The 283628-nt window shown below is 48.3% G+C and overlaps 9 protein-coding genes across 11 annotated transcripts; 6 read left to right on the top strand and 3 right to left on the bottom strand.

The window, feature by feature from the left end:
• The first annotated feature begins 56612 nt into the window (after positions 1–56612).
• Positions 56613–82495, top strand: CPXM1 (carboxypeptidase X, M14 family member 1). Its single transcript, XM_063310184.1, has 14 exons — positions 56613–57043; positions 60741–60839; positions 63276–63385; positions 66443–66582; positions 68312–68396; positions 69805–69955; positions 70751–70839; positions 71424–71547; positions 71786–71982; positions 73969–74148; positions 78100–78397; positions 80610–80749; positions 81790–81892; positions 82012–82495. Exons 1-14 carry the CDS (start codon positions 56632–56634, stop codon positions 82272–82274), a joined length of 2391 nt encoding a protein of 796 aa, XP_063166254.1. The 5' UTR covers positions 56613–56631; the 3' UTR covers positions 82275–82495.
• Positions 82496–91221: 8726 nt separating this feature from the next.
• LOC134501987 (probable N-acetyltransferase camello) lies at positions 91222–95613 on the top strand. Of its 2 annotated transcripts, none has more exons than XM_063310052.1 (2): positions 91222–91508; positions 92511–95613. In XM_063310052.1, the coding sequence occupies exon 2, from the start codon at positions 92562–92564 to the stop codon at positions 93225–93227; it is 666 nt and encodes a 221-aa protein (XP_063166122.1). In that variant the 5' UTR covers positions 91222–91508; positions 92511–92561; the 3' UTR covers positions 93228–95613. The 2 variants fall into 2 exon arrangements, with proteins under 2 accessions (XP_063166122.1, XP_063166121.1); XM_063310051.1 differs by lacking the exon at positions 91222–91508 and adding an exon at positions 91515–91840.
• Positions 95614–102094: 6481 nt separating this feature from the next.
• On the top strand, positions 102095–206392 carry LOC134501946 (N-acetyltransferase family 8 member 3-like). Of its 2 annotated transcripts, XR_010068402.1 has the most exons (3): positions 102095–102247; positions 103631–104572; positions 206382–206392. XR_010068402.1 is itself a non-coding variant. In XM_063309971.1 (2 exons), exons 1-2 carry the CDS (start codon positions 102190–102192, stop codon positions 104323–104325), a joined length of 753 nt encoding a protein of 250 aa, XP_063166041.1. In that variant the 5' UTR covers positions 102095–102189; the 3' UTR covers positions 104326–106109. The 2 variants fall into 2 exon arrangements, 1 of the variants encoding a protein (XP_063166041.1); XM_063309971.1 differs by lacking the exon at positions 206382–206392 and having other exon boundaries at positions 103631–106109.
• LOC134502221 (PC-esterase domain-containing protein 1A-like) lies at positions 127894–136320 on the bottom strand. Its single transcript, XM_063310438.1, has 8 exons — positions 136230–136320; positions 135136–135215; positions 132498–132730; positions 132205–132355; positions 130873–131119; positions 129343–129588; positions 128939–129103; positions 127894–128108 (listed from the first exon to the last, which is right to left on the bottom strand). The coding sequence occupies exons 1-8, from the start codon at positions 136300–136302 to the stop codon at positions 127894–127896; spliced, it is 1410 nt and encodes a 469-aa protein (XP_063166508.1). The 5' UTR covers positions 136303–136320.
• LOC134502219 (uncharacterized) lies at positions 152481–167034 on the bottom strand. Its single transcript, XM_063310437.1, has 7 exons — positions 166928–167034; positions 163779–163858; positions 161641–161876; positions 160540–160711; positions 155991–156231; positions 153198–154604; positions 152481–152686 (listed from the first exon to the last, which is right to left on the bottom strand). The coding sequence occupies exons 1-7, from the start codon at positions 167028–167030 to the stop codon at positions 152481–152483; spliced, it is 2445 nt and encodes an 814-aa protein (XP_063166507.1). The 5' UTR covers positions 167031–167034.
• Positions 199093–227938, top strand: VPS16 (VPS16 core subunit of CORVET and HOPS complexes). The gene is made up of 24 exons (XM_063309966.1): positions 199093–199252; positions 202836–202924; positions 204980–205071; positions 205533–205661; positions 206426–206573; positions 207959–208074; positions 209431–209553; positions 210382–210437; positions 210641–210730; positions 211183–211277; positions 211417–211493; positions 212488–212619; positions 213138–213265; positions 215796–215831; positions 216228–216336; positions 216977–217111; positions 218653–218761; positions 219619–219716; positions 221586–221693; positions 222454–222531; positions 224122–224291; positions 225119–225215; positions 225988–226091; positions 226923–227938. Exons 1-24 carry the CDS (start codon positions 199200–199202, stop codon positions 227056–227058), a joined length of 2508 nt encoding a protein of 835 aa, XP_063166036.1. The 5' UTR covers positions 199093–199199; the 3' UTR covers positions 227059–227938.
• A 2089-nt stretch (positions 227939–230027) lies between these two features.
• On the top strand, positions 230028–244559 carry SMYD5 (SMYD family member 5). The gene is made up of 13 exons (XM_063309930.1): positions 230028–230148; positions 231689–231797; positions 233475–233611; positions 235344–235465; positions 235702–235771; positions 236763–236867; positions 237297–237359; positions 238194–238264; positions 239693–239799; positions 240205–240261; positions 240374–240468; positions 242851–242921; positions 243732–244559. The coding sequence occupies exons 1-13, from the start codon at positions 230053–230055 to the stop codon at positions 243874–243876; spliced, it is 1248 nt and encodes a 415-aa protein (XP_063166000.1). The 5' UTR covers positions 230028–230052; the 3' UTR covers positions 243877–244559.
• A 5042-nt stretch (positions 244560–249601) lies between these two features.
• Positions 249602–254826, bottom strand: PRADC1 (protease associated domain containing 1). Its single transcript, XM_063310300.1, has 5 exons — positions 254746–254826; positions 252202–252302; positions 251400–251509; positions 250636–250803; positions 249602–249845 (listed from the first exon to the last, which is right to left on the bottom strand). Exons 1-5 carry the CDS (start codon positions 254807–254809, stop codon positions 249725–249727), a joined length of 564 nt encoding a protein of 187 aa, XP_063166370.1. The 5' UTR covers positions 254810–254826; the 3' UTR covers positions 249602–249724.
• Positions 254827–256553: 1727 nt separating this feature from the next.
• Positions 256554–271296, top strand: CCT7 (chaperonin containing TCP1 subunit 7). Its single transcript, XM_063309970.1, has 12 exons — positions 256554–256674; positions 258696–258849; positions 261555–261661; positions 262147–262272; positions 262442–262494; positions 263536–263707; positions 264897–265061; positions 265429–265617; positions 265866–265963; positions 266541–266673; positions 269028–269234; positions 270633–271296. The coding sequence occupies exons 1-12, from the start codon at positions 256669–256671 to the stop codon at positions 270855–270857; spliced, it is 1635 nt and encodes a 544-aa protein (XP_063166040.1). The 5' UTR covers positions 256554–256668; the 3' UTR covers positions 270858–271296.
• Positions 271297–283628: the final 12332 nt, after the last annotated feature.

Here is a 283628-nt window from a genome sequence, read left to right as displayed (position 1 = left end):
CTGCCCCAAGACGAAGAGCCCGCCCCAGACACCATTGGGACGGTCCTATCCGCCTCGCAACTGGGGATGGCCGTGACCACCCGAAGCGGCGCACGGAGGCAGCTCGACGCTACGGCGCAGCCGACGGCGGGACAACCGGCGACGGAAAGAAGGCAACCGCAACTACCAGGGGGAATGCGCACGGACCTCGCCGCCGCCCTCAAAACCGACCCCTGGTTCCTGGCAAACCCCGACAAGGTAACGATGGCGCAAGACCTAGCATGGGGGGAAGGCAGAATCTACGTCCCGGACTCGCAACGCCAGGCGATCTTGCATAGGTCACACGACGCCAAGCAAGCGGGACACTTTGGGTTCCTCAAGACCCTACACCTAACACGGCGGCAATTCTGGTGGCCCGCGCTCAGGCGAGACGTAAAAACCTACGTGGCGTCCTGCCCAACGTGCGCTCGGGCCAAACGGGCACCAGGCAAACCCGCGGGGCTATTGCAACGGGTGGCAGAACCCTCCCGCCCATGGGAGGAAATCTCTATGGATTTTATAGTGGACCTCCCACCCAGCCAGAAGAAAACGGCCATTTGGGTGGTGAAGGACTACTTCTCAAAGCAGGCCCACTTCATCCCCTGCACGTCAGTCCCATCCTCACAACAACTAGCCAAACTCTTCCTCATCCACGTGTACAGGCTACACGGATGTCCCGCACGTGTGGTGACCGACAGGGGCACACAGTTCACCTCCAAATTCTGGCGGGCCTTCTTGAAGCTGACGGGGACCCAACAGGCCCTGTCTACGGCTTGGCATCCGCAGACGGACGGAGCCACTGAGGTTCTTAATGCCACCTTAGAGCAATTTATACGATCCTATACGAACTACCACCAGGACGACTGGGCTGAACTGCTCCCGTTCGCCGAAGTCGCATACAACAACGCCGTCCACACGAGCACGGGAAAAACCCCGTTCGAAGTAGTCTCGGGGCGCGACTTCGTCCCCATACCGGAGCTACCTCAACCCCCGGAACCCCAGGTGGACGCCAGCGACTGGGGACGGAAGATCGCGGAAGCATGGCCAGTAATCACGGCGGCGCTGAAGGAGGCACAGGCTGCTTACAAAGAGCAGGCCGACAAGCACCGGCGCCAACAACCGACGTTCCAGGCGGGGGACATGGCCTATCTCTCCACCAAGTTCCTAAAGTCAACCCAACCCTCGAAAAAACTGGGGCCTAAGTACATCGGGCCGTTCCGAGTCACGCAAATAGTGAACCCGGTAGCAATACGCCTGGACCTGCCACACAACCTCCGGAGGCTCCACCCGGTGTTCCACACCAGCCTCCTAAAACCGGCAACCACCTCCCGATGGCACCCAAGCACGCCTCAGCCCGCACCGCTTATGATCGACGGGCAACACCACTTCGAGATAAGGGACATCCTCGACTCACGCAAGCAACGAGGAACCCTACACTATCTGGTCAGGTGGAAACACTTCCCCCACCCGGAATGGGTGGCGGCGCACAACGTTAAAGCGCCTGACCTGACCAGAGCATTCCACCGGGCATACCCCGACAAACCGCAATCAAGGTCAGCAAAACCAACCCCCCCCCCCGCAGGCCTCCCCCCGCCTCCCGTGCCCCAAGGGAAGGGGCCCCCCCCAAGCCCGCGACTTGGGTGGACCTTCCCCCCCCCGGGACTCACTCCCCCCGCCCCGGGCCCACGGGGTGGTGACAAACGATCGCCAGCACCCTCCCCCCGGCCCCTGGCCGCGGGGGAGTGGCAAGCAAGTCAACAGGGCAACCTGGGGGCAACGCCCAGGAGACACAACAAAGGCGACGCACTCCAAATAAGCAAAAAAGGGCCCTACCTGGAGCTGAGCAGCACCCGACCAGCCACGCCTCTCGCCTCGCCGAACTGAGCCAAACAAACAGGGTGTGGTTGGAGCATGCGCACGCCAGGTCAGAACCCGAGCATGCGCACCATGGACACACCCTGGGAAGGCACGTGGTAGAGGGAGGAGCAAAGGGAGGGGCGACAACTACTCCGGCGGGAACTTTGAAAAAGAAAAAAAAAAAAAAAATGTGGCGTTTTGACAGCTCCACGGGGAAAACCCAGAAAACCGGGGGAGAACACTATTCGGAAAGGGGGCAGTATGTCATGAGTGCCGTTGAGCTAAAGTAATCAGCGCAATGGCACTCATGACAATGACAAGGAAATAGGTGAAGGGGTACAAGTTAAGTAGCCATCAACCCACAACGACTAACGGCTAACAAACAATAGATAAACGGATCACGGAGCCACCCAAGCCATCAGCAGCAATACCACGGGGATCGCCCAGCTGAAAGCAATCAGCAGAAGAATGAAAACCTGAGGATGGGCGATCCTAGAAACCCTCAACCAATGGCAGGGCAACGCATGGGACAAAGGGGGGTGACGTGACCGAGAGCGAGGGGGCGCTGACCGGCGCGGGGTATTTAAACCCCGCACCGGCGCGCTCCTGTCACTCTCAGCTTTTTCTAACAACGTTGTACCTATCCTGAAATAAACCAGAGCCTGCTTTGCAACCCAGTGTCTGAACGTTATTCAGAGGTAGGCAGCGCATGACAGTGGCGTTCAATAGAACCAGAAGGAAAGGGGTCTCTGCAGCTGGGTAGCTTTCTTGCAAAGCAGCCCCTGATTTTTTTTCTAACTCATAGTTTCAATATGCATTGCAATATGGAGGAGAGGACACCAGCAATCTATCTTCATTCCCTTTTGTGTGGAGTGGGGGCTGGGGGTTCTTTGTTTCTTGAGAAGCCGCAGGAGGACCCCATTTTGCAAGTATTCAGCAGCTACCAGATCGCTCCTGTCCTGTCCTGTGGCTACTGACATTCTCGAAGAACTTTAGAGATGGAATTCCCCTCAGCAAAAGCCATGTTGATGCATTCTGGAGCCTTTATTTAAAAATTCTCAGCCTTCTGGTACAGAGACCAGCCTTAACTATGTTGGAGATCCTGGCAAATCCAGCATGCCTCATTAGCGTATGAATAGTTGTTCTAGGATGCAAACTCTCTGTGCTATCGAGTAAGCTGTTTGTTGCCACTCCTACTTCCTCTCTCTCTTCCTCCTTCTTGACCGGGAGTGAAGCACACAGCTGTGTGCTGCTTCATCTCTGGGCACCATGAAGTGGGTCCAGAATTCCCCTTTGTACATGCAGCTCTTAGCAGCTGTAGGGCTGAGAGATCACCAAGTATAGGTAAAGAACGGAAGAAACAGAACAGAACTGCATTTTCCACCAAAGATGAATGTAACTGGACCAAAGAATAAAGTCAGTAAAACTCTTCTTTATTTTACTTTGAAACTACTCTGTCTAAGCACGTGATTCTTTATGCTTGGGAGGGCTAAGTGTGTACGATCAATAACCTGTGTTTCTCTGACATGCTCACTGAAGCTATTTAAGATAATATTCTTTTTCTGTGTGCAGCTTCCTCAGCTGTGTTAAGCTCTGCTCCATTTCAGTGGTTCTAGCAGGCCACTAGGTGGCTTTGAACTATCAAATTCTTTTGTTAGCAGCAGATCTGCTGGTTTACCGTTCTTTAAGATCTCTCTAGATTCATAGATGTCTTAAATGTTAGTCCGGCACAGGGCAAAAAAGGTAGATGTTCTCCAGAATTCTTCTCAGGAGCAATGTTACGTGAAGCCAAAGAGATGGAAGGAAACCAAGAAAATTAAGGTAGGCTGTTTTTTTTTCAGTTTGGAGACCAGCAGATTTCATTCTTAAAAAAAAAATTGTAAGCTGAATGGAGTTTTTATTCCAACATCTCCCAGAATTGTTCTCTGGCCTTGGTGGCCTAGAGACAAAGCTTCTTGTTTAATTCTGCTCCTCACCAGGGCAGGAACTGGTGGGCTTGTAGGTCAGAGCCAAGGCCCTGTGTGTTTTAGGACTGATGGGTGTGAGGGGATTAGAAGCAGCCCAATTTTCCACATCCTTGTATGCTAGGTTTAACCTGAGAAGCACCACCTACTACTAACATAAATGATAAAGACTTTCTGAAGTCAACCCCCAGCGGTTACATGGGCGTGTACGTTCCTTTGCCACCCTATGGAAAAGGGTTCTCAGTGTAGTCTACAATCCTGGAACTTGATGCTGGTCTCCCTGCAGCAGCCTCAGGATGCTGGGAAAAGATGTGGCTGCTTTAATGAGTCACAGACAGGCGCTCCATCCACGCTCTACCTGCAGGGGTGTCTGCAGGAAACAACTCACATAAAAAAGAGGTGGGACTTTGGCTGGATGATTACAGCTCCCATCTCGACTTTTTGACCCCCATTCCAACCCCCATTCCCACATATTCCCAAGCCACATTTCTGAACTGCCTCTGAAACACTGCCCAGCCCTATTAACTGAGCCCAGCCTCGCTTTGCTTTTGCGATCAGCCATGCTCCTGAGCTGCTGGCCAGACTTGGTGACCTTGAAGGATCGGGGAACCATTTTTCCAGCTAGGGATGGTACCTCTTACCAAGAAATTCAGCCTGTATTTGTTAATATTTGAGGAAAGGTAAGATAGATATGTTAGGAATAGCAGAGATGCAATGCATCTGTTTTAGTTCTTAATTTATTTCAAAAGGAACACTGAAATTTTAGCAATCCTGGGAACTCCTGGACAGGGAAGAAAAAAGTGGCAGGTGGGCCCCCTTGTAGCATTCGATCGAGGCATTCATCTTTTGAACCATTTTCATTGACCCTGTGCAAGACATTGCTCTGTTATGGCTGTTAGATTTTTGCTCAGATGGATTAACACAGCAACTCTCTTTGGGGGCAAAAAGGGCCTATAAAAGCAGGGCTTGCTAAAGGTTGGAGGGCACAAAAGTATGGCATCAACCACACACCTCTGGTGAGCCACAGAGACGGGGAAACACATCCTAACTTGGAATCATCAAGCCCGGCCTCCCAGAGCTGCAGGGGGAAACCAAGCCAAACTCCAACATGTGCTGTTGCATCTTTTTATGGGCCTTGAGCCTTGAGCCGGAAGGCTCTGCTCACCACGTGAGCTTCACTAACTTGAAATAGCTGGGGAAGAGGAAGAGATGTAAACAGCAGCCGGCAGTCAGAGGAAGGAGGAGGGCACTGAAGAAAAGCAGAAGGGCCCCCAGGACATCGTTGTAAAAGATTTCGGTGGCCGGTGCTAAGGAGTCCAAAAAGACCAGCGAGGCAGGGACCATGTGGTCACGCAGGATGGCAAGCGGGATGGAGAAGGAGACGATGACATGGAAGAGGATCTCAGCAAGGAAGATGCTGTAAATCAGGACGGCCAGCAGCAGCACCACCTGCTCGATCGCCCCGAGGCATCTGCTGGCGATGGAACCAATGGTGAAGACCAGCTTCCGTTTGGGCCCCAGGGGTGACCTCGGGCTGGCGGCCTCCCCAAACGCCGCATCCCGCCTGCAGGGAAGAAATGGAGACCAAGAGGAACTGAAGGATCTGCTGGAGAGACCACCCAATCATCTGCCCACTGAGACCAAGACCACCTGCCCTGAACAGCAGCTGCTTCCCCAGATCTCAGAACAGAGGCTTTCCCAGCCTATCTGGAGGTGCCAGGATCGGACCTGCCGCATGTGGCCTGCCAAGCAGGTGCGGTCCCTTCGGTCCATGGCTGGTCCCTCCAAGGAGGTTCAGCCAGGTCTTGACATCGGCAGCCTGATGCAAAAGGAGCTACCCTGGAAATAGGCCTGGAGCTCGGGGCCATGCTGAATACAACCTTCAGACTGCTAGCCAAGGGCAAGGTATCAGAGATCGTATCAAGCCTGTAGTTGAAACCAGTTGCTTAGCCAGCCCAACGTAAGGTGTCAGCATTGAACTTTAGGGAACGGCTATCTGAGGGACAGCCGTTCCCACGATGATGCTCTTCTGACATTAAAACTCCAGTGAGTTTCGAGGCCACTCCAACTGCCAGAAGCCCATCTTCCCGGGAGATTCTCCTGAGCTGCTCTAAGATAATGCCACAGAATCCCTCCAGAGAAGCGTCTGTCCCCCGTTCGCTCAGCCAGCACTGATAAACCTGATAAAATCACATCTCCTCCCCTACACATTTAATTATTGATCCATCTTTTTCATGTATGCATTTGCTTTGGGGATTTGACTTCTTGATGACCTTTCACTTGGACTTCCTTCATTAAAAAGACACAGTTTGGGTGAGGGCTTGGACATCCACAGGGAACAGAAGGAAAGTGACATCACTTCCATCATGATGTCGTGCAAATGAGGTGATTTTTATTTATTTATGTATTTATTTATTTGGATTTATAAGCCACCCAACTCCAATTTGTTTTTGTCCATTCTGCATCATTTGCACAGGGAAGTTATGTCCTCCTGGCTTGGACAGGACACTGGGTGTGGATCAGATCAATAAATACTTCGGTGATCATATCCCCAAGTTAGACCATCAGTCCATCAAGGTCAGACTTGTTCATGCCAGGAAAACCCAGTTTCTGTAACCCAAGTCTTGGGTGTGGCATTCAGAGCCCATCCAAATGACACCACCAATTTGTGTTCTTTCAAAATTAAAAAGAAAGAAAAAAATATTAAATACTTGGGGAGGGATCCTATTCACTGAAATCAAGTCAGGGTCCTGGCTCATTTCAGATTTTGGAATGTGGTCTTCCCAGCATACCATACTTAGGCCAAAAGTAATTCTTGGCTTAAAAACTTCTAACAGGCTTCTGACAGAGACTGCCGGGTTTTAGCAGCACAAGATTTTATCAAAGACAATATAAAAAGCAAAGCTAGATGTCAGGCTACCCCAAAGTTACTCTGAGAACAAATTTTAAGGTCAGGTTAAAGCATAGGAGGGGGAAATAGTTCAATGTTTGCAGGTCAACAGCCTTGAATTCCCCCCCACCCCCATGGGAACTTTGAACTTGGGAATGAAGCAAAATCTATCATTTTAAAGGTGCATTGGGAGTTGCACAGGCCCACAGATGAAATCAGCCAGAAGTTGGGGAAGAGAAAGGAGGGAACAGCTGATACATGAGGCCAAATCCAGATCAGGAACATAGCAAAGGGTGGCAAGCCTCAGCATCGTTGCAATTTGATACAGAGAGCAAGCACAGGTCCCTAATCTGGACCAGGAGTGCAGTAGGCGGTGAAGGATCCGCACATTAAAATTTTCCCTCCTTCTCCCAATACACCAAAACTGAGGTCTAGAACAGATTTCCCTATGTGTCACATACTTTCAAAATAGAGGGGAAAAAAAGGCACTTTCATTGCACAAACAGCATCCTGTTTTCTCAGACGTTGGTTTACTCTGATTTTATCATGTTGTTATTTTCATTAATGTTTGGCTTTCATTAGTCCAACTGAGAGCTCTGACAAAAGTCAAAGGCTGGTAGGGGTGCAGATGTCTCACCACTCCAAAAAGATCTTAATCCAGCACATCCAATCTTGGGACCTCCTGATGTGTTTGGTTACAATTGCCATCATGTTCAGCTGGATGAGGATGATGGGACACAAAACCCCACCCGTGTGGAGGCATCAGCCAAGGTGAGGGCTCTTCTTCCATTTTTACAGCTCAACCACAGCCCTTTCCTTACAAACACCATCTCCAGATGTCAACAGACTTCTTGGACCTACCGGCTGCTTTCTGAATACTCCATGTCTGTCCTCAGGTGCTACCCTTCTGCTTCACCTCTGCTTCATTCCTTCTCCCAGATCTTCCCCCACTTGGTGACCCCCCCCAGCCCCCCAGCTGTTGACAACCCTAATCCTAACCCCAGTTGTGGCCTTTATAAGGCCCATTACCCTGAGGGACAGCAAGTTTGTGACCTCATCGTCTGGGCACTGATGTAATAGATCAGGTTGGACATCAACCAAGTAGCCTGCGTTAGGGGTTCAACTTCTCTGTAAGAACTACCACAGATATTTCCTTTCCCCCTGCACTGACTGCTACTTGGAAGACTTGTTTTTCTCTCTCATTTTCCTTTCTCTTCTTTTACTCATGACCAGTTTGCCACTAAGCTGGAATGGCTTGATAAAAGACATGAAATGCTATAAAGGCAGAAAATCAGCTTCCAATCCTTGGTCCATGGATAGTCCAAGATAGCTTTATTCAGCTGGGTGTGTTGGACCCAACACCTACAATGCCTATGTAGTGCTAGGAATTATGGAGCTCCCCACCACAGAAGGTAAGCATTGGAAGCAACCCTGGGGATTGACTAGGCCAGTGTTTCTCAATCTTGGGAACTTTAAGATGTGTGGACTTCAACTCCCAGAATTCTCCAGCTAGCATGGAGAATTTAAGAAGTCTGCACATCTTAAAGTTCCCAAGGTTGAGCAACGCTGGTCCAGGCCAACATCTTCCCAGTGCAGGAATCTATTACAACAACATCCTGGACAGATGGCTATCCAGCCTTTGCTTAGGACCTCCACTAAAGAAGAATCTACCACTCCTGAGGCAGTTCATTCCATTGTTCATCAGCTCTTTGATTGATTGATTGATTGATTGATTGATTATCTGCTATCCAGTTGGTATCAACTGTTAGTCACCACACAGATTTTCTCTGTAAATAGCTCCATCCTGATGTCCAAACAAATGTTTCTTCCTTGTCATTTCAACCTGTTGTTTCTTATCCTGTCTTCTGGAGCAACTCTGAGCAGTTCTGCCCGATCTTCACCTTGCTAGCCCCTCAGATATATTAAGTTAGTTATAATGCCTGCATGCCCTGCAGTCCTTTCTTCTCCAGGCCAAACATCCCCAACACCTCCAACTATTCTTCCTAAGTTTTTTCCCCCCTCTCAGGCTCCTGATGATCTTGGTTGCTGTTTTCTGGACTCGTCCTACATCCTTCCTGGAGGATGCCTGCTTACAGAAGGCTCCCTCAGCTAAATCACTTAACTTCTCCATCAGGAATCACCAAATCACAAAGGATTTTGTGGAGCAGAAGGGTCCTTGAAATCTCTCTCAACAGTCTCTCGTACACTTCCCATAAAATAAGGTGTAGGAGAACTTCTGTTTCCTCCACTTTGGGTGCAGGCTGCCTCCAAATCCTAGTTGCAGGAGAATAATAGTGGGAGAGGAAAACGTCTCCATCCCCTGCTTGGGTCAAAGTGGGATGGGTCTTGCCCTGATCCAGCAGGGCTGTTTGTAGGTTCTTGGGGGTAAGGAGTGCCAGGAGTCGGCGAAAGATCTGTGTCTTGGCAAGCCTGGAGATTCAAAGGTATGTTCTGTGAGGAGGTTAAGAGAATTGCTTACCATTATACTGCTGCTATTGTTATTTTGGCGTTGTTATTTTCTCATGTTCCTTTTGCAGCAGATCTGAGTAACCTGATCCACACATCCAGCCGTAAAATATTTGATTTTTTAAAAATCGGGTATCTATCCTGACTTCCCGCAGGAGCTGAAGGCATCATGTAAAGCACTTCCTCTTCCTATTCTTCCCGACATCAACTGCCCTGTGAGGAAGGCTGAACTGAGAGAGAATGAATGGCCCAAAATCACCCAGGGAACTTTCATGGTTGAGGGTGGCTTAGAACCTGGGTCTCCTTTCTCCTAGTCCGGCACCTTCCCCACCACACCACTCTGGGTCTCACAAAAAGAGCCACACTATTTAGTGTCCTGGGCCCTTGGGGGAAGGGTGGGCTGGAAGATCGGGTCAGTATAATCTGTGATCACCTGGCTGAGCATTTCATGAATAACATTACTTGCATTCACTCCGTTGGAAGCTGGATGAAAGTTTACTCAAAGGGAAAAAAGGTGATTTTCAGCAAAAGCTTTACGCCTGTAAACAACTCTTTGAAGAAATCACACCATTTCCTGGTTCCCATGGCAATAGGTAGATGATCCTGGGAAAATATTTTTAAGGATGTGCCAACAGGTGGGACGTGCCCCTATGAGTGCTCTGAATTTTTTCCCTCTTTTTCCCTTTCAAATCCAGATTTCTAACAAAAAAAAAGAAGGGAAGCTGGATGAACAAAATCTACTGAGATGACAAAGGTGACATCTTGTGGTGCTATCTGGGAGGCTTTTGAGCCTCTGGATCCAGAGGAAATGGACAGAGCCCTCTGCAATCTTAACTCCACCACTTGTGAATTGGACCCCAGCCCCACCTGGATAACTGAAGCAGCCAGGGAGTAAACTGGGAGTTGGATCCAGGCTATAGTCAATGCTCCTTTGAAGGAAGGGGAGATGCAGAAAGCCCTAAAGAGACATTGGTTTGCCTTAAGAAGTCGGACCTGGATCCAACGAAATTGGGCAATTATCTCTAACCTTCTTCCATTTAGCAGAAGGTTGTTAAGAAAGTGATGAGGCTGTAATGGCATAGAGTTCTGGAGGATATGGATCATCTGGACATTTAGAAGTCTCGGGCCAGATGTGAGCATGGGACAGAAACCACATCAGTCACTTTCATGGATGGCTTTTGATGGGGCTTGAATGGAGTTAGGCGGCCATCCATGTTCTTCTAGATCTCTCAGCAGCTTTCAGTGCTACCAACCACAGTTTTCTTCTGGACCTGCTGCCAGGTTTGAGAGTTGGAGGCACAATATTGTCAGCCCCTTGAGGTAAGCCAGCTCAGGAAACAGACATCTCATGAACCTCTGGAAGTCTATTGCTGTAGGGTATAATAACAGAAGGAAACTGGACAGACCTTCTCTCTTTCTCCCTCTTATAATAAAAAGAGTCAAGCTGAGTCAATCCTGAGTTTCTTTTTCAGCCCATCCTGTCTTTTCAAGCTGATGTTTTCATAACTGTCGCCGCATACCTTCTCTCTGTATGCCTCTATAGTTATGGTGGTTCTGCTCTTATTGAGCAGGTGGGTCCAAATCTTGGTTGGGGGAGAGAGGTCAGCTCCCCAGGCCCTTTGTAATGGAGTACCTCAGGGTACAATCCTGTCTTCTACCCTGTTCAACATGTACGTGAAACTACTGAGGGATGTTATCCATCAATTCGGGGTGAGATATTATCAATATGCAGATGATACCCAGCTATACATCTCCAGCCTGGACCCAACAGAAGATGCCGTGAAAGTCACGACCTGGTGTCTGGAGGCTGTGAGAGTCTGGATGGGAAGAAAGAGGCTGAGACTCAGTCCAGACAAGAGGGTGGCTGTTGGCAAAGAGGCCAACCAGTTCCAGGACTGGACCATCTCAGACCCTAGATGGGGTTGTGCTCCCCCAGGCTCATGATCTGGGGCCCCTCTAGACTCACAGCTTCCACCTGAACAGCAGGTGGAGACGTGGCCAAGACGGCTTTTCCACAGCTTCAGCTCATGCTCCAGCTGCAGCCTTACCTGGAATAGGATGTGCTGAAGACAGTCACACTTGCTCTTGTCCCCTCTCGATCAGATCACTATTCTTTCTTTTGATTTTTGTACACAACCCAGAGTCACTCTTGTGAGATGGGTGGCCATATAAATTATTAAAATGAAATGAAATAATAAAATAAAATAAAATAATTCACTCTACATGGGACTACCCTTGAAGTCCACCTGGAAACTTCAGTGGTCCAGAAAGCAGCAGCACATGCGCGCATCACTCAGTCATCGTACTGCCATGTCACACCCCTGTTGCACTGGTGCACTTCAAAGTGCTGATCACTGCCTATAGAGCCCTATATGGCTCAGGGCAGAGACTGCCTTTCCCCCAAAGCTTCTGCTTGGCCTCCCCTCCAGATAGTCAGGGAGTCTCGGCTAAGGCTCCCCACCTACAAGGAGGTACAGTGTGAAGGAGTGTAGCGACTCCCCCCTTGGAGTAACTTGCTCCAGAAATACGGATGACCCCCACCCTTCTGGCATTCCAGACCATGTTGGCAGTCAAGCAAACAGAGAAAAACACAAGGTGATACCTCCCATCATTGGCACTTTGAATGTGTGCATGCTTTTGGACAACCCTACAGCAGACAGACCAGAGAGAAGAACAGCTTTAATTGCCAGAGAGCTTGCAAGATACAGCACTGACATGGCAGCCCCAAGTGAGTCTCGTCTTGCCAACGAAGGTCAGCTGACTGAAACTGGAGGTGGGTTTTTTCTGGAGCGGTCATGGCAAAGTTGAGCATCATGATGCTGGAGTTGGATTTGCTGTCAGGAGTCACCTTGTTCAGGAACTTGTTAGGCTCCCCAAGGGTGTGAACAGCCAGCTCACTACATTGCAAGATTTGGCTACAGAACAGAAGTCAAGCTGCCCTGATCAGCACCTATGCCACCACAGTGACCAACCCCGATGAGATGAAAGACGGGTTCCATGAAGAACTAGATGCCCTACTATCAGCAGTGAGCAGCACCAACAAGCTGATCTTGCTTGGTGACTTTAATGCAAGAATAGGGTGTGATTCTGCTGCCTGGTAGGGAGTCGTTGGCAGACATGGAGTGGGCAAGTGCAATAGAAATACCCTACCCTCACTGAAGACCTGTGCAGCACATGATCACCTCATCACCTATGACTTTCCACCTGACTAACCATACCAAGATACCCTGGATACACCCCTGCTCTAAGCACTGGCATCTTATTGACTATATCGTTGTCAGGAGAAAAGATAGGCAGGATGTCAAAGTCACCAGAGTGCTTTTTTTTCCCTTTTTTTTTTTCAATCCATACAATCATGTCTGATTCTCGGAGACTGCCTGGACAAGTCCCTGCGGTTTTCTTGGCCAGGTTTTCAGAAGTGGTTTGCCATTGCCTCCTTCCTGGGGCTGAGAGAGAATGACTGGCCCCAGGTCACTCAGCTGGCTTTGTGCCTAAGGTGGGACTAGAACTCATGGTCTCCCAGTTTGTAGCTTGGTGCCTTAACCACTACGCCAAACTGGGTCTCTCTTGTTGTACATAGTGGCACCATTTTCCATAATTCTATCATCTTAGCCTCTTACCTCTGGCTATTACTTGCATTGATTGTATATTGGTATATTGTTTTCTGCTACAGATTAAGGTTACTATGGTAACTAATCATTTTGGCTGGGTGAAGAGGTTGAATTTAATTGTCCTCTTTTTAGGTGTTAATAGTTGCATAGCCTGAAGCAAGGGCAGTTTGCTTGTTACTTAGTTCCTTCTCTTTAGGCTTGCAGAGAGTATGCAGCTGAGAGAAATCTCTCCTCTCTGAGCGTGTGCGAATGTACAAAGCCTGTAAATAGGTTTTTGTGCTTTCTGTAAATAAATTTATTTTTGTAGAAATGCCTGGTGTGTGACTTTTCTGATCTCTCCTGGGCCAAAGGCTTTCTAGCACTCTGCCAACAGGTTATGGGCCCAGTAAGCAGCCCAGTAAACCCAGTAAGCCCAGTAAAACCCCAGAGATCAACACACCATCGGAATGTAAGATCTATGAGCCAGGGCAAATTGGATGTGGTTATTGGTGAGATGTCAAGATTAAAGATAGACATTCTGGGCGTCAGTGAACTGAAATGGACTGGAATGGGCCACTTCACATCAAATGACCACCAGATCTACTACTGCGGACAAGAGGACCACAGAAGAAATGGAGTAGCCTTCATAATTAATAGTAAAGTGGCGAAAGCAGTGCTTGGATACAACCCAAAAAACGACAGAATGATCTCAATTCGAATTCAGGGCAAGCCATCTAACATCACAGTGATCCAAATATACGCCCCAACCACAAATGCTGAAGAAGCTGAAGTAGAGCAGTTCTATGAGGATCTGCAGCACCTACTGGACAACACGCCTAAAAGAGATGTTATTTTCATCACAGGAGACTGGAATGCTAAGGTGGGCAGTCAAATGACACCTCGAATTACAGGTAAGTATGGCCTGGGAGAACAAAACGAAGCAGGACACAGGCTGATAGAATTTTGCCAAGACAATTCACTCTGCATAACAAACACTCTCTTCCAACAACCTAAGAGACGGCTTTATACATGGACTTCACCAGATGGACAACACCGAAATCAGATTGATTACATCCTTTGCAGCCAAAGGTGGCGGACATCTGTACAGTCGGTAAAAACAAGGCCTGGAGCTGACTGTAGTTCAGATCACGAACTTCTTCTTGCACAATTTAGGATCAGACTAAAGAGATTAGGGAAGACCCACAGATCAGCTAGATATGAGCTCACTAATATTCTTAAGGAATATGCAGTGGAGGTGAAGAATAGATTTAAGGGACTGGACTTAGTAGATAGGGTCCCGGAAGAACTCTGGACAGAAGTTGGCAGCATTGTTCAGGAGGCGGCAACAAAATACATCCCAAAGAAAGAGAAAACCAAGAAGGCAAAATGGCTGTCTGCTGAGACACTAGAAGTAGCCCAAGAAAGAAGGAAAGCAAAAGGCAACAGTGATAGGGGGAGATACGCCCAATTAAATGCAAAATTCCAGAGGTTAGCCAGAAGAGATAAGGAATTATTTTTAAACAAGCAATGCGCGGAAGTGGAAGAAGACAATAGAATAGGAAGGACAAGAGACCTCTTCCAGAAAATTAGAAACATTGGAGGTAAATTCCAGGCCAAAATGGGTATGATCAAAAACAAAGATGGCAAGGACCTAACAGAAGAAGAAGAGATCAAGAAAAGGTGGCAAGAATATACAGAAGACCTGTATAGGAAGGATAACAATATCGGGGATAGCTTTGACAGTGTGGTCGGTGAGCTAGAGCCAGACATCCTGAAGAATGAGGTTGAGTGGGCCTTAAGAAGCATTGCTAATAACAAGGCAACAGGAGACGACGGCATCCCAGCTGAACTGTTCAAAATCTTGCAAGATGATGCTGTCAAGGTAATGCATGCTATATGCCAGCAAATTTGGAAAACACAAGAATGGCCATCAGACTGGAAAAAATCAACTTATATCCCCATACCAAAAAAGGGAAACACTAAAGAATGTTCAAACTATCGAACAGTGGCACTCATTTCACATGCCAGTAAGGTAATGCTCAAGATCCTGCAAGGTAGACTTCAGCAGTTCATGGAGCGAGAATTGCCAGATGTACAAGCTGGGTTTAGAAAAGGCAGAGGAACTAGAGACCAAATTGCCAATATCCGCTGGATAATGGAAAAAGCCAGGGAGTTTCAGAAAAACATCTATTTCTGTTTTATTGACTATTCTAAAGCCTTTGACTGTGTGGACCATAACAAATTGTGGCAAGTTCTTAGTGGTATGGGGATACCAAGTCATCTTGTATGCCTCCTGAAGAATCTGTATAACGACCAAGTAGCAACAGTAAGAACAGACCACGGAACAACGGAGTGGTTTAAGATTGGGAAAGGAGTACGGCAGGGCTGTATACTCTCACCCTACCTATTCAACTTGTATGCAGAACACATCATGCGACAAGCTGGCCTTGAGGAATCCAAGGCTGGAGTTAAAATCTCTGGAAGAAACATTAACAATCTCAGATATGCAGATGATACCACTTTGATGGCTGAAAGTGAAGAGGAACTGAGGAGCCTTATGATGAAGGTGAAAGAAGAAAGTGCAAAAGCTGGTTTGCAGCTAAACCTCAAAAAAACCAAGATTATGGCAACCAGCTTGATTGATAACTGGCAAATAGAGGGAGAAAATGTAGAGGCAGTGAAAGACTTTGTATTCCTAGGTGCAAAGATTACTGCAGATGCTGACTGCAGTCAGGAAATCAGAAGACGCTTAATCCTTGGAAGAAGAGCAATGACAAATCTCGATAAAATAGTTAAGAGCAGAGACATCACACTGACAACAAAGACCCGCATAGTTAAAGCAATGGTGTTCCCTGTAGTAACATATGGATGCGAGAGCTGGACCATAAGGAAGGCTGAGCGAAGGAAGATCGATGCTTTTGAACTGTGGTGCTGGAGGAAAATTCTGAGAGTGCCTTGGACTGCAAGAAGATCCAACCAGTCCATCCTCCAGGAAATAAAGCCAGACTGCTCACTTGAGGGAATGATATTAAAGGCAAAACTGAAATACTTTGGCCACATCATGAGAAGACAGGACACCCTGGAGAAGATGCTGATGCTAGGGAGAGTGGAAGGCAAAAGGAAGAGGGGCCGACCAAGGGCAAGATGGATGGATGATATTCTAGAGGTGACGGACTCGTCCCTGGGGGAGCTGGGGGTGTTGACGACCGACAGGAAGCTCTGGCGTGGGCTGGTCCATGAAGTCACGAAGAGTCGGAAGCGACTAAACGAATAAACAACAAAAGCAAAGACCTGTGAAGATTTTCTTTGGAGCCACCTGGAGATTTTCCAGCAACTGCCGGTCTACAGGACAAAGAAGCCAGCTGAGGTGACTTGCAAAAGAAGGAAGAAGCCATGGCTACCTCCCAGCCCTCAGCAATGCCTCTGGAGCGCCTATCAGAGACCAACTATTTGAATTGGGCCCTGAAGATGGAGATGTATCTTCGCAGAGAGAATCTTTGGCTGCCAATTGGTGAGCAAACCCCACAAAATCCCAGTGCTGAATCGCTGAGACAGGATGAGCGGGCTAGAGCCACCATTATCCTGGGAGTTGAGGACAATCAGCTAGTCCACGTGCGAGGCATGCAGTCTGCAAAGCAACTTTGGGACGCTTTGAGAGACTTGTATGTAAAGGCAACAGCAGGGAGTAAAGGTACCCTGACAAAAAAGCTGTACAAAGCCTACCTTGCAGAAGGAGATAGCCTTCCTGAGCACCTGCATCATATTCAGCAGCTGTTTGTTGAGTTGCAGGAGAGAGGAATGGAATTTACACCTCTCACAAAATCCTACATCCTCCTGTCCTCACTGAATGAAATGTGGGACACACTGATTTGTACCCTGGAGGCTATGCCTGAAGCAGACCTCACCCCATCGTATGTTATACAGCGCTTACTCGCTGAATGGGAGAAGAGAGAGGAAAGATCCCCCCCATCTCTTCTGGAAAGCCGCAATACCAGAAAACAAGGGAAAAGAAGGGAAAGGAAGCTGAGGCCACAGCACTAGCCAGCCAGCGATGCTTCACTTGTGGTTCAGGTGGACATTTGCAGAAAGACTGTGCCTTGAGACCCAAGAGTAGAAAGACAGAGAAGAAGAACACAAGGGCAACACAGAAGAAGGCTCTTCAGACAACCCAAATTGCACAGGTTGCTGAGAAGGGTAATTCTGATGTATGGGTGTTAGATTCTGGGGCCAATTGTCATTTATGTAATTGTAAAAGCTGTTTTGTGTCACTGTCTAAAACTGAAAGACAAAGTGTATCTTTGGCTGATGGGTCTGTGACCAAACTTATGGGACAAGGTGACTTGTATTCATCCTGCTTGGGAGAAACTGTAAAAGGTGTGTTGTATGTGCCAAATTTACAATCAAACCTTTTATCTGTGGCACAATTGGCTGCAACAGGGTATGTCATAACATTTAAGAAAAATGTTGGCTATGAACAAAGCCAGAGGAGCTACAGGTTCGTAGTGGGAGAGAAATTGATAATTAGCAAAAGCGCTTCTTTTGCTGAACAAAACTGGGGGAAATTAAATTCTAGCTCTCCAGTTGATTTAACCACAACAGAACAGCAAGGACTTGCTGATAGTGATCTTTTGCCTGATGAGGACATTAAACCAGAAAAGCAAACTGAAGATCTGTCTGATGAGACAGATGCTTCTCAGGAAAGTGATAGGAGTCAAAAATTTAAGCCCTGTATTACCTCACAGATCTCAGAGAAGTAATAAAGGCGTTCCTCCATCACGTTTTCAGGCTGAAACAGTAAAGGCTTTTCACATATTCACAGAACCTGAGTCTTTAGAACAAGTGAATGCTTTACCACCTGAGATTGCACAAAATTGGCATTCTGCCATGCAACAGGAGTTAGCATCCTTGAAAGAAAATAAAACATGGAAACTGGTAAATCTACCTCCCAATGAACACTGACTAGGTTGTAGGTGGGATTTCCAACTGAAAAGGGATGCTGATGGCAAAATCCAAAAATATAAAGCAAGGTTGGTTGCAAAAGGGTTCACTCAAAGGAAAGATTTAGACTTTGACAAGACTTTTGCACCAGTTACTAAAGGTGAATCAATTAGATTACTGTTAAAAATTGCTGCACTGAAGGGAATGTCAGTTCACCACTATGACATTCAAACTGCATTTCTCTATGGTGATTTAGACCACAAATTATACATGCAGCAACCCCCTGGCTATGAAAAAGGGGATAATCTAGTCTGTGAACTGCAGAAGTCAATCTATGGGTTAAAACAAGTTGCTAGATCCAGGAACCAAAAATTAGATGAAAAACTGATGAATTTTGGTTTTGAAAAAGGAAAAGCAGATCCATGTGTATATATGAAGAAAGACAAACAAGGCTGTATGTATCTATGCATTTATGTTGATGATTTGCTGCTGTTCACATCAACAGAAAAACAAAGGCTTGATTTTGAAGCCTGCATGAAAAGCCATTTCACATTAAAAGGCCTTGGAACAGTAACAAATTACCTAGGCTTGGAAATACACAGGGAGAAGGATGGTAGCTTTCTGTTCAGCCAACGTAGTAAAATTCAAAAGTTCCTAGAGGATTTTAACATGCAAGACTGTAAACCAGTCTCTACTCTGATGATAACAGATTTTCAGAAAGATATAGGAGAAACTCAATTAACTGAGGCAGAGAAATATAGATCTGCAATTGGAAGTTTACTGTACATTGCAAATCACTCTCACCCAGATATCTCAAATTCTGTGGCCATTTTAAGTAGACAGGTAGAGAAGCCTACATCTACTTGAAAAGCAGCATTGAAGAGGTTAATGAGGTATTTGCAAGGAACAAAGAATTATTGCCTGAAGCTAAATGCCTCTGGAACAGAGAAATTGCAGGCTTTTGCCGATTCTGACTGGGGAGCAGATGTCAGTGACAGGAAACCCACTTCTGGGATTTTAATTCAATTTGCTGGGTCAAGCTTAGGCTGGCATTCTAGAAAGCAAACACTTGTTGCTCTTTCCACTGCAGAAGCAGAGTTTTATTCTCTAGCACAAACTTGTAATGAGGTTATATGGTTTAAACATGTGTTAAAAGACATAGGCATGGAAGTGAACTAGCCTATAACTGTATATGAGGATAATCAAGCTTGCATTGCTATGGCAAAATCTGAAGCCTGCAAAAATAGGACAAAACATATCGATATTAGATATCAATATATCAAAGATATGATAAGCAAAGGAGAAATAGTGTTGAAATATTGTGAATCAAAAGACATGATTGCTGATATTTTAACCAAACCTCTTGTTGTACCAAGACACAAAGAGTTAACAAAGCAAATTGGTCTGCATCTCATTCTGTAGCATAAAAAGGGGAGTATTGGTATATTGTTTTCTGCTACAGATTAAGGTTGCTATGGTAACTAATCATTTTGGCTGGGTGAAGAGGTTGAATTTAATTGTCCTCTTTTTAGGTGTTAATAGTTGCATAGCCTGAAGCAAGGGCAGTTTGCTTGTTACTTAGTTCCTTCTCTTTAGGCTTGCAGAGAGTATGCAGCTGAGAGAAATCTCTCCTCTCTGAGCGTGTGCGAATGCACAAAGCCTGTAAATAGGTTTTTGTGCTTTCTGTAAATAAATTTATTTTTGTAGAAATGCCTGGTGTGTGACTTTTCTGATCTCTCCTGGGCCAAAGGCTTTCTAGCACTCTGCCAACATTTTACTCTGACGTGATATTTACAGAGGCATTTTAATTTCATTAAATTAACCCCAGGACAAGAGGCTCAGAAGGGACCATTTCTAGTTTCTTGGGCTGTAAAGGAGGCAGGAGGGAGAGTTGTACTTTCAGACTTGCAAGTTCCTGTTAATGCAGCTTTACAATAAAGTAGAATTAGCTCATCTGGTTGTGTTTCCTGCCTGGTTTACCTGGAAAGGCTGACAGGAAGGTAACCACCTCCTGATGTCACCAACATGGAGCCCAAGCTTACAGCCCCCATTCCTCCCCTCCCAACTCACCCAGGAGAAAGAAATCCAAAATCCAGCCTAGCACTCCCTCCTACAAGGTGCTGTATTCAACGAAGGCTCACAAAACAGGGTCATTGCAGCGGAACTGCTGGGCCAAAACCTCACTCATCCACTGCAGGCAGAAGAGAAGAAGCAGGACAGAAAGCAAGAACTGAAAGATGAGCAGGGCCGATGGAATGAGGGTGTTGAAGAGGACCTGGAGGGCAGCAAACAAGAGGGTGGTGCAGAGCAAGGCCACGTAGGCCGTGAAAGCACAGATCCCCAGGAACACAGTGATGCTCAGGACCATCTTGAGGCCACTGAGGAAGGTCCCCAGAGGCCCACCATCATCGCTGGGTGCCGTCGCAGCTGTGCCACCAGGAGACGACAGGAGTGGGGAGAATGGTGGTGCTGGTGGTGGTGGCTCCAGGCAATCCATGGCGATGCCCCTGGAGAGGAACAGAAACGGGGCATACTTTCTCCAGCTGCACTGCTGGAGGGGGCACCAGGCGTGGTGCTGGCACTGGGCTGAAGGCCATTTGGAAGGTGGGTGGAAACCCACCTAAGGGAGCCTCCTCTCTGCAAGGTCTGCTGTTGGCTTCACATTTCCAGCTTTCAGGAACCCAGCAGAGACCATCTTTTGATTCGGCCCCACTTGCAAAATGACTTAGCACCTAGCAAACTTTGGCAGGTCTTGGAGAAAGCTAAGCAGGGTCAGACCTAGCATGAGCTTGGATGGAAATCCCAGGACTGTTGGCTGGACTGGGGGACTGAAAAGAAAAGAAATCCTTCAGAAGGCGGTCATTACAACCCCCTCTGCACCGGGGCCAAGAAAAGTGCCCTGTGTTGAGCTGGGCGTGAGAGAGGCTTTGATTTTCATTCTGCTTTCTGCTCTGCCTTCATTTTCAAAAAGATGTCTCCTACACCTGCTGTTAGGGTAAACCCTGGTCCAGCATTTAGAGAAGCAGAAGCTGGTTTGGGGTAAAGAAGGAACCAGATCTTTAAATGGAATAGACTTTCTTAAAAGCACATTTTCCCACATCATTGTGCAAGGCTTGTATGACACGAATCAAAACTACGGCATGAGCCTTCCTGATGTCTTGGATTACAAATCCCATCAAACTCAGCCAGCCTCGCTTTTGTTGTTCAGTTGCCACCTTGCTTTATGGGTTGTCCTGTTCTCTGACTGATCTCTTGAAAGGTCCTTTTTACTGTTTCCTTATTAGTTGTGTGTATCTTTCAAAATGGGCGCCATGCAGCTTTCCAAGACATCTCTAGCCTTCGTGGATGCTTGGATTTTAGACAATGTGCATTTAAGTCAACTTCTGGACCATTTCAGGGATGTCACAGGGAGGTGATCAAAAAAGCCAAATGGTAGCCAAAACCATGCAATTGAAGCCCAGGTCACACCACCTCGTTAACTTTTCTTGCCAGGCAATTATTCCCCCAGAACAGTGCTTCTCAACCTCAGCAACTTTAAGATGTGTGGACTTCAACTCCCAGAGTTCCCCTGGCTGTGGAACTCTGGGAGTTGAAGTTCACACATCTTAAAGTTGCTGAGGTTGAGAAGCACTGCCCTAGAAATCACTCCTTTCCCCTGATTTAACCCTGGACACCAAGCCTAACTTACCCTACTGCCCAGCCAACAGTCTAATTATGTGGAAACAAGACTAGGCTTGAGCTTTTAAACCTGCTCCCAGTTTTATCTCCCTGACACCTGGCACCCCGTGCTGGGTCCACAAAAGCGTGACATGGTTGATGTGCCTCACAAGCAGATCTCCTGGAGATGGCCAAGCGTTTCTGGCAACTGTAAATCACCCAGTTCAATACAGGTGTAAACCACCAAGCTCAACGTCAGCCATGAAGTTAAGGCATCCTTCTGCTCCAAGCTCAACACAGTGGAGCTCACGTGAAATATTCTTAGGGTCCCTAAAAAGCCACCTTGCAGGGGAAAACGAGAACCATAAAATGTGGATGGTATGACCGAGGAAAGCCAACCGTACCTGTTTCCTAAAGTCAGTTCAGCATTTGATGTTTTCTCTGTCCCCGTCCTTATGCATGAACTCTGGACCCATTTATGAATGGGATGTCTCCTGCTCCCCTTCCCAGCCAAAGGAGACTGTCTGTTGGGAGCAGCACTCCTGCTTAACCACTGATGTCATAAACCCAGCTAGTTGGGCGTACTAAACCCTACAAGTCAAGCCACCATCACTTCTAGCTCCATCTGGATAGCTTCTTGGCTAGGTTCTCCAAGGAGAAGGGAATAAAGTAATTCTTTCTCCTCCGGCCAAGTGATCCTCTGGTTCTCAGATGTTAGATGGAAAGTTTCTTTTTCAAGGGAAAAGCTGGACTGTTCCAGTAAGAGGTGATTTGGTGACTGCCAGGTGGTTCGGTGGATCTTCCAGGGAGTCAAGGTGGAACCTTCCAGGGAGTCCTTCCATTCTGTTCAATATCAAGCCAAGAAGCAGGACGTGACTTCCCCTGCAGTCCTGTAAGTCCCCGCTTTAATTTTTGAGGAAGAAGAGCCAGCTCATAAACTGGTGGGAAGTGGAGGTGCCAAAATACTCTATGGGTGAAATATTCTTGTAGCATCATAGCCCTGTGCAGGGCTGGGAAATGGAAACGAGGTCTATCCAAACGAGGAAGGTGGCGCTTGAGCCAGGTCTAAACCAGATGAAGGTAGGAATGTCTACGTAATTGGGTGAGCTTGGGTGCAATGTGAAAAAGCAATGGATTGGACAAATGCAAACACATGGAAGAGATGTTCCTGGCCAGAGGGAAGGCAGGTCTCAACATCCGTACTTCTTAACCAATGGAGACAAAACTCTCTCGATTTCACCTGATGTTCCAACAGCAAGGAAATACATTTTTATTCAGACAGACTTTGGGAGGCTAAGCAGACGTTCTGCCCAAGTAGATTTTAATATGGTGGAATTTTTGGCCTATCGGTGCCGTTTTTTTAAGTTGGAATTTTACTGTAACTCTAACCTGGTTTTTCCATGTACGTCCATTTTTTTCCCACAAACATCCAGACCTCTTTTTCAAGCCCATCATAGAGTTTTAAGGGATGATTATTCTGAACATGAGGACAACGGTGCAAAACAATCCCACCCCTCCCTCGGTAACGTTTCTTCACCCTGAATTCCTCAACCTCGTTTTCTTAGCTCATCCTTCCCTATCCTTCAAAGGCATGAAATTCTGAAAGGGCCTCCACACCCAGAGGCAGTATAAATCTTGACATAATTTTCCTTGGGGAAGCTTTTCTGCCTTCTGGCCCTGATCATGGGTTTCCCAAAAGCAACCGGATGCTGTGCACCAGAAGAAGTTTCTAAATTTATCCCCAGGGTTTTGGTGTTGACGTTGTAAATCTGGCTCTATCCAGGTTGCCAAATTAAATTAGAGCCACCAGTGGCCACCTTAAAAAGGGTTAGAAGACCATTCCTGCCTCTGTAGGTTATGGATATCAAATTGGCATAGAAAACCATTGAAAGTGATTTGGCCAAAATTAGGAAAAATCCAATGAGTGTATTTTATGGATGGTATTTAATGCTAGTAAAACTCAACTTCATAAATTCTAGTGTTAAGTTCCACATGTTGGGGAAAAAGTAAAGGAATGGGCACATATTATCACATTTAATGGTTTTGGAAGGTTTTTCAATCATTTTGGACTGCAATTTTATATTAGACCCCTAAGCTGGCATCATCATCATCATCATTATTATTATTATTATTATTATTATTATTATTTACAATTATTCACAGTCAAAGACTGGTGAATACTTAATAATTCAGGTCCTAACCAAGGACCTAAGAATTATTAAGGTAGCATCTAAGGATATAGGCAGTTTCAAGCAGGGTAGTTTTTTGTAAAATTAGGGTGTTCAGGTATTATTATTATTATTATTATTATTATTATTATTATTATTTGATACCTTAGAGCATAGAGCACTGATATTTTTTTTCTTGGTTGCAGTCAGATGGAGAGTGGCCAGATTGGAAAAAAACAGGAAAGGACTTGAATATTTTCTTTTGGTAGGAAATATGTTGGAAAACAGCTCTGATAGAAAAGTTGACCAAAACAGAAGATATGACAGTAATGCAGAAGATCACTTTTATCCTGCATGGTTTAAACTTATGAATTATGCAAAGCAAAGACATACTGTAGGGTTTACTGCCTAGTCCCATACTCCTTGATCATTACATGTATTTTGCTTCTATATTCTTTTCACTGCATTATAAATAGAATTAAATAAAGGGTTTTATTCCCTAAACCATGAACTTTGTCATATCAGGAAGAGTTCTGGGTTTATCAAGCCTTGGGTATGGCAAAAAGGATAATTTTATGCAGTTGGGAAGAAATAGTTCTCTTGATTTTTAAGGCACAGATCCAGGATATGAGTTTGTCATTATTTTTTTAAAAAACCTCTGCGATCTAAAAATTAGAAGATTATATAATCTGTTGCTATCTGGTTAAGGCCCGCCCCCCAGATGGCGACCAAGCCGTAGCCTCCGTAATGGGCTCTTCCATTCACGCCTCTTAAATCATAACTACTACCACGGTCAACATGGGAAAACGGAAGAAGTGACAGAGAACGCCATCTGCAACACAACTGCCAGCCAAGCCATTAAAACAGCAGAAGGTTGATAGATTTATTACAAGCAAGCAAGTCTCCCCTGTAAGTACCGTTTCCCCGCTTTATCTAACAGACAGATGCGACCCGCTTGAGTGGGATTTGCAGGCTGAGGTCGAAAACCAGCAACTTTTAGACCTCTCCTCGTCGTCACTGATAGAGGATGCTTCCTCTCCACGGGCAGTTGCTGTTAGCTCAGCCGCTGAACGATTTACGCAGGAGGGAGACACGGATCCTGACCCTAAATCCCGGAAAGAACAAAATGCGCTGGACTTTATAACTAGGCACAGCCTACTAACTGCACAGACTGTTCTTTCAATTTTTGACTTGCTATGATTAAGGACAAAGTTGACTCCCTAAAAGAATCCTTCACTGAGGGTCAGCCTAATTTACTGAGGGCCAGCCTAATCATATTATTTACCCTACCAAATTAAATGACTGTGCTTTACATGCAGCCTCCAAATCCATACCTTTGAGAGGGAGTGCCAGTGGGGGAAGGAAAAGATAAGCAGCTCCACAGAGCAAGGAGTGAAGGATGGAAAGTATTCATAAAGAAAATGTCTTCTACAAACTAATAAGATAACTTTGCAAATCTTAAACAACAGAACAAACAGAAGCAGATGGGGATAAAAAAAAGCCATTATTCAGTCCTTAAGTCAGCTTTTACGCTGTGAAAGGAAATCTATGGGCTTACAAAAGGTAGAATGGCTTCCATCCCGAGGCAATTATAGTCTAGTCCTGCTGACATTTGGACAGTCTGTGGTACCCAGCATGCTCTTCAAAATGAAACCTTTTTTGAGTACATTTTCAATCTTTACAGTTCGTGTTTTCCACTTTGAAGAAGTTAGGTCACTTGTGGCTCAGCGCAGCCAAGAGGGTACCGGCGCTTTAAAATACGATAGTAAAACTCTCCCAGACAATTTCAAGGACTTCTCAGCAGCAGAGCCTCTGCCAAAGAAACGTTCAAGCCCACCCTACAACCCACAGCTGGCAAACGATTCACTAGAAGAAGGAAGCCTGATCAACTCCTTCGGTGCTCTGTCAGAGTCAAGGCAGGCCGATATACTTCAGAGATTAGATGTTCTGAGAGAAGCCCTAATGACAACCTGCCAAGCAGCCAAGCCATTAATAAATTTTGCCCTAGGAAATATTCAGGACGATAAGCCCAATTTTAAGCAACGATGTGAAGGTAATCCTGAAAAAGAGCAATCTCCCGGCACTCCCACGGCTGCTATAAAAAATCAAGAGCTACAAAATTCTAAGGCAGTGTCTGATTTGGTGGGTCTCTCTGGTTTTAATTTATGTCCTAATAGCCCTCTGAATTTACTAGAAGCTTCAAAATCAAAAATCCTTGTAGTTGCACAGGTTCATGCGGACCCGGCCTGCTCATCCCCATCTCCCCAAGAGCAGTACCTAAATCGATGCCCTCATTGAGGCAAATGGCCTTGGCTTCTTTGCTTGACCTGTGTTCTGCCCCTCTGCGAATTATCAACGTCCCAAGCTGTTTGTTATAATGACTCCCACCCACCTGTCCACACCCTTTGTAACATGTAGGATGTATCATTTCACATATTGTTTATTTGGTACTCTGATGCTATTCTGGGCCTGGAAGTAGATGATAATAGATGTGGATTTTGAGCTGGGGCTGACAGAGGCAGTAAGAGTTTTAGTACCATTGGATCCAGGATGCCCACAGGGATGGGTGAAGTCACCGTGCCTTCTTTGCGGAGTGTCGTTCTGCCACCCAGGTGTGCAGAGAGACAATCGTGTTCTGACTGCAGAGTGGATCGTTAGCTTCTGCTCTGGACTTGGGATCTGTGATATTACTTCTGTGCAGAAATCAGGTCAACGTTGCCATTCTTTGACATCGCACAGAGAATACATTTTATAGAACTCACTGGGGTTGCATACAATTCACCTAAACCAGTATCGTCTTAGAGTCTAATATTCATCTTACTATATACCTCTCTATTCCTTTTTATTGTATACTATTTTACCTTACATTTTATACCCTATCTTACTATATTTTATCTATTTTATCTCATTCTAGCCTATTTTATCCCATTATATTTAATCTCATTTTGTCTTATTGTATTTTACTACAGTTGATGTTTTGATATGGTCAAGCAGACTAATCAATAAAGTATAAAATGCTGTATGGTTGAGATTTAATGATAGTCTTAACGACTGAATTAATTTTATATGGTTCTTTGTAGTTATATGTGCAGTAGGTCCTTTTTCTGGTGACCAGCTTTTTTCTTCCTCCCCCCGCACCCCCCAATGTATTTTAATCACTATATTTAGCTTTCTTGTTGTTTTTGTTTTTCTTTGCAGGATAAATATCATTTATCTTGGGGGGGGTTGGGTCTGGTGGCATGACTTTTTGTAATCTGAACATTTTTAAACATAAAATTTAAAACGGGGAAGGGGGAGATGATCCACGCAAGTTTCAGGTGACTTTATTACCGTGCTTGGGGCACATTCAGAGCTTGGCTCAGTCGCACTGTTTTTCTACACTGGGAGCCAGCTGCCTCCCGAGATCGCAAGTATTCACCTCCTAGAAAAAGGAGAAGATGGCTGAAAACAAAACAGCAAGCACAGCTGAGATAAAGAAGTAGTAGATGCGGAGTCTAAGGTGAGAACTTATGCGGATCAAGTCAACGAAGGGGAAGGTGAAGGGGTTCATCCCAAAGCCGACGAGGAGTTCTTCATGGAACCTCTCGTTCCCCAGGAAACAGTAGGTAGCCCAGAGCAGGAAGCAGAAGTTAAAACTTGTCATTAACATGTCCCACATACTGCTTCTTCCATCCCCATAAGGAGGACTGTACCATTGCTGGCCCCCAAGCAGCTGCTCCCCCGGAAAAGATCAGACACTCGATTTGGTGAATTGTGCAGATGGCCCTAAAAGCAGTAACCACAGTTAGAGATGGTCTGGACTGAGCCAGGATTGACTGACTGACTGACTTGTTGGTTGGTTAGAGCAGTGGTTTTCAACCTTGGCCACTTTAAGATGGGTGGACTTCAACTCCCAGAATTCCCCAGCCAGCATGATGACGAATTGAAGTCCACAAATATTAATGCATGTTGGCTGGGGAATTTTGGGAGTTGAAGTCCACCCATCTTAAAGTGGCCAAGGTTGGGAAACCCTGCTTGTAATTGGGAGGCAGCGTTGTCTGCAGGGGAAGTAAAATAAAAGTCAAGACGGCAGCTGCTGCAAGCACATGACTGAAGCCCCATCCCTTTTGACATGCGGAGGCTTCAATCATATGGCCTCGGCCACCATCTTGACTTTTTTCTTTAACCTCCCCTGCTGGAAACTGAGCCTTGTATGGTTTTCAAAGTGACCAAACTTGACAAATCATATATTCTGGGTTCCAACAAAGAAACCCTGCTATGACTTACCCTGGTTTATGCAACATGCCATGATAGCAGCAGACAGGCACAGCATGTTGAGTCACAAAATACCCTCCCCATTTAAGTTGCCTTGGGGGTCTTATACATCCCACGCAACCGTCCCCTTTGTTCGAAAGAATCCTGCCACTTCCTTGACAAGGATCCAGCTCCACTCCACCAGCGTTGCATAGCTGGGATTTTGCCTTGATCAGATTTTTTAAGGAGGTCACACTTTGGCCCCAGTCGGAGAGAGAGGATGCACACCCTGCTTAAACAGAGACAATGTTCTCCGCTGGGTAACTGAGCTCACCCAACGCAGTGAATCCTCAACTCACCACATAGGCTGGGTTTGCTGAGGTCAGTTTCAAACCTAGTGGCGCATTCGCACAACATGCTAAGCTTGGTTAATGTTACCCTTGGCAACATGTGGGTAAAGGTGAACTGGTGTCTCAGGTGAACCCAGACTGTAGGGTTAGCTTATGATTCAATGTACAGGTAGTCCTCATTTAACAATCATTCATTTAGTGACGGTTCAGACTTACGATGGTGCTGAAAAAACTGACACTCCTCACACTTATGATCGTTGTAGCATCCCCACAGTTACGTGATCATGATTTGGGTGCTTGGCAACCGATTCACATTTATGACTGTTGCAGCATCCCGTGGTCACATGATCGCCATTTTCGACCTTCCCGGCTGGCTCCTGGCAAGCAAAATCAATGGGGAACCACATGATTAACTTAACAACCATGTGATTTGCTTGCAACTGCAGTGATTTGCTTAACAACTGCCACAAAAAAGGTCATAAAATCAGGCCAGTTTCACTTAATGACCGCTTCACTTAGCAACCAAAATTCCAGTCCTAATTGTGGTCGTTAAGTGAGGATTACCTTTACTGTACATACCTAGAATGTAGATAACTATAGTAACCAGATCAAGAGTTGTATCTAAACAGAGCTACTAAGCCATTGAAAACAAATCCAAAATCTAGCCCAGCTTACCATGCTGTGTGAATGTAGCATCTACAGCCTTACCTGTCCTGGTTCAGTCTGCTGTGTGAACCCAATCCCTTATTTGGCCACTCCTGGAATCCCAAGAGCTGACCCATAGCCTAGAGTTGACTGAAAGCAAACACTGAGCTCAGATTCCTAAAAGTTTAGCCTCTGACTGTAGGCTCTGGACCTCTGAACAAGCCAGTCCAAATCTCACCTGCAAACTGAAGAAGCTGAAAGCCAGTGGGAGCAAAAGCTCCCGCCAGCTGATTTGCTGGTCACCAGTGGGTCCATCTTAGACTTCCCAAGTTCCCTGAGAAGCTCCATTGTGAAGTAGAGAGCAATGCCGCTGCCCATCTCTGAGGTCACTGACCAGTCAAGTGGAATCTTGCATGCCACTGACACCTCCACTCACACAGACAGTACCTTGGCTTGTTCTACTCAACCCATCCAAGAGGTGGGAATGAGCTGGTAGAGCACAGTGTACTCTTTCTTTCAACAGTGTAGAGGGAGGACCTCCTTTGACTCCTCAAAGACCCAGAAGACAGGATGGATGGATGGATGGATGGATGGATGGATGGATGGATGGATGGATTTAACAAATTTATATAGCTGTCCATTTCAAAAATATGACTGGGCTGGTTTTTTCTTTATAGTGAAGATTTCAGTTTGGGGAAGACTCAGCCATGAGATGGCATGGTCAACTTATCACCTCAGTCTGCTGCAGCAGTAGACCAGATTTAAGAATACCCGGAGGAGTGTCATATGTGGTACCCACAAGGAGAGGTTGTGACAATCTGGGAGAGGAATGATGGAGTTTTTAAAGGTTAATAAAAGAACTCCAAGCAGCTAACAGCAATCTTGCACAGTAGAAGCATGAACGAAAAAAGGGAACTTGCACATTAAGCTTAATTACGTTCAGAAATAAATTCAGTCTTCACACTGTAGTTGCATGAAGAAAAATAGAGATACTTTTATTCAGTAGATCTGGAAACAAGTAGATTCATAGCAGAAAGTGTTTAATTATCACTGGTTCTTTGTAGACACTTTCTAAAGGGCAAGATGGTTGGGGGAGGGCTGCATTCCTGCAGCAGCTCCTGCTTGCATGTCTGCCCACAAGGTAATGGAGACTGTTAATCCCCAAACTCAAGAAGAAGAAGGAAGGGAAAATCAGGTGACCCACATGACATCCCACAAGCACAATAGAGATGCGATTTGCTAGAGCGACCCCCTTATGCTTATGAGACAATGCTGAGTTGATCCCTGATAATTCCAACAAGGAATAGGTTTGACTTTGGCTGATGCTGCCCACTTCCCCTTTGTGCAGAGGTGTACCTGGGTGCTGTCATCCCTAACCTGGAGCACACCAGGTTGGAGAAGGAGTAAAAACAAAGAAAGCAGTGATGAGTTCCTTCAGCAGCAGCATCCCGTCATTGGGATCAGGGCTGAAGGTGATAGGCAGGACAGTAGACATGAGGGCAGAGGGAAGGTGCCAGGCTGACTTTCCAAAAAACCTGGTGATGTTGTTGGCTCCCCTTCATCTCAGGGGGAACATGGATCCATCACTGCATTGATGCTGTAAAAGTTAGGCTCAGCTTACCCATGTCCATGAAGAGAGACATCATCCGTCTATTTATGAAGCACCTTTCTGAAGCACCTGCCAACCTAGCAGTTCGAAAACATGCAAATGTGAGTAGATTAATAGGTACCGCTTCGGCGGGCAGGTAACGGCGTTCCGTGTAGTCATGCCGGCCACATGACCACGGAAGTGTCTATGGACAAACGCTGGCTCTTCAGCCTTGAAACAGAGATGAGCACCACCCCCTAGAGTCGGACACGACTGGACTTAATGTCAAGGGAAACCTTTACCTTTACTTCTGAAGAAATTGAATCCTGGGTAAGCAGGAGCACCACTGAAATTCCACCCCCTTGGAAGTGAGGTGCAAAAGCATAACAATATATTGTTTCCTATATGCCATTTTAGCAAAATGAACCACAGAGTTGGGGATCTTTAAAGATGAACACATTTATGATTGTGTATTCTTTTCTGGACTGCAATCCATAAAAACTTACGCCATAATAAATGCATCTGACTTTGTTGCAACAGATTGCAAAAATGCCCTACCTTCACTGGACTTTCTCCAGGCTTAGAAACCTAACCTGTTTGTTGAATCTGCTCCCCAGTGTGAGATAATAGGGGTACCCAAAACAAGATTTCCATTGCAATTCTGCAAAGAACATGAAAGGCCCCATCTGTGGCTGCCAGGAAAAACCCAACCATAAACAGAAAAACAGATTCTTGCTCCCCAAACGTCCTGTCCAGGTTGCATCAACCTTTCTTGCCACATTACATTCTCGTATGAACTTTACAGCTCCGAAATGGGTTTTTGGTTTGCAGGGAAGGGCTGAGGTGATCGAGTATTGCCCAATAGCTGCCTTTGGGTGATTCAGCCTCAGAGCTTCATCCCCTTGCAGTCCCAGTCCAAAGAAGAAACACTTCCTGGGCAACATGGAATGAATAATGCAGTGGACCATTCTGAAGTCCTGCACTCCATATTTCAACGGCGTCTTTATTAAAGTCTTCAATCGCTCGTGGATCTTCCTTGCCGGAAGCTGACTTGTGCATCAGTTGTTTTGCCATGCAGGTGACCCAGCACTTGTAGGACTGAGGGATTCATCTCTAGTGGCTACAGGGAAATTAACCTATTAGCTACCCTGAACATTTCCTGATGTTGCCCCCCACCCCTTGATGTAACAGCCAAGGTGGAACTTCTCATGAACTGAAGATGTCAATACTCTGTGTATGTCAATATGCTTGGTATGTGTCAATATGCTCTGAATGAAGAACATGGGGCGACCCACCTCACTCATATAGTATGTCCATGAGGAACTTTGCATCACGAGATTGGGCAGCTTAAAAAGGGGGTGAGATAAATCCATCAGTGGCTGTTAGTCATGAAGGTTGTCCATTACCTTCAGTCTTCTCCCTCGGTTGCTGGGAGACGGATAGCCGGAGAACAGTTCAGTGCTGGTGTCTTCTTTTCTGAAGGCATCTGATCCATCACAGTGAAGACAGAATGCTGGACTGATCCAGCATCTGGACAGTTTGTGGAAGAGAATCCTAAACTCAGTTGAGCAAGCCTGTCCTTCTGAGGCATTATCACGATGCTAGGAGGAGGGGCTTGGGGGGGGGTGCTGTGGGAGTGTAGCATTTCAGGAAGAACCATTTTGTGATACAAAACTGTCCTGCTCCATTTTGGAATGCACTGAATGGAATGCACTGTGCAACATAACCACAGTCAAAAGCAGTGTTTCTCAACCTTGGCAACTTTAAGACATGTGGACTTCAACTCCATGCTGGCTGAGGAATTCTGGGAGTTGAAGTCCACATGTCTTAAAGTTGCCAAGGTTGAGAAACACTGGTCTAAATTATGTATGTAACTACGTGTAACTAGTGTAACTATGCATAACTATGCATAATTACAGTCTCTAAGGAGCTGTTGTCCTAACCGCTTTCTAGTTCTCTTTTAACCCCCACAGTGCTAAAGTCCAGTTGCCCTGTGATGTGCCAAACAGAGAGGCCATAATACCTGCTAAACATTCCCAGACTCTTCCCTTTATTCATGGTTGCTTCTCAGGAACAACTGAGATCCTTAAGGAAGAAAATCAGGGGCAGGATGAAGATGAGGTTGCAGAAGATGAGCCCAGCACGGACTAGGAAGTAAGCAATTGCCATAGAAATCAGGATGTCCTCAATCCTCTGGATATAAGGGAGAAATGCTGTTCGCTGAGCATTCTCTCCAGCCCCATGACCCACATGATGCCCCACTTGCAGATGCTCAGAAGAAGTGGTAGCCATGATGATGTTTGCCCTAGAATGGAAGCGAGAAATTGCGTGGAGCTTGCAAACTAAAAAAAATTAAAGGACATCGTGCAAATGATTAGCTTTCAGACAGAGGTCTACTGTTCTTCTGATGGCCAACTCTGGATGTTGGGTACCTATGAGACGAGAAGCAAAAAGGGGCTTGCAGAAATCACGCCATTGTTTTTCCTGACCCAAGAGTCTCTCTAGGCATGCAGGTCTACATCACTGGAAATTAAAAGCAAAAATAAACATTTTAATCCTTTCCAAAGGGAATGGCAAGGGCAGACAAGCTTCCATGTTTTATTGCTCGATGACATGGCTGCCAGGAGAAACAGGGCTGGAGAACAGGATTGACAAAGCCTCTAGGAAGTCAAAACTCCTGTGCTCATGCTATAGGGTGGCCTTGAGGAAGGCAGGCCATAGCTTTCTCCAGATGTATTGGGAGTCCAGTTCCCAGAATTCTCAGGCAAGACCTACTTCGGCCATACGAGCAAGGAATTCTGGGTCTTGTAGCCAACACTATCTGGAGGTCACCAAGCTAAGGAAGGCTATCGTAGAGCACCAAGATGCTTGTTGTCTTGAGTTGTTGAGTTTTAATGACCCAACTGAGTAAAACGGGATGGACTGGGGGCAGAGAGAAGCAGTGGGCTTCAGCTGCAATTCTAAAAAAGACCATCCAGTCTTGCTTTCGGTCTGGTTTCAAACCAAATCAGTTTTAAGTCAGGGGGAATGAACGAACTTTGTTCTTGTTGGTTCTCCCTCTCCTGGCCCTCACCGAGGTTTTCCTTTCATCTCCTACATTGTTACTCATATTTTCCTTCTTGTCTGAACCTTCAGGGATGGAACCAGGAGGCAACATATTATAGAATCTCCTGATACTGTATGAAGGAATAAATGCAGAAGAAGCTCGGTGCTTTTGGGGCCCTCAGGGTGCTCTCTTGTTCCCCATGCTTACCTACATATAACTACCTTAAGTTTAGCTGAAGTGTCAGAATTTTGGGGATGACACTCAGCTCTAGGTCTCATTGGGATAATCTGCATACTCCTGGAGCATTCTGGGAAATAAGCAGAAGGTCACTGTGATCGGCAGAGAAGTTTGACTTCATCTGATCAGCTCAAGCTAGTAACCCACATATTTATCTGTATGCAAAACTTAACCAATTTATTAGTTTTTCCCTTTTAAAATCATTTTTGTTTTTTCTTCTGGTTTTTTTCCAGGAGAGCACAGACAAGGGAAAGTGCAAAGGGATGGGTTATGTTATGTGTTATATTTATATTCCTGCTGAAGAGGACTTCAACTGTACCAAGTGCAAGCTTATTGCATTGCTAGAGGAGAAAGTAGAAGGTCTAGAGGTATGTATGGTGACCTTGAGACTCCTTAGGGGGTTCTGGACCAGGCAAAAAGATGTTTCTAAAAAGAAGGCAGGAAGAAAGAGACCTTTATAATAAAAACAAGAGCCCTGGAGGAGGAGAGTTGGCAGCATGTAACTCAGAGGAAGGAGAGGATCAAGAGACAAGTTCCTGTCACTGGACTCGCACAATCAGTTTGGACTTGCACAATCAATTTCAGGTCCTCCCCCTGGAGGATGACTCTCAGATTTCCGGAGAAAGATTTCCACAGATTTCCACTGGGGTGGCAATGGATGACTCGCTTTGGAGAGGAATGGAGTTGGCAGTCTGCAGGCCAGACGTGGTGTCAACAGAAGCCTGTTGTCTCCCAGGTGCAAGATCCAGGTGCAAAGAGAGGCTGACCTCACTAGCCAAGCCTACCAACCACTCCCCCTTTCTTCTGTTTCATGTTGGAACAAATGAACAAATTCTTGAAAGATCCTAGAACAAATACTGAAGGACTACGAGGAGCTAGGAGGGAAGGCAAAATTGTTTGGAGCACAGGTAGCGTTTTTGTCCATATTTCCAGCTGAAGGTCATGGCCCAAGAAAGAACAAAGGATTCAACAAGCTAAGAGAAAAAGTAGAAAGGATTCCATGGATGGAAATCCTGAAGGGAGAAACAGTTCGGGAGAGCTGGGAAATTCTGAAAAATGGAATAATTAAGGCTCAGACATAATAGTACAGAAGAAAAAGAAAATTGGAGGCAGCTGATGAAACAAGCATGGTTGGATAAAGAGAAGCTGAAAAACAAGAAGGAAAAATGGGAAAAGGGGCATGTAACATGTTGGTTTGGGATGGTCTGAGAATTTCCACCCTGGGGAAGGGGTTGGACTGGAAGGCCTCCGTGGGTCATTCCAGGCTTAGGATTGCATGATCTCTTTCTTACCACTGGTGCGGAAGAGTTTGTAGGGACAACTTCTGGAAAAGGATCTGAGACAGATGAAAGCTAAAAAATCAGGATGTTAACGTAGATGAGAGCACAAGCCTGGGTTGGGGCACCGGACAATTTGCATGGGAAAGCTTTAACAAGTTCTGATACAGTTACTGTACACTCCTTCCGAAAGACCACGTTTACAGTGCAGGGATTTCTCCTGACTGCTTTTCTTTTTTTGACATCAGAAGACAGATACAAAAAAGACGTTGCTTCTGTTAGATGTACTCCGAATGCCTCTAGACCGCTATAAGGTGACCTGCAGGACGCTAACTTTTAAAACAGCCTGGATATTCCAGCAAGCACAAGAGGCCACCATGCAGAGGATCATGACAGCCAAATCTCCAACAGTTGTATTGGATCAGCAGCATTGGCTAGATATTGTTCTTCAGATTCCACTTAAATGTGGCTGTTGATCTTTAAGATTAATGGTTTGGGACCATGCACTTTTACATATCTGCCCGGACTGGTGGGTGCTATGAGATTTTTCCTGCAGTAGATCTCTATCTTTGGAACATCAGGCATAAGGCCAGGAGGTTTTAAGGATGATTCTGCCTATCCCTAAGATCTGACAGGGTTGACATGCTTCTGGTCCCATCTCTCAAACAGTGGCATCTTATGAGGCCAGGAACATGCCTTTTCGGTCACGGCACTTGCCTTCTCCTCTCTCCTGAAGTTTAGACAACCTTGACCTGCTGATCTTCAGGACATCTCTGAAGACCAGGCTGTTTCCCCAAAAGCGGGGCTAAAACAGGCTGTACATTTACTGTCAAAGATGTGCATGTTGCATTTACATTTATGGATTTGTACTTCTGTGCAAGGACTGCCTTTTCTTCAAGATCTGAATGTACAGTTCTGTTTTTAATCCTCGTTAGCCAACAAGCATTGCTGATGAGCGGGTGGCCCTAGAAATGTAAATTGTAAGTAAACAAATCATTTTCCAAAGAAATAGGTATGACACCATAGCGGTGGATTACTGTAGCTATGGTGGATTTTCTTATTTGCTCTCATCTGCTTTCATTTCCAAGTGCAGTGACTTGGTTTTCAGATGGCTTAGAACTGCTTCGTGGCTGTTTTCATCTTTGCAGATGGATCTTCGTAACATTTGCTTTACCATTTTAACAGTCCATGTAGGCTGCCTTGGGAGGGCTCTCTGGATAGCTGAAGAGACATATATATTCTACAGAATTGGGAAAATAAAATCCGCCTTCCCCGTTTAAGATTATGTTTTTTGAAAAGATAGGAATTTGCAACCTGCTGAACAAATAAAAGCTAATTTTGATATATATATCCCATGGCCAACCCATTACTAGATTTCTACAGGAAGTGTTTTCTAATGAACAGGGGGAACAGTTTCTTATTTATTTTGCGGACAGTGCAAAAAGCTCACCCATTTTTTTTCACTTTCCAAACATTTATAGGGCCATTGCAGTGACTTCTAGATTTCTAGATCTTTTTTCAGTCGAAGGTATGGTAGAGAGGGGCAGCCATAAATTGGACCCCCATAAAATTTGTTGGTTTACCCACCAGTTCCAGCTGCCTGGATTTTATAAGGTGCCATTAATATGATCCTGCTTGGTACCCACAATTGCCCCACTTGTTCTAAAGGTGTGAAACTTGGATTTCAAAGAACTCTACCAGAGATTTTTCAGGATAGTAAATTGTTTGCCCCATACATTAGCCAAAAATACCTATATTCCTCTGGAAGGGGTGGTGGTATATATACACATACATACATACACCTATATTGCTTCGTCTCTGGAAGGTCCAGGATGTCTCGTTAATATTTCTTCGCAGGCTTTCTTTCAAAGAACATTTATGTATCTTGAAAGTATGTATTTAAAGTTCTAATCTGTGTGGATGTGTGTAAACTGGCCGGTAACTTCACAGCCAAGTTGTTACTTAACCTCCATTAAATTTCAGGATGATGTGAAGACCTGCATGCCATTGTCTGTCTCTGAGATAGACCTTCTGGATTGGATGGGCCCACTTGTTTGGACACTGCCAGTGCAATTCTGCACCAAGTTGGCACTGGCCTTTGGTCAAAAAAGAGGGCAGACCTGATGGTGCAATCAAAGCTCTTTATGCGCGTTGCACATAAAAAACAGGTGGAGCTTCCATTGCACCATCACAGCCAACACCTTGACTTCCTTGACCACACCCTGTGGACACCCCCACACAACAGTGGTTCCATCTGCATCCCCTTGGGTCTGCTTGGCTTCCAACTTACCCAGAGATCACGTTGGAGATGGCAACACTCATGGGAAGGATGAAGAAGAGGCAGGAGAAATAGAGGGCCGTCTGGAGAAGGAAATGGAGAGTGGCGAAGAGCAAAAGAATGTTCAGCAGGCGCTCCAATTTGGGAGCCACATCTGGTTGGACCAGGGCATCGCCAGCTCCTTGGATGTGCTGCGGCTTCTGGGATGGCTGCAGGAGCATCGTGGGGACACCTGTGGGGGATCAAAAGCCCAATAAGTGATACATCTGATCAGGGGTCTCCAGGACTGGGTTGGACCCTGTCTTGGTAGCTTCCATTTATGCACTTGACCTGGGCTGTGCTTGGAGATATGTATATGTATATGTATGCATGTATGTATGGGCACTTTCTTTACCCTGCTAAAGACTGGCTTCCAGATGGACTGGAGCACATTTCACATGCTCCATTGCCAACCAGAAGAGAATGGAGGACAGGAAAAGAAGCCAACGATTAGTGAAGATCTGAAAACGAAGAAAGGAGACGGAGGAAACGGACATGAAGCCAAGTCACAGAGGATGACTACTGGCTGGTAGCCCCGAACTGCAGAGCTGCTATCTGGGAAGGGAAGCTCGAGTGAGGGTAAAGGATGAAAGGGGGTCTTTAGATATGATCAAAGGAAAAGAAACTGTTCTGCAGCCCCTTCTTCAGTCTTCTCCAACGAAGAGTATGCATGACTATCCAGAAGGCATGGTCAAAAAGTCAAGATGGCGACTGTGATGGGGCAATTGAAGCTTCACCTGGTTTTCATGCATGTTGCACATTAAAAACAACCAAACTTTGATTGCCTTGTTGTGCCCACCATTTTTACTTCTTTGACTATATCCTCAGATATTCTGAAAGGGTGTGTCCCACCAGGAAACCGTGGATCATAAGATGAAGAGACAGGATCCTGAGACTGATAGAAACATGGCCCGGGACCACCTCTGTATACTCACAGAGAGTAAGGGAGACGACCTGGACAGAAATATGCAGGAACTGTTACCAATGCAAAAGGGGCCAAAGCATTTTTTTAAGTGGCTCAGGCAGACACCTCCCTGATTCACTGGAGTATAAGAGGGGGGAGGAGGAACAGCACAATTAGACTTGCAAGATGCTGTGACCAAAGCCAATCTCAATAAAAGTAGTTTTAGCCTTCCTGTGGAGTTGATCGCCTGGTCTAGTCTACTTAGTGGGCTGATAATACTGAATTAAATCTCCAAAACCAGATAAACTACATCCCAGGATACTGAGGGATGACCTAGCCACACTCTTATCTTTGAGTAATTCTGGAGAACAGATGAAGTAGTAGATGACCAGGGGCAGCAAATGTTCGCATTATTATGAAAAAGGCAAAGGAATGCCAGGAAGAAAGATCCAGTGAATTCCAGAACAGCCAGTTTGACACTAAAACAAAGTAAAATTCTAGCCTAGATCATAAAGAAGCCTATCTGTAAGCTGTCTGAAAAAAACGTAATAATTACCACCATGGACTTCTCAAGAACAAATCTTGCCAGACTAATCTTATCTTTTTTATTGCAAAATCTTAATAGATTGTGGGAATGCAGTAGACATATTATATCTTGACATCAGCAAAGCATGACAATGTATCTCATGATATGCTGATTAACAAGATAGTTAAGTGTGGGCTGGATGGTAGGACAATTAAGTCCCTTCATAGCTGGCTCAAGAATCATACCCCAAGAGTGCTCATCAATATTCCCTCATCAAGCTGGAGAAAGCTACTGAATGGGATACTAAAGGAATCATTCCTGGATCCTTGATTCTTCAAATATTCTTCAATATTTTCACTAATAGTTTCGAAGAAGAGACAGAGGAAATGGTTATCACATTTGCAGGTGATCCAGAATTGGGTGTGATAGCTAATGCTCTAGAAGACAGAAGTTAAATTCAAAATCATGTTGATATGGTAGAAAAACAGACAGGAACAGAATAAGAAGTACATCTTGTGATTGACCCACATTTTTCAAATAGCACATTGGAAGACAGGCTGCTTAAGCAAACCAGCTCTTCCTATTTACTCTCAGGAGCTGCGAGATAACAAACGTCCTGCTCTAACCGCAGTTAGATAATTATTTCCCTTCTCTGTCTTAGCAGGCAGCCAATATCTGGACACTTAATCCTCATTAATCTGGAACCTTCCCTTGCTGATGCCTAAACTAAGCAACTCCAGGGTGGAGGGGAAGAGAGAGGTTGAGGGGTTATAAAACGTGCCCAATGAAAGCAACCCATTGTGAATTCTGGAGACCACCCCCACCGCTCAGGCTGACCATGGTAGATTGGGAAAGGACCCCTGGCACTGTAAGTAATTAGTGGGGACAGATTGTAGTAAACGTGATCCAGTTTATTTCAGACCTGGTATCTCCTTTAGGGTCCTCCAGCTTTGGTATCCATCCTGCAAATTCTAAATTAGCTGGCAACACAAGAGTTTCTGCAAAAGGTATAATGGGGCAAGTGCAAAATTCCTCACTTAGGAAACAGATATTGAATGGGTGAGTCTAAGACATGGAACACTTGGTTTGGTAAAGAGACCCCATGCCAGTCCTTAGCTATACATCTCCTTCTGAACCCTCGGAAATGAGAACTCTCACAATTTCTGGTTATTGTCAAAAAAATTTCAGTAAGAAGTATATTAAGTTTAAGCAAAGATAAAAGCTACAGGAAAACAAAAAACTACAAAGAAAAAAAAAGAAAAAACTTAAAAAGTGTAGAAACACAAGAGAAAATTTTCAAAATTACAAAAAGAGGTGACTTCCTAATTTTAGCAGCAAGGATATACAACAATTTTCCATAATCAATCCCTTGCTCTATATTAAACCAAAATCACATTATTTCTATAAATCATTCCATTGGCACATTATAAAAATCACTAAATGCAGTTGCTCCCTCCCCTTATATTAAAAGATGATAGATAGATAGGTAGGTAGGTAGGTAGGTAGGTAGGTAGGTAGGTAGGTAGATAGATAGATAGATAGATAGATCTCCTAATCAACTCCCCCTCACAAAGATAACATTTATTTAATTATTTCCTTCCTACTACTATTCTATACATTCCTATCTACTATAATAAAGATCAAACTAAAAACATATAAATTGTCTGCCATTGTACTTGATAATACAACAATTTTAATAATGTTAATCATATTAAACCCAAAACCAAATATTTATTATTATTTTTTATTCTACCTTAATAATCCTAATCTTAATCCAAATCGTTAAAGATAAATGAAATCAGCCAAACTCTAAAAGCAATCCGGATAAATATTCTTAAACCCTTATCCCACTTCAAAATAAACCAGAGCATTTACATATCCCCAGAATACGTACAAAGTCTTTTTCTTAAAGAAATCGAACAGCCCAACTGCCCCCCTCAAAAACTCCGACTTCTCTTCAGGAGACCTCCCATGCATAATAACCCCTTCTTTTCCATGGCATTCCATCAGAAGATCAATTTCACTTGTGGCTTGCAACTCGATCTCTCCCTTAAATTTCTTCAACTCGGCTATCCAATCTTCATCCAGCATTTCAACATTTCTCACTCTTAGAACAAACATTTCTGTCAGTGTTAAATTCCTCAGTTTCATCCACAACATCCCCAACCAGATGACACATTTTAGACCTCATATTTTCCACAATGTCCTGAATGCCTTGCATAAAAACTTGGTAGGAATCAGAAAGAATCTGCTTAAAATCTTGGTGGAAGTCAGAGAAAGTCTGTTTAAAATCCTCCATGTCTCATGCAGTAGATTATGGCACCCCCCAGGAGCTTAACCAGCGAAAGTCAAAGATATGAAAGAATTCCAGAATGTGTTTACACAAGCGAAAGTGAGATATGCAGACAGTTCCCCAGGGAAAGTAGAAGCAGAAAACTGAAAGTTCAAAACAGCCAATTCAACGTGTAGGAAAATGCGAATATCTTCAAATTCAGTACAAAAATAATAACAGGGAGACAATTATTTATTCTCAATCCTTGTTAATATTTGGATGGAAAACAAGGTCCAAAACTTAAAAAGATTTTTTAAAAAAAAATAATCCTAAAAATAATGATAAGCACCAAGAGAACCCACTTCTCCTTGCTGTAGAAAGCCTCTCTCAGGGTATTCGTACTTAAAAGAAATATAAATTGGATGATTTAGAAATGGGGTGGCCGATCTTAGTGTCCCTTTAAGGCTACAGTGCGGCTTGGAAATGGTGACGGCTGCTCTTACCAGTCAAGCACAAACACTGTTTGTGATCTGCTGGCTATAAGCAGCCAACCAGAGGACAGATGGGATAATTCCAGGTGTTTTCCTTTTTCCGGAAAAACACTCCTGGGCTTCAGGAAAAACCTGCCTGAGCCCAAAAAAACTGCCGCGTTGTCAGTTCTGCCCGCTGACCCCGTGGACAAAGCTGTTCAGTCTGCCATGTCCCCACTGGAAGTCCCACGATTCCTGGTTATTGTGATCAACAGCAGTTGGCAATTCAGGACAGACCCTTCAAAGTTTGGAATATCCATCCCAGATATGTAGAGAATGCAGCCTCCCCTTTCCCTTCCCAACAATATTCGAACAGTCTCATATGATTAACCTCAAAGCATAGATACAACTTTCCAAGCTCTGCAAACGTCAGAAAGGATATTACTGTATTAGTCCACCCACATCTGGTCTTAACCGGGGTTAAGAGGGATGCAGAGCCTCCGAACTGCAAAGAAGCGCTACAGGAAATCCTGTGTACTCTCTGAATCCATGCATCGCTCTTCATTTAGTTTTTACATTCAGTCATTCTCTAGCACCATATCACGTGCTCAACACAAGGGACGGGTTTGCCCATCAGGCTCAGCTGCCAAAGACTAACCAAGACTAAAACAAACCGAATTTAGCACACTGGGGGGCTGACGCAGCTACCAAGGCTTTAACTGACCTGATTCAAGGTGGATTTGCATCGTGGTCTTTCCAGTTGCTTTCTCCTGCTTCCAGAGCTTCAACCCTGGAGTTTCCTGGTGGCGTCCCATCAAAGACTCAGCTGGGTGTAGTCCTGCGTTGCTCCTGAAGGGATCGTTCAAGATCAGGTAGGGCTGCCACCTCTGGTAACCAAGATGCTGCTTAAATGCAGCCCCCCGTGTCAAAAGCAGTGCCGCTCTGAAACAGGTGGCTGGGAGAAGATGACCCTTTGGTGGCCTTGTGATCTAACCCCGAAGAGTGCTGCACACATTCCTAGATTACGTTCGCAACTTCCAGAGTTAATGGTCCATGATAGGATGAGTCCTGTGAAGGGTGGCGAGCCAATTAACATTGCCGTCCCAGCATATCACGGATAAAGGATGAGGCCCAAGAACAACCACAGACTCCTGCAAGGCTCAGCTCCCAGCCTGGGCAGATCCTAGCTATGCATCGGTGGATTCACAACATGGCCTTCAGCAGTAGAGATGGTGCACTGCCCGTTCACATCTTCAAGCCCAGATATCTCCCGTCTGCCCCATAGATGTCCCCTGATGGTTGAGCTGCTCTTGCTTGGCCTGCTCAGCAGCTCATCTCAGGTGATGTCCCTGACTTTTGATGTCATAAATGGAACAAGCAGGAGTCATCTGCATAAAGGCCAAGCTCTGGGGGTCAGTCCCCAGTCCACAAGACTTCATGCAAATCTTTTGCTGCCAACGCCTTTCTCTTTCTTTCTGGTCTGTAGCTGAAGTATAGTTCTCTCCCCGCTTGAGGTTGGCAAAAGACCTGAAGGAGAGAGTCTTCCGAGAGCATTTCCCAAATCAAGTGTAATGGCTGGAAACAGCGCATGGTTTCAACGCTTTATATTTAATGGGGTTCATGCAGTGGAGGAGCATATGTGTGTCAGTGAGAAAAAGCACACGCATGAGTGATCAAGCAAGGTGGGACCATACTCTGATCAAGTGGTTACAGGATTGTGGCAGGACTTTCAGATCACACTCAGCTGGCTCTGGCAGTTAATACTGTCCTGAAATCTACCTTGCAATTTCTAAAACAAAATAATAATTCTTCTCCTGCCTCTATTTTTCTACATTATTTTTAATTGCACCATCGTGGCTGCCATCTTGACTTTTTCACCGCAACCTGTAGACACCCAGGGCAGCTAAGGAGGGGATTCTGTCTCCCTTCTGGGTTGGGGTAAAGGTATAGCATATATTACAGTCTAGTGCAGTGTTTCTCAACCTCAGCGACTTTAAGATGTGTGGACTTCAACTCCCAGAATTCCCCAGCCAGCATGCTGGCTGGGGAATTCTGGGAATTGAAGTCCACGTATCTTAAAGTTCCCAAGGTTGCTGGCTGGGGAATTTTGGGAGTTGAAGTCCACGTATCTTAAAGTTCCCAAGGTTGCTGGCTGGGGAATTCTGGGAGTTGAAGTCCACACATATTAAAGTCGCTGAGGTTGAGAAACACCAGTCTGGTATAATGTCCCTTTTTTAAAAAAAATAAAAGTATCCTTTTTAAAATTATAAGTCATGCTTTTGGAGTTGAGTGGCCTCAACATGCAATAAATAAAGCAAATAAATAAATAAATGATGTTGAATAGGCACCAGGGAGAGCCGCCACAAACACTTCCCAGGTGACTTTCAGCCAACCGCCCTCTCTTAGCCCATCCTACCCTGCAAGGTTGTTGTTGCAGGGAAAAACTGAGATTAGAGAGAGACATACAACCATTTAGGCAGGAAGACTAAATTCCTTGGAACGCTTGTGTGATCCAATGGCGAAGGTCTCAAGTGTTGAGATCCAGGTTTGAGTTCAACTTCAGCCATGAAGGGTCCCTGGGGGACTCTTGGCCGGTCTCTGTCTTTCAGCCCAAGAGCCAAGCTGGTCCAGGGTTGAAGATGCTGGACCAGGAGCACAAAGACCCGAGTTCGAGTCTTCCCTCAGCCATGGAAGTTCCCTGGATGGTTCTGGGCCAGTCCATCCCTCTCGGTCGAAAAGCTAAGGGGGTGGGAAAGTGAGGAAGGGGCTGTACTAGGAAAGGCAGGTTCGTGTAACCCCCTCAGCCATGGGGGTCTTTGAGCCAGTCCCTTTCTCTGCCTGAGCCCAGCTGAGGAGAAAACGCAAGGTCTTTTGACTTGAACTGCTGAAGGAAAGGTGGGCTGCAGATCTAACAAACTCGTAAGTAAAATAAAGAAATATGCTCCTAACTTTCAAAAGAGACTATCCACCAGACCTGTTAAGCTGCCTTTTTGTCTCCTACCTACGGTTACAACAGGGGTGTCCGTAGTGGGATCAAAAAAGTCAAGATGGCAACTGGGGCCGCACCACCAAAGCACTACCCTTTCAGCACATGGGCACAAAGACCATCTTAACTTTGAATTGCAACCCTGGGTACTCATCCATGGCATTCGAGGTCAGAGATCCTGCCTGGTGGACACCGCACGGAATGCCTTAGCAGGTGACCAGAGAGCATTTCTTTAACAACTTCAGCCCAGCAAGGGCTTGGAAACAGAATGGCAAAGGAAGAACAGCAGAAGCCCGGCACTTAATGGCAAGAGTTATTTGGAAATCTACCCTATGTCCCATCTCACCTTCCAGATCCTAAAGCTCAGTCCTGCAGATGGGGCTTCAGCAACAATGGAAGGAAGGGAGTCAGCTGTGGCCAAACCATGATCCGTGGGCCATATATGGCCACTCCAAAGCCCCTTTTTGTGCCCCCCAAACAAAACCCAGCCAAATTGCACCAGGGAAATAAGGAGAGATATTTCCAAATCGTGATGCCATGACGGCCCATTGATTTCCCCCAGGAAATTCAATAAAGCAGTAAGGCAACAAACTTATCAAAGCTAGAGAAGCTAAGTCATGCTCCTATCAAAAAACCTTCTAAAAGGAAGGGGGAAATGGGCCCAATTCCCCAGTCCCTCACCTCCACATCACTACCATACCCCCTCCATTTTTATTAAAAAGTATACGCACAGCTGCCCACCACCACCTCTATGTTAGCTGGTGAAGAGTCCCCATTCTCTCCTCTGGGCAACCAATGAAGCCCCTCTCCTGGTGTGCTGGGTTCTCTTCCCCTCCCAGACCATGCACTGGGGTTCAGTCCAGCTTCTTCCCCTTCAGTGGCAAGGTGGGATGATGACCACCTGCAAATGGAGCAGGGCGGCAGCAAGCAAGGTCAGGAGACCCAACACATCACAAGGATTTCATTGCCTTGTTTATTAAGCCTCCGGCATGAAGAGAGATTCTCCCTCTTCTCCATCCTCCTCCTCCCCGTCTTCCTCCTCGTCCTCAAACACAAAGGAGAGGGGTACCAGGAGGAATAAGTACAAAAGGAAGAGAGAACTTTGGGAAAGGAAGTAGAGCGCTCCCAGGCACACCACCACGTCCAGGAGCTCCTCAAATCGCTCAAAGAGATCCATGGTGGAGAAAACAGCAGCAGCGGTGGGATGCAGCTTCTCCAAAGATGTGGGGGTGGCTCTGGAGGAGAGAAAGGAGGAAGTTTTGTTGAGAGATGGTCCCTGATGGAACTGGAGCTCCTGGGCTTAGTCCTCCAGTCCCAGGAGACCTACAGAAGACCCTAGAACTTCGCTGCAAGAGGGGAATTGCTGGGTGAAAGGCAAGTCATGAAAGGCCAGAACATCCTCAAACTAGGTGGGACACTGGACCATAAATGCCCCAGGAGGAAAGCCGTGTTAAACCTTCTGGTAACATTGCTTAGAAGCTCAATATTTCCAACCTGGCCCCTGCCCAACGCATCAGCTAGGCGTTAGTGTACTTGCAATCCCCACACCTCTGGAGGATGACCACCTGCGTGCCCTCTTCCCTGTCTCAGCAGCATTAGAACATCTCCAGTTTGGGATCTGAATGTCTAACAGCCAAACATTCCACAGCTGGAATCATACATTGCTCTAAGCCATCAGGGGGTCTTTTTGTTTTGGCTTAATGCCATATTTAAAACCAAGCCATCGTGCTTCATAGACCATGGTTTACAGCTACTATGTCATGGGAACAATCCATATTGTCTTGTTCAGGAAATGGTGGCTAAAACAAACCATGGGTTAGAGTAATATGAAGTCCAGCACAGGACTCCTAGAGAATGAAGGGCTCTTGGGGATCAAGGAAGGATCTGTAACCTAACTTGAAATGGCTTCCGCTTAAAGATATCCTCCGAAGGGAGGTGCCACCACTTCCCAAAGCTTCTGTCCCTCTACAAAAAATTCCCAGTTGCAATTTCTATCCATTGATTTGAGTCCAGTGATGGAGATCAACTCTACATCATCTTCAGTGGACAGGTCTTTCCGTATTTGAAGAAAGCTATTGGGTCATCCCTAAATCTTTTCCAGGCTAAAAATACCAGGGTTGTGCATGCTTCAAAAAGCACCGGGAAAAAGTGTGTTGGGCTTCTCTGCTAACTGTACGTGTGAAGATGTTGCTGATGGCTTAAGAGTCCCATTCATTTCAGCAAGCAGATTCCTTCTGATTGAAAAAAGCTGGGCTGCTTTAATATATAGCACAAGGGTGGGGCTTGATGGCCTCAGGGGTCCCAATTAGATGGCTGCAGTGAGCAACAGAAAACCCTAGATGTGTGTAACCCAGAATTGTGATGCCTAAGCATTCCACTGTCTAATGCAGTGTTTCTCAAGCTTAGGAACTTTAAGATACATGGACTTCAACCCCCAGAATTCCCTAGCCAGCCATGTTGGCTGGGGAATTCTGGGAGTTGAAGTCCACGTATCTTAAAGTTCCCAAGGTTGAGAAACACTGGTCTAATGGCTGGCTGATACCCTGGAAATCTTAACTGATCATCACCACCACCAGCCTTAGGGGCTAAAAACTACTTAAGTTTTGATGATGATCAGTATAGGGTGATGGTCAGTATTGGGTGTATGGCACAAGATCTCAAAGCATTCAAGGGACTAAGGATCAGGGTCCAGGAAAAGGAGTTACCCAATTATCATAAGTAAATTGATGCAAACATTTGAAAAGAAGAGATGCTGACATAAGAGAGGGCCTAGCCCACAGCTGCATAATGGGCAGAGCAAGAGGCCCAGAAGGGACCGTCCCTAAGTTCTCAGGCTGTAAAGGAGATGGCAGGAGAACTATAATTTCAGACTTGCCAGTTCCTGTTAATGTAGCCTCACAATAAAGCAGAATTAGCTCATCTGGTTAAGTTTCCTGCCCGGTCTACTTGGGAAGGCTGACAATTCCTGTACCTTCATTGCCTCGAGCCCAGCCGGTCTTCTCCCTTGCCCTTCATCCCCTCCTACTTTCCTGTGGTTGCCTGGTGCTGACTGTAGCCCGGGCTCTCGGGATGGGGCCACGCACAGCCCTGGGGTTCCTATTTCCCATTCAGCCTCCAGGCTCGGTTGAATCTGCCAGAAAGAGACAGAGGTATTCAGGCCTCCCCCAAGGGGACAAGTCGGCTGTCATGCAGGTGGCCCTGAAGATCACCTTTCAGGGCCATTGGGGGCGTATATGGACGCAGCTCTTCTTCAGTCTTCCTGCCCTCCCCGCCTCCCTTCAAGGTCATCCTCTCCGAGTCTTCCATGCTTCTGATGTCATAAATCGTCAGGATGGCATCACAAGCCAAGGACTTCTCTTGCTTCCTGTTAAAGTTTGGTTCCAACAGGGCAAAAGCTCCAGGACCTCGGAGCAATCAAGCAGGAGGTCTGGGGCGGATTCCCCAAGATCAGCTGCCAGCGAGCTGCAGAGAGAAAGTCGCTGCTGGTGCAGGGAGTGAGGCAGGTCCCTTTCCAGGAACATTTGCAGGGGGAGGTCGAGAAAGGGAAAACGGGGCATGCCTTTGGTCGCTAACTGAGTCTGGTGCTCTCTTGAGTTTTTTGTCGTTCTCCCCACACACAGGCACACAGATGCCCCTGCTTTTAGCGTAAAAGAACTGGGTGTTCTTTTATTGGTCAATGACCGAAATAAAGTTGCTGTCTGTCCGTCTGCCCGTCTGCTCGGTGTAGGATCCACTGCAGCATCTCTGACATATAATATCCCACCTGTTGTTTGGAGACCTCTAGCTGCAATTCCCAGAATCTCTTTTCTAGGGCTGTCTGGTCTGGCTCTGCTGCAATTTGAAATTCAGCAACTTTCTTTTTATAGACAGTCCTCCTTCAAAGTTATGACGGTGCGGAACAAGTGGTGGTTACAACGGGTCCTCGAAGTTCTGGCTGTCCCAGCACCCCCACGGTCACATGATCGCGATTTGGGCACTTGGCAACTGGCGTGCAATTACGATTGCACGCCCCGCACAGGGCCGCAACTAGGGTCTGTGTCACCTGGGGCAAACATGGATTCCACACCCATCTTGGCACCCGCCCAGCACTCATCTTGGCGCCCCACCAGCGTGGCGCCCGGGACACATGCCCCAGTTGCCCCCCACCAGTTGCAGCCGTGGCCCCGCAGTCACGTGATTGCCCCTTGTGAACTTCCCTGCCGGCTCCCCATGAGCAAAGTCAATGGGGAAGCCAGCAGGAGATTGCAAGTGGCAATCACTCAGCCACAGGAAGCTGTGACTGCACGGGATTCGCCTAATGACTCCTACAGAGACTGCCACAACTGCTGTCATAAGTTGGTGCAATCATGCGATGTCTTGTTTTATTGTAAGCCGCCCAGAGTCCCCCCGTTGGGGAGAGATGGGCGGTGAATAAATTTATAAATAAATAAATAAATGTCACGCTTTATGGCCCCATCGCTTGGCGATGGAGTTGCCGGTCCCTATTACCATCGTTAAGCGAGGACTACCTGTATACAAAACACATTTTTACAGTCCAGGCTACCGTATGTTCTCTTCATTTCACTGGCATGTTGTTTATTTATTTATTTCTGAGTCGCCTATGAGGGCCATCTGGTTGCTGCTCTGCTGGTGTCAACCCCACTAGGTAGACCCAGCCAGAAATCAACTCCGCAAGAAGATTCAAACTAGTTTTATTAATACTGGCTCCAGTAACAGAACCTTGCAAGTCGGACTGTGTTTTACTCCCCCCACCCCCTTAATGCTCTTGTGAATTAGGGAGGTGTCTGCCTGACTCTCTTCTTCTTCTTTTAGACTTACACCATGTTAGTCCCCTGGCCAGTCTGGTAACCGATCTGGCCTAACTCTGTCAAGGTCATCTTCCTTACTCTACAGCTGGTGACCTCAGCAACACCGCCATGTCTCCTGGCCACAGCATAGAAGGGATTCCCAACTCCTTCCGGGACGCAGTGTCCATCGGCTGGGGTCAAAAAAGTCAAGACGGTGGCCATGACAGCACAAGCAAGATTCTGCCTGTGTTTGATAAGCACTGCAATACGCATCTAAAACAGCCAGACTGCACCCTCATCCTGACTTCCTACGGCTCTCAGACAGCCTCATGGTCTCCCTTCCAAATCCTAACTAGGTCTGATCCTGCTCTAGTGACAGACAATTGGCTGTGTTTAAGGGAACTGCTTTGTCCCCCACCCCACTTAATCTCTCACAGAACCCCATCAAGGTCCTGAGAAGACGTTTGAAGAACGGTGGACTAGATCTCCGTGGTCCTTCCAACCCCCCAACCCCATTCTGTGCTTAGAATCAGAATCCAGACAGGGTCAGCCAGCTCCCACTGACATGCAGAGCTCAGAAGCCTCACTTTGCCCATCGACTGTGAATTGCCCATGGATCCCAACCTAGTTCTTCCCCTCTTGAAGCTCCAGAATTAACTCTGAGAAATTCTCTCTCCTGCTCATGCAGCACATCAGCCACCAGGTGGCACCAACGCTCTGCTGATCCTTCTGTTAGGTCTTCAAAACCACTGTGGTCACCAGTTACTTCAGAAGTGCACCTCGGGCTGGAGTTTCAGGCTGGACATCACACAGGAGTTTGCAAAAAACAGAATGGGGGAGGAATGGATTTGGAGAGGAGGAAACCTGGTTAATGGACCCAGAAGAGGACCCACCCCATTCTGAGCTTCCATCCTACATGGGAGATGTTTCCTCCCAGCCTCCAGTCCAGCTGCAGGAATAGCTGGTGTCCTCAGTCAAGAGCAGAGCTGGCAGGCACTCTGGGCAGGCCGCCTGGTGGTCACTGGGCCTGCCGCCTCCATGTTTGCTTTGGAGAGAAGACAGCAGCCTCCGATGTCTCCCTGACACCCGTCCTTGTGGCTCTTTGATGGTTGGGAAGCTGAGTGGTTGGCAGAGGATTCCCTCACCGCCGCAAAAGAAACTGAGCAAAGCAGGAGTTGGTTGTAGCCAATGCTGGCCTTGCAGGACAGAGTAATCAGAAAGTTGATGGGGAATGAAAAATAAACATGTGCCTGAAAGCTCCTTCTATCCCACTCTTACTTTTGCAAAGTAAGCTTTTGCCAAGCTCATGGCTGCAAGGGTGGACTCGGCCTCCCATCATCCCCGGGTGCAGGGAGGGTGAAGGGCGTTGAGGTCTCTTTCACCGGGAGATCCGTGGGTTGGAAATGGCAGCTTTATAGAGAACGGGTTGACCTCCCTACAAAATCCATAAAGCAGTTTCTGGGGTTTGGCTTGGCATGGTGCAGTTTATAAATCATGGTTTGTGGTTTAGTGTAATGGGCAGGCCTGGTCATTGTGGCTTATTCAATGAACTGTGGTTTACAAATTCTTTAGTTTAACCTGATGCATTCTTCTAGTGGTTCTCCTTGGTCAACCCACGTTGTTGCATACTGTAGTTTCCAGCCATGAACGACTCTATCTGGGCCCTCAAGAGTGACAGATAGAGTCATGCCTGTCATATTTCTCTAGTATGTCATGCAGATACACTGCCTCTGTTCATGGAAGCTCTAGTCACTTCTTCTTGCTTACAGCTGTTACTAGAGCCACTGAAATTTGCAATACACGTTAGCTAAATCCTTGGATAATGTCACATACCAATTGCATAAGGCAAAGTCAGCTAGGAACAAAGCTAGAGATAGAATAGATTTGTCAAATGTTTTCCTAAATATGAAGAATAGAAACAGGACAAACATATTTCTGAATTTCTGCACAGGGGCATCTGTGGAGGGGGGTAAAAAAGTCAAGATGGTGGCCTCGGCAATAAAAGACAAAGACGAAAAAGAATAAAAGATCATAAGAAAATTAAGCTAGCAAAAATTTAAATTAAGCTAAAATGGTGTCAGACTATAATCCCATCGTCCCCAGCCAGCAGGGCCACTGAAAGCTACTCCATCACCAATAGCCATCTATTTCTGATAGCTTCAAAGAACTCCCCTTCAGTGGATTTGCTGAATTCTACCTTTTCTTTCCAGATTTCTGCATCCTGACAAAATTTGTTCTTCTCTCCAATTCGCTTGAGAAAAACATCAAACAGCTTAAAAGAAAACATCAACCAAGGACCAAGTCAAGGCTAATACTGGGGAGAACAAGGGAGCCACTTCTTGTGGCCCCAAGATTTAGTATTAGAATTTAGTTACATTTTTTGTTGGTGGTGGTGGTTTTATTTCTTGGCCTGGTTTAGTTTTCATTCTGCTGAGGTCTAGGAACCATGTTTAGTATTTTATGGCCCTTTTCTTTTGAGCTTGTTCATTTTGGGGGGGAATCTTCTCCTAATAAAAAAGAAAAGAAAGAAAAGAGGCTCGGCAGCACCACAAAGGTTGAACAATGCAATGTGGCTTCCATGTCCAGGGAGAAATCCGCCATCTTGAAATCAGAGCTAGACCCTGCATGGTTTTTACTGCAACAGATTAAGAATTTTGGTCTCCTCCTTCAGAGTCTGGGGAAGGTCCTCAGAGAAACTATCCACCTCATTGGTAGCCATGGCCCTCTAAAAGAGGAACCAATGACATCACCTCTGTTGTGACATCACCGTGCGACTCACCTGCATGATGATGTCACAGCACACGTGAGGTCAGCGTGGCTCGCAAGGGTTCCTACGCACAGGGTGGCAAACTAGTCCCTAGTTCAATCAGGGAGGTCTGCCAGGTAAGGTCAAGAGAGTCACAAAAATGGACAGAACTTCAATTGCACCATTGTGGCCGCCATCTTGACCTATTTTGCCCATAGCCTGCAGGTACCAGGAGAGCCAACATCCCCAGGAGATGCTATTTTTTAAGGGGATTCCTCCCCACTCCCCCTCTGTACAAGATCGTCCCCTATAATGGGGTTGTGCTCATGGGAAACCTTCTTCAAGCAAACAGTTAACTAAAATACCAAGAAGCTATTAGGGGCTGCTTGGAATAAGAAGTCTTTTAAGTCGGTTTCAGCTCCCGCTGACTGCTAGAAAGCAACTCGCAGTCGCTAAAAAGGAAAATCTGGGGCAAACACTGTGTATTTCATGATGCGGGAAAGAGGCAGAAGGTGGGGGAGGCAGAAGAATCCCACAATATTTTTGAGTTGCACAAAGGCAGAAGGGGGGAAATGTTTTGCATTGGGAAGGGAGGGTGAGGAAACAGGAACGCTGGGTCAAATGAATTCCAGATGGCCTCCTCTTTTGTTATCAACTTGAGTATCTTGGAAGCCAGCGGGAGTAACCCCTTCCTTTCCAAAGACCCGGCGTCTCCAGGAACCGGCAAAATTGGATCTATCAATAAACTGCCATCTGCCAGAAGTCATTTTGAACGCCAGATTTGGAGCTGTTCCACGTTAGCAGCAACCAAATTAGGATTCTGTGCCTTCAACAAAGGCTTTGAGTTTCCAGTTTCCCAACTGCTACAATCCCTCATGTGTGTTGCTGGCTTAGCAGGCTGGGCTTATAAACTATGTTTTATGAAGTTTTGTGGGTTTTGTAGGTTGCTGACTATGTGACTAATTTTGATTTAGTCAGTAAACAATGGCTCATCAGTGGACGAATCTGGCTGGGAAAAAAGGCTGATGTGAGCCACTGTAGTCTGCAAGTGATGCTTCATGCATCCAATGAGACTGATGCAAATGGATTTCTTGCACAATGAGGCATCTGACATCACATGGCTTCTACTGGGTGCCTAATGAGTAACCAGCGGTGGATTTTGGTGTAAAAGGACAGCAACCTCAATTCAGTTCAGGTTCCCCAGAGCAGTTCCTGGATCTAAATGCTGTTCCATCAGTGATGTCAGGCAGACCTCAAAATTCTAGTGTGAAGTATATTAAAACTGCCCACTGATGCTGATTCTTTCCAAAACAAAGCTAGCAGTTTCAGTATTTTGCAGAAGTCCCTTAATCCAGGTCCTCAAATTCAGTGTGTTTTCTTCAACACCCAGTTCTTTAAATTCCACAAACCAGTTTGCTGTAAGTCCGGCCAGCTTCAGACATTCAGCAGAAGAAACTCCAAAATGGGGTTTATTTGCTTTGCTATGTTCCAAAGAAATCCATTCTCCTGGGGATGAATGCAGAACAGAGTGTGTGTTTTTCACAAAAATATCATAAAACGATACTCAAATACTTTGGCCCTCTAGATTTTCATTTATGTTGTCTATTTGGTTATTAAATGTACACATTCTTATTTGTATTATAATCCTCCAAAGGGATGAACAATTCAGACAGGAACAGCTGTAACCCTGAAACAGTAGCAATGACCCAAAACCTTCTTGAAAAGCAGAATATTGCACAGTTCTTTGGCCTCCAGATTAAACAAAAGCCGCTCTATTTTACGGAGTTCTTGGATGTTCTGTGATCTGTTTTATTTTATTGCCAAATGGGGCCAACTGTTGCCCTCCCAGGCTTTATCAGATCCCACGATCATTCCAGGGAGCGCCAGGAAATATCCCTCTATTTTTCAAACGATCCTGAGCTGTTGTGGGGTAGGGAATGAGCAGGCCATCTGCTCTCCACGTTCATTGGTATTTTGTCCATGTGTGCTCGTGACAGATGTCAAATGTACATCAAGCAAGGGACCGGTGCCCATGCTGGGTCACTCTTGTGGGAGTGGAAAAGGGAGAGAAACTTCTCCAGACACACCCAAGGTTTTTCTCCAAACAAAAGTGACTTTTATGGCTACCATTTTTTTTTTTAATCCGTTCGATTCTCGAAGACTGCCTGGACGAGTCCCTGCAGTTTTCTTGGCAAGATTTCAGAAGCGGTCTGCCTTTGCCTGCCTCCTAGGGCTCAGAGAGAGAGGGACTGGCCCAGGTCCCCCACTGGTTTTGTGCCCATGGCGGGACTAGAACTCATGGTCTCCCAGTTTCTAGCCTGGTGCCTGAACCACTACATCAAATTGGCTCTCATTGCTACCATGCAAATAAGTAAATATTGCATAAGATTATTTTTTATGTCTAATTTATTGTCCTTGGTGATTATTGTTTCTATATAGGCTGAAACCATCAATGGATTATGCTAATTGGCACCGCTTTTTATCAGAGTTGCATTTATATTAGTAGCAAATCTCTCATCCTGGGATCTGCTCAAAGCCTGATATTGCCTCTGAGCAAATAGAGACAGTTTGGTGAAGTGGTTAAGGCGTTGGACTGAAAACCAGGAGACCATGAGTTCTAGTCATTCCTTAGGCACAAAAGCTGGCTAGTGACTTTGGGCTAGTCTCTCTCAGCCCAAGCTACCTCGTAGGGTTGTTGTTGTGGGGAAGATAGGAGGTGAGAGAATTATGTACAAAATAATAATATTCTCTAGTACTTTTTGTATCAGAGAGACTTCTAAGACACTGTCAGTGATTTTAATAACTGTGTATGTTTATCTCCTCTATCACTGTCTGGCATGTAACTACTCAGCTATAAAGGAATTTTTACCTTTTCTCTTTTAAAACTAAGATGGATTCTGTTTATGCCTTGTGAGATTGATCTCCTGCAGCCCAAGCCAAAATGCCAGGGCAAATCGGATCAGGGCAAATCCCACCCCTTGATCACATCATCAACAGTGTCTTTGTTGAAGTTTGCTGGTTCATGTCTACCACAAAAATTGTTTTAAAAGAAGAAGAAAAACTCTACTTTAAAACTGGAACAGCTGAAGATGACTTGAAGTTGCATCTGCTGCTGGTTGAGGCTGAGGTGGGGATAGGTGGCAATTACCTGGATTTTTTTTTTTTAACATGAGGCAAAATTTCCCAATGATCAAAATAGTAGGATAATCCACCTATGGAGCTTGTAGTGGTCTTTAAGAAGAGGCTGGACAGCCACCTTATGGATATTACTAGTTTTCTTGCACATGAGTAGAACCTTGTGGTCTTCCAAATCCTCAATTCTGTGATTCTATGGTTCTGTAAGATGAAGACAATGTCATGAAGACATGACATAAAAGTATGGCTCCCTGGACAGATTTCTGCCAGGTTTAGGAGGATGTGAGGCTGGGCCTAACCCATATAAACTTGGACATGTGAAAGAGCTCATCATGCAGTCATGCAGATACGACATGGTTCAAGCAGGAGCTGTGCAGAAAGATTGAATATTTCAACAAAACTGAGATTTATCCTGCCAACGTGCATGTCACCTAATGCCCTGGTTCCCCTCCAAAGGCGACCACATGTAGTTTTGCTGTTTTTAGCCAAGGTTGGATGTGGGGGGGGGGGGATGATGGGGGGTGAAATTAGCTAACCTTGCCCTTTGCCTGCGACTTATGACCTTTGCAGGCCAAGGTATTAAGCAAAAGGCGAGACAAATTCTCTTCTGGTCCCAACTTGCAAGCCGGGATCAGTTGCATTAAAGAATGGGGCTTTTTTCCCACTTCCACAGAATTTGAATGTGTTTCATTGCAAAGGCTGGAGGATTCCTCAAACAATGAGATTATTTTTAAAAGGTAAGGTTAGATAATCACAAAGAACAGGAGGATGTTGGCTATAACAAGGGAAAGCTGTAAAACATTAATCAAGCTTCGTTGGCAATGTGAAATTTCCCCTTGGATGTGTCTGCTACCCCAATCTCCATGAACTCTGAATCTCTGAGCAAGACAGGAGGTTGAAGAAAGGTGCGATATGAACTGGTTGCGTGGACCCACCTGTTGTGGACAGCACGCCTTCAGCATCTTTTGCTGGGAAATTGTTCTGTTTGACAAGCGCTGAAATGCCTCGATTTCAGAGTCATTGAGAGACAGGCGGCATGCAAGTTTCATGAATTATTATTATTAATATTATTCTGTTCTTTCAGTACAGGGCCCTAATGCTTCCCCTTTCCCTTCAGGGGCCCGAGGGTGGCATTTCTTTCTGCCACCAGCATCCTCAGAAAAACCTCGTAGGGTAGGTTAGGCTGAGGAAGTCTAATATTTTTCAGACCATTTAGGGAGCAATGGAGACCCTCCTGCAAACTGGGGATGAAATTCCCTAAAGCAAAAAACTCCAAAACAAAAAAGACAAATCCAAGCCACAGCTGTAAAACAAAATAAAAAAACTGAAACGGGAAGGCGAGGTGCTGTTTATCCCAGGGGGAACGGCTTCAAGGGGATTCGGCGAGGCAGGAAGAACAGCAGACCCATTTGTGGAATAAATGGAACAAGTCAGGCGAAGCCAAGCAAGCTGAAGGGAAGGGGGTGTGAGCGTGTGTGTGTTTTAGTGGGTCCCAGCTATTCCTGACAATGCGGTACACATATGGAAGTGGCAAGGAATGCAAGCAGGAGGATTCTTATAAAGGATGGGAGCCCATCCCAAGCTCAGGGACAAGAAGCAGGCAGAGGCTGCAGACCGCGGTGCCTGGTTCGGCTTGCCGTCGCTGCCCAAAATGCTGTGGGTCTCCACAACTCTCCTGGCCCTTTCCCATGTAAGCTGGGCCCCCTCCGTGGAGGGACAGCCCCGCTCGGTTGCCCCCATCCCATCCCAGAAGACGCTTGGGGGCACCACAGCAAACTGGGTGACGGCTCTGCCCCAGCGGGTCTCTACTGGGGCTTCCATGGCCAGGGCCAGAGAGGAAAAGGGCCCGGGGCCCACAGTGCGCAACGACATCCCAGCGACTCTTCCCAGGGGACAAGGTGACCCGGACGTGCCACTGTCCACCAGCAGTGCCCCGAAGTTGAGGCTCTCCACTGAGAAACCGACCGACAGGAAAGGTACCAGCCTTGCATTTGAGCGTCAAAGCTGGGGGATGGGAGGGGGTGATGTGGCTTTGGGGGGGCTCAGCCATCACCTTTCTGAACATGGAAATTAGGATGCATGGGAAAGCATTGCATGGAAGTTCTAAGCAAAGGGGCAGAAGAAATGTGGTCGGTGCCACGGACAGCAATCTGGCAGTTGTGAGAATTCACTATAATCCTGAGCCAGCCAGCTACCGGTTGTGATGAAGGGAACTGTAGTCCAATGCAACTGGAGGCCCTCAGGTTTGAGAAGGCTAGTCCGATAAATAACAGGGCAGAGTGGGCTGATGAAACAGTTCCATTTTCCCAAAGATGATCCAAACCAACTTTTTTTTTTGAATTGTTATATAAGTATATATTTAATTACGTTACTTTTCTGCTGCTTCAATCAATTCAATCTAAGCCGTTTACCAAAGCTGGCAGATAGTATCAACCACCACCTAAAAAAATGTCAAGAAGATATATATATATATAATCCAACCTGGAATGATGATAACCAGAGCCATCACACATCTTCAAGGGGGAGTTGGCAACTGACTGATAGCTGTCTAGGACAGTGGAATCTAAGGCCAGCTTCTTGAGGAGGGGCCACACCAGGGCCCCCCTCAGGGATCTGGCATCTCCACTTCCCAGGAGACGTTCACCATGGCATGGACCCAACTCCCCAGCCCCTCCCTGGAGCTCACACTAGCCAGGATCCAGCCCACCAGTGTCTCACCTACAGTAGCTCATCTCCCGAGAGTCAGCTTCCTCAGGATCGAAATCTTCCCAGGTGACAAGAAGTTCCCCCATCAGTTCTTTGCCCTCTGCCCACACAGCTTCCTACTCCAAGTCACGGGAGCGATTTTAACCGCACAGTTCTCCGCTAATATGCAACGGCAGCGACTCCATAGCTTTCCCGTCCTTTAATAATATTTTACATCTATTGCTTTGTGGTAGTGGTTATTGTGTTCTCTGTGTTTCATTATTCTTTTTGGTGGTTAGACATTTCTGTGTCGTTCTTTGCTATCAAATCAACCACATAAAAAAGAGGCAGAGCTCCGATTGCACCGTTGCAGCCACCATCTTGACTTTTTTGACCACACCCTTTGGACACCCCCAGTGCGATCAGTCCTGCAGCCTTGAGCTGTCCAAAGGGCAGTCCTGGGATGTGAGAATGGACGGTCCTGGGCTGTTTTCTGCAGCAGACAGGCAGACAGATCCAAGGGGTTCTCCGGGTCAAGACCAACTTGGCCCTGCCAGAACGGCACCCCAAAATGGGGGAGGAGCTGGGGGAAGGAGTGGGCGGGGCCAGGACAAAGCCTAGAAGTCGGATGTGACAAATGGGGAAACCATTCCGTTTTTAATTTCAGTGACTGAAAATGAAATACAGTTCCTAAGCCAATTCCCCATAACATTAATAAGTTCCCCACTGCTAGAATCAAAAAGTGGGGTGGACGTAAAGCTTGCAAAAAACCCGTGTTTTGCAATCTGTTCCTACAGCAGACCAGACTGTCGAATCTCGGGCACATTGTGGTATCAGCATGCCCTTCAGGATGGCACAGGGGCTACACGGTGCATTGCCTGTATTCCCCAGTTCTCCACAGCTGCGGTGCCCAAATGCATCTCCTTTCTACCATATGCATATTTCTCCTTCGTGGGAACAGCTGTCTCTCCTGTGAGCCTTAGTGGGCGATGGAGGCTGACTCGTTCTCTGCAAGCTTGGCCACTGTCACCCATTGGGCAGTGCCAGTCAGAAAAGCGTGATGCAATTCTCTTGAGTTGGTTGGCCCAGCCATTGTAGGACAGCCGTTAGTCTCCAGTGGCAAAACATCAGGAGTCTATACTGTAGCACCTTTTCCGACCGCCAAATGGTCATAAGCTGCAGCTCACGAAAGGTTATGCCTTTCAAAACCAGTACTTCTGGATTCTTGCCAGTCCAACCTACCTTGCAGGGTGGCTGTTCTCGGGAAGAGCAGCACAACACCCACCAATGTTTGCTCCCCAATGGAAGCACAATATTAATCCAGTGCAGTGTTTCTCAACCTCAGCAACTTTAAGCTGGGTGGACTTCAACTCCCAGAATGCTTGAAGTTGCTGAGGTTGAGAAACACTGATCTAATTAATACATGCAGTAAGTTAGAGCAGGCTTGGCATTCTCCGCTGAGTGGCTTGCCTGCAGGAGGGGGCTGTGTTTCTAGAGAAGGCTTTCTTCTTGCTTCCTGCCAGCTTCCCCCCCCCCGCCCCCCTCTGCGGGGGCTCCAGGTTCAAACTGGCTTGCTCTGTTCTTTGGCTGCCCACTGGAAGGAAGCAGATGGAGCTTGGCCAGGACTACACAGAGCATCCTTGTCTGCAAGAACTTCCGTCTCCCCACGCGGCCTCTCTCGGTGCCCCAAAATGGATGCCGGGGAATCCAGGGCATTCGGCAGCTCCCGCCTTTGAAGGGAGGGCTTCTGTCATGCCCTTCCCACGCAGCATTCCCCGTAAGAATTAGCTTTGCACGTGCACGGTGGGAAAGAATCCACACGGGCACACTTGCACGCAAGCCTCTGCACACTGGTCTGTTCCCACAAAGGAGCACCCTGCTATTGGGACTCAATTCCAAGCACTGGGAATTCAGAGTTGCATTTCGAGGCAGGCTGAAGAATGCTGATCACAACCACTAGCACTCCACTTGGCTGCTTGGCCCACTTCTGAGCAAGCAGTGAAAATGTTCCATATTGATTGACCAAATAAAACTTCCGTTAAAAGAAATGCTGTATCTTCCCTAAAACGCACAATGGCTCACATAAGCAGCAGCGTTTGCAAATGTTCTCCTTTTCTCAGCTGGCCACTGGATGATTGCCTTCAGCCATCCTATTCGGCATCAAGTAAAGTAAACTTTCCAGCAAGCAAAACGGAGACTTTTCTGGCTTAAAGTTTTAGTCAATCATAAAGGGCAGCATTCCTCAACCTGGTGCCCTCCAAGTATACTGAATTATACTATGCCCACCCAGCCTGATGGGACATGCAACCCAAGCAACTAACAGCAGCAGCATCAAGAGAAGGTTGAAGAGGGCTTCTGTCATTAAATCTAGCACAAAACACAAAGAATATAAAACCAAGATTTGAGAATGTAAATCTTGGTTTCTGATTCCTTACATTTTGTGCTAGACTTGGTAACAGATGTTTTCTTTATATAAATCTCACTTTTCCATCTGTTTAAGATGCTCAAGGTAGGGAACTCCGGGGTAAGAAACAGAAATACGTTAGAAACAAGCAGGGTGTGGTCAAAAAATCAAGATGGTGGCTGCAGTGATGCGATTAAAACTCCACCTGTTTTAGATGTGCAACACCTGCCATCTTGACATTTTTTACTGTGTTGTTTGGGCAGCCCTGGAAACATTTATGAAATGATAAAAAGCCTCCATAAATAATAACCTTAATTAAAATTAACTTGTCTTGCCCAACTGGCTTCTGACAGCCATGCCCATGGCATCTCTCCTGTGCAGATTCCTAGACATTGTCCATTTCCTGCAATGCCCTTGTGTCCCGCTCTGCCCACTTTTTGGACACCCTCCCCTTGGTTGCAGAGTCCCCCTTTGCCCTCCTGCTTCTGTGAGATTCACGGGACCCCCCTCCACACACACACACACACAGAGCACCCAAAAGGAGGAAGGAGATTGACCTGCTGTGTGGTTTTACCTTCCCCCAGCCGTGAAAAAGCCTCCCCGTGTCAAAATAGTGAAGAAGACGGTTTTGAAGAAGACGCAGAAGCCATCTAGCCCAGAAGCTGCCACCAGAGAGGCATCACGTAGGTACTCAGTTCCTCTTCCCATTTCCTCAACCCAGAGGTGCTGCACTGGTAGGTTGTGTAACCCCAGGGACAGCTCAGAGCTCTGGCCTGTGCCCCATCGTCTTCCAGAACGCTGGATTGCATCTCCCACCATCCCAGACAGGGCACTTTTGGGGTGGGGCTGGCAGTCCATCTCCTCTGGAGGAAGCTGGGGGGTGGGTGGCACGTATCTCAGTGGCTCCAGACGCCCACATCTGTAGTAATGGGAGAAAAATCCTGATCTTGGGTTACAGAGCCACAAAGGAACATCCTCAGAAATGGAACACTCCTATGTTAATTTGATCAGGAAACAGTGTTTCTGCAGGCAGGTAGGAAATTGATGCACCTGGGAGCATGAGAGAAGATGCCTTTAGGAGGCGTCATGGAATCATTCATCAACAGTCACCTTCCATCCGTCAGCCTCCAGCAACTGCAGCACAGAGCAGTGTCAAGCTTTCTCTAGACTCATGAGGACTAGAATCTTGAGGCCTGATCCCTTCACCACTTGGGCGCCACAGGAGACGCCTGCCAGGGCCTCATCCTAGCCCATGGCCAGTGTGTCCCATGCTTGCACTACTGGTGCCAGGATCTGCTTCATATCTGGTGTGGAGGATGCTGGAACACAGAGCCCAGCCGTGCACTGGACTGGCAAACGCACCGTTTCAAGGGGGTTTCCAGAACAGCTTTAAGGAGCCCAGGGCTTGGGATATTCCCCTGTGCCTTGCAGAATGGGAATCTCACACAGAAAGCAAGCCTGATTCTTTCTGTAGGAAAGCCACAGAAACACGTGACCAGAGAGATCGGTTAGATCCTGCGGGCAAACGAAGGCCTGAATTTTTAGCCTTTTGTATAAAGGGTTCTTGAATCTCTCGAAGCCAGTTGGTGCTCCCTCAGATTGTTCTTGGAAAGCCAGCTCTGGGATTTTTCCTTTGGCTTTTCAGGCTTCATGTGGCATCGGGATGTTGAGTTTGGCTGCGGCACTGCCAGGCGAACAGTTGGCAGGCGCTTATTCCCCACAGCTGCCTCCAGAAATCTGGACGTATCGAGCTTGCCAGCTGCAAAAGGGGCAGCTGTTCTCGCTGAATGAAAAAAGGTGCCTTCAACTAACAAAACAAAAATCCCACAAAAACAGCAGCAGCAGCAGCGGCGGCAGGGTTAAGGTCAAGTGGAAATGCACAGCGAGTTTCTCCTGTAGCTGTGTCTCCCTCCCCATTCCCTCCTATGTTTTTTCAGTGGCTGAAAAGCAAAGACCAACTGTATCTTGCATTTTTCAATTTAACAAAATGGTGCATTTCCTGGAAGTTGTGGGTGCAGATGCCAGCCACAAAGGCACTGAGGACTAGCAGCACGCACAAAGCATGCATGTATCTTCACACACATGGGCATGCTTTTGGAGGACTTTGGGGGAAGGGCAAATAGGAGAAGGATGCAGTCGGGGCTCCCTCCGGGTGCAACAGTGGGGGGCGGACTGATCCTCCCTTCCCGGCCCTGTGTTCCAGATTCAAATTCTGCATCTGTCCCCTGCAAAACCAAATGCAAACTCTCCAACGTGTCCTGCACTGACATCAGTGGCTCCGAGAAAGGATGACTGGCCTTTGAAACTGGCAGGGGTCCCATCTCTGTATAAACGGTGCAACCAAAGCATATTTTGACAGTGGGCATCTTTTTGCCGCTGGTGGCCAAGGCTTTGCACATTTTGGCATGTCCTGCAGCTTTTAAAGTCCTGGGACTGTTCTGGAAAAAAAAAGAAGGAAAAGAAAAAGGCCTTGGCCTAAATGTGCTTGCTCTGCATAATTCCTCTGGCAGTTGCAGTGGGAAAGGACAAGGGGCCCAGGCAGGGATTTTCCAACAGCTCCCGTCTCCTAAGAATTGCAGTTGGATCCCTTGTCACATTTCTGCCTGGATTTTTTTTTTCCAGGGGGTTAACTGGCTCATGCAAGAAACAGTCGTGTGGTTCTCACATCCCATTATAATCAAAAGCAAGCACACACACACACCCCCTCACTCACTCACCAGAGTTTCTTCACTGGGACTTAGAACTGACTCTGTTTTTTCCCCCCATATAAGCTAAGTCCTTCTTCGGGGATGTTGTTTTATGCGGCCAGATGACTATCCAGCCTCTGTTCAAAGAACTCCAGCAAAGGAGAAAGCAGCACCTCATGTGGCAGCCTGTTCCACTGGCTACAGCTCCTCCAGAAGCAGCTAGACCACAGTGAGGTGGCCTCATCTGCATAGAGTGGAGGGCAAAACATCTCATACCTGACAGCTGTTCTTTGTGCAAGAACCACAAATTCTGATTTAGGGGAAACTGAGGGAGGGAGTTCATGGGGGGGGGGAGTAGAGAGAGCTTTCACCAAGCTGATTTCGTCTCATGCGCACCCCTCCCACTATTTTCCTTCCACCTTCTTGAACCAGAATGTCCTCCCCTGGGACTTGAGTCTCTGAGGGTGCGGGACTCACAACTGCGAGCCTCCAGTTTCAAGCGAGATGGACTCGGGGCCCACCGTGGGCGCCTCAACATCCAGGTAAGGCTCCACCAGGCAAGGATGCTCAACACTAAGTAGGGGAGACAGAACAAGGCCACCATTGTTAGAGTTCACACCACACATGCTGCAAGACCCAGCTATTGTCTTTGCGTGGGAAGCAAACCATCATATTAAGCCATAATTGGATTAATTTGTGGGAGGATGGCTTGTGAGGTGAACAGGAGGGGTGAGTGAACTGGCTGAGTTTCACCCCAACGAGGTGCTTTCCATTATGGAGACGGCACAATTCATCAAGGCTTGGAGACCATGGGTTTGGCCTTGTTGACATGCTGGACACCACCCTGGGGCCATCTCCATTTGTTCCCTGAGTTAGAAGAGGTACCCACATTACACTGCATCCTTCTAGTGCAGTGTTTTTTCCAACTTGGCAACTTTAAGATGTGTGGACTTCAACTCCCAGAATTCCCCAACCAGCATGCTGGCTGGGGAGTTCTGGGAGTTAAAGTCCACTCTTAAAGTTGCCAAGTTAGGAAAACACTGTTCTAGTGGCTTCCAACAGCTTAGGAAAACCATCTTAGGAGGGGTTGGCAGATGCAGGTCAAACACCTTGAAAGCCTCCTCATCTTTTGGAACTGCCAGGGGAAGCAGTGAAAGGAATGCTTGATGGGGATCAAAGCATCCTTGTGAAGCTTTGCACACCAAGGCCAAGAAATCCGGGGACCAAGGTTTTTTTAACCTGGGTTAGAGTTGGCAGGTTGAGTGAATCCAAACCATGCACTGGGAATTTGGAATTACCAAATCCTTGGGATCCTGCAAAAGATCAACACAAGTCAGGCCAGGTTTATTTGCCTTTCCCCTTTCCTGCATATCTTCAGAGAATGTCAGCATGATGCCATTTCTTCTAACAGCCCAAATGTTGACAAAATCCAGATGAATCCCCAGAAGTGTGTTATCTTAGCAAAAACCATTTCAGCGACCTGTTTCAGACCAACAAACACACCAAAAGAAAACAGTTCCTAACAACCGCTCTTCTGAAGTTGGGGTCCTACAGATGTGCAGGGTTTCAGATCTAATAATTCCCAGGTCATGGTTGTCTTCTGGGCCCCAGATGAAGAGAGACTGGGAGGACATCTAGAGTTCAAAAGGAGTTCACATGTCCTTACTGAGTTGTCCACCACCCAGGGACTGAGGGTTTTTTAATGGTTTAGGATGGTAATGCGTACTCCACAAAGAAAGCATTTGATTGCGTAGAATTTACTGGGATCGGCTTCAGTGTCATTTGACGTACATTTCTGAGCTCAGTTGGGAGGGTGGAACCAGGTCAGCTGGATGAAATCTGATGACAAAAATGCCCTGTTTGTTCTTGTGGCTGAGTTTAGCTGGATAGCAGGTCAGGGCAAAGTTTCAAGGGGGTGTTTGCAGTAGTGACCTGGGGGTGGATCAAAATGAGCAAGACGGGGGATGCAGTGTCACAATGCAAGCTCCGTTCCTTTCATACGTATCCACGTCATGCACCTGAACAGTACAGGAGGCTTGCATTGTGAGACCACACCTACCATCTTGACAGCGCACCTCCCACCGCCTACTTTGGAGGTATTTCCAGTTGATAAAGCCTCGCCTAAGTCATCCCATCGAACCAAATTCTTATTTACCGCTTCACACCCATGAAGCCATCCAGCTAAACCTTTAGCCCAGATGGGTCTCCCATCTGTGCAATTTGCATCCCATTCTATCAAAAAAGCGTTTTAGCTTTTCCTGTTTCTTTTTTAGATTTGTATTCTATCAGTCTTATACTCTGCATTATGTGCCTTAATTATATCTTGAACAATTAATAAAAAAAAAATTTTTTTAAAAATGATACAGCTGCTGTTGCTGTTCCAATGCTCCTGATTAGAGCTGATTGTTTTTTAACTGAATCTACAACACCTCCAGTCGAACCGGTTTGTCTCCAGACCTCAAGCTGGAATCAAAGGATGCCCTCTCCAAATCTTGAGTCAGTTTTCACATTGAACCAGGGATGATTTGTACAGACCCATTAGGCTGAGTACAAGCTGCCAGCTCCTCACACCTCCTTCAACAGATGTGCACCACTGTGCAAACATCTGCTCCCTGGGGATTTCTCTACATAATGAGGGCCAAATTGCCATAACCGAGATGTCCTGTGGAGACCCCATGAGAAAACTTCCAACTTCTGTACTCTCTTTGCCTCCCTTAAGTGAGAGGATAAAAGACAGAGCCAAAATGAAGGAGGACACCCTTCCTTCTTCTTACTCTTCTTCTCCTGCAGCATTGGGGCTTCAGAGGTGATTGTCCCAAAGGTGGAGATCCCAGTGTCAGGGCCTCCTCTTGAGGAGTTAATCCTTCCCCTGGAGAGCTCAAGAAGAAGGTAGATACCTTCACATTTCCCATGAAACCTTGGGTTTGATGGAGCCCACCAAGTAGGGTGGACCTCAGGAATCAAAGGGTGCCTGTTTCCCCGTGTGGAGGGCAGAGGAAATGGCATTGAAGGACAGGAGGAAGGCAATGGTCAGATAAGAGGGGCTTGAACCCAGGCCAAGAATGTAATGTGAGTAAATGTCTCAGACAAGCCCCTCCCTAGTTCACACAAAGATAAAGGGAGGGAGGGGGAAGCACATTCGGACTTGCAAGACTGATGTCAGCCCAATAAGGTAGACCAGACTAAGAAACCAATGCCATGTAGGTCAGGACTCCCTTTATTGTAAAGCTGTAGAAACAGGATCTTGCAAGTCCGAATGTGCTTCCCCCTCCCTCACCTTCGTGTGAACTAGGGAGGGGCTTGCCTGAGACATTTATTCACGTTACATTCTTGGCCTGGGCTCAAGCCCCGCTTATCTCACCCTTGTCTTGGTAGTGTCTCTTCCTCCAGTCCTACACTCAGACTGCTCCAGGAATCCAGGGGTGCCTGCTTCATAGTTTGCCCTCCATCTATTGCCACCAATGCCAAGGCTGACCCTAGCCCCCCCCATCTCTCTCTCACACACACACACACACACACACATGCTGTTTTTCTGCCCCCAAGTCTTTGGTCTCGGTGCCTTCCTTAACATTACCTCTGCTCCACTTCCCTCTTGCCAGTCCGGAATTCACGATGGCGACTTGTATGATGGGGGTTGGTGTGCAGGATACAAGGACAAGGACCAGTGGCTAGAAATTGACACCAGGCGGCTGACACGTTTCACCGGGGTCATCACACAAGGGCTGAATTCCATCTGGACGTAAGTGGCACAAGGAGGCCGGGAGAAGAAACCTTCCATCACAGGCAGATATGCAGCTCCAGCTACACTCAGCCTTTAATCAGGAGTAGTCTGGTAGCACCTTTTCAGACGAACGTATTTTGTTACGGGTAGTCCTCGGGTTATGATGGCAAGCGGGACCAGAATTTCTGTTGCTAAGCAGAAACGTGACATCATATGACCGCATCACTTAGCGACGGCAATCCAGGCTGTCTGTTACCATCATAACCCCATGACGTGCGGGTCATTAAGCAGGAAGTGGCAGGAGTCCCAGGTAAGGAGTGTGGGGGTACTTCGGGGGGGGGGAGGCCCTGGGAGGCCCCACACATGCAGCACGCGAGCTGGGGAGGGGGGTGCTGCAGCGCAGCACGACTGCAGAGAGGCCGAGGGAAGGAGGGCGCGGGTCCATGCAAGAACAGGGAGGCCGAGGGAAGAAGGGTGCTGTGCGGTGCGCAGGAAGGCTGGGGGCTGACTTACCCAAGCAGCTTGTGACCTTCCCTGCCGGCTTCCCCAGTGACTTTGCTTGTGGGAAGCCAGCAGGGGAGGTCACAAATGGTGGTCACGTGATCGTGGGATGCTGCAACCACCGTAAGTGTGAGCTGGTTGCCAGGTGCCCAAATCACGATCGTGGGACTGTGAGGACGCTGCAAGGGCCGGAACTTTGAGGACCAGTCATAAGTATCACTCGTCAGCACCGTCGCAGCTTTGAATGGTCACTGACTGAGTGGTCAGTAAGCGAGGACTACCTGTAAAAGGCATCAGAACTTGTGAGCTGCATCAGATACACAGCATGGCACAATCCAGCTTGCAAGACTGATGTCAGCCCTAGTAGGCAGATCAGATCAGGAAATCAACTCCACAGGAAAGCTGAAACTATTGAGATTGGCTAAAGTGCAGGTAATCCTTGTTTAATGATGCTAATTAGGACCAGAAACTCCGTCATTAAGCAACGCGGTCACAAATTGAAAAACCATGTGACTGTGCTGCTTAGCAACAGCAGTTCCAGTTGCCATCATTAAATGAGGACTGCACCAATCATTAAGTGAGGACCTCACAGGATTGCAACTTCTGACCTCCTGCCAGCTTCCCCACCGACTTTACCTGTGGCAAGCTGGTAGGGAAGGTCACAAATCACGATCGTGTGACTGCAGGACGCTGCGACGGCTGTAAGTATGAGGCCCAGTTGTAATTACCCATCATAAATTTGGTCACTGAATGAGTGGTTGTTAAACGAGGAATCTTCCTTGTAAGGGAAGTCTGGTTGTGCTGGACCACCTCCTGCTTATACTGCTGTGAATCAGGGAGGTGTCTGCCTGAGCCACTTCTGAATGTTTTAGACTTAAAAATGCTTCGGCCCCTTTTGCCTAGGGAACAGTTCCTGCACATTTCTGTAAGGGTCATCTTCCTTACTCTTTGCAGACGCATGGAGGGAGCTTTCATGATGAAGTGAGCTGTAAAGCTTCTGCCTTTTAATAAAATTACTGGGTTGGAAAAGGTGCTACCAGACTCCTGATTTTTGGCTGCCACAGGCTAACCCAGCTCTCCTCCTACAATACCCTTAAGAAAACCGTACCTGAGATTCTCAGGATGATGGAAGTTTACTTGGAAGAGTTTGGATGCTGGGTGAAGTAGCACCGTATAAAGATGGAGGTGTGACTTCTCTCCTTTGCTTCTGCTCGTTTTGAACCGACTGTCTCCTTTCTCCCACCAGCTACAGCTGGGTGACCTCATATAAGATCCAATTTAGCAACGACACTCATCGTTGGCAGCCTTGCAAAAATGGGAGCCAAGACATGGTGAGTCCAGGGGGGTCTTGAACAAGCTTTGATGGGCTGCTTCCGGAGCCATGCGCAGGTGCAGATGGAGGATAGTCTGATATCCCTTCCTTCCTGCGAAATGCAGCAACTGTCTCCTGCAAAAGTCCCAGGATTACAGCCGCAGGCATTAGTCAGGAACCACAGCTGTGTCCAAAAGAAGGGGCGATCCACAGGGACAAATCTTGGCTGGTCTTGGAAAAGCATAGTGGGGTTGGACCTGATTAGCGCCTGGAGGGGAGACCACGAGGAAATCCTCAAATTGTACGTTGGAATAAGCAGATTAAAAAGAAATATCCAGAAGGAAGCAAGTGGAGACCACTTTAATGCAGTCCTCAAGAAAACTGCCCCAAACTATCCAGGGAGCAAACTGATCTGAGTTCTCCGCAGAGGAGACTCCAACTTTATAGTACACACACCTCTTATTCAGTTGTTCCTAGATTTATTTCACCTTGCACAGCAAAACTCTACCATTGAAAAACAAGCCAGATTTTAAAACAGCAGAATTAAATCAATTGGTTGATAAAAACAAATAAGCAAGCAATGATGTAAAGTCCTATTATTGTATGGGACTTGGCAAAAACATTACTTTTGCTGGGCGAGTAAATTCAACACTGTAGTTGCCAGGACCCAGTCGCAGGACAGGAATCCAGAGCAAGAGGGACATGGATGGAAAGGATCGAGAGGATCAAGCCGCATCCATTTTACCCCCAGTTAACAGATACCTAAAGATGGGCCTCTATAGGTAACTTTGTTGATGATACTGGAAGGACTAGGAGTGTCTGCAGGGAGGGGGTCAAAAAAGTCAAGATGGCAGCCACACTGGTGTGATGGGAGTTCTGCCCAATTTTTATCTGTAATGGGTGGAACTTCGTTCACACTATTGTGACAACCATCTTGACTTTCTTGACCACACAGACATCCCTGAGAAGGACACTGAAACAACCAGCTCCTAAACCAGTGTTTTTCAAACTTGGCCACTTTAAGATGTGTGGACTTCAACTCCCAGAACTGGAGTTCAATTCTGGGGGTTGGAGTCCACCAATCTGAAAGTTGCCAAGTTTGAGAAATTCTGGGTTGGAGGGTTGGATGGATCAGAGGGATCAGGGTTCAAATTCCCAATTATCTCTCAAGCTCGCTTGCTGATTGGGGCAGTCACTATTTACAATTCCCCACCTCACGGGGTTGTTGGGAGGGGAAAAGGGCCACCATGGATGATATCTTTGGCTCCGGGAGGAAGATGCATACATGCAACAAGTAGGATTTTTAAGCCACAGAAGATTTGGGGCGCTGTCTCTCCTTGCGAGTTCCCCTGCAAACAGTGCAGAAAATCTGACTAATTTGGGGCTGGGCAGGAAACAAACTCTGAGCCCGACTCTGCTGGTTCCAGATCTTTCCTGCCAACAAGGAGCCCGAGACCCCCATCCTCAACCTGCTCCCCAACCCCGTCGTGGCGCGTTACATCCGGATCAATCCTCAAACATGGTTCGAGAACGGGACGATCTGCTTGAGAACCGAGATCCTAGGATGTGCCCTGCCAGGTAGGCCCCTGGGGGCTCCAGGTGGTGGGATGCTCAGCCACGTGTCCTTGGCTCCCCGTGTCCCTCCCTGACCTCTTTTCGAAGCCAACCCACCCACAGCTGGAAATCATGGCCCAAAGTTTCTCCTCTTCCTGTGAATGTTGCGGCCAGCGTTTTTTGTGGTAGAAAGTAGCAGCAGCATCAAAGAAGAGAAAAATTGGGAAAGGGGACCCAGCTCCTTCCCTGAGGGACCCTTCGGAAGACAGTTTCACCAAGCTTCTTTCTGAGGTATAGGAAAGCAGACTTTCTGCATAACATCAATACTATAAAAAACGATGATCAGAATCCCAGTCATGGCTGAACATCCATGCCTATCATTCCATTCCCACTTCTGTTTAAGCAACATTACGCAAAGCCCAGAAAAAAAGGAGGAGGTTGTAAGGAAAACAAATTGCAGAAATGGGATGCACATTGCCGGTGCGCATCCTTCCAGAAGTCTGCCTCCTTGCCCATTTTGTCCCCCTTCCTTCCCCAGTGAGGACATCCTTGGTCTCATCAACTCCACCCAACCATGGCCCTTCCCTCCCTTTCACCCACTTTTCTCTTTCTTCCTCTGTTCTGCAGTTCCAACCTCCTTTATTCTGAGACCAGATATGCACCACTTTCACCCGGCCACTCACTTCTGTATTTGATCCACGTTCGTCCGCTACCGTTGTGGGTTCACCCCCAAAATGCATTCCCCCCCCCCGCCATCTCCTTCGTTTGTCAATAAAATGTCTTGCCACAGTTGTAATTTGCGCCTGTGTTTCGATCCAGATCCAAACAACATCTATCCATGGGACTACACACCTGGGACCAACGATAAATTGGACTTTAGGCACCACAACTACAAGGAAATGAGGAAGGTCTGTTCTTTCTCACAAAAGGCTCGAGGATTCTGCTCTTCCTTGGTTCTCTTCTCCAGGAAAATGATCATCAAAGCCATGGGGTGGCATTCCAGAACAAGGGAAGGATGAGCTACGTCGACCAGCTTTGCTGGTTCAAACTGTGCCAGAACCTGATAGAAAGAGGATCCAAAGTCAACTTGCTTGACAACTAAAATTCCCCTTGGGTAGAAATATTCTGAAAAATATGAGCCCATTTATTTTTTAAAAGTCATTTTGCCTTGAATTATCCTTAATGTCTTTTGATTTTCCATTCTATGACATTCTCAAGGGTTCATTTCAACATCTCACAGGAGATGATGGTGGGGCAAATTAAGGGGTTCCCCACCCACACCCCTACAATTTCATTTAACCTTTGAAGGAAATCCAGATTTAGATCCCTACAAAAAAGACTCCCCAGGCCCTCTCTTAGCACGTTCTTCCCAACCCCATCTGTCTGCCTTTCCTGAAACGGAGGGAGAAATCCGCTCACCTTGAATTCTTGGATTTCAGCATGCTGAGCTCTAGAATTAACCACAAAAATAATTCTACTTCCCTCCTGGCAGCTGATGAAGAAAGTCAGTGACGCCTGTCCAGACATCACAAGGGTGTACAGCATCGGGAAGAGTTACCTGGGCCTGAAAATGTATGTCATGGAGATTTCGGACAACCCTGGGCAGCATGAAGTAGGTGAGCATATCTCAGCTGCCCCCTCCTTTTGCAGGGAGAGAGCACAGTGGGAGGCTGCAGAAGAAGGGCATCGTGGCTGGCGCTCCCATTGACGCACAACTCCTCTGCCAACGGGGCCCTGACAGTCTCTCTCTCTCTCACCTGCCTCCCAGGGAGGGCTTGGGGAGCCAATGCTGAGGTCTGCCAACGGAGGGCCACAGATCCCCCTAGAAACCCCCGGGCATCTTCATCCCTGCAGGAGAACCGGAGTTCCGCTACGTGGCTGGCATGCACGGCAACGAGGCCTTGGGCCGGGAGCTGCTGCTCAACCTGATGGAGTATCTCTGCCAGGAGTACAAGAAGGGCAACCCTCGCATCCTGCGGCTGGTCACCGAGACCCGGATCCACCTGCTGCCCTCCATGAATCCAGACGGTTACGAGACGGCCTACAAGCTGGTGGGTAGAACGCTGGCATGGGGGGGCAGGGGGAGTCTTCTGGAAGTACATTCAGGCTTGGGAAGGGTCCACAGGGCAGCGCACAGGGTCCAAGGCTGAGAACTGGCATCTCCAGGCCAGGCTGGGAAAATGCCAACCAGAACCCCAAATTGCTGCAGGGGGTCAGAGCTGGCAATTTGAGTCAGTGCAAATGAAGCTCTGATGCCCCGAAGGGAGCTGTCCAAGAGTCTGGATCCACCCCCAACGCTGCCACCCGGGGTGTGAGTCCGGCCAGCCGCAAGTTCATCTTTTGCCCCTTTTGCTGGCCTTTTAGGGAAGTGTTGGGTGGCTTCTGTTCAGAGTGGAAAAACTAATGAGAATTGGGGTTTGGGGGAGAGTCTTAATAGAAGTATATGAAGCAGGCACCGCATGCAGAAATGAGGGAGAGGGGAATTTTGGCAGTGCCTGTCTCCAAAAGCTAAGCAGAGGTACGCCTGGTTGGTACTTGGATGGGGAACCACAAGGAGATCTCAGGGATGGGAAATCGAAGAAAAAAACATCCTGAAAAGGCAAGCACCAACCACTTCCATATTATGCCAAGGAAAAAGCAGTCCATGTAGTCCTCAGGTATCAAGAGAGACTTTTTTCTGTGCTCCAGTTGGAGGTCATTCAGTGAAATGTATTGGTGATGACGACAGTCCGATACACAGCGGTCCCCCGGGAATGGAGGGTGGGTGGCTCAGCTTATGAGGGGAATAAGCAAACGGAGGGCCCAAAGATCCATCAACAGCTTCTTAGCTAAGTTGACAAGATGGAGCCCACACGTCAAGGCACAAATCCCAGTTGCTGAGAGCACACAGTGAGGCGAGGAGCAGCCCAAAAGGCAAAATGGTCGCTTTAAACCTTGCATTGTCTTTAAACCATCCCCAGAGCCCCCAACTTTCTCTCGGGGGGGGGGGGGAGACGTTCACTGTCTCCCACTGCAGCACTGGAGAGCCAGCCCACCCCACTCGCCAACCCTGCGCTCTGCTTTGCCCTGCAGAATGGCAGCCATGAGAACAATTCAGCCACCCTTCGGCCAGGAGTCTTGCAAAAACAGAAACACGCAGCTCCGGCCAGCGCCTGGAAGGGGCCACATTTTGAAGGGTTAAGTCGGGAAAGGCCCCCAGGCCCCGCTCTGCTGGAAGCCAAATAGCTTCCCTGCCCTGTCTACAAACCAAACCTGGTCGAGAGGGGGTGGCCAGAAGGTTTCACCCAGAAACCGGACTACCGATCTCCTCGTGCCGGTCCATCCAGAACAGGCTGACCATACATCCCGTTCTGAACGGGACAGTCCTGTTTTTTTAACATTTCCCGACTGTCCCGTTGTTTCAATATAAATATCAATTTTGTCCCATTTTTTAAAAACGTTGGAGCCGTTATTGGGAAAAGCAGGAAAAAAATGGAAATGGAAATGGAAAAGGAAAAGGAGGCTGACTTGGCAGCAGTTCTCAATGGGAACCGCAGGAGCAGCTGATTGGCGGAGAGCAAGAGGGAGAGTCGCTGCCGCCAATCAGTGCAGTGGAAGCCGGTTGGAAAAGGGCGCCCAGCAGAAAAGAAGCCAATTGGCTCTCAGGCCAAAATGGCGGGAAGAAAATAAAATAAAAGGGCGCGCCAGAGAGGAACAGGTTGTCGGGGACAACCCTTCAATAGACTCCTCCATTCCTGTCCTCCTGTCTCCGCTCACCGCCGCCTTCAGCCCTCCTGCAACCTCTCCGCCCAACGCCACCCCTGCACCAGCCTCTCCGGACCCAACCACTGCCACACCTCCCCCTCCCGCACCTTCCCAGCTTACTGTCGATAACCAGTTTTATTGTCTTTTTCATGAATACGGAATATTACGTAAGTTTAACCCCGTCCCGTTTTGCCATCCCGATGTCCCGTCTTTGTCTCAAGGAAATATGGTCAGCCTAATCCAGAGGGCACTGGGCTGGACCTCAGTCTCCTCTTTCTCTCACACCTCTGCAGGGCTCGGAGCTATCCGGCTGGGCGATGGGCCGATGGACGTACGAAGGCTTTGATCTCAACCATAACTTCGCCGACCTCAACACGGCGCTCTGGGATGCCGAGGACTACCAGCTGGTCCCCCACAAATTCCCCAACCACTACATCCCCATCCCGGAGACATACACCTTCCCCAACGCCACGGTGAGTCCTGCCCCGATGCCCCCTTGGTTGTGGCTTGGCCAGGATGCCCGGTTTCCTCCATCTTTGTGGGCGCTCTCCTCCCCCCACCCGCACCCGCTTTTCCAGCACGCCTCTTTGGCACTGCCACAGACCAACAGAGTAAGCATCCATCGCTGAGGGAACATGAAACAAAATGCACCCTGCTTTGAGAGGCTCTGAGGCGGGACCAAGATTGCTATGCTGGGGGAGGTTTACATCCTGGCATCGTCTGTATTATGCAGCGGGATACTGTGGGTTCGCACAATACCCTAATCTCGGGTTAACAAAGCACAGTTCCTGCATTCATACCACAGGCCGTGTCTAAACCATTCAGCCGTAACGCGATGGCTTGCTTTGCACGACGTGCTCAGCGCTAAAGCCTGAGTTAACAAAACACTGCGGTTGCATTCACACACAATTCACCTAACGCACGCTGCTCCAAACAAGTAAAGTAGAATATGCTAGCATAGTTTGCACAACACGTTAAAACAATCCCACTGCAAACTGAACCGCAAATCACCCACTTCAAACCTCGTCCAGGGGTTGCGCACCGGCTCTCCTAAGATGGTAGCCTCCTAGGGACAAGGCTGCTTTGCTTCTCCAATGATTGGCATCACTACGCCAAGGACAATTGACGAAGACAGCCTTGTACCAGCTGATGCAAACACCCCAACGCACCCTTTGTCTTTCCCATCTCATGTAACCCAGAGCGCGAGAATGTGGGGGCTCAGGACGGCTCAGCCCTGCAAACCTTTGCTAACATCCCTGGTCACTCCTTCCAGCTCAGCAAGAGTCACTACTGTGGAGAGAACCCCCTCCTCCTGGCGAGGCTGAGGTGCCCCACAGAACGGCAGTTGGATAATGCAGGGCTGTGCTCCCAAAATGCGCAGAAGGCTGTGCAATGGGGTTCCCCCAACATGCCAGGCCTGGTTAGTTTCAAGCTGGGGGTCTCTGTGTGTGCATCTTAGCGGCTGGGGCAAGCCCCACCTATTTGCTCAGTTTACAGTGCCAACCCAGAAGGTGGCTTAATTAGAAACCACACTGAGTGCATTGCAGGAACCCAGTTCATGTGCTGGGTGACAACTCCACTCCCTAGGGCGCCACAAGAGACTAGAAAGCATGCAGGCAGGTCCGCATTAGGCTGTATGTGCCAGTTAAGACTTGAGACAGGAATGCCGACAATTCAGGTTAGGACATGGAAGATGACAATAATATACTGGCTTAAAGTACGTCTTTTTTCCAATCAGGCTGACACCCTTAGTTTTAACAGGTAATTTTGCTTCTCCCAGGAAACAGGTGGTGGAGCATAAGCTGACTTCATATGGGTTCTCTATGCCATTCTTAATATCTATAGGCTATGATCAAGCCAAAGTGCAAAAGCTGGCTTGCAGCTAAACCTCAAAAAAACCAAGATTATGACAACCAGCTTGATTGATAACTGGCAAATAGAGGGAGAAAATGTAGAAGCAGTGAAAGACTTTGTATTCCTAGGTGCAAAGATTACTGCAGATGCTGACTGCAGTCAGGAAATCAGAAGACGCTTAATCCTTGGGAGAAGAGCAATGACAAATCTCGATAAAATAGTTAAGAGCAGAGACATCACACTGACAACAAAGGCCCGCATAGTTAAAGCAATGGTGTTCCCCGTAGTAACATATGGCTGTGAGAGCTGGACCATAAGGAGGGCTGAGAGAAGGAAGATCGATGCTTTTGAACTGTGGTGTTGGAGGAAAATTCTGAGAGTGCCTTGGACTGCCAGAAGATCCAACCAGTCCATCCTCCAGGAAATAAAGCCAGACTGCTCACTTGAGGGAATGATATTAAAGGCAAAACTGAAATACTTTGGCCACATAATGAGAAGACAGGACACCCTGGAGAAGATGCTGATGCTAGGGAGAGTGGAGGGCAAAAGGAAGAGGGGCCGACCAAGGGCAAGATGGATGGATGATATTCTAGAGGTGACGGACTTATCCCTGGGGGAGCTGGGGGTGTTGACGACCGACAGGAAGCTCTGGCGTGGGCTGGTCCATGAAGTCACGAAGAGTCGGAAGCGACTAAACGAATAAACAACAAACAACAACGATCAAGCCAAGCAATCAATTATCCAAAGGATAAGGGATGTAGCGTTCCAAACCAAAGTTAACAGGCTGTCCCAACGTGACAGAATGTGGATAAACAGGGGTCCATGGGAACCAGCCAGTTATCTGCAAAATCTAACTTCCTCTAAGTTGAGAATAGCATTTTTCAAAGCCAGATATAACATTCTTCCACCAGCAGAACTTCAAGGCAGGCATAATAAAATCCCTATAGTGGAGCGCATCTGTCTGCATGCCGATAAGAAAGTTGAAACCACTGTACACGTATTAATTATGTTGTAAATATTACAGGAATATAAGGGCTATTTGTATTGTGCCCTTAATAGATAAATTCCGAGAAAACTGAGTACCTAGAAACTGTAACCACCCATGGGATGCTCCAAATAAATGGAGAAAACCTAAAGAAGGTGGACATCTTTCGGTACCTTGGCTCCCGTCTCCAAGGTGACGGTGGCATCAGCGGTGATGCGCAAGCGAGGGTGGATGTGGCCTGGTTGCGCTGGTGAGAACTCACCGGTGTGCTTTGTCACAGACAAATACCAACCCGTCTCAAATCTAAGATCTATGGGACGATCGTTCGCCCTGTGGCGCTGTATGGAACCGAGCGTGGGGCAACAACAAAGGGGATAGAGAGCCACCTCCATGTTACGGAAATGCGTACGCTCCGTTGGACATCGGGCATCTCCCTGCTCGATCACGTCCCAAACGATGCCATCCGGCAACAACTAGGCGTGCCATTAATTACAGAGAAGGTGAGAGAAAGCCGCCTTCGTTGGTATGGACATGTCCTTAGAGCGGAACCTTTCACTGTCGCCAAAATAGTTTACCATCTTAAAATCGATGGCCGGCGGCCACGTGGGCGACCAGAACGGAGATGGCAAGACACCATCAATGAGGACAGGCAAATCGAGGGCCTGCGCCCTGAGGATGTGGACAATCGGGCAAAGTGGCGTTTCAGGATCCGAAAAGCAGACCCCGCGATGGCGGGAAAATGCTGGGAAAAAGAATAGATAAATTCCCAGGGAGATCAGACGTATTTTATCTGAGCTATCCTCTCCAGGATTTAAAACCTGCTATTACCTCTGCAGTAGCCAGATGTTGTGCTGCTGCAGTGAAAATAAGGCAAAAACAGGCAAAGACGTAATTGGTAAGAAGTTCCCACTTTTACCTGTAATACCATTTTTGGACTGGTATTTCTTAATTAAAAAGCTGCCAGAGGATATTCACTCTATATTAACAGTTTTTAATTTTTAAATTTATCATTACTTGGGTAACCCACGTATTATTACAGAATTAGAGGGGCCTATGCAATAATATTAGGTGATTTGTCTTTTAGTCTTCTGCTGTTTGAGTTTGTTTTACTCGGTTACTGTTTTTTAAATTGGCTGGTCATCAACTGGGTAGATACATACTACGACTACTAGCCCAGGATATGTGCCAACCTAGAAGGTGGCTTAATAGGAACCACACTGAGTGCGCTGCAGGAACCCAATTCATGTGCTGGGCGACAACTCCAGTCCCTTCGGCACCACGAGAGATTAGGAAGCGTGCAGGCAGGTGTGCACTAGGCTGGGTGTGCAAGAGGCAACATTTTAGAGAACTGCAAGGCCACTCCGGGTCAGTTTTTTCTGCTTTCAGAAACACTCTCTTCCCCCCTTCCCAACCTAGCTAGCAAAGAAGGGGCTCTCCACTTATAATTTAATTTTTAATTTTAATGTATTTATTTATTATCTCGCCTTTATTGTTTTTATAAATATCTCAAGGCAGGGAACATACATAATACTCCTTCCTCCTCCTATTTTTTATTTGCTTATCCTGACCGTTTCCCACCGCTAAGGTTGCCCCAGAAACCCGGGCGGTCATCAGCTGGATGCAACGCTACCCCTTCGTGCTCAGCGCCAACCTGCACGGAGGTGAGCTGGTGGTGACCTACCCCTTCGACATGACCCGCACCTACTGGAAAGCCCAGGAGCTGACGCCAACCGCGGACGACCCCGTCTTCCGATGGCTGGCCACCGTCTACGCCACCTCCAACCTGGCGATGGTGAACGACGAACGCCGGCTCTGCCACTACGATGACTTCATGCGGGAGGGGAACATCATCAACGGAGCCAACTGGCACACTGTGCCGGGAAGTAGGTGAACGGGCCACCCTCGATGGGGACTAGCCACTTGGACGGGTTGCACACCTTGCATTTCCCCAGTCCCCTTCTTCTGTACAGCTTCACTCTTTGCACCTAACCCTCTTCAGGCAATTGCTCCGTTGGGCATCTCAGGAATTTCTAGCGTGCAGCACCTGAATTGTGGAACACGTGAACTCTTGACGGGTTCACTCAGAAGTGCCTGTTGTTATTCTGATGCTGTAAAGTCGTCTTGACGTTCTGCAGGCCACATTACTGCTGTCTGTTAAACGTGGAGACCAGAGAAGGTCAGAAGTGAAGCAGGGTCAGGCACAAAGAGGGTTAGGACAGAAGGCCACAGAGCTGTGAACCACACCAGGAAGTTGTAAAACGTCCCAGTCACTTAAGGTGGGGTAGCGAGGAAGTGTGGCACAGGTGGACTTTGGGACAACCGCTCTCTCTCAGCCAGCCTACCTCACAGGGCTGTTGTTGGGGGGGGGAAACTGGAGGAGAGAATGGCAACAGCCTCTGCAGGAATCTGCAACGACACCAAAAAGAGCTTTCACCGGGTTCTGAGCAACCTCTCTCTCTTCAGTTGCTTTCTTCTGCTGAACACTGCTCCTCACGGACCTTGTGCTGAGCTCTCGATAATTCTTCCAAGGCAGCCTCAGCCTCCCTCCCTCCCTCCCTCCCTCCCTTGAAATTTCTTTTGAGCATTGAATGCCCCTGTATGACTTCTTTCCACAGGGCCCAAAACGTCCTGAGCAACTTTCTCTTCTTCCCCAGCTGTCCACAAGTACACCAGCTCGTCTTCTGATCAACGTCTAATTCTTTTGGCACTGTCTTAACCGGTGTTTCTCAACCGTGGCAGCTTGAAGGTGTGTGGACTTCAACCCCCAGAATTCCCCAGCTGGCTTCGAGTTGCTCAGGCCGAGAAACACCGGTCTTGACTCTCTCTCTCCCTTCTACTGCCTTCCTCCCAGCTGTTCCTTCCTCCTTTTGGACTTGCCTCAGCTCAGCTTCCTGGAGCGCCTCGGCCATTTTCTTTACTTCCTGACGTCGTCTTCTCCATTCTCGCCCCTGCTCCGTGGCGAGCCCCTTCGCTTTGCCCAGCCCCTCTAAAGCCTGTTTATGCAGTGCTGCTACAGCTTCTAATGCATTCTGAGCCTTTTTCTCTTTTTCTAGGGTGTCTTTTGCATCATTTCCACCAGTTTTCAGGTCTTGTCTATTCTTTCTTCCATGGCTTTCCGCTGAGCACTTGCCTGCTCTTCTCGGATTCTTTTCTGTCCCTCCAGCCTTTTTACGAGCTGCTTCCAGAGCCACCCCCAAAAATGCATGGATGAATCCTTGCTTGCCAGGAGCTGAGTCCCACTCAAAGGAGACTTATCAAATGCTGCCCAGAAAATTTCCCCGGATTAATACCCAAAGACATAATCCAGAGGAGGAAGCCTCTACTCTGGTGTGCAAATGGCTGCGATTTGCACAGTCTGGCAGCTTCAGTCCAGGAAAAGATGTAAAATTAGATTTTTTTAAAAAAATTAATTGGATGCAATCATGACACTCTAATAATCTGTTTTGCTTTAAAAAAAAAAATCCTCCAATGTTCTTAGGCTCTTTAGAAGAAATTTCCAAAGTGCTTTATTAACACAAAAGAAAACCTCTCTGAAAGCCTCAGAATTAATGTGCAAATGGGACTTAATTGGATTCAAAAGGCTACGGAGCGCTTTGCAGCCGCCCAATCTAATCTGCATTGAAGTGGCTGTGCTTCAGTTCGGCGCCTGCGCAATCTGATCAAAGCTTTGTTGAATCAAAGCAGCTCTTTCATTATTATTTTTTTTAAAACAGACCTTGTCAGATTAGCTCTGAAACCAAATGCAGGTCTGCCTCAGCTCAAGCAACACACCGGCCATCAACCTTCAAGAAAACACAGGAACCTTTCGAACGATCCAGCCCAAGGGTTAAATCAGATGCTCTTTATCCATCCGTTACTAATTGTGCAAATCAGGGTGACGTCTCTTTTGCCTTCGTTTGCTTGCGCTTCCCGCCTCGGTGTCTTCTTGACACGCTGGGGTTGTCATATCCAGCGTTCCCCACCATCTATGGGTGCCAAGATGAAAAACCCTAGCTGAAGCTGTCCGCTTGGCCTCACGTCACTGATGGGCCCGTCCCCGTCAGAGGAGGCCCCCCAGGATCAATGTGACCTCTGATCAGGTTTTCCTCCCTGCAGGTATGAACGACTTCAGCTACCTCCACACGAACTGCTTTGAGGTGACGGTCGAGCTGTCCTGCGACAAGTTCCCGCACGAGTCGGAGCTTCCACAGGAGTGGGAGAACAACAAGGAGTCCCTGTTGCTGTACATGGAGCAGGTAGGGGGAAAGGGAGGGGGCCGGTGTCGGCCTCCTTCCCCATGACGCGACCCAGGGCTGTGGGACAAGCTCCGTCCTCTGAGGAAGCCTTGCGGGGTCCAGGCATGGTGATCATCTAATTAGCCCAGTCCTTGCATATTTCATACGCAACTTTCACTGTTGCCAAAGACTTGAGAACAGCGCAATGTGATTTGGATGGTCTTCTCCCTGCTTCGGTGATGGGTTCTGAGAATCTACTGTTATTTGTGGGGTCTTCTGCTGCCCCTTTGCACAATTGGTCTCTATATGGCAGTGTTTCTCTACCTTGGCAACTTCAAGCTGGGTGGACTCCAACTCCCAGAATTCCCCAGCCAGCAAAGCTGGCTGGGGAATTCTGGGAGTTGGGAGTCCACCCAGCTTGAACCTGCCAAGGTGGAGAAACACTGCTATATGGGGACCTCCTGTGCTTTCTTAAGACTCTTCCTACCCTTCCCTTCATGGGAGAAAGTCTGTTAAGAATTTTTCTACTCCTGAAGCTGTAGAAATGAAGAGAGGCACTGGATGTAGGGGAGAGGGAAGGAACCAGCCATCTAGGGCCCGCCTTCTTGTAAATTGCTGGCCAGACCAGGAAAGGGATAGGATTCCCAGGACCGGGATTAGGGCAGAACACCCTCCCAGAACCGCTTCTCCCCTGGTGCCACCCCTCCCGGGGATACCACCCGCTTCAAAAGGCAGTGGATTTTGGCAGAGGATGCGGTAATCCCCTCCGCTCCTCACCCTTGCACGCTACGGTCCTGATCTCCCACACTCGGCAACTGACAAAGCAGCGTGTATTAAATCTAACACATGTCGGACATCACTTCTGCCCGGCAATAAAGCGGCCTTCTCCCAGCTGGTACCCTCCAGGGGCGTCAGACTACAATTCTCATCGTTCCCAACCAGCACCCCCCTTGGTTGTAGGCTGACGCATCTGGAGGTGCTTGCAACGTCCCAGCATGCACGGGTTTTTGTTTCACGCGTCCCCCCGGATGTGTGCTGGCTGATCAGACGTACCGTTGCAGATCCACAGAGGCATCAAAGGCACCGTCCGAGACAAAGACACGGAGCAAGGCATTGCAGACGCCATCATTTCGGTGGACGGCATCAACCATGACATCAGGACAGGTACAGAAAGTCTCTTCACGGCCAATTCTTGCGTCCCGCGCAATAGCCCCACCTCACCCACCCACCCACCCGCTTGACACTGCTCCCCGTCAACTCCTCTTCCGTTTGTCCGCTGGCAGCTTTCGACGGGGATTACTGGCGCCTGCTGAACCCTGGCGAATACGAGGTCACTGCCACAGCCGAGGGCTACCACCCTGTCACCCGAAACTGCCACGTCTACTACGAGGACAACCCCACCATCTGTGACTTCCGCCTGACCAAGACCCCGAAGCAACGGCTGCGAGAGATCCTGGCCAAAGGGGGGAAGGTCCCCAAGGACCTCGCTCTGCGCCTTCGCCAGCTTCGGCTACGCAAACTGCAGGCCCAGAGACGGGCCCAGTGAGGGGGAGGCGACGCCACCAGACGTCGCCAGCTGGCACGTGGCTGTCAGGCCCCTTTTTGGCTGGAGCCCTTCCAGTTTTCAAGAGGCTGAGATGATACCTGCCCTTGGCCCCAAAACATGAATGCGCTTCCTGGGCTTTCAGAACAACTGATGTATAGTAACCTGGCATTTACTGAGAAATATTGTTGATAGAATCGCAAATACCTGAACATTTCTCCTTCCCTCCCTCCCACCTTTCCTCTTCCCCCCTCCCTCCCTTCCTCTCCCTTCCTTCCTCTCCGTCTCTCTTCCTTCTTCCCTCCCTCCTTCTTTCCTCTACCTCCCTCCCTTCCTCTCCCTCCCTTCCTTCCCTCCATTCTTTCATCTTCCACCCTCCCTTCCCTCCATCCTCTCCCTTTCTCTCCTTCCTTCCTCTCCATCTCTCTTCCTTCTTTCCTTCCCTCCCTCCTTCTTTCCTCTTCCTTCCTCCCTCTCCCTTTCTCTCCTTCCTCTCCCTCTTCCTTCTTTCCTTCCCTCCCTCCCTCCTTCTTTCCTCTTCCTCCCTCCCTCTCCCTTCCTCTCCTTCCTTCCTCTCCCTTTCTCTCTTCTTTCTTTCCTTCCTCCCTTGTGTCAAACACAAAGATCAGCTCCATTTTAAGACAGACTCGCGGGTGTCGGAAAGCAGGGCTGAATTTCTAGAGCTCTCTGGACTCTTAGGTACATAATCCTTTCTCTCTTTACTGCCTGCCTTGATCGCAGAATTTCGGGAGCTGCTTGTCACTACTTAAAGAACACCATGCGCTCTGCTCACAAACAGAAAGCCTCTCTTCTGTATCGCTTCATCCATCCTGCAGTTGAATTCTGGACTTAAAAACTGAAGAAGAGGGGAATCATGGATAAAAGAGCATTGCCTGGCCAGGTGGCTGCTTATCTGTTCTATTTCTGTTCAATCTCTAAAGGAAAATCGCTATTGGGGGGAAATAAGCTAGGTGTTGCAGTCTATTAAGGACAGATTATTCCTTCCACAACTTGGTCCCCCCCGCCACCTGTCTCTAAATCAGTGTTTCTCAACCTTGGCAGGTTGAAGACGTGTGGACTTCAACTCCCAGAATTCCCCAGCCAGCATGGCTGGCTGGGGAATTCTGGGAGTTGAAGTCCACACGTCTTCAACCTGCCAAGGTTGAGAAACACTGCTCTATATTCTGTATAGTTTTCTTGAACCCCAAGGACTGGAATGGCGAAATATGTCACAGCATTGTGACTGGCAGGCTGGCCCTGGCAGAAAGAACACGCTGTGCTTTTCCAGCTTAGAGACCGCAGAATGCTTGCCTGCAACGTTTGGGGGTGGAGAAGGGAAGGAGAACCCTGGATTGTGAGAACTGTTAACAATGAAAATGTGGGCATTGCAGTGCCCTTGCAAGACAAGCGGCATTCAGAGAGTCTTACCAAATAAACTTTTTTGGGTATTTAATCTTCCAAGGTTGTGCACAATTATTTTTTATTCTCTCGCTTTCCCAGGAAGACAAGAACAACACACTAACTTGCCCATTGGCCACTTGCCGGCTGGTTGGTTGGTTTGTTTATCAAATGTATCACCGCCCATCTCCCCCCAACAAAGGAGGGACCCTGGGCGGTTTACAACAAAACAAAATTTAAAATTCAATGTCCTTAGAAGCACAATAAATATAAGTATATAAATATAAATAGACAATAAAAATATGTGATAAAATCCAGATGGCTAAGGTTGTATCTCAGTCCGTGAGTGTAAAAGGCCCTTCTAGGGTGCTAGCCATCCTCACAAATGACTGTTCCCCTTCCCACTCCAGGCATGATGACACAACCAGGTTTTTAGTTCTTTACGGAAGTCCAGGAGTAAGGGGGCTTGTCTCACCTCTGGGGGAAGGATGTTCCAGAGGGTGGGAGCTACTGCAAAGATGGCCCGCTTCCAAGACCCCACCAGATGGAATTCTTTTATGGATGGGGTTCATAACATGCCCTCTCTGCATGACCGGTTACTGCCTGCTGTAAGGTCAGTCCAAAATATTATTAGAGTGGAAAGATGGAAAAATTAAACGGGCTTACGATCATCAAGTTGGAAGGGATCAACCTGGGCAACTTGAAGATATGTGGACCAACTCCCAGAATTCCCCAGCCAGCACGCAGGCAGGGGAATCCTGAAGTCCACACATGCTGCATGGGGAATTCTCGAAGTTGAAGTCCACACATCTTAAAGTTTCTGAGGTTGAGAAACACTAATTTAGGGCACTATGTTTAATTCTTGCCCAGCACAGGAATCCAAGTTAAAGCATGCCTGGTAAGATGGCTGCCTGTCCTGTTTCAGCATCCAGCAAGCCTTTTCAGGCCTGGTTGGTGCTTGGATGAGAGGTCATCAACAAAGCCCAAACTTTTAGGCTAGATCTGAAGAAAAAAATGGAAGAAGACAGTGCTAATTCCCTCTGTATGATTGAGAACAAAAGCACAGAAATGCACCCATGCAACCCCCAAGAGTGGTCATAGGATCACAGAATTGTGGAGCTGGATGGGACCACAAGGATCATCTAGTCCAACCCTCTGCAATGTGCAGGAAAACTAATTAAACCAACCTGGCGAGGTAGCCATCCAGCTTCTTCTTAAAGAGCCCCAGCCATGAATACCCTCCCCCCTTTGTGCAGATCTTACGGTCCAGAAATTTTTCCTTGTTGTTGTTTATTCGTTTAGTCGCTTCCGACTCTTCGTGACTTCATGGACCAGCCCACGCCAGAGCTTCCTGTCGGTCGTCAACACCCCCAGCTCCCCCAGGGACGAGTCCGTCACCTCTAGAATATCATCCATCCATCTTGCCCTTGGTCGGCCCCTCTTCCTTTTGCCTTCCACTCTCCCTAGCATCAGCATCTTCTCCAGGGTGTCCTGTCTTCTCATTATGTGGCCAAAGTATTTCAGTTTTGCCTTTCATATCATTCCCTCAAGTGAGCAGTCTGGCTTTATTTCCTGGAGGATGGACTGGTTGGATCTTCTTGCAGTCCAAGGCACTCTCAGAATTTTCCTCCAACACCACAGTTCAAAAGCATCGATCTTCCTTCGCTCAGCCTTCCTTATGGTCCAGCTCTCGCAGCCATATGTTACTACAGGGAACACCATTGCTTTAACTATGCGGGCCTTTGTTGTCAGTGTGATGTCTCTGCTCTTAACTATTTTATCAAGATTGGTCATTGCTCTTCTTCCAAGGATTAAGCGTCTTCTGATTTCCTGACTGCAGTCAGCATCTGCAGTAATCTTTGCACCTAGGAATACAAAGTCTTTCACTGCTTCTACATTTTCTCCCTCTATTTGCCAGTTATCAATCAAGCTGGTTGCCATAATCTTGGTTTTTTTGAGGTTTAGCTGCAAGCCAGCTTTTGCACTTTCTTCTTTCACCTTCATCATAAGGCTCCTCAGTTCCTCTTCACTTTCAGCCATCAAAGTGGTATCATCTGCATATCTGAGATTGTTAATGTTTCTTCCAGAGATTTTAACTCCAGCCTTGGATTCCTCAAGGCCAGCTTGTCGCATGATGTGTTCTGCATACAAGTTGAATAGGTAGGGTGAGAGTATACATCCCTGCCGTACTCCTTTCCCAATCTTAAACCAGTCTGTTGTTCCGTGGTCTGTTCTTACTGTTGCTACTTGGTCGTTATACAGATTCTTCAGGAGGCAGACAAGATGACTTGGTATCCCCATACCACTAAGAACTTGCCACAATTTGTTATGGTCCACACAGTCAAAGGCTTTAGAATAGTCAATAAAACAGAAATAGATGTTTTTCTGAAACTCCCTGGCTTTTTCCATTATCCAGCGGATATTGGCAATTTGGTCTCTAGTTCCTCTGCCTTTTCTAAACCCAGCTTGTACGTCTGGCAATTCTCGCTCCATGAACTGCTGAAGTCTACCTTGCAGGATCTTGAGCATTACCTTACTGGCATGTGAAATGAGTGCCACTGTTCGATAGTTTGAACATTCTTTAGTGTTTTCCCTTTTTTGGTATGGGGATATAAGTTGATTTTTTCCAGTCTGATGGCCATTCTTGTGTTTTCCAAATTTGCTGGCATATAGCATGCATTACCTTGACAGCATCATCTTGCAAGATTTTGAACAGTTCAGCTGGGATGCCGTCGTCTCCTGTTGCCTTGTTATTAGCAATGCTTCTTAAGGCCCATTCAACCTCACTCTTCAGGATGTCTGGCTCTAGCTCACCGACCACACTGTCAAAGCTATCCCCGATATTGTTATCCTTCCTATACAGGTTTTCTGTATATTCTTGCCACCTTTTCTTGATCTCTTCTTCTTCTGTTAGGTCCTTGCCATCTTTGTTTTTGATCATGCCCATTTTTGCCTGGAATTTACCTCCAATGTTTCTAATTTTCTGGAAGAGGTCTCTTGTCCTTCCTATTCTATTGTCTTCTTCCACTTCCGCACATTGCTTGTTTAAAAATAATTCCTTATCTCTTCTGGCTAACCTCTGGAATTTTGCATTTAATTGGGCATATCTCCCCCTATCACTGTTGCCTTTTGCTTTCCTTCTTTCTTGGGCTACTTCTAGTGTCTCAGCAGACAGCCATTTTGCCTTCTTGGTTTTCTCTTTCTTTGGGATGTATTTTGTTGCCGCCTCCTGAACAATGCTGCCAACTTCTGTCCAGAGTTCTTCCGGGACCCTATCTACTAAGTCCAGTCCCTTAAATCGATTCTTCACCTCCACTGCATATTCCTTAGGAATATTAGTGAGCTCATATCTAGCTGATCTGTGGGTCTTCCCTAATCTCTTTAGTCTGATCCTAAATTGTGCAAGAAGAAGTTCGTGATCTGAACTACAGTCAGCTCCAGGCCTTGTTTTTACCGACTGTACAGATGTCCGCCACCTTTGGCTGCAAAGGATGTAATCAATCTGATTTCGGTGTTGTCCATCTGGTGAAGTCCATGTATAAAGCCGTCTCTTAGGTTGTTGGAAGAGAGTGTTTGTTATGCAGAGTGAATTGTCTTGGCAAAATTCTATCAGCCTGTGTCCTGCTTCGTTTTGTTCTCCCAGGCCATACTTACCTGTAATTCGAGGTGTCATTTGACTGCCCACCTTAGCATTCCAGTCTCCTGTGATGAAAATAACATCTCTTTTAGGCGTGTTGTCCAGTAGGTGCTGCAGATCCTCATAGAACTGCTCTACTTCAGCTTCTTCAGCATTTGTGGTTGGGGCGTATATTTGGATCACTGTGATGTTAGATGGCTTGCCCTGAATTCGAATTGAGATCATTCTATCATTTTTTGGGTTGTATCCAAGCACTGCTTTAGCCACTTTACTATTAATTATGAAGGCTACTCCATTTCTTCTGTGGTCCTCTTGTCCGCAGTAGTAGATCTGGTGGTCATTTGATGTGAAGTGGCCCATTCCAGTCCATTTCAGTTCACTGACGCCCAGAATGTCTATCTTTAATCTTGACATCTCACCAATAACCACATCCAATTTGCCCTGGCTCATAGATCTTACATTCCAGGTTCCAATGGTGTGTTGATCCTTCGAACATCGGATTCGCCGTTCACCACCAGCACCGTCGGCCGCTAGCCGTCCTTTCGGCTTTGAGCTAGCTGCGTCATCACGTCTGGGGCTAGTTGAGCTCATCCTCTGTTCCTCCCCAGTAGCATTTTGACCATCTTCCGACCTGGGGGTCTCATCTTCCGATGGTATACCGACATATCTCTGGTTGTACTGATCCATTTAGTTTTCACGGCAAGAATACTGAGGTGGGTTGCCATTACCTTCCCCAGGGATCGCATTTAGTCTGACCTCTCTGTCATGACCTTCCCGTCTTGGGTGGCCCTTCACGGTTTAGCTCATGGCATCATTGAGGTGCTCAAGCTCCAGCACCACGACAAGGTAACGATCCTTTGCTGAAGAGAAATTTTTCCTACTCAAGTGAAATCTAGATTTGTTTGTTTGTTTAGTGCCGAGTCAGTGTTGACTTCTGGCAACTGCCTGGACAAGTCCCTGCAGTTTTCCTGGAAAGATTCTTTCAGAAGTGGTTTGCCATTGCCTCCTTCCTAGGGCTGAGAGAGAATGACCGGCCCAAGGTCACCCAGCTGGCTTTGTGCCAAAGGTGGGACTAGAACTGATAGTTCCCGGTCTCCCAGTTTCTAGCCTGGTGCCTTTAACCACTACACCAAACTGGCTCTCTGCGTAGCTGCAGCTTATACCCCTTAGTTCTGGTTCTGGTTTCTGTGGCCATGGAAGAGAATTCCTGACCATCTTCCTTATGCCATCCTTCAACATACTGTAACAGTGATATTATATCTTCCCTCAGTTTGTTTTTCTGCAGACTCAACATCCTCTGGTCCTGCAGCCAGTCCTCAGAGGCCTTCAAGTCCTTCTATCATCTCTCTCGCCCTCCTTTGGACCACCTCTGACTTGTCAGTGTCCTTCTGGAAATGTGGTGCCCAGAGTCATGCATAGGACTCCAGGTGTGGTCTCACAAGGGCAAAGAGAGGGGAATAAGGCATCACACATGCTGCTTTTAAGGTAGCCCAGAACTGTGTTACCTGCTCTAGAAGCTGTTTCACACTCCTGGCTCACGTTCAGCTTGTTGTCAGTGACCACACCCAAGGCCTTTTCCAATGGCTGCTTCAAGCCATGAATTCCCCATCCTGTTTGTGCGCACTACATTTTTCCTCCTGAAATGTAATATCTCACATTTCTCCCAGTGGAAGGAGATCTTGTTTCTCTCATCCCGGTTTCCTAGCTTGTCCGGATAAGATTGCAATCTCATACTGTCAGGCTAGGTCCAGTTTTGCGTCATTCACAGACTGGACATGCAGCCCGACAGTCCTGTTATCCAGGTCATTAGTAAAAACGTTGAATATTACTGGCCTCAGAATCGATCCCGGTAGGCCCTCACTATTTAGTCCACTCCAGGTTGACGTGGAGCCATCTTGTTTGTGAGCACTACATTTTCCCTTCCTGTTGAAGGACTTTTTCTTCTCAGCCCAATCTTCCAACCTGCTTGGATTCGATTGCCGTCTTGTTCTGTCATCCTGAGCGTTGTCCAGACCTCCCCATTTTGCATCACCCCCAAATCTGCCCAGCAGCCCATCCATCCCATCGTCCAGGTCATTCAGTTTGGGAAAAATGAAGGAGACCTGGATCCGTGCACCTTGGTAAAGGTGCGTCATGTATGAACATTATCATCTGGTTAATGCTTGGATGGGAGACCACCAGGAAAGCACAAGGGGAGGCTGGAAAGTCAATGCGGATGGCCAACACAGATCTGCGTGGTGAAGGTCCCAGAGCAGGACAGGGACGCTCAGCCTCCAGTCCATCCTCAGTTCCTGCGATGACTCTGGACCAGTCGCTCACTCTTTGGGCCGGCCTACCTCGCGGGGTTGAGATTGGGGAAAAACGGGAGCGAGCCAATGCACGTAATAAAGAAGCCGCCACGTGGCGACTGTCCCTCCCCCTGGGAATTCTGGGAACTGTAATCCCGCCGCCGGGACGATCGCCAGTTGGCAACGACGAGAGCCCCGCCGCCGCCGCCGCGCGACGGGCTCCCGAAGGCCCTTTGGAGCCTGGGGGCCCGCCCCGCCCCGCGCGGAGAAGCGCGCAGGCGCACCGGCGGCCGCGCGTGCCGAGTGGCTGGCCACGCCCCCTCCCAGCCATAGAGTTAGGCTAGGATTCGTCCTCCAAGGTTCCTCTTCTTACCATAGAGATGGGGCGGTCTCTCCGGCTCGCTGGAAGAGCCGGAAGTGCGCGCCGTCTAGAACTGACGAAGCGCGAGGCGGCGGCGGCGGCGGCGGGGCTGGCCCGCAGGTACGGGAGTAGGCGGGCGGCTTCCTCGTCCTTGCAGGGCGGGCGGGTCGGCGTGAGTGACTCTCCTGCCCGCGCGCCTCCCAACGGGGTGCCCTGCAGTGGGGGACTACAGCTCCCATCGTCCGCGGCTAGCCCAGGGACTCCGGTTTTCTCCAGTCTGGGCCGCTAGATGTGTAGGACTGCCGTTATTTATCTTCCATCGGCGACGTACGTAGCACAGTCCCCCGGTCTGCTCTTCCCAATATGTGCGATTGCAATTCCCATCTTCCATACCTACATAGGCGCGCTGTTTTCCCTCTTCCAGCGCTCCAAAGGCGTCAGACCACAAGCCCCATCAACCATAGCTTACGGCGTGCCCCAGTCTGGCCCTCGGGTTTTGCAAGGACTACAATGCCCATCTTCCATAGTTTATACAGGCATTACTGTTAGGGTGGTGGTTGAGTCCCTTTGGGTGTTCTTGGGGTGGGGCGTCTGCTGTCTGGCCTTTTTGGTTGTCTGCTTTTTCCTTCATATGCTTTGTTTTCTTTTCATGTTTTTATTTGTAAGCCACCAGAGTCATACTGACCTCAAAACTGATTGATTGATTGAGTGAATGAATGAATGAATGAATGCTCTTTTCCTACTGTGGATCTCCAAATCTGTAAGACTGCAATTCTCATCCCCTGCACAGCTTACAGACGCCTTCCAGTTTTCCCTAGCCTGGCTCTCCAACCATGTCAGACTACAGTTCCCATCATCCTGACTCAAGGTGGCCATTCTCCTTTCCCCGGTCTCTTAACCGTCATATCTGTAGGCCTGCAATTCCCATTATCAGTCAGCCAAGTATGTCGTCGTCTGCAATCAGGTTAGCCCCAACCCTGCTGGCCTTTTGTAAGGCCGTGAAAACTTGGCTTTGTGTCTGAGCCTGGGGCACCAGGTGCGGGACGGAGTCTTTCTCCTGGTTATGTTAATGGTGGTTTTTTACGATCCTTATTTTTTATATGCGTTTTATCTATTTTATTGTAGGGCATCTGAAGTTAGAGTAGAAGCTTTCACAGAGAAACTGTGGATGCCAATAGTGCCCATCTCCTAAATCCATTTCCATGCTGGCAATTCCTCTCTTCTAGCTCTGCCAGCTGACTGTGCCCTCAGCCCTGGCAGCTGCCCCGGTTAGCTTCGCCTCCTGCTCCCCTGAGCATTTTCCATTCTGGGCCTTCCACACATCCCAACTTCAAACACAATCCTTCCAAACTTAGCTCACTGCACAAATTTATAACATCCAGGGTTGACACCTGAAGCTGAAAATGCCACAAACTGTTCTCTTTTCCTCCACCTCCCTGTCAGTAAAATAGAATAACAGTGAAATAAGTAATAATTTACTGCAGCTTCATGACGTTTGCGGTCTTCCTCTGTGACTAAGAGTAAGCCTTCGGGTCTCTCTTTGGAAATAGTTTGTGAGCATGGATGTAAGAAATATTCCACTAATTCTTGCCTTTCTTTCCTCCCAACGTCCCAAAAGATACTTGTGTGTGAACAGAAGAAGCAAATTCTGAGTCTGAGGGAGCCCCATCAGCTTGGGAAGGGACAGTAGGTTTAAGGGGTGAGGATTACAGGAGGTGGTACAGCATCACATGATGCCTTTTGTGGCTTCGGTTGGGCCACAATGAGCAAAGAAGATAGTTTGCACACACATTCCTCTACCTCAACCCTGGAGAGAGAAATACACACAGGCACTTAACTGTGGAGGAAGCTTCCATCCCAGAAGTGGATTTTTTGCCCACTCCTGGTGAGTCTGTTGACTTGGGAGGAGTCTGGCAGCATCTCAAAATCCTGCTCATGGCAATTGGTGACATTTGGGCCAAGCCTGGTTTGCCTAGCTGCCGACTAGCTTACTGGTTTTTTGGGAACCAGTTTCTCGTCTTAAGAGGGTACTGATGGGGAAAATTGGTTGGTTACTCGGCAACCACACCTGTGCCTCCACTGCTTAGGGCAAGGGATGCCTGGCGGTTTCCCACAGCCTCCTTAATTCCGTTGGCTGATCCTGAGAGTAGCTGCGAAGAATTGAGACAGGACTTGCAAAGGGAAAATAATTAATTTGGAGGGCTGGGAGACTTGACATTCATCAGAGAAGGTGCAGGCACCAATGAGGAACTGGCAAATGCGATCTACTCAGACTGTGGCCTTTTCCCTGAATCGTCACTGATACCTTCAGAACTTCCAAAGAAATGAATCTGATTTTGAAGACAAGACAGTTCCTCCCCCCGTTTCAGAGTGTAGCTGACCACAAATACCAAACCTAGCCCAAATACCACCCATCTATCTGGCAGCACCGGGGAGGGGTCGGCAGTAGCCGATAGCTGCCCTGCAAAATTCTTGGTGGCTTGGGTTGCTCGCAAGCAAGAGACGCTTCAGTTTCTTCTCCATTAATGACCTCCTTTGTTTTGGTTTTTGTCAAGGGGTTTCAGGATCCTCCCTGTTGCTCTTTACCCACCCCCGCCCGGCGCACCATGGTGACTTACCACATCCGCGAATACCGTCCCGGGGACTACGAGACAGTGCGTGAGTTGTTTGCCACGGGGATGAGTGAGTACGTGCCCACCCTGTGCATACACATGCTGAAGCAGCCTTGGGTGATTCTGGTCCTCACCTGCACCTTCAGCCTCTTGCTCACCAGCTCCAAATCCTTGCTCCTGCCCATCCTCGCTGTCACCCTGCTGTTAGCCGTGGGCCGGCAACTGCTGGGCTACTTCTGGTCTCTGTACATCGACCACTGCCTGCAGGAGGACCTGCTGGACATCCAGGCCACCTACCTGGGAGACAAAGGCTCTTGCTTTTGGGTAGCTGAGGCGGATGAGTGCGTGGTGGCTACTGTCGGTGCCAGGCCCTCTGAAGAGCAGCACAGGGAGCTCATGCTGAAACGCATGTCTGTTCGGAAGGACTATCGGGGTCTGGGCATTGCCAAGGCTCTCTGCAAGACCGTGCTCGGCTTTGCCCAGCAGCATGGCTACCGTTCCGTGGCGCTGAACACCCTCATGGTCCAGCATGAAGCCCGTGCGATGTACGAGGGGGTCGGCTTCCACAAGTACAACCACTACGTCCTACCCACCGTCTATGGCAGGCTGGCCAACTGCACTGTTTCCAAGTATCGCTATGACATTCCCAGCGCAGACTGAGGAAACGGCTGAAGGATTGTCTCTGGCAACTGGCATCCCATTGCTGCCTCCTGACCCCGGGGCACCAGGTGATGCCGATGAAGGGCAGGGGAAGCGGTTAGATTTGACACTGCAAAAAGGTGTGTCTCCCCTTCTGGAGGTTTTCAAGTTGCTGCAGGAGGACTTTCCTGGCCTCCCAGAGTTCCGGCAACGTGGGAAGGAGCATGCCCTGTTTCCTCACACCGTCTTCGCAAGAGAAAGGGAATTACACATTTTCCTTTGCAGAAAAAGAGTCGTTTTCCGTCAGCCCTCTTTCCCGTGGCCTAGGTGTCAGCAGTCCTAAAGTCACGCGCAAGCGGTCCTTTTTTAGAGAGCCATTCGCGTGGCAACTGACTGCACCCGCGTGCCAGAAAAGACTGTTGGCTATTCTCGTTAAGGGGGCTCTTTTCCCTCCTGTGCTTGACTTGGCAGAAACGGTGTCTTCCGCCCCATCACGTTGACACAGCGTCGTCGTCTCGCTTTTTCCCAGGGTGCGCAGCACCTTGCGTTCTGTTGACTTGCACACAAGAGAAATGCGGTCTCTCTTTCCTGGTCTGAGGCTCGTTTCTCACAGTGGGAACTCCTGCAGTGCAACCCCATTACTACAGCGTTTGTCCTGACCCCCAAATAAGTATAGTGGGCAACTTGGAGGAGCTTCCCGATGTGATGGATTTCAGCTCCTTGAATTCCCAGCCCCCGCGCACCTAGGAGGTGACAGGCTGGGAAAGGCTGCCCTGGAGCCGTGTTTTGACCTGAGGAATCGTGTTTCTTGTTTCCCCAGATTAGGGGGCAGAAATTGTTTCTCTTACGTCGATCTGCTCTTCAAAGTATGGGTGGATGGTGTACGTGAAGGAGCAAGAATGAATTTCTACAGGAAAATGCCCCCACAAGGTGTTTTTCTCCATATGAACAAGCCCCAAACCTTTAATCCCTGTTTTGTAAGGGAGGTATCTTAACCCCTTGGTCATTTGAATCAGCCATTTCCTCAGCTCTCCCATTCCACCCCCAACCCCCCCAAAAAAATAATTGAAGGTGGAGAAGCAAGAGAGGAGATAATTTAAAGCTTCACTGGCCGACCTCCGTTTCCCAAGAGATCCTGTTTTGGAGTTTCTTGTGGAGTCTGCCATCAACCATCAGGATGAACTTACTGATGCTCTGTAATCTGTCCAGCTAGGGATGCTTAGCTTTAAGGACAAGATTTAAAAAGGAATTTATTCTGAAATTTGAAAATATAGGGGGGGGGGGGAGGCAACAAAATCCTGGTAAAATCAATACAGCCTGTCTACCTAAAGTTACTTTTTACCAGCTTTTAGCTTTCAGTGCACGGCCAAGGTTCACTGGAGAGGATGTTTGGAGAGAGATCATCTGGGCCTTCTGCCTGGGTGTTGGTAGGTGGGCCCTCCCTGCTGTTCATCTTTCCCTCCCCCATTGACAGTATCATCTGTTTTATAGACTGTGGGATGTAAGTGAAAGCCAGCTTCTTTGAACGGTCAGGCTGTTGATTTCCACAATCAAGAAAAGTGCTGCCTCTCTGAGGTTCAGACCTTGCCAGCAAATTGGAAATTATCTAGTGGCTAACTTAAGCTTCATTCAGGTGGAATGATAAAAATGCAGCCTTGTTTTCCTCCAGTGGTGCCACTGAATAAATGGGATTACGTCAGAGAGGACTTTTGGGGAAACAAAAGCTGAATTTCATTTGTTCAGGCCTTTCAGTATTGGGTAAACCAACTGGATGCTTTGGGGACACTGTTGCATCATGCCGGAAGGGAGTTATCACACTCCATTTTTAGGAAAAGTTAGAAAGCCCAGGACTGGGTTTGAGGGTTTTTTTAGTTAGGAAAAAAGTAGGGTGTAAGGACAGACACTTGGTTGTCCGTGATGCAAAGAAAGTGGAATTCAGGAGGTGATTCCTGGAACTGCTTACTGTCTGGTGAAATTAAGGTCTGAGATTTAGGATGACAAAAAAGTATTTCTACAGTATCTACTAAAAATACGGAATTTACTTGCACAAGATGAGTTGGCTTGGAAATGGGGCTGGACGAGAGAGGCCTTTGGGCTGATCCAAAAGGACATTTTGGTACCGGGAAGATGGCAGTCAAGCCGTTGCTCCCTGCCCAATTTCTGAGTAGGAAGGAACATGTGTGAAGATGATGCCTGCTTTAGGAAATTTTAAAAAAGCAACCTCAAACAGTTGAAGAATTTTTGATGGTTGGGCGATGGGGTGCTGCTATTTTGAATGGATTGGGCCCATTTACCTTCGAATCTTTGTGCCTGTCTTGCTGGGTGAGCAGTGACCCTGTTGTCCTGTTAGTTTGTGCATTGGTGTCGTGCCGTGTGGGGAAATAAAGTTGATCATTCTTTCCTGAAATATTGCTAGTCCTGATAGTTGTTTATGTTACGACATTCTGAGATCCAGCACGGTGATTTTTTATTTTTTATTTAATTTTTATCCCGCCTTTATTGTTTTTATAGATCACTCAAGGTGGCGAACATACCTAACACTCCTTCCTCCTCCTCTTTTCCCCACAACAACAACCCTGTGAGGTGGTTTGGGCTGAGAGAGAGAGGGACTGGCCCAAGGTCACCCAGCCGGCTTCCATGCCTAAGGCGGGACTAGAACTCTCAGTCTCCTGGTTTCCAGCCGAGCACCTTAACCGCTAGAGACAGAAGCCTTTTCGGAGCATCCTTTCTGCTCCTCTCCTGGATATCATAATGCAAATGCTGATGTTTAACTTAATGCTAATGAATGTGTGAATGAGCATCTCATCTCCACAGTGAATAAGTGAGTTCACCCGTAGTGAAACCATGGTTTAGTGTTACGTGGATCTGCTTGAACAGCTCTTCCTCTGTACTCCACCAGCACAGTCAGGAGGAAGGCTCAAGCATCTGCCTTGGAATCCATCTCACCACGGGGTTATGCTGTGTGCAGCATCCGGGAACACGAATGGGATGCCATGCTGGCAACCGACATTTCTTCGAAGCACTTTCTAATTGAGAAGGAGCTCCCAACTCCTTTGAACTCACGAGACCCTTCTTTCATGGTAGAACAAATGCTACAGGCCTGTACTACAAGCCAAAACCTGGGGAACAAATCTTATATTACAATTTCACTAGTTTGCACCCCTTTGTGAACAAGAATAGCGGGAAGAAAGAGTGGGGTAAAGATTAAAAAATTACACAGATGAACCTGTAGAGGGGTCTTTTTATCCTGAGGTCATAACATTAGCCAGTTGCCAAGTGCCTGGATCGTGATCCCATGACTGCAGGGGTGGTGCGACAGCTGGGACTTTGAGGACTTTGATGGGTCGCTGAACAAGTGGTCGTTAACCAAGGACTACCTGTAATGTCTTTCCTGGTATGGCAGTTTTACTTGGATTCGAGCTGAGCCCTTCCACAAGCTAAGCAGGTGCTAAGTTTCTGAGCTAATAACACACACGGCTTCTTCCAGCCTGGTTCTTTGGAGAGGAGCAGTCTTCTGTAGGCACAAAGGTTTCCAGAGAGGCATAGGACTGATTGATGAGGTTGCAATGCTGCTTTCCTTCCAGAAGCTCAAGGTTATACACACACACACACACGTGCCTCTCTGCATTTTCCCTACAGTGACAACCTGTGAGGTAGATTGGGCTGAGAGAGGTTGACTGATCCAAAGGGACTGATCCAAAGGCACCCAGTGGGTTTCCATGGCTGAGGGTGGATTTGATCTCCCAGGTCCTAGTCCAACATCTTAACTGCTATAAAACCTCCCTGCTGTTTAGGATTGAATGGAAATGCCTCACCCCAAAATAGTGAAACACTCACCCCATTTTAGGTAGACAACTAGGGATGGGGGGAATGTTCTTTTCCATTTAATTCTTTGTTGCATTTTGCAGCAGAGTCTTCTTAGCAAGGAACATCCTTTTTCCCAGCTCACCCTGAGTACCCTGTCGAGGCCTGGGTAGACACCGACGGCATTCTCCCTCAGAAGAGAACCAAGCTGGTGAACTGGCCATTCAGATGCCAAAGAACCAGGCCCCAATAGAAACACGGGCAGCCTAGACGTGGGCCTTGCTAGTCCTATGCAGAGGATTTTGATCTGCAGCAGGAAGATCAGCACCCACAAAAGCTGGCAGCTGTGGGCAGAGCGCCGGAAGTTGTCCAGGGGGAGGAATGGCTGCCAGGAGAGAAACTCCCGATGACAGCTATGAGAGCTGAAGCTTCCAGAAATTGAGCCCAGTAAAAATAAGGTCCCTTAGCTTCAGTGGCATCTGGATGGGGAATGCAGAAAGCCTGGTCCTTAAGGCCGCCTTAAAACCGGCATCTTTAATGGAAGAACTTCAGTGAGAGCCTTACCTTAAATCTATACATCTGGTAACTACTGATGTGAATTCCCAGGTCACTGACCAGTACTCCTTGGACCTTCATGCCAGAGGTAGATTGCTTGATCTCTGATAGACTTGAACACTGCTACTTTCTTTTTTTTAATTATATGGCATAGCAGTTCAGAGTTCATGCTGCTGCTTCTTGCTGGGACATCCTTGTGAGGTCCAGCAGCCAGATGTGTAGACTATTTAGCCGTGACAAGTCATGCTGCCCGGGGTGCACCACGAGGAGGCTAGTCTACATTGCACCGAGTTGGGCTGAGAGAGAGGGACTGGCCCAGGGTCACCCAGCCGGCTTTCATGCCGCAGGCAGGACTAGAACTCACAGCCTCCTGGTTGCTAGCTGAGAACCTTAACCACTAGACCAAACTGGCTCTCAACGCGCTACTGCCAGACCCCTGCATCTTTGACACAAGGCTAAAGAATGGTTTACAGCTTGATGATCAAGGACAATAGTGAGTGGACATGATTTATGACTGTATTTATTCCCTGCTGTAGCTTTGTTAAGCTGCAAAAATAACAATATAGCGTAGCCACATTCTCTGAGAACTTCTGGAGGTAATATCTGGGGAGAACCGGTGTGGTGCAGTGGTGACCAGGTCCCAGCACGCTTCCACCATGGAAACTCTGTCTCAGCCCAACCTACTCTATGGTTTTGCTGCTGTGCAGCTAAAATGCGGGAGACCCGCCTTGACATCCTGAACAAAAGATGGGCTATACAGTAAATGGAATAAATAACACAAATAAGTTTAGGCCCACATATGCCAACTGCATAGATGCCCTACGGAGAAGACAAGGAGTCCTCTGCCAAGGTGGCATAGTAGCTAAGGTATTAGACTGGGACCAGAGAGACCAGGTCAAAGCCTGAGCTCGACCATAGACTTCATGAGTGATCTTTCACCAACCACTCTCAGCCCAGTTCACCACACAGAACTCTTGTGTTCATGGGAGACATCAAGCTAGTATGATAGAATTATTCCTTCAATTTTGTGTCTTCCCCAGATGCCCATTTGGCTCCTCCACCACCCTGGGCAGAGGACCTTGCTTGCTCTTTGAAGCTGCTGCAGGCTGGCCCGTGTTCCTCCTCCCCACCTATTCAATGGGGCCTCGAGGAGTCAGTCAGGAAAAGGTGTATATGTGGGTGGAAGTATGGTAAGGGATGTGTGGTTCTGGAAAAGCCAAAAGGACAGTAACATTTTGAGTATAGCAGCAGAGTGTCCGAGAGAATGGAAGGGTGTGGAGAAGCTGACAACGCAGAACCAGAAGTGTCCCCGCCTGACAGCTGTAAATGGCAGGAGGACCAAGGAAGGTCAGAAAGCCCAGCTGAGAGACTTCCGGGGGATGTATGGCAAACTGAAAGTGGAGCCAATGACCGCAGCAAAAACCAAGAAACTGACAAATAGACCAGTTCCTTGGAACCTCTCCAGATAAGGAGAGGACAAGAGATTGCCCACTTGTGCTCCAGATGGCTGCTTCTTGTGTGGAGGCTGCAGGACAGCAGTTTTCCATGGGCTTGAGCACCAGGAGATGACAGGATCAGCCATCTTACGCACAACCACAGCGGAGCCATTTCAACGACACTGAGTTCGCAAACCTCACTTTCCATCACTTTCGGAAATCGCTTATTAACCCTCTTAAACTATTGAAGATCTTTGGAACGACAAGTTTAAAAAGTCTTCGTGGGCTGAGTTAATCTTCAACTCTAAACAAAAGAAGAATTACAAGCTTAAGAACTTAAAGAATTTGAAATAAACAGCAAAAATCTAAGATTTTGATCTAGGAAAGTTACAAATGGAGTAAGGGTCCAGTCAAATTCGGAATTTTGACTTTTACTATAAGATTTTGGGATTAACTATAAAAAATAAATAGGTTCTCATGGGAACCAGAGTTATTTTAGCTATTGGTTCATAACAGACTTTATGATTTTAGAAACTTGACACTAGGGGGGATGAAAGATTCTAAGTTGGAGGGGGGAAAAAATACAGGCCAACTTTTGGTGCCAGTGAAGTGGGACTTACAAATTACACAAAACATTGTAACACTGGAAATATTAAAGGAGATCTTTGAAGAACAGAGCCAGAAATTGGTAGCTACAATATCAACAGTGGCAGTAATGATGCCTAATTCTATGGATAGGTTATGGCCAAAAGATGTTAACGAGGAAATGACAGATGCGGAGCAAATTTTGTCTGACAAGACAGAGTACCAAGAGTGGAACTACAAATGACAGGCCAAGAGAATGGTTTGGGAAAGGACACTTCATTGGCTATTCAAAAGAAACTGGCTGAAGTTTTAAAAATTAAAGGGGAAATCCAAATGACAAACCAAGAGAATGACCTGGAAAATGTTTTCTTACTGGATCTGCAGAAGAGGGTTGTTAGAAGAAGTCTGTGATGAGATAAAGAAGCATTGAGAAAAAATGAACCCCTACGACAATATTTCAGTGAACTAAAGGTTAAGGCTATTGCAAGTAAAAGGAAAGAATATAAGGTCAGTTTATTTGATCAAGGTTAACATAAGACATTTACAAGTATTTGCAAAGTTCTGGCAACCCTTTATGGACTTTTTGCTGATACCAGGATTGAAAAGTTGTTATTTTATGGATTTACTTATAGATAAAGGATGGGCTATGGGATGGAGAGAGATCTCTTCGTAACCTCACAGGGGTTACAAACAGATATTTCTGTTTGTATTTAGTGAAGAGTGACTAAGTTTGTCTATACTTGTTGTGATGAAGGTTGGAAATCACTTCTTGATATATTTCTCTTTTCTCCAACATATGCTTTCATCTCTTTTTTTTTCTTGCACTTTTTATTCTTTCGTACTATTCTTTTCTCCTTTGAGTTTGGTTTGTATTAGTTTTTACTATTGTCATCAAAACCCTTAATAAAGTTATGCACAATAAAAAAAAAATAAACTATGCCTCTGCCCACTTTATTCTAAGAGTTGGGTATGTCCAGGAAAACATAAATGTTGAATGCAGCAGGAATAGGTTATTTAAGAAATATGTGTGGTAAATCAAAAAGAGGGGGCAATGAACGAATGTGGATTGAATATGAAGGTGAAAGTGACCTCTTTCTAACAGTAGTTCGGTTCGGTTGGGTGTTTTTGGCATGGTGAGCTTTGCCCTTCTCGCTGTTAAATTTCACTCGGTGGCTTTCAGTCCATTTCTCCAACCTACCAGGACCGTTCTAAGGTCTTTGCTGTTCCACCCAATGTTGTATTAAATCTGATTAACATCCTCCCCACCTCTTCATCCTAATAATTAATGAGAATAACAAGGGAGGGAGGACCCAGATTCATCCTTACTGGGAATCATCCACCAGAACTTACTCGGGGGCGGGGTGTGTGTGTTCAGTCATTGAACCCATGGGCCTTTGCACTTTAGACAACCGTAGACCAGTGTTTCTCAACCTTGGCAGCTTGCAACTCCCAGAATTTGCCAAGGTTGAGAAACACTGCTATGGACGGTGCGCAAGTTTTACGACACTATCCAGGTCTTAGCCCTCAACAGTGTTGCAGGAATATCAGAAGGGAATACGGTATACGGTGCACCTTTTCTTAAACTGTCAGGCGTACAGATGCTACATCAGTTCATGCTTTCATAAACAAGGTTTGACTTACGTAAAATACACATGAGATACACAAATATACTCATGCATATCCTATGTAAAATCTCAGCTCAGGAAATGCCGTACGCAGAGGCACGATACAAGGTAATGTCTGCACATCTTGCTCCCTGAAAGCTGTGGGGAAGGTGGGCTGTCTACTCCATCCTGATGTATTTGGCTTCCTGCACTTAGTAGCAGCTGGACTTTGTGGCTGCAGTGGCCGTCTCCACCTCTGGCAGAGATTTCAAATCTTGAAACACTTTTTCTCATTTTGAAAGAATTAACGCTTATTTTATTGCCTGGCCGTAAAATTCCAGGGATCTGTGGACTTTGCCTGTTTGTCTTCTGGCTCAGCCTAGCAACAGCAGGGGGGCGGGGGGAATAGCTCTGTGCCTGAATTTTGATGGGTTTATCATCTGAATCACAATTTAGAGAAAAGGTCAGGCATTCAACAGACATTTCAGGGAGTCAGGTATAAAATGCTTTGTCTGAGTGACAGCCCAGAAAGAAGTGTTACTCGGCACAGAACAAGCCTTGTAAGATTTGGTTTAATTTAACAAGCTCTCTGATTTAAATCCTGCAGCTCCAGTCCAGGTTTTGCTATACATTTAGTCCTATTTTGGAGGATTTAATAAAACGTAGGGTAAATATACGATTACTTTTTTTTTTTCCCTCTCAGGATCCTGCAAAGAGGAAGAAAGCTTGAAGACTCTTTTAACACAGTCCTGACTAAAGGGTGTGTTAGAGCTGGACAACACCAGAGGAAGTTGGCTTGAGCGGGCAACGAGGAAATAATGGTTCTGAAGCGGGAAGGGAGCTAGCCCTGTTCCAGAAGGGTTTTGCAGCTAAGTTCCTCTTCCACTCTTGGCTCTTCCCTGAACTTGCTGCTTCCTGGTTGGCTGTTCCTGCTGCAGGAAGCGAACAGAGCAGCTGCTCGGCGTCTGTCCAGCCTGAACCACAGCTGCTTTTGAGAGCATGGCTGCAGGCGTAGAGGGGGCTCAGAAGAGGCCAGGGCCTGGACACCTGGCAGCAGGTAAGTGACTCAGGATGGGTGGGTACCTACGCACATCTGCAAGCCAGAAATTGGGACCGCTACATGTTTTTCTGCCAGCACTGACCATTCCTGAGTACAAACTAACTTCAAAGGTCTCCGTTGGCTTCAAGTATGTAATGCAGAAAAAGGAGGCCAGCGGCTTCTCCTTTACACTTGAGGTAGCTGGGGAATGAGAACAATTCCAAAGGCAGCTGCTTTGCCTGCAGGAGGGTATCAGACCGACTTTGCCTGATTCATAGGAAACTTCCCCACTGGGCCAGACAGCTGTGATTGTTTCCAGAGACCTTTGGGTTTGGTCATGCGTAATGGATAAGATGGCAGGAGAGGAGAGCCATCAGCCTTGAGATTGCAAATAGACTTGGAAGAATGGGAAGGGGAAGGTGCATCTTTGTTAGCAACTCAGCCCTGCAGATTTCACATAGTAATGGCAACCCTCATTTGGTAAAAAATTAGCCAAGAATCCTGTTCCTTCTGTTTTCTGTTCTTAAAAGTTTATCCTCTTCTGCTTCCAGAAATTAGCAAACGGCATGTAACCAAAATGTAACCCGACGTCTTAGTAAAAAATGTGCCAAGAGATTTTAAAAACTGGGTCATTGTCCACTAAGGTGTGGACTTTTCAAAAACGGCAGAGGGTGTTTTTCTTAAAAGTTTTGGTTGACCTCAAGAATTGATCACTTCTCAATTACTAAAAAAAAAAACCTCTTAATTCTGAAGGGAGGAGAGCATCAGAACATTTTGAGATAGGCTATTAAAGGGATCAGAAAAAAATATGTCTCTTTAAGGGCTTCAGGAGGGATGTGGTGGCGCTGCGGGTTAAACCGCTGAGCTGCTGAGCTTGCCGATCGGAAGGTTGGCGGTTCGAATCCGCGTGATGGGGTGAGCTCCCGTCGCTGGTCCCAGCTCCTGCCAACCTAGCAGTTCGAAAACATGCAAATGGGAATCAATTAATAGGTACCGCTTCGGTGGGCAGGTAACAGCGTTCCATGTAGTCATGCCGGCCACATGACCACGGAAGTGTCTACGGACAAACGTCGGCTCTTCGGCTTTGAAACAGAGATGAGCACCGCCCCCTAGAGTCAGACGCGACTGGACTTAATGTCAAGGGAAACCTTTACCTTTACTAAGGGCTTAAGGTTCATCGTAAGAATGCAAAAAGCAAAAATGTAGCCATGGGGAATCTGGCCAAGAGTCGGGCTGTTGTCTCTTAGTGGTCAGCTGGATGCTTCTGAGGTGCTCAGAAGGTGGAGACCTGTCCCTCTCCTTCAGTTGCTTCCCTGCAACTGGCATTTGGGGTCCCCCAATGATGAGCAAAATGGAATCTTGTCCTCCCCCAGTTCCTCCTCTGCCTCTTCTGTTTTCCAGGGCAGCAGAAATGTGATTTGGTCGCAGGGAAGTACCGCATCCGGAAGTACGAGGACAGAGACTATGACACAGCGCGCACCTTGTTTGCTCAAGGGCTCGAGGAACACATTCCTGTGGCAATATGGCACCTTCTCCGTAGTCCTCAGAGCCACCTGGTGCTTCTGACTGTGTTCCTTGGGACCTACATGAGCTCAGCTTCTCTTACCATCTCCCTGGTGGCTGTGGCCGCTCTCTTGGCTGTAGGCGTGATCTATATGAAGCGCTTGTGGGAAGGGTACATCCAAGATGCTCTTGCTGCAGACATGCGAGACATCAGGGGAACCTACCTGGAGCAGAAGGACTGCTGCTTCTGGGTGGTGGAGGCTGGGAAGGAAGTGGTAGGCATTGTGGCCGCCATCCATCCTGACCACCCGTCTTTGCGGGGCAGTGCCCGGGAGCTGAAGCGAATGTCTGTGAAGAAGGAGCATAGAGGCCAAGGGCTCTCCAAGGCCCTAACCAAGACTGTTATCCAGTTTTCCCAGGAGTGTGGCTATAAAGAAGTTGTGCTGGGTACCTCCATGGTGCAACATGTTGCTCAACGGACCTACGAGAGCATGGGCTTCCAGAAGGTCCTGGAGATAAATCCCTCCTTCCTGGCTAAGCTGTTCCGCTTTTACGTCTACTGGTATTGCTATAAAATCCCAGGAATTCTCTGAGATCTACCTCAGAACATAGTTCGCCACCCAGAGCAGAAGCGTCTGCTTGTGGAGCAAGTTCGACCTTCTGACCTGATGGCTCAGCAGGATTGCAGACTCACCCTCTCCTTGTTGGGAGTTCAGCCAACTGCTCTAAAGAGGCTCTGTGCGACCTTCACTCCACCTAAAGCTGGCTTCCCAACTGAATCAGTGACCACAGACACCCTGTCATCTGACGGCGTTGACGTGCCCTACAGCACACCTCAACGTCACCTGCTCTTGGAAGTGCTTACAGTCCTTTTATGGACAGCCACAAACTTCTCACAGAGATATTCTCATTTAAACCACATTCTCCTTAATCTGCCAACAGCTTGGAAGAGAAGGAACACACTGCAGCCTTTGTCACAAATGCCAGATCTGTGGCAGAGAGGGGGGAGTCCTCTCAGTGATGTGGTGCCGAGTGGGGGATGCTTCGCCTCCTTGGGGCCCCTTCCAGAATTGTAGGACTACACTTTCCATGATCCACAGTCAAGCGGGCCGGTGTCGATGGGAACTAGAACCCAGCATAACTCAAGGGGCCATTTCATGGGGGAAGCCTCATTGGAGCCCATCAACTGATTACAACCAGGACTAGCAGTTAGGGCTATTTGCCAGATGCATCTGTTTCCAGCTGACGGTTGAATTAAATCTGCCTACAGCCAGCATCAAAGGACATTGCTTTCCAATAAGCCTCTCAGGCTACAGGGAGTAAAAGACCATGCTGATGACCAGCAGGGCCCTTGGATGTTTCTGTGCAAGAGTCGCATTCCTGGGGCAGCGTGTTGTGGGGTGTGGCCTGTGCAGAAGTCTCAAAATCGGGGCGACTGACAAGGCTGAACAGAATGGGGCTGGCCCGGAAGGTATCGAGGGGAGGGGCTTTTCCCACAAGATCAACACTTCATTGGCCTTCTTGGACCCTGCGCACCACAAAACATCCTTCCAAGTGTAGAGTCACAGAATCATCACGGAGCTAGAATGGACCTTGGGGGTCTTCTGTTCTGATCCCCTGCCCACAGCAGACCAACCCAGACCAATGGCTGCCCAACCTTGAAGCCCTCCAGTGATGGAGCCTTCACTGTCCAGGTGGCTCTTCTGCTTAAGAGCTCTCACAGCCAGGAAATTCCTCCTGGTTTTGAGTTTGGATCTCCCTCTGTAAAGCTGCTATCTGCCGGTTCTGGGCCTACCCTCAGGGGCTTTGAAGAATAAATCCACACAGTTTGCCCGATGACACCCCTTCAAGCACTGGAAGACCGCAGGCCTGACTCCCCGCCGCTTTCTCTTCTTTAGGCTAAACAGACCCAATTCTTTTTATTCTTTTCATAGGATTTAGTCCTCAAGCCCGTCACCAGCTTTGTCACTCTTCTCTGCATTTTTTCTGGTTCCCCGGCATCCTTCCTGCATTCTGGAGACCAAAACTGGACACGGCATTCCAGGTGTGGCTTGACCAGTAGGACAGAGAGGAACCGCCTCTATTTGCAAGCACACTTCCTTCCAGATCACTAACCAGCATAGAAGAACAGTTTTGGTGAGAGATGAGGGGAAAAAGAGGACTTTAGAAAACAGAAAAGGCTGAGCGCGCCAAAAAGTACTGTGACGCTGAAAGTTTCACGGCACCTTCAGTGTTACAGCCTCACGTTACCTATCGGTAGAGGGACGCCTATCTATTTCATCACTTTCAAGAGCTTTGCCCCGTCCCACCTTTTACTAACTCACCTTCATTTATGATTCATCCTACACTGGAAGTTCTTAGAAAGGCAGAACAAAACCACAAAGCCAATTAAAAAGTAAGTAATTTAAAAAGAAAGACGTTGAGTCCCCACATCCTTGAAAGCAGGGGATAAACCAGGAAAGCAAAGAATGATTGTTTAAAGACATGCAGTAGCTTTGATCTGGAATTTTTTTAAAATCAGCTCACCCACAGCTTCAGATTTAGGCTTTTTATTTTTGTTCATTTTGTTTCATTTTCTACTTTATTCCCTTTTACAAAACTCAAGAGTCAGTGTTTTCGGAATTTAATGAATTCCATATTGGGTCACTCCTCTTTATCATTTGTCTAACCCCAAATCTCTCCCTCTTGAAATAATAGATTTTCCCCCTTATCTTTAGGCTAACCACACCCTGGTTGGTGTCCTCCTAAAGTTACTCTCTCAAGGGGCAACAGGGCTGGAAAAAAAATTAAAAAACTAATTTTCCTTGCCAGAAATTTTGCATTTATTTTTCCATGTTCTGATCTAATTTTACTAAAAACTAAAGTGTTATTCTGTCCTTTATATGATAGCCTTCTTCATCTAAACCAGTGTTTTTCAAACTGGGGAATTCTGGGAGTTGAAGTCCACACATCTTAAAATTGCCAAGTTTGAAAAACACTGGTCAAAACTGTTTCAATTCCTAACGGCTCTTAACTGCGTGATCGCTTTCCCTTAATTGGTGCCTTATACCTTTTTGCCCAGCATGTAATGTTCCTTCTGTTTCCCCCTCCTCTGAAGCTTTACTTGTGCATAAAGTTGTTTTTCCTCTGATACTGTAATGTTGTGGCTTTCTGAGACTGGAGGCGCTTCCTGCCTATCTGTTGCAAAGTATAAATAGTTACAGTCTATTTCATGGAAAGGCTGAGTTGGCTCTTCCCTAGCTCAGCCATCAAAACTGTAATGGTTGCCTAACCTAATTGAACCAGACTCACAAGTGAACTTTATGAAATCTGATTTATTGAAGGATTAGTATGCAACTACAGAGAAAGCTGAGAATGAGCAAAAGCGCGCCAAATACAAATTAAGAACCCTCGGCTCCAAACGTAAGACCTCCCACCACCAAGCCGTTCTAACCATCCCCCCCCCCCCAGGTGCCAGTAACTGTCTTCACCATTCCTGGGAAAGCAACCTTGAGCAGTTGAGAAAACCCAAACACATTCCATTCCTTCGACCCAGAGATAACAGTCCGGGCTATGGAAGCCTCCCTTCCCTGCAAATCAAACACGCAATTAGCAAACGACATGTGAAGTGTTACGATGTACCAGGCACATTGAAACAGTGAACATGACAAAAACTGCTGGATCAATTTTCCATCCGCTTTGTAATTCCCAGAAATGGAAAATGTGGATGGAGGTAGCTCTTCCTCCTCCCATTTTTCCCTCTAACCACCACCCTGCAAAATGGGTTGGACTGCTGGTGCATGACTGGCCCAAAGTCACTCGGTGGGTAGACTTGAACCAGATTCTTGACTGCCCATCTCAGATACAGCTCCTGGACGCGTCGTCTCCACTTTTAGCCACCATGAACATCAAACCATCTCCTCCCCACCGTCACCTATTCCATTGCACACCGAAGTGGCAGGTTCCCCGCTCTGCTCTTTCTCCCGCCTCCTCCCCTTTTTAGGGATGGGAACAGGAAGGGAATTAATTTTAATTAAAGGAGCACCCTGTGACTGAAGCCCAGAGAACGGAAGAGGCTCACAATTGTTGTTCCAAAGCCCTCAGATCAGTCAAGAGGGTAGGAAGATCCTCTTGTTCAGTGTTTCTCAACCTTGGCAACTTGAAGATATCTGGACCTCAAATCCCAGAATGGCCAGGGAATTCTGGGAGTTGAAGTCCACACATCTTCAAGTTGCCACGGTTGAGAAACACTGCTCGTTAGTGAAGCTGCTGACCTGCATGGTCCAGGGTTCAATATGCATGGGGGGGGGGATTCCTGCCAGGTAAGCTAGGGGGAACCCACGGGCCAACTTGATTGCAACATATAAGTGACCCCCGCACCAGGAACTTCTCTTGTTTCTCTGCAGTCCTGGCCTGTGCAGGTGGGTCAGCCAAGACTCCGATGTCGGTGGCTGTTTTTAATTTCCTCCTTGGTCTTCCAACCCCTTCGTCCACAGGCAGGAACACAGCAAAGCGGCTCAACTTTTAAAGCAAAAACTTACAGGGGGTTACAAGGCGTGTGGGTCCAGAAGAAATTGAGCTCATTGGGTCAGGCCGAGTAAGAGCAGAAGTCTCTGAGAAAGCCAGGGTGTCCCCACCGTGGCCACCGTCTTGCCTTTTTTACCAAACCCTGCAGACACCCCTTGAGAAAGGAAAGGCTCTCAGTAGGCACTGCCCCTCACCCAGGTCCAGCAGCCAAGAGCTGATGGGGGCTAAAGCACTGGCACAGAGCAGGGCATTCAGAAGAGTGGGTGCACAACCAACCACCTTCACATCCATTGAGAGTTTTGCATCTGGTCTTCTGGGTGAGTTTCACACACTTGGGGCAGGAGCTGCCATCCCCTGGTTTGTTCAGTTTGGTTTAGACCAGACTTTCTCAACCTTTTGACCTTGGGGGAACCCTTGAGATATTTTCCAGGCCTTGGGGAACCCCTGCACATTCAGGCTCAAATATAGGCCAGAAGTTACAAAATCATCCTGTCTGTCTCATGGGTAGGCCTGTACAGATGCATTACAAGTGTTCGTAAGCTAAAAATAAAGAATGAAACCTACCTCTTTAATGTGAAGTTGCCCGAATTTGGAACAATTTTTTAAATAAATCGTGATCTCCCAGGGAACCCCTAGGGGCCTCTTGCGGAACCTGAGGGTGCTACCGAACCCTGGTTGAGAAACCCTGGTTTAGACAGAGACATGAACCCAAATAATGATAGGGGACCCAAATTCACCATGCGTGTTTAAACATCGGGAAGTTGGCACCATGTGGGAACCAAGCCAGTCACCCATTTTGCAAGCCACCCATTCCCAAACTGGTGGTCTCCAGACCTGGTGGGCTACTGTTTCCACCATCCTTGCCCATATAAACAGCAGGGATAGTTACTGTAGTCTAGCATATCTGCAGAGCGTGAGTTGCAGAAGGTTGAGTTTTACTGTCACAGATATTTCCTTGACACAAAGATGGACTGCCCAGCAATCTTCAAGCATGTTCAATTCTTGGAGATGCTGCAACTCCAGCTTCAGCATCAGAAACCAAAAAAGACTCCACCTGCCCCCTGCAGACCACAGACTGTAAATACAAGCTAGCTCACTTGCCATAGAGCAGTGTTTCTCAACCTTAGCAACTTGAAGACGTGTGGACTTCAACTCCCAGAATTCCCCAGCCAGCATGCATGGCTGGCTGGGGAATTCTGGGAGTTGAAGTCCACACGTCTTCAAGTTGCCAAGGTTGAGAAACACTGCCATAGAGTAAAATAAGAGAGAGGACTATGATAATCCTACAGGTGTAAACAACAACGGGAAGGCTTTAATTTTTATAAAAGACACCGAAAAAGCAAGCGGAATATAGGACCAGGTCACAGAATTCCCTGCACGGTCTTCTGAGTCCGGGATCAGCAGTTTCTGAGTCCATCAGTACAAACGTTCTTGCAACCCTTCGGACCGTCAGTCATTGTGGAGTGTCTGTCTCTTTTTAGAGAGGCGTGCAGGCATGCGTAAGCAGGCACACATCGGTCAAACTCACATTTGCAACGGAAATCATTTCCTTCCTCCCTCCCATCTCCCTCGGGGTCCCAAGAGGGCCAAGGAGAAGGGGTCACTGGCTAGGCTCCCTCTTGGCAACCTGGAAGTGACAGGAAGGGGCAGTTAGGTCCGAGGCAGGGAAAACAATATCGAGAGGATCGTAATTCCAGAGAGCCGTTCCTGAAGCCGAAGCCTCAGGAACGGAGTCAGTGCTTCCAGGCCATCAGGGCGGTCGGCCCCAGGCACAAACCATGTCTTCTGAACTTCAGGACTCAACGGAGGTCTTCCGGACACTGCAGCAATACCCAACCACCTCCACCCAACCCCTGGGCACAGGCCAGGTTAACAGCAAAGGCCACAGGGACGTGCTCTCCTTTTATCACACACCCGAGCCCACACATCAGTCGCGGTGCCCAAAGAATAGAACAATCGGCATGGCCAAGGCTTCGCCTTCACCCTGGAAGAGGTCCTTTTCCTCGTCCTGGCAGGAGATGACCTTCAGTAGTGCTTAAAGGGGATCCTGCGCCTCCAGTGCAGCGAAGCATCTCGCCAGTAGAAGGGCTCCTGGCGCGTGGCAAAGGGAGTGTCCGCGTACGCTCTTTTTTGATGCCACCTGGGCCTTGGGGGAATGTTTTCTTCATTGTGGGAGGGGTAAGGCAGAAAGGGGCTTGGGAGGCCCCACGGATGGCAGCCAAAGTTCTCGCATGCCACATCTACAGAGAAAGTATAACAAGAGAGGATGAAGCGGTAGCGAAGGTTTCTCTGCTGGGCACCCCGGCCAATGCTGATGATCAGAGAAGAGACGCTGACACAACCCTCTTATGACTTCATTTCTGATTAGCTCATTTTCAGGCCTCACACAATCCCCAGAACCACAATCGAATCCAACAGGAAGCCACCGAAAAGCAAACCCAAACTAGCAAAACTCTGCATACTGGACTCTGGTAACCACTCCGTTTGCCACGGATCTGGTGCGACACACTGTGTGAACCCAGCCTGTGCCTTGCCAGCTCCTCACTTCGTGCCTCTGCATACAAACCAGAAGATGTGGCCCTTGTTAGCTCGTTCAGGTGGTCCTCTGTCAACAACCACTCATTTAGCAATCGTTCGAACTTATGACGGCGCTGTACAAGTAGTACTTAAGTCCAGTCCTCAAAGTTCTGGCCATCGCAGCGTCCTGCGGTCACGTGATCGCGATTTGCGACCTTCCCTGCCAGCTTCCCACAAGCAAAGTCAAAGGAGAAGCCGGCGGGAAGTTGGAAGTCGCGATCACGAGGTCCTCACTTAACCACCTGCGGTGTTTTGCTTAACGACAGTAACCAGGGATTGCCGGAACTGCTGTCGCACTTTACAACCGCATCAACTTAGCGACAGAAATTCCAGTCCCAATTGCCGTTGTTAAGCGAGGTTTTCCCCAATCTCACTTCCCCGAGAAGCGAAAGTGGTTTCCTTCGCACGCCATGCCTGCTTCTGGTTGAGCTAGCAATGGCTAACGGTTAGCCGATACTGAGAGAGCGCACGAGCGCATGCACACAATACTGACCTCTGAACATGCCGTCTGGGCAGGACAGGCCCCGGGAGTCCTCAAAGCTGGCAAACCCCGAGAAAGGCCTCACTGACCCCCGATCGTTGGGCACCAGTAAAGAGTCATCATGGAAACGGGGGGGCTCTGGATAAGGCCTGTAGGCTTCACGACGCATCACCACACCTATGGGATCAAAGAAGACCCTTTTTGGCTCCTCAACCACACTCAGCATCAGGGGTGTCCAAAGGGGGTAGTCCAAAAGGTCAAGATGGCGGCCACGACGGCGCCAGCAAAGCTCCAGCTGCTGAGTGCGACGTCCATAAACAACGAGGGGCTTTGATTGCACCACTATGGCTGCATCGTGACGTTTTTGACCATTCCCTGCCGACGCCTCCACTCCGCGTAGACCTTCCGCTGCTTACAAGCCTGGCCAGGGGCTCCAGAAGCCCCACGTTGCTGGATGGCGACCTCCAGCCTGCTAGAGCCCTCCCCATTGTCTCTCACGCCCCCCTCAGCCCCAGATACTTGCGTTGCTTGTGGGGCCATCCGGTTACGGGCCTGGGAGATCCCAGGAGGTCAGTGGCGTCTCCATATTGCCCGCTGTAGCTTTCTGGGTATTCTGCAGTGACCTCTGGTGCACCCGGGAGCCTGATGGCCATTGTTTGTTCTGAAGGAACAGGAGGACACTCAGGAAGGACACAACACACACAACACAACAGTGACATCTTGGAGAAAACCCTGCCCCCCCATTCCATCCACGCTGCTTCCCCAAAGCCAGTGAGGGTGCTGCTGCTAGTTTAATCATGAGGCATACCTGAAGGATGCCCCCCTCAGCCCACCAGGGTCCTTTCAGAGACAGTTCTGTGCCCCCCAAATCCCCCAGAAGCTGGGTGGCAAAACGGGTGCTTTAAAAGCCCTTCCAAGGTTTAAGACCCCCACTCTATCTCTTAAAACTCTCTAACCCAGTGTTTCTCAACCTCAGGAACTTTAAGATGTGTGGACTTCAACTCCCAGAATTCTCCATGCTAGCTGGGGAATTCTGGGAGTTGAAGTCCACACATCTTCAAGTTGCCACGGTTGAGAAACACTGCTCGTTAGTGAAGCTGCTGACCTGCATGGTCCAGGGTTCAATATGCATGGGGGGGGGGGGATTCCTGCCAGGTAAGCTAGGGGGAACCCACGGGCCAACTTGATTGCAACATATAAGTGACCCCCCGCACCAGGAACTTCTCTTGTTTCTCTGCAGTCCTGGCCTGTGCAGGTGGGTCAGCCAAGACTCCGATGTCGGTGGCTGTTTTTAATTTCCTCCTTGGTCTTCCAACCCCTTCGTCCACAGGCAGGAACACAGCAAAGCGGCTCAACTTTTAAAGCAAAAACTTACAGGGGGTTACAAGGCGTGTGGGTCCAGAAGAAATTGAGCTCATTGGGTCAGGCCGAGTAAGAGCAGAAGTCTCTGAGAAAGCCAGGGTGTCCCCACCGTGGCCACCGTCTTGCCTTTTTTACCAAACCCTGCAGACACCCCTTGAGAAAGGAAAGGCTCTCAGTAGGCACTGCCCCTCACCCAGGTCCAGCAGCCAAGAGCTGATGGGGGCTAAAGCACTGGCACAGAGCAGGGCATTCAGAAGAGTGGGTGCACAACCAACCACCTTCACATCCATTGAGAGTTTTGCATCTGGTCTTCTGGGTGAGTTTCACACACTTGGGGCAGGAGCTGCCATCCCCTGGTTTGTTCAGTTTGGTTTAGACCAGACTTTCTCAACCTTTTGACCTTGGGGGAACCCTTGAGATATTTTCCAGGCCTTGGGGAACCCCTGCACATTCAGGCTCAAATATAGGCCAGAAGTTACAAAATCATCCTGTCTGTCTCATGGGTAGGCCTGTACAGATGCATTACAAGTGTTCGTAAGCTAAAAATAAAGAATGAAACCTACCTCTTTAATGTGAAGTTGCCCGAATTTGGAACAATTTTTAAAATAAATCGTGATCTCCCAGGGAACCCCTAGGGGCCTCTTGCGGAACCTGAGGGTGCTACCGAACCCTGGTTGAGAAACCCTGGTTTAGACAGAGACATGAACCCAAATAATGATAGGGGACCCAAATTCACCATGCGTGTTTAAACATCGGGAAGTTGGCACCATGTGGGAACCAAGCCAGTCACCCATTTTGCAAGCCACCCATTCCCAAACTGGTGGTCTCCAGACCTGGTGGGCTACTGTTTCCACCATCCTTGCCCATATAAACAGCAGGGATAGTTACTGTAGTCTAGCATATCTGCAGAGCGTGAGTTGCAGAAGGTTGAGTTTTACTGTCACAGATATTTCCTTGACACAAAGATGGACTGCCCAGCAATCTTCAGGCATGTTCAATTCTTGGAGATGCTGCAACTCCAGCTTCAGCATCAGAAACCAAAAAAGACTCCACCTGCCCCCTGCAGACCACAGACTGTAAATACAAGCTAGCTCACTTGCCATAGAGCAGTGTTTCTCAACCTTAGCAACTTGAAGACGTGTGGACTTCAACTCCCAGAATTCCCCAGCCAGCATGCATGGCTGGCTGGGGAATTCTGGGAGTTGAAGTCCACACGTCTTCAAGTTGCCAAGGTTGAGAAACACTGCCATAGAGTAAAATAAGAGAGAGGACTATGATAATCCTACAGGTGTAAACAACAACGGGAAGGCTTTAATTTTTATAAAAGACACCGAAAAAGCAAGCGGAATATAGGACCAGGTCACAGAATTCCCTGCACGGTCTTCTGAGTCCGGGATCAGCAGTTTCTGAGTCCATCAGTACAAACGTTCTTGCAACCCTTCGGACCGTCAGTCATTGTGGAGTGTCTGTCTCTTTTTAGAGAGGCGTGCAGGCATGCGTAAGCAGGCACACATCGGTCAAACTCACATTTGCAACGGAAATCATTTCCTTCCTCCCTCCCATCTCCCTCGGGGTCCCAAGAGGGCCAAGGAGAAGGGGTCACTGGCTAGGCTCCCTCTTGGCAACCTGGAAGTGACAGGAAGGGGCAGTTAGGTCCGAGGCAGGGAAAACAATATCGAGAGGATCGTAATTCCAGAGAGCCGTTCCTGAAGCCGAAGCCTCAGGAACGGAGTCAGTGCTTCCAGGCCATCAGGGCGGTCGGCCCCAGGCACAAACCATGTCTTCTGAACTTCAGGACTCAACGGAGGTCTTCCGGACACTGCAGCAATACCCAACCACCTCCACCCAACCCCTGGGCACAGGCCAGGTTAACAGCAAAGGCCACAGGGACGTGCTCTCCTTTTATCACACACCCGAGCCCACACATCAGTCGCGGTGCCCAAAGAATAGAACAATCGGCATGGCCAAGGCTTCGCCTTCACCCTGGAAGAGGTCCTTTTCCTCGTCCTGGCAGGAGATGACCTTCAGTAGTGCTTAAAGGGGATCCTGCGCCTCCAGTGCAGCGAAGCATCTCGCCAGTAGAAGGGCTCCTGGCGCGTGGCAAAGGGAGTGTCCGCGTACGCTCTTTTTTGATGCCACCTGGGCCTTGGGGGAATGTTTTCTTCATTGTGGGAGGGGTAAGGCAGAAAGGGGCTTGGGAGGCCCCACGGATGGCAGCCAAAGTTCTCGCATGCCACATCTACAGAGAAAGTATAACAAGAGAGGATGAAGCGGTAGCGAAGGTTTCTCTGCTGGGCACCCCGGCCAATGCTGATGATCAGAGAAGAGACGCTGACACAACCCTCTTATGACTTCATTTCTGATTAGCTCATTTTCAGGCCTCACACAATCCCCAGAACCACAATCGAATCCAACAGGAAGCCACCGAAAAGCAAACCCAAACTAGCAAAACTCTGCATACTGGACTCTGGTAACCACTCCGTTTGCCACGGATCTGGTGCGACACACTGTGTGAACCCAGCCTGTGCCTTGCCAGCTCCTCACTTCGTGCCTCTGCATACAAACCAGAAGATGTGGCCCTTGTTAGCTCGTTCAGGTGGTCCTCTGTCAACAACCACTCATTTAGCAATCGTTCGAACTTATGACGGCGCTGTACAAGTAGTACTTAAGTCCAGTCCTCAAAGTTCTGGCCATCGCAGCGTCCTGCGGTCACGTGATCGCGATTTGCGACCTTCCCTGCCAGCTTCCCACAAGCAAAGTCAAAGGAGAAGCCGGCGGGAAGTTGGAAGTCGCGATCACGAGGTCCTCACTTAACCACCTGCGGTGTTTTGCTTAACGACAGTAACCAGGGATTGCCGGAACTGCTGTCGCACTTTACAACCGCATCAACTTAGCGACAGAAATTCCAGTCCCAATTGCCGTTGTTAAGCGAGGTTTTCCCCAATCTCACTTCCCCGAGAAGCGAAAGTGGTTTCCTTCGCACGCCATGCCTGCTTCTGGTTGAGCTAGCAATGGCTAACGGTTAGCCGATACTGAGAGAGCGCACGAGCGCATGCACACAATACTGACCTCTGAACATGCCGTCTGGGCAGGACAGGCCCCGGGAGTCCTCAAAGCTGGCAAACCCCGAGAAAGGCCTCACTGACCCCCGATCGTTGGGCACCAGTAAAGAGTCATCATGGAAACGGGGGGGCTCTGGATAAGGCCTGTAGGCTTCACGACGCATCACCACACCTATGGGATCAAAGAAGACCCTTTTTGGCTCCTCAACCACACTCAGCATCAGGGGTGTCCAAAGGGGGTAGTCCAAAAGGTCAAGATGGCGGCCACGACGGCGCCAGCAAAGCTCCAGCTGCTGAGTGCGACGTCCATAAACAACGAGGGGCTTTGATTGCACCACTATGGCTGCATCGTGACGTTTTTGACCATTCCCTGCCGACGCCTCCACTCCGCGTAGACCTTCCGCTGCTTACAAGCCTGGCCAGGGGCTCCAGAAGCCCCACGTTGCTGGATGGCGACCTCCAGCCTGCTAGAGCCCTCCCCATTGTCTCTCACGCCCCCCTCAGCCCCAGATACTTGCGTTGCTTGTGGGGCCATCCGGTTACGGGCCTGGGAGATCCCAGGAGGTCAGTGGCGTCTCCATATTGCCCGCTGTAGCTTTCTGGGTATTCTGCAGTGACCTCTGGTGCACCCGGGAGCCTGATGGCCATTGTTTGTTCTGAAGGAACAGGAGGACACTCAGGAAGGACACAACACACACAACACAACAGTGACATCTTGGAGAAAACCCTGCCCCCCCATTCCATCCACGCTGCTTCCCCAAAGCCAGTGAGGGTGCTGCTGCTAGTTTAATCATGAGGCATACCTGAAGGATGCCCCCCTCAGCCCACCAGGGTCCTTTCAGAGACAGTTCTGTGCCCCCCAAATCCCCCAGAAGCTGGGTGGCAAAACGGGTGCTTTAAAAGCCCTTCCAAGGTTTAAGACCCCCACTCTATCTCTTAAAACTCTCTAACCCAGTGTTTCTCAACCTCAGGAACTTTAAGATGTGTGGACTTCAACTCCCAGAATTCTCCATGCTAGCTGGGGAATTCTGGGAGTTGAAGTCCACACATCTTCAAGTTGCCACGGTTGAGAAACACTGCTCGTTAGTGAAGCTGCTGACCTGCATGGTCCAGGGTTCAATATGCATGGGGGGGGGGGATTCCTGCCAGGTAAGCTAGGGGGAACCCACGGGCCAACTTGATTGCAACATATAAGTGACCCCCCGCACCAGGAACTTCTCTTGTTTCTCTGCAGTCCTGGCCTGTGCAGGTGGGTCAGCCAAGACTCCGATGTCGGTGGCTGTTTTTAATTTCCTCCTTGGTCTTCCAACCCCTTCGTCCACAGGCAGGAACACAGCAAAGCGGCTCAACTTTTAAAGCAAAAACTTACAGGGGGTTACAAGGCGTGTGGGTCCAGAAGAAATTGAGCTCATTGGGTCAGGCCGAGTAAGAGCAGAAGTCTCTGAGAAAGCCAGGGTGTCCCCACCGTGGCCACCGTCTTGCCTTTTTTACCAAACCCTGCAGACACCCCTTGAGAAAGGAAAGGCTCTCAGTAGGCACTGCCCCTCACCCAGGTCCAGCAGCCAAGAGCTGATGGGGGCTAAAGCACTGGCACAGAGCAGGGCATTCAGAAGAGTGGGTGCACAACCAACCACCTTCACATCCATTGAGAGTTTTGCATCTGGTCTTCTGGGTGAGTTTCACACACTTGGGGCAGGAGCTGCCATCCCCTGGTTTGTTCAGTTTGGTTTAGACCAGACTTTCTCAACCTTTTGACCTTGGGGGAACCCTTGAGATATTTTCCAGGCCTTGGGGAACCCCTGCACATTCAGGCTCAAATATAGGCCAGAAGTTACAAAATCATCCTGTCTGTCTCATGGGTAGGCCTGTACAGATGCATTACAAGTGTTCTTAAGCTAAAAATAAAGAATGAAACCTACCTCTTTAATGTGAAGTTGCCCGAATTTGGAACAATTTTTTAAATAAATCGTGATCTCCCAGGGAACCCCTAGGGGCCTCTTGCGGAACCTGAGGGTGCTACCGAACCCTGGTTGAGAAACCCTGGTTTAGACAGAGACATGAACCCAAATAATGATAGGGGACCCAAATTCACCATGCGTGTTTAAACATCGGGAAGTTGGCACCATGTGGGAACCAAGCCAGTCACCCATTTTGCAAGCCACCCATTCCCAAACTGGTGGTCTCCAGACCTGGTGGGCTACTGTTTCCACCATCCTTGCCCATATAAACAGCAGGGATAGTTACTGTAGTCTAGCATATCTGCAGAGCGTGAGTTGCAGAAGGTTGAGTTTTACTGTCACAGATATTTCCTTGACACAAAGATGGACTGCCCAGCAATCTTCAGGCATGTTCAATTCTTGGAGATGCTGCAACTCCAGCTTCAGCATCAGAAACCAAAAAAGACTCCACCTGCCCCCTGCAGACCACAGACTGTAAATACAAGCTAGCTCACTTGCCATAGAGCAGTGTTTCTCAACCTTAGCAACTTGAAGACGTGTGGACTTCAACTCCCAGAATTCCCCAGCCAGCATGCATGGCTGGCTGGGGAATTCTGGGAGTTGAAGTCCACACGTCTTCAAGTTGCCAAGGTTGAGAAACACTGCCATAGAGTAAAATAAGAGAGAGGACTATGATAATCCTACAGGTGTAAACAACAACGGGAAGGCTTTAATTTTTATAAAAGACACCGAAAAAGCAAGCGGAATATAGGGCCAGGTCACAGAATTCCCTGCACGGTCTTCTGAGTCCGGGATCAGCAGTTTCTGAGTCCATCAGTACAAACGTTCTTGCAACCCTTCGGACCGTCAGTCATTGTGGAGTGTCTGTCTCTTTTTAGAGAGGCGTGCAGGCATGCGTAAGCAGGCACACATCGGTCAAACTCACATTTGCAACGGAAATCATTTCCTTCCTCCCTCCCATCTCCCTCGGGGTCCCAAGAGGGCCAAGGAGAAGGGATCACTGGCTAGGCTCCCTCTTGGCAACCTGGAAGTGACAGGAAGGGGCAGTTAGGTCCGAGGCAGGGAAAACAATATCGAGAGGATCGTAATTCCAGAGAGCCGTTCCTGAAGCCGAAGCCTCAGGAACGGAGTCAGTGCTTCCAGGCCATCAGGGCGGTCGGCCCCAGGCACAAACCATGTCTTCTGAACTTCAGGACTCAACGGAGGTCTTCCGGACACTGCAGCAATACCCAACCACCTCCACCCAACCCCTGGGCACAGGCCAGGTTAACAGCAAAGGCCACAGGGACGTGCTCTCCTTTTATCACAGACCCGAGCCCACACATCAGTCGCGGTGCCCAAAGAATAGAACAATCGGCATGGCCAAGGCTTCGCCTTCACCCTGGAAGAGGTCCTTTTCCTCGTCCTGGCAGGAGATGACCTTCAGTAGTGCTTAAAGGGGATCCTGCGCCTCCAGTGCAGCGAAGCATCTCGCCAGTAGAAGGGCTCCTGGCGCGTGGCAAAGGGAGTGTCCGCGTACGCTCTTTTTTGATGCCACCTGGGCCTTGGGGGAATGTTTTCTTCATTGTGGGAGGGGTAAGGCAGAAAGGGGCTTGGGAGGCCCCACGGATGGCAGCCAAAGTTCTCACATGCCACATCTACAGAGAAAGTATAACAAGAGAGGATGAAGCGGTAGCGAAGGTTTCTCTGCTGGGCACCCCGGCCAATGCTGATGATCAGAGAAGAGACGCTGACACAACCCTCTTATGACTTCATTTCTGATTAGCTCATTTTCAGGCCTCACACAATCCCCAGAACCACAATCGAATCCAACAGGAAGCCACCGAAAAGCAAACCCAAACTAGCAAAACTCTGCATACTGGACTCTGGTAACCACTCCGTTTGCCACGGATCTGGTGCGACACACTGTGTGAACCCAGCCTGTGCCTTGCCAGCTCCTCACTTCGTGCCTCTGCATACAAACCAGAAGATGGTCCTCTGTCAACGACCACTCATTTAGCAATCGTTCGAACTTATGACGGCGCTGTACAAGTAGTACTTAAGTCCAGTCCTCAAAGTTCTGGCCATCGCAGCGTCCCGCGGTCACGTGATCGCGATTTGCGACCTTCCCTGCCAGCTTCCCACAAGCAAAGTCAAAGGAGAAGCCGGCGGGAAGTTGGAAGTCGCGATCACAAGGTCCTCACTTAACCACCTGCAGTGTTTTGCTTAACGACAGTAACCAGGGATTGCCGGAACTGCTGTCGCACTTTACAACCGCATCAACTTAGCGACAGAAATTCCAGTCCCAATTGCCATTGTTAAGCGAGGTTTTCCCCAATCTCACTTCCCCGAGAAGCGAAAGTGGTTTCCTTCGCACGCCATGCCTGCTTCTGGTTGAGCTAGCAATGGCTAACGGTTAGCCGATACTGAGAGAGCGCACGAACGCATGCACACAATACTGACCTCTGAACACGCCGTCTGGGCAAGACAGGCCCCGGGAGTCCTCAAAGCTGGCAAACCCCGAGAAAGGCCTCACTGACCCCCGATCGTTGGGCACCAGTAAAGAGTCATCATGGAAACGGGGGGGCTCTGGATAAGGCCTGTAGGCTTCACGACGCATCACCACACCTATGGGATCAAGGAAGACCCTTTTTGGCTCCTCAACCACACTCAGCATCAGGGGTGTCCATAGGGGGTAGTCCAAAAGGTCAAGATGGCGGCCACGACGGTGCCAGCAAAGCTCCAGCTGTTGAGTGCGACGTCCATAAACAACGAGGGGCTTTGATTGCACCGCTATGGCTGCATCGTGACGTTTTTGACCATTCCCTGCCGACACCTCCACTCCGCGTAGACCTTCCGCTGCTTACAAGCCTGGCCAGGGGCTCCAGAAGCCCCACGTTGCTGGATGGCGACCTCCAGCCTGCTAGAGCCCTCCCCATTGTCTCTCACGCCCCCCTCAGCCCCAGATACTTGCGTTGCTTGTGGGGCCATCCGGTTACGGGCCTGGGAGATCCCAGGAGGTCAGTGGCGTCTCCATATTGCCCGCTGTAGCTTTCTGGGTATTCTGCAGTGACCTCTGGTGCACCCGGGAGCCTGATGGCCATTGTTTGTTCTGAAGGAACAGGAGGACACTCAGGAAGGACACAACACACACAACACAACAGTGACATCTTGGAGAAAACCCTGCCCCCCCATTCCATCCACGCTGCTTCCCCAAAGCCAGTGAGGGTGCTGCTGCTAGTTTAATCATGAGGCATACCTGAAGGATGCCCCCCTCAGCCCACCAGGGTCCTTTCAGAGACAGTTCTGTGCCCCCCAAATCCCCCAGAAGCTGGGTGGCAAAACGGGTGCTTTAAAAGCCCTTCCAAGGTTTAAGACCCCCACTCTCTCTCTTAAAACTCTCTAACCCAGTGTTTCTCAACCTCAGGAACTTTAAGATGTGTGGACTTCAACTCCCAGAATTCTCCATGCTAGCTGGGGAATTCTGGGAGTTGAAGTCCACACATCTTCAAGTTGCCACGGTTGAGAAACACTGCTCGTTAGTGAAGCTGCTGACCTGCATGGTCCAGGGTTCAATATGCATGGGGGGGGGGGGATTCCTGCCAGGTAAGCTAGGGGGAACCCACGGGCCAACCTGATTGCAACATATAAGTGACCCCCGCACCAGGAACTTCTCTTGTTTCTCTGCAGTCCTGGCCTGTGCAGGTGGGTCAGCCAAGACTCCGATGTCGGTGGCTGTTTTTAATTTCCTCCTTGGTCTTCCAACCCCTTCGTCCACAGGCAGGAACACAGCAAAGCGGCTCAACTTTTAAAGCAAAAACTTACAGGGGGTTACAAGGCGTGTGGGTCCAGAAGAAATTGAGCTCATTGGGTCAGGCCGAGTAAGAGCAGAAGTCTCTGAGAAAGCCAGGGTGTCCCCACCGTGGCCACCGTCTTGCCTTTTTTACCAAACCCTGCAGACACCCCTTGAGAAAGGAAAGGCTCTCAGTAGGCACTGCCCCTCACCCAGGTCCAGCAGCCAAGAGCTGATGGGGGCTAAAGCACTGGCACAGAGCAGGGCATTCAGAAGAGTGGGTGCACAACCAACCACCTTCACATCCATTGAGAGTTTTGCATCTGGTCTTCTGGGTGAGTTTCACACACTTGGGGCAGGAGCTGCCATCCCCTGGTTTGTTCAGTTTGGTTTAGACCAGACTTTCTCAACCTTTTGACCTTGGGGGAACCCTTGAGATATTTTCCAGGCCTTGGGGAACCCCTGCACATTCAGGCTCAAATATAGGCCAGAAGTTACAAAATCATCCTGTCTGTCTCATGGGTAGGCCTGTACAGATGCATTACAAGTGTTCGTAAGCTAAAAATAAAGAATGAAACCTACCTCTTTAATGTGAAGTTGCCCGAATTTGGAACAATTTTTAAAATAAATCGTGATCTCCCAGGGAACCCCTAGGGGCCTCTTGCGGAACCTGAGGGTGCTACCGAACCCTGGTTGAGAAACCCTGGTTTAGACAGAGACATGAACCCAAATAATGATAGGGGACCCAAATTCACCATGCGTGTTTAAACATCGGGAAGTTGGCACCATGTGGGAACCAAGCCAGTCACCCATTTTGCAAGCCACCCATTCCCAAACTGGTGGTCTCCAGACCTGGTGGGCTACTGTTTCCACCATCCTTGCCCATATAAACAGCAGGGATAGTTACTGTAGTCTAGCATATCTGCAGAGCGTGAGTTGCAGAAGGTTGAGTTTTACTGTCACAGATATTTCCTTGACACAAAGATGGACTGCCCAGCAATCTTCAGGCATGTTCAATTCTTGGAGATGCTGCAACTCCAGCTTCAGCATCAGAAACCAAAAAAGACTCCACCTGCCCCCTGCAGACCACAGACTGTAAATACAAGCTAGCTCACTTGCCATAGAGCAGTGTTTCTCAACCTTAGCAACTTGAAGACGTGTGGACTTCAACTCCCAGAATTCCCCAGCCAGCATGCATGGCTGGCTGGGGAATTCTGGGAGTTGAAGTCCACACGTCTTCAAGTTGCCAAGGTTGAGAAACACTGCCATAGAGTAAAATAAGAGAGAGGACTATGATAATCCTACAGGTGTAAACAACAACGGGAAGGCTTTAATTTTTATAAAAGACACCGAAAAAGCAAGCGGAATATAGGGCCAGGTCACAGAATTCCCTGCACGGTCTTCTGAGTCCGGGATCAGCAGTTTCTGAGTCCATCAGTACAAACGTTCTTGCAACCCTTCGGACCGTCAGTCATTGTGGAGTGTCTGTCTCTTTTTAGAGAGGCGTGCAGGCATGCGTAAGCAGGCACACATCGGTCAAACTCACATTTGCAACGGAAATCATTTCCTTCCTCCCTCCCATCTCCCTCGGGGTCCCAAGAGGGCCAAGGAGAAGGGGTCACTGGCTAGGCTCCCTCTTGGCAACCTGGAAGTGACAGGAAGGGGCAGTTAGGTCCGAGGCAGGGAAAACAATATCGAGAGGATCGTAATTCCAGAGAGCCGTTCCTGAAGCCGAAGCCTCAGGAACGGAGTCAGTGCTTCCAGGCCATCAGGGCGGTCGGCCCCAGGCACAAACCATGTCTTCTGAACTTCAGGACTCAACGGAGGTCTTCCGGACACTGCAGCAATACCCAACCACCTCCACCCAACCCCTGGGCACAGGCCAGGTTAACAGCAAAGGCCACGGGGGACGTGCTCTCCTTTTATCACAGACCCGAGCCCACACATCAGTCGCGGTGCCCAAAGAATAGAACAATCGGCATGGCCAAGGCTTCGCCTTCACCCTGGAAGAGGTCCTTTTCCTCGTCCTGGCAGGAGATGACCTTCAGTAGTGCTTAAAGGGGATCCTGCGCCTCCAGTGCAGCGAAGCATCTCGCCAGTAGAAGGGCTCCCGGCGCGTGGCAAAGGGAGTGTCCGCGTACGCTCTTTTTTGATGCCACCTGGGCCTTGGGGGAATGTTTTCTTCATTGTGGGAGGGGTAAGGCAGAAAGGGGCTTGGGAGGCCCCACGGATGGCAGCCAAAGTTCTCGCATGCCACATCTACAGAGAAAGTATAACAAGAGAGGATGAAGCGGTAGCGAAGGTTTCTCTGCTGGGCACCCCGGCCAATGCTGATGATCAGAGAAGAGACGCTGACACAACCCTCTTATGACTTCATTTCTGATTAGCTCATTTTCAGGCCTCACACAATCCCCAGAACCACAATCGAATCCAACAGGAAGCCACCGCAAAGCAAACCCAAACTAGCAAAACTCTGCATACTGGACTCTGGTAACCACTCCGTTTGCCACGGATCTGGTGCGACACACTGTGTGAACCCAGCCTGTGCCTTGCCAGCTCCTCACTTCGTGCCTCTGCATACAAACCAGAAGATGGTCCTCTGTCAACGACCACTCATTTAGCAATCGTTCGAACTTATGACGGCGCTGTACAAGTAGTACTTAAGTCCAGTCCTCAAAGTTCTGGCCATCGCAGCGTCCCGCGGTCACGTGATCGCGATTTGCGACCTTCCCTGCCAGCTTCCCACAAGCAAAGTCAAAGGAGAAGCCGGCGGGAAGTTGGAAGTCGCGATCACGAGGTCCTCACTTAACCACCTGCGGTGTTTTGCTTAACGACAGTAACCAGGGATTGCCGGAACTGCTGTCGCACTTTACAACCGCATCAACTTAGCGACAGAAATTCCAGTCCCAATTGCCGTTGTTAAGCGAGGTTTTCCCCAATCTCACTTCCCCGAGAAGCGAAAGTGGTTTCCTTCGCACGCCATGCCTGCTTCTGGTTGAGCTAGCAATGGCTAACGGTTAGCCGATACTGAGAGAGCGCACGAACGCATGCACACAATACTGACCTCTGAACACGCCGTCTGGGCAGGACAGGCCCCGGGAGTCCTCAAAGCTGGCAAACCCCGAGAAAGGCCCCACTGACCCCCGATCGTTGGGCACCAGTAAAGAGTCATCATGGAAACGGGGGGGCTCTGGATAAGGCCTGTAGGCTTCACGACGCATCACCAGACCTGTGGGATCAAGGAAGACCCTTTTTGGCTCCTCAACCACACTCAGCATCAGGGGTGTCCAAAGGGGGTAGTCCAAAAGGTCAAGATGGCGGCCACGACGGTGCCAGCAAAGCTCCAGCTGTTGAGTGCGACGTCCATAAACAACGAGGGGCTTTGATTGCACCGCTATGGCTGCATCGTGACGTTTTTGACCATTCCCTGCCGACGCCTCCACTCCGCGTAGACCTTCCGCTGCTTACAAGCCTGGCCAGGGGCTCCAGAAGCCCCACGTTGCTGGATGGCGACCTCCAGCCTGCTAGAGCCCTCCCCATTGTCTCTCACGCCCCCCTCAGCCCCAGATACTTGCGTTGCTTGTGGGGCCATCCGGTTACGGGCCTGGGAGATCCCAGGAGGTCAGTGGCGTCTCCATATTGCCCGCTGTAGCTTTCTGGGTATTCTGCAGTGACCTCTGGTGCACCCGGGAGCCTGATGGCCATTGTTTGTTCTGAAGGAACAGGAGGACACTCAGGAAGGACACAACACACACAACACAACAGTGACATCTTGGAGAAAACCCTGCCCCCCCATTCCATCCACGCTGCTTCCCCAAAGCCAGTGAGGGTGCTGCTGCTAGTTTAATCATGAGGCATACCTGAAGGATGCCCCCCTCAGCCCACCAGGGTCCTTTCAGAGACAGTTCTGTGCCCCCCAAATCCCCCAGAAGCTGGGTGGCAAAACGGGTGCTTTAAAAGCCCTTCCAAGGTTTAAGACCCCCACTCTATCTCTTAAAACTCTCTAACCCAGTGTTTCTCAACCTCAGGAACTTTAAGATGTGTGGACTTCAACTCCCAGAATTCTCCATGCTAGCTGGGGAATTCTGGGAGTTGAAGTCCACACATCTTCAAGTTGCCACGGTTGAGAAACACTGCTCGTTAGTGAAGCTGCTGACCTGCATGGTCCAGGGTTCAATATGCATGGGGGGGGGGGGATTCCTGCCAGGTAAGCTAGGGGGAACCCACGGGCCAACTTGATTGCAACATATAAGTGACCCCCGCACCAGGAACTTCTCTTGTTTCTCTGCAGTCCTGGCCTGTGCAGGTGGGTCAGCCAAGACTCCGATGTCGGTGGCTGTTTTTAATTTCCTCCTTGGTCTTCCAACCCCTTCGTCCACAGGCAGGAACACAGCAAAGCGGCTCAACTTTTAAAGCAAAAACTTACAGGGGGTTACAAGGCGTGTGGGTCCAGAAGAAATTGAGCTCATTGGGTCAGGCCGAGTAAGAGCAGAAGTCTCTGAGAAAGCCAGGGTGTCCCCACCGTGGCCACCGTCTTGCCTTTTTTACCAAACCCTGCAGACACCCCTTGAGAAAGGAAAGGCTCTCAGTAGGCACTGCCCCTCACCCAGGTCCAGCAGCCAAGAGCTGATGGGGGCTAAAGCACTGGCACAGAGCAGGGCATTCAGAAGAGTGGGTGCACAACCAACCACCTTCACATCCATTGAGAGTTTTGCATCTGGTCTTCTGGGTGAGTTTCACACACTTGGGGCAGGAGCTGCCATCCCCTGGTTTGTTCAGTTTGGTTTAGACCAGACTTTCTCAACCTTTTGACCTTGGGGGAACCCTTGAGATATTTTCCAGGCCTTGGGGAACCCCTGCACATTCAGGCTCAAATATAGGCCAGAAGTTACAAAATCATCCTGTCTGTCTCATGGGTAGGCCTGTACAGATGCATTACAAGTGTTCGTAAGCTAAAAATAAAGAATGAAACCTACCTCTTTAATGTGAAGTTGCCCGAATTTGGAACAATTTTTTAAATAAATCGTGATCTCCCAGGGAACCCCTAGGGACCTCTTGCGGAACCTGGGGGTGCTACCGAACCCTGGTTGAGAAACCCTGGTTTAGACAGAGACATGAACCCAAATAATGATAGGGGACCCAAATTCACCATGCGTGTTTAAACATCGGGAAGTTGGCACCATGTGGGAACCAAGCCAGTCACCCATTTTGCAAGCCACCCATTCCCAAACTGGTGGTCTCCAGACCTGGTGGGCTACTGTTTCCACCATCCTTGCCCATATAAACAGCAGGGATAGTTACTGTAGTCTAGCATATCTGCAGAGCGTGAGTTGCAGAAGGTTGAGTTTTACTGTCACAGATATTTCCTTGACACAAAGATGGACTGCCCAGCAATCTTCAGGCATGTTCAATTCTTGGAGATGCTGCAACTCCAGCTTCAGCATCAGAAACCAAAAAAGACTCCACCTGCCCCCTGCAGACCACAGACTGTAAATACAAGCTAGCTCACTTGCCATAGAGCAGTGTTTCTCAACCTTAGCAACTTGAAGACGTGTGGACTTCAACTCCCAGAATTCCCCAGCCAGCATGCATGGCTGGCTGGGGAATTCTGGGAGTTGAAGTCCACACGTCTTCAAGTTGCCAAGGTTGAGAAACACTGCCATAGAGTAAAATAAGAGAGAGGACTATGATAATCCTACAGGTGTAAACAACAACGGGAAGGCTTTAATTTTTATAAAAGACACCGAAAAAGCAAGCGGAATATAGGGCCAGGTCACAGAATTCCCTGCACGGTCTTCTGAGTCCGGGATCAGCAGTTTCTGAGTCCATCAGTACAAACGTTCTTGCAACCCTTCGGACCGTCAGTCATTGTGGAGTGTCTGTCTCTTTTTAGAGAGGCGTGCAGGCATGCGTAAGCAGGCACACATCGGTCAAACTCACATTTGCAACGGAAATCATTTCCTTCCTCCCTCCCATCTCCCTCGGGGTCCCAAGAGGGCCAAGGAGAAGGGGTCACTGGCTAGGCTCCCTCTTGGCAACCTGGAAGTGACAGGAAGGGGCAGTTAGGTCCGAGGCAGGGAAAACAATATCGAGAGGATCGTAATTCCAGAGAGCCGTTCCTGAAGCCGAAGCCGAAGCCTCAGGAACGGAGTCAGTGCTTCCAGGCCATCAGGGCGGTCGGCCCCAGGCACAAACCATGTCTTCTGAACTTCAGGACTCAACGGAGGTCTTCCGGACACTGCAGCAATACCCAACCACCTCCACCCAACCCCTGGGCACAGGCCAGGTTAACAGCAAAGGCCACAGGGACGTGCTCTCCTTTTATCACAGACCCGAGCCCACACATCAGTCGCGGTGCCCAAAGAATAGAACAATCGGCATGGCCAAGGCTTCGCCTTCACCCTGGAAGAGGTCCTTTTCCTCGTCCTGGCAGGAGATGACCTTCAGTAGTGCTTAAAGGGGATCCTGCGCCTCCAGTGCAGCGAAGCATCTCGCCAGTAGAAGGGCTCCTGGCGCGTGGCAAAGGGAGTGTCCGCGTACGCTCTTTTTTGATGCCACCTGGGCCTTGGGGGAATGTTTTCTTCATTGTGGGAGGGGTAAGGCAGAAAGGGGCTTGGGAGGCCCCACGGATGGCAGCCAAAGTTCTCGCATGCCACATCTACAGAGAAAGTATAACAAGAGAGGATGAAGCGGTAGCGAAGGTTTCTCTGCTGGGCACCCCGGCCAATGCTGATGATCAGAGAAGAGACGCTGACACAACCCTCTTATGACTTCATTTCTGATTAGCTCATTTTCAGGCCTCACACAATCCCCAGAACCACAATCGAATCCAACAGGAAGCCACCGAAAAGCAAACCCAAACTAGCAAAACTCTGCATACTGGACTCTGGTAACCACTCCGTTTGCCACGGATCTGGTGCGACACACTGTGTGAACCCAGCCTGTGCCTTGCCAGCTCCTCACTTCGTGCCTCTGCATACAAACCAGAAGATGTGGCCCTTGTTAGCTCGTTCAGGTGGTCCTCTGTCAACGACCACTCATTTAGCAATCGTTCGAACTTATGACGGCGCTGTACAAGTAGTACTTAAGTCCAGTCCTCAAAGTTCTGGCCATCGCAGCGTCCCGCGGTCACGTGATCGCGATTTGCGACCTTCCCTGCCAGCTTCCCACAAGCAAAGTCAAAGGAGAAGCCGGCGGGAAGTTGGAAGTCGCGATCACAAGGTCCTCACTTAACCACCTGCAGTGTTTTGCTTAACGACAGTAACCAGGGATTGCCGGAACTGCTGTCGCACTTTACAACCGCATCAACTTAGCGACAGAAATTCCAGTCCCAATTGCCATTGTTAAGCGAGGTTTTCCCCAATCTCACTTCCCCGAGAAGCGAAAGTGGTTTCCTTCGCACGCCATGCCTGCTTCTGGTTGAGCTAGCAATGGCTAACGGTTAGCCGATACTGAGAGAGCGCACGAACGCATGCACACAATACTGACCTCTGAACACGCCGTCTGGGCAAGACAGGCCCCGGGAGTCCTCAAAGCTGGCAAACCCCGAGAAAGGCCTCACTGACCCCCGATCGTTGGGCACCAGTAAAGAGTCATCATGGAAACGGGGGGGCTCTGGATAAGGCCTGTAGGCTTCACGACGCATCACCACACCTATGGGATCAAGGAAGACCCTTTTTGGCTCCTCAACCACACTCAGCATCAGGGGTGTCCATAGGGGGTAGTCCAAAAGGTCAAGATGGCGGCCACGACGGTGCCAGCAAAGCTCCAGCTGTTGAGTGCGACGTCCATAAACAACGAGGGGCTTTGATTGCACCGCTATGGCTGCATCGTGACGTTTTTGACCATTCCCTGCCGACACCTCCACTCCGCGTAGACCTTCCGCTGCTTACAAGCCTGGCCAGGGGCTCCAGAAGCCCCACGTTGCTGGATGGCGACCTCCAGCCTGCTAGAGCCCTCCCCATTGTCTCTCACGCCCCCCCTCAGCCCCAGATACTTGCGTTGCTTGTGGGGCCATCCGGTTACGGGCGTGGGAGATCCCAGGAGGTCAGTGGCGTCTCCATATTGCCTGCTGTAGCTTTCTGGGTATTCTGCAGTGACCTCTGGTGCACCCGGGAGCCTGATGGCCATTGTTTGTTCTGAAGGAACAGGAGGACGCTCAGGAAGGAGCAACACACACAACACAACAGTGACATCTTGGAGAAAACCCTGCCCCCCCATTCCATCCACGCTGCTTCCCCAAAGCCAGTGAGGGTGCTGCTGCTAGTTTAATCATGAGGCATACCTGAAGGATGCCCCCCTCAGCCCACCAGGGTCCTTTCAGAGACAGTTCTGTGCCCCCCAAATCCCCCAGAAGCTGGATGGCAAAACGGGTGCTTTAAAAGTCCTTCCAAGGTTTAAGACCCCCACTCTATCTCTTAAAACTCTCTAACCCAGTGTTTCTCAACCTCAGGAACTTTAAGATGTGTGGACTTCAACTCCCAGAATTCTCCATGCCAGCTGGGGAACTCTGGGAGTTGAAGTCCACACATCGTAAAGTTCCCAAGGTTGAGAAACACTATAACCACTTCCCAAACCCCAGCCTGAAATCTGGGAGATCCATTTCAGCGTAGACCTACCTTCTCCAATTCAACTCCCTCCAGGTACGTTGGGACAACAACTTCTAGAATGCTGGCTTGGAATTCTGGGAGTTGTAGCCCTCACACATCTGGAGGACACCAGGATGGAGAAGGTTGTACACAAGGGCTGAGTCAGTCCTGGGCTGAAAAGGGCCTTTGGGTTAACCTGTGTGACCCTCAACCTAATTCTAAAACCATCAGCAAGAAGTTGGTTCAGATATCTAGGATGGATGACTTCTGCTTTCGTAGGAGCTTGAAACAGAGACTAGTAGATGTCAAGAAGGAAAAGGATGTCTCTATCCATTGCTGTCTTTGGCCTCACCAGCACCCTCAGCTATTTACTCCAAGGGAATGCATCCTTGAAGAAAAAGATCCCCCACTTCTTCTCGTGTGGCGCAGGGTGCTAGGTGGCAGTATTGCAACCAAAACTCTCCCCGGGACCCAAGTTCGATCCCAGGGGAAGCTGGATTCTCTCTCGGGTAGCTGGCTCAGGCCAGTCAGCCTTCCATCCTTCCGAGGTCGGTAAAAGGAGCACCCGGCTTGCTTGCTGGGGAAGGGGACAACTGGGGAAGGCAGTGGCGAACCACCCCGCTCTATAGTCTGCCAAGAAAACGTCACAAAAGTGGTGTCCCCCCAAAGGGTCAGACATGACTCGGTGCTTGCACAGGAGACCTTTCACCTTTTTCACTTCTTCTGCAGACAAAATGGAGTTAGAAGGACCCTGCTTTATCATCATATAAGTCATCTCTCTGCCTTATACAAAAACAAAAAGAACAGAAGCATCCTGGGTATCCTTCTACTCACCTTTCCAAGGATCCTTATCTGGAACCACGACACCCCAGGCATCCGCCACATGAGTCAGGAGAAGGTTGGTGATCCTGCGATGCACCACATTGTTCCAGTGGATGCCATCTTTGCCTCGGTTCCCCACGTCGAAGCGGAAGTGGAAGTGGAGGTCCACCACATCAAACAGGTGGAGGCCAGCCAGCGTGGCCCCATAGAAGTTGCCCTCAATGATGTCCTTGCGGAGGGTCTTGTTCAAGTGCTGCAGCTGGGAGACAGCAGAAGACCATGGGCAGACTTCCTTGGTTGGGTGGAGAATGCAAGGAGGTGAAAATGCCCTATTATGCCAGTCTTCTTCCAGCAAATGGCCTGCAGCCAAGCAGTGGAACAATGGACAGCAAATGTCCACGAAAGTTCCAGTAGAAGAAAATATATGTTAATTCCAGTGCTAATTCCAATAGAAGAGAATGTATGGATGAAAACACACAAAAATACTCACAACCATCATGTACATCTACAACTACATCTCTAAGACAAGCTGACAAAAGGAGAGCAGAACTCCAGACCAAGCTGCTCAAGATAAACCTCAGAAGCAGAGGGACCTGAACCAGAATGGGTGGTCAACGTGTCCAGCTGCCCATTATCCACCGCAGAACACAACATCCTCCATAAAGGCCTCAGCTATAACACAGAGGCTGCGAACAAGTTAGAATTCTATGCAGCTTTAGAAGCAGCGTTTAAAACCACAGGACGTGCCACAGAAACCCAAGAGAACATAATCATACCACGGACCAGAAGAACACAGAACCAGAACCAACTCAAAGCAGAGGACAAGAAGCCCTCAAAAGCCTAAAGAAGGACCAAGTCATCACCATCCTTCCAGCGGAGACAAAGGCCAACCCATGGTTATCGTGGACAGAACACAATACGTAAAGCCAAAGAATTACTCCAGCAGCCAGTACCCAGATAAGCAGGGATTAACACCAGGCAAACAATCTAGCAGACAATCAATCAATCAGAAAACAATACCCCAATCAAGGAACTATCAAGGGGAAAACCCCACCCCCACCAGCACCAGCAGGGCAAGCTGCTGTCTATAAACAGGGAGCAGACCCCACCCTCCCTCGCACAGATGATGTTCCGTAGTCAGGTAATGAAATGTCTGCAAGCCAACAGCCAAGCTCAGAGAGCACCAAGGACTCCACTGTCCACAGAAGTGGCTGGTGGGTCAACTGTAAGCCACAAGTGTCTTTCTGGCAACTGCTTGTCCTGCTGTCCACTGAACGACAGCCTTCCAACAGAGAGAGAGAGAACCAGACAAGGAAGACTGCACTGGGGAATTCCTTCTCTTACCTCTGGTATAAGGAAGCCACCCTTGATCCTGGGGCCGAGAGGCATGGTCATGTTCCAGATGACCAAGCAGGAGGACGGGAGCTCAGCATCCAGTCTATTGAAGGCTGTCTCCAGGTTCTTGCGGTATTCCTTCATAGAAGATGGGCCGTATCTGCTCAGGGAGATAACAGGGTCTCTTGCCTTACCAAGGGACTGCAACCTAGTTGATCCCCACAGGATTTAAGGCCTTTGACCAACAGAGATCCCTCTGAAGAGCATCAAAAGGTTGATACCTGCACCAGAGGATACACTACCTGGAAACATCCCAAACACAAGAATTGAGGATCAAAACATCTGGCTGTGGACCAGCCCGGAAATCACTGAGGATGCTTTCCAGGTATGCTGAGTAGACCCGTGTCAGGAAGTAGAAGCGGACGAGATGATAGCGGGTATGATACTGACGTACCTCCCGATAATTAATTCCATTGTGTAAACCATCTAGCATGCCCCCTTCAATTAAGTGGTCATTTTCAAAACTGAATTCCCCCTGGAGAGAGAAGAGGACAGAAGTTATACAAGCACTGGATATACCACCTCCAACACAAGAGGCAGCACGCTTCACAAAAAAAGCTAATAGGAATTTGGCAGTGGAGTTCAACAGGAGGAGGAAAATGGAAGAAAAGGGCATGCCTAGCTAGCCACAGATTCCGAGCAACTATTTTTCACCTGGCTGGGGTGACAAAGGCGTCTCCTGGAAGCTCCTGATTGCAGGATGTGTTTCCTAACTGTTGCTGATTGCCCACTCTGGGTGGTTGTGATGGAATGTGAGGGTGACCTTGGAAGCGTTGGGGAGGGAGATGCTGCCTAGGAAATGATCAGATAAAAGAGAAAGGTGCTCACAACAGAGGAACGGTCAGAGAAAGGAACTTAGGAAGGACCCACCCTAACTACTCAAAGGGATGGTGGGAGATTTGTACTTTGAGACTTGCAAGATTGATGTCAGCCCTCCCAGGCAGACCAGGCAGGAAACACCACCAGATGAACTAATTCTGCTTTATTGTAAGGCACCATTAACAGAATCTTGCCGGGCCAAGGCCGTCCAGATCTCCAGGGGAAGGACAGCAACAGAGAAGGCATGACAGATCACACTGTCTAATAAACAGGAACTGGAGCAGCCCAACCCTGCCAGTTCTGGTGGGGCGAGCAGAGACAACTGGAGATAGGTGGTCTTGCAAATGACCTGGTCCTATGTTATGATAGGGATCAGAGATGAAAATCTAGAATAAATAACTTTTTGCCTGAACATAAAAGCCAAGTTGAGGACCATTCATTGTGGAGAAAATCTATCTTGGTGGTTGGTAAAGTTGCCACCGGTTTGATGGCATTTAATCAATCAAGAACACAGGCGCTGCAGGAGGAAATGAGGGATAGCCATATTGCAGTTACGCAACCATTAATAAAAATCATGAACGTTGAAAAATTGTTCAGTAGTTTTGTCTATGACATGTGCAAAATATACAAGAAGAGCTTGAACTCATCACTAGAAGGAAGGTGGATCTCACGGGCATACTTGAGACCACGTGAGGTGATGCTCATGAATGGTACATAGCAAATGAAGGCTACACCCAGGAGCAACCCAAACAAGAGGAGAACACTGTATGTAAAGTTATATTTACATCTATACAAAAATCTAAGGGTAAGATCTTTGTGGTACTGATGGGAGCAAATGGATCAGAATAAGCAATACACCCAGCACTGTTATTGGTGTGGCCACCACAGACCACCCAACCCAGGAGAAGATGTGGAAGATTGTCTTCCAAAGCAAAGTGCACATTTTTAAAAGAAGCATGAAGGAGAAGTGATGGGGGTTTTTAATTACATGGTTTGTTTGATGACAAAGTCTGCTGAGCAGGGTCCTTCCAGGAGATCCCAGGCAACTTCCTCTTTCAGAAGGGGAAGACAGGCCCAGAGACTGAGAACCACTGACCAGATTGCAAAGGTTAGTGAAGATTTAGTAGGTGTAGTGGTAATCACAGGGGGTTTAATGGAATGCGACCATGTAATGCTGGGCCAGTTGTTATTAAGGGAACTTACAGCTGAGTCTAGTCAAATGCACTTTCGACTTCAAGAAGTGGACTTCAATATACTCAAAGCAGTGGGACGTAAGCTGGCACAGCAGGGGAAACTAATGGAAAGGGAACTCAGACATGACTGGAAGCTCCTAAGAATGGAGATACTGACACTACTGCAAACAATTCCAGTTTGCAACTCCCAAAAAATGGGGGACAGCAGAAGGTATCATAAACATCTGAAAACAAAGAGGACGCATATGGAAAAACAGGAAGCCTGGAATTGTGGCGCTGTTTCAAAAGCTTGGAATAAACTCAGGTTGACAAGAGATGCTGAGAATAACCAAAGAACTCCTTTAGACACATTCCAAACGAAATGAAGTGAAAAGAGCCGGCTGCTTGAAGAAGATGTCAAAAGGCCAATAAGGAGCAAAGACAAGTGCCAGCTCCCATTTCAGAACTGCGTTCTCTGAACCACTTTGGCTTAGCATTCTGTGTGAACCAGGCTGCTATGGCTTGTTCCACAAACCATGGTTAAAAAATCCAGCCAAGCATAATTGATAAACACAGCCCTTGAATGGCCACCTACCCTGAGAGATTACAGCATTTGATGCTTTGCTTTGCCAGCCCAATGAAAGCTTGCAATGGATGCACCAAGGAATGGCACTGAAGGGAGTTTCTGATAGCCAACGAGGAAGCCACGTTTCCAGAGCAGCTGCATTTTCACTTTGCACAGGGTATAAGAGGACATTCCTCTTATTTTAGATTTTCCAACCCAGGTTCCATAGCATTTCCAGATGCTAAAGACCACCTCCTCCTCCTCTTCCAAAATCCCCCAGAAAACAGCTGTTCCCTGCCCCACAAGACCTCATTAGCTGGCTACCTTAGTCTTCATCTGGGATGTGGTGAGTAAAGAGTCACTCTGGAGTAACTGAATTAGATCCTTGTAGACAGATCGCTGGACTGCAGGAGGAGGAAGAGAGATGAGAACGGAGTTAGTCTCTGCTCTGGGACACCACAATTCAAGCTGCGAAAGCTTCTGCAGAAGATCTCACCTCTGCGGGTGGGAGGAGCGAGCCTCTGGTTCATCTCAGGCAAGCAAAAGAGACATGAACAAAGGCAGATTTCACAATGGAGATGCCACCTCGGCCATGAACTGGGGTGCCATTTTCTCTTCATCTCAACACCTGCTCCTCCCACCCTTTAGCAGTGGGAAAAAAAAATCACACTTTGACCCCACCCAAAAGGTCCATCATTAAGGGTTGTTGTGGATGTGAAGCACCTCAGAAAGGTTCTCAAACTCCACACCATGTGACGGCTCAATGCTTCTGTTTAGAACAAGCCAGAAAGGTTTTAAACGAAGTCTGCATCGACTCGAAGACTAAGAAGCTCCAGCTAAATTGGCAGGCATTCCCAGCAGGACTTTCTAACCAGGGAACTGAGCTGCTCACAACCCTGTTCATTCTGCAGAAAGTAAATCAGATGCTCGGAGCTGTAATATCAGAGCAATACTGACAATATTTGCCCTCCATGTTACTGGTGGGAGCTCTGCAGGAGATCACAACTATCTTCGTACCCATGACCGATTGCAGGATATGAAATCCACGCTTCTAGAAGGAGGCAGGACAGGGAAGCTTAACGCCTTTTCTTAATTCTTCTCCAGAGGAAGGGAGATACAGTTTCTTTCACCAACAGAGATGTGTTGAACTATAACACCCATCCTGCCTTGACCATCTCCCCCACCATTCCAGATAGGTTTGGCCCATGGCTCCCCATCTGATGTGGCTGGACCTGAATGTCCCACAAAACCATAATGAGCAAGCCATAACCACTGACTCTTTTGCGGGGTTGTGATGGGAGCTGCAATCCAACGTATCTGATAGGCACCAGGCTGGGGAAAGCTGGGTCTGAACAGCCAGGCATGAAGCAATCAAAGAGCTGGGAGTAACTCCCGTCATCTTCGAAGTCTGCACTTACTTGAGTCACCTAAGATGACGACAAACTTGTTATGAAGAAGCTGACGGACCTCCTTCGAATCCAAGCGCAACATCTCTGGGGAGAGGCGTGGCTCTCTGGACGGGGGGAACTCAGGGCCTGCAAAAGAACACACCCCATTCTCAGGTGCCTGTCCCAAAGTCCCAAAGCTGCTTTCTCCTCAGCCTCAGTAAAGACCCCCATCACTGGGAAGGAAAAGCTGAAGAGCCAGAAAGATCTCACAGGCCAAAAGCTTTCTCCCAGATTGCAAACAGGAAGGTGCAGGGTTGATCTGGGCAAGGGGCTTCAGATGGGCACATTCATTGTACCTGTTGGCAGCTTGATAAAGAAGCTGCACCTCTTCCTGGATCTATGCAGCTACCAGGAACAGGTGTGGATTTTATAACGAACGGCCAATGGGTAGCGCCAGCACCAAATACTGCACAGCTCTAATGTTCAGGCTGGCCTGGGGTGCAACTCCGAGTACAACATTATTCTTGTTAATATATTGTTTTCTACTACAGATTGGGGTTACTATGGCAACTAATCATTTTGGCTGGGTGAAAAGGTTGAATTCAACTGTCCCCTTTTCAGATGCTGATTTTTGCACCTGGGGGAAGAAGTTCCCCGGACTTGTTTTAGTTTCTGTTTCTTTTCCTCTTCATGTGCAGGCATGTAGAGAGTCAAGCTGCTCTCACTGAGAGCCAAGTCTTTTAAATATGTTTTGCTTTCGTTTTGCTTTCTGTAAATAAATTATTTTTATAGAAATGCCTGGTGTGTGACTCTTCTGATCTCTCCTGGGCTAAAGGCTTTCCCAGCAATCTGCCAACAATTCTGGCCAAGTCCTACTGAAGCAGTGGCTGGCTGGCACAATATGCTAATTTGACTTGACTGTAAATTAATGTGCTGTGGGAGCCCCAGCCACTGTGGCTTGCAACACCAGCATGTCCAGCCAACCCAGCCCACTGTGGTTTATTCAGCAAATTGTGGTTACTCAATTTTCTCATTAACCCAAAAGGGTTGAAAAACCTATTTATTTTATTGTTTCTCTCTGGCAGCTGAACTTTCAGTTTGGGGAGTCTTTAATGTGTTATTGGGGAGGTGCGTGGAAATGAGTCAGAGAGCTAAGCTTCTAAAAATCAAAGCTACGAGCTGCCAGATTCACACCTGATGTTATATCACACTTTCTCAACCCTAGTTCATTGAATAAGCCATAATTGTAGCCCTCTACAAGTTGGGTTCATGCCCACTAACACCCCTGCAGCCCTCCAGATGTTGAGCTTGCACACTTCCTTGTGGCCCTCCAGATGCTGGACTGACTTACTGTATACACCTGCAGCCCTCCCCTCTCTCAAATATCACATCAGGCATGGCAATAAATCTCAGCTGTTCAGAAATTTAAGTAAGACAGGCCGCCACTGTCCAGCTCGGTGTTTCTCAACCTTGGCAGCGGGAAGATGTGTGGACTTCAACTCCCAGAATTCTGGGAGTTGAAGTCCACACATCTTCCCGCTGCCAAGGTTGAGAAACACGAGTCTAGCTAATGGCAAAAACACCGTCATGACACAGCCAGGGAAGTTGCTTTATTGCCCAGGAGAAGCCACATGTATGCCAAAGATCTTCCTGCTGCGGGACATGGAAACTCCAAAATATGCATGAGCTCCAAGGTTCAACACCACCTAGAATCTGTGTGTTTCTTGGATTTTTCCACCTCCTAAAACAAGGCCACACCTCTGGGGCAATCTCTTCCTGTCCTTGAGAGTCGGAGGCATCTGCTCAACACTTGCATGACGCTTCTGCCGGTGCTTTTCTCGACAGCCCTTGCACAGATGTGGCTGGACTTCAGCTCCCCACGGCGCCTGACAGAGGCTACAATGCAGGCAATTATAATGCAGCCGCCTCTGGGGGACCAAAGTTGCTCCCCTCTTCCCCTTACCCCCCAGCAACGGAACCCTAACGGATGGTTCATGCCACACACACCACACCCAAAGCAAACGAGCCCCATGATGGTTTTGTGCATGAATCGTATCACTGGAAAAGGAAATAGAGAATTCATGGGGAGCCCAGAGTTGCAGCCTCAAAGGTGCCCTACAGGTCCTGATCCTTTCCATTTTGACACAGCAGTGACAGCCACGGCACTCCCAAGATTTATTCAGTTATTTATTGATTGAAAGAATTCACATGGCTGCCCAACGTGAACAACGCAACTCCAGGCCTCTTCACAAGCAACAACCAAGATAAAAACGACAAGAGATGCTGATTTCGCCGTCTTTCAACAGGAAGTCCCCCAGTTCAGAGACCTCCTTTAAAACCAAGACTGTTCCATGCCCAACATCGTCCAAAATGAGTGACAGCAGCAAATGCCAAGCTGGGAAGCTGAGTTAAGATTGAGGCTGGCCATTTAAGTCATCCACGCCACCATACCTTCCCATTCTCAGAACAGCTGATGTTCAAACATCCGCTTTTTTTTTCAGGTAGATCTTTTTGACAACAGACCTCAGTGCTGCAATCCTAGGGATGTCCTCCCTGATCAACACAAGGGGACAACCTCAGAGTTAAAAGGTCATGCAACATGCCAGATGTTTTGTAGCCTGGAAGGCATCAGCTAGGAAGGGCATTAATGCAGGACAGAAGACATTCAGACAATGCAACAAAACCACTACAACTTTGTGGCAGAGAAGTCACCGTTGGAACACTACTGTTTCTGTCCTACCAGCACTTCCAGAAAATGTTTGGATGGCTAGAAATGCCCTTGTCTGACGGCCCAAAAAGCCTTGCAAGGAAGATCAGAGACTTACCAAAATCACCAACAGGCTTTGCAGCAGAGGGAACATTCGAATCCAGAGCTTTCCAACGAGCAGGCTGCTTCTCCAACAAAAAGATTCTACCATTTTATTGTAATGTTGCAGGAGAAAAATCATTTAAAAAGCAAACCTATCAGAGAGAGGCAAACTGGTACCCTTCTCCCATTTTTGGGACTACAGAATCCAAAATCCCACACCATGAACTAGACCAGCCTAGGCTTATAGGTACTGTAGTCCAAAACATCTGGAGAGCTTGTATATAATTTCTGGCACTGACTGCCAACGATTTGGGGAGATGCCAGGCTAGTCCATCCAGCTGCTGCTATTTCCATCCCTGTTCCCCGCCCCTCACCCCTCCTTTTACTCAGCCTTGGAGTCCGAGAAAGAGCCACTGCAAGTTTTTTGTTGTGGTTTTAGGGCTTTCAAGCCCACGCTGCAGACTCTGGAAACCTCCACAACAAACTGCAGAGTCCCTTCGTTCTTGATTTCCCTCCCTTTTTCTCAAAAGCCAATTTCACTACAGCCTTAAAAAAAAAAAATCAGACATACAATATAGCCAGCAATAAAAGAAGTCAGCTTTTGTGAGGATTAAAAGGGGAACTACTCCCCCAATGAGAAAGCAGTTTGCCCTCTAAGTCAGTGTTTCTCAACCCTGGGAACTTTAAGATGGGTGGACTTCAACTCCCAGAATTCCCCAGCCAGCATAGCTGGCTGGGGAATTCTGGGAGTTGAAGTCCACCCATCTTAAAGTTCCCAGGGTTGAGAAACACTGCTCTAAGTGGTGAATTTCTGGCCCTTCTGTGGTGAGGCACCAGGCAGCCAGTGGCTCTAACCACTAGGAAAGGGCTAAGTTGAATCCCATTGCCCCCCAGTTGAACTGCCCTGACCCAGTGATGTGCTCGAATTACTGAAAAACATGATTTGTTAGAAATGGTGTGCCATTGTTAGAAATGGTGTGCCACAAGGGCACCTGCAAGGGCAGGAATTATCTCCAGAATCACCGTGCTACTCCCACCTGCAAGGAATCTAGAAGAAGACAAGCTTCTGAGAACCTGAAGCTCTCTTACCCTTCCCTTCAGTTTGGCTCCCATTCCTGCTCTGAAGCTGGTCTTCCCTTCGTGTTCCCCCCCTAGAAGCTGGCTAGGATCAGCCCCGCTTCAATGTTTCTCCCATGCTGTGTCCCTAGAGGTTCTCAACGGGCAGGAAGAAGGATAAGGCAGGAGGTGGACATCAATGGTTTTCACGGCGGGGTTGTTCGCTATCAAAGTTGTAGCAGCAACTAGAGTGGTCTGTTCCCTCCCTTGACCAACAGGGGGCAGTACCTCACTGGTGGCAGTGGTGGGATCTGGTCACAGGGGCCCAGTCCCTGCCACCCCAGAAAGGGCCAAGCGGGGTGACCAGCAGAGGAGAAAAGCCCCAAAGAGAGTCCCTTGGTCCTCTATGGTCCAATGGCATTTGGCTGGCAGACAGGAGAAGCAGGAACTCAACTCATTCACCTGCAAAGATTGGCCACGGTTGAGAAAATATCAGGGAGGGGGAGAAAGAGAGCTCTGGGCCAACCCCCCAAACAAGAACCAACTGAGGAAGGGGCCACCGGTCTTAAGGCAGCAAGCCCCACCAGTAGCTGCTGCCCACAGAGCTATCTGCTACTTGACTTCCTAGAGGCCTGGATGACGGTGCAACAAGGTAGAGAAGAGGGAGATGGTTTTTGGGAGAACGAGAATGATGAGACTGTCTAGAAAAAGACCATCAAGGAGGACCAGCCCAGCAGGATGCAGAATGCTGAGCGAGAGCGATGGAGAGAGGAATGGAGATCACCAAGGGCCGCTGGGGACCATCTTGGAGTATAGCAGGGTGAGCCTCCAGTTTCACGTCTTCTCCTTCTGCCCTGCCCCACCTTGGCATAAAATTAACTAAGCCAGTTGAGGATGAGGACAAGACTGATTGGCTGTTAGGCTGGGCAGGGGCCAACCTTTCGCAAATGATCTGGAGTTGGGTAGGTGACAAGACCACCTCCCTCCCTCCCACCCACCCACCCACCCCATGGTCAGGACAGACAAGACATTGGTTTGGGCAGCCATCAGGCCCACATATGTCCTCCATGAGGATGTTCACAGTCCCTAGGCATATTTTATAGAAACACAGAGCAGACATCCAATCAATCATCCTGTAACGTGATTTTCTACCCAGTGGTTGCAAGGAAGGCAGGCCTGAATATTCCCTCAAAGTCTGGTTAGGTAACTTGGCTGATACTCATCTGAGATGTAGCATTTTCCAAGGAAGAGTTACACACACAACCTTCTCAGCTTTTCCTTGCAGCTGCCCTTCCCTGACTCTGGCCTTATCTTGTCCTTGGAGACAGAGAAGAGACAGGCCTACTGAATCCCAGCTGTCCAAACAGCTTCACTCCTACTCAGTTATACCCATCTGGACCTTGAACATAACATCTTAAAGTTGCCAAGGTTGAGAAACACTGCCACAGATAGTAGAGTAAGGATTACCATCTCCAACTATCAGGCCCTTGGCTGCGCTGATGAGGATGATGGAATGTGCAGTCCACGCATCCGAAATATTGCTTTCACTTTAAGAGTGGGACATCTTAAATGGTCCTTCACTGTCCCAGTGCTAAGGCTGGCTTTACCCCCTTATTCCCAAACCATCTCACACCAGTTCAAGGTGTGTAAAACCTGCATGGCTTTGTCACGCTTCCCCTTTCAGGCTACACGGCAGATGTCCACCGCAAGGGTCTGGTAGCTTGCCATTTAAACACTGAAAAGCAGGCAAAAAGTCCCCAGATTTTCTATTTCACCATTGGCAATTTAAGGTCCAGGGACAGGAACTTTAGAGGACCCCCCCCCCCCCCCGCATCAAGTGAGGACCATGCCAGGTCATTTTCCAAAAGGGCTGGACGTAAGCAGCCTCCAAAACAACACACACACAAAATGCAAGGTGTGGAAGGAACCTTGGAGATCATCTAGTCCAACCACTTGCTCCATACTGAAATCCCAGTCTAGGAAAGAGGGGAGACTAGGAGAAAAGGAGGTAGAGAAACCTGAGAGAGAAAAAATAGCTCATTTAAGCACAGGTCTCCTCTAGGTACCTGTAGCCAGCCAGAGATGAAATGAGGTCCATGAAGAGCAGCTGCAACTCTCTGCCCCACCCAGTCTGGACCTGCAGCCAGGGACCTTTATAGGACCGGGCTTCAGCCCGTTCCATCATCCCAGGTGCGTAAAGGCTGCAGCTGTGGTTCCAATCGTCACAAATGCAGGCTTGCCTTAACCCCTTCCAGCCAAGTCTGCAGAATCTCAGGAGCCTGAAAGGTGCTTCACTTTATCACCCGCTTGGTGCTTCACTTGATCACCCGCTTGGCCACCAACACTCTTGGTGGGAATTGACTGACTGGGAACAAAGGCAAGGCAGGCAGGAGAGGGATGTCACAGGGACCACAGAATTCCTGCTGGAGACCCTTGTGAAACTCGTGGGCAGAAACTGGCCCTGAGATACAACACGCAGGTTGCAAGGAAAGTGAGACCAAGCCTTGTCAGAATGTGGATCCCAGGGAGATGCTCTGCTCTAAGGGGACACAGCGTCAGGCCCACTAGGTAGAGCAGCCCAGGAAATCAGCTCCACCAGAAGACTAAAGACCTCCTTCCCCCAGACAGAGGTGTCTGTCTCAGCCCTTCCTAACATTATCTGGACATTCTGGACTTTTTTTGCCTAGGGAACGGTTCCTGCATACCTCCGTCAAGGTCATCTTCCTGACTCTCTAGACGGGGTGCAACAGCAGCGGGACGAGGATCAAATGGGGCAGTGTCCCACCGGTCCCGTTTTCCACCATCTCCAGGATGGGCAGAGCATGCTTCTAATTCAGCAGGGGAGAAACCCTGTCAGTCTAACCAGAAACCTTAGGTCACCCTCAAGACCAATGTTTTCCAAACTTGGCAAGTTTAAGATGGGTGGACTTCAACTCCCAGAATTCCCCAGCCAGCCATGCTGCCTGGGGAATTCAGGGAGTTGAAGTCCACCCACCTTAAAATGGCCAAGTTTGAAAAACACTGCTCAAGATCAGTGGCTGGAGCCAGTTTCCATGTTAAGCCACAGTGGTTGCTATTTTGAAACTCAGTGTCGGCTAAATTGGGCTAATTGAATAAACCAGGATGTAGCTAGCCATGGTTAGAAAGTAATGCAGGCTTGCCCATTGCATAAACTCCACCTAAGTTGTTGCAACATGCTTTGGCCCAGAAGCCAAAGGGACGACAGGGCACAGTATGATTCTTCTGGTCCTAGAAAGACTGCCTGGCAGGGGAGGGCGACGGCTGAGCCGGCTCATGCAGCCATGATTTGCCAGTTCTCTTCAAGCTCCATTGCCTTTATAATGTGACAGTCAGCCATTTCTTCCTGGTGTTTATTGGGGGGGATTTTATTGGGGGGCAAAAAAAAGTCACAGTGCCCAATTGGTCTTGAGGCAACCACACACAGGGTACAACTGCTTCACCCCCGCACCTTCACAGGCTGTGCAAACCAAACCCAAAGCAGCAGAGTGGTGCTGGGAAGAACCAGAGTGGTGCTGGACTAGAACCAGGGGGAGCCGGGGTGAAGACCACTCTGCGGGCCTCTCAAGGTTGTCATTTGGGGGAAACGGGAGGAAAGAGTGCACGACGCCACCTTGAGCTCCAGAAGACACAGTGGGATGTAAATCTGAGTATGAAAACGAAAGCAATTCTGTCCTGCCACCCCTCCCCGAGCAGCTTAGCATCTATTTGCAAAATGCAGAAAAACCATTAAGCCCAGTGCAAAGAAAGCTCAGCTTTTAACCATTTCCAAGCTGATTTGGGCTTGGAACCTGTGAAAGACTTGTATCACACTGTTTATTACTGAACGTGTAATTGTTAAATATGTATCTTTCGCTTCTGTCTCTTGAAAGTTTCACGGGGAGGCCTCCAAGCCCCCCAGAAAGTGTTTGGAATAAAAGGAACCAAGAGAAGAGAATCTCTGTAGCTCAGGGTTGACCTGACGAGTCCCTGGCGCTCTCCGAGCCTGGCTGTTTGCTTGCAGACGTTGCATTGCCTGACTGGGTAACATCATCAGTGTGAGGGAGTGTGGCATTTGCTCCCTGTTTATATCCAGCAGCTTGCCCTGCCAGTGCTGGTGGGGGTGGGGTTTTCTCCTTGGTAAAGTTGTTTTCTGCTTTGATGGCATTAGGGTTAAGATGAAGAAGGCAGCAGAAACCAGCTGCCCCAACCCATTTGCTCTGAGCATTTCCAAGGCTGATAGATAAGCCTGGAGCTCTTCCCAGGTGGGGGGCATCCGTTATCAATCAGGTGCAAGCAGAGAAGGGCAGCAACACCCCCCCCCCAAACTGGAGGAGGAAGTGGTCAGTTGTGGACACAATGGGAACAGACAGATAACAGCGGGCCGTAGTTCTCCCCAGCAACTGCGAAAGTGCCTACCTTTGAGGAGTGTTTTGCCCACTCGAGGGTGCAAATAATTATTGCTTGCCGATAATCATGTACCTCTTTGTTCTAAACATGTATAAAAGTTGCGCTGATTTGCAAGCTCGGCTTGCTTATGGAACTAAAGTCAAGGGTGCCCTTCCTCCTGCAGAATAACGCGATAAGAGAGAGTCCCACCTTGCTGGTTCACTGGCAACTCATGCCAGGTTTTAAAGAACCGAGAGTTCCCGGGACAATAATCCCCAGCCATTCTCATCTGGATGCATTTACCTTTTCCAGATGCTTTTAATCTGAAGCTCAGCTGGGCCGGGCATCTGGGAAGGGGCACTGAAGGAAAAGGGAAACCAGCCAGAGAAATTTGGTGGCAAACAGACCAGATGTTTGCCTTAGATGTGGAGATGTGCAGCACTTGACAAGCCTGGACTTGCCCATACAGCTGCGGGTTGGGCTGGATCATTTTCATTTACAGGAAGGCACCCTACTTTCTGAAAGTGAAAAAGGATTTTTATTGCCTTATATGGGCTAGCTTCCAGCAATGGGTACCTGAGAAGAACCGAGGGATGGGTGGCCTTTCTTCTGCAGAATAAAGCCAGTCCCTCTGTCTCAGCCCAACCCACCTCACAGGGTTGTGGTTGTGGGGAAAGGAGGAGGAGGAAAGAGGATGAGGTGTGTTCGCCGCCTTGAGTTATTTATAAAACTAATAAAGGCGGGATAGAACACAAACAAACAAATGCATTCCCACCTCGCGTGTTGGCGGGATAGAAAACAAACAAACAAACAAACAAAAGCATTCCCACCTCGCGTGTTAACTGGTGAAGCATGCCAGGTTTTAAAGAGCCGAGAGTTCCCGGGACGACAACAACTTGGTGGTTTTTCTGGCGTTAAAGGAAACCGCCTGGAAGCGAGCAGGCGCCAGCAATGCGAGGCGTCGAGTGGAAAATGCCCCTCGTGCGAGCCCGGAGCTCCCTCGCCCATAATTCCGCCCCCCTCCTCTTGCACACGCTTCTTACCCGAAGGAACGGATCCAACCCTTGCAAACTGCAACGTGCGAACGCAACCCGCGGCTCCCCCTGCTGGCCGATCGCGCGATCGCCGTTAAGAAAAGGTCCACCGTCTTCCACGGCGCCCCCTAGCGCCGAGCACAGGAAGCGGCCTCTGCTAGGTCAGAATCCGGGGCGGGTCCCCAAGGTTGAAGTCAACATTGCAAACTCCAAAGCTGAATGCTGCCCGCGCTGGCCGTGGCACCGGGCTACTTCTGGACTGAGCCGACCCTCCCTCCGAGATTGCATTGGGTGACAACGTGCAAAACCAAACAGGCAGCATGGTTGGCACACACACACCCCTTTTTTTCAATTTTGAAAGCCCTCAGCGCTTCACACGAGGAATGCCCCCCCACCCAAGCGCCCCTTTCTTCCACCCCTTCCAAACACGTTTCCAAATCAATTTCACCCTGCCCCTTCACGTGATTGGGCAACCCTCATTCCAGCACCATGGCTGGCTGGGGAATTCTGGGAGTTGAGGTCCACACATCTTCAAGCCCCCAAGGTTGAGAAACACTGATCTAGACCCACACTCAGCCAGCAGACCTTGTCCCTTCTGGCCCCAATTACTCTGACATTTTGCACATGCTCAGAGGACTGGGTCCAGGGCTGCAAAAGTCACAACCTGAACAGCAGAGATTGTTTTCCATGGAAGAGCCAAGTGCCAGCCTACCTTAGGATCTACCAGCGCAGGACAAGCTTCACACATTTCTCTCCCACCCCCTAAAGTACCTCTCCTGGCCAGGCTCTGAAGGAGGAAGAAAACAAAACCCCGGGGCCACCTCCAAGACAGATCTTGTGCATAAAGGACATGTGATCACCCTGCAGAGCCCTCAGGGCTGAGTCCCTCCCCTGCCCCACAGCCGGAAGCAATCAAGTGTTTTAAGGGCATCAGACATCAAACTGCAAATGTGTTAAGATATGGTTATCATTACAATCAAGAAAGCAGTTTTTCTTCCTAAATTCAAATCTGGCATTCAGCAGAGAAGTTCATTGGGCCAGGAACCTTAATTAGCAGTTCACTTTAAATTTGCAGCCTATTCCCCCACCCCTGCTTCCCTTGGTTTGAGTTATTTGGGATGTTTTTGCTTTAAGCAGCTTTAATGAGCCTTCCCCCCCCCACACCCCCGCTCAGCACCCGACAGAAATGAGCAAGGCCTTTTCTCCAGCTCCTGAATTAAGTGAGAATTTGTCTAAGAAGGAAAATTGCTACCAAAATTGCTCTGAAGATATAAAATCAAGCAAAGAGATCAAAGCATGGAGTTCAGCATGTTGCTGATCCATCCACTACCCTTGTGGCTCCTGGAAGCCGCAAAATAAGGGTGAGGGGAGTGTCCCTCTGCTGTAACTGCTGTTCCTGACAAATGTATTTTTTTTATTTATGCTCAATGCTCAATTTATTTATCCTCAGTGCTACTCCAGTCCAAAGCAAGTCTGAACAGCTACAATTCCAGAAGCAGTAAAAAGATTTTTAAAAAAACCAGAGGGGAAAAAGAACTGACTAAAGAATTGAAATCAGAAACACGCAAAAATTTTTAATGTCTATAAATATTGTCAGATTACAAAAATGGAGAAGTTAGAAACTAACATTCATCCGTAACATTTTTAGTCGAGTTTTGTTTTTGTTTTGTTTTGTTTTTTGGTATTCCTAAACAGCAAATAGTTGTTTGGGCACTTAGCTCAGAGATGCACATCCTTACTCATATTGTTAACATAATTCAATGTACTTTGTTTTTTATGGTTAATTCCTCATCAATTATACGCTGAGCGCCAACTGTACAATCCTGGGAATTCCTTTGTCCAGTTATAGATATCATATTTGTATATCCATTATTTTTTTCTTTTCTCTTTTTGCTTGCTGTTCACTCTTTTCTTTCTTTCTTCATAAATAATTAAAAAAAACAACAGGAAAACATCATGGCCACACAGCCAGAATTGCACAACCGCTTCTGGAATGACAGCAGGGATATGACTTTCCCAAACTGTATCCTATTTGTTCTGGGGTTAAATAAAGCTGGTTTGCCTGAATACAGTGTCGGAATTCCCTGCAGTCTCAAAATCCAAACTGGAAGGATTTTGGCCCCATCAGACATTGCCTCTGAGCTTTGCAGAAGTGGCACTAACTGGAACCTGCTTCCAACCCATTTCTGGAAGTTCAAACCACCACCAGATGTTTTCCCTAGAACGCTGAGTCCATCCCTTGCGAGCTTCTTGGCAATCTCTGAGCTTGGCATTTTCCCTGCAGATGTTTCATCATCTCGCTCCATAACCTCATCAGTGTCCTTCTGAAATACTACAGGATGAAATGATAGGAATCATAGGAATTCCCACGTGTCAAACTCCACCATCAGAAGACTGCTGAATCCTCTGATCGTGTTCGTCTGCCGTGAGGAGTCAGCGCGTGTCAAGAACCTGATGGGAGAGGAGGTGGCAAAGAGTGTGAATTTTTGTTTTCGGGAAGAAGGGGGAAATTCAGGGTCGTACTGCCAGAGACATCTGCGCCTGGTATGTCGATCCATTAGAGCTAGGTGGGAAAGTAGCAAGGGAAGCGGGGGTGGGGGGGGATTTTGCAAAGTTTAATGTGTTAAACTGTTAAACTACAGATTAAGGTTGCTATTGTATCTAATCATTTTGGCCGGGTTCAGAGGTTCAATTCAACTGCCCCCTTTTCGAATGTTAATAATTGCACCTGGGGGGAGGAACCTGCCCGGACTTGGTTCAGTTCCTCTTTCTCTTCTGTGCAGACATGTAGAGTCAGGCTGCTCTCACTGAGAGCCAAGTCCTTTAAATATGTTTTGCTTTCCTTTTGCTTTCTGTAAATAAATTATTTTTATAGAAATGCCTGGTGTGTGACTTTTCTGATCTCTCCTGAGCCAAAGGCTTTCCCAGCAATCTGCCAACATAATGAACTAGTTTAGGCGGGAACTTCTCAATTGCAGCTTTTCTTCTGATCTGTACACTATACCTCATTAAATCTGATATCTACATAATTCAACCATTATTCAGACCAAGGTGTCAGTTCTTACACCATGAGAAATTCCCATGCTTCCCCCTCTCTAGACCAGGGTTTCTCAACCAGGGTTCCGTGGCACCTTAGGATTCCGCGAGAGGTCCCCAGTGGTTCCCTGGGAGATCACGATTTATTTAAAAAATTATTTCAAGTTCTGGCAACTTCCCATTAAAGAGGTAAGTTCCATTCTTTATTTTCAGTTTAAGAACACCGTTAATGCATCTATACAGGCCTGCCCATGAAACGAATATAATAATTTTGTGACTTCTGGCCTATATTTGAGCCTGAATCTGCAGGGGTTCCCCAAGGGCTGGTAAATATTTCAAGGGTTCCTCCAGGGTCAAAAGGTTGAGAAAGGCTGCTCTAGACACACCCCTTTTCTGTGAATGGACCACATGGTTTAGAAGGACCAGCCTAAGGAAACACCTGGTGTTGCCGTTCCCTCTCCAAGCCCCAGGTTCCTTGAGCCATCCTTGAGAATAAGGTGGTCCAGGTAAGGTTTCAGTACCTTGTGGCACTTAGTTCAAATTCCAGAGGCAGAAACAGAAATTGCTTTTTCTAGCTGAGAATGTTAATTCAGCTACTAGAAGGATGTTTCTCAACCATGGTCTCTTTAAGATCTGTGGACTTCAACTCTCAGAATTACAAATGCCTGAAAGTGGCCAAGGTTGAGAAACACTGTACCAGAGCAAGCAGAGGGTGCAAAATAAAGAAAAGGAGGACTTTTATTTTATTTATATTTAGTTAGAAACAAAATTCGTAAGCCACTCAACTCAAAGCAACTTTGACAAATATGTTATTGGGTCTCCCCACCATATAGCACCCAAATTTGGCTTAATGTTTGACTCTGAACAAGCCATGAACAAACAATTTAAGGCAGACCCAAGGATGACTTTTCAAAGTAGACATGGCCAAAGGTTGTTCCAACATCTCTCAGCCTCCCCATCTGCAGGCTTCATTGCTGGAGCTCAACAAGACAAGGGCAGATTTAGTTGAAGGATCAAGAATATCTACACTCAAGATATTTGCTAAATTCTTGTCACAACTTAGGAACCACACTACAATTGGCAATATTCTTTATTTGTGCCTGAAGGCAAACTAGCTCTGAATTCTCTTCTATATAGTCTTATATTATCTGTAATAAGAATTAGAAATCAAGGCAGCTGTATTTTAGTCCAATAGAAACAGTTCTGATCCTTTGGGATGGAAAATCCTTCTTTGAAGCAGCCTGTTGCCTGTTCATTGCCTTAATACTTTGCTGTGTATGATCAGCTTCAAGATCTCATCTAAGTCATGATTCTAAGTATAGGAGGGAGTAGCCCGTTGGATGTTTCTGCATAATGCCTAGTTCTCAACTGCAACAAGGATTATCAAAAAGCTCTGCCCATGTGGGGCAAAGATAGCCTGCTGTTGCTTGGGGAGGCTCCACTCCAGCCTGGCAAAAGCACAAGAGCCTTTCCAGTATGGAAATCCAGACAAGACACTCCCAAGATGTCATGCATCAACATCTGCAAGCATTTCCTGTGAATTCTCAATGCTTCCCATCCTGATTAACATTCCCTAAAGGCAAGCATAAGAATAAGAACTACGATTAACCTTTGAACATTCTTATTTAAGCCAAGGGAAGATACATATGTGTATATGCACATAGATGTACATATGAGCCTCGTGTGGCGCAGAGTGGCAGGTGGTAGTATTGCAACCGAAACTCCCCACGACCCGGGTTCGATCCCAGCAGAAGCTGGATTCTCTCTCGGGTGGCCGGCTCAGCTCGACTCAGCCTTCCATCCTGCCGAGGTCAGTAAAAGGAGCACCCGACTTTCCGGGGAAGGTGACAACTGGGGAAGGCAATAGCAAGCCACCCCACTATAGTCTGCCAAGAAAACGTCACGAAAGTGGCATCCCCCCAAAGGGTCAGACAGGACTCGGTGCTTGCACAGGGGACCTTCCACCTTTCACACATACATAAATACACACACACATGCCCCTTATAATGCCTTGCTGCTGAATATGAACGAAACAGACACTGTGCTAATCTGTAATTCCAGTGTTCAAGGTTATCCGACTACAGTAAAATCCTTTTTTCAGAATAGTCACCAACTGTTCACCACCAACATTATGCTAAAGCCTCCCCTCCCTTCTTCCCCTTCCCTCAGCCCAGGAAAAGAGAAGGGGGAAAAAGTCTTACTGTCTGAAACGTCATTGCTATGTTTCCCAAACCCCAAAGGGAGGTCCCTGAATCACTAGCTGCTGGGACACACTACTGGATCACTCTCCTGGAGAGATCCAGGAGCATCAGAAGTCCAGCATCATTTCAGAAAGAACCCCAAAGATCTCCCACTTGATCCTGAAAACGGTTTTAAAGAGCTCGACTGACCTAAGATCACACTTACCCACAGTACTCATCTAATATGACTGGGACAATTCTCGTTCAACTTTATACAGCTTGTAAATCTCTTCTGTTTCTTTTTTCCTCCTTCATTTCCTTTCCCCCCTCTTTTCAAATAAAAAAACAGACAAGATAAAATATAAAATAAAATAAAATAGAAACACCAAATCTGAGCTACCCCAACCCAGGAAAACAAGGAGGAATTTGCAGTTTGTTTCCAAATGAAAATCACTGCAGTTTTTTCTGAAGTGGTGGAGAAAATGTTCTGTGATGGGGTAAGGGGAAGACAGAGACATGGGGGCACAGAGACAGGGAAATAGTGCCTCCTTGCCCAGGAGCCTCACAAATTCTCCTTGCTTCAGCTGGAGCAGTATTTTTCCAACTTGGCCAGTTTAAGATATGTGGCCTTCCACTCCCAGAATTCCCCAGCCAGCATGGCTGGCTGGGGAATTCTGGGAGCGAAGGCTACACATCTTAAACTGGCCAAGTTGGAAAAAACTGAGCAAGAACAAGGGTTCTGTTTGACCCAATTACCCCTTTTCCTGGTCTCAAATGTCATTACCTGCCACCCCCCAAAAACAGATTCTGTGGTTTTATACAAGCATCTCAGGAGCAGCAATCCTAAATTGGATCCTCAACTCACAAACAAGCAATCACAAATTTATTTATTTGCTTATTTTTATTTAATTTATATAGCCACCCGTCTCACAACAAGTGCCTCTGGGCAGCGTACAATAAAGCTAAAACAGGTAAACAATATTATAATAATTATTAAAAACATTAAAAAACTGTAAAAAACTGTAAAAAACTAAAAAGGAAGGAATATTAGGCGAAGAGATGATAATAATAATGTAAGCACCTTATTGATTCACCAGTCCCCTGGGGTCCCCAGGTCTGGTGGCACAACCAGGTTTTGAGGGACCTTCAGAAAGTCAAGACTTCATGTCGTGGGGGAAGGATACAGGTAGTCCTTGACTTACGACCACAATTGGGACCGGAACTTCCATCACTAAACGAGGCAGTCATTAAGTGAGTTACACCCGATTTTACAACCATTTTGCTGCAGTCGTTAAACAAATCATGTGGTCATTAAGTGACTCACACAGTTCCCCATTGATTTTGCTTGTCAGAAGCTGGGTGGGAAGGTCACCAATGGCGATCACATGACGCTGGGATGCTGCCACCATCATAAGATACATGCCGGTTGCCAAGCGCTGTCATAAAATACATGCCGGTTGCCAAGTGCATGAATTTTGATCCCATGACAGCAGGGACACTGTGACAGTTGTAAGTGTGAGGACCAGTCACAAGTCACTTTTCCCAGCACCATCATTACTTGGAACAGTCGCTAAACAAATGGTTTAAGTCAAGAACTACCTGTATTCCATGCAGGGAGCACCAGAGCAATTGCTCCATTATCCTCCAAGGTATGCCCAAAGCACAGCGGGCAAAGACGTACCTGCAGCCCAGGAGAAAATCAGTCCTGCCAAGTTTGCCCCTGGTGAAAGATCAAACAATGCAAGCCTAGCAGATGGCCATGGGGTGGGATGGGGCAACGCTAACAGGAGTTCCTGGCGCTACTCCGGTCCTTGGCGTAGGGGGCATAGGCACGGCGTCGACTGTAGGCACGCTGAGGGAGCTCTGTGCCCATCTTACGGGACCTAACCCAGGTTCCCTGGGGTAATCTGCACGGAAGCCTGGAAGTAGCCCAGCCCTCCTCACGAGTAAGGGATTCCGGCACAGAGGGACCGTTGTGATGAATTTCTGTAGGAAAGCAAGAGAGAGACGTTAGGGAGGAGGTCAGAGCAGAAGGCATCAAAGCTGAGAAACTGTGATGGCACATTGGAGCTGAGATGGGAGTTTGTGGGTGTGTCGGTCTGACCCACTGGCTGGCTTGAAGGCTTTTGGCGTGCGGTTTTCCACCCAAGCGTGCCCAGCCTCCCTGCCTGCAAGTGCTCACTCAAGAAGGAAAGCAGCCAACCATGGCCAACCCGGAGGCCACTGCCCGCCCTGGCACACCTTCCCAGAAGTCGGCTGGGCATGGCTGAGGCAAGGAGCAGGCCAACACCGCCACCTCAACATCAAGGACCAGCCCTTTTGCTTCACTCCCACCTGCACACCACACGGCGTTTCTATTCAAGGTTCTTCTCTCTTCCCTCCCAGCCAGTCACATGGCTCCTGCTTCCTGTGTCCAATTCACACTTCTCCGGAGCTTTCCTCCTGGCCCACTTCTACCCAAGAACATGGGTCCAGCCTCTTCCCTCCCTGGAAGAACCCAACGTTTGGCAGGAAAGCCAGAACATACCTTCCATGTGCAGTGGAAAGCCAGGATTGTCTTCATCTGCATCTGAGGGCCATGGGCCATTCCTAGCACTGAGGTGGACAAGAAAGTCAGTCCAAGGATTAAGTGGGGGGCACAAAGCCTGCTCAGGCACACCTATGATCCTACTGTCATAACCAGCACCACGTGGGGCATGAAAATAATTGCGGTGATAGGAGTGGCGACATTGCTCCTGTTCAGTAGAACTCATGGGCCTGCTGGCATGGCCAGCACCTTTTGGGGCATGAGAGGAACTGTTGGGAGGGGACTGGAGTCTTGCTTCCTGTTCAGCAGAACATGTGGGCCTGCCATCTTGGAGGGCGTGAGAATAATTACTGGGATAGGATTGGACACATTGCTCTCGTTCCAAAGAACGGATGGGTCTGCCATCATAGCCAATACTATTTGGGGCACAAGAATAACATGGACTGGGTTGAGGGCGATGATCCTGTTCAGTCATACTTATGGGCCTGCTGTCATAGCCCACGTGATCTGGGCCACGAGAATAATAACTTGGATTGGGATGGGGGTAGTGCTCCTGTTCATCAGAAGAACATGTGGGCCTGCTGTCATAGCCCACATGATCTGGGCCACGAGAAAAATAACTTGGATTGGGATGGGGGTAGTGCTCCTGTTCATCAGAAGAACATGTGGGCCTGCTGTCATAGCCCACGTGATCTGGGCCACGAGAATAATAACTTGGATTGGGATGGGGGTAGTGCTCCTGTTCATCAGAAGAACATGTGGGCCTGCTGTCATAGCCCACGTGATCTGGGCCACGAGAATAATAACTTGGATTGGGATGGGGGTAGTGCTCCTGTTCATCAGAAGAACATGTGGGCCTGCTGTCATAGCCCACGTGATCTGGGCCACGAGAATAATAACTTGGATTGGGATGGGGATAGTGCTCCTGTTCATCAGAAGAACATGTGGGCCTGCTGTCATAGCCCACGTGATCTGGGCCACGAGAATAACAACTTGGATTGGGATGAGGGTAGTGCTGTTCAGAAGAACATATGGGCCAACTGTCATGAGGCTGGGTGTGAAAATAATTCCTGGGATTGGATGGATCAGCATAGGGCAAGGGGACCTGCTCATACTGAACTCCACCATTAGGGCCACTGATGTGGCTTCCGTTGTGCTGGATGGAACCACTGAGCTGGGCAGACTGGTAACCTTGACCCAACCTTCCTCTGGGTCTGTTTTTGTACTCGGCATTACAACGGGTGTAAAGACAAGTCCTACTGGAGTTGAATAGCTTCTGGGCTGGGCTGCTGCTCCACAGGCAAGGCCGATGGGTTGGCAGCACGGTCCTCCAGGGAGAAGGCTGTTGATCCTCTGCCTTTTTATCCCTCGGAATTCCTGTGGAGATGGAACGAGACAGGGCGGTTGCTGTTCCAGCAGAAGAGTGGGCTGGTTTCAAACTCCTGCGGTCAACTTGTGGGGAAAAAAATCACAGTGCTGGAGTCCCACGGTCTGCCAGTCCGGGCTACATGCAGAAAGCGCACAACTGCTCGCTCAGCATCACTGAGGGATCAAGGGACAACCAGGGCGTGTTGGGCAGAGGCCATGGGAAATGCAGACCCTCACCATTTCAACTGCTTCAAGCAACTCATCCGCAGCCGATGCCAAAGTGAATCAGGCAGGATTTGGAGACAAGCTGGCAATGGGGCCTTTGCATCTGTTTACTTCCAAAAGTATGCTTTGGGCGGTCACCTACCCTAATTATTGGGTGAGGAACCCCAAAGATTCACACCTAAAACTCTACATGAACTCCATGTAAATGCAGGAGAGCAGAATCAGGACCTGGGTTTCTCAAGGGGGAAATGGTCAAGTTTGTCCCAAAATGCAGGCCTGGCTTTGACCACAATCCACATCTCTTCTTCCCCTTCGCTCCATAAAACCCATTCAAGGCTTTGCAAGTGTTTAGGGTTCCCCTGAAACCGAGTTGAGAAAAACCCACTGTTCAACCCTTCCCCATGATTCTTTTTCTATCTTGCTCGCTCACTGATGTTTATTAAAGAAATTTTAAGGGAATAAAAACAGTACACTTTTTAAAAGAAAAAAGTAAAGAAAGTAAGGTAAAGGTAAAGGTTTCCCTTGACATGAAGTCCAGTCATGTCCGACTCTAGGGGGCGGTGCTTATCTCTGTCTCAAAGCCGAAGAGCCGGCGTTTGTCCGTAGACACTTCCGTGGTCATGTGGCCGGCATGACTGAACGGAACGCCGTTACCTTCCCGCCGAAGCGGTACCTATTAATCTACTCACATTTGCATGTTTTCGAACTGCTAGGTTGGCAGGAGCTGGGACCAGCGACGGGAGCTCACCCCGCCACGCGGATTCGAACCGCCGACCTTCCGATCGGCAAGCTCAGCAGCTCAGCGGTTTAACCCGCAGCGCCACCGCGTCCCTAAGAAAGTAAAGCAGGTGGGGAAAAAGGTGCAATGAAAGAAAAAGAAAAAAGTTATAAAGCAGCAGCTTCCCATCTTTTTAACAGCATACAAGCACATTTGTATTTTACCCTCTAAGTTTACTACAGAATTTTCTTCTTTCCATAGTCTACCCTTTCCGATCATCAAACCCATAAATCACAAGCCCGCTTTTTTCTTTTTTTCAGCAATCCTCCCCCATGATTCTCAACAGCCTCCCTTTGGATCTTCTGGCAGAAGCCGGACTCAACGCTTCCCCCCACCAACCCCCCGCCCTGCAGCAACGGCTTGCAAAGCCACCCAAAAGATTTCTCACTCACCAATCTGAAGCCTCCTTTTCTTAACCTCCACTTGCCAGGCCTCTGCAATGTGGGTGAGCAAGAGATTGGTAATATACCGGTGTGCCCGGGAGTCCCAGTGAACGCCATCGGTGGCATGCAGGTTTTCCAAAAAGCGGAAGCGATGGTGCAGGTCCAGGACGTCAAACCAGTATTGCTCGGCGAGGTTGCTGACATAGAAGTTAGCCTCTATCATATCCTTGGCTGAAGGTTTGTGTGGATGCTGCCAGAAAACCCAAAACAGATGCATTCCTCATGTCAAGAAGGGGTACGTTACTTTCAAAGGGGCAGCGGACTTCTGTTTTAGCCCTGCCTTCTCCTGTCCGGGCGTTTCTATCACCATCTGAATCAGGGAAGCATCTGGGATTAGAACTTGGAACTACATCCAGGATCTGGGCTAGTGGCCGCTGCAACAACAAGAAGTTCCACGCATGGAATCATTAGGAAGGGAACTGATAAGAGCTCGGCCAAGATAGTCATGCACCAAAATAAATCCATGGCAAGGCCATCCTTGGAGCCCCATGTGCTGTTCCTGTCCCTCCACCTGAAAAAGGACGTGGCAATTGAAGTCGAGGGCAACTGAAGAGGTTAGGGGGCAAAAGCAGTTTCTCTGGAGCAGTGCTTCTCAAATGTGGCAACTTGAAGATGTGTGGCCTTCAACTCCCAGAATTCCCCAGCCAGCACAGCTGGCTGGGGAATTCTGGGAGTTGAAGGCCACACATCTTCAAGTTGCCACATTTGAGAAGCACTGCTCTAGACTAAACTGTCTGCAGTGTCAGGCGGTGTAACGCCAAGTCAGGGGAGATGTGACACAGTAGGTAGAACTGTTGATGCTGCACAACGTGTGGAAAGAGGGGAGAGTTCCCTCCCCCTGCCCAGCCTTTCATCCTCTGGAACAAAATGTGGGCAGATTCAGGTTTGGGAAAAAGGCGCATTTCATGACATAGCACGTTGCATATTACCACCACCTGAGAGGCCTGCACCCGAACACGTCCAATTTGCTGTGTCCTCCCCAAGATGGGTCCTTGGGCGATCTAGCCTCAGAGCTCGGCTTAGGTGCTGACAAGGCCCCATCCCAGTGAACTCACTGACAGCCAGCATCTCTTCGGACAGCAGGAGAGAGGCAGGGTGCAGGATTCGATCAAGCTGTAGACACACCCGCGGCGAAGTGCATGAAAATGCAGGAGAGCAGAATTGGGACTGGGGTTTCTCAAGGGGGAAATGGTCACGCGTGTCCCAAAATGCAGGTCTGTCATTCATGGTTACGCCTGTAAGGATAAGGTGAGACCCAGAAGTTCTCAAACCAGGCGGAACTGTTTTGGAAATGTTCCTCCCAATCTTTGGACCAGGAGAAGATGGGCTGAGAGTCTATCGACTTCAGAGGGCAGAAGGAAAAAGCTTAGGATTTAAACCCTGAGTCTGATATATAGTGATAGATAGATAGATTGATAGATAGGTAGATATTCATTAAGTATTTAAGTAAGAAAGATAAAAATAACAGAAACTAATATTTAAGATGAGAGAAATAGAGGGAGGGAGGGAGGGAGGGAGGGAGGGAGAAAAAAAGAAAGAAAGAAGAAATATAAGGAAATGACTTCTGATTTTCTTTTATAGCAGTTATAAGTATACATTTAAACTGAACTCTTACTCTGTGGTTACAACATAACTTTCATTTTTTCTATCATCTACTATTTTTTTCTAATCATCAAACCCATAGATCGCAATTTCACTTCTTTCTGTTTCACGCAAAAAGGCCAGAAGAGGTTTCCAATTGGCATTAAACTTAATCAGTGTCATGTCTCTCATCAAGGCTGTCAATTTAGCCATCTCGACAAGCTCCACCATCTTCACCATCCACTCTTCCGTTGTGGGTAATGTCAAAGGGCCTGACATAAAGTCTTTATGTTCTTACAGAGTTGCATAGAAATGACCTTGGAGAAAAGATGTGGTGACTGTTAGTTCTGTTATTAGAGCCTACGTCAATAAAACAGAGTTCTATTGCTTGTGTCTGTTTCTGGTCTACCGTGAATTCTACAGCAGGCAGATCTTCTGCAGGTGAGTGAGTGAGTGTGTGTGTGTGTGTGTGTGTATCTTCTTGTCTGGAACAATGCAACTTTTTAAATACTCTTGTCTCTCTTGGGAGGGGGGAAACAGAGAGACATTTCCTCCCCTCTCAAGATCTTTATACAGCACCATCTTTGCATAGCTTGATTGAATCAAAACTCAACTGCACTTGTCTCTTGGATACATTCCCCAGTTCCAGCACAACTAAATAGGGCTACACATCGCTGATCAAGATGATTTTCCCAAGGAAAGTAGACAGAGCAGTTATCTAAACTAGTAATCAGAATTACCAAAAACTGCTTTGTAGTTCCTTGATTCCAGGACATTTCCCCAGTGTGGAAAAGAGAGAGAGAAGTAGCAGGTGAAAAGCAGCAAATAAAAGAGGAAGTTAAGGAACAGAGAAGTTCTGCACACACAGTCCTTACACACTCCACACACTCCTCCCAGCTTACACACAAAGGTCCTCTTGGTCTCCTACTTTATAGCCTAAAAGTGTTGGCCTCTGACTAGCTGGTGTTCATCTACCTCGTCATGGAATATTGTTACCATTTTAGGAGACAATTTGGAGAGAGGTCTAGTTGTTCTTGGGCAGTTCTTGATCACAGAAGATCATCTCCTGACTCTTGGTCCTTTTATCCAACAGTGATCTTCTCTTGGTCTTTGGGGCATCACTGTGTTGGTTCACCCTAGGACACTGCTGTATTTCCCTGCAGCTGGGCATTCAGATGGAGCACATACTTCATCAGACTGAGTATTCATCAAGCAGTTCGTTAAACTTAAGGTCCATTCTGATCCCTAAAAAAGGACATTTGCTGGGAGGTTCAAAGGAGATTCCATTCAGTTCAGACATGGATTCTCTCTGGTTCAGCTAACCCTGGGTTCTTGTATGCCAAAGCACATTTCCAACTGTGTTGGTGAAGGTGAATTCAGCAAGTGAATTAAGCAAGGCCCCAAATATGTGACCAAGTGTCAGAGAGCTGAGTTTTATTGCTGGGTTTGAAGCCAGACCATAAAGTTGGTTATACAGAGCAGCAGCCCCATGATGTCACACACACACACACAAAAAGGGGTATTGAACAAGGAGGAAAAGAAAGAAACGGGTAACATCATGTCCCTTCAGTTGCTGGGAATCCTGGGCAGATGGTCCCCAGTCAGCCTTTTTCTGTGCTGTGCATCTGCAAAATTCAGCCCGCAGCAGAGTTCAAAGATAATTCAAGGTTCCTCCCTTTTTGATAAACCAACTTTCCCAGGGGCTAAAGATTCAGCCCACAGGTTGCCATGGCACCCTTATCTGTGGGAGACAATCACCACCAGCTTGCATCAGAGGCTTAGGCATGTGTTTGTACCAGGTGCAAGGAAGAACAGAGATCGGCTGCACTTCTTGTGGCAACATTAGGTTTCTTCCCAATATACTTACCAAGCAAGCAAACACTCTGAATTCACAAAAGCAGTACAGTGCTTCTGTATGAGGGCACCCTCCTGTTAGCTGACAAAGGCATGGGTAGGTTAAGGCCCAGAGGCATTTCTCTGGAGGGAGGGGGCCTGTCACAATAATGCTGGAGAAAGCACTGGCCAAGCTCCATCAGGCAACAAAGCCTGATCAGGAAGTTGGCTTCCTCCTTTTTGTTACCTGCACTGGGACCGTGAATGGGGAGGGGAGAGGAGGATTCGGAGGACCGGCCTGCCTTGTTTTGCCACCAACTCTCTTACAGGGGGGTTGGGGTCTTCAAACAAGCCACAGTAGAACCACACAGCTGTGATGAGACCAAGAAGGACAGTCCACGTTCAAAGCTTTGACTCACTGGCAGGAGAAAAGATGGGGCGGTCTTGTTCTTCTCCCCAAATATGCATGGAAAGGTAACATGTCAAAAGAAGAGGGAAGACTGCTATTTATTAAAATGTATTTAATTCATGTGTTTGTGAGAATTATCTATCTATCTATCTATCTATCTATCTATCTATCTAATTTATCCCCGCCCATCTCCTCCCGTCGGAGGCCTCTGGGCGGTTTACAGCAAGTGATTAAAACCTGGCTGGCTGGGGTATTCTGGGAGTTGAAGTCCACACCTCTTAAAATGGCTACGGTTGAGAAACACTGTGCCAAGGGTTCAAGGCTATGCAACGTAGCAACCCCTCACCTCATTTGCCCCACAACAACTCTGTGAGCTTGGATGGACAGAGAGAGAGAGAGAGAAAGAGAAACGACTAAGATCATCTAGGGAGCTTCTGTGACTGAGGATGGACTTCTAGCTTGGCTTCTCTGGTTTTAATCCAACCACCCACCTGGCCCAGCACAGGGCCACTCCCAATCTCCCTGACATGCTTGTTTTCCATGTTTGAGGAAACATTATGCGTGGAGCACCGTGTCATTGTAGAAGATGCCACTTGGATTCTGAAGAGGGGCAGGTGGCCCTCAGTGTGATCTAACTGGTCAGCCCAAGGAAGCAACAGCCCAAGATCCTCCTACCTCAACGACGTATCCACGGGCATCTTCCGTTATGGGCAAGGCCGTACTCCAAATCACGAGAGAGCTTGGAGGAAGAATATTGTGCAATGCTTGAAAGAGTTTCTCTGCATTCTGGCGGTATTCTCTGATAGCTTTCGGGACCGGGGGCTCCGTGGGAAAGTCATCGTGATATCTGTGCAGAAGGGAGAATCAAGAAATCAAGATGAATAAATGCCTGGAGAGGACCATTCCAGAAAGGGCACCACATGGACCATGGAAAACTTTTGCATCTTAGACTAGGTTACAGGTAGTCCTCGACTTACGACCATGAGTTCAATTACGGTCCGAAGTTACGACAGCCTCAGAATGGGCACTTTATGGCCTGTAAAGTACTTCCGAGTGTCACAAAATATTGCACCACCACCTGCTGCGGTCACATGATCGCATTACAGGCACTTGGCAACCGGCTCACATTTACGACCAGTTGCAGCGTCCCACAGTCACATGATCACATTTTGTGACTTTTTTGCCATTTTCCAGCAAAAAATGCCTATTGGGGAAGCTGGATTTGCTTAACAACCATGGTGATTCACTTAACGACCTGTAATTCGCTTAACAACTGCTGTAAACATGGTCATAAAATCAGGTCTGACCACATGGTGATTCAACTTACAACCAGACCAACTTACAATGGAAATTCCAGTCCCAATTGTGGTAGAAAGTCAAGGGCTACCTGCATACTGCAAAATAGCCCTCTTAGCAGCAACTGTAAGGAACAACATTCAATGGGAGGGAATAGCATTTATCTTTTCTTTAAAAAAAAAAGTTGAATTAACAATGGTGTTGGTTTCCTGTCTGAATTGCTCACTATTCCATTCGATGGTGCAAACATGATCCTCCTGTCCTGTTCAGGAGTAAAACAGAGCAAGGGACAATTGCCAATGATGCTTCTTATTTTCTAATGAGTCCTTGCTCTTAAGTGGGGGGTGGGGGGGAGAGGATAGATTTCATAGTCTCTGCATTGCATCCAAGAATGAAAGAAGCATCCACAGTTACATCTCAGCGAACCACACTGACCCGGGTTTTCACCTGTGGTTGGGCCAAACTGGCAGGCACCATTACCTATTGAGATCCCAGATGCAAGAATTCAGGATGACAACATCTGGGGCCAGACCAGCCTCCTGACCAGCTCTGAAGTCATTCAAGATGCTTTCCACGTAGGGCGAATAAACGCGGGTGATGAAGTAGAAACGCACAAGGTGATGACAGGTGCGGTACTGACGTACCAGGCGATAATCATTTCTGGAATGTGGCCCATTAAATTCTACTCGGCAATCGTTCGCAAAAGATTCCTCGTCCTGCAGGGGAAGATCAGCACGTTCAAAAGGCCTGATATTCATAGAAAGTCTTGGTAAGTACAGATAACCGCCCAGGGTCCCCCGTATGAGGGAGATGGGCGGTGGTAAAAATATGATAAATAAATGAATAAAATGCAGAACCATGAAGTCAGAAGGGCCAGAAGACCTTCCCCGTGCCATCTTACTGGGAAACAGGACCCTCAAGGCCAACTTTCAGGGCATGACTAAAGCAACATTCAGTGTTCAATTTCCAAGTGCTGACAACCTGATTTGGGGGAGAATCTCACAAGGAAGGTGTCATGTTCACTGTTCCAATGTGCACTGTACATTGTAACGTTTCACATGCCATGTTGCTGACCTTGTGCCAAGCTCTGTATCTAGGTTCGTTTCAATGGAATGTGTTTGGGGTATGTGCTCAGCTCAAGGACTTTTCCACCGCACCGTTGGGAGCACCTGGGATTGTGAGCCTGAGAAGAGTCCATGGGGGGAGGGATCTCGTTTGTACCGAGGGTTTTTTAGTTTGCATTTGGCGCGCTTTTCCCATTCTCAGCTTTCTTTGTACTTGCATACTATTCTTAAATAAACCAGATTTTATTCAGCTTTTGCTTGTGAGTCTGAGAGTATTTTAGGATAGGCAACCATTAGAGAAGGCATTCTTTGCCTATTTACATCCAACATCTCAATTTCTGAAAGCTCTAAGATTTTTGAAAAGATATGCAAGGTTGGCACAAATCATTTTGGGTCTGAGCCACTTTGAACTTGAAAAAGGGCACTTCGAATTCAAAGTAGTGAAACTCAGAATAATTTCCTGTTCTGGCTTTAAAATGTCCCATTTCAAGTAGGGATGAAATGTCCCTCCTTCATAGGGATGAAACTGGCTGTTTGAATCATTTCTGGAGGGGTGTCACAATCCAATCAGAGTTGTTTTGACCTCAAAATATTTCCAAAATGATTGTGGCAACCTGTTTCATACCTGAAATAGGGCCTTTGGGGCTCAAAACAGGGCATTTCAAATCTGACATGGTTCAAATTCAAAACGTTTTTTTCAACCCATAGCTGAAAACGAAGAATACAAATGAAAACAACTCTCAAGCACTGTTAGCAGGCCACACCTCGCTCTAGAATCACAGAATTGTAGAGTTGGAAGGAACCATCCAGCCCCTGTTTGAAGACCCAAACATGTGGCAGCCTGTCCCAAGGGCTCACAGCTTGTACACTGAACAAGTTTCTACTTTGTCTAACCTGAACCTCATTTCTTGTAGTTTTAACCTCTTGTTTCTACTCCTTGCCCTCTGGGACACTACAGAATAAGTCCACTGCCTCGTCAACGTGACAACCTTTCAGATATTTGAAGACCTCTATCAGATAAGGTTTGCTGAGATGTCACTGTGGATGCTTCTTTCACTCTAAAGCTAAACATACTCCTTCCTTACCATCTTGGAAGCCCTCCTCTGAACTTACTCCAGTTTGCCATGGTCAAACAACAGCTGTCAGGCAATAGTCTACCACAGCCATTTTCTGGACACAGAAGTTATACAACCAAGCCCATGAGATACCCTAGTTGGTGGTCTCAAAAGCTGCATAGTGGTTGGGACGAACTATCAAGATCATGGTCACCTCCTTCCAGCTTCCATTACCAGCCATGCACCATAAAAAGCACAACCAACATAGGGGCAGATAGCCTGTGTCCTCCAGGTGGGACACAGGTGGCCACCACCTTCTCCATCACTTCAGCCAGAATGATATTCCCAACCACAAAAGGACTGCAGAGTCCATTAGGCAGGACTGGACAGCACTGGGTGTGTAACAAAACTATACAAGATCAAGTTTTCCAAACTGGGACTGTGCTTGAGAGCCTCACAACGAAAGGCCATCGGTCATTCCTAGCACAAAAGACAGTACCTTTTGCTTCAGCTGAGAAAGGGTGAGCACCTTATCTGTCTGCAGAATATAGACCAGATCTTTATATATTGCTCGGTAATCTGCATGTGGGAAAAAAGCAAATGTAAACCAAGATGCAAGATTAGTAGAACTGGATATTCTTTAAGGCAGTGTTTTTCAAACGTGGCCACTTTAAGAGGTGTGGACTTCAACTCCCAGAATTCCCCAGCCAGCATGGCTGGCTGGGGAATTCTGGGAGTTGAAGTCCACACCTCTTAAAGTGGCCACGTTTGAAAAACACTGCTTTAAGGCAAGCTAGCCTATGCCCCCTCGCTACAGATCAAACCCCAATCAACTGAGTGGGACATGTGGGGATTCCCTTGGCTCAATGCCAGCTGTAGAAAACACTGTTCTTGCAACCTCCCACCTTTTTTCCCCTTCACTGATCATCTGGTGATCAGACAGAGGAAGTTCATCAATGGACCATTTCTCCCTTCTAAGGAAGCTGAGAAATTCCCTCCCCTCCTTCCCCCAATTGTTCTGCTTGAGGTGGTTGATTTTCCACAAAGGGAAACCAGCTGTTGTCTGCAGAGCTGTGTCAGGTAAGGCACTCTACACCTGTTCAAATTTCCTCATGAAAATTGCCTAATTAGATTGCTGCTGGATGCAACCTGGGCTCTGAACAAGCACCAGAACTTTAGAAGCCAAGATGAAATTCTTAAGCCTGGATTTGTTTGGGGTTTTTTTTTAAGGCTGCAGCCACATCCTGACCATTCCCACCTTCCAGCCTGTAATGTTTTTTTCATGACCATCTTCCCGGCAAAATGTGAAGGAAGTTACGCTGGCGAATGTAGCAAGGACACAGCTATTCTGCTTTGTTCCTCAGACATTCTTCGGAGCCTCAGGAGGCAAAATGGAATCATAGCCAGGTTAGCATGACCCATCGCTGTGCTTGGCCCTGTTTCAAGCACCTCAACACCAGCCATGGAACCGGGGAGAGTCCGCACCAAAAACCGTATCTCCAAAAAGTGGAGATTTTGGAGACTTACCAGCTCACTGGAGCAAAGGAGCATAAAAAGTGCTTTTCCATCCCAGACAATACCCTGATTTCCAAACAAAGTAACTGTTACATAACCTGCCAATCCCTTGCGTTAATTATCTACAAAGTAGGAGCAGATTTGCACTGTCTTTATTCAAAATGCATTAATGAGGTTGTTTCTAAAATTTCTCACAAAGCCCTCATTTGCCTACTTCACTTATATAGGTAAAGGTAAAGGTAAAGGTTTCCCTTGACGTTAAGTCCAGTCGTGTCCGACTCTAGGGGGCGGTGCTTATCTCTGTCTCAAAGCCAAAGAGTCGGCGTTTGTCCGTAGACACTTCCGTGGTCATGTGGCCGGCATGACTAACGGAACGCTGTTACCTTCCCGCCAAAGCGGTGCCTATTAATCTACTCACATTGGCATGTTTTCGAACTGCTAGGTTGGCAGGAGCTGGGACTAGCAACGGGAGCTCACCCCGCCACGCGGATTCGAACCGCCGACCTTCCAATCGGCAAGCTCAGCAGCTCAGCGGTTTAACCCACAGCGCCACTGCGTCCCAACTTATATAGATTTATACAAATGAATCTGGAAGAAATGCCAGACAATGAATGAATGAATGAATGAATGAATGAATGAATGAATGAATGAGCCCTCCTTTGCAGCTGAACTGCACAGCCAATGGATTCACCTGCCTGCGCACTGGAGCACAGAGACACCATGAGAGGTGAATTCCCTCCTTCTTTGGCATGACTAAACTCATCATGGGCTACCCCTGTCTGCTGTTCTGAAGAATTGTTTGTGTTTGTTTCACACACTACCAGAACACCAGTTGTTGTCTGCTGGTGCTCTTAACCCTGACTGAAGTTAGTCTGAAATCCAGGGGACCGACGTTTTATTTAGCAATTTCCTCCAGCCTTAGCAACGAAGGTCCTTTACAGGGAAGCAAGAGAAAGTCTTCATTCTGGAGAAGGTCTATCTATTTGGTGGCTAAGAGTCAACACCAGCTCAATGGCACCTAATCAGATCGAAGATGGTCTCCTTGAGCAACATTGGGCGCCGGGTGACTCTGCGCAGACACTCGTCCAGTTTTCTCGCCAACCATACCAAAGCGGTCTGCCATTCCCTTCTCTCACAAGCTTTGCTCAGCCCTCCAGAACTAGCTAAGATTTCCCAACAGTCTCCCATCCAAGAACCTACCAGGGGCAGCCCTACTTAGATTTTCAAAATCAGCCAAGGACTGACAGTCGTATGCTCTAAAGTCCTTTGGATTCTTGCAAAGAGTGAACGAAGGGATGAGTTACATCTGGGGCCCTCTTTCACAGTGGAGAAAACCCTTTGGAAGAAATTCAGAAGAGTGGGGTGAAAGAAGAGGTATAGGTTGTTGTCATTTAGTGACCACAATTGGGACCAGCAGCTTGGTCATTAAGCGAAGCAGTCACTAAGTGAAATCACAACTGTTCTTACGATCTGACTTCAGCTTTCCTTTGCTTTACAGATCTGCAAAAGTCATCAATGCGAGAATGGGTCGCAAAGTTACTTTTTCATCACCGGTGTAACTGTGATCAGTCACTCAACGAGGCAGTCATGAAGCGAGGACTACCTGTAAGTGCTAGTGCTTCCTGCTGTTGTTGGGCTATGAATAAATAAAAAACAAGGTGCCAAGATAAACTTGGCTCCAATGTTGGGAGAGCCCCAAAAACACTCTCCATCCGAAGGAAGGTGGGGCAAGCAATCAAGCATGACTGCATCCCCAGGAGCAGAAACTTTGACATTTCACAAGCGGATGGAAAAAGCATGGCAAGGGGATTACAAAGGAGGTAAATGTAAAAGTGGATGCAGAAGTTGGGGGAGATGGGCAGTGGCTAGATTTGAATAATAAATAAATAAATAAATAAAATGTTTTTGCTGACAGTCACTATTGTCTGTTTGGGCAGATCAAAGATTTTCCAGATTAAAACCTCCTGTAAAACCACTGGACCTTGAGAGAGAAGGAGGTCTCCTCTCAGCTGATCCGAAGGAAGGGAGAAAGGCCGGTGTGAGGTTGCTTCACTCCAAATATCGTTTCACTTGGATGTCCCCAGGAACTGCAGTAACAAACCCCTAGCGACAGCCCTTCATCGCCATACTCACTAGAGTCTCCTACGACCACCACAAATTTGTTGTGAAGCAGCTGCTGGGCCTCCTTTGAAGTGAAACAGTGTATGTCTGCCAGGAGGAATCTGAGATTTTTCATGGCGGAGCTGCTGTGGGGTTTTCTCCTGCTGGAAAAAACAGAAGATGGCCAAAACCGAGAGGTCTCAGTCATACGTAACACCAAGCCAGGATCCAAAGCTTTCTGGCTAATCATCCACAATGGGACTGTCTGCTCCATTGTTCCTGCCTGACCCACCTTGGTCCCCCCAGCAGCTGAACAAAGCAGGAACCCTCGACATTCTTTTCAATGTTTTTAAACGACTATAAAGTGGACATATAAGACAGCTGTATACAGACATCAAATTAAAATGGAAAACAAGCAAAAAAAGAACCCTAATGCATAAACTTCTTCAGCAAAGGATCGTTACCTAGTCGTGGTGCTGGAGCTTGAGCACCTCAATGATGCCATGAGCTAAACCGTGAAGGGCCACCCAAGACGGGAAGGTCATGACAGAGAGGTCAGACTAAATGCGATCCCTGGGGAAGGTAATGGCAACCCACCCCAGTATTCTTGCTGTGAAAACTAAACGGATCAGTACAACCAGAGATATGTCGGTATACCATCGGAAGGTGAGACCCCCAGGTCGGAAGATGGTCAAAATGCTACTGGGGAGCAACAGAGGATGAGCTCAACTAGCCCCAGACGTGATGACGCAGCTAGCTCAAAGCCGAAAGGACGGCTAGCAGCCGACGGTGCTGGTGGTGAATGGCGAATCCGATGTTCTAAGGATCAACACACCATCGGAACCTGGAATGTAAGATCTATGAGCCAGGGCAAATTGGATGTGGTTATTGGTGAGATGTCAAGATTACAGATAGACATTTTGGGGGTCAGTGAACTGAAATGGACTGGAATGGGCCACTTCATATCAAATGACCACCAGATCTACTACTGTGGACAAGAGGACCACAGAAGAAATGGAGTAGCCTTCATAATTAATAGCAAAGTGGCTAAAGCAGTGCTTGGATACAATCCAAAAAATGATAGAATGATCTCAATTCGAATTCAGGGCAAGCCATCTAACATCACAGTGATCCAAATATACACCCCAACCACAGATGCTGAAGAAGCTGAAGTAGAGCAGTTCTATGAGGATCTGCAGCACCTACTGGACAGCACGCCTAAAAGAGATGTTATTTTCATCACGGGAGACTGGAATGCTAAGGTGGGCAGTCAAATGACACCTCGAATTACAGGTAAGCCTGGGAGAACAAAACAAAGCAGGACATAGGCTGATAGAATTTTGCCAAGACAGCTCACTCTGCATAACAAACACTCTCTTCCAACAACCTAAGAGACGGCTTTATACGTGGACTTCACCAGATGGACAACACCGAAACCAGATTGACTACATCCTTTGCAGCCAAAGGTGGCGGACATCTGCACAGTCGGTAAAAACAAGACCTGGAGCTGACTGTAGTTGAGATCATGAACTTCTTATTGCACAATGTAGGATCAGACTAAACAGATTAGGGAAGACCCACAGATCAGCTAGATACGAGCTCACAAATATTCCTAAGGAATATGCAGTGGAGGTGAAGAATAGATTTAAGGGACTGGACTTAGTAGATAGGGTCCCGGAAGAACTATGGACAGAAGTTGGCAACATTGTTCAGGAGGCGGCAACAAAATACATCCCAAAGAAAGAGAAAACCAAGAAGGCAAAATGGCTGTCTGCTGAGACACTAGAAGTAGCCCAAGAAAGAAGGAAAGCAAAAGGCAACAGCGATAGGGGGAGATATGCCCAATTAAATGCAAAATTCCAGAGGTTAGCCAGAAGAGATAAGGAATTATTTTTAAACAAGCAATGCGTGGAAGTGGAGGAAGACAATAGAATAGGAAGGACAAGAGACCTCTTCCAGAAAATTAGGAACATTGGAGGTATATTCCAGGCAAAAGTGGGTATGATCAAAAACAAAGATGGCAAGGACCTAACAGAAGAAGAAGAGATCAAGAAAAGGTGGCAAGAATATACAGAAGACCTGTATAGGAAGGATAACAGTATCGGGGATAGCTTTGACGGTGTGGTCAGTGAGCCAGAGCCAGACATCCTGAAGAGTGAGATTGAGTGGGCCTTAAGAAGCATTGCTAATAACAAGGCAGCAGGAGATGACGGCATCCCAGCTGAACTGTTCAAAACCTTGCAAGATGATGCTGTCAAGGTAATGCATGCTATATGCCAGCAAATTTGGAAAACACAAGAATGGCCATCAGATTGGAAAAAATCAGCTTATATCCCCATACCAAAAAAGGGAAACACTAAAGAATGTTCAAACTATCAAACAGTGCCAGTAAGGTAATGCTCAAGATCCTGCAAGGTAGATTTCAGCAATTCATGGAGTGAGAATTGACAGACGTACAAGCTGGGTTTAGAAAAGGCAGAGGAACTAGGGACCAAATTGCCAATATCCGCTGGATAATGGAAAAAGCTAGGGAGTTTCAGAAAAACATCTATTTCTGTTTTATTGACTATTCTAAAGCCTTTGACTGTGTGGACCATAACAAATTGTGGCAAGTTCCTAGCGGTATGGGGATACCAAGTCATCTTGTCTGCCTCCTGAAGAATCTGTGTAACGACCAAGTAGCAACAGTAAGAACAGACCACGGAACAACAGACTGGTTTAAGATTGGGAAAGGAGTACGGCAGGGCTGTATCCTCTCACCCTACCTATTCAACTTGTATGCAGAACACATCATGCGACAAGCTGGGCTTGAGGAATCCAAGGCTGGAGTTAAAATCACTGGAGGAAACATTAACAATCTCAGATATGCAGATGATACCACTGATGGCTGAAAGCAAAGAGGAACTGAGGAGCCTTATGATGAAGGTGAAAGAAGAAAGTGCAAAAGCTGGCTTGCAGCTAAACCTCAAAAAAACCAAGATTATGGCAACCAGCTTGATTGATAACTGGCAAATAGAGGGAGAAAATGTAGAAGCAGTGAAAGACTTTGTATTCCTAGGTGCAAAGATTACTGCAGATGCTGACTGCAGTCAGGAAATCAGAAGACGCTTAATCCTTGGGAGAAGAGCAATGACCAATCTCGATAAAATAGTTAAGAGCAGAGACATCACACTGACAACAAAGGCCCGCATAGTTAAAGCAATGGTGTTCCCTGTAGTAACATATGGCTGCGAGAGCTGGACCATAAGGAAGGCTGAGAGAAGGAAGATCGATGCTTTTGAACTGTGGTGTTGGAGGAAAATTCTGAGAGTGCCTTGGACTGCGAGAAGATCCAACCAGTCCATCCTCCAGGAAATAAAGCCAGACTGCTCACTTGAAGGAATGATATTCAAGGCAAAACTGAAATACTTTGGCCACATCATGAGAAGACAGGACACCCTGGAGAAGATACTGATGCTAGGGAGAGTGGAGGGCAAGAGGAAGAGGGGCCGACTAAGGGCAAGGTGGGTGGATGATATTCTAGAGGTGACGGACTCGTCCCTGGGGGAGCTGGGGGTGTTGACGACTGACAGGAAGCTCTGGGGTGGGCTGGTCCATGAGGTCACGAAGAGTCAGAAGCGACTGAACGAATAAACAGCAACAAAACAATGCGTAAACTTATATCAACCATTCAATCTTTAACATTTGCACAGTTGATGTAAGGTTTTGCATTAGTCTTTTTAAAAATATTTACTTCGGTGTGTATACTGTATACTCTTTACTGACATATGTAGAATTGCAGATCTCATTTTTGCCTGAACAAGCCACAGGGTTGGCTGGCTGGCTGCGGAATTCTGGGAGTTGAAGTCCACAAATCTTCAAGTGGCCAAGGCTGAGAAACCCTGCCCTAAGCAGTTCCTTAGTAGCCCACCGTGCCAGCCTCATAAATCTTACAGTTTCAGTATTGTGAAACAAATAACTAGGATGTAATAACTAGGATGTCAGGCCCACAAACCAGCTCTCTCAGAGGAAATCTGGATTCCTACACCAAGGTGAACATCTTCCACAGACCACATCTGCTTCAAGGCCCCGAGTCCACAGCATCCAGACCAATCTCAGCTTACTAGGTCCAATTGCTGCTTTTGTGTTTCTGCTACACACCGGTAACCTTCCTAACCTGATTGGTAACGCAACAGCAGCAGAAAACTCCCCAAAATCCACTACCATTTTGCAGCAGAGCGGCAAAGAGTGGCAAAGCTGATATGGATCAAACCCGGTCTCCTTTTTTTACAAGGCAGCTAACAAGCAACTTTATTTATTTATCAGGCATACTTCCATGCTACTACAATCAAAAAGACTCTCTTATGTAGAAAAAGGGCAAATTAAAACATCCCTGATAGAGAGATAAAAACAACTGATAAAACGTAAGCAAAGCCACACGAAATAAGAGGCAGATGCTTAACAGCAGAGATGATGACATCCCACCAGGAGAAAGGTCTCCAAGTGAAGCCTCTTGCGTGGTTAATTCCACCTGGGGGCCAACATGCCGCTTATCAAAGCTTCAAACAAATCGCCCAGATGTAGCTTCAAGTCAGGTAACCAGGTAACCAGAATCTCAGCAAGGGTGTACAAGTGCGGAGACAGGAAGCAAAGAAGCCAGGTTTATTTTTTGTTAACTTTTATTTTTGGGTCTTTTGCTGTTGGTTTCATGGAGTTTTATTTTTCCTTTTACTGTATTGTAATGTTATAAATCTGGATACATTACACAAATTCAGTGCAGATTTCAATGCAATAGTGCTTATTTGTTTATTTTTTATCCGTTCGTGTCCAATTCTCGGAGACTGCCTGGACAAGTCCCTGCAGTTTTCTTGGCAGATTTTTCAGAAGTGGTTTGCCATTGCCTCCTTCCTGGGGCTGAGAGAGAGTGGCTGGCCTAAGGCTACCCAGCTGGCTTTGTGCCTAAGGCAGGACTAGAACTCAGGGTCTCCCTGTTTCTAGCCCGGTGCCTTAACCTCTAGTTCCCAACAGTTTTAGCACCAGGGACCAGTTTCATGGAAGACAATTTTTCCATGGACTGGGGGGGTGGGGGTTGGTTTCAGGATGATTCAAGCGCTTCCTCTTTTTCCCGACCTTTTATTCTTTTTTCTTCACGCTGTTTGGAGAGAGCAGCCAATGGGCTTGCTTTCTCGGACAGGAGGCGGAGCTCAGGAGGTGACGCAAGCGATGGGGAGCAGCTGTAAACACTCAGGCTGTAAATTCGCTTGCTCGCCCACCACTCGCCTCCTGCTGTGCGGCCTGGTTCCTAACAGGCCACGGACCGGTATCAGTCCGTGACCCAGGGGTTGGGGACCCCTGCTCTAGACGAAATGTTTATACAATAAGCATTACCAAATGTAATGTTTGTAGAATATGATTAAAAATTATTAACATTCTATTATTTAGAAAGCTTCTTGAAGATAAAAACAGAAAAGTAAAAATTCTATCAGTAGTATTGAGGATGTCAATGCTACAAGCATGAGATTATTTAACTTCTCATCCAGAGCTGAGTACTGTCTAACCTAAAGAAGAAAGGACCACTGCAATTCACATCAAACTGTTAGCTATATGGGCAGTCCTCGCTTAATGACCACAATTGGGACCGGAATTTTGGTTGCTAAGCTAAGTGGTCATTAAGCGGATCTGACCCGATTTTATTACCTTTGTGTAGTGGTTATTAAGCAAATCATGTGGTGATTCCCATTGATTTTGCTTGCCAGAAGCAGGCCAGGGGGATTGAAAATGGCAATCACATGGCCACATGACGCTGTGACAGTCATAAATGTGAAGCAGTTGCCAAGTGCCCAAATTGCGATCACATGACTGCGGGGACACTGCAACAGCTGTAAGTGCAAGGACCGGTCATAAGTCGGGTTTTTCACAACCACTGTTAAGTCCAAACTGTCACTAAATGGATGGTTATTAAGCGAGGACTACCTTTATATCAGTTTCAGTCTTGAACTAATTACTTGAAGCCAGGTTTGCTGAGAAGGTGGTCACCTGTCAAGAACACAGCAGTGGTGGAATCTCTCTCAAGCAGGAGCCCAGGGTTGTTCCAAACACCAGGGACGTTTCTCAGTTCTCCCCAGATCAGTATGATACTGTTCCTTCCTGGGGTTAACCTAACAAACCTGTGCACACTCATTGTGTTGTGGTTGTGGTTGTGCTAGAGTGACCAGCCCAATGACTTGGAGCACTTCCTGGCCAAGGAGTGTCCCACAAGCCCGACGGACTATGACAAAGATGGACATCTTGTGGCTAAAGAACACCCCTGGACAAGGCACCGAATCAAGCCAGTTGGCTGCAACAACCAAAAACGACAACCTTGTCTCTCTGGCCTGGACAACCACAGAATAGATCAGTGTTTCTCTCTTTTTTTTCCTTTTTTTTAAAATTAATTGTTCAAGATATCATCCATGTTGGCCAAGAGGCCCATGACTCGGCGTGAGTTGTCACCCAATAAGCCACACCGAGGCAGGAAGGCCCTTTGTTCTCTTTCATTTCTGGGCACAGCAACAAGAGAGGCCTCCTGCCAATTGCAGGAACGCAAGCGTCACACCTGACCTCCCTTTTACACATTTTCTAGCAAGGAAATAAAGGCAACAACATTTCTTTATTGGCTATTTCTTTTAGCACTTGTGCGGTAACTCTACATGCTACATGCTATCCCATAATATCCCTTAGCATGTTCTAGGTTTCCTGAGACCCACCCCCCTTAGGGGTGTGCGTTTTACTATGTTAATTAGCCCTTAGGTCACAGCAAGGTCAGCTGGTGGCCTTGTAACTGGAGTAACTAGGTCATTCTGTGGTTTCTGAATACTTTGAAACCAACCTTCCCATTTTTCTGAGCACAGCAGGCCTTCTACCTGCTGTCAGCCACCTGCCCAACCCACATCCTCTTTAAACTTAACCATATGCATTGAATATTGCCTTGTTAGCAAGCAAACATTAAACAATAATTTTGTTATGTCTACCTGGGCCCTTATCAACCTCAGCAACATTCAGATGGGTGGACTTCAACTCCCAGCATTCCCCAGCCAGCCATGCTGGCTGGGGAATGCTGGGAGTTGAAAAGTCCACCCATCTGAACATTGCTGAGGTTGAGAAACACTGCAATACATCTCAGGGGGTGAGAACAGGGACTTTCTAAATTCACCTGACTCATGTTTTCAGCAAATGGTTGCTGAAAGGACAGCTGGGAGAGCTTCCTGTCAGCTGCCAGCATCTTATTTTGTGATCAAGGTACCTCCTCTGCCAGATACGGGCCCCGGCGTCTCATTTGACTTCCTTTGTTTCTTGTTGAATCAAAGCATCAGAAAGTTCCCCTTTTTAATTTCACCGGATGGCTTTGATGACCAACAAAAGCAACTGAGTCTCAGTGAAAGTTGACTCTCCTTCTTACTTAAGCAAAAGGCATATATCTCCAAGGTAAACCCCATCTTAGGCTTTTCAAAATGCATCCAATTATTTACGGCGTTTGTTCACTTGTTTCTTTCTTTATCAAATATATCTAGCTGCCCATCTCCCAAATGGGATCCGATCATCAAAATGCCACGATAGAGGTTTATATATTTATTAAACAAATTGATATAGTGGCCCATCTCCCAAAAGCAAGTCTGGGCAGTGAACAAAATAAGCAAACACAATACAACAAAACAACCATTTAAAAATAACTATTTTACCCAGCACTGCAGCTCTTGCTTGAATGGCCAGCTCGGCAAAGACTCAACAAGGATCCAGGTCAGTGCAAAGAGAATTGGCCTCAATTCAGCATCAAGCAGTGATGGAGACCTTCTGGCCTCCTACCCCAAAGTCCCGGCCTTTCATCCCCTCCAAGGTCCAGGATATTAGGATTACCTCCTCTTCTGAGTGGTCACCTGTCACATGCACTGATATTCCTGGGTTCTAACTGTTCCTTCTCGGATCCTCCAAAGCAGATACAGCATCTCAAGCATCAGCGGTTAGCTTCATAGCTTCAGCCGCTCTACCAACGTGGTCCATTCATCCTCCGGCCCATCTACTCTCCCTGTTATTGCAACTCCTTCAGTTAGACTCTCCTTCTCTGGCAAGGCCTAAATTTCTGCATAAAGCCTGAAGCAATGTTCTAACTCTTTTCAGTTCAGTAAGAGTCCAGTGGTATTCATTAAGCAGGGTTACAAACAAACCTGCAGATAGTGAGGTCTTTTAACTTCTTGGAGGCCTTGCTAGTCCAACCTCCAACAGGCCACATTTTTTTTTATAAGCTTTCAATTTGCCCAACAAGGTCGTGCACCATTCTGGATGGTTTCTTTTCCCCAGCCAGCCAATTTCCCCATCTGAAATCATCAACTATCTTGTGAGCAGGCAGTCTCCTGTATCTCTCATATCAGAGGCCATCACAAAATCTTCATGGTTTTTTTCCCTCCCCCAGTTGCTTCCTCCTGTTCACACCTTCGATCTTCAGCTAATTATCTGTCCTAACAAGTCTGCCAGCTTAGCCCCCCCTCCCCTCTTTCTTATCATCAGCCTCAGGCAGAAGTACACCAAGTATCTCCACTAAATACATTCTTTCAATTCACACCAAATGCAGAAATTTAGAAGAAAGAAATGTGTGTTTACATGCCAGGGCTCAAGCCAGTGAATAAAAATCCAAACAACAACACAACAAAGCAACACAAACTCCCAAAATAGCAACACAAGGAGTAAACAGAAGGGCACAGCTTCAAAGACCCTAGTTCTAGTTGTTGGGAGGGATAAATTCTAAGTTCTATAGAACTTAGCTGGCTGGGGAATTCTGGGAGTTGAAGTCCCCACATTTTAAAGTGGTCAAGGTCGAGAAACACTGTTCTAGGCACTTCTGTTCCCAGTGAGTGCAACCCCTCCCCAAAGGCAAGAGGATTCGGCACAAGGATCCCATAGTTTTCTTGACTCAAGGTCAATACAGCTGTCCCTTTCATACATTTCTCAGTTCTGGTGTTGTCCCCAAACCTCTGGGTCTGTTGCGCCTGGCGTGCAGCGCCAACCACACGCAAGACATGGAAATCTCTTTTATAACTTTACAGAAGAAAAGGCACTTGCAAAGTTTGCTCCAAAGCAAGGGCAGTTCCCCTTTTCAGGTGAGTTCCTTGTATACAGTTCTTACAAGGCATATCCCCTCTTAGGGTGGGTTCTTGCAAGGGCAGCAAAGTTAGAGAAATGCAGTTGAAGAAGAACAAAGTCACAATTTATTAGGTTGTTCAACATAGCCAAGTTACCTGTCCCTGCGTTCTCCTGCCCACACCATGAAACTCAGTAGGGTTCTGCTTACGGGGTACTTGTAATTTGTTTGCTCCCAGCTTATCTACATCCTATCTGCTAGTTTCTAACAGTTTTGCTTAGTAACGGGCAAGATCGGCCAATAAACAAACATGGGGTCTCTACTCCTCAAATTCCAACCCTGGCAATTTCCTCTCCTCCCACTGCCATGCATCTCATTATCGTTCCGTTTTTCATGACCAAAAGCCACAAGGGCCTCCCACTGCGCTCTCTCTTCTTCCAGTTAGCTGAGCTGACCCAGCCGAATTAAATTTGGGGCAATAACAGGGCCGAGGTAAAAAGCTAGGTAGGCTGTCTCACCACTGGCACAGCTAATGAGGGGTGCACTTCACCAGTCAACACAATTTTCCCACCCCATGGATTGCGAAAAGGGTTGGCAAAACCCTCCTCTGGCTTTTCTACTGCAGAACTTCAGAGCCTTGGACTCCTGCTAGCTGGTTTCCATCAATCTGGTCATGAAGCATTTGTACGAGTTCGAAAGAAGTTTCAGGAAGGAACTTGCTATTCTTCAGCATCCTGAAGTTCATGTCCTGACTCTTGGCACTTCCTCCATTAATCGCCCCGTGACCTCGTTCTCCTGCTCCTCCGAAGTTCTTCAGCACAGAATTGTTCCAGTTCATCCCAGCAGGCTGTGGCAGGTAGTCCCTTTCACCCACCTCCCCACGCTTCTGGGGGGGCTGTCCGTATCTGTTCATCATGCGGTCCGTTAAGTGGAGCATCCATCACGGGCGCGAGAAGAAGCAGACACTTGGAGCGAGTGTGGTGCAACGGCTAGCTGTGCTGTCTGGGGAATTCTGGGAGTTGAAGTCCGCCCAGCTTAAAGTTGCCAAGGTTGAGAAACACTGTCCTAGTCACAGCTTCCTGGCCCATCCTTCCTTGGATTACAGAAGCCATCCCTACGTTTTAAGGCTGGTCAGAGAGGCACAGGAGGAGGAATAAATCAGTGGTCAGTGTGCCTGGATTACTATTATTATCAACATCATTATTAAATTTTATTATGGCGGCCCACTCCAACAGACTCTGAGTTAGAACCTGCTTCGTGCTGTATTACGTTCAGTGATCGTCACACAAGCCGTGAATTTTGCTCTAACCTGTCTCCAAAATCTCTCCACATCTAAGCTTACAAATAAAGTAGCCCAGCCTCACAGCAACCAAACCAAAAACAGTAAATGTTATATAAAAAGAGGGGCTATAAAATAAAGGAAGCCATCACAGCTGCTAAAATGAAAGCCGGTTATCATTTGCATTATCCCAAACCAACAAATCCTTTTCTAAATCAGGTCGCCACCGTTGGATAAACGGTCAACAGACACCGCGGGAGGAGACCCTCGTGTGGGTGTGGGGTCGCCCCAAATCAGAAGGAATTTGGCGGCACCTTTCCCGACTAGCAAACTTTATTCAAAGGCAGACACTGTTGTGAACTGCCCTTTATTTCGTCAAGAAAGCTCATGCATCTGATGCGGCGTACAGAAGCTTCTGCCTTTGAATAAATTTATTAGTTTGAAAAAGTGGCAGCAGACTCCTCCAGATTTATTTTATTTATTTTCTACCCCGCCTTTATTATTTTTATAAATAACTCAAGGCAGCGAACAGACCTAGTACTCCTTCCTCCTATTTTCCCCACAACAACAACCCTGTGAGGTGGGTTGGGCTGAGAGAGAGGGACTGGCCCGAGGTCACCCTGCCGGCTTTCATGCCTAAGGCAGGACTAGAACTCACCGCCTCCTGGTTTCTAGCCCATTGCCTTAACCACTAGATTTCAAACTAGCTTTCCTGGGTAGGATGATACTTAAATTTGGCACAACATCCAGGAAGCCTCAGGTCCCCATCAACCGGCCCTGCACCACAACCGGGGTGTTATCTAGCTGGTTCAGCCCAGTTCATGAGAACCAGTTGTTAAATGTTCACATACATCAGGGCAACTTAACCCCAAACCTCACATTTTTCCAGCTGGTGCAACAGAGCAGGGAGGAAAGCCAAGAATGCATATGACAAAGGCCAGGCTTTTCAAGCACAGGCAATTCAGCAGCCCTAGCACTGAGTTTTGAATTTGCTCCCTACCTCCAGACGGCGTCTTAAGAATAGCCAAAGATTGCAAAAAGTTGACCCTGTCTCTAAAGCTCCCATTTTCCTGTGGATTAGCCAACAGGAAATACATTCTGCCCCACTCCCTTCTTCAAATCTGTCCTGGCTGGTGAAAAAGAATAAAAAGGGTCAAGGTGACCTTTTGAAAAATTGGGGTGGGGGGAGGAAAGGAAAATCCTGCTAATCAGCAAGCCACTCCCCAACTTCTGGGGCGTGGGGATGGGCAGTTGTGCCCACCCCCTGACCTGCTTGTCAGACACTTCCCAAATGCCCACTTGTACCCTTGCTACCAACTCACTTTGTGTAATGGGCTGTGAGAATAACCTCGAGGACCAGGAGGAAGATAAAAGACACCTGGGTCGGGGCAGACGTATAATTTGAGAATGCATCTGGGTCAAGATCCTGCCTTGGTCTCACGAAGATAGAGGGAGGGAGGGAGGGCGGGGGGAAGCACATTCAGACTTGCAAGGTTCTGTCACCGTAACCTTATAACAAAGTAGTGCTAGCATTCATAACTTTGGTTTCCCAGCTGGGTCTACCTTGAAGGGCTGACACTTTGGTGAGTGGAGAGAAGTCACAGCTAGTAGACTCAGCAAAAAATACAAGGCAGGCTCCATGTTTCAGCTTGCTTTTCCCTGCGAGGTAGGCCATCTGGGGTAGCCTACCTACTCCTCGTCATTGAGGATTCCGACTCCTTGAGGGCCCAGACTGTCCAGGGATCAGGCACCATGGGAACTGTAGTACAAGCTTCAGGAGGTCACCAAACTGCCCACCCCAAGCTTGACGGCCTCCATGAGTTGGGGGACTGTGACTCTCGTCCCCCTCCCCCCAGAGCTAAAAGGGAGAGATTCCCAGCCCATCACCTTTGATGTGTCTGGGGATTATGGGAACGGTAGTTCAACATACAGGAAGCACCGAGTTGAGGAAGACTGCTTGGAGGATGATAGAGACGGTGGAGCAGAGGTAGACGAGATGGGGAGAGATCCGAGTTCAAGTCACTAGGAATTTTTAAGCCAGGCACTCCCTCTCAACCTGCTCTAGTTCCTGGGGTGCTTGGGTGAGAATACTGTAGAAGAGGTTGTGTGAATGCAGCCCAATGGATCCAGGCCCACAGAGAGCCTTCTGCCCCATCCCCTTGCGATTTGTGATGCAACCGAATAAGGGAATAAGGGAAGGCAGCAAACAGATGCTTCATCTCCTCCAAGAACATGGTCTAATATTATTCCATCTTTTCTGCTTTCTGGTTTTCTGCCTTTGGGTTCCAGGACCCTTTTTGTCAAACCGTAGGTAGCTACCCTTTCCACCAATGGGATCATCCTGCTCCTTCCAGGGGTCCCCGTTTACCTGAGGTGCTTTCAGAGGTATTTATTTTGTGCTCTGCACCAGGATGGGGATCTGCTCTCTGGAATACCAGCACCGCGTCACCACTTGACATCCTGGATTTTGCTGCCAGCCTCTGTGTGGAAGAGGGAACTCACCACCCGGAGTTTTCTTTCCCCTTCCGGGACCCAGAGTTTTGGTGCTGCCTGGAAGGAGGGTTAAGACAGCCCCACCTGCTCCTTCACGGGAGAGTTTGTCCCCAAAATGAAACAGAAAGCAAGCGTGGGCATGGGTGTGTCAAGAAAGGGGTCAAGCCAGGAAGGCAGCGGAGACGGAGAAAGAGAAACTGCCGAAACCGCCCGCCCAATGGTGGGGACCTCAGCAGCCAGACAGCAGCAACCCAAGGCAAGCCCACTGCAGGCAGCAGCCCAGGGGAAGAGCACCCCAGACCAGGCTCCAGAGGCAGAGGACTGGGGGTGGGGGGAGCCCACTTGCAGGTCCATAGGGGAGTGAAAGGGGTTCCCACGTGCAAATGGACTGAGGCTGGCTGCAAGAGCTGACAGCCTGGGGGAAAAGGAAAGATTTAAAGGGCCAAGAAATAGTTAAGATAGGAGAACAGAGTGCTGCAAACACAGAATAGGAACATGGAAACAGAACACAGGCATTTACAGATTAAATAAGAATTGATATAGCTGTATAAGACAGTAGAATGAGATAGGTAGGAAAATAGAAACGAGCACAGAATTAGCATTAAGTTTAGAAGTAAGGAATAGGGGTTAACTTTTGTACAATAAAATTTGTGGGAAAAACAAATACCTACACAGTCTTTGGGTCTGTATTCCATAACATATTAAGAAAAAGCCTAACACTCTGTTCACACAATACCCCGACCCGGTTGTGGCTTCATGGGTGGGGTGAATCCAAGCCCGGAGATGAATTCATGATCTGGCGCACTGTGTGAAGGCCGAAAACAGGTTCATTCCGCAGCCACATTAAACCTGTCGTGGGAACTCGCCCACGGGAGCGGTGCACCGCTGCAGCGAGTCTCTTATGCTCCCTCAACTCGCCCCCCCCCGCACTCTCCCGGGGCGAGTTCATACAACTCGCTTACCCAGGTCAGCGGCTGAGAAAAGCCGGCCGGGTCGGGGCTCCGCCAGCCGGGAAGGGAGGAGGATTCGACGCCTTCCGAGCACGCTAGAAGGCGCGTCGAGGCTTCCCTCCCGGCTTCGGCGCCCCGGGGCAACGCGGCTTCTCCGGGAGAAGTTCTCCCTCTCGCCCCTGGGGGGCAGGCGGGCCACCTGCGTCTCCTCGGGCCAGAACGTCCGAAAGGCAGAAATTCAACAGGACGCCCCCTCCCGCCGCCTAGCCGGGGCCGCCGAAAGCAGAGGGAATGCAGTACCTGCCGGAGCCGTCCAGAACCTGGCCGGCGCGCCCCGCTCGGAGTCCCTGTCCCGGGAGCCGCGGCGCCCAAGCCTTCCTCCTCCTCCGGGGGCTTCAAGGCGGCTGGGCCACGACCTGGGGGCGCTCGGACCTCCGGAGCTGCCAGCGCAGAAGGAACTCGCGGACAACTGAGCCCAGCCGGAGGCGCGCAGGGGCCTGGCCGGTCCGGGCTGGAGCGGGTGGAGCCAGCGGGGCGGGATTTGGAGGAGGGGGGCGAAGGGTTGGCCGCCCGAGTGCCCGGAACAGCATCGGAAGGCCCCGAAATGGGTTTATCCGGACGAGGGAGTTTGGGGCTCGGAACTCAAAGGCCGGTCTGATTAGGACTTGGAGAAGAGACCACCAGGAGATCCCGGCATAGGTCTGGAAAGGTGAGAAAAAGAATCCTGAAAATAGCGGATCACTTCCAAGAGGCTGCCAAGAAACCTGCCTTGACACGTCCAGGTCGGCTGGACTTGAGGGAACTTTTGCTTTTTCCCGGAAAACCGCCTGAACTGCGGCCAGCTTCAAGGCACCTCGTGGGATTCCGCGCTTCACTTCTCCCGACTTTGCGACTGAGTTAGTATTTTCGGAAATTGGGTCTCAAGGGCTAAAATGCTGGGCGGGAGACGATCTCTCCCCACCCCGCGAAAAAGAGAAGATCTGCCACCCTCCCCTCCTGCTTATCTGCTCCCGCCAGCGATGGCCAACCGCCCACCCCACCCTGGGCTTCCAGCAGAAGCGATTCGTTCCGACCAAGGAAAATGACCGGAACTCCTTGGGCTGGGGAATTGCCCCGAAAGCATTTTTTAAAAGTGGGGAGGGATTCCTGGAAGCCCGACAGCCTGCCTTTTAAAGCGGCTGCTGTGTTCCCCCATCTCAACTCCGTGGGAAGTGCTATATGGGAGTCCCCAGATGTTATGGCAGTTTGATGATGATGATGGTGATGGTGATGATGAAGGAGGTGGTCTGTCCAGCTTTGGCAGATGCACCACTGGCAACCCTGGAGCAGGAGGACCTGGGTACAGTGGCTTTTCCTCCTATCACCCCTCAGCCCCAATCCTCTCTCTAGGAAGTGCAAAGATACTTCTAAACATCAACCAACCACCCAGTCTTAGTTTGCCACTCGAATTCAGAACAGGTGAACAGCTCCGTTGGACTACTTGCATTCAAGCCAGCGTTCCTCAACCTCAGCCTCTTTAAGATGCATGGACATGGCTGGCTGGGGAATTCTGGGAGTTGAAGTCCACCCATCTTAAAGTGGCCAGAGTTGAGAAACACTGATTCAAGCATACAGGTCTGCAGCCAGCCTAACCCAGACACCCATACGCAAAAAGAGGGCCGCCTGCATGGAGAACGCAGTTCCTTTTCCTCTCTCTTGCTGTCTCACCCAACCGCTCTCTAGCTTTTTGTCATGCCAAGGGCAGTTAGGTAGCCTATAGGCAGTCCCACAGTTCAACAACCTTGCTTGCCTTGCGTTGGAGAAAATTCTCCCTTCCCAATCACCAAGTCAGCGGTGAGGCTGAAGTACTTCCATCTCCATGCACTTTATGACGGGTTTGCAAAGCTGGATCAAGCCCACACAGACATGCTTGGCCACACTGCCTGGGCCAGACCCCGATACCCAGGAAACCGGGTGAATTTATAGTCAAGCAACAAGGAAATACATGGTTATCAATGTCATTGCTTACGGGTTGATTATAAAAACGGAAAAGACAAAAATAGGCCCTCTGTGCTTGGTTCTGTATTGCCCTGAGCACCTGCCAAATACCAGACCACAACTTTCCACTAGCCTGCTCTCTGTTAAAGAAAATTCCTCTTGAACCTAGCTTCGAATACAGAATTGTGGCTATACTGGGCATCTATTTACAAACTGGATCAGTGTAGTTGAAGTCCACATGTCTTAAAGTTGCCAAGGTTGAGAAACACTGAACTAGATAATGCTGTCACATTTCAGACCCTAGCTATGCTTAGGAGCTCTCTGCAAAAACAGCTGTAATTTGCCCTGCATATGCTTAATTTCTTCCACACTTGCAAAAGGGTACTGCTGAGGGTTTAGTATGCTTGAAAAGTTTAAGTGACTTTTCTTAATTGGCTAAAATATGCTGGTTTGCATTTTACTAATCTGACCTGCATTTTTCCAATAAAGTATACACCTGACGTTAATTTGAGGGTCAAGAGAGAATGAATAAAGCCTGCATGCTGAAACAATACTGTTTTGGTTTATTCCTCGACAACTTCCTGCATTCCCCCTTCTCCTCTTACTCACAAGTAATCATTCTGTCACTGGATCTCCTAACTCAGTGTTTTTCAAACTTGGCGACTGTAAGATGTGTGGACTTCAACTCCCAGAATTCCCCAGCCAGCTTGTATTTGGCAGTACACAGATACCCAGGAAACGAGGTGTATTTATAGACAAGCAACAAGGAATTACATGATTATCAATGTGATTGTTCACAGGTTGATTATAAAAAGGAAAAAAAAATAGACATTCTGTTCTTGGTACTGTGTACTGCCAAATACCAAACCACAACTTTCTGCTAGCCTGCTTTCTGTCTCACAAATTCTGCAGGGACCAAGGTTTCGCTCTGCTCAGCTGTTTATTCTGTTTTTTGCAAAGCTTGAACACAGGGACTGAATTTAACAAAATGAACAGCTTGTGCCTTTTAATAAAATCATAATTCATAATTCACAATTCATTGGAAGGGTCCTCAGAGGTAATCTAGTCCCAACCCTGCTCCGTGCAGGATCTGGCATTAAGTGAAATGCAAGCCAAAGTTGGTGTGGGGTTTTTCCCCCTGATGTTCACTATGACCAGCGTATAGGTTGGTCCTGACCAACTATAGTGGCTTCCTTGGGCAGAAGACATTGTACATTTTGAACTGTAAACCTTGCAGGAGGAGAGTTGTGTTATTCTGTGGCAGCCAGAAGCCAGGGGAACTAACACAGATTTTATTTGAAAAACACTGAGTTAGGAGATCCAGTGACAGAATGATTACTTGTGAGTAAGAGGAGAAGGGGGAATGCAGGAAGTTGTCGAGGAATAAACCAAAACGGTATTGTTTCAGCATGCAGGCTTTATTCATTCTCTCCTGACCCTCAAATTAACATGAAGTGTATACTTTATTGGAAAAATGCAGGTCAGAGATTAGTAAAATGCAAACCAGCATATTTTAGCCAATTAAGAAAAGTCACTTAAACTTTTCAAGCATACTAAGCCCTCAGCAGTACCCTTTGGCCATATAGGGAAATATTTTTCCACTAACTTTGGTCCTTCTAAGGTCTCCCACTTCCTCAAAAATCAGTCTAATCTCAACAAGCTCTTTTGCCTAATTTTGCAATGGAGGTGTCAACAGGGAATGGCAAAAAAGTCAAGATGCACGGCTGAAACCCCACATTTTTTTTAAAAATGTGCTTTGCAACACACAGGGGCAGGGTTTTGATCAAGCAGTCAAGGTCACCATCTTGACATTTTTGACTACCCTCCCCCATGGATGCCCCTGTTCTGTAGCTTCTGTGTTTCAGCTGGGTATGGGACAGTCTTGTTTCATGAAGATGGACAACTCATACAAAGCATTTAAGCCTAAAACCCTTTACGAGGTTTTATGGATGATGTGGGTGCCTGCAATTTGGATTCAAGGGAGGTGGATTGGCCAGCAAATCCCACCATGGAGGAGATCAGCCAGCAGGTTCGCTAGAGAGAGGATTGGGGCCAGGAGAAGTGTCATGCAAGACTAGGACTGAGCAGCTAGTCTGGATCTTGATCAAGGCCACTGAGGAGGATGCGCAACAGGAATAGCCTGACCATATTTCCTTGAGACAAAAACGGGACATTGGGATGGCAAAAGGGGGCAGGGCTGGCCGACGGGCTGGATCAGCAGGCAGGAACTTCTGTAGTTTTCTCAGGCTGGGAATCTTCGGATTCCTTCGTTTGCGAGAGGCAAGGCTGGGCTGGAGAGTCTAGCGAACGGTTGTCCCCAACAAGCCATTCCTCCTCTAGCTGTGCTTTTACTTTCTTTTCTTCCCCTCCCTTTCAAGGCAGGAGCCAGCTGGCTCACCCTTTGACCACCGCCTATCAGCCAATCCTGCTTTTTTCTTTTTAGGCTTCCCGCCAGGTTGAGCTCTGCGGCTTTTCCCCCACCGTTTCTGCTGAGCTCCCCCTCCTTCCACCCAAAGTCAGACTGCCTTTTGACAGGTTCACGGGAACTTTCAAATTTTTAAGTAAGGTTTTTAAGAAAATGGGACAAAATGGACATTTATATTAAAATGACAGGATGGTCTGGAGATGTTAAAATAACGGGACTGTCCTGTTCAAAATGGGACGTGTGGTCAGCCTAAACAGGAATGAAGCAGAACGAGATTTTTGCAAGTGTGGAAGAAATTAAGGTGGCTGGGGAATTCTGGGAGTTGAAATCCACGTATCTTAAAGTGGCTGAGGTTGAGGAATGCTGGCTTGAATGCAAGTAGTCCAATGGAGCTGTTCACCTGTTCTGAATTCGAGTGGCAAACTAAGACTGGGTGGTTGGTTGATGTTTAGAAGTATCTTTGCACTTCCTGGAGGGTGGAAGTTCCCTTTGAGCCCCGCTGGTGGAAAGTTGGCAGCAGGGTGGCGGAAGAGGTTTGGAAAGGAAACGGCCGGGAGCCAAGAGCAGGGATTTTCCTTCTCAAGGCACGGCCTCAAAATCCGCAAGGTGGTGAGTGCGTCATTGCAATGGAAGCCCAACACCCCCACCCAGGCAGCTTGCCTTCTCTGTAAATCAAAACTCAGGACTGGCCCACATTGAGCTACTGTCATGTTCACCGTTCCAATGTTACCGTTATATCGTAACGTTTCACATGTCATTTGGCTAATGCGTGTTTCGTCTGGGAGGAGAGGAGAATTCCATCTCATGGGATTGTTATCTGTTTGCAGCTGGATTGGAATGTGTTTGGTTATCTCGTGTGTTCAAGGTTCCTTTCCCAGGACATCAGCAGAAACGGTTACCAGCACCTGGGGGGGGGGGGGGAGTTTGCAATGGCAGGGCGAGGGGAGGGATTACGTTTGTGCCGAGGGTTTTTAGTTTGTATTTGGCGCGCTTTTGCTCATTCTCAGCTTTCTCTGTATTTGCATACTATTCTTTAATAAATCAGATATCATTAAGTTCCTGCTTGTGAGTCTGAGTCTATTAGGGTAGGCAATCCTTACATAAAGCTGAGAATCTCAAAAAATTTTCCATTAGCCCCTTTCCAGATTTATTTTGTGAGGGAGAAGTGCTAGCGATGAGCAAACCAAATCCCCAAACCACAGAAAGTGAGGAATCGAGCGAGGGGGAACCCGACTCCATGGTGATAAGAACAGAGAGGGTCCCTACTCGGGAGCTCTCAGAAATTCGAGAGGTGTCGAGCTCCAGCCTGGGAGAAGAGGAGGTTGGAGGTAAAAGAGCCCCTGAACCGACCAGCAAGTCACCACGCGAGATGATCACCTGGGATGAAGCACAGGGACCCCTACCAGGGACATCCAAAATGTCTTGGAAGCAGCGATACCCAATGTCCCCAATCGTGGTGAGGCAGGAGGGAAAGGAGGATTCCCAAACCCCTGACCGTATAAGACTGGTGGAGGCCAAATTGGAGTCAATAGAATTCATGCTCCAGAAAATATCAATGGACCGGGGTCCTCGGGAGAGGAGGAGAGGGGAGTCTAGTAATAGACATTTGTCCCCTTCTTCGCCCCCCCCCTTCTTCGGAGGAAAGGAGTAGGACCCGGCACAGAGAGGAGGCAAGGGCACTGAGGGTGCGAATTTCAAAGTCCCCTCCTCGAGAGCGGAAATCCCTGGGAGCTAAAGGAAAGTCTGACCACCCAGATGTGGTGAAGGGACCACCCGGAGTGGGGGTTAAGGACTTTACAGTTAAATTTGACAGAGATCCAACTAAGTTGTCGTTCTTCCTTACTAATGCAAGGAGTTATATGGATGAATGGGGACCGTATTTTCATTCAGAAAGAGCCAAGATTAATGCCATTGCCACTAAGCTGAAGGGGCGGGCTGCCGATTGGTTTGTGCAGTTATGTCAATCAGATGCCCCTGAGCTGGAGGAGTTCAATGAATTCCTGTGGGCGTTAAAGCTACACTTTGAAGACCCGTTAGCTAAAGAAAGGGCAAAATGGGCGCTGAGGGAGCTTAGCCAGGGGCCAAGTTCTGTAATGGACTATGCACTGGAATTTAAGGCTCTGGCTGGGAAGGTTGAGGATTGGTCCCAATCTACCTTAATAGAGCTATTTAAGGACAGTCTGAACACGGAGGTCCTGAGGTGGTCGCTGGGTAGGGACTACCCAGATACCCTGTATGAATGGATACAGTTGGCAGGGAAGGCTGAACATGCCCATGAGACCTTCGCTCACAGGAAGGTGATGAGACATTCTGGGCTCAGCAAGGGTTCCCGCCTTGCTGCGCCTACTGGAAAGTCCAGTCAACGTGCCTGGGAGGAGGAGAGGGAGCACCGTTATGCGAAAGGGCAGTGCCTCTGATGTGGAAAGGAGGGTCACTGAGCAGTGGCGTGCCCGAAGGACAAGACCGATGATCGTTCGGGGAAGCTGGTGGGGAAATCACCCTTCCTACCCAGGAAAATGAAGGCAGCCAAGGCAGAAACTGAAGTGGAGGAGGTTCCTTACTTCGGGTGCGAGGGGGAGCCTGATCTACACCAGCCGGCGGGAAATGCCAGCCACCTGCTCCAAAGAGCGCCTGTGGGCAGGTGGTGGAGGACGGGCGCAAAGATGTTTCGGTGAGTGCCAACTGTCCCACACTGAACGTGAAAGTGAAGTTAGGCTCCCGCACAAGGACCGTTGAAGTTTGGGCATTGATCGATTCGGGGTGTTCGCATTGCTTGATGCACCCTGATGTGGTGGCTGCTCTGGAGTTACCCAGCTTTCCACTGCAGCGTCCCGTGATTTTCACCCAGCTGGATGGTTCTACTGCGGGAGGGAAACCGGTCACCCATTTCACGGGAATGGTGGCGTTACAATTGGGCAGCCACCGTGAGGGGCTGCAGTTTGTGGTGGCACCTGTGGGTCATCCCCTAGTCATTCTGGGGATTCCTTGGTTGGTCCAACAAAACCCCTATATAAATTGGGTGCACAGGACTTTGACTTTTGGGGATGGTTTCTATCAAGCCCCTGGGGAGGATGACGCTCCGGAGGCTGCAGTGGGGAGGGCGGTGGCAGCAACCCCACATTTCGCTGTCACACCACTGGAGGGCTTGCTGGAGCAATGCCAAGGCTTTGCGGATGTGTTTGGCGAGAAAGAAGCGGACCAACTCCCACCCCATTGAAAAACTGACTGTGCGATAGAGTTGGTCCCCGACGCTCAACTGCCCAAGCCAAAAATTTATGCCATGACTCAAAGGGAACTGGCGGCGTTGAGGGAGTTTGTGGACAAAAACTTGGCCAGGGGTTTTATTGAACCAGCAAATTCGCCAGTGGGCGCCCCCATCTTGTTTCAAGCGAAGAAGGATGGGACATTGAGACTTTGTACAGATTACCGCGGATTAAATGCAGTCTCGATATTAAACAAATATCCTCTGCCATTAATAAAAGACATGTTAGCACATCTGGCTAAGGGGAAAATCTTCTCTAAGCTGGATTTGCGGGAAGCCTATTTCCGCATCCTCATATGGGAGGGGGATGAGTGGAAGACTGCTTTCAATTGTCCACTGGGTTCTTTTCAGTATAAAGTTTTGCCTTTTGGGTTGGCGGGGACACCAGGGGTGTTCATGCAATTGATCAATGAAGTGTTACATGAACATTTGTTCAAGGGTGTACTGGTCTATTTGGATGATGTTTTGATTTATACTGAAATGGAAGAGGAACATGAGCACTTGGTGAAACAGGTGCTTAGCAAACTGAGAAAGGCTGAGCTCTGTGCTAAGCTTTCTAAGTGTGAATTTCATCAGACTCAGCTTGACTACGTGGGGTACAGGATCTCTGACAAAGGCATTGAGATGGATCCTGCGAAGATTCAAGCTATTTTGGGGTGGGAGCACCCGCGTACCCGCAGGCAGCTCCAAAGTTTTCTTGGGTTTTCCAACTATTACCGCCAATTCATCCAGGGGTTCACTGAAATTGTATTGCCTCTCACTGACTTGTTACGTACGAAGGGGTTGGGGGACACACACAAGGTAAAGAACCCGGGGGCATTGCTCAATTGGACACCTGACTGCCAGTTGGCTTTCGACAAACTCAAAAGCCTGTTCACTGCTGAACCCATTCTTCAACACCCTGATCCCACTAAACCCTTTGTGGTTCAAGTGGATGCTTCCGATTTCTCAACTGGAGCGCTCTTGCTGCAAGTAGATGCTGACAACCGCCTGAAGCCGTGTTCGTATCTGTCCCGGAAATTTTCCGAGATGGAAAGGCGGTGGCATGTTTGGGAAAAAGAAGCTTTTGCAGTCAAGGCTGCTTTGGAGGCATGGCACCACCTATTAGAGGGGGCTAAATGTCCTTTTGAGGTTTGGACTGACCATAAAAATTTGGAAGTGCTCAGCACGCCCCGTAAGCTCAGTCCTAAGCAGATCTGCTGGGCTCAATTTTTCAGTCGCTTTGACTTTAAGTTGAAATTCATTCTAGGCAAGAAAAACTTCCTGGCTGATGCGCTTTCCCGCCTGCCCCAGGATTCGGTCCAGGCACCTGACGTTGTGGGTACACTGTGGACAGAACCCCAGTTGGGTTTGCAGGCTGTCACACACAGTCAAACTCGTGCGCAGCTGCCCCCAGCTTCAGTTTCACCGGCTGGGGGAAGAACGCCAATTCCCTCGCAATTGCAACAACAGTTTCTGCTAGAGCTGAAATCTGATACTTGGTTGCAAGCAAATAGAGACAATGTTACATTTGACAAGGGCTTAGCTTGGAAGCAAAACCGCCTCTATGTCCCTGACAGTTTGCAAAGGGAAATTTTGATTAGGTCTCATGATGATAAAGTGGCTGGTCATTTTGGGTTTGTCAAAACATTGCACCTGGTACGGCGCCAGTTTTGGTGGCCCACCTTAAGACGTGATGTAAAAAGTTATGTTGCTTCTTGTCCTGTCTGTGCCATGTCAAAACGGAAGGGGGGCAAACCGCACGGGCTGCTGCAGCCGGTTGCCAGACCCTCCCGTCCTTGGGAGGAGGTTTCTATGGATTTAATTGTGGATTTGCCTCCTAGTCAGAGAAAGACTGTGATTTGGGTGGTAAAGGACTACTTTTCCAAGCAAGCCCATTTCATTCCATGTGCTTCTATTCCGTGGGCTCAGCAATTGGCCCACCTTTTTCTAATCCACATCTACCAGATTCACGGTAGCCCCTCCCGCTTGGTCACGGACCGTGGGACACAGTTCACTTCCCAATTTTGGAAGTCATTTTTGAAGCTGGTGGGCACCAAGCAGGCGTTGTCCACTGCATCGCATCTGGAGACTGACGGATCTACGGAGGTTCTCAATTCGACCCTGGAGCAGTTTTTGAGGGCATTTGTCAACTATCAGCAGGATAATTGGGTTGATCTGCTACCTTTTGCTGAGGTGGCTTATAACAACGCCGTTCATCAGAGCACAGGGCACACCCCTTTTCATGTTATTTTTGGATGGGATTTTGTCCCCATTCCTGAGTTGCCCCAACCCCCCACGCAGCCCTGCTCTGCTTCTGATTGGGCTGCTCAGCTAGCTGATTCCTGGCCAGTAATTCAGCAGGCGTTGGCTGATGCCCAATCTGCCTATAAACTGCACACTGATAAGCGACGAGCCCTTCAACCTGCTTTTAAAGTTGGTGATAAGGTCTACCTTTCCACCAAGTTCATTAAGTCCCCTCAACCCTCGAAGAAGTTGGCTCCTAAGTTTGTTGGTCCTTTTCCCGTTGTGGGAGTTGTGAACCCTGTCACGTTTAAATTGGATTTGCCACACAATCTGAAACGTTTACATCCTGTTTTTCATTGCAGCTTGCTCAAGCCTGTCAACCACTCCCACCATTGGCACCAACCCCCACCTCCTGCTCCGATCATGATTGATGGACAGCAACATTTTGAGGTGAAGGAGGTCCTTGATTCTCGCCGACTTCATGGCACCCTGCAGTACCTCATTCGGTGGAAACACTTTCCCCACCCTGAGTGAGTGTCTGCCCGTGATGTTCACTCTCCTGTTTTAGTTAGACGCTTTCATCTAGCTTATCCTCTGAAACCTGCTCCTTAGTGTTTTTGGCGGGGCGGTATGTCATGTTCGCTGTTCCAATGTTACCGTTACATTGTAACGTTTCGCATGTCATTTGGCTGATGTGTGTTTCGTCTGGGAGGGGAGGAGGATTCTGTCTCATGGGATTGTTATCTGTTTGCAGCTGGATTGGAATGTGTTTGGTTATCTCGTGTGTTCAAGGTTCCTTTCCCAGGACATCAGCAGAAACAGTTACCAGCACCTGGGGGGGGGGGGGAGTTTGCAATGGCAGGGCGAGGGGAGGGATTACGTTTGAGCCGAGGGTTTTTAGTTTGTATTTGGTGTGCTTTTGCTCATTCTCAGCTTTCTCTGTATTTGCATACTAGTAAACCCTAACCTTAACCCTTGACATGAAGTCCAGTCATGTCCGACTCTAGGGGGCGGTGCTCATCTCCGTTCCAAAGCCGAAGAGCCGGCGTTTGTCCATAGACACTTCCGTGGTCATGTGGCCGGCATGATTAAATGGAACGCCGTTACCTGCCCGCCGAAGCGGTACCTATTAATCTACTCACATTGGCATGTTTTTGAACTGCTAGGTTGGCAGGAGCGGGGACTAGCAACGGGAGCTCACCCCGCCACGCGGATTCGAACCGCCAACCTTCCGATTGGCAAGCTCAGCAGCTCAGCGGTTAGTTCCTGCTTGTGAGTCTGAGTCTATTAGGGTAGGCAATCCTTACAGCTACCCTGAGATCCCCCTGAAGTTGGGCCATCTGGAAAACTGAATGCACCCACCTGGTCTGAACATTTTCAGCTGAGCCAGATTCTTTTAGCTCCTTGGGTTTTGTTTCGTTTTCTCAGTTCTCCTTTTTCTGTTCTTGTTTTCTGGACTTGGGTGTCTCTTTTTTAAAAATAGCCCTGAAAGCATTGCTGCCTGCATTTCCTCCGCTCAGACAAAAGTGGTGAAGCCGGAAACGATATTAAGCCACCAGGATCAAAATGTTCCTCATTCATACTTATCTTAACCTAACCCCTTTGTCTTTTGTTCTTTTTCTACATCTTTTTTTTTTTCTTGGCAGCCTTTTACTCTTGCCCTCTTCTACTTTTTCCCACTGGGCTCCCTCTTAAAGTCCTTCCACCAAGCTTAATTATTAATTCCTGAATTCCCACTCTTCCCCTCCTCTCCCCTTTCCTTGTTTATCTTTTATCTTCTTCTTTAACATCTAATTCTCTTTGGGTTAAGTTAGAGGAAGACCCCCTGAGTTTGTAGCCTTGACTGGGCAACCATGCATGGACAAAGACAAGGTTTATGTGCAAATTGCCAGCCTGGCCCTGCCCACTGCCCGCTCCCCGAACTTTAAGATGTGTGGACTTCAACTCCCAGAATTCCCCAGCCAGCATGGCTGGCTGGGGAATTCTGGGAGTTGAAGTCCACATGGCTTAAAGTTGCCAAGGTTGAGAAGCAAACACTGATGTAGAGCTTCTGCATTCATGCTGGGATCAGAGAAGCTGGAGTTCTACAGGATGGACAGTCACTGATTCAGCTCTGCTTTCCAGCAAGGTGTCTTGACTGCTCTCAGGAACAAAATGCTGCTTGCAAGGGGACCGTGACCCTGATGGGATGGTGATTTTAGGGTTAAGATGAAGAAGGCAGCAGAAACCAGCTGCCCCAACCCATTTGCTCTGAGCATTTCCAAGGCTGATAGATAAGCCTGGAGCTCTTCCCAGGTGGGGGGCATCCGTTATCAATCAGGTGCAAGCAGAGAAGGGCAGCAACACCCCCCCCCAAACTGGAGGAGGAAGTGGTCAGTTGTGGACACAATGGGAACAGACAGATAACAGCGGGCCCATAGTTCTCCCCAGCAACCGCGAAAGTGCCTACCTTTGGGGAGTGTTTTGCCCACTCAAGGGTGCAAATAATTATTGCTTGCCGATAATCATGTACCTCTTTGTTCTAAACATGTATAAAAGTTGCACTGATTTGCAAGCTCGGCTCGCTTATGGAACTAAAGTCAAGGGTGCCCTTCCTCCTGCAGAATAACGCGATAAAAGAGAGTCCCACCTTGCTGGTTCACTGGCAACTCATGCCAGGTTTTAAAGAACCGAGAGTTCCCGGGACAATAATCCCCAGCCATTCTCATCTGGATGCATTTACCTTCTCCAGATGCTTTTAATCTGAAGCTCAGCTGGGCCGGGCATCTGGGAAGGGGCACCGAAGGAAAAGGGAAACCAGCCGGAGAAATTTGGTGGCAAACAGACCAGATGTTTGCCTTAGATGTGGAGATGTGCAGCACTTGACAAGCCTGGACTTGCCCATACAGCTGCGGGTTGAGCTGGATCATTTTCATTTACAGGAAGGCACCCTACTTTCTGAAAGTGAAAAAGGATTTTTATTGCCTTATATGGGCTAGCTTCCAGCAACGGGTACCTGAGAAGAACCGAGGGATGGGTGCAGGCCAAGATTGCCTCATAGTGCCTGGTGAACAGTTACTGGGATGTGGGGGGAGGGGGCAAATCAAGCCCTAGGATAAGTGAGGCTGTGCCAGCCCTGCGAGGTAGTCCAGACAAGAAGGACACTCAGATGTGTTAGGGATACAGTTAAACTATGGTTTATTTTCCCTCTGGCTTTTCAAATAAACCACAATTGCCTGGCTCACACCTTCTGATAAAGCACAATGCAGAAGCCATAATAGCTATGTTCCTACAACATACTGTTGGAAGAAATTAAGATTTCTCTCTCTCTCTGCCCACCATGTTGTCTCCTCCAGAACACTGTCTTCCTGCAATATTGCCTTCCCCATGAGCAAGGTAAAAGGTTAAAAGTTACAAAATAAAATGGGTTCCATGCAAAAGGGGATGCCAGAGATTAAAATGTAAAAGAAAGCCCAGCTGTTTAAACAAAGGATTCCCTTCCGATTTAATCAGAAACCTTGGAAAACAAAAGGTTGCTCATTCACCGAATTTTAGCAGAGCCCATTCAGGTGAACAGCCAAATAGATCTCCATATTCATAACAAAAGATTCCTTCCAAGGTGGACAGCCCAGGCTAGTAGGCAAAGCCACAGCCCCACAGGGAATCCAGACCATCAGAGCAGGAGACACAAACCGCAGGGGGCCTGACCACAGAGCGCCTCCTCTCTCAAATCCGGTAAACTGCACTTTTCTCAAGTTCTTAGAGGGCAGGAACACCTTTGCATAGCAACAGCCAAGCTCTCCTATATAAAGATCTTGTGTGTCATGAGCCTGATGGTGAGCAAGAGGGGGCCCCTATCCAGGGGGGAAAACGCATGCGCAGTAGTGAGAATTTGAGCTGTCATTCAAAGAGACACAGAACAGACCTGCCTTGACTTTTGGGGTTTATCTGTATGGGTTTTCTCACGCTTCTTCAGTTTGTTAGGATTTTCTGTCTAATGTAGCAGTAATAAAACACTAGAGACCTATTCCTCGTCTCAGCATGGTTCTTGCTTGTTAGGACATTGTGGGAGAAATACAAGGATGGCCACCTCCAACCAGCATACTCTGCACATGACCTTGGACAATAAAGCAATCACCTCTGTTTGCGCAATTGCCTGCATTTCTTCATTCCCGGCTCAGAAGGAACCTTTTGGTAAGACTTCCTTCCACCAATACTATACCCAAATGATACAAACTCCATTTCTTCTGGTGTGACAGTCTTAAAACATTAGCTTATGAGCTGCTCTTTAAGAAGCATAAGAGTTTCTCATCGTGCTGGGAAAATCTGCCATCAAAGACGCATCTAAAGTTTTCAGAAGTAAAGACGTCAGTTTAAAAACAAAGGTGCTTCTGACTCACGCCGTGGTCTTCTCAATGGCCACATGTGCCTGTGAAAGCTGGACTTTAAAAAAGGAAGATAGAAGAAGAATTTGATGCATTCGAATTGGGGTGTTGGTGAAGATCATTGAAGACACCGTGGACTGCCAGAAGAACAAACAAATCAGTTTTAGAAGAAATACGACCAGAATGTTCCCTAGAGGCGAAGATAACCAGGCTGAGACTCCCATACTTTGGGCACATCGTCAGGAAAGTCCGATCGCTTGAAAAGGACACCACGCTTGGTAAAGTTGAGGGTGGCGGAAAAGAGGAAGGCCTTCAATGCGATGGATGGATACAATTACCGCAACAATGCGTGCAAGCGTTGGAACAGCCAGGCACTTGGCGCAAGACCGAACAGCATTTCGTCCTGTTATACATGGGGTCCCCACGAGTCGTAAACGACTCAACAGCAGCTAACAACAACAACATCATTACCTATCTTCACCTTTTTCCCCTACGGACACCCCTGGTTAGCTGGGTCCCATTTGGACAACCCCCCAATGCTGAGAATTTGGAGGGGCCCCTGCACAAATTCATTCTGAAATTGCATTGTGATCTAGAAAGCAGAACAGGAGCTGGGATGGACAGGAGGCGCAGGGAATGGATTTGTCTTCCAAGCCAGAAATCTACTCTGGCAGAACACTTCTCCTGGTCCACAGTGGCAGCCTCTCATTGCAGGATCTTTTTTCCTCTCCCAGGGATGATTTTCCCGAGCCCTCTTCGCAACTACAGCCATTTTTTTCCTCTGTTCTTTCTTTGGTTGTTTTGTTTTATGTTTTAACGCATGCTATAATGGCTCCTGACCAGCAGGAATATCTTTTGATTGACCCACATTTTTCAAATAGCACATTGGAAGACAGGCTGCTTAAGCAAACCAGCTCTTCCTATTTACTCTCAGGAGCTGCGAGATAACAAACGTCCTGCTCTAACCGCAGTTAGATAATTATTTCCCTTCTCTGTCTTAGCAGGCACCCAATACCTGCTGGACACTTAATCCGCATTAATAGGGATTAATGGTGCTAACCTTTGCTGGTGCCGAAGCAACTCCAGGGATCTGGGTGTGGGAGGAGGTTGAAGGAATGGAAAACTCACCCAATGAAAGTAAGCCCTTTGTGAGTTGATTCCATGGGATTTCCTTCTTACCACTAGACTCATATTATTAATTGTTATTATCCTGGTGTCTTCTCCGGTGTGCGCCTCTTCCATACCCAAGCTGCAAATTCTAAATTAGCCAGCAACAAGGAGGCATGATGCGACCAGTTTGATCCTTATTGGACCTCCTCAGGCACAGGTAGTCTGCATATGTGATGGTCCCCCACATTTTATATTAACCAATACCAGTGTTTCTTGACTTGGCAGCTTGAAGATGTGTGGACTTCAGCTCCCAGAATTCCTCAGCTAACTTTGTGACCAATCTTCATATTTATGATCTTCGCAGGTCTGTAAGATCTGTAAAGGTCTGTAAAGCAAAGGAAAGCTGAAGTAAGATCATAAGCACAGTCCTGGTTTTACTTAGCCACTGCTTCACTTAACGACCAAGTTGCAGGTCCCAATTTTGGTCACTAAACAAGGACTACAGTGGTTTGAAAACCTGTAATACCAGATGAACTAAAATATTTAGAACCCTTTCTCCAGTTGTATTTACCCAAGAAATGCAGGTTCTCTGTTATTTTGTGATGGGCCAATTGCATTTACATTGCTCTGTTCCTTCAAGTCACATGTTTCTGGTTTTATCCTCAGAAACAACAACCCTGCAAGGTAGTGTTAGGAGGACCTGAAAAAAACCCTCCTCTGCCCTCACCGACAGACGCTTCCCGCTGAAACATTAAACTACACTAAACATGTAAATTAAGATATCATAGAACAATAGGAGCAGAATCCCTCCCGATAACTTGAGCAAACCAATCAGAACCACCCAATAACCGAATCAGATTCCGCCTAAACTGATCCGGTCCAGACACTGAGAAAACACAAACCGAAGGGCAAACATGAAATCTAGCAAAAGCAAGCACCGTCTCTCACCCACCCTAAACATCAAGGGTCTGTATCTATAAAAGAGGTCCACATCTCTATATAAGGGGCTGGACAGCTGATCCTTTTCTGTCCTTCATGCTGTCGGACTGAATAAACACTCACCTCCATTCCTGCAGTTGCCTGTGTCTCTCCATCCCCACGAACCCTTGGTAAGATTTCCTTCCAACAGTAGGTTTGGCTGCCTTGGCGAAGAGGTGTGCCCGTGTGTGTGTGAGAGAGAGAGACAGCTAGAACTCTGATCTACGTCACTGGCCTCATGGAAGGATCTTGGGAAGTTAAACACGCAGAGCAAATCACACACAGCAAGTGAGGAATCGGTATTTTATTTATTATACTTTATTTATGTCATCTATTTATTAGTTATAAGCACCCAGAGTCTTTGGAAGTTGGGCAGCATGTAAATGTAATAAATTATTATTAATGCATACACCATTATGAAAGAAAGAAGAAAGGAAAGGAAGAAGAAGGAGAAAGGAGGGTAAAACCTAACATATTTTGTACTTATCAACAGGGAAGGAGAAGATTAACCAAAGAATCAGCTTTGCCTAACAAATTGGCTTTGGGTACTGTAAAAGCAAGGTGGATGGATGGTATTCTAGAGGTGACGGACTCGTCCCTGGGGGAGCTGGGGGTGTTGACGACCGACAGGAAGCTCTGGCGTGGGCTGGTCCATGAGGTCACGAAGAGTCGGAAGCGACTGAACGAATAAACAACGAAACAACAAACTGTAAAAGCAATACTTTAATGCAGTGTTTTTCAAACTCGGCTGGGGAATTCTGAGAGTTGAAGTCCACACAGCTTAAAGTGGCCGAGTTTGAAAAACTGCTTTATGCTTAAAAATGCTTAAAAGCACAAACTGCAAATGAAGCAAAACCTCAGTCAACAGTTACTAAAAGCTGGGATTTGACCTCTGAATATTAGCCAAAGCTTGCTAAATAGGGGGAATCACGGCAAGGAATAAAAAGGGGGATCTGGGTTGCTAGGGAGGTGGGTTCTGTTGCTAAGGGGTGCGACTGTCATTCATGTTAAATAAGATGCATGTTTTGCTTTGCCCCCTATTATCAGAACCTCCTATTTTGTCCCCCTTTGCAGATCAATAAACTTGGTTCAAGTGGATCGTGTGGTCTCCACTGGTCAATTGGGTGGGGGGTCTTTTCCTCCTTCAATAGTCACTAATGAAGACCCTCTTATAATATGAACAGGACAAAATATTATCGTTCAATATCCCCAAAGCTCTGCCATGGTAACACGCAGCGCTGCATCCTTGGGTTAGTAGAAAATATTGCCTTTTCCAAAACGGATACTGTAGATCACACATGTCCCACAGCTACCCTTTTTTGACATTTAACCATTCATTTAGTGATGATTCGGACTTATGACGGTGCTGAAAAAAGAAACAACATGAACAGTCCTCACACTTACGACCGTTGCAGCGCCCCTGAGGTCATGTGATCACAATTTGGGCACTTGGCAACCGGTTTGCATTTATGACCGCCACAGCATCCCATGGTCACGTGATCGCCATTTTCGACCTTCCTGGCTGGTTTCTGGCAAGCAAAATCAATGGGGAACCGCGTGATCTGCTTAATGGCCACATGGTTTGCTTAATGCCCACAATGATTTGCTTAAGGACCACTGCAAAAAAGGTCATAAAATTGGGTCAGATTCACTTCATGACCACTTTGCTTAGCAATCAAAATTCTGGTCCCAATTGTGGTCATTAAGCGAGGACTGCCTTTATGATGACTTGAGAATCACATGAGGAATAAGAGGAAAGGATAGTACTGTATCGCAGCAAGGGCCGCCCAGGCAGTGGATGATGGGGGTTCCTCCAGCCTATCAGCAGCCCCTAAATTGGGGAGGGAAGGTTGGGGCATAAATGCAGCAAGCAGGGCCGGGTCTGCATGGCATGTGAAAAACGGGAAAAGGCAAAGGTAGTAAATATACTGCATTATTGAGGAGATCTCGCCTTTTCAGCCAGGGAAGCAGCCGCCCTTTCTCTGCCCTCCAGGGGGCAGCCGCGAGCCAAGCCGGGCAGGGGCTGCCCTCACGCAAGATGGCGGCCGCCGCTTCCTCCCTTCCGCTTGCCTGGGCCGGGAGGTGAGGGCGGAAGGGCTGGGGAGCCGCAGGAGAGCAGCTGGGCGCCCGGGACCCTCCAGCGCGCCAGCATGGACTGCTACACCGCCAATTGGGACCCCCTGGGGGAATCCGCCTACTATCGGTCAGTGGCTTTCTTTTTCAGCCCCCTCCCCGCAAAGAAGAGGAGCCTCGGGGCCTTTCTTCCCGAGATGCAATGAAGGCTTCCCATAATATGCACCCCTCTTTCCAAAAAGCAGCCCCGCCCTTTTTAGAGTCTTCGGCGTTTGCCCCCAACGCCTTTTTTGTTGTTGTTGCATCTCTCCCTCTGCCCCCCTTCCCCCCAATTCCTCTGCAAAATGATGCTTATGGGGTGGGGGGGGGACAAGGTGTTTAACCCGAAAGCAGCCGGCTTTTCCTGCCCCCGCCAGTTCCGGCAGGGTTAGACTGTAAAGCCCATCATCCCCAGCCAGAAGGGGATGATCAGCACGGCAGTGCAACCTCTCGGGCAGGTGCCCCCTTGCAGCAGGCTATGATCCTGGGGTTAGGGGTGCTGAAGGCTTTTGCAGCCCCCCGGTGTCTTCCTCCTCGGGGTGCGCAAAGCACTCCGTGCATTTCAGCTGGAACCTTTTTCTAAATTAGGGGCTATTTCCTTTTACTGCACTGTTATTTCGTGGCTGGCTTAACGCTGCGTTTTATGTGTCTTTTTGTCAGTCGTTTTATGGGGACGTTTGTCTGTAAACTGTTTTGAGGTTTTTTTTCTTTTCTGTTTAAAGCAAAATATCAATGTTTTAAATAAGCAGACAAATGCATGAAGGTCGTCTCTGAGCTGGCCCAGGGTGCAGGAACAGAAATGGAAAAGCAAACAGGCCACTGCGTGAGACTGTGGCTGAAGCGGCATTCGAACTTGGGACTGACCCGCTGATTCCCAACTCCAGTTGTTTAATTCACAATTCTGCTTATGCCTCTGTTCCAAAGTCCACCCACTGAGCTCATTGAGATGGGCTTCCTAAAGTGGGTACCCCAACCTGGTTACCTTCCAGGTACCTGGATTTAACCCCAGGAATTCATCTGATTCAATCCTTCATGTTTATATAGATAAGGCTTGAGTAAATTGTCATGTTGCTGGAGATGCGATTACATTAATGCTTCATTTAAACGGTGTTTCAACAGCGTCCGATAATTGTTTGGGGCAGAGGAAGTTGCTATGGGGATTAACTCTGCTGGGAGACAAGATTTAATATTCTCAAATGTTATTATTCAAGAATATTAAATATTATTCTGAACGTTGTCCAGAATATGTAGAATAAACTCTGGACAAAGAAATGGCTATACTCTTTTCTAAAAGAGTTATTTTTCAGCATTGGAAAGGTAAAGATAGGTCCCCAACTACTCAGCAGTCTCAGAGTTGATGTTATTAGCAACTTAAATATGAGTTGCATCCACACAGACTAGCTACGGATGATTATAAAGAAATATAGCTATCAATCATAGAAGTACTCATGTAGAAATTTTATATATGTACAGTATATGAATCCGTGAACAAATGACCTGTCTAATTTCTTTAGTTTTCTTTTTTTCTTCTGAACTTTTCTTAGTCTTTATTTTATTTCCCAGTTCTTGTATTCAATTAATAAAAGAAAAAAAAAATTAAAAGAACTCCCAGAATGCCCCAGTTGACCATGGACAATGCTGAGAACTCTGGGAGCTGAAGTTCTTGCACTAATTGCTTGGGCAGAAAATGTTGGGCTCTGCTGAGCTTTCCTTGGCTCCCTGCAGGGCTGGGGTAGGGGGGCACTACCGTCTGCTGGTATGTAGAAGGAAGACGGAGTGAAATTCGAGTATCAGAATCCAATAAAAGCCCACAAAACTGAAAACAGCACAGCATCGTTTCAAGATAGCCATATATTTATGGAAATAAAAATTGTAATTTCCTGGGCTTTCCCATCACCTGCCCTCTGATTCTTTCCACCTGAATTATTGGGAGTTGAACCTGTGGCTCCTTCCTAAGGCAGGCCCTTTCAAGACTTTTGACCAAAAGACTGCACGCATTTGGGTATTTATTATTTATTTTTCCAATTTATATAGCCACCCATCTCATATACAGGTAGATCTCAATTAGCGCGGTTAATGAATCCCACGAGATGGCCGCTTTAATCAAATCTGCACTACTCAGAGTGATATTTCTATGGGAAATATGGTAATTGGTTCCAGTCAATTACAGAAATGGGCAATGGAAGATTTTAAACATAATTTTTTTTATGTATATTAATGAAATATTACAGTAAAGGATAAAAAGAATGTACTTTAAATTTATGGTTAACAAAGTCACAGAGTAGTTACAGAAAACAAAAGAAAGCAAAAGAGCCAGTTTGGTCCAGTGGTTAAGGCAACGGGCTAGGAACCAGGAGACTGAGAGTTCTAGTCCCGGCTTAGGCATGAAAGCCGGCTGGGTGACCTCGGGCCAGTCCTTCTCTCTCAGCCCAACCCACCTCACAGGGTTGTTGTTGTGGGGAAAATAGGAGGGGGAAGGAGTATTAGGTGTGTTCCCTGCCTTGAGTTATTTATAAAAATAATAAAGGCAGGATAAAAATTAAATAATAAAAAGAAAAAGAAAAGAAAAAAATTCTACCATAGATTCAGACATTCCATTAAATCTCGTCCTATTTTAGTGTTGCTGTGACCACGTTTGTGTCATTGAATTACAGGTAGTCCTTGCTTAATGACCACAACTGGGACCAGAATTTCAGTTGCTGAGCAAAGCAGTCATTAAGTGAATCCAACCTGATTTTACGACCTTTTTTGCAGCAGTTGTTAAGCGAACCACATGGTTGTTAAGTGAATCACGTGGTTTCCTATTGATTTAGCTTGACTGGGAAGCTGGCTGGGAAGGTCAGGAATGGTGATCACGTGACCACGTGATGCTGCAACAGTCAAATGCGAAGCAGTTGCCAAGTGCCCAAATCGTGATCACGTGACCGTGGGGATGCTGTGACAGTCGTAAGTGTAAGGACCAGTCGCAAGTCGGTTTTTTCAGCACCATCATAAGTCCGAACAGTCATTAAACAAATGGTTGTTAAGTGAGGACTACCTGTACATCAAATTTTGGCTTTAATTAATAAGGAGCCTCCTCTTTTTTAAACTTGTACCGTTTCCCTCTGACAGAATCATCCTTTTCTCCATTTTGCATACACGAAGATTAGCGGCACCTAAAACCCCAACCGCAGCTGTGCACGTGTTGGCCGCGCATTAACTCAGTTTGGGGTCCCGTTAAGCCCGACCTGGTATCAATTTACAATTGCACTAAATGGAATATCGCAGAATTCAAACTCGCACTAATCACAACCTGTTTATGACTATTTATGAAACAACCCAAACAATACAACGGTTTACAATCCATACAAAAGCACCTTTTAAAAATCATTTTAAGAATTATAAACTCCATAGTATTCTCAAGCCAGCTCTGGCCATTGCTGAGAATTCTGGGAACTGAAGTTCACACCTCTGGAGGGATGCCACGTAGGGGAAGGATACCATGAGGTCTAGCAACTTGCTTTTAAGGGGAGCAGGAAAGGGAGGAAACTCAGAAGTGGAATCTTGTGAGCGACATCCCGTTCTGCTGTAAAAACTGAATGAATAAATAGATTTAAGTGCATTGCCGTAGTGTTTCCTGCACTTTTCTCTAACTTTTTTTTAAATTATCCTCACCCCCACCCCCGCACTTCTAGGAAACTGGAACTTTACAGCATGGACTGGAATCTGAAGGAAGACCTGCGGGACTGTTTGGTTGCTGCTGCTCCGTACGGGGGCCCCATCGGTACGGCGAGAGTCCGTCTCCCCCTTCCCTACTCTGAACCGTTGGCTGCACAGCTTCACTGCATACTTGCCTGCTAGTGATCTACATGCAGGAGTCTTTTTCTTCCCTCCTGCATGCAGATGACTAGCAGGTCAGGTCAAGCAAAGAACAGAGAGGGTCAGATGAGCGTACCCAGTACATTTTCCTGGGGTATTTTATCCTGTTTCTGGCCCTTTGCTTTGGGATATTCATGAACTCATTGGAACGGTCAGACCCCCCTGCAGGGTGTTCCAAGCAAAGCAAGAGCTGAGGTCAGTAGGAAATGAATTTATTTCTTTGCTAGGCTGATCTCGTTCAGGCTAGGTCGATTGTACTCTCTCCTCTGGCTCCCCACAATAACCCTGCAAGGTAGGTGGGGCTGAGAACGAGGGGCTCAAGGTCACCCCCTGAATTTCTGCCTTGGAGGGTGAACTTCCTCCTGGTTCTCCCATGTCCAAGGCCTTCCCAGTGGCTCTCAAATGCTGTTTTTTTCTCATTCCCGCCCATCAGCTGTAATCGTTCCAGGGGCCCAGCATCCTTTCACTTAGATGTGAGCGCTGCAGATATTTCCCTTCAGCCACGCAGGGGGACCGGGAAGGTGGTGCAAGAAAGATATCTGAAAGCCAGAGACTGGAGGGAGAAGCTGAGCTGAGCTGCGTCTAAGGTCCAGCAGCCTCTCTAGGTCTTCAGGGCAAGGGGTGTACCCTGGGACACCCCTGCCCGATCGAGGGTCCTGCTGGTGGGGCTCAAGGGCGGCCCCTGAAAGGTGGGCCTGCCTTTGGTGGCGACAATAAAGGTTTCTGTGGAAACTCAGGGCCAGCTGTCCCTTTCTGTGTTTCTTCTGGGGGGCTTCAGCCCCAGAGATGGGGGATGAAGAGAGGAGAGCTCAGCTAGTTATGGGGAGGGAGTTCTATCTCATTTTTGTAAGACACGTCTGCCCTGAAGGAAGGATTCTTGCCTAAGTAATTGTAGCTTGGAAGAACGGGGGGACAAGCCAGAAGGCCATCACAGATTGGGAATCTGGTGGCACCTTTTCAGACTAGCCAATGGCATTCAAAGGCATGAAGCCTTCATGCAGCTCCCTTCGTCAGATGCATGGAGGGGCTGGCCCAGTGTTTTTCAAACTTGGCCACTTTAAGACGTGTGGACTTCAACTCCCAGAATTCCCCAGCCAGCCCAGTGGAGCTGAAGTCCACACGCCTTAAAGTGGCCAAGTTTCTATCATCATCATCATCATCATCAATGTTTAAATACACACATGCGCATAGGCAATACATTACAGCAGAGTGAAACAGCTTGATTGCTCTATCTACTCACATGTGGACAAGCATACTATTGCTAATAATTATCTCAGAGAGATACAGAAAGATGGAGATTGGGGAAATGAAAATTTTGATTATGAACCTAAAATGCATAAAAAACCTCAAGTTGGCCACGAACATAAGACCACTGTTGTATAAAATAGCTACTGGGCATTATATCTAAAAGAGATTCTCGCACAGCAGGTTCTCACCGCAAAAATTAAATTGAGGATCAATTATTATTAAATTACTGAAGAACCACATGCAATTCAGGGGGTAAAAAGTCTGTAAACAGTAATAAAACCATCACAACCACTGGTCGCAAAACCCAGCTTGGTAGGCAGCATATTTTTGGTGAAACATCAAAAGTGGGAGAAGGACGCCTATGTCGTACCATGTATAGGATCAGGATTTTTATTCAACAAGTACTTTAAAGTGGCCAAGTCTGAAAAACACTGGGCTAGACTGATGTTGGATTTAAATTGGGGTGAGGCAGGGGAGGAGGAAGGTGGAGACAGGTGGGTTGTGCAAATGCAAGTGGGACAGATCTCAGGGACTTTACCAATTAACAACCTCAAGAACTTTTATCAGTTAACAATGCATCAGAAGTTCAAGGCTATCTCTGAAGGTCTCAACCCACCCAATGGGTTTTTAACCCCTTGCACATCTGAAGTCCCAGGTTCTCACAATTGGTGTTGAGGGAGGGGCTTCCTCCTATTTTTTTTTTATTTTTTAGCACTGATGAAAAACAAGAAAGAGAAATCTCCCAGTTCCCGGCCTCTTCTAGAAATCTACTCTGCCTCGGGAATCCAGTTGGCCAGCGTTGTGGTGAGTGAGGCCCACGGGCCAGCTAGTTGTCTTGCTAGACCAGTGTTTTTCAACCTTGGCGACTTTAAGCTGTGTGGACTTCAGTTCCCAGGATTCCCCAACCACACAGCTTAAAGTTGTTGAGGTTGAGCAACACTGTTCTAAACCAACTCAGGCAATTGTTAGGCATGATGGGAGATGTAGTCTGTCAACATTTGGGGATCCTATGTGTGACCGGGGGCTAAGCAACAGCTGGTGGGCATACTGGGAGTTGCAACTGCATCTGAAGGAAAAGCTGCTGTGGATGCAGGGAGGAGAAATCTGGACCAAGCCGAAGAAAGCCAGAGGCCTTGAGATCCAGCCATGCATGGCAGCTGCTTGGGATTTACAGCTGGAAGGGAAAGTCTGGGGTGCTGGTGGGCTTGATGGGACCTGCGGTGTGACATGGCCATCTGCATGTGCATCCATGTCTTTGCCCACAGTGGAAGGATTCTCCAGCGATGTACCTGGGATGGACCACCAACGAGGACCTGCTCAGCGTCCAGGAGAACGGCATCGTTCTTCTCCACAGCCTTTTTGGCGAATTCAAGAAGAAGGTCACCATGAACAACGTAAGTGACTCAAAGGGGGAGGGCTTGTGGCGGACTTGGGTTCAAGCCAGGGCTTGCTGCTACCAGGGGATAGACTAAGCCTCCAAGAAGCAAACCATGTTAGGGCTTCGCATAGTAGATGAACCCAGATGCACTCTTTTCCTCTGGACTTCTGTTCGAAGCAAGGGTTGAGTGTTAGGAGAGCTGGAGATTGCTGTAGGACACGAATCTTTTTAAAAAGCTAACACCAGCTCTCTGGGAAATTACGGACTGGAGCTGAGAGGGTGGGACTTCCCCGCCTGAAAAAATAGTGGTTTTTTGCCTCTGGCCAGTAAGGATTATGAAAACAACCAGCGGTCATGTTTCTTGCTTTGACCTTTTCCTCTGTCCTTATCCGTTACCCCCATGGAGGAAATCAACCTACGTGGTCGCTAGTATATCCCTAGTAACGCCTGCCTGTCCAAGAAAACTATCCAATACAGTGTAACTTATTTCACTTCTTGTTTTCCCTCCAGACCAGCGTTCCTCCACCTCAGCAACTTTAGGAGGTGTGGACCGCAGCTCCCAGAATTCTGGGGGATGAAGTCCACACCTGCTGGCTGGGGGATTCTGGGAGTCCACGCCCACACCTCCTAAAGTGGCCAAGTCTGAAAATCACTGACCTGGAGGGAATGAGGCCATGCACGTATCTGCGGGGATCAGCGCTCCAAGCTCTGCAGCTGGCCTCGGCACAGCCTGGAGCTCGCCTGCCCTGCTGTTAAGGCGGTTCTCTCCTTGTCCCTCAGCAAGTGGTGCAGGAACGCGTGCTGGAGGCCAGGGTGTTTTACACAGCCTATGGCACCGGCCTGGCCCTCTTGTCCATCCTTCAACACCGGTTCAGCCTGGCCAACAACATCTACGACGTGAAGCTCCGCAGGCTTCCCGAAGTGCCAGGTACGGCTCCGTCGTCATAACACACCGTCCCAGGGAGAGATCTGGCTGTGTTTGCTTGCAGCTCTGAAGCAGGACCTTTTCCACGTTTTGTACAAAACGAAATCTCAGTCCTCCAGGCACCATGGTTCGGGAGTCTGAGTCTAGTCCAAGAGCCACTTGGGTTCCTTGGACCTCTGAGCTGCAAGTCTGCTCGTCATGTGAAAGGGAGGATTTCTCCCCCGTACTCTTTTCCTCACCCGCCAAGGGAAAGCCTAAAAGCAGCTGCAGTGTGAGGTGGGCTGCCTACAGCAACCAAAGGCGTTTACCTAAGGAGGCCCAGCAGCTTCACTCTTAACTTGCCCAGCCAGGCTTCTGTAGTAAGAAAAGATGCCTTTTTTGCTTACTCGGCTTATAACCCATTGGTTTTGGTTTTGATTTGCTGCCCATCTCCTCTGAGCAATTCTGGGCAGCTCACAACGGGTAAAAACAATCCAATCAAAACAAGTCAAAAGCCTATATACAAACATATCCATAATCAATTTAAAAACAAAAACCGTGATCGGTGGCAGGATTCATCCGACATCAGCTCAGTGCAGCCATTGTAAGCGCTCCCCACCATTGCTGGACCCCCAGGCACCGTGGCAGAGCCGTGTCTCCAGGGCCTTCCTAAAGACTTAGGTGGGGTGGGGGCCAATCCATGGTCCGTGGAGATGATGTGGGCGCCACAGCAGAAAAGGCTCTCTTCCGGGGCCCCTCCTGATAACACTCTTTCATAGACGGGCCCCATAACATGCCTCTCCAGCCAGTCCTGATGGGATCAGTAGATCTGCATAAATGACCTGATAAAGAGAGCATTTATATCCCTGGCAATGGGTGAGTTGTCCTGGCAGATTCTCTCTGTGAAAGCCAGAGAGGGGCTTCGTCTTTCTGAAAAGAAGGCAGACGAGCTTAAGGATTCCCCTCGCTTTCTGATTCTTGGCTTCTGCTGTAATTAACAGAGCTTCCCCTTTAAGGAATCCACACTGGCAGATCTCTCGCAGTCCAGGTGCCTCAGCTTAGCGTAGCAGAAGTCCCCCCACCCCAATTATGTATCCTCCTCCCTGTCCCACCATTGGAAGGAAAATTACAAGGCTTTCTCATGGCCCGGTTTCTGGAATTGTTTTAGCTGCCAAAAGGTGTCAAGAAGTACTGCACACCACCGGAAGTCTTCCCTGCCCTGTTTTGCCCCTTAGCCTCTCAAACCCCAAACACAGCCATGCGCAAAAGGGGCCAGAAAAGCGTGTTTTTCTGGCCACTTCCCTGCATTACAGGCCAGAGCCACATGGCCTGAAAAAAAAAATCAATCAGCATCCTGATCTGCTTCCAAAGGTTCTGACTGTGGATCTCTTCTCTCCCTCCCTGGCCAGGTCTTCAGACTGCCCCCTCCTGCTGGACGGTCCTGTGCCAAAATAGAGTCACCAACGTTCTCCTTGCTGTCGGGCAAGAGCTGTATCTGCTGGATGATGCAGCCTGCACCCCGGTGGTGCGTGTGCAACATTCCTTTAACTCCCCAGCCGTTCGTATTGCTGCAGGACCTCTCTGGGGTTGGAATCCTGCTTCCCTACTTCCTTCGCTAGCTAAGCCACAGTGTGCATCCAGAGGCTGGGCATCAGCAATTTTGCTCGTGCAATGCAGGGCTTTGGTTTCAGGGTGTGAAGGTGCCCCAGAAGTTGTGGAGAACAGTGTGGACTTCAACTCCCAGGAACACTGATTTAAGGACTAGCCAGGTGCCGAGTTCCTGTCTCCACGTGCTGCAACACAGCCTTAGGCACTCGGTTGCAGCCTGCCTCTGAGAGGCAAGCATTTCCTTGTTGTTGAAAGAAATCTCTCCTTCCAGCTTTCAGCGATGCTGCAGTTGTTTCAGCTGCTGAATTTAGTTTTTGATCCCTTTTGGCCTGGGCGCCAAACGCATGGGCTCGGGAGAGCCGGCTCCTGCCTCGATTTTATCGGGCAACGAAACCCCTATTAAATCCTGTAATAGATTTACTGCAGGAAAAGATGTTAAACTGGAAACACAACCCAAAGCTCTTGCTGCTGCTTTCATCATCGGCTTTACTGCCAACTGTTGTAATCCACCAGTGTTTCATTTGAGGGCCTGCCCTCGCCTGGTATTTGCCAGCTGTGCCAGACTGCAATTCCCATCATCCACAGCTGGGAGCATAGGGGTAGTTGGACGCATCTTAAGGGCACCAGTTGGGGACATTCATGATGGTCCGTTCGCCTGCCTCTCCAGGCTGTGTTCATCCTGATCCAGGGAGCAATCTTCCTGCATGCACAGAACTGCTTAGATCTCCCCATTTCTCTGCCTCTAAGAATACTTTGCATTCAACTGGGAGGCAATGGATGTGCTTTCCTGCTCCATGAAGCATTTCTCAGCAGCTGGGCTTCAACTTTCTTTTTGGGAACTTTCAGCCTTCCCAGGTAAACCAGAGAGAAGCCACAACCAAATGAGCTAATTCTACTTTATTGTAAAGCTGCATTGACAGAATCTTGCAAGTCTGAGAATACAGTTTTCCCTCCCGTCTCGTTTACAGCCCAAGAATGTAGGGAGGGCCCCTGCTGAGCCTCTTGCCCCACCCGTTATGCAGCTGTGGCCTGTGTCCTCTCTTATCTGACCGTTCCCTAGGCAGCATCCCTTCCTCCCGTCTCCCAAAGTCTTTCCCACATACCATTACAGCAACAGGTTGAAGGCGAGAGCAGCCAGAGAGCTGCTATTGGGGCTGGGGTGGGGGTCCTAACCAGGTTCTGCTGCTCAGCCCTGGGGATCAGACAATACGTGGCAGGACAGCGCGGTCTTGAATTCAGCTGGTGGGTCTCCCTCCTCCCTGCCTTTCCGCAGACCCTGCCAGGGCTCAGTCAGCACGCGGGCTCCTTCCTCAGGATGGCGGTGTCATTCAACTACCGGTTTTTGGCCCTCTTCACCGACACTGGCTACGTCTGGATGGGCAGATCAAACTTAAAGGTGAGATGCAGCTCACGAGGGCCTTTTGGGCCTCGGATCTTTCCCGCGTCCCTTTCTCCAAGAAGCCTGGGAAGGCTTTGTGCAAGTTGGATCTTTCCCCCCAAAGGGGAAAAAAGCCTCGGTCTAAACCAGCCTCCTCCAACCTGGGGGCCTGCCAGGTATGTTGGGATGTCAGCTCCCAGCATTCCCAGCCAAAGGCATGCTGTCTCAACATTATGGAAGTTGTAGTTGGGGTCTGATGCACCTGGAGGGGCCCAGACGGTGCAAGGCTGCCTTTCGGGGAAGACCTGTGTGCTTGGATTCTGCATCCTGGATCAATGATGATCAATCATCATTAATTCTCCTGGGTTTGTTCCTGCTCTTCTTGTCTTTCTTTGCATGATGTTGCTTTTGCTAGTCCCCGGGAGGATGAGGAGCGTGGTTGGTTGTCTGCTCTGGCTCCCAAGATCCCAGCAGCCATCGCCTATGCTCTCTCAAGTCAGCTGTTTGAATCTTGAGGACTAGAAGCTTTGTTGTTGATGAAAGTTCAGCTTTTGCATCTGGCAGAGCTTCTGTGCTATAGGCTTAGCCCCAAGTAAAGACCCAGAGCTGCCTAGCACTAACTGGTAGGAACACCCTTGGGCTGCACCCATCTTTAGAGGCTCCGACAAGAGTGTTCCTCAACCTTGACAAATTTAAGATGTGTGGACGTCAACTCCCAGAATTCCCCAGCCAGCCACCTTCAGGCAGCTAAGCATGTACCCCAACTGGAGTGAAAAGAGGGCCATGTTTTTGGATTAGCTGGCTTGGTCCCATGTTACAGTATGTTGTTCTTCTGCTTTCCTGCAGGAAAAAATGGCTGAATTCACTTGCGACTTCCGAGCTCCTCCGAAGCAGATGGTGTGGTAATTATCTGGGGTCCTTCTGCCTTTTAATAAAATTGATTAGTCCAGAAAGGTGCTATGAGACTCCTTCTGATGCCGTGCTCTACGTTTCTGCTGGGATGGGGCTCCAAAGTCTAAGAGCTGCGAGGGTGCAGGGGGTCCTAGCTTGACCCTTTCACGGGTCTCTGTTACTTCTCTTAAATAGCTCATTGTTCACATGACAGGTGTGCCCGACAGCAGAGCCGGCAGCGGGCGGTGGTGATGGCTTGGGATCGATGCCTTGTGGTAGCTGGAAGTGATCAGCAGAGCATTCAGTATCCTTATTCTTTGGGGTTGTTTGTTTTTTTGTTTTGGTGGGTGGGGGAGAAGAAAAGTCTACGGCAGGGCATCCAAGTGATATCCACAGACTCCCCTCAAACGAAGGAGCGATAACCACAAAAGGACCGCAGAACCTGTGAGGTTTAGGGCCTTTATTTGGAAAGGCGCTTCTTTGCATTCCCAGCCTCCAGAACCACTGGAGAAATGGGTTTCCAGTTTATGGAGGTGGCAGAGAAGAGCCCAGGGAGAATACTGAGCCGCCGTGGTTTGAGCCAGTCTACCTTTGGATGTGGCTTGCCCATCTGCTGGAAAGAGGTCTCCAACTTACGAGAAACGGGTGTCTCACAGGGGAGGGGGGCAATGGGGGGGTTGGTTGTTCTCAGCAGAGGCCCTCTGCTCTGTTGGTTTCCAAAGACCAGCTCCACGGCTCCTTAATGCTGACCCGTAGATACCCTCTCAGTGAGGATTCGTACCTTGTCCCAGAGCTGGACGGGGTGCGCATTTTCTCCCGCTCCACCCACGAGTTCCTCCATGAGATCCCAGGTGGGTTTTCCTGGGGTGCCTGTCAGCAGACCGGACTAGAAACTCCACCCCCCACTTTAAACTGTGAGAGCTGAGGCTCTCCAGAGCGTGCTGCGGCAGAGCAGCCCAGCCAGCGGGCCCACCCCTGTTTCTCTTGCAGAGGCCAGCGAGGAGATCTTCAAAATTGCCTCCATGTCGCCAGGGGCATTGCTGCTCGAAGCTCAGAAGGAATATGAGGTGATGTGCCATGGGTGAGATGGGGGCCCACAGAAATACGACTGATTAATGAACACGTAAATCAAGTAATCTGCAGTGGGTGAGGAGGGTGGGAGGAAGAAAGGAAAGCTAGAAAGGTCTCCTTTGTCAGTACCATCCTGGGGATGAAATGTTAGCATCGGTCCAGCCCCCTGCTCCCCTGCCCCAACTATCCCAATTTCTCTGCAAAGGGCAGGACAGCATTTGAAACCATTTGCCTAAAACTCAAAAATGGCACCCTGGCCATCCAGCCAAACTGGTGGCGACTGCTTTTCGTAGTCCAAATGGCATTAATTCCAGTACAGTCCCAGAGCCCAGCAGGCTTCTCCTGGGGCACAGAAATCAGAATACAAGGAGTCCTCAACCTACGACCACAATTGGGACCAGAATTTCTGTCATAAGTCATCGTGGTTGTAAGTTGAGTCACCACATGACCGGACCTGATTTTACGACCATTTTTATGATGGTTGTTAAGGGAATCATGGGTCATTAAGCAAATCCCCACAGTCATTAAGCAAATCCAGCTTCCTCAATGGACGTTTTTTGCCAGAAACCAGCAAAAAAGATCACAAATCGTGATCGTGTGATCACAGGACGCTGCAACCCATCATAAATGCAAGCTGGTTGCCAAGTGCCCAAATGGCAATCCCATGACCACAGGGGTGGTGCAATGGTCGTAAAACACTTTTTCCAAGGCCGTCGTAACTTTGAACCATTGTTAAATGAACGGCCATAAGTCAAGGACTACCTGTAGTCCTTTGGAAAGGTTGTAGCTTGGAACCCAGCAAAGACAGAGGATGCTGGGAGTGAGGGTGGGGCTGCCAGGTTGAGGACCTGGTTGAATGTTGGGAGGGAAGCACTTTGGGGCCCAGAACAGCTGGGAGTCTGGGTGAGTGCATTTGTGTGTGGCCGTCTGACCCAGGGTGGGAAAAGCTGGTTTAGATCCCGGAAGGTTTCCTTATTCCTCTCCTATCAGAAAGAGAGCCAGAAGGCTGATGAATACCTGCGGGAGATCAAGGAGCAGAAACTGCTTCCAGAGGCGGTAGAGCAGTGTATTAAAGCAGCCAGCTACGAACATGCCCCAAATATCCAGAAAGCTCTGCTCCAGGTAAGGGAGCAGGGAAATCCCTGCAGGATTCTTCCCGTGCTGCAGCAGGACCCAGCCCTCCACTCAGGTGGCAGAACAGGGGGCGTGTTGGGCTGGCCGTGTTTTTCAAACTTGGCCACTTGAAGATGGGTGGACTTCAACTCCCAGAATTCCCCAGCCAGCCGTGGGAGTTGAAGTCCACCCATCTTCAAGTGGCCAAGTTTGAAAAACACTGGGCTAGATCGTCCTGGGTTCAAATTGCCAGGGCAATCCCTCTCCCTACCCTTTGTCACTGGGTGGGTGGGTGGACAAAGTCAGACATTTTTGCTGTAGGGCAAGAGAACTGGGCTCTGCTCTCAGACCGGGAACTAGAACTCCCCAATTCCTGGCCTTTAAAAGTTCTCTTCATGTACCCAAAAGACTTCAGCAGACACGGTTCTGGTGCTTTCCAACTCCCCCTGCCACCATGAGGACTAGGATCCTGGCCTTTAAGGGAAAAAAAAAGAAACTTCATTCACTCTTTCCTTCCACACCCTTAGGCAGCCTCCTTTGGGAAATGCTTCATTGACAAATTTCCACCTGAAAACTTTGTTCAAACATGCCGAGATCTGCGGGTGCTTAACGCCGTCCGAGATTACCAAATTGGGATCCCCCTCAGCTTCGATCAGTATCCTTTCCTTATGGCTGAACTGAAAGGGCAGCGGATTTGGCTTTCCTGCCTCCCGTTTCAGGGTGCAAAGGGGGGATGTTTACAATTTATTGCCAACCACTCACTCAGGTAAGATCCGGTGTCCCCATTTCCCACCAAGATGCCATTTATTTATTTATTTATGTTGTATGGCCACCAAACTCACTCACAGGTGACTCCAGACATCTTACAGAAATAAAACCCCAAATACAAAACCCACTACACCCCCACCCACCTGGCGGCAACAGTAAATTCAGACAAACCACTTGATGGGCTCCGCATCCACCTGGGATCCCCAGGCCCACTGGCAAAACCATGCCTTCAGGGCCTTTCGGAAGAGTATTAAGGGGGCCAGTTTTATCTCTGTGGGGATGATGTTCCACAGGGAGGGAGCCACAACAGAGAAGGCCCTTCTTCTTGGTCCCACTAGATGGACCTCCTTAAGGGAGGGCAAACCCGTAACATACCCCACCTCCCCGATCTGGTGGGTTGGGTAGATGTAACTTGGAACAGGTGGCCCTTCAAATAATCTGGCCCCAAGCCATGTAGGGCTTTAAAGGTGTTAATCAGCACCTTGAATTGGACCCGGAAGCAAACTGGCACGCAATGCAGCTCCCGCAAGAGAGGTGACACATGTGCAAATCTTGGCTTGCACAAAACCATGCGGGCTGCCGCATTTTGAACTAACCGAAGCTTTGGGATACTTTTCAAGGGCAGCCCCATGTAGAGAGCATTGCCATGTAAAAGCAGGTGTTTGATCTGAGTTGAGTTGATCTCCGGGACAGATGTCCCTAGGCTCTAGTGCCCCTTTCTGCATGTCTCTGGTCCGAAACCTCTCTATGGGCTGGGTGAGCTCCTTAACCCAACATATTCAACTCAGCCTATGACACCTGCAGCATGCACATTCACTTCCCTGTAAATGTCTGGGTGCAGTTTTAGGCAAGACTCAATCATAGGAAAAAATCCATTACTTTTTTTTTAGCTTACTTAACGAATTTTGCAAAGCTGACACAATAAGCATGCCACTTACAAGACATAGACACCCCCAAGGAAAGTGACAGGTGGAAAAAGATCCCTAGATACAGACACCAGGGTCTGACACTCCTCTGCTCTGTATCCAGCGAGCCTCCAGGTTGGCTGGGAATGGAAAATGTAGTAACTGAAGAAGCAGGGAAGAGCTGGACATCCAGTTGAGCAGGCAGGACTTGTATCGGGAGGTTGATGGTGAAGTCCCCTCCCAGCCAGGTGGAAACACAGCACTTTTAGCTCCTCCAAAGTCCTCGCTGGTGTTGATTGTCTCGGATCCATCCTTAGGTGGGCAGTTCAGCCCCTCTGGATTTGGTCCCGTCATTCATTCCAGCTTGGCTGTGGCTCCATCAGGCCATATTCCAACTTTGGGGCCTCTGATAGCCAAAGAACGATAGGCCGCCTCTCTAGATTACTTGCCAGTCCAAACATCCGAGCCTTATCGCTCCTGACTTCCAAAATGTAGCATTTCCAGCATATTTACATTCAGAAGAAGGACACAGGAACATAAACAGAACACCACCACCCCGTTAGAGAGATGGTTGGTTGGTTGTTGTTTTCGTAATAATTTTTATTAAGAATTTTCACAAGAGTAAAAGATAATGTACAGTAAAAGTAAAGAAGAGAAATTAAAGAAAAGAGAAAAGAAAAAGGAAGAAAGTGAAGCGAGAAGCTAAGAAAGATATATAAACAAGAAAGGAAAAGATAAGTGACTCCCAATCTGTCTTACAGCAGATACATACAAACAAATCACCTCACTTCCCTCCTTAAGATTATACCATAATTCCCTTCTTCCCATGCCCAACTCTTTTGAATCAACAAATCCATGAATCAACAAATCATTTTTTCCCATTCTTGGCAAAAAGTCCATAGAAAGTTTCCAGTCTTTAATAAAAGTTTTTTTTTAATCCCTTCCATCATCCAATTCTCGGAGACGGCCTGGACAAGTCCCTGCAGTTTTCTCTACAAGGTTTCTCAGAAGTGGTTTGCCATTGCCTCCTTCCTGGGGCTGAGAGAAAGTGACTGGCCCAATGTCACCCAGCTGGCTTAAGGCAGGATTAGAACTCAGGGTCTCCTGGTTTCCAGCCTGGTGCCTTAACCACAACAGCAAACTGGCCTTTCACTTAATAAAAGCCCTTGTTGTCTTACCCCTGATCAAACCGGTCAGTTTTGCCATTTCTGCAAATTCCATCATCTTTACAGCCCATTCCTTCATTGTGGGTGTTTCAGGATTTCTCCATCTTTGTGCGTGTAGGAGCCTCGCTGCAGTCACCATGTACAAAACCAGTCTTCCCTAGGTCTTTTCTAATTGGTGAGAGATCGTTGGTTTTCCATATTATAATAGAAGCAATACGGAGCTGGACCGCTTGGGGTGGATATAGCTGGGGGGGGGGTAACTTTCGAGCCTCCCATCTCCCCTCCTTCAGGGTACCTGAACCAACCCAACCTAGAAAATATTTTCTCCTTAACAGATGCTTTACAGGTACAAACAGCTGACCAAGGAAGTTTTGCTGGATAGGTAACCCCCCTCCTATAAATCTATCTATCTATCTATCTATCTATCTATCTATCTATCTATCTATCTATCTATCTATCTATCTATCTATCAAATTTATCACCACCCATCTCCTCCACAAGGAAGGACTCTGGGCAGTTACTGCATGTCTTGGGCTGTTTTTCTCTTTTCCATCTGGAAACCATCAAATCTTGCCTGATCTCATCAGTTTAGGGACAGCCCTCCCCTACTGGAGTCTGAGGCTGAACACTGGTAGTCACCAAAGATACCCTGCCCCTGAAGATGGAGGCTCTCTGGGCTTCTAGGTGGGGATAGAGCTGTGCTCCCTGGAAATCCATGCATATCCAAAGGTTGAGTAGCCTAGAGGTGTGAAATGTTCCTTTGGCCCTTGCGTCTTAGGGTGGTCCTGAGAAGACTTTATCCAATCGCCATCAAGATCTGTGAGTACGTCCGTCTCTCTGAGTTCCAGGGAATAAGCCGGATCCTGGCCCACTGGGCCTGTTATAAGGTACGAGCGGCATTCCTGGCATTCTCCTTGCAGCCTTTGCCGGGTGCCTGAGTTGGTGCCAGTGGGCCCAAAGGGGTTCCTACCCATCTCAAAGCGTCAGCCCCCGTCCTCCCAAAGCAGCTTCAGTGAAATTCACAGGATGGCTAACAGGGATACCCTTTGGCTCAGCCTTTCGACAATCTGTCTTTAATTGCGCGCACTGCCCCAGAGTCACAGGGGTGAAAGCGGCATCTGTTTGCATTTAATCAATCAATAAATTTGTGGTGTCGAAGCTGCCACAAATAAAAAGTTGGGAATGGGATTCTCCAATGCAAGTTACACAGCATTTTCCTGATGCCTCCTTGAGTGGTGGAGCAAGGGCAGAGAAGACCTGCTCACACATATACACCCCCTTGGATCAGTTAGAACAGGGTTTCTCAACCTTGGCAACTTTAAGATGTGTGGACTTCAACTCCCAGAATTCCCCAGCCAGCATCATTTGAGAACACTGCGTCAATGAGTGGCATCCTTAGGGGGTGCTAACGAGTTGCCCAGCGCACTGCGTTGAATCCTGTACCGAGGCAAGCGGCTGTGCCATGTCTTAGCATCGGCTTTGTCATTATGTGCTTGTGCCCACACGTATGTCCCACGCTGTCCTCAGGTACAACAGAGAGACAAATCAGATGAAGAGCTGGCCCAGGTCATCAACCAGAAACTGGGCGACACTGTGGGCATTTCGTACTCAGAGATCGCCAGCCAGGCTTACGACAGCAACCGGCCAGAGTTGGCTATTAAGGTACGAGGGAAATGGGGGGAGTCCAGAGGTCCTGATGCAGAGGAGTGTCTGGCAGGCAAGGAGGACCCACGAAGCAGGAAACTGCAGTTTTTCAGATATTGGTCCCCTGATCTGGGCTACTAGGGGTCGAAAGCTTTTTCGTTCCAGAACTGTTTCTTTTCTATAGAAAATGGGCAGGTGAGAGGAAGGGGTTCTGTCCTGGCCTTTTCCCTGACATGCTAGCTTTCTAGATGCAAGGGACTCCTCTCTCCCTCATGGAAAAGCACCCAACGGCTTCGGCTTCCATCTACGTTCTGCAGACCAACTTGGGTCAAGCCCACCCAGCACGGACAAAGCCACTGCTGATGTGATCATGGTGGAGACAAACCCCCTGAGGTTAAATTGGAGCGCTGCAGAAACCTGCCAGACATAATTCGGCAGAAACTATTCTTTAGGGCCCGTTGCTAGTGAGCTGAAAGACTCCCCTTTGTGCTAGTTGGCATGCTGGACCAGTGTTTTTCAAGCCTGGCAACTTTAAGATGTGTGGACTCCAACTCCCAGAATTCCCCAGCCAGCCATGTTGGAGTCCACACATCTTAAAGTTGCCAGGCTTGAAAAACACTGTTCTAGACAGCAGTCCCCATCATCCTCAGCCAGCACAGCCAGCCCTGGGCTTTTTTTCAGGTTTTGCAGTGCATGGGGCTGGATGTTCACTTGAATATTACCCCCCCCGCCTCCTTTTTTTCCCTCCCTGCAACCTACATCCATGTAATTTATTCTTCCCTTTCTTTTGGGGTCCACTGAAGTTCATTGCCCAGAAATCGGGAGCATTTGAGGAATCCTGAAGTAGCAAACAGAAGGAAAACGATCCCAAACTAACGGAGCAGGAGCGATTCCACCACCAGCGAGTTATGCGGGTGGAATTTATTTATCTATTTATTTTTCCAATTTTGCCGCCGTCCACCTCCCCTGAAAAGAGGGACGCGCTCTTGCCCCGCTGCTTTGGCACGGAGCAAGTTTTGCTGCGACGGCCTGATCGCTGGACTTGAATAGTATTGCATGCCCCCCCTGAGAAAGCTCCCCCCCCTCCAGTCTGGAGCCTTCCCTATGTCTTGGACTACAACACCCATCGCTGAGTGCAAATAGAAGTACTTAGCAAGAGAACCGTCTCCTCTCACTTCCTGGTGCCCCAAAGCAGGTGGGTGCCCGTCAGCCCTCCCAGGTAGACCAGACAGGAAACACAACCAGATGAGCTAATTCTACTTTATTGTGAGGCGACATTAACAGCATCTCGCAAGTCTGAAAGCACAAATCTCCCGCCGTCTCTTTTTACAGCCTTTCTGAGCCTCTTCCTCCGCCCGTTATGCAGCTGTGGGCTCCCCCCCCGTTATCCGATTGCTCCCCTTCCCTCTGTCCCCCAGGGTCGCCCTCACGTTCCATCCCAGGGCCTTGGGGTGCTTCCTGGGAGTTCACCCTCTGAGCTCGGGGCCTCGGTGCAGATGCCAGAGGAGAGGGGGGCCCTCCCCGCCTTCCCCTGATGGAAACCCTCTGGTTGTTTGCAGCTGCTGGAGTATGAGCCCCGGCCGGGGAAGCAGGTCCCCCTCTTGCTCAAGATGAAAAGGAACCACCTGGCGCTGAGCAGAGCCATCGAGAGCGGAGACAGCGACCTGGGTAAATGGGTTGGGGGGCCCTCCTTTTCTGTGTGGCTCCTCCAGCAGGGCTGGGAAATGTGTGAGGGGTGGGCCCATAGCCTTGGCCAGGACTAGGGACTCTCCCTCTTCGTAAAAATTTAATCTGGCATTGCCCTCCTCACTCTTGTATACATTGCAGACCAGTGTTTTTCAAACTTGGCAACTTTAAGATGTGTGGACTTCAGCTCCCAGAATTCCCCAGCCAGCATGTTGCCAAGTTTGAAAAACACTGTTGTAGACAAAGAGCCATGTTAGTCTCTGGTGGCAAAAATTAGGAGTCTGGTGGCCCCCTTTCCAACTCACAAACATCTGTCTTTTAACGAAATGTATTAATCCGAAAAGGGGCTACCAGATTCCTCCTGATTCCCCAAACAGGCGCCTTTCTAACGTCTTGCGAGAGACATTAGAGGCCCGCTATCTATTCGGAGATCAGTTGGGGAAGGCTAATCTGAGGGCTGCTATGCAGAATTTTTGCCTGGAATTGACCTGGGGGGGAGTCTTCTCCACGTCGAAAGTGGATTTCCACTGATGGTCCCTTTTTGAAACCAGACCTCAGCTGTTAGATGCATCTTGGATGTCCATCCATTTTAGCAACCTGTCTCTCTGAAGCGCCTGGGGATTTTGCTGAGATGCTGAAGCATTTCTGGGCAAGCACAGGGAAAAAAGAAGTGATTTTTCTAGCATCTCCTTGTATCCTGCAGCAAGAATGCGGGAGCAGATTTACCTGCTGCCTTGGCTGCAAATTGCAACCCCGACCATCCCCAGCCGAGAGGGTGGAGCAGGCCGGCAATTTTTTTCTTCCTTTGCCCACTCATTTCTGCTTTTCCTCCTGCCCAGTTTACACGGTCATCTCGTGTCTCAAGGAAGAACTCGGCCGGGGGGATTTCTTCATGGCCCTGCAGAATCAACCTGTTGCTCTGAGCCTCTATCGTCAGGTGAGGCCCACGCACTCCTCTGCTTACACTGGCCTGGCTGCACATTTAGGAATACATGGCTCTCCAGATGTTGGCAGCACGATCCTGGGTGATTGTGGGGTCCACAACCAGCCAAAGAATCAATGTGTTGGGGGGGCTCTGATAACTTTAGAGCAGTGTTTCTCAACCTTGGCGAGTTTAAGACGGGTGGACTTCAACTCCCAGAATTCCCCCGCCAGCCTGCTTTAAGATGCATGGACTTCAGCTCCCACAATTCCCCCGCCAGCCTGCTTTAAGATGCATGGACTTCAACTCCCAGAATTCCCCCGCCAGCCTGCTTTAAGATGCATGGACTTCAGCTCCCACAATTCCCCCGCCAGCCTGCTTTAAGATGCATGGACTTCAGCTCCCACAATTCCCCCGCCAGCCTGCTTTAAGATGCATGGACTTCAGCTCCCACAATTCCCCCGCCAGCCTGCTTTAAGATGCATGGACTTCAGCTCCCACAATTCCCCCGCCAGCCTGCTTTAAGATGCATGGCTGGCGGGGGAATTCTGGGAGTTGAAGTCCACCCGTCTTAAACTTGCCAAGGTTGAGAAACACTGCTGTAGAGTGTTCCCTGTCTCTTGATGGAGAAGGAAATTGACAGAGTGGCCAGAAAATGCTGTGGATTAACACCTTGAAAGCACCTTCAGATATTTCAAACGATTTGCATGTTTTCTGCAGCTGAAATATTACATGCTTAGCCTTTGGACCAGTATGGAGTGTGAGAATGGGCCACAGAGAGGATCACTTAGGACCACTGTGCATGTTCCCTGCAAAACTGAATTTTCTGAGTCGAGAACTTCTTAATACTCATCTTGGTTTCGCAGCCAGACAGTGTCTCGATATGCCATGGACCTCTTTGTCTTCAGTTCGAACATCACTTTTAATTAGAACGGAAACTATGATGTTCAGAACGCCGGGAGTGCCCTCATTTTATTTTCAAAACTCTAGGCTTTTATTTAACAAACTACCCAGAGTCAGCTGGAGTCGTCCAAACTGAATAAGTAAATAAAATAAATAAAATTGAGATAAAACTCTATCTTAAAAAGATCTTAAAAAGAAAAATGAGTATCCACAAAAATGATGATTATTAATAGATTTATACCCCACCTTTACAGGTAGTCCTCACTTAACAACCATTTGTTTAGTGACGGTTCAGACTTATGATGGTGCTGAAAAAACTGACTTACATCTGGTTCTCACACCTATGACTGTTGTAGCATCCCCATGATCACATGATCATGATTTGGGCGCTTGGCAACCGGTTTGCATTTATGAGCATCCCAGCATCCCATGGTCACACGTTCGCCATTTTTTATCTTCCCGGCTGGCTTCTGGCAAGCAAAATCAATGGGGAACTGAATGATTCACTTAACGACTATGTGGTTCGCTTAATGCCCACGATGATTCGCTTAATGACTGCCCCAAAAAAGGTCATAAAATCTCATCAGATTCGCATAATGGCCGCTTTGCTTAGCAACCGAAATGCTGGTCTCAGTTGTGGTTGTTAAGCAAGGACTACCTGTACTGTGGACAACTCAAGGCATATATCATGCTTCTGCCTCCTTTTTGCCCCACAACAACCCTGCAAGGTGGGTTGGGCTGGAGGAGAATGGCTGGCCCAAATCAGCCAGGGATCTCCCATGCTGAAGGCAGGACTAGAACTCATGGTCTCCCAGTTCTGGTCCGCCCTACACCCAAACAGGCTCATTGATTACCTCCTGAACTGTTGGCTTTATTTGTGTTACGGGGAGGTTTCTCATAGAATTTCCCACCCCCTCCCCGAGGCGGGCACTGCTTTCCCCTGGATTTACCACCCTTAATGCTGGATTTGCCAATCCCCAGTTCTGCAAACATAAGGAACCGAACACCCTCAAAGAGCTTTACAACCAAGACGACAACCACCAGGAACTTGGGAACTTCCACGTCCGCAGCAGCTACGTCAGCGAGAAGGTGGGTGCCCTTGGAACGTGGCAAGGGGGCCGCAGGCGCCGAGTTAGGGCTGGCAGAATGAGATCCAGAGGGTGCCCCCAGGAGACCGACAAGAAAATATATTTTCACACCGGCATCGCACGTTCTCTGAACAACCTGGGAATCTTTTGCATTTGTTTTCAAAAGGGAAGACAGACCAACAACTGCTCACTCTCCTCCCTCCTTAATGACCCCCCCGTTGCCCTCTGGAAGCTTCTAGTCCTTAAGGTGCCGGTTGAAATCTCAGAAAGTGGGCCTGGAAGAAAGGGGCAAGGAGGGTTTCGAAAGGGAGGTGGACAATTTTGCAGAGCTCCTTGTTGCTGTCTCCGGGTGTGGGGGAGGAATCAAGCAAGAAGGGGCATGGAAATTAGCCAGGTTGCCTACGATGAGCCTGTGAGGGGGGCAGAAAGGTAGAGATTGCCTATCCCCTGAATCTCAACATCTCAGATCTGGAAAATATGGTGGAGAGCTGCATTTTTCCGACTTAAGGAAGGCCTGGTTTGTTGAGTGGGTCATAGTGATTTGGCTCAGACTAAACACGATGCTGTGACCACGGTTTATAAACTGCTATGGCTGGGCCCACACATGGTGCTTAGCTAAACCCAGGCAACCAGTTAACGCTTCATGAAAGGACAGAGCCAGTATCTTGTTACTGCTCTGATTTTTTTTTTTTAAGTGCTTTCTGCTGCAGGCAGATTCTCCCAGACTGGATTAACCCTGCCGGATGTACTTTCTTCCTCAGTGGATTGAGGGGCGTGTGGCCAGCCTGCAGAACGCGGTTGATGAGTACTACAAAGCCAAGAATGAGTTTGCAGCCAAGGTGAGGGCACCAGGCGCCGTGGGTCAAGGAGATCTTGATCCGGGGTAGCAGTTTTTAGACTCACGTTTATGTGGGCAGCTGAAGGGTCTTCCCCAGGTGTGTGAGGAAGAGCAGCTGAAAGAAAGGACAGGACACCACTGTGCGATTTCTTCCTTGGTTTTTTGCGGGGTGCTTTCTTGAACAGTTGGAAATGGGTCCAGAGTGAGGCTGGTGGATCAGGCCCCACTAGATCTAAGTAGGTTTCCCCAGCTGGCCATTAATTCCAGCCAACTGTGCACTTTGGTTTTTTTTTATATATATACATTTTATTAAAAGTTTTGAAGAGAACCTAAAAACTAACACCAGCTAATACCAAATAGAGAGAACAAAGAAAAAAAAGAGAAAAGGAAAAAATAAACGTTACAGAATAAAAAGAAATAGAAAGCAGCAGCTTCCCATTTTCTCCACAGCAAATATGATTGCAAAATTATCTTACTCTACGATGACAAAAAAAGTTCATTTTTTTTTTCAATTATCCATTTTTTTTCCTAATCATTAAAGCCACAAGCCATAAATGCATTTTTTTTTCTGTTTTGTGCAAAAGAACTATAAGGGGTTTCCAGTCAGCCTGCTGTGTTCTTTGGTGACGTGAAGCTGCAGGACCTCCACATCGGCGTTGGCTGGAAATCCTGGGAGCTGCAATTCCAGATTTAGAAAAAGTGTTTTTTCAAACTGGGCAACTTTACGATGGGTGGACTTCAACTCCCAGAATTCCCCAGCCAGCATAGCTATGCTGGCTGGGGAATTCTGGGAGTTGAAGTCCACCCATCGTAAAGTTGCCCAGTTTGAAAAACACTGATCTAGAAGATGTCAGGTTGGGAAAGGACACTTCATGTGAACAAAGAAACAGCCTGGGGATTACCCAGAACCCCTTACAAAGTTGTGGGGCTGTGTGGCAAAACCTCCCATATGCGGGGGTAGGGGGGATTCATGGGATAATGACACTTCCAACATTAGTCCTTGAGTCCTTGAGTTCCCTAGCAAGAGTCCCTCTTTGGGGGGAGATGGGCAGTAGTATAAATTTGAGGAATAAACGAATAAATAAAAGAAAAGCACAGAGTGCCAGAATTACACAGTGGTTGTGGACAAGGTCTGGGGGACTCCAAGCCCTCCCTCCCCCCGGAAGCTCCGTGGGTGACTGAGCCATAATTCACTCTTAGCCCAGCCTACCCTACAGGGAGGTTGTGGAAGGGAGATCAGAGGCAGGCAAGAGATTGGACCAATAAGATCAAATGAAATGGAGTTACAGATCTTACTCCACGAGGCAGGTGGATCTCATTCCATCCTTGACATTCTTCTGTCTTGGGGAAATTGCTGGGCAAAGACTGGGGCTGGAAAAAGAGTTCTCCAGCATTCCCATTTGGACCTTTAATTCTGGATTTTGAAAATGGCCTTGCCAAAAGGTAACCCTCGTGCTTTTGAGTTCCAGGGATCGGGGGGGTGGGGAGGTTGTCACTGACGGGCTGCAAGTTGCCAACCCTGCTGGAGCCCTGGTTCCCTATCCTTGGCCATGTCTGAAAAGCCAGGCCTTCTCCGCTGTCTGCTCACCAGGCCACCGAAGACCAGATAAAGCTGCTGCGCCAGCAGCGTCGATTTCAGGACGACTTCGACAAGCCCTACGTGGACCTTTCCCTCCATGACACCGTCTACAACCTTATCCTGGATGGGAAGCAGAAGCAGGCTGAGCAGCTCTACCGTGACTTCAGGATCCCCGATAAACGGTGAGAATGGTCCCTGGGCTGTGCCATGGTCTGGGAATCACAGCGCGAAGGGACTGACCCTCAGCTGGTTTGAAAGGGGCAGGCCTGTTGTCTGCAGCGCGGCAGGTCAGAATTGTGGTTCTGCTTCCGTTCCCAGAGCAATAAATATATAAATCTATCTCAGGGCTGGCAGAGCAAATCTCTCTCCAGGTGACTCGAGACAGTAAGCCAATCTGCAGGTTGCTGATCAGGAAGTAGCGTACGGACACAGAGGTGTAAGCTGGTTCCAGGCCGCGTTCTGTCATGTGGTAGAGTAGCAAGACCCCTTTCTGCTACGTGGGGTAGGAAAGCCACGCCCAGTCCACTGGGTCAGTTTCAGAATTCTTGGGTTATTTGTTACAAAGACCTGGCATTTCCATCTTAACTACATGAGTGCTTGTTCTTGTGCATTAAATAGGTTTCAGTGCAAAGGATGTAAACCAAAGTTGTAAACCCCTTGGCATGCAAAAAGTTTGCTTCTGGGACTTCTTCCCACAAGGTTGCTCCATTTTATTACAAAATGGGCCAAGACAGTTGCAATTAATGCGGCATTTTTTTTCTTTAAACAAACTGGATTTTGGTCACCCGATTCCAGAGTTGAGCTGGTTTGCTTAATCTTGGGCAGTGAGCTTCCAGAGGGCTTAAACCCTGCCTGAAGGTGGACCGGAGGACCAGCCATTATTCTGTGAGATACCCAACATATTCTGCGTCTGCTTCCCTTAAGCCGGATGTGTCTTCCAACACATCTGGAGAACCTCAGGTTGGAGACAGATGTTGTTTCTTGGTCTTTTCCCTTGACATCTTGACAGGTTCTGGTGGCTGAAGATCAGCGCCTTGGCAGAGCAGGGGGCCTGGGAAGACCTAGAGAAGTTCTCCAAGTCCAAAAAGTCACCTGTCAGCTACTTGGTGAGAAGGGAGATGACGGGGGAAAGGCATCTGTTTTCTTACTCAACGTGCTTGAACTCTACCAGCATTCATGAAAATAGCCCTATCGAAAAGTAAGTCAGATCAAGAAAAAGACGCCACCAGGATTCCAGGAATAAAATGCTCCTGGATTTTTGTAGAGCAGGGTTTCCCAGCCTTGGGCATTTCCAGGTGTGGGGACCTGAAATCCCATAATTCCAGAGCCAGCATAGCCATGGATGAGAATTCTGGGAGTTGAAGTCCATAGTGGGGAAACACCATTCCAGGGTCTCTGGACTGAATCTTGGAAGCCTGTCCACAATCTTCACTGCCTCTTTTTAGGGGCAATAAGGCCAAGTTCGAAAACTCTTGCGTGTTCTTCCCCAGGGCTGAGTAACAGTTTCCTCTCGCAGCCCTTTCTCAAGGCCAGACCTCAGTTCCTCGCCATTTTCTTTATATTTATTGAGGACTTTACATAAAGTCAGTGATAAATCTAAAGAAAGAGGAAGGGGGGAAAAAGAAGAAAGAGAAGCAAGAAAAAAAAGAAAGGGAAAAAAAAACTAAGGTTATGAAATATTACGACTTCTGCAGCAGATATTAGCAAACCTATAATCTCCCCTCCCTCTTAAAGTTCCTCACCATTTTCCTTGGTAGAAGCTTCAACCGAAGGGGGTCCAAGGCCTGAAAGAAAACGAGAGTCGGCTTGGTGGATCTTCTGTGATTTGCACAGCCCTTTGCATGTGGTCACCTGGTGGTCCCTTTTCTTCTCTTGTAGCCCTTCGCAGAGATCAGCATGAAGTATTGCAATCAGAGCGAGGCCAAGAAATATGCTGCCCGGGTGACCCCTGAGCAGAAAGTGAAAGCTTTCCTTCTGGTGGGGTATGTTGCACGCGTGGCCCCTGATGGAATCTCGGCCCCATGAGGTTCTTCTTCCCTGGGGGGCAGGTTCCTAAGGCACCAACCTCCAGCAACAGCAAGAGGAGGAAGAGAAGAAAGCTGACAGGGTGGGACCTGAGACGTTGGGGTCAGGCCCCGATTATCTTTGAAGCCCTTCTTGGCGTCTGCTCCTGCTTGTCTGAACCTGTCGTCAAATGGGGTGGGTTTTAAGCCAAAGTCCTCATGGACTGGAATTGAAATCCTGGAAAGAGAGATTGAAGATGGCCAAGAGGGGACATGAGGGTCCTTGGTTCTTCCCCTTCTCGGCCAGTGCTCCTCAACCTTGGCAACTTTAAGATGGGTGGACTTCAGCTCCCAGAATTCCCCAGCCAGCATGTGCTGGCTGGGGAATTCTGGGAGCTGAAGTCCACCCATCTTAAAGTTGCCAAGGTTGAGGAGCACTGAATTAGATGGCCTCAGTGGACCCACCCAAATTTGTGATTTCACGGTGGCAGCTGAAGTGCAGAGTTTGGACCCAAAATGGGACAGGTGCTTTGGAACCAGTGGTGCACTGGTTGTATTTGTTACAGACACCTTTAAAATACGGGATAGGCGCCACTTTAGAAGGAAAGCTCAATTCTTGTAAAGAAAGCATGGGGGTGGGGGGGAGGATTAGCCTGCTAGCTTACTCCACACATCCTCTTGAGGACTAGTCGCTTAGCGCTCTTCAGTGGGCAAACTGCTGTAGAAGTATCCCCATAAGCTACAAAGCGCCATTAATTTGGGCCTCCAACTCTTTTTTCCTGTATTCCCCCCCACCCTCTGTGGTGGCAGGGACTTCAACCAGGCTGCCGAAGCCGCCATTGAACGAAAGAACGAGGGGGAGATGAACCTGGTCCTTTCCAAGTGCACCGATGCCATCATCGCGGCCAAGCTCGACCAGGCGAAGGCTCAGCTCGGAAAGAAATGAACACTTCTCTTCTCCAGCCCGCAGCTTCATTCTGGCCAGTGCTGAGTGGCAAAAACGGACCCCGCTGGAGCCCTCAGCTCTGGCCCAGCAGCAGCTTTGCAGACTCCAGGGGTTTTGGACAGCAACCCCCATCCTCCCCAGCCAGCAAGTTGGGGAAGGGAGGCCTCCCCAAGAAACAGGAGGGGGCTGGGGTCCTGCTGGGCTCAGGGAAGATTTGACCGTTGAGATGGGATGCCCTGAATGTGGCTGCGTTTGGGGTGAATGAGAAGAAATGCCCCATCCCCTTCGCCCTTCTCTCTCAGCAACCCCAGAACTTTTCCCATTGTCTAACTTCTTTGGCTCTTCTGCTTTGCCAGTTGCTCTCCCATTCTCCCTTAGCACAGGTCAGTATGGCTCCCCCATCTTCCAGGGAATCACTTCTTGGTGCCCTGTCCTTTTAGGACAGCAGAGCAACTGGGTCTGGGGAACTGGTGGCCTGTGTTGCCCAACTGGGAGGCACTTGGCATCTTGGATCACAGCCCAGAAATTCAGTTGATTTGGGTTTGTTTGTTTAATTCCTCTGTATGAATTTGCAATGCAGATGGAAGGAAACATAATTTAAAAAAAGACGTCCATTTTCTTGGTATTTAGGGCCTTTTTCTATCTCGCTCTCTCCCAAAACCTTTTATTTGGGATAAAGTCCAATCAGGGTAATTTCACGGATTGAAAACTGGCCATTTGCCTTACCCCTGCATCAAATAAGTGAGCCCAAAGGTTTGACATTGGAGAGATTCTTGGTTATTGTCCTCCCCACACCCCAAATTTCCAAATGGTCCTCACAATGCTTTGAGTAAAAGGCAGCTATAAAAGTTTCCTTTTAAATGAGCAGATGTTGTGTTGACTTTGTAGGTGTGGCTGGGCGGTTTTCTGGGCAATGGAGATGGGCTGCTTCCTTGATGTATTTTTGACTCCTGAGTCCACCCTCCAATCCCAGGATCTCCTAGTGGTCTCCCATCCAAGCACCACCAGGTTTGACCCTCCTCAACTTTTTGCAATTAACCCAAGCTGGCTAGGGGCTGTACCGTAATAGCTCTGGTGTATGTAAAGGGCTCAGGTCAGCCTGGGGTCACCTATCCCAGTTTATACGCAATGATTTCTGGAGAAGTTCATTTATTTGTTAAACTGAGAGGCCCTCCAACTCTAAACAACTTGGGCAGTTAATACTTTAAAAGCAACACCAGTAAAGTAGAGGATAAAAATCACATACAGTACACCTGGCAAAAACATACATGGGGTATGTATATCTAAACATCTAAACTATTTCTGAATGCAAAGAGCTGGGGAGACTGAACAAAGATTTTGCTGAAGCATTATGAGCATCCTTAGCCATCGTCCTGGCTGTGGTCCCTGCCCTTCATCTGCTGTCCTTATGCACACATAAGCGGTCTCAATTTTGAAGCTTGTTTCCACAAATGTTTTTCTTCTTGTGCCCGGCAAGGTGGCAATAATGCATAATATGAAGAACTGCTGTACCCGCAGCACGATGAAGCTGTGGAACTCACTTCCACAAGATCCAGGGAGGGCCACCAACTGAAACAGCTTGAGGAGAGCTGGGCCTTCCCTCCTGTTTTAGAGGCCCACCACGTTTGCAATGCAGGTGCTGGGAATATTAGCAGGGAAATGTGAGGGAGTGGGGCTGATCTGGGTGATCCCTGTGGAAGAATTCTGGAAGGAAAGGCCCCTTTGTCCGATCCAGCAGCGTGGGGAAAAATCTGAGAAAATCAGATAGTCGCTGTCCCCCTCCCCCAAATCCTGCAACACACAGACATCTGACGAAATCAATCAGCAATCAAGGCACTTTGCAAATAACTGCATTACTTTTTAGAATGTGCTTCTAAGGGAGGACAGAAGCTGTTCGCGGGTTGTGACAGTCCTGCAGAAGCACTGGGTTCAGAAGCAGTCTACCCTAAAAGGCCAATTTCTGGGACAAGGAGCAAAAAAAATTGCCGCTTTCGTTATGCGGCATCTCCTGGAGGCATTTTCCGGCCTCTAGACAGGGCCTTCATCTGAACTCGCCAAGCAAGGTGGAGTGATGATCTATCACGCCCTACAGACACTCTTTCAACTCTGGAAGAATTAATCTAGACCCATGTTTCTTGACCTTAGCCATTTTAAGATGGGTGGACTTCAACTCACAGAATTCTCCCAGCTATGCTAGCTAGGGGATTCTGGGAGTTGAAGTCCACCCATCTTAAAGTGGCTAAGGTTGAGAAACACTGCCCTAGGGTATCTTTTTATACCTGCCTTCTAATACAGCTTGCTTTATCATCATCTTCAGATGATGATCAGATTGAGATGCCATTTGGGGGATTCTGGGAGTTGAAGTCCACCCATCTTAAAGTGGCTAAGGTTGAGAAACATCGAAGCCGTGTTGGGGGGGGGACCTTTGGGCCACCAGGAATTCCTAAGCTAAGGGGAGCCTTCAGTTTCAGGAGCAGTATACCTGCAAGCCACCTGCTGGGACGGGGAACAGCAAACCCCAAGGGGGGGAAGCTGGTGGCTCGGTCCAGGTTTAAAAAAAAAAGATGACCCAATTAGGGGAAGGCTCCAGGGCATCTTCTGGGCGGAAGCTGCCAAGCTGCTCCCGGCTGCAGCGGGTCGGTCCAGAGTAGCCAGCTGGGCCCGCCTGTCCCTCCCTTGCCCCTCTCCGGCCACCGGGGCCGCGGCTTGGCGCGAGCCCAGCCGTGCGCAAACCGGCCGGGGCTCGCAATCGCGCGTGCCAGGCTGGCACCTCCTCCCAGCGGGGGGCGGCTCGCCAAGGAGGGTCGTCGCCGCGGCGGCCGGGAAGGAGGAAGCGGCGGGCGGGCGGCCGGGCGCCAGGTTGCCGGCCGGCGCGGCTCGCTCTCCGGGCCTGCGGGCGCCCCCCGCGTGCCGCCGAGGCGAGGCTGGACCGGGGTGGGGCCGGACCGGGCGGGCCGGCTCCTCCTCCCGGCGGGCCGGCCAGAGCGGGCGAAGATGGCGGCTCCCACCGGCGACCCCTTCTCCTTCTGCCTGGACGCGCCCGGCCAAGCCCGCCGCGCCCTGGAGCTGCGCCTGACCGGCGGCGCCAAGGTGAGCCCCGCGAGCCGCGCCTGGAGCCGTCGCGCCGGCCCGGCTGGGTGGGGCGGGAGCGGCAAGCGGGCGCCCGCGGCGGCGCAGTCTGTCCGGCGTGGCGCGCGCCGGGCTGGGGCTTGGCGCTCCGGGCCGGCTCCGGCTGGGCCGCCTTGCTGCAACCCTTCCGAAGGGCTGGGGGGCAGGGAGGGACGGGGGGACTCGCGGGAGCGGGGACCCCTCGCCCCTCCCCAGCTGCGCGTCCGCCACGTGCGCCCTGGCCCTGGCCCTGGCCCTGGCCCTGATCGCCGAAACCTGGCTAGTGGTCAGGGCTGCGGTCCGTGCAGGCGTTAGGAGCTAGCCAGGCTTTGCTACTTCCGCTGGGTTGGGCCAGGGGGCCAAAGTCTTGGTGAGGGGCGGGGAGAGAGTAATTGGTATTGATAGGATGAGATCCTTGCACGAACTATCTTTCCTGGGGGGAGTTTTTCCTCCGTGGCTCCTCTCCAAGCGTTCCGGTCATAAAGGAGTCTGGTGGCAGCTTTTCTGACCAACACGTTTGAAGGCCGAAGCTCTCCTGAGCTGCATCTCTCTTCCATCGATCGACGATCGGTCGATCGATCAATTCTTTATTTCTGTCAAAGACCAGCACACAGACAAGAACAGAAAGCATCTAACAACAGCGCTACAGTACATAGGAGAGATCAATCTTGATTACTGTCTATGTAGGGACATGGCACACCGTTGTCAATATTAAACTGAAAGGACCTAGAAACTCTGCGAAGAATAACCTAAAAACGGAGGGTACTGAAAAATCGTGGTATTGTTTAAAACTTTGTCCCTAACCATAGCAAAATGGCCATGACGTGGAAGGTGTCTGCTTCCACCTAGTTTTAGGAGCTGTATGGCAAAATTCAGCAACTCGCAAGAAAGTACAGTCTAAGAGAAGGGATTGCAGGGAAAAGAAATCCACACGCCCGGGGTATTTTGCTACATAATGGTAAATGAAACACACTCTGGAATCCCAGCGGAAGCTGCGGGGTGGGGGGGATAAAAAAACTGAAATGTAAATTCAATCACACTGTGCCTCAAGGACACAACTGGGTGCCTTAGGGTAGTGTTTCTTAACCTCAGCAATTTTAAGGCGTGTGGACTTCAACTTCCAGAATTCCCAGCCAGCATGGCTGGCTGGGGAATTCTGGGAGTTGAAGTCCACACCTCTTAAAGCATGCCAACTGGGGAATTCTGGGAGTTGAAGTCCATACCTCTTAAAGCATGCCAACTGGGGAATTCTGGGAGTTGAAGTCCACACCTCTTAAAGCATGCCAACTAGGGAATTCTGGGAGTTGAAGTCCACACCTCTTAAAGCATGCTTCCAAACTCCAGGAGGGGGGAGGATTGCCTGTTGGTATTCCTTCCCAAAGAGCGCTGTGATGATCAGCTGCAAGTATTTCTGCACTCTTTCCCCAGGCAATTAGCTAAGACCTGATTTCTGGGCTCACCCTCCCTGCAAAAGACAAGCCCTGGAGGCTTCCTGAATTGCCTTTCTTGTCTCCACTTAAAGGGGAAAGGACTTTTTGCCACCAGAAATATCCGCAAAGGGGACACAATTTTTGTGGAGAAGCCTGTGGTGTCGGCCCAGTTTCTTTGGAATGCCCTGTATAGATACAGAGGTAAGCGAACTTCCGCTGTCTTCTGGCCCAAGGAAGCACCCTGAAAATCTCTGCTGACAATGATGGTTATGAGATGATATTAGATTAGATAACAATAGTAATTATTGGAAATAATGGTGTTTTCTCTGCATGCACCATGGGAGCATTTTTCTCTGGTTGTTTTCCGGCCCCTTGTGACTGTTCTCCCCACCAGCCATGCCCCCCGGGTCTAGGGATTACAGTGGAGGTACAGGCAGTCCTTGGGTTACGAACCGGGACTGCAGTCGCTGAGCGACGTGGCCGTAAATCACGATGTCATGTAGCTTCATCGCTTAGTGGTGGCAGTCCTGGCTGCCCCGTCGCCCCCAGAGGCGTGGGTCATTAAGCGGGAAGAAGTGGGAGTCCCGGGTAAGGAGTGCAGGGGTGCCATGGGGGCGGGGGAGGGCAGGCAGAGGCTACACGTGGGTGGGGGGACGCTGTGGGCCGGAGCGACTCGCTACCTTCCCCATTGACTGCTTGTGGGAAGCCGGCACAGAAGGTCGCAAATGGCGATCATGTGACCGCAGCTCCCGGCGATGTCATAATCGTGAGCCAGATACCCGAGCGCCCGGCTCGCAATCATGTGACTGCAGGGATGCTGCGATGGCTGGAACTTTGAGGACCTGTTGTACGTCCATTTTTTCAGCACCGCCATAACTTTGAATGGTAGCTGAAGGAATGGATGGAAGATGAGGAGTGCCTGATGTAGTCCTCGCTTAACCACCACTTGTTCAGTGACCATTGAAAGTTACAACGGCGCTGAACGAGTGGTAGTTACAACTGCTCCTCGCATTTATGACCTGCCTGGCATCCCCACGGTCACGTGATCACAATTCAGGCGCCCAGCGACCAGCCTGCATTTCTGATCATTTAGCGTCCCACAATCACGTGATTGCCATTTCCCACCCTCCCTGCTGGCTTCCCACAAGCAAAGTCAATGGGGAAGCCAGCAGGAAGTTGGAAATCATGATCATGTGAAGTCCTCACTTAACAACCTGGGCCAGAAGTGCTGGAAATGATGTCGTCATGTGACGTTGCGCTCAATAACTGCGCCACTTCCAACAGAGTTGCCAGTCCCAGTCAGGGAAGTTAAGCAAAGACTGCCCGTATTCCCCAATCTGGTGTCCTCACTTTAACCTCACCTTAAGGGCTGCCAGTAAGGATGAACAGTGTTGGGCAACCACAGCTTTCTGTTGCCCTCCCAAAATATTGAGACCACAACTCCCAGAATGCTCTGCAGCTGTGCTGTGGAATTCTGGGAATTGTATCTGTGTATCCAGAAAGTGTGAAGTTGGGCAAGAGGACACTCACGATGGGTTTTGCCAGATTCCTGGAAAGAAAATCTCAATGTTCATTGCTTCAGCAGGGCAACAGAGAGGCTGGGGTGGTCTCTCCCATCAGCTGTTTTTCTATTGAAACTCTTCCCCAAAATCTGTTTTTCCTGTAATGGGAAGATGATAATCTTGATACTGTTATCGTTGTCGGTCCTCTTATTAACAGTTGCTTGGGAAAGCCCAGGATGAGATGTGGTGGCTGTCGGGACACTGTTTTCTGTTTAGTGCCTGAATGTTAGAAAGGGGTGTGTGGTTTGTCCACAAGTCTAGAGGCAATTTTAGCAGAGCTGGGGGGCCAATCTGTCCCCCCCCCCTTTCCTTTCAGCCTGTGACCACTGCTTACGAGCCCTAGAAACGGCCGAGGAAAACGCACAAAGGCTGCTCGGAAGATTTCAGTTACTTCCTCACCCAGGGAAGTGCAGCATTCGGAAGGACCTCCATCGGTGCTGTGCCAACTGCCAGGTAAACCAAGATTGGCTGGGGTGTGTCTGTGTGCGTGCCATTAAAAAACAAAAGCAGTTCACTGAGGGTCATTTGCTTGCTCAATCGACAGCAAAGTCTTACCTCTCAGTCCCATTCTAAAGAAAATCACTGTAAGGCTTCTACTCAAAGGCTCTGAATGAGTAAGAAGATACAGAACACTTTCCCTGCCTTGCGTGGCTTCCAGGGGCATGGACCTCCAGCTCCCAGAATCCCCCAGCCAGCACAGCTGTGGCTGAGAATTCTGGGAGTTGGAGGTCACACATGTGGCACCCAGGTTGAGGAAGGCTATGGGACTTGAGTTCCCTTTGCCTTTTCCCACCCACTCCAGTAACCTGCAGCCTCTCAAAAATCAGAAATAATAATAATAATAATAATGACCTATGAGATTTATAAGGCTGCCAAACTGAAGACTCGAGGTGGCTTACAGAATTAAAAACATCATGAGAACACGCAGCCAGGTACAGACATACCAATACATCAGAGGAACATACAAACAAGGAAATTCCAGTCACCCAATACTGATCCATCTTACAAGACTGTAAGGCACTTGGCGGCAGAGAGTTCTCCCTATGGTTGGTAGGGCTTTCTAAACTCTCCTGGTGGGACATGAGGGGAATCTGGACCAGGCGGAAGGCCTTCTTGGGGTTGCCCCTGCCTAGCCCCATCGCTTCCAGCATTCAAGGAATGGTTAAAGGCATTCCTCTTTAAACAGGTGTTTGGTATCAAAGCTGTGTTAGGTGACCACAGTAGTAACTGTGGAGCCCTTAGTGCTCTCCGAGCCTGGCTGTTTGCTTGCAGACGTTGCATTGCCTGACTGGGTAACATCATCAGTGCAAAGAGGGAGTGTGGCATTTGCTCCCTGTTTATATCCAGTGGTTTGCCCTATCCATGCTGGCTTTTCTCCTTGGTAGTTCCTTGATTCAAGGATCAATCAATCAAGGAACTACCAAGGAGTTTCTTGGTAGTTCCTAGGACTATTACTAGTTCCTAGCTCTACTACTATTACTGAATTACTACTAGTTCAAGGAACTACCAATCAGTCAATTCAAGGATCAATCAGTTAGGGAACTACCAAGGAGAAAACCACACACATGAATATTGTTTATACACCATCCAGAATCTTTATATATGGCGATATAAAATAAACAAATCAGGGCATGCGCTGAGAGTGTCCTGGAAATCAGCGTACAGGCTCTTTAGCAGCTGCCCCAAACTGATTCTTTCCCAGTCCGATTTCTCAGAGTTGTCTTTAGCGAGATTTATGGCAAAGAGTGGGAGGAGTTACCAGACTTCCAGCAGCTGAACTACTTGCCGTTTACAACCAATCTGCATGTTAGGGTGGAGACTTACAGATTTTTGTGGTGGCAGCCTTCCTGGGATCTGTTAAGGTGGTCGGAACGGTCACTGCTCACGAGGAAGTTTGCAGCCGGCTGTTGACACAACCGCCTCCCGAATGCTTGTCGGTCTGAGAACCGGCTCTTATTTTAGGTCCCCCAGGCTGAGAACAGGAGCCAAAAACATCTTGATAAGGTGTACCCCCTCTGCAGCCCCACACCTTGTCCGCTCACACGTTCTGCTAAGCAAATGATCCTTAACAGTTGGCCCCGATTAATGCTGAGAACCAAACACTGCTGTTTTCTTTGACACCACTTACGTACTTACTCTGATGCTCGCCTGGCGAAGAGCATGACTTTTCTTCATTGCTCCCTAGGTGACCTATTGCAGTCCCGAGTGCCATCAGGCCGCATGGGATCAGTACCACCAGGCTCTGTGCCTGGGACCCTCCGGGCAGGACCCGGATCATCCTCTCAACAAGCTGCAGGAAGCATGGAGGCAAGATATTTCGGGGGGAGGGGTGCTCAAGATTGCCGATGTACTGGAGCAGCTGCACGATTCCTTCAAAACTGCTTTTGTGGTTCATCTGGGGTCTTGCAAGGGGCTTGGTAGCACGCTCTGCTGTGCATCTTGCACATCTGGTCTGTGGATGATTGCTGTGCCTCTCCAGGGGGCTGCCTTAAGTTTTCTCTGTGTTGCCCCCGTGGAATTTCCTTTTTTTCTCTTCTGCCTAGGAGCATTCACTATCCTCCCGAGACGTCTAGCATTATGCTGATGGCCAGAATGGTGGCAACCGTCAAGCAGGTGTGTGTTGGGCTGCGTCTACCAGCGGGTAGTGTGGTTACATGCTAAGAGCACTGGGAATGGTGTGTCCTGCATGAGCTGTGGCTGTGACCTTCCGCAGTCTGCACCCAGAAGCCACCCCAGCAGCCCACAACATTTTCCTTTTAAAGCCTCCCCCAGGATACATGGCCAAAGTTTACATGATGTGGTTTCTTGATGCTTTTCGGTGGAAAAGTAAGCAAATAAAGTACCCTAAAATTTTGGATGAGTTTAATGCTGCAGTCAAGCATCTTTTCAGGCACCAGACATGGCAATCATAGAGTTGGAAGGGATCTAAGAGGTCATCAGGGCCACCCCCTCACACACTGCAGGGTTTACTACATCGTATTTTTTGTGACGGTGCAAGAACGTCTTTTCAATCGTAATAACTTTCAAAAATAGCTGGAATCTTGCAAAAAAGCTGGTGTGTGGCGTTATGAGTTCTGGGCCAAGGATACTGGAATAACTTAAGATTTTTGCCATGTTATAGATAAGTATTTTTAAATTAAATTATTACCTGGGCTTCCCCACAGGTGCCATCCAGCAGTGGCCTCATCAGTGACTTAGTGCGCTTTTATAGTTGTTGAGTTTTAAAAAGTATTCCAAGTGTCCACTCTCAGGGCCTTTGATCTGTGTTTATGACATTCTTCCCGTGCTTCTTGTAAGGTATTTTACTGATCTTGTTGCTTTACTGTTTTTAACAGTTAGATAACCTTGTAAGCTGTTCAGACAACAGTTGTTGTAGAAGATGATGACAGCTCCACGTTCTGTGGCTGCCACGAATTGGATCTGAGCCTTAGCGGGGGTGTCTGCGGGGTGTAGTCAGAAAAGTCAAGATGGCGGCCACGATGTGATCAAACCTCTGCCTGTTTTTTACGTGTGATGCGTAGGCTTGGAGTGCTGCTTGCGTGTGTATTTGCTCACGCGCACACCTGCCCTAGGACAAACGATTGCTTTTCTTGGTTTCTTCCAGGCGAAGGACAAAGAGTGGTGGATCAAACTTTTTTCTCAGTTCTGCAATAAAACTGCCAACGAAGAAGAAGAGATTATTCACAAACTCCTGGGAGATAAGTTTAAGGTCAGGACAACTATGGAATTTGAGCCTTTTTCCAAGGGGTGGCTCTTGATTTCTGAGTACCTGTTTTGGAATACTGTACTTTTGTCTCTAAATCTATTAGAAGATCGGATGGGGGATGTAAAATCAAATAAATTGTTACTATTTTCTCTCTCTTGGAGGACCAGAGTGCAGTAGCATTCATGTTTGTGCAGATGCCATCTTTTACTCTTCAAAATGCCCCGCAGTTGTGGACCAGCCGCACAATTACCCCAGATCCTTCTGTCCTTGGAATGGAACCAAGTGTCTTAGCATGCGAGACAATTCTGCCTTCTTTCCGTTTATGATCGAGCGTGTTGTCTGAATCCCACCTTGGGTTAGTTCAGTAACCAGGCTCCGTAATGTGCCAGTGCAGTCACTAAGACCAAGTTTTTTCTCCTTGATTTCTTCCAGGGCCAGCTCGAACTCCTCCGTGTGCTTTTCACGGAAGCCCTTTACGATGACCATCTCAGCAAGGTAAACCCCATAGCGCTCTGGCCTTTGTAGGCCTCCCTCAACCAGATGACTGCAGTTCCATGACCCAAAACATTCCAGGGGAAGAGGTACACTGGTGGAATTACAGGTAGTTCTCACTTAACGACCACAATTGGGACTGGCACTTTGGTTGCTAAGCGAAACAGTCGCTAAGCGAATCCAACCCAATTTTACAACCTTTTTGTGGTGGTTGTTAAGTGAATCATGGCAGGCACTAAGCGAACCATGTGGTCATTAAGCAAATCATGCGGTTTCCCATTGATTTTGCTTGCCAAAAGCTGGCTGGGAAGGTCGAAAATGGCGATCAAGTGACCACAGGATGCTGCGATGGTCACAAATGCGAACTGGTTGCCAAGTGCCCAAATTGTGACCGCAGGGGCATTGCGACAGTCATAAGTGTGTTTTTTTTCCATCTGTTGTAAGTCTGAACCATCACTAAACAAATGGTTGTTAAGTGCGGACTACCTGTAATCCTGGCACTTCCTTAAAGAGAAATGTATTGGCCAGGAGTGTGCAGCCCCTATCAGCTAAAGATTCTGGGTGCAGGACCCATTTTTTGAGATGGGGAGGGGTTTGGGATCCTTCCCCAGCTTAGTACACACCAAACGTGTTGGGGCTGCTGTTTCTGCCGTTCTCAGGAAACATTCCTCTGAAAAGCAGAGCGGTTTCCCCCTGATACCATGTTCCAAATGTAGCAGTCAGTTTAAGCAGAGGCTAGCGTGCAAACTTTCCATCTTAGGGTGGTGAGCTGGGGGAGGTGAAGGTGGCAGATTTTGCACCTACCCGACATGTGATATTCTCTTTCATCCCCCACAGTGGTTTTCTCCCGAAGGCTTTCGGTCTTTGTTTGCCCTGGTTGGCACCAATGGACAAGGAATTGGGACGAGGTAAGTCAAGTGAGCTTTGCTGATGGGGAATTCCACAAATGTCCCCAGGAATCTGCAAAGAGATGGGTGAGTCCCTTTTTAAGGACCCAAACTTGTGGCTTCGTCTCATTGTGCCAGGCTGGAATTGAGGGTGTGATGTGCCAGTCTGCAAAGCCTGAATGATTTTGGCACGTACTGCAGAAGGAGGGAAGGGTGGGATCCCAGTTGGGAAAATTAAAACTCAACAGTGCCAGGTTGCAGCTGAAAATCTGGGGGGGGGGGGGGTTGTTCTGGTTGTAGTTCAATGTCCTGTTGGTTAAAAATGTAATAGAATCTGCTTTTAGAAGAGAGAGTGCGCTAGGCTACAATGGTGGCAGACACTTAAATTGGGAGAAAGTACAGATAGTCCTTGCTTAACGATCACAAATTGAGACTGCCATTTCAGTTGCTAAGCAAAGCAGTCATTAAGCAAATCTGACCTGATTTTATGACCTTTTTTGCAGTGGTCATTAAGCGAATCACTGCAGTCGTTAAGCAAACCACGGGGTCGCTAAGCAAACCACACAGTTCCTCACTGATTTTGCCTGTCAGAAGCTGACCGGGAAGGTTGAAAATGACAATCACGTGACCATGGGATGCTGCCACAGTTGGTTGCCAAGCTCCCAGATTGTGATCACGTGACTGTGGGGATGCTGTGACGGTTGTGTGAGCACCGGTTGTAAGTTGTTTTTTTCAGCACCATCATAAGTCTGAACCATCACCAAATGGTCATTAAGTGAGGACTACCTGTACTTCCAAGGAAGAAAGGTGGGGAGAATGAATAGATAGACAGACAGACAGACAGATAAATGAAAGAAACAAATTAGGGTAACCTTGGTTTGTCCAAGAAGCTGATTACTGCATTTGGGGTTTAGAGTTCCAGCTTGTTTGTCAGGTGCCTGCAGTAGGCACAGTTTTTCCTACTTTGAGCAAAACAACAAACTGATAATTCCATTCTCTCCCTCGGCGCTACTCTAAAAGAAGACAGAACTGCAGAACTGAACTATCTCAGTCCAGATGGGTCGGTTCCCATGTCCGTCATCCCAGGGTGCAATGGAGGGAACCCCGGTCTTGTGCGAAGGCAGCTCTGGCCTGTCTGCAGCATCAGGGTTCTTGCAGAGAGGCCACAAGGGGCCCTGCAAATAGATTGGGAGGTTAAGCACCCGTTACCACCGCCACCCCACTTCTGTTGAATGGCCACAGAGTGCGCACGCCCAAGGGGCTTGTTTTGGCAGGGCCACTGCAGAAATTCATCTCTGGCTTGGAAGGAAATGGGCATCCGTGATCTTGACTCCTTTGGGCCACAGGGCTGCTGGACGGAATGGTTTTCGCCCTGAAGAAACCTTGGGCAGGTTTAGCCTCGTGCCACCCTCCCCAACTCTTTGTGCCTTTTGCTTTGGGCTTTTCCAGCTCTCTGAGCCAGTGGGTCCGTGCCTGCGATGCCCTGGAACTCCCCAACCAGGAGCGGGAGCAGTTGGATGCTTTTATAGACCAGCTGTACAAGGATATTGAGAAAGGTGGGTAGACACAGAGACCTTCCTCAGCTTGAAAGTCCCTGCCTTGCTCGGGGGTGGGAGGGCCTGATGGTCCTTTGGTGGCAGAAGGCTTCCATGGGACTCCAGGAAACCGGGTAGATGCTGCCAGCCGTGGGGGTGGGAGGATGGGGTGCCATCCCCAAGCTCATGCCAGTCTGGAGGGGTAAGTGAGGATCTCCTGGATCACGGCTTTTTCCCCCTGTAGGGCTGATCAGGTGCTTCCAAAGGCCACAAAGGTGATTTGAAGGCATCAGTTTTCCCCACCCTGGCCAGACTGTCTGCTTTTGACTCTCGTGATTTCACATGTTTTAAAACCTCATTCAACATCATACCTGTTCTTAAACCTCCACATTCTCTTACCATTTCTCTCTGTCTCTTTGGATTTAGAGACGGGGGAGTTTCTGAACTGTGAAGGGTCTGGTCTCTACGTGCTGCAAAGTTGCTGTGAGTAGTGAGAACAGAATCCCTTGCCCAGATTGCCGGTCCTTAGCAAAAGATGCCTGCCCAGAACTGGTGCCATGAGCTGGATAGTTACTTTCTCCGTTCCTTGTTGCAGGCAACCATAGCTGTATTCCCAATGCCGAGGCCTCGTTCCCAGATAACAATTTTCTCCTGCATTTGACAGCGGTGGAAGATATCAACCTGGGAGAGGTGAGGTGTCAGCAGAGCATGTGAAGAATTCTGTGTTGGCTACGCCTGCCTGCCTGCCTTCCCTCCCTCCCTCCAAGTTTTATTAATGAAATATAACAAACAAATGACCGATACATCAGTGCTAACGCAGTAAGAAACTACATATATAAAAGTGGTTAAAATAACATCAGGGCAATGGGGAAAAAAAGAACTTAGGAGAAAAATAAATAATAAACTCCATATGATAGCAATATAAAATGAATTTAGTCCTACATGACCACATGGGAACCCATTGCTCCATTTTTGCATTTTTAGAATATAAAGGCATTGCAAAAATGGATAAAGAATACCTATCCTGAATTTGTTGCTCAAGATTGGGAGTATAGATTTATTTCCATTGGTATCAAGTAATTCTCTTTGCTGAGCCCCAGCCAAGATTCTGAACTTGATTGAATCCTTTTGAGCAAAGGGGTTCTCTGGGAGAGCTGTCTGTCCGTCCCTCCATCCTCCCATCCATCAAGTACAAGATGGAAATGACTAAAACGTAATGTCTGGGTTGATGCAGCCTCTTACAGGGTCGGATAGTTTCTGATTAAAAGTGTGATGGGAATCCAGTTATTCCATTAAGCTATTACCAGATTTGTTGGGCATTGGACAGTATAGAGAGACAGGTAGCCACTGTATCCTTCAAACGGGGGATTGGGGGGTTGTGTGAACCCAGTCAACCAGGAGCTGCTCCTAGGGGACCTGTTGGTAGCCTCCTATCCTGAAGAACAGCTAACTTCCAGGCCTGCTTAGCTTCAGCCCTGTTTGGTAGCTCCCTACAGAAGCCATCTTGGGCATCCCCCACATGGATGGATGGATTTCTTGACCCCCATGTCTGAAGATGCCTGTAATGGTATGTGGGAAAGACCTTGGGAGATGGGGCAAAGAGATGTTGGCCAGGGAATGGTCAGATAAGAGAGGGCAGAGCCCACAGCTGCATAATGGGGGGGGGGGAAGAGTCTCAGCAGGGACCCTCCCTAGAGATGGGGGGAGAAGTGTACTTTCCAACTTGCAAGATTCTGTTAATGTACCTTCACAATAAAGTAGAATTAGCTCATCTGGTTGGGTTTCCTGTCTGGTCTACCTGGTGAGACTGACAGCTGTTGAGGACAGGTGTGATGGATCAACAGGTGATCCCAAACAGCTGCCACCAGTCAATGGCTCTATTCGCAAGACATGCTGAGCCAGGTCAGGGAAGGGGCGAACAGCCACTTTTGCAGGAGATGCTCACCTTGATTAGCTTTCACCTAGTTTTCTTTGTCTGGGGCCTAGGGTGCCAGGCAAACCCAGCTGGCTTGCCTTGCAAGGTTCAAGGTGTGGGGTGACTCCAGAAAACAGGCCAGTTCAGTGACTAGAATACGCCCATTGTGTGAAGGTAGCCAGGGTGGTTTGATCCAGTGCAAGTGGGAAAGACTGCGAGGTGGCTGTGGAAGAATCAGGAGAAACCCTAAAGAGAAACAATTCACAGGTGGGCCCGGCATACCTTGGTAGTTCATCTCTAAAACTGACTCAGTTTAGGGTACAAAGGGGGAGCAAGAGATTCAAATGTTCAAAGAGACGCCACCTTAACAAACTCACGAATAAAAGAAGGTAAAGATTCCTACCAAGATTTCTACATAAGCCCTAATCCTTGTACAGGTAGTCCTTGACTTACAACCACAACTGAGACCAGAATTTCCGTCGCTATGTGAGGCAGTTAAGCAAGTCACACCTGATGTCACAACCTTTTTTTGACATAGCAGTTAAGTGAATCACATGGTTGTTAAGTGAACCATGTGGTCATTAAGCGAATCCGGCTTCCCCCATTGACTTTGCTTGTCGGAAGCTGGCTGGGAAGGTCGCAAATGGCGATCGCGTGACCCTGGATGCCGCAACCTTTGTAAATACATGCCAGTTGCCAAGCGCAAAAATTTTGGTCATGTGACTGCAGGAACACTGATGGCCGTAAGCGTGAGGACCAGTCACAAGTCACTTTTCCCAGCACCGTCGTAACTGAATGGTCACTGAACAAATGGTTGTAAGTCGAGGAATGCCTGTATTAAAACTCTCTGTTCAACTCTGGGATTCTCACTTTCTGGATCACCTTTCGAATGAGCAACCAGCGGCCAACAAAAATCATTCTATTACAGTGGGGGGGGGGGGGCTGATTCCAGCTCGAGCTGGCACTGCTTGCAAGCCTAAAGCCAAATCATGGGTCGCGTGTTCTTCACTCAGACACTTTCCTGAACCCCCACGAAAGGGGTGCGGCATCCCAGAGAAATACGTTGGCAAGCTGCGTTGGCCGTTGCAAATTAGCAACGATCGTTCTGCGTCGGCGGCTTTGCCTTCAGCCCGTGCAATTGCTTTTTGTCCAAACAGGAGATCTGCATCAGCTACCTAGACTGTTGCCAGAGAGAACGGAGCCGACACAGCCGGTGCAAAATCCTTCAGTGAGTGAGGACGGGGGGGGGGGGGTTGCTTTGAATGCTGCCATGTTTGATCGTGATGTTTTTTTCCAATGTGCACTTCGGTTAGTACCATTCCTGCGGGTTGTAATAGTGCTTAGGCTCTGCCTGGTGCTTTGACAACCAGGAACTAGTTGCGTTTGTTACCACAGCCCTATACAGGAGGCTGGTTTCCTTACTCCCAGGATTTGCAGCCTGACCGGGACCACGGCTCGCCTTTCTTATTTGGGAGCTCAGCTGGTGCACCAGTTCACGGTGCCTGATGAGGTTAGGAGAACAGACCCTCCCTTTAAAGAACTTCTGCAAAACTTTGTGGGGAGGGAGCACTGGAGGTAAAAGAGCAGAGATAAGGAATTGGGAGGTTAGAAGGGAAGAATACAAAGACAGCCAAAGAGGATGAAGGGAGGGGGCAAAACGTCGGGGAAATGGAAGCTGCTAAGGCAGGAGGTGGGTTCCCAGGATGAAGGGCCAGAAGAACAATGACCACCCCCCACCCCCCAATTAACAGGGATCTAAACCAGTGTTTCTCAACCTTGGGAACTTTAAGATGTGTGGACTTCAACTCCCAGAATTCCCCAGCCAGCCATGCTGGCTGGGGAATTCTGGGAGTTGAAGTCCACACATCTTAAAGTCCCAAGGTTGAGAAACACTGATCTAAACGAAGCAGGGCTGTGACTGCATTGGTGTAAATTCCGTTTTTTTTTTTACATAGTGTTCTAGTTCCTGGTGGATCTTCAGTATCCTGAAGTTCTCCCATCTCTCTCCTCCTCTTCCCCCCCCCACCCCATTCCCTAGGGAAAACTACTTGTTCATCTGCTCCTGCCCCAAGTGCCTGGCTCAAGCTGATGATCCGGATGTGACGTCGGAGGAGGAAGAGGAGGAGGAAGCCGAAGGGGAGCCCGACGGTGCGGAGCTGGAAGACGAGATGACGGACGTTTGATCTGGGCTCCGGGGTGGTGGGGGGCACCTCTGGAGCCCGGGGCCGGGCTGTGATGGAGAGGGCTTCCTGGTTGGTGGGGGGCTTGGGCAGTGGAGGAATGGGGAAAGATCATGGCCAGGGAGGGCCCCAAAGCCGGCCTTTGCGCAGCCCCCATATCCACCCTCTTGACCCACGCGGTGCCTGGCGAGGAGCGGTCAAGGCCTCAACTGCGTGGACGTCCCCCTGCATACCCAACCTGGTGGGGAACAGACGACCTTGGCACCCGTTTCCAACAGGAGCGGGTTCAGTGACTTCTCTGCATCCTAAGTGGGCGTTGGGGTATCTAGCCTAGCCGGCGGAGGGACCCAGGGACAGTATTTGCCCTAAGGAAGTGGGAACCCGAATCCTGGCGCCCAGTGCATAGCAGCCCTCTGCATTTCCAGCTTTGTGGGAAGAGAAGAGGAGGGGTCTTGATGGTGTATCTCCTCCCTGCGCCACCTGAGGTGGGCAGCTATGCAAAACAGCCTCTGCCCTAAAAAATCAGTTGGGTTTGAAGATGCCAGCTTGCCCCTTCTCTGGCTGGGTGCTTTGGGAAAACTCGCAGGCCTGGCACGAAGAAAGCCTTTCCCACTGAGTGCCCCCCAGCGGTTAGAGGGAAAGGGAGGCTGGGTGGGTTGCTGGCTGGCTTCTCTGGCACAGCCCCCCCCCCCAAAAAAGCAGGACATACAATCCAGTTCCCAGGTCTCCTTGGCCTGTTACGTGGTCTGGTGTCGCCAAGGGCTGCCAGATGGACCACAGTCCAGCTCGGACCTGTGGCCTGCTTTAATCCCTGTGTTCATCTTGCCTGCTGACCCGACCTGGGATTGAGAGAATCATGGTTTGCTGTTGAATGCCCTTGTTGTCAGTTTATGTTCCCTCAAAGGTGTGTGTTGGGGGGGAGTTCGTAATTCTATGCAAATCTGTCAACCTCCTTGAATACAATAGGATTTGCTTCTGATGTCTTTGCTTGCTTTTTATTTCTCAGAGCTGACATAATGCTGATCATTAGATGCAAGTATTTTGGGAAAAGGAAGAAGCCTCAGTCCTTCCCCCACCCCCAAGAAAGAAATCAACATTGGCTTGTTTCACAAAAAAATAACCAAATCTGATGCCTGGGTAAATTCATGTTCTGAGTTAGCACCAAACAGTAAACTGGAAGCTAACTCAACAGCACAACGCAGTAATTTTTTTAAAAAGCCAAACAAAACAACAAAACAACTTAAAATTAACCATGGAGTTAGTGGGCCTTTATGCAGCTTGGTTAAATGTGTTGTGTGAACACAACCACTGAGTCAGTGGGGTCTGTTCAAGGGGAGCCAACCCAGATCTCACGAGAGTATTAAGACAGGTTGGATTTGCAAAGAGAGAAGGGGCAGATTGCGAAGCTGGAATTTCTGATTTTAGACAGTAAAAATTGTAGGCAAAGAGTTCTGGCAAAAATGGGGAAGGTATTGCTGAAAACACTGGAATGCCATGTCCATCGGTGGCATCCCATAGATCAGTGTTTTTCAATCTTAGCAACTTTAACATGTGTGGACTTCTACTCATGCCTCCCTCTGCGTGCTCCATCCCTATTGGGCTGTCCCCCCCATATTTTAGATAGAAGATTAAATTAGATTCGATTCGATTCGATTCGATTAGATGATTGATAAGGTTTTTAAAAACAAGCCTGCAAATCTTGCAGCTTCTCCTGGCTTAATGCTGCTCCCTTTCCAAATTTGACTGCAAAAATCTGCTTTTGAGCATGCGGTTCCTGTCCCCAACTGGGTGCCCACCATTGACCTCGGATTAAAAATACCCATCTAGCCTCATCAATAAGGGTGGCCTAATATTTTGGAGGTGAACCCAGTGGCCATCTGCCTGTTCACATGTGTCTGTAGTCCCCAATTTCTATATTTCGCTTACATAAGTAATGCTGCATCATTCATCTACCAACCCTTCCTGTAACTTTTGCAGAGAAAGTTGTTGAGGAACATCTGTATTGGTACCAGTAAATTGGGGAACCCTGAATTTGATGGACTTTAGGTAATCTTTAGCAGATGTCCTCCAGAGAGGGGCACAAGTGACCCAGAGAAATCCAGTGTTTGCAAAACAGTTTCCGTAGGATTGAGTGGGACGTATTGATAGCCTACGTGCTCCGTCCCCACCCCCTTCCCAAAGACCCCTCAGTGGTTACATCATGCTAATGCGGTGAGGAGAAAAAAATGGATGGAAAAGACAAATTGATGCGAGAGACTTTATTATAATGGGGGGTTGGCTACTGTGAAGTCTTTTTCACTTCCTTTTTCCAAATTCTTGCGTGGTGTGTTTCCTTCCGTCTTTCTGTTGACTCTCCTCTTTGAAGAAAAAATGACATTTGAAACCCTGCGGTGAAGTGCTCCACGCTGCCACGTTTCCCAGCAGGGCCTCTTTAGAGGTTGCTCAAGGGAACGAACCTCTGGCCTGAACGTTGAAGAGTAATCCTCCAAGGCCCCAGTCAGGAGCCCCCTTTAACGTGGAAGGAAAACTTGAGCAAGCGCAAAACCTCCCAATTTGGCCTTAATAGGAGTGTTCTCTTCAGTCACTCTTTGGGAAGATACAGCACACTGTTCAGGTTGTGCAGCGCAACCTTTGTTAACAGCCTCCTGCCTTTTTCCAGAGTTGTGTGAAAGCAGTGTTGCTCAACCTCAGGAACTTTAAGACGTGTGGACTTCAACTTCCAGTATTCCTCGCCAGTCATGCTGGCTAGGGAATTCTGGGAGTTGGAGTCCACACGTGCTGAGGTTGAGCAACACTGTTAAATAATTTGTGTAACCTCTTTTGCAACAACGTTCTGTCTGCACAGTCCTGTGAAGCTTACAATGGCTTGTACAGGTAGTCCTCACTTAATGACCATTTGTTTAGTGACGGTTCAGATTTAAAACCAATGCTCACACGAGTGTCGCAGCATCCCTGCGGCCACGTGATCACAATTTGGGTGCTTGGAAATCATTTTGCATTTCTGACCATAGCAGTATCCTGTGGTCAGGTGATCGCCATTTTTGACCTTCCTGGCCAGCTTCTGGCAAGCAAAAGCAATGGGGAACTGTGTGATTCACTTAACAACCACATGGTTTGCTTAACGACCATTGCAAAAATATTGTAAAGTTGGGTTCGCTTAATGACTGCTTCTCTTAGCAACCAAAATTCCAGTCTCAGTTGTGGTTGTTGAGTGAGGACTGTTCTTTTGCATTTTGGAAGGGCAGGAGTTGAACACCAAAACAAAAAACAAAAAAAGGTAGGTGGTTTTACAAAGTAGATGATAATATTCCTGTGTTCAACCACCTTAACTATTATTTTCCCATTGGTCTGAAAAGCAAGCTTCGGCTTTAATTTGGTTAGACACCCATGTCTCTGATGATCTTTTTCCAAGCTGGCCAATTTCCATATGGGTTGGATGTGCTCCAGGGAGCCTCTTGGATTCACTGATTCTATTTTCACACCAGAGTTGGCTTCACTGTAGAGAAACATGTCCTGTCTAAATTCAGTGAGACCTAAACATCACTAATGGTTAAGGCCCAAAATAAAAAGCAGGAGAAAAATCAACACTTGACATTAACCTTTATTATGGACTCAACATGTTTGGGGATACTGTAAGAAGACTTACAGTCTTCAAAAAAGAGAATATAGAGGACTTGGAGAACTATCTATGGATCCATGGAAAAGTTATGGAGCTGATCATGAAGAGATGGCACTGTAAGTACTTGGAAACAAGGCATAAATTACCAAGTTTGCATGGATTGTCAATAACAACTCTTCTTACCTCAGGTTTTCACTGGTTAACTTTTTAGCAGACTGTGGGAATGCTATAGACGTAATATATCTTGATTTCAACAAGTTTTTGGCAAACGTTCTCCATGATATTCTGATCAGCAAGCTAGTTAAATGTGGACTGGATGCAATGACATTTAAGTGAAGACATAGTTGGCTTCAAAGTCTTAACTCTTAAGTATTCATCCAAAGTTCACCATCCAGCTGAACAGGGTACTACAAGATTCAGACCTGGGTTCTCTGCTCTTCAGCATCTTTACTGATTTGGTTGAACAAGGGGATACTTATAAATCTAGCAGATGATACAAATTTGGGTCACACAGCTAATACCCTGAAGGGCAAAGTTCAACATGATCTTGACAAGTTGGAAAAATGGGCTGAGAGTTACAGAGTGGCCTCTCGGAGACACATTCTTGCCACAGGTGTCCAAGTCACAATGACATCACACAAGGCATTTCATCATGCAAAGGGCACCAGTGCCTAATTCATGGAAGTGTGACAAAGGTACCCATCCACATTCTAACCAAACCCTTACCTTGTTTAGCTCTTACTGAGCTCAGCTACAGTCAGTTGCAAAGTCCAAGTAAAGGTAGTGTTGGGATATTAACATCTTTCCTTTTCCCAGCTCTGACTTGCACCATAGATGATAATATAACTAGCAAGCAGAGGCCCAAAGAGATGGGGAATGTAGACTTTTCATTTTAATCTGATAGGGTGGCATGTTGTAGTTGGGTGAAGACAAAATACAGACCAAACGACTGGCCAGCTTCCCACTGAAAGACACCTGCACTCACACGGAAAATATCAGGGGTTCTTCTCCAAGTGAGCACTTCATTGCTTTAAGGAAATTTCCACATAAGAAATCAGTGTTATACTAGGCTAGTGCTTCTCAACCTTAGCAACTTTAAGATGGGTGGACTGCAACTCCCAGAATTCCCCAGCCAGCATGGCTGGCTGGGGAATTCTGGGAGTTGCAGTCCACCCAACTTAAAGTTGCTAAGGTTGAGAAACACTGGCCTAGGCTGTTTCCAGTATGCAGTGAGTAGGTCCCACATTTCTCATAGGAAAACCAGCTTTCATTAAATGAAGTGCTCATATTTATACAGATGCCACCAACAAGGTACAGGGGGATTTCTGAGAACTTTCCTCCCTCTTTATAGTAAGTTTCAGCTCTCATTGGGGAACAGAGAGAGAAAGAAGGGGACTTAAATGCATACCACTATGTGATCCTTCTGAGCAACTTTAATGTTTACTGGATTGGGTTTCTGATCCTTAAAGCTGCTGCTGGTTGGGGTAAAGTAGCAACTATAAAAGGCAGGTGAAGATCTGCAACCCCCAAGACTTAGCCCACGCCCCCCTCCAAGATTTCCAGAAATTGTTGCACGCCTCTGTCTCAACAGGTCATCTTGCCATCCAATCCCTGTCTTTGCACACTGCATTAAACCATAGTTTGCTCTGTCTTGTGTGAACTTGGGCTCTGGGACCTGCAAATCATTGCTGTACGCACTGTGGCCTATTTAACAAACCCCAGAGGAATGTCCATCAGGTCAATACTGGATTGGCCAGCTTGGCATCTGAATTTAAAACTAGGGGCGCCTTAAATGCCCCTTTTTGTTTTGGAGCCAAACTTGGGGGGTGGGGGCATGCAAAGGGCCAGAGCTAAATTTCCCTTCTCAAACACTTGGCCCTGTGATTCTCTCGGATTTGAGAAAAGCTGGGCTAACCACCAACAACCACCACCTGCCCGGAACAGCTGTCCAGGCGTCCTGTTTGCATCTCGAGAGCTGCTGGTTCGGCCAGTCCAGTTCCAACAGATGCCATCCCAGCCAGGCCTGAACAAAAAGCCCATCAAGGTGACCCGGTGCGGAAGTTCCCCATCAGTACCAAAAGGCTTCTCAGAATAACCCTGTGGGCCCTCGAGGCAGACCAGCAGCTGCAAGACAGCGCTAAATGTCAACCCGTGGATGTGATCTACGTCCCTCCGGCCCACATCTGGCCATCTTGGGGCTCCTCTGCTTCCTCCTGATTCTTCCTCTTTCTGCTACCAAACAATCCATGGAGGCTGCAGGAGTTCGAAAGTTGGAATGCTGGTGACGTTGACCGGGATGGAGATCACAGCCCAAGGGAGCCCGTGCTGCTCCAAAGACCGACGGATCATGTATCTGCGGGAAAAAAATTGCAGCATGGGATTTTTCGGAAGTAGTAGTTCCAAACAGGAATAGAAGCCTGCAGTTTTCTCACTGTGGGAAGCCATCACAGAATAATTGAATCCTGGAAGGGGCCATTTCCAAAAAGGGGGACATTTTAATCTTTTCACATACTTCATTTGCATGTTTTCACTTGAGTAAGGAGTGCTTTTCAGTAGAAACAGTGAACAAACAGCTATTGATGCATGCCACTTAAACTTTGCGCAGATGTCACCGGTTATTTATTTATTTATTTATTTAATTAAATTTATGTCACCGCACATCTCCCCCAATGGGAGACTCTGGGCAGTTTACAATAAAAAAAAAATTATTGTCAGTTAACTCAAAGTGGGAGCTTAATGTTCTGTAACATAATACAGATCTAATCAATTTATAGTCTAGCCAAGGGGGAAAGTGAACATCGCGTCCAGGTTGTTGCAACTTTTCCTAATCTGTCAGCTCTCTGACGTGGCTGACGTCCACTCACATCATTCCCAACCAGCATGGGAATATAATAGCAACATCTTGAGAAAATAAATGCTAACAGTGAAGGCAGACCTCAAATGTCAGGTCAGGTGGACGCATGGGTAATCGGAAGTAGATCCTGGTGCATTCATTTTGGGGGGCAATTACTTGTTTCTACTCCATTTAAAACACTCCCCCCCCAAAGGGGCCAGCCAACTGAGAACGACCACTGCAAATGGGTTTATGGTCAAGGACCTAAGGAAAACGGGGAAACACCCCGCTGCAGCCCTCAACTGCTCACCCGTCTCTTCCCAGAAGGAAAAGGGCAGGGATGTCGGCCGTCCGTTGGGTGCTATCCTGAATCATCTCCACGTAGGTGCTGTCATTCTCGTAACTATTGTCTGCAATGATCACCGCCTGGCCCCCGTGTTCCTGGACCGTGCGGGTCTTGGATAAAAAGGAGCAGCCCCTGTGAAAAAGCACAAAATGTCTGTGTTTATCGATCAGATTTCTACCCAGGGCAATCAGAAAGACTCCAAGCAGTTTAGGGTACCTCTGCCAAAAAACCAACAATGCAGTGCAATGTCCATGGTATTGTGACTAAGTACAGTAATTGCAGTAACAGATGCACCCCAAGCAATCCATAACTTGAGTAACTAATTCAGTAATACCAATAAAAGGAAAATAGCCCTAAGGATGTACACCAGTGTTTCTCAACCTAGGCAACTTTAAGATGTGTGGACTTCAGCTCCCAGAATTCCCCAGCCAACATGGCTGGCTGGGGAATTCTGGGAGTTGAACTCCCACAAAGAAGTGCTTCTCATTGTGGACCTTGTAGAAGGAGAGGTAGTCCATGGTAGCCTCTTGTTAAGACCCCCTTGTTAAGAGGGTCACTGAAAGGCCAGGGAGAGGCTCCCACCTGGAATAAGAACCGTCCTGGATCCTCCAGGCAGCTTGCTAGCGGAGCAGAGACTTGAACCCTGAGCCTGTGCCCCTCTCCCCTTTTGAAAACCAACTCATTGATCTCCTCTGATGTGCAAAAGAAGGGCGTGGGAGAAAACTCACCCGCGTTCCACCAAAGCAATCTGGCCTTCGATAAAGGCCCCGTTGTTCAACGCACTGCAGGCATCTGGCGGATCAGACGGAACAAGGTAGATCTGCTCATATCTCATGTTCTGGGCAGGTGGAAGAGATACAGAAAAAGGGGGATGTAAAACTGCAGGGCATGAGCCACCGTCCTGTGCCTGGGAGTGACAAGCTTTGCCCTGATGGCCTTCCCAATCCGATGCACAGCGCCTTCTGGCTTCCATTGATGGGCCACGTGGCATTACTAAGCTCCTGGGGATAAACAGCTCTATATGGGGTTCGATTTATTGCTTAGATTCGTATCTTGTTTTTTCATCCAGAGCTCGAGGCAGCACACATACCTTTCTCTGATTTTTTTTCCTCCAAACAGCCCTGTTAGGAAGGTTGGGCCAAGAGAGAACGACAGGAACGAAGTCAGATGTGCTGTACTCCTTACCCCCATCATCTTCACCCAACAGATGTGCGGGAGGAGATGGGAGTTGGGAAAGGTTGGCCTACTACCAAGGGTCCTCCAGTTGTTGCTCAACCACCACCTAGTCTTCCCAGATACCCGGGCCAAGACTGAGAGATCCTGGGATCTGTAGTTGAGGAACATCTGAACACCTTCAGAAACACCCTTCCTCCAAGCTGGGTTGCATCCCTCACAACAACGTTCTAATTACCTTCTTCTAAGCCTGCCTTCCCGCCCTTCAAAAGACTGCCTTGCGAAGGAAAGGAAAGCTGAGCATTGCAGGCCGAAAAAGATCAACTTAAAAAAGACTCTGAAGGTAAGCCGACTTACGAACACTCCCCCAAAATCCTTGGCTGGTGTAGCGGTGAAGATGTAGCGGATATCTCCAGGACTCAGAACATGGAAATAAAGGTATTCCTGGATGCGCAATCCTAGCAGCCAGCAGAAGGAAAGAGAACATCAACTTTTTAATAAGCCAGGGAAACAAAACAAAGTCGTTTTGACATTTGAAGAAGCAAGTTCAAGCAGAGAAGTCATGCCCAAGTAGCAAGTGGTTGATTGAATGTATAGGACAGTGTTTCTCAACCTTGGCAACTTTAAGATGTGTGAACTTCAAATTCCAGAATTCCCCAGCCAGGAACTCCACACATCTTAAAGTTGCTAAGATTGAAAAACACCTGTCACTATCAAAAATAACTTTCCTATAACGGTCTTCATTTCCTCTTACATTTCATACAATATGTACAGTATTTATTTTATTGGAACACAGCAGCCTACAGCATTATGACATGTTTTATTCTTCTCTGCAGAGGGGTTTTTAAAGTCTAATTTCCAAGGCTGAGTTTTTGGTTCTAGCAAGTTTGGAGATTCACAAAGATGGGTTGAAGGAGAAGATAGGAGGACTTTCAAAATTCATAATGTTTGCAGACTTCAATCAAAAATCTTCTAGCGACGATTCCCTCCCTCCAAACCAAGACACAGAATTGTTGAAGTATACCATTTAATTTTGGGTTTCGTGGTGATATATATTCACTTTATTTTACTGCTGTTTGTCACCCAGTATCCCTCAAGATTGGGTTGAGTTTTAAGCACTATAAAATAAATCAATACAATACTGGTAGGCTGGTTGGATAAATTTCATGCGTACCAAACCTGGGAAACTGGAAGGGTGTTGCAGAACACCTTTCTATTATTCAGAGGTTGGGGGTCCCACAAAAGATAGCTTAAGACAATGTGAATTTCTACGTATAAGAACATGAGCTGTGTGAAATTAGGTCAAATCTCACTCTTCACAAAAGCTCAGAAGCCTGGCTTGAACAACCCCTTAATCCTGTCACTTCCCAGAACAGATTTTCTGAGAATATGCTGTCTGTGAACATGGAGTCTTCATTCAGCCATCACAGCCAATATCCATTTTTAAAGCTCTTCTCTGTTAATATGTCTGTTTCCATCTAAGCTATAACAAGGGAATAAAGGCACCGTTTTGCCATGCAGAATTTCTACACCAGGGTTTCTCAACCTTGGCAACTTGAAGATGGGTGGACTTCAACTCCCGGAATTCCCCAGGTTGAGAAACCCTGCTCTACACAATGTTATCAAGCTGTTCACGAAATATAGTGGCATCATTGAAAGTAATACCCCATCCTCTATCATTCTGCATATTCAGCATCTCTCCTGGCTTTGTGAGTTGACGTGCGACGAGGGAGGGAAGAAAAGGAAAAAGAAACAGGTGCGCGGGTACTTTCCGAGGCAAGAGGATGCCGTCACATTGCAAACTGCAGGTGCTAAGAGCCAAGAGTTCTGAATAGACGCCAAGGCTATGAGCCTCCATGTGCCACGCAGAGTGCACCGTGTGCCTCGTGTGAATTGCTCGAATCCCTGTTTGGGGGGGTGTATGCATGTGCACACACATAACCTTATATATTTATACACACAGACATAACACACAGGAACATGAAGTATGTACACCCATGGTATACTTACATATACATAGATGCGCACACATATATAAATATACACAAAGATACACATACAGATGTAATCCATTTATACATATATATCTGCAGATATACCTACAAAGTGTGTGTATATATATACACAGAGGCATCTAAATGGATGGAGGGACACTCAAGTACATATGGGGGCCAGTTTGGTGTGGTGCTTCAGGCACCAGGCCAGAAACCGGGAGACCGGGAGTTCCAGTCCTGACTTGGGCACGAAGCCTGCTGGGGGACCCTGGGCCAGCCCCTCTCTCTCAGCCCAGGGCAAACCAGTTCTGAGACCTTGCCAAGAAAACTGCAGGGACTCCTTCAGGCAGTCCAGAGTCAACACTGACTCGAAGGCACACAAACAAGTACACACAGTCTATAGGCATTTGTCTGTGCCTTCGAGTCAGTTTTTGACTTCTGGTGTATGCATGCGTACATATACTGCGCACAGATGTCCCCACATACATGCATACCCATACATGCATATATGCACACATACATGTACATGTGTATGCATGGATGTGTATACATGCACATGCATGCATGCATATATTCATATATACTGTACACACGCATATACTGGTACACAGATGTCCCCACACATACATACATGCACACACTATGATTATGGAATAGATGCGCATGCACGCACCCCAAACGTGCACTCCTGTCGTAGCCCCCCTCCCCGACCGCTGCGTGTGCAAACGAGCGAGGCACGCTGCACCCCCGCCAGCTCAGCTCAGCTCAGCTCAGCTCTACTTGCAGGAAACGCCTCCGGCAAGACAGCCAGCCAGAGGGCCATTGCAAGCCAGCCAGCCAGCCAGCCAGCCCGGTGCGGGGTGCCTCGCGACGTGGCAACCTGCAGGAAACCTCTCCGGCTCCTCACCGTGAGCAGCCGGGCAGAAGCAGAGCAGAAGCAGGCCGAGCCATCCGGGCCAGGCGGAGAACATCGCTGGGGCCGCCGCCGCCGCCTTCCTGCCTGCCTGCCAGCCAGCCAGCCAGCAAGCGCGCGCTCCCTCCGGCGGTGCCCGGGCACTGGCGTTCCCAGCTGTCAGCCGCTGGCAGCAGGGCCCCGCCCACGCCTTCCTCCGATTGGATGAGCCAAAGCTCTGGGCGGAGCCAGTGGGGGCGCTTCAATGAGCCATCTGCTCCTTCGTCTTTGCGGTTTACCGGCTGGCTTCTAATAGACCGGGGCGCCAATTTGGTGGCGGGGGGGCGGGGTGGTTTCGTTTCTGCGCTAAACCAGTCTTCCTTAAAGCGAGGTCCGAGGACCACAGGGGGGTCCCCCGAGAATCCGCAAAATCAAAAGGACTGGAAGATAGTTGCAAAAATATAAAGCCAGGTCACTTTTCTCAATCCAGTTGTTAAAAAAATAGGGTTTTTTTTCGTGAAAAGTATTTATGTTCATATCTAGTGGGTTTAATAGTGCTATTTTTGCACGATTCGATAAATAAATATTCCATGAACGGGTCAATTTTAATTTTTAATACGGTAAATATCGATATGGAGACTTATGATGGTGAAAGAAGAAAGTGCAAAAGCTGGCTTGCAGCTAAACCGCAAAAAAACCAAGATTATGGCAACCAGCTTGATTGATAACTGGCAAATACAGTAGAGGGAGAAAATGTAGAAGCAGTGAAAGACTTTGTATTCCTAGGTGCGAAGATTACTGCAGATGCTGACTGCAGTCAGGAAATCAGAAGACGCTTAATCCTTGGGAGAAGAGCAATGACAAATCTCAATAAAATAGTTAAGAGCAGAGACATCACACTGACAACAAAGGCCCGCATAGTTAAAGCAATGGTGTTCCCCGTAGTAACATATGGCTGCGAGAGCTGGACCATAAGGAAAGCTGAGCGAAGGAAGATCGATGCTTTTGAACTGTGGTGTTGGAGGAAAATTCTGAGAGCGCCTTGGACTGCCAGAAGATCCAACCAGTCCATCCTCCAGGAAATAAAGCCAGACTGCTCACTTGAGGGAATGATATTAAAGGCAAAACTGAAATACTTTGGCTACATAATGAGAAGACAGGACACCCTGGAGAAGATGCTGATGCTAGGGAGAGTGGAGGGCAAGAGGAAGAGGGGCCGACCAAGGGCAAGATGGACGGATGACATTCTCGAGGGGACGGACTCGTCCCTGAGGGAGCTGGGGGTGGTGATGACCGACAGGAAGCTCTGGCGTGGGCTGGTCCATGAAGCCACGAAGAGTCGGAAGCGACTAAACAAATAAACAACAACAAATATTGATAAATATAACCCACACGAAGAAAAACTCTTTCGGGGTCCTCCATAATTTTTAAAAGTGGGAAGGGGTCCTGAGAGGGAAGAAACACTGCTCTAAACCAGTGTTTCTCACCCTTGGCAACTTTAAGATGGGTGGACTTCACTCATGCTGGCTGGGGAATTCTGGGAGTTGAAGTCCACCCATCTTAAAGTTGCCAAGGGTGAGAAACACTGCTCTAGAGAGTAATGGATTAATACCAAGGAACCCTTTTGCTGACAGCCGGGCAAACTCAGCTACCACCCCGGCCAAAATTCCCGTTATTTTGAATACTAGTTAGATTTCTACATTCTCACTGCAAAAAATGCCTCCCTAGCATGGAAAGGAAAAAAAAAGTTTTAATCTAAACCCCCAAGTGCCACGTGGGAGGAGGCGTCTTCTTTTTCTTCTCTCTATGAGACTTATGCCGTACTTCCCGTTAAGGCCCCGCCCTTTCGCCTGACCCCGCCCACGTAGGCGCCGGGAAGTTTCTAGGCGAGTGCGGTGCATTCTGGGCAGGGACGGTTTGCGCAGGGCCGCCGACAAGATGATGGTGAGTGAGGGGGAAGCGGCGGGAGGGCCGCGTTTATCCGCCCCCATCCGCCGCGAGGCGGGCGTCGTCCTCCCCGCGGACGGCCTTTTCAGCCTTGGAAGAGGCTCCTCGGCGAGAAGGCGTCGATATCGGCGAAGGCCGGGGCGGGTCGCCGGTGGGCGGGAGGACGGCGCGGAAGCCTCGCCTGTTGCGGCGCTCCTGCCAGGGACAGGCCTTCCCGAGCGGAGCTAGAAGCCGACGGGCTGCACGCGTTCAGGGCCGGGGTCCCGAAGACTATAACTCCCGGCGAGCTATGGGGGAGCCGGCGCCGTTAATGGAGTGGCTGCTTTGCCGCGGGGCATTCTGGGAGGTGTAGTCAGAGGAGTTCCGCGCAGGAAAGCCCCCCGCGAGGCATTCCCGCGGGTATCAGCGGGTGAAGCCGTGTGAAGTCTCTTCCCTACTTGGTTTGCAGAATAGGCGCAGCCCCCGGAGGGGCAGTATGGGCACAATGTCCAGGCTTGGCTAGTTTTAACCTTGCTTAGTTCGGGGGTGGATAAGCAGGTTGTGCCAATACAGCCCATTTAGGTTTATGTCTCTTTCAGTGAATTGTGCAAATCCAGAAAATGAATTGCTTCCTTAAATAGACGTACTCACTGATTTTAGTTCTTTCTTGCGGAGGCAGCTCTGCCTTGTCCTGTGCCTGTCTGTAACAGAACATCTTATCATGTTCTGTTAATGTTTTATGCCTTCTGAGCTGCTTAGCCTCATGGACAGTGGAAAGATCCATTCATTCATTCATTCATTCAGCCAGTCGCCCATCTCAAATCAGTGACTCTGGGCAGCTAACAATCATAAAGACAGTTAAACAATTAAAACAGTACAACAGAAATTAAACTGTACCCATCCCGGCCAAGAACAAGGCCTCCGTGGACCTCCAAAACATCAGTTAGGATGGGAGCCGCCCAGATCTTGGGGGGAACCCCATTCCAGAGGGCAGGCACCAGGACAGATGGGTGGCATTGTTTAAATGAAGGAACCCGGCGCGTGCCAGCCCTGCTGGATCGAATTGCCCGAGCAGAAACTTGACAGTTGTCACACAACATTTAACATTCATTATTTCAGTGATTAAGTAGTTAATGGGATATATAAAACTAGACTTACTGTATCATCTTGAGAAATAATTACAAATCACAACAAAACTCTAAACCAGCCTTTCTCAAACTTTCGACCCTGGAGGAACCCTAGAAATATTTTTCAGGCCTCGGGGAACCCCTGCGCATTCAGGCTTAAGTTTAGGCCAGAAGTTACACCTCAATTACCTTGACTGACCAGACTGTCGCCGGACAGAGTCCCGCTGGTCGCAACTCGCTTTCCATTCGTCTCGATTCCTGGCTTTTCTTCTCCAGGTTCAGCCAAAGTTCATGACTATTGGATCTTCCCATCTCTTTGGAGGTTGGCCGATAGGTCTTTTTACTTCCCTTGGATACCATTCGGCAACTGCTATTGTCCAACAGCCATCCAACATGCGCGCGACGTGTCCTGCCCAGCATAGTTTCCGTTTTCGACAATGGCATCATTTATTCCATTTTGTGTTCTAATCTGGAAGTTACAAAGTTATTATATTCATTTCATGTATAGGTCTGTCTATATGCATGAACAGTGTTCTTAAACTAAAAATAAAGAATGAAACTTACTTCTTTAATGGGAAGTTGCCCAAATTTGAAATAATTTTTTAAATAAATTGTGATCTCCCAGAGAACCTCTCGTGAGCTCTCGCGGAACCCTGGTTGAGAAACCTTGCTCTAAACATATTTATGTTGATGTCACCACTGTTTTAGAAAGATACATTCCCTAAAAGACTTTGCTGGGGGTTTTAGTCTCTGTGGCAGTGCTTCTCTGCTTCAGCTTTCTGCCTTTTCCGTGCCAGAAATAACTGGCTAATAATTTTTTTTCTGTGCGTGCAGTGAAATTCGCCCATTGCTGGGTTGCTGCTTTTGAGCTTGACAACACCTGACCTTTGACGCTTTGTGTTTTATCTGCAGCCCACACCGGTTATCCTGCTGAAGGAAGGCACAGATACTTCCCAGGGGATCCCACAGCTTATTAGCAACATAAGTGCCTGCCAAGTAATCGCAGAAGCAGTCCGTACTACACTTGGCCCCCGGGGCATGGACAAACTCATTGTGGACGACAGAGGTGAGGCTGGTGCTGATGGATAACCCTCAATTGCCAGAAGCTGCTTTATATCGTTGTCTTGCCATGGTAGGGTGCCTTCATGTTCCCTGCCTCTGTAGACTGTGCCCCAAATCACATCTTGATTGTGGGGTGAGTCTTCCCATCCAGATCCTTGAAGCCGGAGAGCAGGCGTCTGAATCCAGGGTCCAGTTGCGAGGAGGGGCTTGCAGTTAGACTGGATTGTTGTTACAGAGCCGTGCTACGTGAGAAGGCAGCTTGACAGCCTTTGTCTAAAATGCTGGCTAGGGAATTCTGGGAGTTGAAGTCCACACAGCTTAGAGTTGGACCCCCAGATTGCAAAGACACTCCTTCCTTGGGGGGTGCTTGGCCATCCAGCGGTAACTCTGCCGTTGACAGATAATCTTGATGTGCAAATGGGAGTTCCGTCTTCCTTGAATTCAAGATTCACTCTGTTCTCTCCCCTAGAAACACTTACAGCCTATAAAATAAAATAAACAAAGGAATATCTTGTATTGTAATTGCCAGATAAACGTATAAGGAACATTTGTGGTGACATTAGAGGTATGCTGGTTTGGGGTGCGAATGCAACTGTTGGCTGAGAAGCTCGATGATTTGTAACGAATGTTAAACCATCTGTGAGAAATGCAGTTTTGAAAATTAACCTATCAGAGACCGAGGTAGTCCTGTTTGCATGTTACGTATATATAAATGGCAAAAAAATAGATGAACTGTGTATCTTGGTACAGTGTTTACTAAACACTGGGAAATGGAGAAATTTTAAGATTTGGTGTAAAGGTAGCGGGTAATATGCAGTGTTAAAAAAGCGAAAATGGCTTTAAATGTCTGCTTCTGTTATATGGCAGCTAGAGGTGGATAAAAGTAAGTCCAGTGCAGCGGGAATGAGGTACTTAAGTATGTGTGGTTAAAAAGAGAGCGGGGTGTCAGGAATGAATGGGTGATGAAGGAGTGTGGACGGATTAGAAAATTGAGTGACCAATATGAAAGAAAAACCTTGAGGTGGTGTCTTGAATGAGGATCAAATGACAGAACAGGTCTGTAATGGAAGAATAAAGGGTTTGAAGCAAAGGGGAAGGGCCAGCAGGTTGTGATTCAGCACAATCGATGGACTCCTTCAAAGAGAGTTGATACGTTTAAAGAATGAAAGAAATGGATGATGTGGGAGCAAGGATGGTTTCTGAAGATCGAAAAGTGCAAAGAAATAAAATGAGCACTGTTGATGTTAAGCGGTTTTCGCTGTGTTTCCCTTTTTGTGCCTTTAATTGCCTTGGTTTACTAACTGCTTTCCTATCCGATGGATAGTGTTACTGACCCAAAAGGGAATCAGTACATAAAAACACAACATAATCTGGTGGGGCTCGGTCTTGGGGAGCGTCCAGAAGCACATTAGTGCCTGCAGGCTCCCAGCCATGGTGGATTTTTTCCTAGGATCCCCACACTGCTTCAGTCAGGACATTTACCTGGGGCTTGGCAAAGAGAGTAACTTTACATTGATGGAAAGAAGCTCAGTCTGATGTTAAGGAATGGATTCAAGATAGGGATTTGTTAGCCGTTTTTGGAAAGTCTTTTTAATTGTAAAAATTAGAAGATGGAACAATATGGTCTACGTTTGACAATAAGTTTAAGGACTGAATTAATCTTATGTTGATACTATATGGATCTTATTTGTCTTTTTCCTAGTTTCTTCCCCCCCCCCCCTTACATTCAGTTTACTTTAATCATGCTAGTTATTGTAACTTTTCTTACTGTATAATCACTAATGTATTATTTTGTTTGTTATACTTCACTAATTGCTTTGGGGAGAGCCAGTTGGCTGTTAAGACGGCGGACTAGAAACCAGGAGACTGGGAGTTCTAGTCCTGCCTGAGTCACAAAGCCAGCTGGGTGACCCTGGGCCAGTCGCTCTCTCTCAGCCCTAGGAAGGAGGCTGTGGCAAACCACTTCTGAAAAACCTTGCCAAGAAAACTGCAGGGGCTTGTGCAGGTAGTCGCAAGGAGTCAAAAGCTGACTTGAAGACATAAAAAAAAAAAGCTTTGTGGGGGGAACCTTCAGTCAGGAGCTCGGTGTTGAGAGTGCCAAGGAAAAGATTGGGCAGTCCTGTAGTCCGGATGCCTCTTCATCAGGCGCAAGGGTGTTGTCATCCATCCACTAGCACTTCTTAGCCAGAAATGGGGTTAAAAAACGGTGAATTTCCTCCAGTGCTCAGGCAGGTTTATAGGTGTGCCTGAAATGGAGACAATGTTGGGTCCCATCTCCAGGACAATCAGACACTTTTGGATGTTCCGCTGAGCCTTGCCAGATGAGCCACAGTTCAGGAGAACCCCAAGCCTGAATGTTTTTGTTGTCTCGGGTTTGGGACCAGACAAGACCCAAATTCGTGCCCCAAATGTTTTGCACATCCCCAGAGAGCCCAATAAGCTCAATAAGAGATCTCTGGGGGGCCCTGAGTGCTGAGCCATGAGAACAGTTTTTGGTCTCCAACAAGCCAACGTTTGTGGATCAGTGACTGGGGACAGGCAGAGGGAAACGGCTGTTACCTTCAGCCATTGCCTGTCAGCTTGGCGAAGGCAGCCAGCTGCTGTTGGGGTCTCATCTGACAGACTCCTTCTTTGCTGTTTGGGCGTTTGTTCAAATGTCCAGATACATCGAATACTTTATGTGAATCTGGCAGCTGTCAATCTTTGCAGGCAAAGCAACTATTTCTAACGACGGCGCCACCATACTGAAGCTCCTCGACGTGGTCCACCCTGCTGCAAAGACGCTGGTAGACATCGCCAAGTCCCAGGATGCAGAGGTGGGCCTGGGAAGGACAAACGGGGAGGGGGGCGCGTCCTGAACTCGCAGAGGCCACTCCAGAGGCTCCCCTGAAGGCCTCCGCAAAGTGAAGGGGGTGCCACACGGAGAGACGGCAAAGACGGTCAAGTTCATTATCCCTTCAGATGGCAGGGGAAGTGGAGCAATGCTGTTTGGCAGCACTGCAGTGGAACTGAGGAGCTGGTGCTCTGGTTGATGCAGGGCTTGATGCTCCTGGATGCTAGGAACCTTGGTCTTAATGGAGGGAGTCTGTACCCTAAAAGGGATCCCCAGGACGTCCTTCTGGTGGAGTTCTGAGTCCAGAGTTCCGCTCCTGTAAGGGAGGATTTGGGAATCTGTGACAAACGTTGCTGTGGTCTTGGGCGGGTGCATCTGGGAGGAAGAAACGGGGGAAAGTGTAGGAGCTTAGCTGCTCAGCTTCCCCAAGAAAGTGTTTTCTCTTGCTCAGAAGTCCTTTCCTTTCAGGTGGGTGATGGCACCACTTCAGTTACTCTCCTGGCCGCTGAATTCCTAAAGCAAGTCAAGCCGTACGTGGAAGAAGGCCTGCACCCCCAGATCATCATCCGTGCCTTCCGCACAGCAACGCAGCTGGTAAGCTGAAGCTCTGCGATCCCATTTGGCAAGTGGTGTTGTCTCTTTGGCTCTCAGTTTTGATGAAGCACTGCAGGAAGTGGTTTCCCCTGGGCTGGAAGGCCAGTCTGTGGACTTGGCAGCGACAGAGGGCAGGGTGTTAATTCTGGCTTTTGTTTTCCTTTGGCAGGCAGTAAGTAAGATCAAGAAGATTGCTGTTACAATCAAGAAGACAGATCAAGAGTAAGTTCCTCAGCCTCCTTTGTGATTCCATTTTGGGTGCCCACGCATATCCGTACATTCCTCCCTGTACCCTCTCTCCTCCCCTTGTGGCAGCTACCCACAGATTTGAGATGCACCGCAGTAAAAGAAATACTCCATTTCCTTTGCAAACTTCAGAGAGACTGCTTAGACCAGCCTTTCTCAACCTTTTGACCCTGGAGGAATCCCTGAGATATTTTTCTGGCCTCGGGGAACCCCTGCACATCCAGGCTCAAATACAGGCCAGAACTTTAAAAATTGCGATACTTGTTTCATGTGTAGGCCTGTATACATGCCGTAACAGTGTTCTTAAACTGAAAATAAAGAATGAAACTCACCTCTTTCATGTGAGGTGGCCCAGATTCAAAATAATTTTTAAATAAATCGTGATCTCCAGGTTACCCCTAGGGACCTCTCACAGAACCCTGGTTGAGAAACCCTGGCTTAGACAGTTTCAAAATGTAGGATAACCCACCTGCAAGAGAATTCCACCTGGCGGGGTCCAGGAGGAGGGCCTTCTCTGCAGTAGCTCCCGCCCTGTGGAACATCCTCCCCCCAGAGGTGAGGCAGGCCCCCTCGCTCCTGGACTTCCGAAAGAGATTAGAGACCTGGTTCTGCCAGCAGGCTTGGAATGGGAGGGGGAACAGCCGTACCTGGGGATGGCCAGCACCCCAGAGTGACTTCGGATGGGCCTACTACGCTCACGGTCTGATAAAGAACTCTTGCCCATCAATTCCATCACCTTCTTTCTTTTATTGTATTTATTGTATTTATAGTTGTTTTGGTTTTTAACTCTATTTTTTTGTAAACCGCCCAGAGCCCCTCCTTGCGAGGGACATGGGCGTTGATAAGATCCGATAAACCAGTCGATAAATTTCCAAGTACTGGGGGGGGAGTGTCGGGTTCCCAAGCCGGGAAGCTTTTGGTATGCGTGTCCTGCCCTTGGAGCCGCTTTAGCCTAGAGGTGCCCTGAAGTCCTTCAGCGGCATCCACATCTTCCCTCTGCCCTTGCTTCCCCCATAGTGAGCTGAGAGGCCTGCTGGGGAAATGTGCCAGCACCGCTTTGAGCTCCAAGCTGATTTCCCAGCAGAAGGAGTTCTTTGCCGAGATGGTGGTGGATGCGGTTATGATGCTGGATGAGTTGCTGCAGATCAAAATGATTGGCATCAAGAAGGTGCAAGGAGGGGCGCTGGAGGTACGCTGCTGGAGTGGTGGTGGGGCGGGCTTTTCACCAGCATTTGTTTATGTATCTAAGAAACACGTGTGTACACACACACACACACACAGCCGCCCATCTCGTATGTGCGACTCCAGGAGGCTGACAGAACAGAACGAGAAACAACCAGAATTGGAAACAACATAAATGACATAAAACAGAAGCCGAGAACACCCGCGCCGTCCCATGTTCAGCACAGCCGCAACCCAGAAACAAGCACCCGTGCTGTTAATTTCTCCTGAGGCTTTTGCCAGCCCCCCCCCCAAACGGTAGCAAGCCCATGTTTTGCTGGCGGTGGTCAGCTGTATGCCCTCTCTCCAAAGACCAAGTTTCCTGAATTACTCTATCATAGTGTTCCTCAACTTTGGCAGCTTTAAGATGGGTGGACTTCAACTCCCAGAATTCCCCAGAAAGCACAGCTGGCTGGGGAATTCTGGGAGTCGAAGTCCACCTATCTTAAGGCTGCCACGGTTGAGAAACACTGCTCTGGCACCTTTGAATGTAAAGGAAACTACCCTGCCTCTTTCACACTCTGGGTTCCCCCCTGGCAATACAAATGTTTCTGTATTTCTATTTTTACTATTCTAGTCCATTCTACTATTACTTACTAATGGGAGTGACCTACATCAGTCACAGTGGTCCATTAAAAACAGCAGATCATCACACCAAGAGTCACAATCTTTGAATCGTTTATATAGGATTAAATGACTCGCTTGGTTGGCAGTTCGTTAAATATAAGATGAATTGGCGGCATCGGCAGGGCACTTACGTCCTTAACCCCTTTGAGTACAGACCCTGGAGATGGCTTCCCGCTTTCTCTCGGTGGCCGTCCTAGCTCGTTGGGGAAGTCAGCCTGGCCATTTCCTGCCGCCGGTGGCCACAGGGAGCCAGCCCTGAGACGAAGGTCGCTGGGAGGGAAGGGATGCAGGTTGGGGGTTGCACAGGAAAGGTTCACCTTCCCATCTGAGAACCTTTGTGCTTCTCTGGGCCAAAAAGGTTATCCCTCCATGGTGATATTCCAGAAGTGGGAAGTCGGTAATGTGATGGGCCCCTGCACCTCGGGCAGGTGTTAAAGGGCTCGCTGGGCACGCTGTGAATCGCAGAGATTAGCAAAACATTTCTGGAGGCCCTGCCAGACTCCACCCTGAGCAGCTTTGTCTGTCTTCAGGATTCCCAGCTGGTGGCCGGAGTAGCCTTCAAGAAAACCTTTTCCTATGCCGGGTTCGAGATGCAGCCTAAGAAGTACAAGTCACCCAAGATTGCCCTGCTCAACATTGAGTTGGAGCTCAAAGCGGAGAAGGACAACGCTGAAGTCAGAGTCCACAGTGTGGAGGTGAGGCCTTGCCTCTCATCAGGAGGGTTGGTAGAGCGGAAGCTGCGGAGGTGTAGCTGGGGAGTGGGGAAGGGCCTTGGAGGGTGTGGGGTGAAGGTCTTGGAGGCTTTGTGGTGGCAGGCGTCGCAGCTGGAAGCCCTGATTCCCATCGCTTGCGCGTTCCTTCTGCGAAATGGAATGTTTGCCCAGCAGCAGAAGGCCACAGGACCACCCGTGCCTTGTTCTTGGGCTGCCCTGTGTGATGGAGCAACTGGAACGGTTACGGAAAGGAGGAGGGGTGCTCTAGGAAAACGACAGCCTCCTGTTGTTGTTGTTGTTTTGTTGTTGCTGTTATTTAAGCCCAAACCTTTTGGGTCTGCTTTGGCAGGATTATCAGGCCATTGTGGATGCCGAATGGAACATCTTGTACGAGAAGCTGGACAAGCTCCACAAGTCCGGGGCCAAAGTCGTCCTGTCCAAACTGCCCATTGGAGACGTGGCCACTCAGTACTTTGCGGACAGGGACATGTTTTGCGCAGGCCGAGTCCCCGAAGAAGACCTCAAGAGGACCATGATGGTGAGGCCTTGTCACCCCTTGAGGGGCTGGGTTTCTGCAAGCAGCAGGGTGGCAGCTGCAGGAAAATGGCTGATGCAGGGTGGGAGTGAGGGGCCAGGCTCGGCTGATGTGCACTGTAATTGTGTCATGCAGAACAAAGTGCTTTAAGGCGCACGGGTGTTAGGAAAATGGGCCAGTCTAGCTGGTGGGCTTCTGAACCATTAGGTGCTGTGTAAGCGTTGCGCTGAAAGGGCTGTTTGGTGTTGCAGGCTTGTGGGGGATCCATTCAGACCAGCGCAAATGCCCTAACAGATGACGTGCTTGGGCGCTGTGCCCTCTTTGAGGAGGCCCAGATTGGTGGAGAGAGGTAAGGGGCAGTTGGCTGGGATGCTTGAGGGGCAGGGGAACCTCTGGATGAGCCCCACTGGTTCCGAGGGGCCAGCGAATCACTGCTTTTCATTCTGCAACATTTGAGAACAGGAATTACAATGGCAGTTGGGTTTCCTAGCCTTGTTGGTGCTTCTCAATTTCGGCTGAGCAGCCTGTGGTCCTCTGGAAGCCAGACATTGCCAGTGTCATGGGAGTCCACAACATTTGGAGGGTTCCAGCTGCCTCTCCCTGACCTCAGATTGTAGGTCACAGCAATGCCATGACCAGTCTTGGGTGCCTAGAAATAATGGCTCTGATGTGTTTGTGAATTTCTCCTTTAAATCATTTGCACCATCGTCAGGAATTTGCTGGCATCTGGAAATGTTGGGAAAGTATGCCACTGGATCTCCTTGAGCGTTGCAGGTTAAAATGGACAGGGCCTTGATTGCCCCGTTGCGGCCACCATCTTGACTTTTCTTGACCACACCCTGCGGACCCCCCTGCTCCCTGCCTGGTCTCTTCGAAGCCGCCATCTTCCATTCATTAAGGAAAGTCTTTCTCTCTCTTCTGGGCAGGTATAACTTTTTCACAGGTTGCCCCAAAGCCAAAACGTGCACCATCATCCTGCGAGGGGGCGCCGAGCAGTTCATGGAAGAGACGGAGCGTTCCCTCCACGACGCCATCATGATCGTTCGAAGAGCGATCAAGGTACGTGTCGTGCAGCTCTCTGCAAGTGGGCTGGCTGGGGGGGACATTCCGTCTTGCCCTACTCGCCAGTCCAGATTCCAGCCACCCAAAGAAATATTTGCCCATTAGAAGTGCGTCGGCTTCCGCTTGGTTCCAGCAGGAGAGTGCTTGAGGCTCGTGCTGGAGAACCCAAAGGGTCCTAGGGCTGCTTACTCACTTGTTTGCTCTGAAGAACCTCTCTCGGAATTCTGTATATGACTGATGTGTGAGAAATGGGTTGATTTATTTAAAATTAATAACTGAGTTCTGGGATTCTTACTGGATTATAAATGGGCGGTGGGTTGTGAAATACAGGTAGTCCTCGCTGGACGACCACAGTTGGGACTGGAATTTTGGTTGCTAAGCTAAGTAGTCGTTAAGAGAATCTGACTCAATTTTACAACCTTTTTTGTGGCAGTCGTTAAGCAAATCACCACGGTCATTAAGCAAACCAGGTGGTCATTAAGCAAATCACACGGTTCCTCATTGATTTTACTTGCCAGCAGCTGGCTGGGAAGGTTGAAAATGGTGATCACGGGATGCAACGACAGTCATAAATGTAGACGAGTTGCCAAGCTCCCAAATCATGATCGTGTGACTGGGAGAATCCTGAGATGGTCATAAGTGAGGACCAGTCGTAAGTTTTTTCCAGCACCATTGTAAGTCTGAGCTGTCACTAAACAAATGGTTGTTAAGTGAGGACTACCTGTATTCCGTCATCCACTGTCCACATTGGCCTTGTCCACTCTCATGCTTCTAAGCCAGTGTTGCTCAACCTCACAAACTCACAAACTTTAAGATGTGTGGACTTCCACTCCAGAATTCCCCAGCCAGCCATCTTAACTTTGCCAAGGTTGAGAAATACTGGATTAAACTATCTTCCTAGAATCAGGAGGAAACATTAAACTCTATTTGTATTTCACATTGCTAGGGCTGCCCAACTCCTTGGTGACTCTGGGTGGTGTATAGAATTAAAAACAAAGATAAAAACCAGATAACAGAACCGATGAGGAAGATGGTCATCCCAGAAGAACAAACATCCACTGCAAACTTGTCTCTCTAGCCCAAAATCTAGGGAAAGAGCCAGCTCTGTTTGAATCTCTGGGGGGATGCTGTTCTCGGGGGCAGCTGCCACAGCAGAGAAGCCCCCCTTCCCTCCGCCAGCTCCCATCGGATAATGTTGCTGAAGGGGGGCGCTCAAAGCTCGGACAACCAGAGAAAGGCACTCCCTCAGCTGACTAGGCCCTGGGCCATCTTTCCTGGGGGAAAAAAAACGAGCAAGACATTTTTGGGGGGGGGGGGGTTCTGGAGACACCTTTGGAATTTTGCACTTAACATGGACACTGACACAAAATTCCCATTTTATATTATTTTACATTATTATACTTTATTATATCTTATTATCTTATTATCTTATTTTAATGAACCCACTGAATGATTTCCCGTGGGGGAACGGAGAGTTCTTTTTCTTCAGTTTGCCTGCCTTGGCTTGAAAAAGAGGTCACCCCAATTTGCAGAGAGCTCTTCCTGCTCTTCAGTTCCACTCTGCAGTAATGGAGCCGTGGTGGGGATCTTTTAGTTGAGAGCAGAGGCCCCCATGGACCAAGTTGAGAGCCGCTACTCGGAAACGCAGACTAACTTGGAGAGTGGCCTTCTGGGCCGCTGAAGAGCAGGAGGTGGGGCTGCCTGCTGACTCATAGCAGGACCCCCAGAGTGACACTGTTGAAGGGGGCCAGGAGCTGAAGATGCAAGCACTCTCTGTTGTAGCAGGTTTTTCCCCCCGATTCTTGGTAGCAAATCTTTATTTGGTGCCAAGTCGCACATGAAGCGGCTGAGTGCGTTTTGACCACAAAGGCCAACATGGAGGTCCTCTAAAGGCTGTCTTCTGCACAAGTCCCATGCATCCTGCCCAGGCTGATGTCTTGGACTTCAGCTCCCTAGAAATCACAGAAATCGAACACCAGCAGTTTGTGGGAAAAGCTGTGCTAGAACGTGGAGCCGCTTCCTCTGTCTCTCTTTGGTCTCGGCTGAAAAAATGCGCCAGCTGTAGGGTACTTAAGAAACCCGCAGCATCGACCCGTTCTGACACTGTTTGCTAGGATTCCAAGTTGCTTTGAATGGCTCAGGCAGGAGCCGGCCCTCTTCTCTTCACTAGCAAGTCAGTGAAGAGTGTTCGCTTGTGTGACCTCACCAGATGGGCAGTGGTTTGTGTGAGATCTCTGATGCGCCATCATTTGGTCTTTGGTCTCAATATCATACCCTTAAACCTGCTGCAAAAACAGCCTTAGAGGAAGTGAACTTTTTCTGCTGATGGGATGTGGATTTTTCCTCCCCAGCATGACTCTGTGGTTGCTGGCGGCGGAGCTATAGAAATGGAAATCTCCAAATATCTCCGAGACTATTCCAGAACCATTCCGGGCAAGCAGCAGCTGCTGATAGGGGCTTATGCCAAAGCCCTGGAGATTATTCCACGCCAGCTTTGTGACAATGCCGGCTTCGATGCCACCAACGTCCTCAACCAGCTCCGAGCCAAGCACGCGCAGGTGAGCTTCCTAGGGAGATCAGACGTGAGCATTCAGCGTTGTGTTTAGTAGGTTTTGCAGAATAGCCTTGCTGCTTCTCTCAGTTTCTAGCCCTGGGCCTTTACATCTTCACGGTTCCCCTGGCAATCCTTGTGTTTGCCTTTTTTCCAGAATTAAATCTGCTTTTGTGAGGGTTAGGAGAAATGGCCTGAGCTGTAAATAAACAGGGCATGGCTGAGGCCCCTCTGTTCCCGCCTCAAGCAGTGAGGCTGGCCTGCTTTCCCCAGTCCTGTGCTCTCTTCATGGGCTGGGCTGGCCAGAATCCTGGTTGTAGCCTAGCAACAACTGAGTAAAGGTGGTTGTATGAGCAACAGGCCTGAATTTAAGGAACCAACTATTAAGAGGCTCAAAAATGAAAATGTAGAGGTGCTCTGAGTCTTGGTTTGTCTGCTATTATATCCAGAAGCATTATTTATTAAATTACTCCTGGGTATCTTCTAGGGCCAAGCCCACCCAAGGTTGATTTGTGTCATTCAAATGCAAAATCGCAGCACTTAAACTTAATGCAGCAAAACAAAGCACCAACAAGACACAAGGCAGGGGCTTGAGTCAGCAGCGTAAAAATTGCAGTACAATTTTTCCACCAAGCCCATCAGTAAAACAAACAAGCTTCAGTGCCAGTTGCCTCCCTGATTTGGGGTGGTATTGAGTTGGTGCATTGCTTCTGAAAAAGAGCCTGTAATCTGTGCTAAACACGGGAAGAGGCGGGAGGGAGGATCTCACTTTTCCACCCCAGGGGTTTGATTCTTCAGCTTGTAAATTGCTGTGATTTCCCTTGTGCAGATTCACATTTCCTGTGTATCATAGTCTACTGTTAATCATGGATGAGAAGAGCAGAAAAAATAACCTGAAGCTTGTTTAGCTTTCCTATCCCTTTTCAAAAGCCTCTCATCGTGCTGTGGTGCTGGTAGCAGCTTGTCCAAAAATGGATTGGGCCCATTCATGGAAGTCCTGGGGATCGGTGGCTACGAGCCTTAATGGCAGCGGCCTTCCTTGGGCAGTTAGTTGGTCACTCTTGAGACAGATTGCTGGACTAGGTGGGCCAAGGATCCCAATCCAGCAGGGCACTCCTTATGTAAGTCATTTCCAGCCATTTCCACCTTTTGTGGTTCTCCTGGGCTACTGCATGTTCCTCAAGACCAGCCAGTAAGGGTGTCACGTTCACTGTCCCAATCCTGTCTCCACCCAAAGCACTTGCCTGCACATCCTGTGTCGGTCTCAGGGGAGGCGTTGGCTTGCGTGCATTTGAGGCAAGAAGAGGCTCTCCCTTAGCCGAGGCAGGCCGGAAGGGCAGGCTCTGATGATGGAGGCAGCTGGTAACTTCTGCTGTGAGATGGGTATGCTCTGTCTGCCCTGCAGGGGGGGACCTGGTACGGCGTGGACGTGAACAACGAAGATATTGCAGACAACTTTGTGGCCTGTGTGTGGGAGCCAGCCATTGTGCGCATCAACGCCATGACGGCCGCATCTGAGGCAGCCTGCCTCATCGTGTCTGTGGACGAAACCATCAAGAATCCCCGGTCCACTGTAGACGCCCCTCCTCCGAGCCGTGGCCGAGGGCGAGGTCGGGCACACACCCACTGAGAGCCAGGCGTGGTCATTCGTGGGAGAGGCAGGGGCATCCTCCCTTAGGGAATAGGTCCTCGGGGCGTCTCCACCTCGCCCCTTTCAATCTGGTTTTCCCATGCAGGTTAGTGAAGCCACCTTTAACGTTGACAAGGCCTCCCCGCGCAATTGAGAGGAACAGCGTTTTGAGTACCAGCAACCCATGTCAAATTAAGTTCCTTTCATTTTTGTAATTTGGACTTGATTCCTTGAAATTACGGGGGGAAAGCTTTGAAGGCTGAAATCCAGGCCTCATCCTTCATCTCCTGGTTTCTAAGCCCCCCCCCCCCAACCCTGCACTGTTGACATCGTGCTTGAATATCACAGTGGCTCATTCTAGGTTGTATTTATTGGTTTTTCTGTGGAAGTTTAAACTCCAGCACGATCACAATAAACAGGTCCCTCCCATGGGTCTTTGTATTTGTCTTGGTGCTTCTCATTCAGATGAATTTGGCTTAGGGTACTTGAGTGCTTTTATTAAAAACAAATAATGATAGACAATTCAGGAGAAGATTCAGAGAGCAGTTGCAGGCTGCTCGTTTCTGAGACTGACATACTAAGTCGTGCTAGCTAACCCTTGTTGAACATTCACAATTGTACATTTTTAACCGGTGCTGCTCAGGCTGACTTGGGGGTGGGTAAAGCAAAGACACTTAGAAAGGAAAACACGAAGTGTTTCTACTTCCCATGCCAGGCCTAGGAAAGGCAGCATTTCTGAAACCTTGGCAAGCTTGGTAGATTATGGGGCTGGTCCGACGTCCGTTGATGAAGATCCTTTGCCCCGGGTGTGCCCTGATGGAGGAGAGGCGAAACCACCAGCCGGGTCCTGCCTTTCTCCCCCTTCTGGGTGGCTGAAGGTAAAACTGCTTCATCAGTTGGAGTTCACCCTGTTTCGAGGCAACAAAAGGAACAAGGTCTGATCTTTTGAGGCCTGGGTTTGGCCACTGAGGCGATGAGGAAAAACTGAGCTGGTGATAGATCAATAGATTCATCCTCTGTCATTTACAAACGAATCATAGAATCGCGGGGTTGGAAGAGATCTTGGAGGTCTTCCAGCCCAACCCTCCGCCCAGTGCAGGAATCCTCATACCATTTGTTAGCTGCCATGCTTGAGTCTGTTTTGGGCACTCTGCAAGTCAGAAGCAGGCATCATAAAATCATGTTTCCCCCAAAGCACAACTCTAACCCCTGAAACAAAAAGGCATCAGAAACCAAACCCTCCAAGGCTGCCCAAGCTGAATAATGAGAAGTGATCGTGTGCCTGCAGAAGAGCTGCTTCAGCCCTCTTGGAATGCCAGGGGGAAGGGCCTGGGGGCTCCATGTCCCGTAACGTTGGGGCCACCCTACAGGGAGAAGGCCTGCCTTCTAGGCCATGCTCCTCCCATCTGGGCCGCCTCTAGACCAGCATTTCTCAACCTTGGCCACTTTGAAGATGTGTGGACTTCGACTCCCAGGATTCCCCAGCCAGCCATGTTGAAGTCCACACACATTAAAGTGGCCACAGTTGAGAAACACTGGTCTAGATGAATTTGCAGGATAGCAGAATCATTCTGAGTCCAGCGGTTTCTTGTCTGTGCAAGTCTTTAAATTGGGCCCAAAAGCCACCTGGCAACCAGTGCAGTAATGAGGAAGAATGTTTTGGACAAACTGCAGCTTTTGAGAGTCCTCTCCAAAGCCAGCCTTAGGATGAGTGTGTCACAGTAATCAGTGAGCGATGTGTGCATCAAGCCAGTGTAGACCTGGTAACCACATAGATAGACCTTCTCCAGGAAGATCTGTCCCCAACCTGGTCCTTCAGGTCTTCCAACTCTGCACTCACCGCTACTGACTGAGTCCATCCGCCTCGGTGCTGGCCGTCCTCCCCTTCTCTTTCCTTCCACCTCTCCCAGCATCAGGGCCTTCTCCAGAGAGCTGGGTCTATCCATGCGGTTTCCTTGTGAAAATACGGTGTACCGTTGCCTTCTCGCGTGCTGTATGACTTGGTCCCTTTGCCATTGTCGCTAAGTGGTCCTCTGCCTCCATCTTCCTATGTTGCTGCTGCCCAGTATAGGCGCCTGCTGACTTTAGCCGGGAAGCTGGGATGACCGTCACGCCTTGGCTGACCCCGCTGGGAATATAATACTCCTGGCACACACTCCCAATTTTCTTCTTCGCTCATCCCTCCCAGGAACACACACACTACCATGATGAGGCGGCACAGCAGGACTTGGGCGGGCAGCAGTCTTCATGGAGGTCTATATTAAAATAGACAAATTGTCTCGAATTTGTAACACTGATAGGGAAACATCTATTAACAGTCAATTGCATATGTTCATAAAATTGGACAACTATTTGTGTCCTGTGTGCTAAACAGCCATTCCCCACTGGCTAATTTTGAGTTCTGCTACCTGTAAAATACGCAGGTTTAGCAGATTTGTATAATTCAGTTTGCATTACTTCCTCAGTTTTAACTGCTTCAGGGACTCTGGCTTTATGAGCTGGGAGAAAGCGGGCAAGGCACTAAAACAGAATGGAAAATCTTGTCCATTTCCCCATCAGGCACACACCTACATTTGTTGGATCTTCCCTCTGGCCTCTGGCGGCTTTGCCATTTGAAGCCCAGCCCTAAGGACTAGCAGCTTAGTCGCTCCACCACCACCACCACGGACGCGGCAATTCGGTGTCCTGTGTGGGCTTAAGAGAAGGATGCATCTGCGCAGGTCCGTGGACCCGGATTTGAGCTGTCAAATGGACATTGGTTATTTTCCAAATTTGAAATTGTGCCTGCCGGATTTTTCAGCTGCCGGTCTGCACCTGCGTGTGTAAGGATTCAAAGGCTTCGATTGAAAGAGTGCACAACAGCATGCCCGTATCTTCCCTTCTGGTCAGGCTACTGTTACAACAGCAGTAACTCTCTCAGCCTCCAGCTTTGCAAATGCTATTTTCAGCTTCTAAGGGCTCTGCAATCCAAGTTCTCCCTCCTCTGCCAATAAGACGATTTCAAATGTACAAGTGATTTTTTTTTTCCGGAACTCCAGCTTTCCATTTAGAACTCCAAGCATGTATATATGCACAAATTGCTATTCAAACATAACAGATGTGTATTGTTACAGTTCTATGCCTACCTACGCTTCCTAATTCCAGAGGTAAGAAAGGGCTTACAGGAATTGGTGGCAAATGCAGCCGTCGATTTTTGGAGCCCTGTGCAGGCACCGGGGGGGGGGGGGTGGCGGGCAAAGGAGGCTCCCTGTTGTAGATAGCAGTGAAACTGCAAAGGGAGGGATGGCGCCCCCGAGACTGAGGAGGGAGAGACGCCTGGGGTGCGGAAAGCATGGCATTTCTCCAACTGCGGCCCTGCAGGCTGAGGACCAAAGGTGGGGTGGTCCTCCAGATCTCTGGAGAGCACCAGATCTCAGGAGGCTGCTCCTGAAATGACCCAAAATGGTCCCCGATTGTACCATAAGTGTTCTACATGGAGTAAAGGGTGCCAGTTCTAACTGCTCTTAAAAATATGTCTTTAGTTTGTTGGGTGTTGGGCTTCAACAGGAGCGGAGTTGCTCAGCCAAGAGCGAGTGTCACCAAGGAAACAGCCTATCGGCTTAAAAATCTCTTACCTGGAAGATCCCCTCCCTCCCTCCCTCCCTCCCTCCCAGCCTCCATTTTGCGATGTCCTTGTATGTCATCTGGCTGCGCATGAGGCCGTGCTTCTGCCCACTTGGAGGCTGTATGGAGCGGAGGCTCAGCTGTTTCTGGAGAAAGGTTACACACACACTGAATGCAATGGGAATGGGAGGCTCAAGAGTGATTAGATCTGAATACAAAAGCAAGCAACCAGCTGGGTGAGCTCATCTTTTGCCATGGGGTGAGGTATCCTCAGTGAGCTATACACCTCTGCCCCAGGCGAATCAAGCCATTCCGTGAACAGCTTATCCCGGTGCCTGGAGGCTGCGAGGGTCTGGATGGGGAACGGCAGGCTCCAGCTGAACCCCGGCAAGACGGAGGGGCTGTGGGTGCGGGGGCCTTCCAGTTCTAGCACTGTGCCATCTTTGGTGCTGGATGGGGTGGCACTTCATGTTGTGCACCAGTTGCGCCTGTTCCTAGATTGGGAAGCTCTGCTCACAGTCACTCATGCCCTAGTCCCCTTTAGATTGGACTACTGTCATGCGCTCTACATGGGGCTGCCCTTGAAGAGTATCCGGAAGCTTCAGCTGGCCCAGAATGCAGTGGTACAGGCAGTTAGGTGTGCCCCAGAAGAGCACACACCACACCTCTGCTCTGTAGGCTGCGCTGGCTGCCAGTTTGCTTCCGGGTGCAATTCAGGGTGGTGGCTTTGACCTTTAAAGCCCTTCATGGCACGGGGCCAGGTTATCTGAGGGGCCGCCTCTCCCTGACTACATCAGCCCGTCCCATTAGATCCTGCAGAGAGGGCATGCTATGGGTTCCATCTGCAAGGGACCCACATTCGATGGGTCCCAGGAGGCGGCCCTTCTCTGCCATGGTGCCCACCTTATGGGACATCCTTCCCCTGAAAACTAGGTTACCTCCATCCTTCTTAGCATTCCACAGGTCCCTCAGAGCCTGGCTTTGCCTTCAGGCCTGGGGAGATCTTGCGATGGCTCCCTTACTGCGGCTAGCACCACCATCTCCTGTTTTTGTGTTTTTTATTGTTTTTAATAACGAATGTTTTTAATATATTTATTGGGGGTTTTTAATTGTCGTATGCTGCCCAGAGTCACTTTTCTGTGAGATGAGTGGCTATACAAATTTGATAAACTCTGCTAGGGGAACCCACCACCAAGATCTGAATGGTCTTCGGTGATCTGGCCTTGGGGATGTGATCCCCATCAGCCCTGGGGATGCGAGAAACAGAATGTGGGTTTTCCGAACTTGGGAGTTTTGACTGGGAGCAAAGAAAGATGGTATCAAGATGCAAAGGGACGTGGAGCAGGAAAGGCGTGGTGGTGGGGGGTTCTTGGGGGCTAACCCTGACATTTGGGGAGTGGGCGAGGGTTGCAGTAGGTGGAGCAAAGGGTCCAGATGGGTATGGCCAAGTCACCCATACGGGCAGGACCAGATTTTCTTGAGTCCTGTTTGGAACCATTTGTGGCCTTGCATCCCATGTTGAGTCTTTCCCCCCTAAAACAGCAAAAAACAATAGCAAGGAATGACTAATTTTGAGCAATTGAGCTACAGAGGAAAGTCCCTCAGTGATGCTGTACTGATTTGACTACATAACGCAGATCATCAGCTTGGCTCCAACAACATCTAGGATCCGTGCGTGACTATGAATGAGGCTCTCCAGGAGTCTCTCAGTTGAACGCGGTGGTTTCTAACCTGGGTGGTCTCCAGATGTGGTGACTTCGACTCCCAGAATTCCCTAGCCAGCATGACCATTGCTGAGAATTCTGGGAGCGAGTCCATACAACCGGAAGTTGCCCATCTTGGAAGCACCAATCTAAGGTAGTTTAAGTCCTTTGGCCTTATTCCCGAACGACTGGCTGCTTAAAAGGGATCATTCTGACGCAGGCATGCAACCACACACAAGCTGAATCCACTCCGGTATAATTTCCCCTTCAAAGCGGGAGAAAAAGAAGCCAAACCTTGTTTGAAGAACCTTTATTCAACACTGAATCATAAAATAGCTCTTATTTGTAGGTTTTGTTTTGTCTTTTAACTTCCTTTTTCTCTTAAATTTTAAATACGCATTGTTTACATTCGGCAAAGTTCAAGAGCAACAACATCAAAGTGCATTTTACAGACGAAAATTCTGCCCCCCCACCCCAGTATTTTAAAAAATGATGGTCTCCTGGCAGGGCCCCAAGAGAGTCGCCAGGAAGAATGAAATGCGGCATGGTCGCTCTCTCTTGGCAGGTGGAAAGATGGAGCCCTCTTTCTGCACCTCACCTGTCTCACCTCGTCCTTTGCCAATACACCCTTGAAGCCAGCTTCTCCCCAACAGATGCCAGATGCTTTGGGATGACAAGAGATTCTGGGAGCGAGCCCAGCACATCTGGAGGGGGCCAAGTTGGAGGCGGCTGGCCTTAAGAGAAAAGAACCTACTCACATCTGCGGCACAAAGATTTCGTCCTAATCTTCCCAGGCCAACCTCCAATCTCCTGAACGGTGGTCCTCACAACCCAGATCTTCTCTCAAAGCAAGAGCTGTGCACGAGCGTGGTTTTTGCACCACTGGTCTGTGAGCACTTCCTTTGGAGTTTGGGTTCTAAAACCACCAGCTCAACGTGGACTGGTTCAAGATCGCAATTCCCCCCCCCCCACCCGCAACCTACAATTCCACTCCTGAACAAAGAAACAAACAAAAAGTCAGATTAAAAGAAGCAGCAGAACTCTCTTCGTCCTTAAGTACAAGCAGGCACGACATTTAGAGGTGCAAATCTATTTGCTTTGGAGGTTCTGTCAGAGCCAAGGGCTCTCCAAGTGGCATGGTGCTTTCAACCATGCCTAGCCGATACCAAGGGAAGAGAGAGGCACCAAAAACATAGCACTGGAGTCAAGGGCTAATATTCACTCATCATTTCGGAGGGCCCAGGACAAACTCGAGGTTCAGCAAAAGAAGATAGATTCCACCGCGCACTCTCTCATAACATAGTTGGTAAAAATAGAACTGTGTCCTGGGTCACATGTGTTTGGGCATTGCAGGACTCATCTGCCTTTGCCTTACTGGGATTCTAAACCAGCATCATGGTTGGAAAAAAACATACTTTTTAACATGTCTGTGGCCTGGGGCAATGTGCTAAGCTAGCTAAGCAAAAAATGCCTCTTTGCAATGATCAGGGTGTTTGGGGTAAGGTAGGGGCTCTTTTGCATGATCTTAAAAATGTCAGCTCTCATTAGAAGATCTGGACTCCAATCATGGATGAAGAGTGCACCTTCAATCACCTTGATGCATCTACCAGACAGACCCCCAAGCATTGGATTCCTGGAAGGCATGACACAGCCTTATATTGACCCAGAATTTGGGCGTCCTTCACCCTCTAGGGACAGAAATCTGCCTCCTATCCTTGTTGCAAGGGTACAGCAAAATCTTGGCCTCCTACACATATGGATGTCTCCTGGTAGGGTGAAGCGATTTCAGGGATGTCGTGATGCACACAGAATACTGTGCTTCTACCAGACGCTCCTGCAGATGCAAGAGGTCTTAGCTAGGCCTTCCATCTTTAACAAAACCAAACCAGGTTGTGGTAGACAAACTTACACAAACATTTCCTAGGGTGGCACGTTGGATGAATACAGGAGCAGTAAAAGCATCCTCAGAGCAGACTAGGACCACCACTAGAGGGCAGCTGAGAGATACAAATACACTCTCTTGTCACATGCTGCCATCTAGTGGTTGTATATATGTCTGCAGCTCAGAGGTGGTACCTGTGTACAGACCTACCTTGCTGGTGCTGCCATCCCTCCCTAATACTGACTTCTGTATGCCAGGCATCAGACCCAGCTTATGGCCCTTATCTCTTTGACTAATGTGGGGATGGGGGTCTCACCTGAGAGGTTTATCTCTGGGCCTAGAGAGCTCCTTTTGCAACCCCAGGAACAGATGATTTATCTATAAGGTGGCTTGCCTGTTGTCATGGTGATAGCTGGGTCCATTTTTTAGATTTTTTTTTAATGACAATAGAATCAAATCTGAGGATTACTAAGTGTTCCTAAATATGGCATTGAATACAATTTTTTGCTCAGCTTTTCCAATGTAAAAAATTCAACATGGGGTCGGAAAATCTCCCATTCTTGGAATCTGGAATTTGGGGACTATGTCTGGGGCTGGGAAAAAAGGAGAAATCAACATTGCATTGACCTTGTCTGGAGAATTCCAAAAGATGCACTGAGAATTGAAATTTGCTGCAAAGGAAAGGTAGCTGTTAAATAAGTCTGAAGCCTACGAAATTAAATAATTTAAATTCACCAGTGCCCCAGTGTCTTTCACAGGTGCGTTTACCTGCATATGCCTTGATATTAGCAGTTATTGAAGGAAAAAATCCAGTTCAAGAGGCATGACCATTCAGTTAGCTGGCACCATTTGTTGATTGCCCTAACACATCTCCGCTCCCCTTCACAGTTTCTATGCCTCTAAAATTGTTTGCTTTCTCTGTGTTTTATTTAAGATCAATCTCTACACACAGAGACGACCATTTTGGCTCTTAAAAGACCACTGGCACATATCCGCTAAAGACTAAAATATACATATATTTATATAATTAAAAAAATAGCTGAAGAGCCAATTTTTTTTTTCTTTTCTTTCTGGCACATGTAATACATTTTCAGTCATTTATAATGATTGATCGAGAAAGACTGTAAGTGCTTTTGAGAAACGAAGTTCTTTTTCTATCTCCCAGGAGCAAAATCTGAACGATTATCTCTCTGCAGGTTCTCGCTGCGTCACTTCATACCCACGCCAAGCCTTGCAATTAATTTGAACATGAATCTCTTCCAGGTTGGATCATCTCCTGTTCTTGGTTAACTGGGGCCAAGACCAATTGATCCACAGAAACTCTGGGTACATCACAATTTGTAACCTCAGCAAGGTATTGCCTTGACCTGGCACATGGAGGAACATGTTCACACCACCTTTCTGAGCATTTTCTCCTGGTAATTTTGTGAATGCTTTCCAGAAGCCCAATGATACAAGGAACATGGGCAAATTGATAACCGCACCCCCGGCCCTCTTTCCTTCTGTATCTCATCTTGAGGTTGTGCAGAAGAGATTTGATCTAGAACTCATAGCTACGGAGTCCAGAAAGGGTTGAGCCTGGGATCTTATGGAGGCAAAGTGCGTGTAGGATCTACCCTGTGCTCTGAGTGGGAGATCTGAAGTGGGGCTGATTGGCACAATAAAGCTCGTTTTCCCTTCTCTGCTTTTCATCTGCGGGAAACTGAGAAATTATTTTATGGTTTAGACTAGGGCTTAATCTTTTTTTAAAATCCTGTGCACGGTACGACAACCCGGAGTGACTGATCTGGAATTCCCCCCGTTTCCTTTTCTCACCGTTGCCCCTAAACCTGCTCAGCAACAGTGCCACCTCTGCAAGGCACTTGCTGTACTGCACATCCGGTAAAAGGGTCTCTGCCTCCTTTAGAAAATGTTTGCAACAGTTGAGGGTACTGGGGGGGACAGTGGGAAAGATGGAGGAAAGAAAGAATGGAAGGTCAGAAGTGAAATCAAGGTCTTGCACTGTAAAAACGAGCTGTGCAGCTACCACACTCTGCACCCTTAATAATATGCATCCACACAAACACGCATTCCCTGATGTGCTTCCCTGTTTAATGATCGGGTCTTGCGATCCACCACCCCTGCAGCAGCTGTTCTCCTTCCAGACAATTTCTTCCCCATTTATTTTGTCTTCCTTCTTTTCCTTGATTGAGTTCAAGGGCTGGGAGTGAAAAGGGGTCACCCAGGCCCCTGCGTTGTACACTTTGCTTAACTCGCTTACTGAATTAACCCATTTCTCTGGGTTCACACGATAAATCAGACCAGAGACTAACCAAGCAGCCCGGGTTCACCCAGGACGCTAAGCCAAAAGACACGCCCCTCCCCCAAAATTAAAATTAAATCTAACTAAACCGAGTCCAGTGCACAAAGGTTGCTATGTCGGTCACTGAGAACATGGAATTAGGCCTCTGCCTCACCCACCTCCCCACCACCCCTTTCATGTCCCGAAGCCTCAGGTTTTGCAGAATTGCAATACCAAGGCAGAGTTAAAGAGGCAGAAACAGACACCCCAAAACTTGTCTGGACTTTTGCAAAATGCAGTTCTGCAGGGGTTTGACATGGTCAAATGAATAAATACTGCTCTGGGATTTGAGGCGATATACATGCAGCTCATGGTGAGGGCTCAGGGGGTTGTTGGTATTCTTTTGGCAGCAAGAAATGAGGGTGGAACGAAGGCATTAGCTGCTTGTTTACAGGAGCCCCACCCTACCCCAAGCACCTATGGATAGGATGCCCTGCCTGCCTGCCTTTCCATCCATTCAGCCTCCTGATTTCGCCTTCACCCTTTAAGCTTTCACTGGAGGAGCTGAAAACACACCCCCTCCATCTATGTGGTTAATAATGTCTCACACCCAATGGTGCCCTTTCCTTTCCAGTTGAAAGCAATGAATGCTTAATCACTCCTTCCCTGCCCTTTGCAAGGGTTCTCAGTGTGGGCTGCATGATACCCCTCTGGGGACCATGATATAACTACCCTTGTTTATTGGGGCGGTGTCACAGAAGTAAATGAGGCTCAGAAGGAGGCCATGAGCAAAAGGAAGGAAGGTTGAGAATCCCTGCTTCCAAACATCCTTGCCTAAGTGGATAATACTGACTTAAATGAGCATACTTAGGGTTTTTCCTCTTGACATCACTGTGCAGCAGTTTCTCTCAACCTTGGCAACTTTAAAATGTGTGGACTTCAACTCCCAGAATTCTCCAGCCAGCATGTATGGATTTAAACTCCCAGAATTCCCTAGCCATTATGCTGGATGGAGAATTCTGGGAGTTGAAGTCCACACATCTTAAAGCTGCCAAGGTTAAGAAACACTACTGTAGAGATTTTCTTCTTTAAACTGAGATTTGGCATTCAGGGACACAATTCTTCCACAGCTGAACAGCATCCCTAGGCACTCACTTACCTGGGAGTAAGCTGCACTGAGTCCAAAGCAATTGACTCCTTAGTGAAGTGCATAAGAATGCAGAGTCACCCCTTTTAAGCCAGGTTGACTTTGGGGGATGGGGGCGGAAGCAGTTGGTCTGTCAAATCTTGCATTGACATCAATCGGTTTAAAGGCAGTTTTTGCAGCCTAAGCAAGTAGGAGGAAAGGATTGATGCTTCTACCCCCTCCTCCCACACAAAACACTTGGTCCTGAAGGGAGATGTCTGAAAAATGGGACGGATGGGTCACATTTCCTTTCTAGCCCTTTTTTCTTGCCTCACAAAACAGCAAAGGGGATGCTCTAAGGCCAGAAACCAACACACTGATGAGAGCAATCTGACCACAAGCAAGAAAATGCCACAGAGCAGCGTTTCTCGACCTCGGCAACTTTAAGATGTGTGGACTTCAACGCTCAGAATTCCCCAGCCAGCGTGGCTGGCTGGGGAATTCTGGGCGTTGAAGTCCACACATCTTAAAGTTGCCGAGGTTGAAAAGCACTGCCATAGAGAGTACCATAATTATTATTATTTTTAGAAAGTAAATGGCAAAGACAGCCCATCCATCCATCCATCCACCCACCCACCCACCCACCAATAAATCAAAACTTTGCTTTTTTCAGTCCTCCGAACTCACTGCTGAGACTATGTCTTAAAAAGTCACTTTGGCCTCTGATCAGCCCTACCCTGTTTCTTCTCAAACTGGCCTCCCTTCTGGACGTCTGGGCAATAGCACAAAAACCTGCCTTCTTCCACGGGGTCAGTTTGGGAACGGGAGGGCAGCCTGTTTTAATTTCTCACCCCCCCCCCCATTTCCCTCACTTCCCCCAATTTTTCCTGGGCCGAATCCCCCAGCTTGAAGAAGGCGCTGTCCTTCCACCCCTGCCTCCAAGAAGGAAGAGTGCGGCGTCCAGCTAAATTCACAGTTGCAAGGGCAGACCCCTGGATTAATCAGGGGGCACCCCTATTTTAGAATCTCAGAACCACAGACCCCTGGCACAGTTCTCTGCAGAACGGCGTTAAGAACACAGGCAATAAATAAATCAGCCCATAAACCGACAAATAAATACATAAAGGTGCAATGCTAGAATCCTTTTTTTTTTTCCCTGGTTCTCCATGCATCCGATGGCCAGCCTCCCCTTGGCTGAGACACGAAAGGGAACAAGGAATGGAGACGGATGCGATTGGTATCCGCAGCCTTGGAATCCAACCTCTTCTGGAGTCGGAAGGATGAATGAGGATCGAAAAGAACCACAGCACCCAACAGTCCTCGCCCATAAAGGAAATGCCTCGCTACAGACAGAGCTTTAGACCCATGCTGAATAAATAAAATCTCTCCTTGGTTTGTCTGCCACTTTGAAATCCCTTATGGAAATAAATAACTGGCTTTCTTGCATGGAAGGAAAGTTTTGAGTTCCTGCCCTGCTGCGTCAAAAGAGGGGCAGACAGTTCAGCTCGCGGTTGGCCCGCATTATCAGAAACGAGGGTGCTTGAAAGTATCAAAAAGCGGAACTCAGGAAGATGGGCTTCCTTTCTCCCTGGTCCTTGTTCACTTTTTTTTTTTGCACTCTGAATTAACATTTTTTGCTGGTTTTGAGGCATCCTTGATTCTTCGGCGTGGCGGCCTGCAGGACAGTTGGCTGAGGTCTGCACCCCCTTGGATTTCTTAAGAAATAGAGTTTGACAAAGTGGCCGCCTTTCGTGCAAACCAGAGGGTGGCCTGCTGCTGGAGAGTTCCCTTTCCAGCACAATCTGCATCTCGGACCACGGCGGGAGCAACGCCTTCTGGAGCCACGTGACTGCCTTTCTATACCTCTCTCCAGAAGCTTTGGAGAACATGGCCTCTGTGCTCCCCAACAGGAAAAGGTTGAAGCATGTGCAAGTCTTGCAGAAGAAGGTACAAAAATATTTCTTTCTCACAACTAATTAATTTTAAAGAGTTTGACGCAATGGCTGCGATTCGTTTAAGGAAAAACGGATTTCAGTCGCTCCGAGATCTGCTCCAAGGTCCCACGTCGCACTTGGAGCTGAGGAACTTCTCTGGTTCTGCAAAGAGAGCTAGATTATGCCAACGGGTCCCAAGCTGGACTTCATCTCCCATAACCCTCCAGCCAGCATGGCCAAAG

The sequence above is a fragment of the Candoia aspera genome, chromosome 8, assembly GCF_035149785.1.
Source record: "Candoia aspera isolate rCanAsp1 chromosome 8, rCanAsp1.hap2, whole genome shotgun sequence".
NCBI classification, from domain to species: domain Eukaryota; kingdom Metazoa; phylum Chordata; class Lepidosauria; order Squamata; family Boidae; genus Candoia; species Candoia aspera.
This window is presented reverse-complemented; position numbering and strand designations above follow the sequence as displayed.

What these genes read in the sequence shown, in the direction of transcription:
- CPXM1 (XM_063310184.1), top strand. Translation starts at nt 56,632, where the DNA reads ATGGGAGCCCATCCCAAGCTCAGGGACAAGAAGCAGGCAGAGGCTGCA. An exon ending in GTGGGCGCCTCAACATCCAG is followed by an intron (nt 63,386 to 66,442) that starts GTAAGGCTCCAC and finishes CCCTCTTGCCAG; the next exon opens with TCCGGAATTCACGATGGCGA. An exon ending in ACACCTTCCCCAACGCCACG is followed by an intron (nt 74,149 to 78,099) that starts GTGAGTCCTGCC and finishes CCCACCGCTAAG; the next exon opens with GTTGCCCCAGAAACCCGGGC.
- LOC134501987 (XM_063310052.1), top strand. Translation starts at nt 92,562, where the DNA reads ATGGTGACTTACCACATCCGCGAATACCGTCCCGGGGACTACGAGACA.
- LOC134501946 (XM_063309971.1), top strand. Translation starts at nt 102,190, where the DNA reads ATGGCTGCAGGCGTAGAGGGGGCTCAGAAGAGGCCAGGGCCTGGACAC. An exon ending in GCCTGGACACCTGGCAGCAG is followed by an intron (nt 102,248 to 103,630) that starts GTAAGTGACTCA and finishes TCTGTTTTCCAG; the next exon opens with GGCAGCAGAAATGTGATTTG.
- LOC134502221 (XM_063310438.1), bottom strand. Translation starts at nt 136,302, where the DNA reads ATGTTGCGCTTGGATTCGAAGGAGGTCCGTCAGCTTCTTCATAACAAG. An exon ending in GTGGCTTCCTTATACCAGAG is followed by an intron (nt 131,120 to 132,204) that starts GTAAGAGAAGGA and finishes GCTGTCTCCCAG; the next exon opens with CTGCAGCACTTGAACAAGAC. An exon ending in CCCAGACGGCGTGTTCAGAG is followed by an intron (nt 128,109 to 128,938) that starts GTCAGTATTGTG and finishes CTTTCTCTGTAG; the next exon opens with ATGTGGCATGCGAGAACTTT.
- LOC134502219 (XM_063310437.1), bottom strand. Translation starts at nt 167,030, where the DNA reads ATGAAAAATCTCAGATTCCTCCTGGCAGACATACACTGTTTCACTTCA. An exon ending in GGTGGTCGTAGGAGACTCTA is followed by an intron (nt 163,859 to 166,927) that starts GTGAGTATGGCG and finishes TCCCACATGCAG; the next exon opens with ATTACCGAGCAATATATAAA. An exon ending in CCCGTGGATACGTCGTTGAG is followed by an intron (nt 156,232 to 160,539) that starts GTAGGAGGATCT and finishes GTTTTCTGGCAG; the next exon opens with CATCCACACAAACCTTCAGC.
- VPS16 (XM_063309966.1), top strand. Translation starts at nt 199,200, where the DNA reads ATGGACTGCTACACCGCCAATTGGGACCCCCTGGGGGAATCCGCCTAC. An exon ending in TCCGTACGGGGGCCCCATCG is followed by an intron (nt 202,925 to 204,979) that starts GTACGGCGAGAG and finishes TTTATTTTTTAG; the next exon opens with CACTGATGAAAAACAAGAAA. An exon ending in AAAGCTTTCCTTCTGGTGGG is followed by an intron (nt 226,092 to 226,922) that starts GTATGTTGCACG and finishes CTGTGGTGGCAG; the next exon opens with GGACTTCAACCAGGCTGCCG.
- SMYD5 (XM_063309930.1), top strand. Translation starts at nt 230,053, where the DNA reads ATGGCGGCTCCCACCGGCGACCCCTTCTCCTTCTGCCTGGACGCGCCC. An exon ending in GTACAAGGATATTGAGAAAG is followed by an intron (nt 239,800 to 240,204) that starts GTGGGTAGACAC and finishes CTTTGGATTTAG; the next exon opens with AGACGGGGGAGTTTCTGAAC. An exon ending in AAGATATCAACCTGGGAGAG is followed by an intron (nt 240,469 to 242,850) that starts GTGAGGTGTCAG and finishes TTGTCCAAACAG; the next exon opens with GAGATCTGCATCAGCTACCT.
- PRADC1 (XM_063310300.1), bottom strand. Translation starts at nt 254,809, where the DNA reads ATGTTCTCCGCCTGGCCCGGATGGCTCGGCCTGCTTCTGCTCTGCTTC. An exon ending in CTTCTGCCCGGCTGCTCACG is followed by an intron (nt 252,303 to 254,745) that starts GTGAGGAGCCGG and finishes GCTGGCTGCTAG; the next exon opens with GATTGCGCATCCAGGAATAC. An exon ending in TTCCTTCTGGGAAGAGACGG is followed by an intron (nt 249,846 to 250,635) that starts GTGAGCAGTTGA and finishes TTTTTCCCGCAG; the next exon opens with ATACATGATCCGTCGGTCTT.
- CCT7 (XM_063309970.1), top strand. An exon ending in ACCTCAAGAGGACCATGATG is followed by an intron (nt 265,618 to 265,865) that starts GTGAGGCCTTGT and finishes TTGGTGTTGCAG; the next exon opens with GCTTGTGGGGGATCCATTCA. An exon ending in GCCCAGATTGGTGGAGAGAG is followed by an intron (nt 265,964 to 266,540) that starts GTAAGGGGCAGT and finishes TCTTCTGGGCAG; the next exon opens with GTATAACTTTTTCACAGGTT.